The sequence below is a fragment of the Rattus norvegicus genome, chromosome 12, assembly GCF_036323735.1.
Source record: "Rattus norvegicus strain BN/NHsdMcwi chromosome 12, GRCr8, whole genome shotgun sequence".
Taxonomy (NCBI): domain Eukaryota; kingdom Metazoa; phylum Chordata; class Mammalia; order Rodentia; family Muridae; genus Rattus; species Rattus norvegicus.
Window position 1 is genome coordinate 1,014,113 of NC_086030.1, and position 288,358 is coordinate 1,302,470.

General features: G+C 40.3%; 1 protein-coding gene, 1 long non-coding RNA gene, 1 other non-coding gene and 2 pseudogenes across 4 annotated transcripts in view; 1 reads left to right on the top strand and 4 right to left on the bottom strand.

Moving 5' to 3' along the window:
* Nucleotides 1-68,297: 68,297 nt before the first annotated feature.
* On the bottom strand, nucleotides 68,298-73,162 carry LOC134481242 (uncharacterized). Its single transcript, XR_010056673.1, has 2 exons — nucleotides 72,104-73,162; nucleotides 68,298-71,464 (listed from the first exon to the last, which is right to left on the bottom strand). It is a non-coding gene; the product is annotated as an uncharacterized LOC134481242 (long non-coding RNA).
* LOC134481225 (partner of Y14 and mago-like) lies at nucleotides 73,151-158,069 on the top strand (annotated as a pseudogene).
* Nucleotides 80,111-174,964, bottom strand: LOC120099626 (uncharacterized; annotated as a pseudogene).
* Nucleotides 174,965-193,228: 18,264 nt separating this feature from the next.
* Nucleotides 193,229-193,381, bottom strand: LOC120099627 (5.8S ribosomal RNA). Its single transcript, XR_005498746.1, has one exon. It is a non-coding gene; the product is annotated as a 5.8S ribosomal RNA (ribosomal RNA).
* Nucleotides 193,382-280,479: 87,098 nt separating this feature from the next.
* The window catches only part of LOC134481222 (uncharacterized), an 8,170-nt gene continuing 291 nt past the window's right edge, over nucleotides 280,480-288,358 (bottom strand). Inside the window, exons 1-2 of one of the 2 annotated variants that reach the window (XR_010056637.1) lie at nucleotides 282,911-287,609; nucleotides 280,480-281,551 (exon numbers count right to left, since the gene is read on the bottom strand). Coding sequence is in view for 1 of the 2 variants with exons in the window: in XM_063271818.1 (XP_063127888.1) it covers nucleotides 281,535-281,551; nucleotides 282,911-283,022 (129 nt within the window). In the remaining variant the exon portion in view is untranslated. Of the gene's footprint in view, nucleotides 281,552-282,910; nucleotides 287,610-288,358 lie in introns of those variants that run through there. The other variant, XM_063271818.1, reaches the window with a different exon arrangement.

The following is a 288,358-nucleotide window of genomic DNA, read 5'->3' on the forward strand; positions in this document are numbered from 1 at the left end:
ACAAGCTCCAGAAATTCTTTCTCTGTCATCATAGCACTGGGGTTATAGCTGTATACAACCATGACTGTTTTAAAGTGCGGGCACAGAAATTTGAATTCTCTTCTTTCTGCAGCAAATTCTTTCCCACACTGGGTTATCTCTTATCATCACTTCTGAGTAATTCTGAAGACTGTTGTTTTCATTCTCTGTAAATTTGGTAAATTATATTTACAGTCAGGATTTGGAATTTCTATGGTCTGATAATAAAACCTGCCCCATGTCTTCTAAGAGGTTTTAGAATGTGGCATTGCTACTTACTTTTCATAATTTCAAATGTCTCCTCCTAAACGGAAATCAATGTGTTTTGATAATCATAATTTAGAATGTTTGCAACTGATTTAAAATGTTACTTCAAATTGTTAATTCACTCCTTTTTTTGTATCATGACATGATTTGGGCTTCTGGAAATATTAAGTTAAAGCAGAAATAAAAGTTTAGACATACTGTATCTACAAAGCTAAGGCTTAAGCAGCCAACAAGCATTTCTCTAACTGACATGTTTACAAAGGTGTCCTGTGAAAAAATAAACTAAAAAGTCAGAAATTTTGCTAGTTCAACACTCTGGGTACAAGTAGTTGAAATGACTGATCTTCTCTGCCAGACTGAGGATTTTGCTTTACTCCCGATGCACTGCAGTGTCAGCAATCAATGTTGTCTCTTTCTCTTGATCCATCTGACTAACTCCAGATACCTGATCTAACTGAAGCAGTGATTTGAAATATTGCTGCATTCACTGGCCATTTCAGTATATCAAGAACTGGAAATGATATCTAAAAGGGGAAGACTCAAACTGAGCAAAGCACACTCTAGCTAATGCTGCAAGGTAACATGGTGATCAACATGGTTACTGACAGACCTGTATTTCATCTGTGGATATCTGAAAGATATAACACTGTGAAAACCTACATATTCTTAGAGATGTAACATTCCTCCTCTGTTCACTGTGAGGATAAAATTAAATTGATCATGCAATAGTCTTAGTGGGAACTATGTCAAACTAATAACTATACATGATAGCAATTGTTATTTGGACTCTCTTCTTGATGCTGTTCTTTCAAAGCAAATCTGTTATCAATTAGTATTCAAAATATAACTGAAAAGAATGCCTCTACTGCAAACAGTTGCTTTTCTAAAACCTAATAGAATACATATTCTATGAAACTCCACATGACTTTTCCTCCTCCTCCTCTTCCTCCTCCTCCCCCTCATCTTCTTTTTCTTCTCCTCCTCCTCCTCCTTCTTCATTCTTCCTCTTCTTGCCTCCCTCCTCCCCTCCTCCTCTTCTTCCTCTCTCTCTCTCTCTCTCTCTCTCTCTCTCTCTCACACACACACACACACACACACACATACACACACACACACTTTCCCTTTCTTAGAAGATCTAGGGTAAGGCAAGCCTCAAACTCCTTATGAATTATATAATCTTATCCTGAGTCCTGGGATGAACAGCTCAAGTCATTATATCTGGTTAAGTTATAGAAGAATGTATATCAGTGCCTTGTACATGCTAGGGATGCATTGTTCTGAAGTTTATCTCCAGCTCCCATCCACTTCCTAAAGCACAACATTTTCTAGCTTTAAATTGTTGAGGCAGCATTTCACGAACATTATGTTGGTTTTAATTTTACTGTGTAATTGAAAATGACCTTGAATATCTGTTCTTTGCGCCCCTACTTCTCGAATTCTGGAAGTACAGCTGTGTGCTGCCACACTGTTTTTTCTTTCTTTCTTGTCAGAAAAATAGTAATGAACAATTCATCTGATGTACAAGACATGTGGAGGGGAGCTATGACTCAAGATATTTGAGACACACACACACACACACACACACACACACACACACACATTTATATCACAGCTCTGTCTATTTGTTCAATTTTCCCAGGTAAAGACACTGTGTGTCATGTACAAAATCCCCATGCAAATTAATTTTAGCTAACAAACCAGTCAAGCATTTTGCTCCTTCCCTTTCTAATTTGTTTGGCATGCTAATCACTGTAGCACACCTCCTTGACAACTGTTTTGTCTTGCAAATTTACAGATGCACAGTCAGTGTAATGGCAGTTGTCCAGGAGAGATTTTGCTAAAGTGCGTGTTGTTTTGTTATATCCAGGTTCCTTTAATTAAAATTTCAGACCTATGATCTTTCCTTATGGAAAATTGCACTTTGTTTACACTGAAAATACTATCTTTTAGGAATATTAAGTATTGATGCTGAAAAGATGGTTTAGTCAACAAAGGGCTTGCCACACTACATCAAGACCTGAGTTTGAGCACCAGAAACCATGTGCTGCAGCTTGCTTTCTATTACTAGGATAAAACATCATAACCAATTACAACTTAATACAGAAACACTTTGTCTTAAGATTAGATCATCATAAGGTAAAGTGAAGGCAGAAACTTGAAGATAGGAACTAAAGCTGCCAGGAAGTAACACTGCTGAATTATTTGTTATCCATGGCATTCTCAGCCTGCTATCTTCTACAACCCAAAACAAACTGCCAACGTGAGGTCCCACAATATTCCTAACTCCAATACTCATTCTTTACAAGGAAAAGGCCCCGGAACCAGTCTTTTGGGAACATTTTCGTCAGAAGCCATAGTAGGAGGTATGCTTCAGATTATAATCGGCAACAGTTTTGCTTTATAGGGAAAGCCCAAGAGAATTCATTTTAGGAAAGATTCCTGATATTAATATATGTTATTATTAAACATATATAGCAATTATTAGGTACTAGACCACCCCTTTTGAGCAGATAGTTGCAGATCTATGAAGATGCACTCTCTTGCAGTGATGCTATATAGACAAATAGATGACTTCTTAATTCTTAAGGATGATCCTAGAAGAATTACTGAAATATCAGTGATTATTAAGCTCTCTTAATAGTAGTACCGCTAGTACATCCCTTTCCGATAGTCAAAACTGCAATGAGAATTCTGTCAGTCTCCCATGTGTCACCAAGTAATTGACTCTTACATAGTAACCACACTTTCTATTACTCAGAACACATTCCAAGAGATTGTAAAAACAATTAACTAAGGTCACAGGAAGGGAACTAACAATTTATTATAGGTAAAAGAAGATAAAATGTTGTCTGCGTTAATCTATACAAAACTTCACTAATAGCTTAGTTATGGTTTTCAACTCTCTATGAACCTGTGAAGATGTGACAGGTGGTGGATGTTTAACTAGATAATTACTCCTAATGGCTATGCATGTAATCACTCTCAGTTGTAAACTTCTATGTCATTTATGATTTGCTTTTATGTGTGAATGTGTGATGAACTTTTTAACATGTGATCATGTATTCTGAAAGTTGTATAAGTACTGAGGACAAAAAGATGAGAAAGAGAATTTTTCCCTTTTCCCATTCACGATCTTTCTGCTTTTCCCCTTTAGATAGCTTTCATAAGAAATGTTTTACAACTTAGTAAAAAATATTATAATCACTTCTCAAAGTACCCCCCTTTTCCTGTAACTTCTGACTAGCTGGTGGAAAGTTCAATCTGTGCAGTTCCTTCTGAGATAGCACAAAGTCTACTTACTTAATCTTTGCTGTTTTAGGAAGAGGTGTTAAGTGCCAGAAACTTGCAGTTTCTAGGCAGTTCAGCTACAGTAGCAAGGTAATTTAGTCTCAGATAAGTAAATTTTTTTATTATTACACAGCAACCCTAAATATGTCATAAGACAAAGTCTTATCCCTGTATCTTGTAAGGAAAAGTCGTATCCTCTCCCGATGCTCTTTCCTTTCTCTGCCTTATGAAAAACTGACAAGAAAGAAGACCCTGCCAAAGCTGGCACTGGGCACATTTTTTTTTCAGTTGAAGATTCCTCTTCCCAGATGATCCTAGTTTGTTTCAAGTTGACAAAAGAAAGTAGTCAAGCAGTATGCAATGTAAAAAGGAGGACAACTAAAAAATTTCTAATTCTACCAGTGAGAAAATAAGGAAGTTAAGCAGAAATAGCTCTTGTGTGCTAGGAATAGTCAGTTTAACCAATTTTCAAGATATAGCTTCTGTTATGAAAACTTATCTCAAGAAGAAGATATTTAAAGGAGATAAAGAGGAACTTAATAAGAAGATTAGAGGGGGACAGGGATGAGGTGGTAGGCTATTATAGGGACTACTGTGACAGACAAGTAACTATAAACACCCCTTGAATATACATTTGGGACACTACCACTGTAGAACCTTCCTAAGCTAGACACACACACACACACACACACACACACACACACACACACACACACATTATATGAAAGGAATATAGATGGAGTCATCAAAGATGAAGTTCTAAATAGATATCATATGTCACCATGTAAAACATTCAGCCAGGAATGCCTTGCATATTGTTAAATCATTGATGAAAGACGATACCATAGATCACCCCTCCCATCACAGGCCATTCTTCTGGGTATTATTTACTCTCTATAACAGGATAATAAATGTATAGTGCTGAGGATAACATACAATGTCAAACATGGAGAAGTAGAGCCAGAGGCCAGATAGATGTTTCATTCCTATTGACCAGTGTTTATGGTGCTGGAAGGGAAAAATATTTAGATAAAAGCCCTATAATCTATAACCGTCAGTTGGTTAAAAAAATGTACTCATTTAATAGTGGTATAAATGTGTGAATAAACAACCTCTTTTCTTTTACATTGTATTTGAGCCCCACTCTGTGAGACAGAATTCATATCTGACACTGATAAAGTAGCCACAAACCTGAGAATATATATATATATATATGTATATGTATATATGTATATATATATATGTGTATATATATGTATATGTATATATGTATGTATATCTATATTTATATATGTGTGTGTTTGTGTGTGTGTAAGTGTGTGTGTATTTTCACATACATTTAGAGAAAAGCAATAATTTTATTGTTCTAAAGGAACATAGCAATAAAATAAATGGCTCCTGCTAATGTACTGTTGTTATAGGTGTAGATCAGTGCCATGTTCTGCCTTCGTAAGAGAAGCTTTCTTCCAGTTGAAGGGAACTAATATAGAGTTCAGATAGTGATGGAATTTTGAGCTCTCTATCATAAGTGAGATTTTTTTATCATACCCCTTACCTAAAATGTCAGGCATCTGTATGGAAGAGGAGGCAGAAAGAATGAAAGAGCCAGAGGTAGGTGATGACTTCAAAGAAGCCGTATTTTCATAACACAATCCTACAGATACACATATGAAGTCATAGGAACTCTGACAGCTTGAACAAGTTCTGCGCAAGCTCAAACTAGATTAAAAAGCTAGCACTGAGAAGGAAACATATATACAAAGTCTCATCCCCAGGCAAGAAGGTGTTGGTGATTGAAACTTGCTGACAAAGTGAAAACCGATTTTCTCCAAAGGAGTATCATGGTAAACCAATTTCACTCACTAGAAAGGAAAAAAAAAAAAAAAACGTGCCCTGGAGTGTTGGGAGGCACATTGTTGACTCTACAATTCTTTGTGTGTCAATGTGTATACCTTGTCTTATTTTGATTGTTTGGGTACTATTTTGTCTTATTACTTTTGTGTTTATTTTTAGTTGATTTTCGGGTAGGCTTTATATTCTTAAGAAAGGGAAAGATAGAGTTCTAGAAAAAGCATAAACACGGATTTGTAGATAGGTTTGGAGTATTTGTGTAGATTTCAATGAGAAGAAAAAATGTAACCAAAATGTATTTTCTCTAATTTTATTTTTTTAATTAAAGAAGTAAAACTTTAAATAGATAAATAACAAATAAGGTAGGAAAGAAATGAGGAAGACTTTGGATGGCAAACTCTAGTTTCTACAGTCACCTATACCAAAAGGAATGCACACTAAGTAAACACTAAGTTTCTACAAATAACAGTGGATAATAAAAACACTACACTCACAAAAATAGAAAAAAAATAGGGTTTATCAAGTAACATAGAGAAAATATCATTGTATTGCCATAAAAATTTACCTAAAAATATGATTGTTTAATCTTGTATGTTTTAGAAAAGTTGGAAGGCATAAAAGGTTTGACTTTTCAGGCCTTTTTTGGTTTTAGAAAAGAGTTTAATTTAAGAAACACGTCTATCTGCAGGATGGTTTTTTTTTTTTTTATTAACTTGAGTATTTCTTATATACATTTCGAGTGTTATTCCCTTTCCCGGTATCCGGGCAAACATCCCCCTCCCCCCCTTCCCCTTCCTTATGGGTGTTCCCCTCCCAACCCTCCCCCCATTGCCGCCCTCCCCCCACCAGTCTAGTTCACTGGGGGTTCAGTCTTAGCAGGACCCAGGGCTTCCCCTTCCACTGGTGCTCTTACTAGGATACTCATTGCTGCCTATGAGGTCAGAGTCCAGGGTCAGTCCATGTATAGTCTTTAGGTAGTGGCTTAGTCCCTGGACGCTCTGGTTGCTTGGCATTGTTGTTCATATGGGGTCTCGAGCCCCTTCAAGCTCTTCCAGTTCTTTCTCTGATTCCTTCAACGGGGGTCCTATTCTCAGTTCAGTGGTTTGCTGCTGGCATTCGCCTCTGTGTTTCCTGTATTCTGGCTGTGTCTCTCAGGAGCGATCTACATCCGGCTCCTGTTGGTCTGCACTTCTTTGCTTCATCCATCTTGTCTAATTGGGTGGCTGTATATGTATGGGCCACATGTGGGGCAGGCTCTGAATGGGTGTTCCTTCAGTCTCTGTTTTAATCTTTGCCTCTCTCTTCCCTGCCAAGGGTATTCTTGTTCCCCTTTTAAAGAAGGAGTGAAGCGTTCACATTTTGATCAGCTGTCTTGAGTTTCATTTGTTCTAGGCATCTAGGGTAATTCAAGCATTTGGGCTAATAGCCACTTATCAATGAGTGCATACCATGTATGTCTTTCTGTGATTGGGTTAGCTCACTCAGGATGATATTTTCCAGTTCCAACCATTTGCCTATGAATTTCATAAAGTCGTTGTTTTTGATAGCTGAGTAATATTCCATTGTGTAGATGTACCACATTTTCTGTATCCATTCCTCTGTTGAAGGGCATCTGGGTTCTTTCCAGCTTCTGGCTATTATAAATAAGGCTGCAATGAACATAGTGGAGCACGTGTCTTTTTTATATGTTGGGGCATCTTTTGGGTATATGCCCAAGAGAGGTATAGCTGGATCCTCAGGCAGTTCAATGTCCAAATTTCTGAGGAACCTCCAGACTGATTTCCAGAATGGTTGTACCAGTATGCAATCCCACCAACAATGGAGGAGTGTTCCTCTTTCTCCACATGCAGGATGGTTTTTATATTGGAAGCACAAATTCTTATTTTATTCTTTTCATGGCTTTTTATACACATCACGGTGATTAATTTTGTTGTCAACTTGACAGGACCTAAAATCACCTAGGAGACAAACTTAAGGAAATATCTGTAATGTGGATTCTGAATTTAATTGATTAATGGGGAAAGATTCCACCTATGTATAGGCAACATCAGCATTCACCTCTTTCTACTTGCTGATAATAGAGGGTGGGTTACTAGCTGTGTATTATTACTTCTCCTGTGCAGTGCATCATGACTCTAATCTCAAATAAGCCATTTATTTGTTAAGTAGTCTTTTTCATATATTTTGGCATAAGAACAGGCAAAGGAAAAAAGATATTTCATCTGTAATTTGTCATTATTATACAGGTAGGATGTTAGAAAGAAACATGGTCCTTTTTCCTCATGTCCAATGATAGTGGCAAGCTGGATCCTTAGATAATCCCAATTTGGTCCTAACAAATATTCCTTGGCCCTAAGGTAAAAACTATCTTTAATCTATTTCTAGATTATATTTGATATTAAAAACTATATTGGGCCCACAGATAAGTTTACATACATCTATTTCTCGCCCTTGGTTTTATCTTCTCTGTAAAGTATGACATGGGTATGTCTGAAAATATGTTTCCTCTTTATGTAGTAGAATCGTTAAATAGAAGAACCTAGCTTTATGATAATACATACTGCTCTTCTTTTTTTTTAATCTTTATTAACTTGAGTACTTCTTATTTACATTTCTGTTGTTATTCCCTTTACTGGTTTCTGGGTCCAAATCCCCCTAATCCCTCCCCTCCCCTTCTATATGGGCTTCGCCTCCCCAGCCTCCCCCCAGTACCTCCCTCCACCCAACAATCACGTTCACTAGGTGTTCAGTCTTGGCAGGACCAAAGCCTTCCCCTTCCACTGGTGCTCTTAATAGGCTATTCATTGCTACGTATGAGGTTGGAGCCCAGGGCTAATTCATGTATAGTCTTTGGGTAATGGCTTAGTCCCTGGAAACTCTGGTTGGTTGACATTGTTGTTCATATGGGGTCTCGAGCCCCTTCAAGCTCTTCCAGTCCTTTCTCTGATTCCTTCAACGGGGGTCTTGTTCTCAGTTCAGTGGTTTGGTGCTGGCATTCACCTATGTATTTGCTGTATTCTGAGTGTGTCTCTCAGGAGAGATGTACATCTGGTTCCTGTTGGCCTGCACTTCTTTGCTTCATCCATCTTATCTAGTTTGGTGGCTGTATATGTATGGGCCACATGTGGGGCAGGCACTGAATGGGTGTTCCTTCTGCCTCTGTTCTAAACTTTGCCTCCTATTCCCTGCCAAGGGTATTCTTGTTCCCCCTTTAAAGAAGGAGTAAACACATACTGCTCTTATTTTGTGTGTGTGTGTGTGTGTGTGTGTGTGTGTGTGTGTGTGATATACATGATAATGTATGAGTATGTTTGCTGACAGAGGACAGAGGAAGACATAATGCATCTTTCTCTACCACTCTTCCTTTTTCCCATGATATAGGGATACTCTCTCCCAACATTTACAGACATATTAATAAATCTTTTTCCATAGCTACTCAATTTGAACACATTACTTGTATGGGAATTTCCCTTAATTAATTGATAGGCTAATAAAGATGAAAAGAAGCCAATCATTGAATGAGAAGGAGGAGGTGAGTCTTCCGGGTCATAGAGAGGAAAAGGGGACTAAGGAAGAAGAAACAGGCTTTATACTGGGAGGCAAGAGGGAGAGGAGGCAGGATATAGACTGGGAACTGTTAGCTCTTGTCGCAGCCTCCCCCACAAGAAGATTTCTAACATAGAATAATTGGTGAGTTTAGGAGGATAGATTCCACACTTAGTGGTTGTGTCATCTGTTTATTTTAAACAAAGAGTACTGGTGTTTTCCATTCTAAGTGACATAGATGAGCATGAGGGAAAGACATAGCCAGGTGGCATTCAGCTAGGGTATTGAATGGAAAGACTGTACAAAAGTCCAAGCTCCAGAGGAGAGGAAACCACTGGAGAGCCCAGGCTGGCAAGAATGTGCCTGGAACTGACTATGGGGTGGTGAACTGGCAAGAGAGTGATCTTGGAGATCAGGAGAGGTAGAACTGGCATTTGTGAGAGACGCGTTGGTTAGGAAAAACACACAGTCATGGATCTCAGACTCTGTACCAGGATACGAACAGACACCGCCAATGCCAATACATAGCTGACTTTAGCATGGGTTCATTTTTAAAGCTACATAGCTACAATTACTCATAACCTCCAAATCATGTGAATAGTCCAATGGACATAGTAAGGTTTTTCAAAATCTGGCTTAAAATGTGTACCTTGTTCCATCAGCTATACTATAAAGAGTGTGTAAAAAACAAATTGAGCTTTAATTCCAGTAAGGAAAATATATATTACTTATTTATTTTGAGGAGCATTCATTTTTTTCTATGCCTTTTATAAGTTTTGTTATGTCTTGACAGAAATTCATATTAAAAATGTTCGTACCACAACTTTTGGTCTCAATTTCTCTTCTAGTTTTCTTTATGTGCTATGAAAAACATTAGAACTAAAAGCAACTTGGAGAAAGAGTAAATCTAGCTTAGACATTTAAGTCAAACCCCATCATTTAGGGAAAGGTTGAAGTAGGCTCTTAAAACAGTAACAATGGAGGCAGGCTGCTTGGGGCTCACTCTGGTTTGCTCAGGCTCATACTTAACTAACTTTATAATACATCCTGAGTGAAACTTTAGAGGGATTGGTGCCACCAATAATAGACTGAGTCCTTCTAAATCAATTAGCAAAGCAGTCTCTTACAGACAGGATGTTGAAGACAGATTATTTCATTGAGATGTCTTTTTTGGATGAATCTAGGTCATGTCATATTGACAGGGCTAGGGAGGTCATATACTTCCTCTATGTCCACAAATGCACACTGATCTGTTTTATAAATGGTAGGTTTTTTTCAGGAATACATGTTTAATAAATTTAGAAGAAAACTATTAATAACTTTTAGAACTATTACTCTCCTTAGAAAATCTCATCATTAGCAATTTTCTGAAGAACCAACACAAGACTAGGGAATTATGGCATTTGAACACACACACACACACACACACACACACACACACACGACTTGATAATAAAGAGACAAAGTTCTGATTTTTCTCTAAGAAGACACCATTGGATTATATAGAGCTGAATATTATATTTTATAAGCACAGACAAATAAATTGGTTTTCCTGAAACTTGAAAAGTTACAGTCTGAACTTATCAAATAGTTGACATACATGCTAGTTGTGTATGAATTGGCTACTGAAAAATGTCTAGGTTTCTTTTAGAGATACTATCTCACATCAGTGTTGTTAGTGAGCTAATGATCATTAAGCCAATTTCAGCAACTAACCTAAATACTATAATATTTTCGTTTTCAGAGTACTCAGGATAGGTACCAGAGACAAAAATAAGATTAATTTACTTAATATTTGTATGAAAAAAGTTTTAAAAAGTTTTATTTTTTTTTACATTTATGGGTACATATATATGGATGTGGACAGATGAGAGCAGTTGCTCAAAAAATTCAAAAGTGGGCATTGGATTTTCACAGTTGAAGTTACAAACTGTTGCTATCCACTCAGTGTGTTTGCTACAAACTGAGCTAGAGTCCAGTGAAAAGCTGCAAGCACTGTCAACTACCAAGTGATCTCTCCACTTCTTATATAGTATACTTTCAATTATGACCTGAGGCATTAATAAATCTTTCACTGAAAATAGCGTGAGGGGTTGGGGATTTATCTCAGTGGTAGAGTGCTTGCCTAGGAAGCGAAAGGCCCTGGGTTCGGTCCCCAGCTCCGAAAAAAAAGAACCAAAAAAAAAAAAAAAAAGCAAAGAAAAGAAAATAGCGTGAGAATTCTTCTTACCAGAGGAATCTTTGCTTAAATTTGTTTTTGACAAAATGTGTTAAGAAAAGCTATTCATGTTTCCACAGTCACCAATATAGCTGAAAAGAAATAACACAAGAAAGAGCTTAAACACAATGCATGTGTGCACGCATGTACACAAGCACACACACACACACACTCACACACACACACACACACACTCACATACACACCCTGTTTCTCTCCCTTATACATTCAACCAATATTGTGTTGAGACCATTGAGTGCAACCATTGATTGTAAAAGTTTAAATCCACAGAGGAAGGAAGGAAGATGGAGGAAGACAAAGATGATCCAGATTCTGTGTGGCTTTAAATAGCCCACAGGTAGCTATGAATATCTTATAAGGGATTGATAGTTACAGGACAATTTGTCTTTCTTATCTAGTTCCAGAGGGAGAAGACTTCATCATGGCTAGGAAGGATCGAAGCAGGACGAAAAGCTGCAAGATCACATCTTGTAACAGAAATCCAGAACAGACAGAGAGAACCAGAAGTAAGATGGCTCAGGCTCCTGTCACCATAGCCAAAGCTGCTCTGACTGCCCTGCCTTCCCCTCCTCCATGAGGCCGGTGTCCTCACTGGCCACTACAAACAAACCATGGATAAGTTGCTTTAGTCGAATACGTTGTCATAGCAATGAGAAGAATAACGAATACCATCTTCTCCCTGAAGCGAGAAGTGCTAGCCACCTCAACAGATTCCTGACTTTTCACAAAGCATTCATTCACAAGAAAGAAGTGAGTCTCTGGTATCATCAAAAGACCAAAGCTGTTAAAAGTCACTATTTGTACAGTTTCCAGGGATGACATGTTCAGGTTGAAAGGAGAGCATCAAAGTTAGTCATTAAAAAGCTCCTAATGTTGCACAAAGGCATTTTCATTACAAAGCCTTAATTAAAAGTTGCCCCTTAATTATTTATGTGCCACCCAGTGTATTCCCATGATTTCCCTAGAAGTGGCAGCTAACCTTCTGCAGAGTAGAGAGCATTGCATACAGTGACTCCATGACATTCATTCAGACTACTCCCTGGTTCTTCCAGTCTGCCTTCAGCTGCAGAGAAAGCTGAGAACTCATGAGGACTCTGATGAGATTAAGAACGAGGAAAGTGCTGGTATTTGGGGATACTCATTTAAGGCCCAGAGAAATGTAAAACTCTAAGCTTTTTGTTTGTGTGTATTGTTTTGTTTTTGTTTTTTGATTTTTAAAAAATCAGCTCACAAGAGAGCAATCAGGCTGAGACTGGAGCAGATTTTAAAGAACTAATAACAACCCTGAGGAAAGAAAAGTGATCAAGTTATCTAATGCAGCCTCCTGGTGAGCAGACTGACTCTAAGGTTGCAGGAGCAACTGTCTGGCAAACTCCAGCCCCAGGTAGCTGAGCTAAGAACACTTGAGAGAGAAGGATCCCAATCCGGAGCATCTCCCTAGTCCCAAAGCAAAGAGCAGGGATTCATGGGATTCTTATATTCCTAGCTCTTGGAGGGTGGAAGCAGGAGGAACAAAGTGCTCAAGGTCATCTTTGGCTGCAGCAGTGTGTTTGAGGCCAGGCCAAGCTTTGTAACACCTTATCTCAGAAAGCAAACACACAAAGGAAAATCTTAGAAAACAAACAAATGAGCCACATAGGCACTCACAACACCTCCAGCATCCTGACAGGACTGGAGAAATGTCTTTCCACTTGGATATCTATGGCAGGAAAGCTACAGACCATGAACTTTCACATTTTGATGAGCAGGAGAAAAATTGAGGATGTATCCTGCTGTCCACGAAGCAGGTCAGCCAACATATGTAGATGTTGGTGGGAGGTGGTGGGAGAAGGCATTTTGGGAAGCTCTGTGACCAGTGAGACTCAGGATAGGAAAACATCCAGTCTGTAAAACTGAATTTTGGATTCACAAATACGGAGTCAAAAAAGAAAAAAAAAAAAGAAAGAAAGAAAGAAAGAAAGAAAGAAAGAATGAAAAGGAAATAAGAAAAAAAGAGGTCAGGTTCAGGGCTTTTGGTCTTTCAGTGATTTGAGTGTGGTTCTTGATCCCTTTAGAGTTGACTTGTGTTCAGGGTGAGAGATATGGATCTACTGTCATTTCTCTGTGTGCTGCTATTCACACCATCTGTCTGTCATGATGCTGACTTTTTCCCCAGTGTGTAATTTTGTTTTCTATGTCAAAAACAAGGTGTTATTACGTGTACGGAACTACATCTAAATCTGAGTCTTCAATTCTATACATTGATCAATGTGTCCATTATGTCAATAATATGCTTTTTTTTATTACTGTAAGCTTTGTAATACAACTTGAAATCTGGGGAAAAAAAGTTTAAATCTGCTGTTCAGGTACTATGTGTCTCTCTCCTCACATCTTCTGAGGTGAATCTCCTGCCACGTTTTATCTCAGAATTATGATTTCTCCCAGATTTCCCACTTCTTATTTACCACCTAAATAATAAGCCATCAGATTTATTATTAACAAGCGCCATAGTCATATAGACATTAGATATTCTCTCAATAATCCCCCTTTAAAGTACAATAAATATCTTGTTTTCAAATATAAATTGAATAAAATTATAAAAATTATAATATTTATAAGGTGTGATATATATTTACAATGTCAAGTCCATAGTATGTGGTAATTAAGAAAAATATCCTATTATCTATCCTGTCCTGGTGAGTTCAGAGTTCTGGATCTAAATCAAATTTTATCCTAACTTGCATTAACAACCTAAAACCATCTTTTTAGGTGTAATATAACAATTTAAGCCTTTATTGAGACTATGATTATCTTGTATTCAACCCCAAAAGACAACTAAGAAGAAATATTTCCTGATTAAGTAGGAGGTGCAGGCAAACGCTTTCAAAGTTTTAAAAATGGCAGACAGTTGGCTGTCGATTCCACTTCCAAGTATTCTAAGACATTCAGCCCTCTTGTTCAAAGTATCTGACAAACCTTATGTGAAGCAGGAATTACCAAGGATTTGCTTACCCTGTATTGGCAAAGCTTGGCAATCAAGTTCCATGCATTTGTTTTCGTTTTGTTTTGTTTTCTTTTCTGGATGGCATTCTGTCTGCCGATTAAGTTAGGGCACTTTCTTTGCCCAGAGGCTAGCTTGCCACAAATGAAGAAAGCTCTAAAAGGAGTTTTTTTGGAGCTCATCATCTTCTTCTTCTAAGTTTAATGAGGTACAGCTGAGATCTGATATGTTTTGAAAGACCCTCAGACCGAGGAGACTCTCGCTCCAATCCTGAGGACACCCACCACCCCACAAACATGCAGGACTCAGTCTTGATGGAAAAACAAGAGGTTTCCTTTGGGATACCAATGCACTGGGCCTTGACACGTTCTTCACGCAGGAGGGATGTGAAGAGCCTAGACCAGCAGAAACGTACAGCTTATATAATCATTTAAGGTTACACAGTTTCATTAGCTCAGCTATTTTGGTGACAAAGATATCTGACTAGGCAGATGTTTCTCGTTCTGGAGTTTCTGAGAAAAGGATGCAACCATATCAATGCAGCCATTTCAGTACCAAGAATGTCTGACTTGACATACGTTTTTCCATCCTGGGGTTCCCAGGAAAAGGACCAAGGATATCTGACGTGGCAGATGTTTCTCTCCTGCTGTTCCCAGGACAAGGCTATAGCTATGTCAGCACAGCTATGTCAGTACCAAGGACATCTAACTTGATATATGTTTTTCATCCTGCAGCACAATCTATAGTGGTCAGTCAGCTTCCCAGAGATGTTTCTTGCCTTGTACTTGCCCTGCAGTAAATACAATCTATACCATCTGCTTTATGGTTGGGTGCCTTCCAAGAGAATGGGTAGGAATGTGCTTTCTGTACTTTCTGGTCTATCGTCTAACATAAAGGGGCTAAGCAAGGTACAGCTTGAAAGATTCTCATTCTTAAGAAATGGCTGCACTTGATCCATTCTTATCACCCTGTGCAAAGATTAAGTCCAAGTGGATCAAGGACCTCCACATCAAACCAGATACACTCAAATTAATAGAAGAAAAAGTGGGGAAGAATATCGAACACATGGGCACTGGAGAAAATTTCCTGAACAAAACAACGATGGCTTATGCTCTAAGATCAACAATCGACAAATGGGATCTCATAAAACTGCAAAGCTTCTGTAAGGCAAAGGACACTGTGGTTAGGACAAAACGGCAAACAACAGATTGGGAAAAGATCTTTACCAATCCTACAACAGATAGAGGCCTTATATCCAAAATATACAAAGAACTCAAGAAGGTAGACCGCAGGGAGACAAATAACCCTATTAAAAATGGGGTTCAGAGCTAAACAAAGAATTCACAGCTGAGGAATGCCAAATGACTGAGAAACACCTAAAGAAATGTTCAACATCTTTAGTCATAAGGGAAATGCAAATCAAAACAACCCTGAGATTCCATCTCACACCAGTCAGAATGGCGAAGATCAAAATGTCAGGTGACAGAGGATGCTGGCGAGGATGTGGAGGAAGAGGAACACTCCTCCATTGTTGATGGGATTGCAGACTTGTACAACCATTATGGAAATCAGTCTGGAGGTTCCTCAGAAAATTGGAAACTACCTGAGGACCCAGCTATACCTCTCTTGGGCATATACCCAAAAGATGCCCCAACATATAACAAAGACACGTGTTCCACTATGTTCATAGCAGCCTTTTTAATAATAGCCAGAAGCTGGAAAGAACCCAGATGCCCTTCAACAGTGGAATGGATACAGAAAATGTGGGATATCTACACAATCGAATACTAGTTAGCTATCAAAAACAACGACTTTATGAAATTCATAGGCAAATGGTTGGAACTGGGAAATATCATCTTCAGTGAGTTAACCCAGTCATAGAAAAACACACATGGTATGCACTCATTGATAAGTGAATATTAACCCAAATGCTCGAATTACCCTAGATACACAGATACATGAAACTCAAGGAGGATGGCCAAAATGCGAATACTTCACTCCTTAAAAGGGGAACAAGGAATACCCTTGGCAGGCAAAGTTTAGAATAGAGACTGAAGGAACACCCATTCAGAGCCTGCCCCACATGTGGCCCATACATATACAGCCACCCAATTAGACAAAATGGATGAAGGAAAGAAGTGCAGGCTGACAGGAACCGGATGTATACCTCCCCTGGTAGACACAGCTATAGAATGGCAAATAAATAGGCAAATGTCAGCAGCAAACCACTGAATTCAGAACAGGACTCCCATTGAAGGAATCAGAGAAAGAACTGAAAGAGCTTGAAGGGTCTCGAGACCCCATATGAACAACAATGCCAACCAACCAAAGCTTTCAGTGACTAAGCCACTACCCAAAGACTATACATGGCCTGACCCTGGCCTCCAACCACATAGGTAGCAATGAATAGCCTTGTAAGAGCATTTTAAGGGAAGCCCTTGGTCTTGCCAAGACTGAACCCCAAGTTAAAGTGACTGTTGTGGGCGTGGTAGTTTCTGGGAGATGGGGAGGGGAAGACCCACAGAGAAGGAGAGGGGCAGGGGTTAGGGGGATGTTGGCCTGGAAACTGGGAAGGGGAATAGCAATTGAAATGTAAATAAGAAATACTCAAGTTAATAAAGATGAAAAAAATAAACAGAATGTTTTCCAATTTAATATTGACAACAAATTCTTAGAGAGTTTATCTTAATTTTAAATCTCATTTTTAGCTCTGTGCATGTGTATGTATGTGTGTTTTTTAAACTATAATTTTGTTTGCTAAGATTTATTATGAAAAATGCTTATCAGTTAGGTAAAGGCAATCTTTGCCCAAGTGCTAGTGGATATTTATAATTTAACCCCTTGGATGCTAGAGTAAACAAGATTAGAAGTTCAAGTTCATTCTTAACTACATAGAAAATTTGAGGTTAATTTGGGCCACATGGGGCCTTTTCTCAAAAACAAACAAATAAACAACAACAATAACAACAACAAAATAACAAAGGAAGAATACTTGACATTGGGTTTTATTACTCTGTAGTCTAGAGTGCATTTTTAGCAGCTCTGGTACAACTCCTGGCAAATGATCCAGATCAACATTATATCAGTGGGAACAAACTCTTCTAATAGGTGCCCTTGTTCATGCCAGGGAGTGGTACTCCTCTTGGCCAGTTTCTTTACACTCATCTTACCTGAAAACATATCAACAAATTCCATGAGAAACATTAACATTTAAACATTGAGTCTCTTTCTTGAATAGTAGTTTTGCACACAAATTAAAATACTATAATTTACTCATAAAATTTCAAGAGCTAGAAAGATGATTCACTTGGAAAAAACTCCTTTCTTGCAAGCAAAATGACTCAAGTCTACATTTTAACCTACATTAAAATCTGTTCTGTATGAATAGAGATTATGATTCCAGAGCTGAGATGGGGACAAAAGTGTTTCACTGGCTTGATGAATAGCAGTCTAATGTACTTTGTAAAATCCAGGGATATGAGAATTTCTGACTCAAAAAGCAAATTGATGGACACCTGAGATGTGACAGTTTAATCTATACTCTGGTCTACACCTACAATCTTGACATCCCCAGGTTTAGAAAGATGAGAATGGCTTGGCATAAAAGAGTTAATGTACTACATTATTCTTCCTATTGGAATTGTAGTGAACTCAGTGTAGTCTCCATTGAGGGTTTTTTTCTAGGCAATAGCAACTCACTGATACATGGATAAATTGGTTAAGTGTCTCTGCAGTTTCCACAGAGATACATATGCATGTAATTGACACTTTGGAAAGCACAAGTACAGGTTAAAGCCCATGGAAGACAGAAAGCCTGATGTTCATGGATGACTGATGTTCTTCTGAAAGAGTAGTTAATAGAGGTTGAACCAATCAAAATATATTACATACATGGGTGACATTCCCAAAGAATAAATAAAAATATTTTAAAATATTAATCTAATGGTATCTATCATAGCCAAAACAAAGTTTCCCATCACAATGAAATACGACTCCTTAAGCATTTACATTTTCTTTTAAATATATTTTTACTCTAACATACATGGAATTCATAAGGAATATGCTCTCCTTTTAATCACAAGTTTGAGGATACAGAGCTGGGTATGTTGTTAGAAATTATTTTAGTTTGTTGGTTGTAATTTGTTAAATAGTCATTTTGTAAGGGAAGAAACAACAATAATAATATTTAGATATACTGAGAGTAAAGATCAAATGAACTTCAGGGAACTTGACATTCTATTTTTTTTCTTTTCTTGAATGTTTTATTTACATTTCAAATGAAATCCCCATTCCCAGTTTCCTGTCCATAAAAGCCCTATTCCATCCCCCCATCCCCATCCCTCTGCTTCTATGAGGTTATTGCTCCACACACCAATCTACCCCTTCCAGCCACCTCCCCCATCTCCCGACATTCCCCTACACTGTGGCATCAAGCCTTGGCAGGACCAAGGCCTTCTCCTCACGTTGATGCCCAACAATGCAGCTGTAGCCACGAGTCTGTCCATGTGTATTCTTTGAATTATAGCTTTGTCCCTGGGAGCTCTGGAGGTTGGTATTGTTGTTCTTGTGGGGTTGCAAACCCCTTCAGCTGCTTAAATTCTTTCTCTAACTCATCGATTGGGGACCCTGTTCTCAGTACACTGGTTGGCCACAAGCTTTACTTCTGCATTTGTCATGTTCTGGCAGGACATGTGCCCTCTCAGGAGATAGCTATAACAGACTCCAGACAGCATGTACTTCTTGGCATCAGCAATATTGTCTCAGTTTTGTGGCTATATGTATATGGGCTGGATTCCCAGGTGGGATAGTCTACAGATGGCCTTTCCTTCAGTTCCTGCTCCACACTTTGTCAATGTATTTCCTCCTATGAATATTTTTGTTCCATTTCTTAAGAAGGACTGAAATATCCACACTTTGGTCATCCTTCTTCTTGAGCTTCATGTGGTCTGTGGATTGTATCCTGGGTAATATGATATTTTGGGGTAATATCTATTCATCAGTGAGTGCATACCATGTGTGTTTTTCTTTCTGATTGAATTATATCACTTAGGATGAAATTTTCTAGTTCCATACATATACCTATGAATTTCACGAAGTCAATGTTTTTAATAGCCAGTAGTGTGCCGTTGTGTAAATGTACCATATTTTCTGTATCCATTCCTCTGTTTAAGGGCATCTGACTTTTTTCTTCCTTCTGGCTATTATAAAAAAGGCTGCTATGAACAATGTGGAGCATGTGTCCTTATGTTTGAGCAACTTTTGCTTATATGCCCAGGAGTGATATAGCTGGGTCTTCAGGGAGTACTATGTCCAATTTTCTGAGGAACCTCCAGACTGATTTCCAGAGTAGTTGTACCAGCTTGGAACCTCATTAACAATGGAGGAGTGTTCCTCTTTCCACAAATCCTTGCCAGCATCTCTTGTCATGTGAGTTTTTGATCTTAGCTATTGTGACTGGTGTGAGGTGTAATTTCAGTGTTATTTTGATTTGCATTTCCCTGATAACTGAGGATGCTGAACATTTCTTTAGGTGCATCCCTACCATTCGATATTCGTCATTGAGGATTCTTTGTTTAACTCTGTATCCCATTTTTTATAAGATTATTTCATTCTCTGGAATCTACCTTCTTGAATTCTTTCTATATATTGTATATTAGCCATCTAATTGATGTAGGATTGGTAAAGATCTTTTCCCAATCAGTTGCTTGCCATTCTGTCCTAAAGACAGTGTCTTTTGCTTAACAAAAGTTTTGAAATTTTTTGAAGTCCCATTTGTTCATTCTTGATTTAGAGTATAAGCAATTGTTTTGTTCAGGAAAATTTCCCCAGTGCCCATGTGTTCAAGGCAAGCCACAGTTTCCTCTATTAGTTTGAGTGTAACTGATTTTATGTGGAGGTCCTTGATACACTGCGACTTGAGCTTTATACACGGCAGTAATAATGGATCAATATGCATTCTTCTACATGCTGATCTCCAGTTGAACCAGCATCATTTCCTGAAAATGATATCCTATTTCCAAGTTATGGCTTTTGCTCCTTTGTCAAATATCAAGTGACCATATGTGAGTGAGTTCATTTCTGGGTCTTCAATTCTATTCCACTGATCTACCTGCCTGTCCCTGTACCAATGCCATAAAGTTTTTATAAGTATTGCTCTGTAATAAATCTTGAGGTCAGGGATAGTGACTACCTCAGTATTTCTTTAATTGTTGATGATCATTTTCGCTATCCTGGGATTTTTGTTATTTCAAAGGAATTTGCAAATTGCTCTTTCTAACTCTTTGAAGAATTGAGTTGGAATTTTGATGGGGAATGCACTGAATTTGTTAGATAGCTTTTGGCAGGATGGACATTTTTACAATATTAAACCTTCCAGTCCATGAGCATCAGAGATTTTTTCCATTTTGTAAGAACTTCTTCAATTTTTTTTCAGAGACTTGAAGTTCTTATCATATAGATCTTTCACTTGCTTGATTAGAATCACACACAGGTATTTTATATTATTTGTGACTGTTGTGAAAGATGTCATTTTCCTCATTTCTTTCTTAACCTTTTTTCTTTTGAGTAGGGGAAGGCTATTGGTCTGTTTGAATTAATTTTATACCCAGGCACTTTGTTGAACTTGTTTATCAGATTTAAGAGTTCTCTAGTGGAATTTTTGGAGTCACTTAAGTATGCTATCATATCATCTGTGTATAGAGATATTTTGACTTCTTCCTTTCCAATTTGTATCCCTTTGACCTACTTTCTTTGTCTGATTTCTCTGGCTAGGATTTCGAGTACTATGTTAAATAAATAGGGAGTGAGTGGGCAGCCTTGTCCAGTCCCTGATTTTAGTGATTGCATCAAGTTTCTCTCCATCAAGTTTGATGTTGGCTACTGGTTTTCTGTATATTGCCCAAGAAAGAAGCTATAGTAGACATTCTAATAACCCCCACCCCCAAAACAATCAACTTTTAACCAACTTTATCAAAAAAGATAAGGAAAGATACTTTATATTCATCAAAGGAAAAATCTACCAAGATGAACTCTCAATTTGGATCCTTTGCTCCAAATACAAGGGCACCTACATTCATAAAAGAAACCTTACTAAGGATAAAAGCACACATAGCCCCTCACACAATAATAGTGGGTGACTTCAACACCCCACTCTCATCAATGGACAGATAGCAGAAACATAAACTAAACAGAGACAAAGACAAACTAATAGAAGCTATGAACCAATTGGATTTAACAAATATCTATAGAATATTTTATCCTAAAACAAAAGGATATACCTTCTTCTTAGTACCTTATGGTACCTTCTCCAAAATTGGCCATATATTCGGTCACAAAACAGGCCTCAACAGATACAAGATGATTGAAATAATTGCATGCATTCTACCTGATCACCATGGACTAAGACTTATCTTCACTAACAATAAAAAGGACAGAAAGCCCACATACATGTAGAAGCTGGACAATGTTATACTCAATGATAACTTGTTCAAGGAACAAATAAAGACTGAGATGGGAAATAGTCATAGCATTAGAAACACTGCATTCAACATGGCAGTGCTACTTGCAGGCTGTCTACTCTCAAACCTTACCTTGCTGATCTTGTTCAATGGTGTATTAAATATTGAATATCCAGAAAATTACTTTATAGTGGAATACAGAAGAACTATTCTGAAGAAAGTGTCCTTTAGCTGAAATGAAAATGAAAACACGAACATTCCTACAGCTCCCTGAACCCAAGTCCTGTGGGGGAGGGAGCTGAACTCCCAGAAGTGTGGACAATCCTGAGACCTCAGGACAGATGGCCACTTCTGCAAACTTCTGCCCACATTCTAGGCCTAAGAGAAAACTGCACAGTGCCTCTGGAAACAGGAATATAGGAGCAGTCAACAGCAGGAACCAACTGGTTTCTGGCTGCACCTGGAACTGAACTGAACCATTACCACAGTTCCCTGCATCCAAATCCCATGGAGGAGAGAGCTGAACCCTCAGAAGTGTAGACATTTCTGAGAAACCAGAGGAGACAAATACTTTCTGCCCACATTCCTGGCCAAAGAGAAAATCACTTAGTTCCACCTGTGAGCCCTGGACACAGGGGGAACTAGGAACAGTCAGGGGCAGGACCCTTCTGGTTTCAGTCTGCACCTAGAGAGCTGAAAGCTTCGTACAAACTTGAGAGCACAGCTCTCTGTTCCCAGATCAGGCTGAAAGAAAACAAGTCCACAGGACTGCTGAAACACAGACCAACGGAGGGTCAAGCCACTTTCAGAGTCAGCAATACAAGTTAACACCAAAGACAATCTGATGGCAAGAAGCAACAAAAGGGACCTAAGCAACAGAAACCAAGACTATTTGGAATCATCAGAGCCCAGTTCTCCCACCTAAGCAAATACTAGATATAGAAGCACACCGGAAAAACAAGATTTGGATTTAAAATCATATTTTATGATGATAATCGAGGGCTTTTAGAAGGACGTAAATAACTCCCTTAAAGAAATATAGGACAACACAAATAAGCATATAGAATTCCTTAAAGAGGAAACACAAAAATTCCTTAAAGTTTCCCTTAAAGAATTACAGGAAAACACAACCAAACAGGTGAAGGAAATGGACAAAACAAATCAAGATTTAAATTTGGAAATAGAAACAATAAGGAAAGCACAAAGGGAGACAGCCCTGGAGATAAAAAACCTAGGGAAGAGATCAGGAGACATGGAGGTAAGAATTGCAAACGGAATACAAGAAATAGAAGTGAGAATCTTAGGGGCAGAAGATACCATAGATCACATTGATGCACCCATCAAAGATAATGTACAATGCAAAAAACTCCTAGCACAAAACATCTAAGAAATCCAGGACACAATGAGAACATCAATCCTATGGATAATAGGTAAAGAAGAAAGTGAAATGTGCAATTTAAAGGGCCAGTAAATATTTCAACAAAATGATAGAAGAAAACTTACCTAATCTAAAGAAAGAGATGCCCATAAACATAAAAGAAACCTGTAGATCACCAATATATTGGAGCAGAAAAGAAATTTCTTATATCACATAATAGTCAAAACACAAATTGCACAAAACAAAGAAAGAGTTTAAAAAGGAGTAAGGGAAAAATGTCAAGTAACATGTAACGGCAGACCTATCAGAATTACACCAGACTACCTACCAGAGACTAGGAGAGCCAAAAGATCATGGACACATGTCATACAGACTCCAAGAGAACTCTAATGCCAACCCAGGCTACTATATACAGCAAAACTTTCAATTAACATAGATTGAGAAACCAAGATAACATGACGTCCATGACAAAATCAAATATACTCAATATCTTTCTACAAATCCAGCCCAACAAAGGAGAATAGGTGAAAAACTTCAACACAAGGAAGGAAAATACGCCTTAGAAAAAGCAAAAAAGTAATCCCATTGCAATGACACCAAAAGAAGAGACATAGAAAATAGAATTCCAACTCTAACAACAAAAATAACAAGAATTAAAAATCATTTTACTTAATATTACTTTATCTTTTTTCTCCATCTTTATTAACTTGGGTATTCCTTATTTACATTTCAATTGTTATTCACTTTCCTGGATTCCAGGCCAACATCCCCCCAACCCCTCCCCCTCCCCTTTTATATGGGTGTTCCCCTCCCCATCCTACCTCTATTACCAGCCTCCCCCCAAAATCACCTTCACTGGGGGTTCAGTCTTGGCAGAACCAAGGGCTTCCGCTTTCACTGGTGCTCTTACTAGGCTATTCATTGCTACCTATGAGGTCAGAGTCCAGGGTCAGTCCATGTATAGTCTTTGGGTAGTGGCTTAGTCCCTGGAAGCTCTGTTTGGTTGGCATTGTTGTTCATATGGGATCTCAAGCCTCTTCAAACTCTTTCAGTCCTTTCTCTGATTTCTTCAACAGGGTCCCGTTCTCAGTTCAGTGGTTTGCTGCTGGCATTCACCAATTTATTTGTTTTATTCTGACTGGGTCTCTCAGGAGAGATCTACATCCAGTTCCTGTCAGCCTGCATTTCTTTGCTTCATCCATCTTACCTATTTGGTGGCTGTATATGTATGGGCCACATGTGGCACAGACTCTGAATGGGTGTTCCTTCTGTGTCTGTTTTAATCTTTGCCTCTCTATTCCCTGCCAAGGGTATTCTTGTTCCCTTTTTAAAGAAGGAGTGAAGCATTCGCATTTTGGTCATCCTTCTTGAGGTTCATGTGCTCTGTGTATCTAGGGTAATTCAAGCACTTGGGCTACTAGACACCTATCAATGAGTGCATATCATGTGTGTTTTTCTGTGATCGAGTTACCTCACTCAGGATGATATTATCCAGTTCCATCCATTTGCCTATGAATTTCATAAAGTCATTGTTTTTGATAGCTGAGTAGTATTCCTTTATGTAGATGTACCACATTTTCTGTATCCATTCCTCTGTTGAAGGACATCTGGGTTCTCTCCAGCTTCTGGCTGTTATAAATAAGGCTGCTATGAACATAGTGGAGTATGTGACTTTGTTATAAGTTGGGGCATCTTTTGGGTATATGCCCAAGAGAGGTATAGCTGGGTCCTCAGATAGTGCAATGTCCAATTTTCTGAGGAACCTCCAGATTGATTTCTAGAATGTTTGTACCAGTTTACAATCCCACCAACATCCTCTTTCTCCACATCCTCGCCAGCATCTGCTGTCACTTAAGTTTTTGATCTTAGCCATTCTCACTGCTGTGAGGTGAAATCTCAGGGTTGTTTTGATTTGCATTTCCCTTATGACTAAAGATGTTGAACATTTCTTTAGGTGTTTCTCAGCCATTAGGTATTCCTCAGCTCTGAATTTTTTGTTTAGTCTGAACCCCAGCCTAACTTCGTGACTTCTTTATACATTTTGCATATAATCCCTCTATCAGTTGTAGGATTGTTAAAGATCTTTTCCCAATCTGTTGGATACTATTTTGTCCTAACAACAATGTCCTTTTCCTTTCAGAAGCTTTGCAGTTTTATGAGATCCCATTGTCAATTCTTGACCTTAGAGCATAAGCCATTGGTGTTTTGTTGAGGAAATTTTCTCAAGTGCCCACGTGTTCGAGATTCTTCCCCACTTTTTCTTCTATTAGTTTCAGTGTATCTGGTTTGATGTGGAGGTGCTTGATCCACATGAACTTAAGCTTTTTATAGGGTATAAGAATGGATTGATCTGCATTCTTCTACATGCTGAACTCCAGTTGAACCAGTACCATTTGCTGAAAAGGATATCTTTTTTCCATTGGATGGTTTTCGCTCCTTTGTCAAAAATCACGTGACCAAAAGTGTGTGGGTCCATTTCTGGGTCTTCAATTCTATTCCACTGGTCTATCTGTCTGTCTCTGTTCCAATACCATACAGTTCTTATCACTTTTGCTCTGTTTTACTGCTTGAGTTGAGAGAAAGTGATTCCCCTGGAAGTCTTTTCATTGCTGAAGATAGTTTTAGCTATCCTGGCTTTTTGTTAATCAAGATAAATTTGCAAATTGTTCTCTCTAACTCTATGAAGAATTCGGATGGAATTTCATGGGGATTGCATTGAATCTGTAGATCGTTTTTGGTAAAATGGCCATTTTTTACTATATTAACCCTGCCAATCCATGAGTATGGGATATCTTTCCATCTTCTGAGATCTTCTTGATTTACCTTCTGCAGAGGCTTAAAGTTCTTATCATACAGATCTTTTACTTGTTTGGTTAAAGTCACACCAAGGTATTTTATCTAATTGGGACTATTGTGAAGGGTGTCATTTCCCTAATTTCTTTCTCGGCTTGTTTCTCTTTTGTGTAGAGGAAGGCTACTGAGTTATTTGAGTTAATTTTATACCCAGCCACTTTGCTGAAGGTGTTTATCAGGTTTAGTAGTTCTCTGGTGGAACTTTTGGGATTACATAAGTATACAATCATATTATCAGCCAATAGTGATATTTTGACTACTTCCTTTCCAATCTGTGTCCCTTTGATCTCCTTTTGTTGTCTGATTGGTCTGGTTCAGACTTTGAGAACTATATTGAATAAGTAGGGAGAGAGTGGGAGGCCTTGTCCAGTCCCTGATTTTAGTGGGATTGTTTCAAGTTTATTTCCATTTATTTTAATATTAGCTACTGTTTTGCTGTATATGGCTTTTACTATGCTTAGGTATGGGCCTTGAATTCCTTTCCTTTCCGGGACTTTTATCATGAAGGGGTGTTGAATTTTGTCAAATGTTTCTCAGCATCTAATGAAATGTTAATGTGGTTTTTATCATTCATTGGAATGAAACCTACTTATCACCATCACATGGTACTTTCTCCAAAATTGACCATATAATTGGTCATAAAACAGGCCTCAACAGATACAGAAAGATAGAAATAATCCCATGCATCCTATCAGACCACCATAGGCTAAACTTGATCTTCAATAATAATAAGAAAAGAATGTCCACATATACATGGAAGTTGAATAATGCTCTACTCAATGATAAACTTGTCAAGGGAGAAATAAAGAAAGAAATTAAAGATGGCTTAGAATTTAATGAAAATGAAGGTACAACATACCCAAACTTATGGGACACAATGAAAGCTGTGCTAAGAGGAAAATTCATAGCTCTGAGTGCCTGCAGAAAGAAACAGCAGAGAGCATATATCAGCAGCTTGACAGCACACCTAAAAGCTCTGGAACAAAAAGAAGCAAACACACACAGGAGGAGTAGAAGGCAGGAATTAATCAAACTCAGAGCTGAAAACAGCAAAGTAGAAACAAAAAGAATCAACAGAACCAAAAGCTGGTTCTTTAAGAAAATCAAGAAAGTAGATAAACCCTTAGCCAGACTAACCAGAGGACACAGAAAGTGTGTCCAAATCAACAAATTCAGAAATGAAAAGGGCAACATAACAACAGAGACAGAGGAAATTAAAAAAATCATCAGATCCTGCTACAAAAGACTATAGTCAACAAAACTTGAAAATCTGGAGGAAATGGACAATTTCCTAGACAGATACCAGATACAGAAGTTAAATCAGGAACAAATAAACCATTTAAAAAACCCCATTAATCCTAAATAAATAGAAGCACTAATTAAAGGTCTGCCAACCTAAAAGAGCCCAGGTCCAAATGGGTTCAGTGCAGAATTCTATCAGACATTCATAGAAGACCTCATACCAATACTATCCAAACTATTCCTTGAAATTGAAACCGATGGAGTGCTACCAAATTCCTTCTATGAAGATACAATTACTCTTATACCTAAACCACACAAAGACCCAACAAAAAAGAAACTTCAAACCAATTTCCGTTAAGTATATCTCTGCAAAGATACTCAATGAAATTCTTGCAAACCGAATATAAGAGCATACCAAAACAATCTTCCTTAATATTTCTTAACACTATGGACTCAATTCCCCAGTGTAAAGACATAGACTAAAAGATTGTAAACATAAAGAGGACCCAACACTTTGCTGCATCAGAAAACACACCTCAGATGCAAACACAGACAGTGCATCAGAGTAAAAGACTGGAAAACAACTTTCCAAGCAAATGGTCTGAAGAAACAAGCTGAAGTAGCCATTCTAATATAGAATAAAATTGATTTTCCACCAAAAATCATAAAAAAGATAAGGAAGGACACAGTATATAAACAAACTGAAAAAATATGATAATTCCATAACATGCTGAGAAAATTTGACAAAATTCAACAACCTTCATGAAAAAAGTCCTCGAAAGATCAGGAATTCAAGGCCCATACCTAAACACAGTAAAGTCAATATTCAGCAAAAGAGTAGCCAACATCAAACTAACTCGAGAGAAACTAGATACAATCCCACTAAAATCAGGGACTAAACAAGGTTGGCCACTCTCTCCCTACTTATTCAATATAGTAGTTGAAGTCATAACTAGAGGAATCAGACAACAAAAGGAGGTCATATATACAAACTGGAAAGGAAGAGGCAAAAATACACTATTTGTAGAAGATAGGGTAGTATGCTTAAATGTCCCCAAAAATTCCATCAGAAAAGTACTAAGCCTGATAAAACACTTGAGCAAAGGGACTGGGTATAAAATTAACTCAAACAAGTCAGTTGCATTCTTCTACTCAAAGGATAAGTGAGAAAGAAATTAGGAACGTGACACCCATCTCAGTAGTCCCATATAATATAAAATACCTTAGTGTTACTCTAATGAAGCAACTGAAAGATCTGTATGGCAAGCACTTCCAGTCTCTGGAGAAAGAAATTGAAGATCTCAGAAGATGGAAAGACCTCCTATGTTCATGGATTGTGTCAGGCTTAATATAATACCTATGACCATTTTGCCAAAAGCAATTTACACATTCAATGCCATCTCCATCAAAATTCCAACACATTTTTTTCTCCATTAGAAAGAGCAATTTGCAAATTCATTTGGAATAACAAAACAAAAACAAAAACAGCATAGCGAAAACTATACTCAACAACAAAACAACAAAATAATTCCTTGGGGAAACACCATCCCTGACCTCAAGCACTATTACAGAGCAATAGTGATAAAAACTGTATGGTATTGGTACAGAGACGAGCAATAGATCAATATAATCGAATTGAAGACCAAGAAATGAACCCACACATTTATGCTCACTTAATCTTTGATAAAGGAGCTAAAGACATCCAATGGAAAAAATATAACATTTTCAACAAATGGTGTTGGTTCAACTGGAGGTCAGCAAGTAGAAGAATGCAAATAAACCCATTCTAATTTCCCTTAAGTCCAAGTGGATCAAGCACCTCTATAGCAACCCAAATACACTCAAATTAATAGAAGAAAAAGTGGGGAAGATACATGAACTCTTGGACACTAGGCAAATTTTCCTGAACAAAACATGAATCGCTTATGCTCTAAACTCAAGAATTGACAAATGGGACCTCATAAAACTGCAAAGTTTCTGTAAGGCAAATGACATTGCTGTTAGGACAAAATAGCAACCAACATATTGTATAAATTAACTCTACCAATCCTACATCTTATAGAGATATCCAATATATACAAAGTACTCGAGAAGTTAAACTCCAGAGAGTCAAATAACCCTATAAAAATTTGGGTATAGAGGTAAACAAACAATTGTCAGCTGAGGAATATCGAATGGCTGATAAGTACCTAAAGAAATGCTCAACGTCCTTAGTCATCAGAAAAATACAAACCAAAACAACCCTGAGATTCTACCTCCAACCAATCAAAATGGCTTAGATCAAACTCTCAGGTGAGGAAAGATGCTGGTGAGGGTGTGAAGAAAGAGGAACACTGCTCCACTCTTGTTGGGAGTGCAAACTGGTACAATCACTCTGGAAATCAGTCTGGAGGTTCCTCAGAAAATTGAACATTGAACTACTGAGGACCCAGCTATACCACTCTTGGGCATATACACAAAAGATGCTCCAACATAAAACAATGGTATATGCTCCTCTATGTTCCTAGCATCCTTATTTATTATATCCAGAAGCTGGAATGAACCCAGATGCCCTTCAACAGAGGAATGGATACAGAAAATATGGTACATATATAAATTGGAGTACTACTCAGCCAACGAAAACAATGATTTCAAGACATTCATAGGCAAATGGACTGAACTAGACAATATCATCCTGAATGAGGTAACCCAATCATAGGAAAACACTCATGATATGTACTCGGTGACAAGTGGATATTAGCACAACAGCTCGAATAACCCAAGGTACAATACACTGACTCGATGAAGATCAAGAAGAAGGATGACCAAAATGTGGTTGCTTCGCTCCTTCTTAACAGGGGGAATAAAATTATTCATAGGAGGGAATATGAAGACAATGTTTGGACCAGATACTGAAGGAATGGCCATTCAGAGCCTTCCCCACATTTCTCTCTCTCTCTCTCTCTCTCTCTCTCTCTCTCTCTCTCTCTCTCTCTCAATACACACACACACACACACACACACACACACACACACACACACACACACAGAGCCATCAAAACTAAATAAGGTTGATGAAGCTAAGAAGTACATGCTGACAGAAACCTGATATAGCTGTCTCCTAAGAGACACAGCCTGAGCATGCCAAATACAGAGGCAAATTCTAGCAGCAAACCACTGAACTGAGAACCCAGTTGGAGGAATTAAAGAAAGGATTGAAAGAGCTGAAGGGGCTTGTAACCCCATAAGAATAACAATTTCAAGCAACTAGAGCTCACACAGACTAAGCCCCTACACAAAGGTTATACCTGGACTGACCCATGGCTACAACTGCATATATAGCAGAAGATGGCCTTGTTGGACACCAAAGGAAGCAGAAGACCTTGTTCCTGCCAAGGTTGGACCCCCTGTGTAAGGGAATGTCGGGGTTGGTGATTGGGAAGGGGAGGTGGATGGGGGTACAAAAATGAAAGAAAAATGGACCCCATTATTTGAGAAAAAGGAAAAAAGTAAAAAAGAGGAAGAAAGAAAGAAAATAAAAATGAAAACACAATAGGTAGCCTGTGTACAGACTAGACGTGTCAAACTGGGAAAATATTTATGTGGGGAAGTGGAAGGCATTTCTTCAACAAAGGAAGCCAACTAAAGATTTTAAAATATAAGGTATTGTGATATAAGCCTAGAAAGAGTCCATGGAAGTTGCATTAAATATATTCCTCAGGAAGTAATAACCACTTTTGACATTGAGAGACTAGTGGGGAGTTTTTTTTTTAACTCATTTTTCTTAATTCCAATGCTTATCCAAATATACCTCATACACAATACTTAACATTATTTATGGCCCAGTAACTGCTAGGGCTTTTAATGTTGTTTTATAAAAATGTTCTAACAACCCTGACAGGAGATAACATGGTGTATTCAAGGTCACAGAACAAGCCCAACCATTAGACATTCATACTGTGTAAGATTACATTGCAGTTTAGACCCTCCATTGTCCTATAAGAATAAGAAATCCTCCATGTTTTAATGGTTCTCACATAATTGTCTCCTGTGCACAATAAATTTCTAATTACATTTAGATTAATATCTATGATCTTGTAAAAGGGTTTAATTTGCCTTGTGCTATCCTTGGTTACTGGCAGACTCCAAACTTGGAATGATGGAGTATATTTATATATAATATCTTAGTGAGAAGGGGTGCATGGAGGGAGGGAGGGAGGGTGGGAAAGAGGGAGAGAGAGAGAGAGAGAGAGAGAGAGAGAGAGAGAGAGAGAGAGAGAGAGAGAGAGAGATCCCTGTAGAGTTGGAAGTCAGTATTCCTGAGCATGTTATCTTATAGACTTCTAGAATGTTTTTAACAATTAGGTGATGTCTTTGGATCTTTGTTTTAGTTTTGTTTGTTTGTTTGATTGTTTGTTGTGTTTTTGTTTGTTTGTTTGATTTCCCACAGATTCTGGAACCAGGGTTTGTCCATGAGAAAAGACTGGGCTACATTTGACCATTTTGGCAGTCCAAATTTCAGTGCATTTCTATTTTTGTACACTATCTTACGAACTATGACAATTCTACAAAGCCTATTTTGGAAAAGAGATGAAGATGTTAGTCAAACCCTCACTCACAGGCCTTCCTATATCTATTGTGATTATGTGCTAATTTCATAGACATTGATCACCTTTTAATGATCAATTGATTCATTTAGTTTGATGAAGAATATCTAGGTGTCATTAGTAGTATTTAACAAACAAGAGTTATGTGAGACCAAGGGGAGGGAGGACCCATCCTTTAACTTCCTATTTACTGGGACAAGGTTACCTGTTGAGAAGACCTTGAAGGTCTTGCAGACCTAAATCAGGCCTCGAAATGTATATAAGAAATACTCAAGTTAATAAAAAAAATAAAATTATATTATTAAAAAGAAGTTAAGATTAAAAAAAAAAAGAAAGGCCATAGCACAGCTACTGCTGTGACAATTTTATTGAAAACGATCATTCATTTTGTAATTTTATCAAAAACAGATTATAATGGCAAGTGCCAGGACCAATACAGTTATCCTTCACAGGAAACAATGACATTTGCAAGAACTACATGGATCACAAGACGAATATGTCAGAACAATTGCCCTGTTATGTTTTCATACTTACTTTACTACTAAGGGAACATATAGAGAAATACAAACAGTCATAATGCTTCAGCGCTTGAGGGATGCATGCCTTTCAGTATAGCTAGTTCAAGTACACTCTATATTTCTCCCTATCCTCTTCTCTTCTGATAATAGCTGAAATTTATCTGCTATACAAACCCAGTGAATTAACTGTGTAAAATTCATACAATGGCATAATTCCATAAATAAATAGATTTAATTGGATTTTAAAAGAAATATTCATTTAAAAAGTTTTCAATGCTATTTTTTTTTATTAACTTGAGTATTTCTTATATACATTTCAAGTGTTATTCCCTTTCCCGGTTTCCGGACAAACATCACCCTCCCCCCTCCCCTTCCTTATGGGTGTTCCCCTCCCAAACCTCCCCCCATTGCCACCCTCCCCGCATAGTCTAGTTCACTGGGGGTTCAGTCTTAGCAGGACCCAGGGCTTCCCCTTCCACTGGTGCTCTTACTAGGATATTCATTGCTACCTATGGGGACGGAGTCCAGGGTCAGTCCATGTATAGTCTTTAGGTAGTGGCTTAGTCCCTGGAAGCTCTGGTTGCTTGACATTGTTGTACTTTTGGGGTCTCGAGCACCTTCAAGCTCTTCCAGTTCTTTCTCTGATTCCTTCAACGGGGGACCTATTCTCAGTTCAGTGGTTTGCTGCTGCCATTCGCCTCTGTATTTGCTGTATTCTGGCTGTGTCTCTCAGGAGCGATCTACATCCGGCTCCTGTCGGTCTGCACTTCTTTGCTTCATCCATCTTGTCTAATTGGGTGGCTGTATATGTATGGGCCACCTGTGGGGCAGGCTCTGAATGGGTGTTCCTTCAGTCTCTGTTTTAATCTTTGCCTCTCCCTTCCCTGCCAAGGGTATTTTTTTCCTCATTTAAAGAAGGAGTGAAGCATTCACATTTTGATCATCCGTCTTGAGTTTCCTTTGTTCTAGGGATCTAGGGTAATTCAAGCATTTGGGCTAATAGCCACTTATCAATGAGTGCATACCATGTATGTCTTTCTGTGAGTGGGTTAGCTCACTCAGGATGATATTTTCCAGTTCCAACCATTTGCCTACGAATTTCATAAACTCGTTGTTTTTGATAGCTGAGTAATATTCCATTGTGTAGATGTACCACATTTTCTGTATCCATTCCTCTGTTGAAGGGCATCTGGGTTCTTTCCAGCTTCTGGCTATTATAAATAAGGCTGCGATGAACATAGTGGAGCACGTGTCTCTTTTATATGTTGAGGCATCTTTTGGGTATATGCCCAAGAGAGGTATGGCTGGATCCTCAGGCAGTTCAATGTCCAATTTTCTGAGGAACCTCCAGACTGATTTCCAGAATGGTTTTACCAGTCTGCAATCCCACCAACAATGGAGGAGTGTTCCTCTTTCTCCACATCCTCGCCAGCATCTGCTGTCACCTGCGTTTTTGATCTTAGCCATTCTCACTGGTGTGAGGTGAAATCTCAGGGTTGTTTTGATTTGCATTTCCCTTATGACTAAAGATGTTGAACATTTCTTTAGGTGTTTCTCAGCCATTCGGCATTCCTCAGCTGTGAATTCTTTGTTTAGCTCTGAACCCCATTTTTTAATAGGGTTATTTGTTTCCCTGCGGTCTAACTTCTTGAGTTCTTTGTATATTTTGGATATAAGGCCTCTATCTGTTATAGGATTGGTAAAGATCTTTTCCCAATCTGTTGGTTGCCGTTTTGTCCTAACCACAGTGTCCTTTGCCTTACAGAAGCTTTGCAGTTTTATGAGATCCCATTTGTCGATTCTTGATCTTAGAGCATAAGCCATTGGTGTTTTGTTCAGGAAATTTTTCCAGTGCCCATGTGTTCCAGATGCTTCCCTAGTTTTTCTTCTATTAGTTTGAGTGTGTCTGGTTTGATGTGGAGGTCCTTGATCCACTTGGACTTAAGCTTTGTACAGGGTGATAAGCATGGATCGATCTGGATTCTTCTACATGTTGCCCTCCAGTTGAACCAGCACCATTTGCTGAAAATGCTATCTTTTTTCCATTGGATGGTTTTGGCTCCTTTGTCAAAAATCAAGTGACCATAGGTGTGTGGGTTCATTTCTGGGTCTTCAATTCTATTCCATTGGTCTATCTGTCTGTCTCTGTACCAATACCATGCAGTTTTTATCACTATTGCTCTGTAATACTGCTTGAGTTCAGGGATAGTGATTCCCCCTGAAGTCCTCTTATTGTTGAGGATAGCTTTAGCTATCCTGGGTTTTTTGTTATTCCAGATGAATTTGCAAATTGTTCTGTCTAACTCTTTGAAGAATTCTATTGGTATTTTGATGGGGATTGCATTGAATCTGTAGATTGCTTTTGGTAAAATGGCCATTTTTACTATATTAATCCTGCCAATCCATGAGCATGGGAGATCTTTCCATCTTCTGAGGTCTTCTTCAATTTCTTTCCTCAGTGTCTTGAAGTTCTTATTGTACAAATCTTTTACTTGCTTGGTTAAAGTCACACCGAGGTACTTTATATTATTTGGGTCTATTATGAAGGGTGTCGTTTCCCTAATTTCTTTCTCGGCTTGTTTCTCTTTTGTATAGAGGAAGGCAACTGATTTATTTGAGTTAATTTTATATCCAGCCACTTTGCTGAAGTTGTTTATCAGCTTTAGTAGTTCTCTGGTGGAACTTTTGGGATCACTTAAATATACTATCATGTCGTCTGCAAATAGTGATATTTTGACCTCTTCTTTTCCGATCTGTATCCCCTTGATCTCCTTTTGTTGTCTGATTGCTCTGGCTAGAACTTCAAGAACTATATTGAATAAGTAGGGAGAGAGTGGGCAGCCTTGTCTAGTCCCTGATTTTAGTGGGATTGCTTCAAGGTTCTCTCCATTTAGTTTAATGTTAGCAACTGGTTTGCTGTATATGGCTTTTACTATGTTTAGGTATGGGCCTTGAATACCTATTCTTTCCAGGACTTTTATCATGAAGGGGTGTTGAATTTTGTCAAATGCTTTCTCAGCATCTAATGAAATGATCATGTGGTTCTGTTCTTTCAGTTTGTTTATATGATGGATCACGTTGTTGGTTTTCCTTATATTAAACCATCCCTGCATGCCTGGGATGAAGCCTACTTGATCATGGTGGATGATTGTTTTGATGTGCTCTTGAATTCGGTTTGCCATAATTTTATTGAGTATTTTTGCGTCGATATTCATAAGGGAAATTGGTCTGAAGTTCTCTTTCTTTGTTGGGTCTTTGTGTGGTTTAGGTATAAGAGTAATTGTGGCTTCATAGAAGGAATTCGGTAGGGCTCCATCTGTTTCAATTTTGTGGAATAGTTTGGATAATATTGGTATAAGGTCTTCTATGAAGGTTTGATAGAATTCTGCACTAAACCCGTCTGGACCTGGGCTCTTTTTGGTTGGGAGACCTTTAATGACTGCTTCTATTTCCTTAGGAGTTATGGGGTTGTTTAACTGGTTTATCTGTTCCTGATTTAACTTCGATACCTGGTATCTGTCTAGGAAATTGTCCATTTCCTGAAGATTTTCAAGTTTTGTTGAATATAAGTTTTTATAGTAAGATCTGATGATTTTTTGAATTTCCTCTGAATCTGTAGTTATGTCTCCCTTTTCATTTCTGATTTTGTTAATTTGGACGCACTCTCGGTGTCCTCTCGTTAGTCTGGCTAAGGGTTTATCTATCTTGTTGATTTTCTCAAAGAACCAACTTTTGGTTCTGTTGATTCTTTCTATGGTCCTTTTTGTTTCTACTTGGTTGATTTCAGCTCTGAGTTTGATTATTTCCTGCCTTCTACTCCTCCTGGGTGTATTTGCTTCTTTTTGTTCTAGAGCTTTTAGGTGTGCTGTCAAGCTGCTGACATATGCTCTTTCCTGTTTCTTTCTGCAGGCACTCAGCGCTATGAGTTTTCCTCTTAGCACAGCTTTCATTGTGTCCCATAAGTTTGGGTATGTTGTACCTTCATTTTCATTAAATTCTAAAAAGTTTTTAATTTCTTTCTTTATTTCTTCCTTGACCAGGTTATCATTGAGTAGAGCATTGTTCAATTTCCACGTATATGTGGGCATTCTTCCCTTATTGTTATTAAAGACCAGTTTTAGGCCGTGGTGGTCCGATAGCACGCATGGGATTATTTCTATCTTTCTGTACCTGTTGAGGCCCGTTTTTTGACCAATTATATGGTCAATTTTGGAGAAAGTACCATGAGGAGCTGAGAAGAAGGTATATCCTTTTGCTTTAGGATAGAATGTTCTATAAATATCCGTTAAGTCCATTTGGCTCATGACTTCTCTTAGTCTGTCTACATCTCTGTTTAATTTCTGTTTCCATGATCTGTCCATTGATGAGAGTGGGGTGTTGAAATCTCCCACTATTATTGTGTGAGGTGCAATGTGTGTTTTGAGCTTTAGTAAGGTTTCTTTTACATATGTAGGTGCCCTTGTATTTGGGGCATAGATATTTAGGATTGAGACTTCATCTTGGTGGATTTTTCCTTTGATGAATATGAAGTGTCCTTCCTTATCTTTTTTGATGACTTTTAGTTGAAAATTGATTTTATTTGATATTAGAATGGCTACTCCAGCTTTCTTCTTCTGACCATTTGCTTGGAAAATTGTTTTCCAGCCTTTCACTCTGAGGTAATGTCTGTCTTTGTCTCTGAGGTGTGTTTCCTGTAGGCAGCAGAATGCAGGGTCCTCTTTGCGTATCCAGTTTGTTAATCTATGTCTTTTTATTGGGGAGTTGAGGCCATTGATATTGAGAGATATTAAGGAATAGTGATTACTGCTTCCCGTTATATTCATATTTGGAAGTGAGGTTATGCTTGTGTGCTTTCATTCTCTTTGTTTTGTTGCCAAGATGATTAGTTTCTTGCTTCTAGGGTATAGCTTGCCTCCTTATGTTGGGCTTTACCCTTTATTATCCTTTGTAGTGCTGGATTTGTAGAAAGATATTGTGTAAATTTGGTTTTGTCATGGAATATCTTGGTTTCTCCATCTATGTTAATTGAGAGTTTTGCAGGATACAGTAACCTGGGCTGGCATTTGTGTTCTCTTAGGGTCTGTATGACATCTGTCCAGGATCTTCTGGCCTTCATAGTTTCTGGCGAAAAGTCTGGTGTGATTCTGATAGGTCTCCCTTTATATGTTATTTGACCTTTTTCCCTTACTGCTTTTAATATTCTTTCTTTATTTTGTGCGTTTGGTGTTTTGACAATTATGTGACGGGAGGTGTTTCTTTTCTGGTCCAATCTATTTGGAGTTCTGTAGGCTTCTTGTATGCCTATGGGTATCTCTTTTTTTAGGTTAGGGAAGTTTTCTTCTATGATTTTGTTGAAGATATTTACTGGTCCTCTGAGCTGGTAATCTTCACTCTCTTCTATACCTATTATCCTTAGGTTTGATCTTCTCATTGAGTCCTGGATTTCCTGTATGTTTTGGACCAGTAGCTTTTTCCGCTTTACATTATATTTGACAGTTGTGTCAATGATTTCTATGGAATCTTCTGCTCCCGAGATTCTCTCTTCCATCTCTTGAATTCTGTTGTTGAAGCTTGTATCTACAGCTCCTTGTCTTTTCTTTTGATTTTCTATGTCCAGGGTTGTTTCCATGTGTTCTTTCTTGACTGCTTCTATTTCCATTTTTAATTCCTTCAACTGTTTGATTGTGTTTTCCTGGAATTCTTTCAGGGATTTTTGCGATTCCTCTCTGTAGGCTTCTACTTGTTCTCTAAGGGAGTTCTTTATGTCTTTCTTGAAGTCCTCCAGCATCATGATCAAATATGATTTTGAAACTAGGTCTTGCTTTTCTGGTGTGTTTGGATATTCCGTGTTTGCTTTGGTGGGAGAATTGGGCTCCGATGATGCCATGTAGTCTTGGTTTCTGTTGCTTGGGTTCCTGTGCTTGCCTCTCGCCATCAGATTATCTCTAGTGTTACTTTGTTCTGCTATTTCTGACTGTGGCTAGACTGTCCTATAGCCTGTGTGTCAGGAGTGCTGTAGACCTGTTTTCCTGTTTTCTTTCAGCCAGTTATGGGGACAGAGTGTTCTGCTTTCGGGCGTGTAGTTTTTCCTCTCTACAGGTCTTCAGCTGTTCCTGTGGGCCTGTGTCTTGAGTTCACCAGGCAGGTTTCTTGCAGGGGAAAAATTGGTCCTACCTGTGGTTCCAAGGCTCAAGTTTGCTCGTGGGGTACTGCCTAAGTCCTCTCTGCTGTGGCAGCAACCGGGAAAATCTGTGCCGCTCCTTCCGGGAGCCTCCGTGCACCAGGGTTTCAGATGACGTTTGGTGTTTTCCTCTGGCGCCTGGATGTGCACAGAGTGCAGTCTCTTCTGGTTTCCCAGGCGTGTCCGCCTCTCTGAAGGTTCAGCTCTCCCTCCCACGGGATTTGAGTGCAGAGAACTGTTTATCCGGTCTGTTTCCTTCAGGTTCCGGCAGTGTCTCAGGCGCAGGGGTCCTGCCGCTCCCGGGCCCTCCCCTACGGGAACCCAGAGGCCTTATACAGTTGCCTCTTGGGCCAGGGATGTGGGCAGGGGTGGGCAGTGTTGGTGGTCTCCTCCGCTCTGCAGCCTCAGGAGTGCCCACCTGATCAGGCGGTGGGGTCTCTCTCCCACGGGTTTTGGGAGCAGAGAGCTGCTGCGGTCCGGGATCCGCCGGTGTGGGACTTCCGATAAACACAGGAAGTGCCCGGCCTTAGAGGAATTTTGCCTCTGTGTGTCCTGAGTTCACCAGGCAGGTTTCTTGCAAGGGAAAAGTTGGTCCTACCTGCAGTTCCAAGGCTCAAGTTTGCTCGTGGGGTACTGCCTAAGTCCTCTCCGCTGTGGCAGCAACCGGGAAGATCTGCGCCGCTCTTTCCGGGAGCCTCCGTGCACCAGGGTTCCAGATGGCGTTTGGTGTTTTCCTCTGGCGCCTGGATGTGCACAGAGTGCAGTCTCTTCTGTTTTCCCAGGCGTGTCCGCCTCTCTGAAGGTTCAGCTCTCCCTCCCACGGGATTTGGGTGCAGAGAACTGTTTATCCGGTCTGTTTCCTTCAGGTTCCGGCAGTGTCTCAGGCGCAGGGGTCCTGCCGCTCCCGGGCCCTCCCCTACGGGAACCCAGAGGCCTTATACAGTTGCCTCTTGGGCCAGGGATGTGGGCAGGGGTGGGCAGTGTTGGTGGTCTCCTCCGCTCTGCAGCCTCAGGAGTGCCCACCTGATCAGGCGGTGAGGTCTCTCTCCCACGGGGTTTGGGAGCAGAGAGCTGCTGCGGTCCTTTCAATGCTATTATAACAATGACTCATGCAATTTTCTTCTGAACTGCACATACTCATGTAGTACAAGTATTCATATACATACACATAAAATAAATAAATAAATACATGAATGAATGAATAAATAAATAACAAATGCATTCATTTTATTAAATTATTTTTAATGTGATATTAATAACCTAAAAGGAAGCAAAAAATTTGAAAATATTGACATAGGCGGTCATAAGTCCTGAGTTTTATAATTTGGAAATTAAAGGTACCTCTAAAGACATTACTAATTAAAGTGTGGAATAAGGAAAAATTACAAAATGTCTTAAATGTTTTTCTACCAAAGATGGTAAAGATGTACTACATATGAAAATAACAATAATGTATAAAATTAAGGAAGAAAACACCCAAGGCATCTAAGAAACAAGCATTCAAATAAGAAGTTCTGTGAGTGTTGCTGAATTTGTTAGATTTCTATTGCTCAGGAATCCTATGAACAGGAAGCTGATGCAGGCAGATCAGAGCCAAAAGTTATGCTCAGTCATGCAGCAAATATCATTTGTTTCATTTTCTATTATGTTTATTATGTATGTGTACCTGGAGGGCAGGATACAACTTGAAGAAATCAGTTTGTTCCTGTAACCATATCTATGTGGGTCCTAGGTACCAAATTCTGGAAATCAGATTAAGCAAAAGGTACCCTTTCCTGCTGAACCATCTCCAGTTTAAGGACAGCCTGTGTTTCCATGAGACTCTTGTCTCAAAATTGTAAATGACAAAACAAAAGCAAATGACATGAGGAAATATCTCTTATAGTTTCAAATAAAAATTGGGAAACTCTCCAAACTAATGCAGAATATATCAAAATAAGGATAGGTCCCCACTGTATTGCATATATGAAATTCAATATACATCAAAAGATAGAAAAATATACAATAGAAATTTCATGAATTCAGAAGCCGTTACTTCATTTTTGGATTTTGTTGTGCTATATACATAATCATGCGATTTTGGAGAAGTTTGTGGGGTAATGTTAGTCTACAAGAGTGTTTACAGAATATAAGCTATTCTGAGAGTTCTGAATATAATGTTCAAATGTTAGAATAATATTTTGAAGTTTCAAAAAGAAATATTAGTCTGTTATAGTCATGTGTTTACTAGATTGAATTAAGATTCTGTGGTTCTAGTCAGTTAGAGCTAAGAAATCAGCTGTGATTCTGAAGAGACCAGCACCACTAGGTGAAATCTGGGAAGTATTTCCTCAGATCTCCCAGGGCCTAAACCACCATCATAAAAGTACACATACAGGGAATTGTGGCTCTAGCTACATATGTTGCAAAGGATTTCCTTATTTGGCATTGAGGTGAAAGGGAAAATTGGATGGGGGTTTGGTGGAGTGGAAACAGGGAAGGAAGACAATATTTAAATGTAAATAAACTAACCAATAAAATAAGTAAGTACAGGGAAATATAAGCAAACATGTAAAAGAAGTGAAGAGAATTGTTCAGGACCTGAACATCAGGTAGAACAGTTAAAGAAAAAAGAAAATAAGACAAAAGAATAGAATTTTGAAGTGCAAGCATCACCAAATTTATAAGAGATAGAAGAGAGACTCTCAGGTATAGAAGGCAAGATTGAAGGAAATAATGTGGAAGTCGAAACACATTAAATGTAAAAAGCTCCTGGAGTTTCCTGCATCCAAATCTAGTGGGGAAGAGAGCTGACCAACCAAGAGTGCAGACATCCTGAGACAACAGGACAGACCACCCCCTCTGCACACCTCAGCTCACATCCCTGGTCCAAGGGGAAAATGTGCAGTGCCTCAGGACAAAGGCATATAGGAACAGACAGTGGCTGGTACCTGTGGTTCTGGTCTGTGCCCAGGACCGCACTGAACTGGCCAAACAGCTCCCTGCACCCAAATCCTGTGGGGGAGAGAACCGAACCCTCAGAAGTGTGGATACTCCTGAGAGTCAGAGGAGCATATCCTCTGCCCACTGTCCAGACCCAAAAGAGAATCACATAGAGCCAACTGTGCCCGCTGGGTGCAAGGACCTACACAAGTACTCAGAGGCCAAACCCTTTGATTCTTGCCCATGCCTAGAGCTGGAAGACAGTCTCCAGAATCATTACCACAGCTGAGAGCAGAAGTAAGACTCACTTTTCTGCTACCAAGTGAACTGACTGGCATATTCAGAATACACAGAGGCAGAAGTCTTCTGGGTCAGGGCACTTCCTGTTTCTGGCTCTGCCTGGAAGTGAATTGATACCATCCCACAGTTCCCTGTCCCCAAATCCTGTGGGGGAAAAGAGCAGAACACCCAGGAATGCAGACATCCTGAGACCGCAGGACAGACTGCACCCTCTGCACACCTCTGCCCACATCCTTGGTCCAAGGGGAAACTGCACAGTGCCTCTGGACACAGGGATATAGGAACAGACAGCCATTGTTATCCGTCGTTCTGGTCTGTGCCCAGGACTGAACAGAACTGTCCAAAAAGCCCCTTGCAACCAAATCCTGTGGGGGAAAGAGCTGGACCCTCAGAAATGTGGATACTCCTGAGAAATCAGAGGAGACTATACTCTACCCACAGTCCAGACCGAAGAGGGAACCAAATAATGCCAACTATGCCTGCTGGGTGCAAGTACCTAAGAGCAATCAGGGACAGGACCCTTTGATTCCTGCCGGTGCCTAGAGCTGGAAGAGAGTCTCCAGGAGCTCTGACACCACTGAAATCAGAACACCTGTTCTCAAGAAAAGCTGAGAGAAAATAGGAAAACAGTTCTACAGGAGTGCTGCCACAGAGGCCTACAACAGGGTCATGTCACACTCAGAAAGAGCAAGACAAGCAAACACCAGAGACAACCAAATGGCTAGAGGCAAGCACAGGAACCTAAGCAAGAGAAAACATGACTATTTGGCATCATCAGAGCCCAGTTCTCCTACCAAAGAAAATACAGGATATCAAAAAACACACCAGAAAAGCAAGATTTATATTTAAAATGACATTATTGATAATGATGGAAGACTTTAAGAAAGACATAAAGAACCCCTTAACGAAATTCAGGAAAACATAAGTAAACAAGTAGAACCCCTTAGGGAGGAAACACAAAAATCCATGAAAGAATTACAGGAAAACACAACCAAACAGGTGAATGAATTGAAAATGGAAATAGAAACAATAAAGAAAGCACAAGGGGGGGACAACCCTGCATATAGAAAACCTAAGGAAAAGACAAGGAGCCTTAGATACAAACATCATCAACAGAATATAAGAGATAGAAGAGAGAATCTCAGGGGCAGAAGGTACCATAGAAAATATCACCACAACTGTTAAAGATAATGCAAAATGTAAAAATCTCCTAGCCAAAACATACAGGAAATCCAGCACACAATGAGAAGATCAAATGTAAGGAAATTAGGGATAGAAGTAAGTGAATATTTCCAACTTAAAGGGGCAGTAAAAATATTCAACAAAATTATAGAAGAAATCTTCTGTAACCTAAAGAAAAAGTTTCCCATAATCATACAAGAAACCTACAGAACTCCAAATAGATTGGACCAGAAGAGAAATTACTCCTGTCACATAATAGTTAAAATACGAAATTCACAAAACAAAGAAAGAATATTAAAACAGTAAGGGAAAAAGTTCAAGTGACATAGAAAGGCAGACCTATAAGAATTACACCAGACTTCTCACCAGATACTATGAAAGCCAGAAAATCCTGGACAGATGTTATACAGACCCTAAGAGAATACAAATGCCAGCCCAGGTTACTATATCCAGCAAAACTCTTAATTAACATAGATGGATAAAACAAGATATTACATAAAAAACAAATTTACACACTATCTTTTTTTTTTCTTTGCAAAGATGTTAAAGCATTTTTTTTACTAACTTGAGTATTTCTTATTTACATTTCGAGTGTTATTCCCTTTCCCGGTTTCCGGGCAAACATCCCCCTAATCCCTTCTCCTCCCCTTCTTTATGGGTGTTCCCCTCCCCATCCTCCCCCCATTGCCGCCCTCCCCACCACAATCACATTCACTGGGGGTTCAGTCTTAGCAGGACCAAGGGCTTCCCCTTCCATTGGTGATCTTACTAGATTATTCATTGCTACCTATGAGGTCAGAGTCCAGGGTCAGTCCATGTATAGTCTTTAGGTAGTGGCTTATTCCCCGGAAGCTCTGGTTGCTGGGCATTGTTGTTCATAAGGGGTTTCGACCTCCTTCAAGCTCTTCAAGTTCTTTCTCTGATTCCTTCAACAGGGGTCCCGTTCTCAGTTCAGTGGTTTGCTGCTGGCATTCGCCTCTGTATTTGCTGTATTCTGGCTGTGTCTCTCAGGAGAGATCTACATCCGGCTCCTGTCGGCCTGCACTTCTTTGCTTCATCCATCTTTTCTAATTGGATGGCTGTATATGTATGGGCCACACGGGGGGCAGGCTCTGAATGGGTGTTCCTTCAGTCTCTGTTTTAATCTTTGCCTCTCTCTTCCCTGCCAAGAGTATTCTTGTTCCCCTTTTAAAGAAGGAGTGAAGCATTCACATTTTCATCATCCGTCTTGAGTTTCATTTGTTCTAGGCATCTAGGGTAATTCAAGCATTTGGGCTAATAGCTACTTATCAACGAGTGCATACCATGTGTGTTTTTCTGTGATTGGGTTACCTCACTCAGGATGATATTTTCCAGTTCCAACCATTTGCCTACGAATTTCATAAAGTCATTGTTTTTGATAGCTGAGTAATATTCCATTGTGTAGATGTACCACATTTTCTGTATCCATTCCTCTGTTGAAGGGCATCTGGGTTCACCACATTTTCTGTATCCATTCCTCTGTTGAAGGGCATCTGGGTTCTTTCCAGCTTCTGGCTATTATAAATAAGGCTGCTATGAACATAGTGGAGCACGTGTCTTTTTTATATGTTGGGACATCTTATAGGTATATGTCCAAGAGAGGTATAGCTGGATCCTCAGGCAGTTCAATGTCCAATTTTCTGAGGAACCTCCAGACTGATTTCCAGAATGGTTTTACCAGTCTGCAATCCCACCAACAATGGAGGAGTGTTCCTCTTTCTCCGCATCCTCGCCAGCATTTGTTGTCACCTGAGTTTTTGATCTTAGCCATTCTCACTGGTGTGAGGTGAATTCTCAGGGTTGTTTTGATTTGCATTTCAAGAGGGCTACTTTTTAAAAATTAATTTTAATGCAACAACTGTGCTTAAGGAGTTTATTAGATGTAGAAGTTCTCTCATAGAACATTTGTGTTCATGTATGTATACTGTCGTATCATCTGTGAATAGTGATAGTTTGAATTCTTTCTCTATGATTAGTATCCTCTTGATCTCCTTTTATATATCTTATTGCTATAACTAGAAGTTTGCATACTATATTATTTAGATTCAGAGAGAACAGGAAGCTTTGTCTTACCTCTGGTTTTACTAGAACTGTTTTAAGCATCATTTCATTTAATTTGATATTGACTGTTGTTTTCTATATATTGTCTGTATTGGGGTTAATTTGCGTCTTCTGTACCTGATTTCTTTAAGACTTTTAACATGAAGTGGTATTAAATTTTGTCAAAGGCTTTTTTCAGCATCTAAAGAGATGATAGTGTAATTTTTTAATTCCAATTTATATATGATGAATCACTCTGATTGATTTTCACATACTAAACCATCCTTACATCACTGGCAACAAGGATACTTGATCATGGTGGCTGCTAATTTTGACACATTCTTGCATTCAATTTTCAAGTATTTTACTGAATATTTTTGTATCAGTGTTCATGAGAGAAATTGTTCAGATATTTCCTCACACCAGTGAGAATGGCTAAGATCAAAAACTCAGGTGACAGCAAATGCTGGCGAGGATGCGGAGAAAGAGGAACACTCCTCAATTGTTGGTGGGATTCCAGACTGCTACAACCATCTGGAAATAAGTCTGGAGATTCCTCAGAAAATTGGACATTGAACTGCCTGAGGATCCAGCTATACCTCTCTTGGGCATATACCCATAAGATGCCCCAACTTATAAAAAAGACACGTGCTCCACTATGTTCATAGCAGCCTTATTTATAATAGCCAGAAGCTGGAAAGAACCCACATGCCCTTCAACAGAGGAATGGATACAGAAAATGTGGTACATCTACACAATGGAATATTATTCAGCTATCAAAAACAGTGACTTTATGAAATTCGTAGGCAAATGGTTGGAACTGGAAAATATCATCCTGAGTGAGGTAACCCAATCACAGAAAAACACACATGGTATGCACTCGTTGATAAGTAGCTATTAGCCCAAATGCTTGAATTACCCTAGATGCCTAGAACAAATGAAACTCAAGACGGATGATCGAAATGTGAATGCTTCACTCCTTCTTTAAAAGGGGAACAAGAATACCCTTGGCAGGGAAGAGAGAGGCAAAGATTAAAACAGAGACTGAAGGAACACCCATTCAGAGCCTGCCCCCCATGTGGCCCATACATATACAGCCATCCAATTAGAAAAGATGGATGAAGCAAAGAAGTGCAGGCCGACAGGAGCCGGATGTAGATCTCTCCTGAGAGACACAGCCAGAATACAGCAAATACAGAGGCGAACGCCAGCAGCAAACCACTGAACTGAGAACGGGATCCCTGTTGAAGGAATCAGAGAAAGAACTTGAAGAGCTTGAAGGAGGTCGAAACCCCTTATGAACAACAATGCCCAGCAACCAGAGCTTCCGGGGAATAAGCCACTACCTAAAGACTATACATGGACTGACCCTGGACTCTGACCTCATAGGTAGCAATGAATAATCTAGTAAGATCACCAGTGGAAGGGGAAGGTCCTGCTAAGACTGAACCCCCAGTGAATGTGATTGTTGTGGGGAGGGCGGCAATGGGGGGAGGATGGGGAGGGGAACAGCCATAAAGAAGGGGAGGGGGAGGGATTGGGGGATGTTTGCCTGGAAACCGGGAAAGGGAATAACACTCGAAATGTAAATAAGAAACACTCAAGTTAATAATAATAATAAAAAGTAGCCCTCTTTTATATAAACATTAAATAGGCTGTGAAAGAATTTTTATAACAACACATATTACAGCAGTCATATATAATTTAAAATATCTTACTGTAATTCAAGGAAAACAAGTTAAGTACTTGTATGACAAGAACCTCAAGTCTCTCACAAAGGAAATTGAAGAAGATATTACAAGACGGAAAGATATCCATTAACATAGTAAAACTGGTCTTTATACCACAATCAATATACAGATTCAATGCAATTGCCATTAAAATCCCAACACAAGTCTCTACCAATTTTGAAGAGCAATTCTCAACTTCATGTGGAAAAATGAAGAAAAAAAATAAACAACTGAGGAGTGCTAAAAGAATCTGGTACAATAAAGAACTTTTGGAGATATCATCATCTCTAATTTCAAGCTACTGATTACAGAAAAATAGTAATAAAAACTGTATGTTTTGTTAATAACAATTTAACTGTAAATAAGAAATAACCAATTTAATAAAGATGGAGAAAAATAAATAAATAAAATATCAAAAAACTGTATGTTTTGGCATTATAAATGAAGAAGGTGTTCAAAGTAATATTATTGAAGTTTCTGAAAAAACTCCTACGTAGTAATGGATACTTGATTTTTGACAAAGAGCTAAATACAATGGAAGAAAGAAATTATCTCTAACAAATGATACTGGTTTAACTGGGTGTCTATATGTAGAAAAATGCAAACATCTGTATTTATTATACAAAATACCCAAGTCAAAGAAGATCAAAGATCTCAAAATAAAACTGGATATACTAAGTCTAACAGAATACAAAATGAAGAACTGTTTTGGACACATTGACATAGGAAACAATTTCTGTAATAGAAAACCAATATGTCAGGCATTAAGACCAACAATTAATAAAATGGATCTCATAAAACTGAAAAGCTTCTGAAAGGCAAAGGACACCATCAATAAGACAAAATTACATTCTTCAGAAAGGATAAAAAATGATTGCCACCAATCCTAGATCCAACAGAGGAGTAATTCCCAAAATATATAAATAACTTAAGAAACTAAACACCAGCCAATCAAATGATCCAATTGTAAAATAACGTACAAAGTTAAAAAAAAAAAGAAACAGACAAAACAACTATCAACACAGATATCTCTAATGACTCAATACCATTTAAAGAATTGTTCAAATTCCTTAGTCACTGGGGAAAGGCAAATTATAATTTCCCTAAAATATTATTTCACACCATTCAAAATGGCAAAACACTCAAGCAACTATATATGTTGCCTAGGATATCGAATAAGGGTACAGTCCATCATTGTCATTGGGAGTGCAACATGAATAAAACTTTTGTAAATTAATTTGTCACGTCCCCAGAAATTTTGGGATTGTTCTGCCTTAAGACACAGCTACACCACTCCAGGCAATGTACATAAAAGTTTGTCTACCATTCCAGAGGATGCCTACTCAACCATGTTCATAGCACTTTTATTCATAAAAACCAGTATCTGAAAACAGCCTAGATGTTCCTCATCTAGGGACAAAGAAAATGTGGTACATTTACATGTGTAATACTATCCATCAGTTAAAAACACAGACATCATGAAAAATGCAGACAAATAGATAGAACTAAAAATTATCATTATGAGTGAGGAAACCCAGACTCTGAAACACTCAGTATATATTCATAAGAGGATATTAGCCATAAAATTCTGCATAAGTACACTACAATCCACAGACCCAAAGACGTCAAGTAAAAAGGAAGTATCAAAGGAGGATGTTTGAATCTCACTGAGAAGGGGAAATAAAATAGACATCAAATATGTAAGGAGTGAGGGGACTGGATTAGAAGTAGGTTACAAAGGAGACCAGAGAGTGGAAATGAGGTTTGAAAGAGCTGTGGGGGTGCAAAAGGCACCATAGGACTTGACAATAGAACAGAAAAGAGTGGGAGGAGGATCTCTATGATGAGCCAGACACCTGGAATGGGGGAGGCTTCCAGAAGTCTTGGGATTTGACACTATCTGAAATTCCTAGTAGCTAGGTGTACAGAGACTAACATGGCTTTATCCTGTAGCCAGGCAGGGCTACCATTGGATAGAAGAGGATATCAACCATCCACAAAACTTTCCACCAAAAATTTGTTCTGCCTTTATAATATGCAGGGATAAACACAGAACAAAGCTGAAGGAATGGCCGACTAATAATTGACTCAACTTGAATCCCATCCTATGGGAGAGAGACAACCCCAACACTATTGATGATACTATGCCATTGTTGGAAGCAGGAGTCTGGCATAACTGTTTTCTGAGAGTCTTCATCCAATAGCTTAAAGAATTATATGCAGAGACTGATAGCCAAACATTTGAGGGAGACCAGGGAGTCTTGTGCAAGAGTAGGGGAAGGGAAAAGGGAGACAGTGTAATCAAGGACACCAGAAGAAGACAGAAAGAGTCAAGATTCAACTACTGGTGACAGGCTGCCCTGAGCTGAACCTGTCCACAGCTTGCTGCACCCAAATCCCATGAAGGAGAGAGCTGGACTCTCAGAAATGTGGACAATCCTGAGAGCTCAGAGGAAACAATTACTTCTAGACACATTTATGACCCAAGAGGAACCTGCCTGGTCCCCTCTGTGCCCTCTGGGAATAGGGACCTAGGAGCAGTGAGGGTCAGAACACTTTGGGTTTTTGCCTGTGTCCAGAGCTAAAAGCCAATCACCATGAGCACCTACACACATGAGAGCAGAGGTAAGACCAACTTTTTTATGCTAAGCAACCCACCTGGAGGCTTCAGGTCACACAAATGAAGAAGCAGCGCTCTGTTCCCAGATCTGGCTGAAATAAAACAGGTCTACAGTAGTGCTGACACACAGGCCTACAGGAGGGTCAATCCACTGTCAGAGACAGAAAAACAAGCTAACACCAGAAACAATCTGATATAGAGAGGCAAACACAGGAATCTAAGTAAGAGAAACCAAGGCTACTTGGCATCGTCGGAGCCCAGTATTCCCAAAAAATAAAATACTGGATATTCCAATACACCAGAAAAGTCAGATTTGGATTTGATGATGATAGAGGAATTCAGGAATGACATAAATAACTCCCTTAACGAAATGCAGGACAACACAGGTAAACAAGTAGAAGTCCTTAAAGAAGAAACATAAGAATCCCTTTAAGAATTGCAGGAAAACAAAACCAAACATGTGAAGGATTGTACAAAACAATCAAGAATGTAAAAATAGAGATAGAAACAATAAACAAATCACAAAGAGATAAAACCCTGAAGATAGAAAACCTAGGAAAGAGATCAGGAGTCATCAATAGAAGCATCACCAAGAGAATACAAGCAATAGAAGAGAGAACCTCAGAGGCAGAAGATACAACTAAAGACATCAAGACAATTATCAAAGATAATTTAAGATGAAAAGTGCTCCTAACACAAAACATCCATAAACATGCAAGAAGCCTACAGAATTCCAAAGACATTGGAACAGAAAAGAAAGTACTCCAGTCACATAGTAGTGAAAACACCAAATATACAAAACAAAGAAATAATATTTAAAGTATTAAGGAAAAAGGTTAAGAAACATATAAAGGCAGACCTATCAGAATTACACCAGACTTCTCACCACAGACTCTGAGAGCTGATAGATCTTGGGCAGACATTGTACATACCCTAAGAGAGAACAAATGCCAGTTCAGGCTACTAAATCCATGAAAACTCTCAAATAACATAGATGGATTAAACCAAGATATTCCTTGACAAAACTGAATTTATATAATATCTTTATAGAAATTTAGCCCTACAAAGGATAATAGATGGAAAACTGCAAAACAAGGAGAGAAACTATACCCTAGAAAAAGCAAGAAAGTAATCTCCTTGCAATGAAACCAAAAGAAGAGAGACACACAAACATAATTACAGCTGTAAAAACCAAAATAAGAGGAAACAGCAATCACTGTTCCTTAATATTTCTTGACATCAGTAGACTCAATTACCCAATGAAAAGACTTAGACTAACAGACTGGATACAAAAAGAGGAGCCAGCATTTTCTCGCATACAGGAAACACAATTCAGAGGCAAAGACAGGCACTACTTCAGAGTAAAAGGCTAGAAAACAACTTCATGAGCAAATGGTCTGAAGAAAGAAGCTGAATTGACCATTCTCTTATCAAATAAAATGGACTTGCAACCAAAAGTTAACCAAAAAGATAAGGAAGCATACTTCATATTCCTCAAAGGAAAAATCCACCAAGATGAACCCTCAATCCCAAATATCTATGCTCCAAATTCAAGAGCACCTACTTTTGTAAAAAACAAAACAAAACAAAAAATCCTTAAAAAATTCAAAGTACACATTATACCTCACACACTAATAGGAAATTTCAATAACTCACTCTCACAAATGGGCAGATAATGGAAACAGAAATTAAATAGAGAATTAGAGAAACTAACAGAAGTTTTAAGCCAAATGGATTTAACAGATAATTATAGAACATTTCATCCTAAAACAAAAGAATATACCTTCTTTTGTGAAATGACACCCTTCACAACATTCCCAAATAATATAAAATACCTCAGTGTGACTTTAACCAAGCAAGTGAAAGATATGTGTGACAAGAACTTCAAGTCTCTGGAGAAGAAATTGAAGAAGATCTAAGAAAATGGAAAGACCTCCCATGCTCATGGATTTTCAGGATTAATACAGTAAAAATGACCATTTTGGCAAAAGCAATCTACAAGTTCAATGCAATCTCCATCAAAATTCCAACTTGATTCTTCATAGAATTTGAAAGAATAATTTGCAAATTCATTTAAAATAACAAAGAACCCAGGATAGTGAAAAACATACTCAACAACAAAAGAAATTCTTAGGGAACCACCATCCCTGATCTCAAGCACTATTGCAGAGCAATAGTGATAAAAAGTGTATGGTATTGGTACAGAGACAGGTAACTAGATCAGTGGAATGGAATTAAAGACTCAAAAATAAACCCCCAAACTTATGGTCACTTGATATTTGATAAAGGTGTTAAAACCATCCAAGGAAAAAAAATAGCATTTTCAACAGATGGTGCAGGTTCAACTGCCGGTAACCATGCAGAAGAATTCAAATTGATCCATTTTTGTTGCCTTATAAAAAAGGTAAGTTCAAGTGTATCAAAGACCTCCACATCAAACCAGATATACTCAAACTAAAAGAAGAAAAACTGGGTAAGAGCCTTGTACAAAAGGGCCCTGGGGAAATTTTCCTGAACAAAATAACAATATGCTCTAAGATCAAGAATCCACAAGTGGGACCTCATAAAACTGCAAAGCTTCTGTAAGGCAAAGGACAATGTCAATATGACAAAATGGCAACCAACCCATTGGGAAAAGATCTTTACCAATCCTCCATCTGATAGAGGGCTAATATCCAAAATATACAAAGAACTCAAGAAGTTAGACTCAAGAGAGCTAAATAACATTATTAAAAATGGGGTACAGAGCTAAAAAATAATTCTCAGCTGAGGAATATTGAATGGCTGAGAACTACTTAAAGAAATGTTCAACATCCTTAGTCATCAGGGAAATGCATATCTAAACAATCCTGAAATTCCACCTTATACCAGTCAAGAATAACTAAGATCAAAAATTTTGGTGACAGCAGATGCTCTCGTGGATGTAGAGAGAGAATACTTCTCCATTTTTGGTTGAATTGCAAACTTATACAACCATTCTGGAAATCAGTCTGGAGGTTCCTCTGAAAATTGGACATTGCATTACCTGAGGACCCAGCTGTACTACTCCTGTTCATATATCCAAAAGTTGCTCCAACATACAATGAAGACACATATTCCACTATGCTCATAGTAGCCTTATTTATATTAGCCAGAATCTGAAAAGAACCCTGATTCCCTTCAACAGAGTAATGGATACAGAAAATGTGGTACATCTATACAATGGAATACTACTCTGCTATCAAATACAATGACTTCGGAAAATTCATAGGCAAATGTATGGATTTAGAAAATATCCTCCTGAGTGAGTTTATTCAATCACAGAAAAATTCACAAGGTATGTACTCACTGATAAGTGGATATTAGCCTAAAAGCTTGAATTTTCCAAGATACAATCCACAGACCACATGAAACTCAAGAAGGAAGACCAAAGTGGGGATGCTTCAGTTCTTCTTATAAGGGGGAACAAAAATATTCATAGCAGAGGATATGGAGACAAAGTTAATGGTTTTTACTTCTGAAATATATTATGGCCAGAGTTATTTGGAATCTTATTTTACTAGTATTTTCTATTTCCTAGATGGATAAGAATGTTGGATATGTCTATGTTTTTTGTATATGCCATTTTATTTATCTGCTTACTTCTGCATTAATTGACTTGAAATTTTAAGAGTTATTTTTTAATTGTTCTTATATCCTATACAGAACACCTCTGTATATCATATATTTGGTAAAAGTCTTTCCAGTTATTAATTTTCTCTATACTCTGCTGAAAGGTTTCTTTGAGTATAGAAAGTTCTTCCAAAAAAAAAAAAAGTCCTACCAACCTCATTTGTCTATTCTTGCTATTTTTTTTAACTTCTGTAATTATTTTTAAAAATCCCACCTCTGATTAGTATATTTTTAGTTTTCTTCTAGCACTTTCAAGGAAGTTGGTCTTACAGCAATTTCTTTGACCCATTTTGTTTAGATTTTGTATATGGTAAAAACAATGAATCTAATTCAATCTTCTTTGCTTTCTTCTCTTTTTATTGGATATTTTTGATTTACATTTTAAAAGTTATTCCTTTTCCTGATTTCCCATCCATAAGCCACCTATCCCATTCACCTCCCCCTTCTTCTATAAGGCTGTTGCCCCTCTCCAACAACCCCCTGTTCCTGCCTCCCTGCCCTGACATTCCCTTCATTCATTCTTTTATATTTGAATAGCCAATTTTCTCACACTGTTGAAAAGGTTGTATTTTCCTTAAATAATGTGTTTGGTACCTTCATTGAAAGTTAAACAAAAATTGCTATATGGGCCCTGTATTCTGCCTTACATCTGATTGTGTGCTAGTTTTGCTTTGCTCTGGTTTTACTAGAATTTCAAGTCATCAGCATCTGTAGTATCCCTAACATCACACTTACTGATTACAAGACTTTGGCTGTTTGGATCTTCTGGCTTGTTTGGGTCTGGGGGACTACAATCAAACCCTTCTCACTTTCTACGGAGAGGTAACTTAAAGTGCATCCTTTATCTGCCTTAAGACTTCACCTCCTTACAGGGAAATATCTCATGAGATATCCCATTTTGTTTAGGAAAAGTAAATGTATAATTTTTCCTTACGTATAAAATTAATTTCTATGATAGATAACATCTCCACATATGTTCAAAATTTCTATATTTAATGGAGATCAAAATGGAACACCTTTTTTTAATCACCCTAAAGTCTTTACTACTGGCCATTTTTGGTAGTTTCCTGAGTGATTCTCATAAAATGGAGAGAGAGGATTAAAAAAAATGTGAGGTCCATAGGAAAATGGTTCTGTTTTAAACAGGATGAGGAAAGATGCTAGTAAGTAAAGGCTGAGATTCGTGGTTGATGTGATTCTGGGGAAAAACGTGTCATACATTGTTTTCTTTAAGTGATTCACCACACACGATGACATTTTTTTTCCAAGACACTTAATTGTAATTTCGTATTGAACATGTGGAACCTGATGGATTAAAATGTTGCACGTGGTTGTACCATAGAAACACCTTCTCTCACTTTTTTTGCTTTTGACAAATGTAGTCATTAAAGAAAATCAAAACCGGAGCATTGCTGTGTTTATCCTGTTTTCCATAGAAATGGTTAAATGGAGAGAATTTGGTGGTCAATGAAGAAGCTTAGAACAGTAAATAATGTCAATTCCCAGTGCTTTGGAGGTGGAAAAGTAGCAAGATGTACATTTGTTTCCCTCAAAGATTCTGAAGCAGTTCACGTCTGGGGCTCAATAGGACACTTACAAAGATGTCTAACATTAAATTGGGATTGATTGAGGCAATGTAGAAATAAAAGTATTCAGACAGGCATGACCAGAAGCACAACATTTTTTTAATTGGATATTTATTTATTCACATTTCAAATGTTATCCACTGTGCCTGTTTCCCCTCTGGAAACACCATATCCCATCCTCCCTCCCCCTGGTGCTCGCACACACATAAAGCACTCCCACCTCCTTGCCATGGAATTCCTCGACACTGGAATATCGATCCTTCATAGAAACAAAGATCTCTCCGTCCATTGATGTCCAACAAAGCCATCCTCTGCTACATATGTGGCTGGATCCATGGGTCTCTCCATGTGTAATCTCTGGTTGGTGGCTTAGTCCTTGGGAAGTCTGGTTGTTTGATATTGTTGTTATTCCTGTGGGATTGCAAACCCCTTCAGCTCCTTCGGTTTTTTAACTCTTCCATTGGTAACCCAGTGTTCAATCCAATGGTTGTCTCTGAGCATCTACCTCCGTATTTGACAGGTTCTGGAAGAGCCTCTCAAGAGACAGCTTTATCAGGCTCCTGAGTAGTGGCTGGGTTTGAAGATTGTATATGGGATGGATCCACAGGTAGGGCAGTCTTTGGATATCAGTCTTTGCTCAACACTTTGTCTCCATATTTCCTCCCTTGAGTATTTTTTTCCACCTTCTAAGAAGGACTGTAGCAACCACACTTTGATCTTCCTTCTTCTTGAGCTTCATGTGGTCTGTGAATTGCATCTTGGGTATTCTGAACTTTTGTGCTAAGGTCCACTGATATGAGATTCTATACATATGGTGTGGGTCTTTGGGTCATCATGAAGATGAAAGGGTCCAGCTGCTGTTCAGTTCCACAGTACTTTGGAAGTGAGAATGCCCACAGATTTGTATGTGGGTGATTTATAAGTAGCTTCAAGAAGTGTCAGTCAGGTAACTTTCCTGTCCAGAGCTTCCAGTTCTCCCGAGGTTATTGGATCATTAACTTTTCAGCTACTGGGTAAAGACATTTATTTACAGCTTCATTAGTGCCAAAGACAGAGAGCAGCATAGCAAAGTATCTGAGGAAAGATATGGCTTATGTGACAGAGCGAAGAACCAGGTTCACTATTTCTTTTAGAGAAAGGGGCGGCTGGGTAGTTCATACTCCATGCTCCTATTGGGCTGTCCCTGACTGCTGGCTACTTTGAAAAAAAAGTGCCTGTGATCTGCAGGCAGAATCATTTGAAAAGGGAGAAAAACCATTAGCAAGAAAACAAGTTAAGAAAAAAAGATTTATAAAAACCTGTGGCTCCTGATAACAATTTAGAGTTTGAAAATCTGTGCAAGGTACTTGCATCTCATCTGTGGTGGTAAGCAGAGGTTTAGTCCTAGGGTCTCCTTTTCTTTCGTAGAATGCTTGTGATGAAGGAAATTAGAAAGAATGGAGGTAGAAGCAGTCAACTGGAATGGTGATAGAAATCTCCTGGTGAGTGTGACCTATGTGGAAGCAAAATGCTATAAAGGGAAGTCCATTGATAAGAGATAAGAAAATGAAATTGGTATCCATTAGAAGCCTTCACAGCATGGGCCAGTGATCCAGGAGTTTCAAATATATAGACATAGATTGCTATAACTTGGCATTTCACAGCTATAGCTGTGCACATTACATTGCACATTGTAATCTGACATTTGGACAAGAACTGCCTTAATTTGCATGATACAAATTAATTTGCATAACTTTGATTTGCATGATAGTAATTGTACAATTTAATATTTAACAAAGTGTCTCATGCTAATTTATCAGAACTATACTATTTGTACTGTATACCTCACAATGTAAATAACATGAAAGGAAATGTACAAAAATTAAGTCAGGCAAAAAGATTGAGACAACCAGTCTCCTTGCAACCTATGGCTCTATGATGATGAAATAATATAGTCTCATCACTGCTGAGATACCTCTCCTTAAAGTTCATACAAGTATAGCTGAGTAGTAAACCTTTGTGTAAGTTTACCACATTTTCTTTATCTATCCCTTTGTTGAGGGACATCTGGGATCTTACTAGCTTCTTGCTATTATAAATAAGGCTGCTATGAACATAGTGGAGCATTTATCCTTGTTATATGTTGTAGTATCCTTTGGGTTTATACCCAGGAGTGGTATACATGGATCCTGAGGTACTACTATATCAAATTTCTGAGGAACCACCTGACTGATTTCCAGAGTGGTTGTAACAACTTACAATCCCATCAACAATAGAGGAGTGTTCCTCATTTTTGACATCTTTGCCACTATCTCTTTTTCACCTGAGTTTTTTAATCTTAGTCATTCTGACTGCTGTGAGTTGGTATCTCAGGGTTGTTTTCATTTGTATTTCCCTGATGACTAAGGATGTTGAACTTATCTTTATGTGCTTCTTAGCTATTCAATATTCCTGAGATGAAATTCTTTGTTTAACTCTCTACCCCATTTTAATAGGGTTATTTGATTCTCTGGAGTCTAACTTCTTGAGTCCTTTGTATATATTGGATGCAAGTCCGCTGTCAGATGTGGGATTGGTTAAGATCTTTTCCCAGTCTGTTGGTTGCCACTTTTTCTTATTGATAGTTCCCCTTTGGAGGAGAAGCCCTTGGTCCTGCCAAGGGTCAATGTCCTAGTGTTGGGGAATGTCAGGGCAGGCAGGCAAGTAGGAGTGGGTGAGTAGGTGGGTAGGTGGGTAGGGGAACACCCTCACAGAAGCAGGGGTATAGGCGATAGAACAGGGGGGTTATAGACAGGAAACTGGAAAAGGGGATAACATTTGAAATATAAGTAAAATATATCCAATAAAAAAGAAATGTAAATAAAAAATATCCTATAAAAAGGACAAAGAAATAAAAAAAAGTCCATACAACAAACCAACAAACTCTTTTTTCTTATTCTGATCTAAAAGGAACCCCACACAGAGTTCTGTAAAACTACACATAGGAAAGAAAAATTTAGTTGTATCTTGGAAAGATTCTGTAATGATTGGAAAATGTAAGTGTAAGGTCACAAACCACCTTAATATTAAATATTAATATTGGAAAATCAGGTATTTTTGGATCCATGAGTCAAACAGGAACATCTCCTTTCTCTTTAGACAGAATGTGGCATCTGCAAATATCAGGTATATTATGAATATTTGTTTCATAATGTAGTTAACAGGCCACTATTTATATATGTCACTATGCAACATTTAAAAGTCAATTAAATTTCTTTTTTAGCTTGAATACCTAGGGTCATAAGAAATAAAAACACAGTCTAGTATTTCTAAAAAAAAGTACTTTCTGCCAATTGAATGCTATAAAATATTACTCATATTCCCTTTGGGGGCAGAGGCTGTGTGTTTATAATCAAGAAGAAATAATGGACATTATTCATCCAGTGAGCTAGTGGTGAACTCTCCATGTGCATGGGTCCAGCTCAGACATGCCAGAATCAGCAACAGAATACAAGAGTTTGAAAAGAAAAATCTCAGGGGCAGAAGATATCAGAAAACACTGACACAGTAGTCAAAGAAAATGCAAAAAGCAAAAAGCTCCTAGCAAAAAAAAATCCAAGCAATCCAGGACAAAATGAGAAGACCAAACTAAAGAACTATAAATATAAAAAAGAAGATTCCCATCTTAATGGGCCAGTAAATAATGAAACAAAATTATAGAAGAAAACTTCCCTAACATAAAGAGAGAGATGTCCATGAACATAAAAGAAACTTACAGACCTCCAAACAAACTGGACCAAAAAATAAATCTTTCCTCTCACAAAATAGTCAAAACAGGAAACACACAACACAAAGAATATTAAAATGAAAAGGGAAAAAGTTCAAGTATCTTATAAAAGTAGCCCTATGAGAATTACACCAGACTTTATAACAGAGAAAATGAAAGCTAGACGATCCTCGACAGATTTTAAACAAATTCTGGGAGAACACAAATGACAGTCCATGCTACTCTAGCCAGCAAAACTCTCAATTAACGTACATGGAGTAACCAAGATATTCCTTGACAAAACCAAATTTATACAATATCTTTCCACACATCCAGCCCTACAAAGGATAATAATTGGAAACTCCCCAACACATAAAGGGAAACTACAACCTAGAAAAAGCAAGACAGCAAACTTCTGGCAATAAACCCAAAAGAAGATAGCCACACAATTTTAATTCCGCCTCTACCAACAAAAATAGCAGGAAACAACAATTGCTATTCTTGAATGTGTCTTAACATTAATGGCCTCAATTCTTCAATTAAAAGCACATAGACTAATGGACTGGATATGTAATCAGGGCACATCATTTTGCTGAATACAGCAAATGTTCCTCAGTGACTAAAGTCAAACAATATCTAAGAGTAAAAGACTGGGAAATTTTTTTCCAAGCAAATGGTTCCAAGAAATAAGCTGGAGTAGCCATTTTAATATTGAAAAAAATCAACTTTTAACCAAAAGTTATCAAAGAGATAAGGAAGAAAACTTCATACCCATCCAAGAAAATATATGCCAAGATGAACTCTCAATTCTGAACATCTATGCTCCAAATGCAAGGGCACACACAATCAAAAAAAATTACTAAAGCTCAATGCATATATAAGCATACACTGTACCTTACACAGTAATAGTCTGAGACTTTCGACACAGCACTTTCATCAGTGGACAGATTATAGAGACAGAAACTAAACAGAGACAGAGTGAAATTAACAGAAGTTATAAAACAAATGGATTTAACAGACATCTACAGAACATTTAATCCAAAAACAAAAGCACATAATGGTAACTTCTTAAAAATTGGACATATAATTGGTCACAAAAAAGGACTCAATAGATACAAGGAGATTGATATAATCCCACGCATTCTATTATATCACCATGGACTAAGGCTGATCTTCAATATGAACACGAACAACAGAAAGCTAACATATTCATGGAAGCCGAACAACACTCTACTCAATGACAACTTGGTCAAGGAAGAAATAAAGAAAAACATAAAAAACTTATTTAGAATTTAATGAAAATGAAGGCACAACATACCAAACTTATGTCATACTGTGAAAGCAGTGCTAAGAGGAAAACTCTTAGCACTGAGTGCCACCAAAACAAACCCAAGATAGCACACACTAGCAGTTTGACAGCACCTTTGAAAGCACTAGAACAAAAATAAGTAAATTTACCCAAGAGGAGGAGACAGCAGGAAAAAAATCAGAGAGCAGAAATCAACCAATTAGAAACAAAAAGAACTATTCAGAGAATCAACAAAAGCAGGAGCTTGTTATTTGTAAAAATCAACAAGTCATATAAATCATTAGGAAGCATAACCACAGGGCAGAGAGAAAGTATCCAAAATAACAAATAAAAATGAAAAGGGAGACATAACAACAGAAACTGAGAAAATAAAAAAATGCTATCAAATCCTACTGCAAAAGCCTATACATAACAAACTAGAAAATCTGGAGGAAATGGCTCATTTTCTATATAGATACCAGGTTCCAAAGTTAAATCAAAATCAGATAAACCATCTAAACAGTACCACAGAATCAATCATTAAAAGTCACCAAAAAAATAAAAAAGGCCAGGACAAAATGGGTTTAATGCAGATTTCTATTATATCATCAAGGAAAACCTAATACAAATACTCCTCTTGATTCCACAAAATAGTAACAGAAGTAAACTATCAGAATGTTTCTTTGAAACAACTATTGCTCTTATATCTAAACCACACAAAGACCCTACAAAGAAGAATTTCAGACTAATTTCCTTATGAATATGGACCCAAAAATAGTCGATAAAATTCTTGCAAACTGAATCCTAGAACATATCAAAGGATCAGTCACAATGATCAAGTAGGCTTCATCCAGGGATTCGATGTAAGTTCAATATAAGATAATACATCAATATCAATGAAAACCACACATGAACAGACTCAAGGGAGACACACAAATAAGGCTGCTATGAATACAGTGGAACATGTTCCCCTACGGCCTGGGTATTTTCCCAAGAGTGGTATTTCTGGGTTTTCTGGTAGGTGTATTACTAATTTTCTGAGGAAGCTTTAAATTGATTTCCAGACTGGTTCCGACAGTTGGAAAAGCCACCAGCAAGGGAAGGAAGTGTTCCTCCTTCTCTGCATCTTCACCAATACTTGTTATCCCCAGAGGCTGTGGTCTTAGCCACTCTGCCTGGTGTAAAATGGAATGTCAGGATCATTTAGATTTGTATTTCGCTATCACTAAGGACTTTGAACATTTCTTTAGAAGCTTTTCACACATTCAGGATTCCTCTGCTGTGAATTCTCAGTTTAGCTATATACCCCATTTTTTGATTGGGTTCTTTGGTTTATTAGTGGTTAGCATCTTATGTTATTTATACATTTTGAGTATTAGACCTTTTTCCGTTGTTTGATTAGTGAAAAAAAAATTCCCAATCTCTAGATTGCCCAGTTGTTTTATTGACTAAGTTCTTTGCCTTCAAACCTTTCCAGTTACAGGATGTCCCATTTATAAATTCTTTATCTGAGAGTATGAGCCATTGGAGTTCTGTTTAGGAATTTTCTCCCTGTGCCAATGAGTTTAAGGCTCTCTTCCACTTTCTTTTCTGTTAGATTCAATGTATCTGGTTATATGTTGAGGTTCCTTGATCCACCTGGACTTGAGCATTGGGCAAGGTGAAGAATATGCGTCTATTTTCATTTTTCTACATACACACAGCCAGTTAGACCAGCACCATTTTTTGAAGACACTTTCTTTTTTCCAATGTATGTTTTTGGATTCTTTTTTAAAGAAGTAAAGTGTAAGTGTGTGTGTGTGTGTGTGTGTGTGTGTGTGTGTGTGTGTGTGTGTGTGTCTGTGTCTGTGTCTGTGTGTCTGTGTGTGTGTTTCCCCTGAGTCTTCAATTCTACTCTATTTATCAACATGTCTGTCTCTACATCAATACCTTGCAGTATTTATCAATATTGCTCTGTAGTAGAGCTTGAGGTCAGGGATGCTGATTGCCCTAGCCCTTTTTTCTTTTTTTTTTTTCCTTTTTACTGTTAAAAATTGTTTTTTGTTTTTTTGTTTTTTTGTTTGTTTGATTGTTTGTTTTTCTATTCTGGTTTTTTTTTTACTTTCTAGATAAATTTAAGAATTGTTATCCATGTATTTAAAGATGTTGGTTGGGATTTTAATGGGAATTGCATTGAATCTAGAGATTGCCTTTGATAGTTTGGTCATTTTTACTGTGTTAATCTGCCAATCCATAAACATGAGAGATCTCTCCATTTTCTGAGATCTTCTATTTCTTCCTTGAGAGATTTGAATTTTTGTTTGTTGTTTGTTTATTTGTTTTGTGTTCTCTCCATTCATCCCCTTTACCCCCCTTATTCCCCTGAACTGAGGGTCTAACCTTGGCAGGACCAAGGGATTCCCCTTCCACTGGTGCCCCAACAAGGCTATTCTCTGCTACATATGCAGTTCGAGGCCTGGGTCAATCCATGTATAGTCCTTTGATAGTGCTTTAGTCCCTGGAAGGTCTGCTTGGTTAGCATTGTTGTTCTTATGGTGTTGCAAGGTTCTTCAGCTCTTTCATCCTTCCTTTAATTCCCCCAAAGAGGGTCCTGTTCTCAGTTCAGTGGTTTGCTGCTAGCATTGACCTCCGTATTTGACACGCTCTGGATATGTCTCTCAGAAGAGGTTGTCATACAGATCTTTCAATTGTTTGGTAAGAGTTATCCCAAGATATTTTACATTATTTGTGGCTATTTTGAAGTGTGTCATTTCTGTAATTTTTTCTCATCCTGTTTATCATTTTATAAGGAAAGGCTACTATTTTATTTAAGCTCATTTTATATCCAGCCACACTGCTGAAGTTGTTTATCAGATAGAGAAGTTCTCTGATAGAAATCTTATGGTTGCTCATAAATACTATCATATCATTTGCAAAACATTATTTCTTCTTTGCCAATTTGCATACCCTTGATTTCTTTTCGTTGTCTTAAAGTCCTTTGAGTATATATTGAATAGATACAGGGAGAGTAGGTATCATTTTCTTGTCCCTGAGATTATTGGGATTGCTTCAAGTATCTCTCTATTTAATTTTATATTGATTGTTAGTTTGCAGTAAAAATCTTATATTACGTTTAGGTATGGGCCTTGAATTCCTGATCTCTCCAATACTTTTAACATGAAGAGGGGTTGTATTGTGTCAAATGACTTTTCTACATCAAAAATGATGATCACGTGATTTTTTTCTGAGGTTATTTATCTTGTGGATTATGTTAATGGATTTTCATACATTAAACCAAGCTTGCATCCTTTGGATAATGCCTACTCGATCACGAAGAATGATGGCTTGATACCTTCTTGAATTCAATTTGCAAGAATTTTATTGAGTAATATTTTATCAGTATGCATAAGCAAGATTGGTTTGAAATCATCTTTTTTGGTTGAGTCCTTATGTGGTATAGGTATTAGAGAAACTGTGGCTTCATAGAATGAATTAGGCACTGGTCCTTGTATTTCAAGTTTATGGAACACTTTGAGGAATATTGGTATCAGGTCTTCTTTGAATGTCTGGTAGAATTCGGTACTAAATCCATATGGAACTGGGCTTTTTTGGATGTTAGGTTTTAAATGTCTTCTTCTATTTCCTTCTGGGATACAGTCCTGTTTATATTGTTTACCGGCTCTTAATTTAACTTTGTTATGTGGTATATGTCTAGAAAACCATCCATTTCACCTAGACTCCTCTTTTGTTGAGTATAGGATTTTGTAGTAAAATTTGATGTTTTTTTTAATTTCCTCCTTTCTGTTCTTATGTCTCCCTTTTGTTTCTAATTTCATTAATTTGTATACTGGCTCTGGGCACTTTAGTTAATTTGGATAGGAGTTTATTTCTTTTGTTGAATCTCTGAAAGAATCAGCTTTTGGTTTTGTTGATTCTTTACATTGTTCTCTTTGTTTCTATTTGGTTTATTTTATCCCTCAGTATGACTCTTCCCTGCCATCTACTCCTCTTGGATGAGTATGCTTCTTTTTATTTTAGAGCTCTGAGGTGTACTGTTAAGTTGCTTTCATTAAGATTCCTCCTGTTTCTTTACCAGGGCACTTAGTGCTATGAATTTTCCTCTTAGCACTGCTTTCATTGTGGCCCATGAGTTTGGGTATGATGTGTGAACATTTTCATTAAATTTCAGGAAGTTTCTAATTAATTTTCTTACTTCTTCTCTGACCAAGTTATCATTGAGTAGAGCATTGTTCAGTGTCCACTTGTATGTGAGCTTTTTTTATTTTTTTTGGTAATTGAAAGCCATTGAAAGCATGTGGTGGTCTAATAGGATACATGGGATTATTTCAATTTTCTTGCATCTTTTGAGGATTGTTTTTTGAACAATTACATGTTTAACTTTTTTTTTTTTTTTTGTTTCGGAGCTGGGGACCAAACCCAGAGCCTTGCGCTTGCTAAGCAATTTCTCTACCAATGAGCTAAATCCCCAACCCCACATGTTTAACTTTTAAGAATGGACCATGGGGTGCTGAGAAAGAGGTGAATACATTTGTTTAGGGTGAAATATTCTGTAGACAATTGTTAAATACATTTTATTCATAATCTCTACTAGTTTAACTGTGTCTCTGTTTAGTTTATGTTTCAATGACCTGAGGATTGGTGAGATTGAGGTATTGAAGTCTCGCACCATTACTGTGCAGAGTTCAATGTATTTTTGGGGTTTTAGTAAAGTTTCTTTTATGTATGTGGGTGCCCTTTCATTTGGGGCATAGATGCTAAGAATTTAGACTTCTCTTGGGGACTTTTCCCTATGATTAATATGAAGTGTCCTTTTTCATTATGCTTGATAAATTTTGGTTGAAATTCTTTTTTATTGAATATTAGAATGGCGACTCCAGCTTGTTTCTTGGGACCATTTACTTGGAAGACCTTTCTCTATCCTTTTACTCTGAGATATTGTCGTTTTATGCAGCCTGTTTACTTATTTCTTTTTATAGAAGAGTTGAGTCCATTAATATTGAGAGGTATTAAAGACAGATGACTGTTGGCTCCTGTTATATTTGTTTTTGTAAGTGGCTTTATGTAATTGTGGTTCTTCCATTTGTTGTGAGATTCTTAATAGCTTTTCTTTAGGGAGGGATCTTTCTTTTGTTGGACTTTTCCTTCTAGGATTCTCTGTAGGCCTGTATTTGTAGATAGATATTGTTTGAATTTGGTTTTGTCTTGGAATATTTTGGTTTCTCCATCTATGTTGATTGATAGTTTTGCTGAGTATAGTAGCTTGACATTTGTGTTCTCTTAGAGTCTGTATGACCTCTGATCTGACTCTTCTGGCTTTCATAGTCTCTGTTGAGAAATCTGTTGTAGTTCTGATAGGTCTACCTTTGTATGTTACTTGGCCTTTTCCCTTGCAGCTTTTACTATTCTTTCTTTATTCTGTGCATTTAGTGTTTTGATTATTATATGGCAAGAGGAATTTCCTTTCTGGTACCATTTGTATGGTATATCTATGGGCTTTTTGTCTCTTTTTGGTACTCCATTTCTTTTTAGGTTGGCAAAGTTCTCTTGTATGATTTTGTTGAAGATATTTTCAGGTTCTTTGAGTTAAAAATCTTCAATCTCCTCTATTCCAATTATTCTTAGATTTGTTATTTTTTCATTGTGTCCTGAATTTCCTGGATGTTTTGAGATAGAAGATTTTTATATTTTAAATTTTCTTTGATAAGTTTGTCAATCTCTTCTACACTCTCTTCTATACTTGAGACTCTATCTGCTGCCTTCTTTTGGGGATACTTATATCTGTAATTCTGGATCTCTTTCATAGGTTTTCATTTCCAGGTTTGTTTCCATTTGTGTTTCTTTTTTGTTTCAACTGCTACATTTAGGTGTTGGACCTCTTTATGCAATCCCTTCCCCTGTTTGCTTTTGTTTTCCTGTATTTTATTGTTTCTTCTTTAATGGCTTCTACCTGTTTATCTGTGTTTTCATGTATTTCTTTCAGTGAGTTATTTATATCCTCCTTCAAGGACTCTATTATCTTCATGAGATAATTTTAGGTCAGCTTTCTGATTTTCAGTTGTGTTGGTGTATTCAGGGTTTGCTGTGGTTGGAGAACTGGATTATGAAGATATCCACCTATGTTGGCTTCTGTTGCTTAAGATCTTGTGCTTGCCTCTTATCCCTAGTGTTTGCAAGTCTGAGTGACACTGGCAGGAGTCTGTGTATTTTGTCTGTGGGTTTTCAAGTCTGCTTCTAGGCCTATGGCTTTTCCTGTAGCAGACCTACAGTGATACCTTCCAACTGGAGGGAAATTCAGAGCAGAAGTGAAGCTGCTGATCTGTTTCCTTGGCTGTAATAAATTGAGCATAGTACTACCTGAGAACCCAGCTACACCACCCCTGGGCATTTACCCAAATGATGCTCCAATATATATATATATATGAAAGAAAAATGTTCCACTATGTTCAAACAAGTCTTATTTCTAATAGCCAGAATCTGGAAAGAACCCATGTGTCCTTGAACAGAGGAGTGGATACAGAAGATGTGGTATAATTACACAATCGAGTACTACTCAGCTATTAAAAACAATGAAATTATGAAATTCTTAGGAAAATAGACAGAACTAAAAATTACCCTGTGTGAGGAAACCCAATTACAAAAGAGCACACATGCTATATACTCACTGAAAAGTGGGTATCAGCCCAAAGGCTAATACCTGAGATACACTTTATAGACCACATGAAGCTCAAGAAGAACAAAGACAAAATTTGGGTGCTTTAGTACTTTTTAGAAGGGGGAACAAAATGCTCACAGGAGGAATTATGGAGACAAAATGCAGAGAAGAGACTGAAGGAAAGGGCATCCAGAGACTAACCCACCTGGTGGATCCGTCAAACACTAAACCCAGACACTGTTGCAGATGACAAGAAGTGTATGCTGACAGAAGTCTTATATGCTGTTTCCTAACAGATTCTGACAGAACTTAGCAAATACAGAGGCCGATGCTCACAGCCAACTGTTGGAGTGAAAACAGGATCCCCAATTGAAGAGTTAGAAAAATAACTAATAGCTTAGGGTGTTTGCAACCCCATAGGAAGAACAACAAAATCAGTCAACCAGGTACGCCAGAGCTCCCAGGGACTAATCCACCAACAAAAGAATCCATGTGGAGGGACCTGTAACTTCAGTTTATATTTAGCAGAGGATGGCTTTGTTGAGCATCAATGGGAATAGAAGCCCTTTTTGCTGTGAAGCCTTGATGGTCTAGTGAAGGCAGGAGGAGGGCGGATTCAATAGAGGGATTCCAGAGAGCAAATATGGAAGGGGAATAACATCTGAAATATAGATAAAGAAAATACATAATAAAATGGGAAAAAAGAAAAGACATTGGTTATGAGTTGCAAACATTTACTATTTTAAACCTTATTCATGCAATAGCTGAGAAGCACCTAAAGATATAGTCAACATCCTTAGTCATCAGTGAAATGCAAATCAATACAACCCTGATATTTTACCTCATAGGAGGGGATATGAAGACAAAGTTTTGAGCAGAGACTAAAGGAATGGCCATTCACAGACTGGTCAACCTGAGAATCCAGGAATGAATATATATATATATATATATATATATATATATATATATATATATATCCATAAAACCATCACACCAATTTCTCTAATGGGGTACCAAGAAATGCAAGCTGACAGGTGTCGGATATTGATGTCTTCTGAGAGGCTCTGCCAGATCATGACAAATACAGAGTCAGACGTTTATAGCTAATCATTGAACTAAGAATTAGGTCCCCATTGGAGGAGTTAAACTAAGGACTGAAGGATCTGAAGGGGTTTGAATCCTAGTAAGGACAATACCCACCAACCAGAGCTCCTAGGGAATAAACTACCTTCCAAATTACACAAGAATAGACCAATGCGTCAGGGGCCTATGGAGCAGAGGATGGCCTTTTTGGGCACCAATTAGAGGTGAAGCCCATGATCCTGCCAACACTGGATTCTGCAGTCTAGTGCAATTTTAGGGCAGGGAGGTGGAAAGGGGTGGGTGATTTGGTGGGGGAACACCCTCATAGAAGGGGGAGGGGATACGTGATAGGGGGGTTATGGGTAGTAAACCGGAAAAGGGAAAAACATTTGAAATGTAAATAAATAAAAACATATCTAAGAAAATAAAATTTATTAAAAAATCATTTGAATCGCAGAGGAACTAACTGGCAATTTACTGACCTCTGTCACTTCATTTGTAGGAGCAATCCAGTACCTCTGCTGGCATCTATGCCCCCCAAAACAAGAAGCAATCAAATATATTGAGAAGGCCTAGGAACAAAGTTATCATCATGAAAAATAACAAGAGCTAAACCACTACCAATAATAATAAAAATATTAGTCTCTCCAAGTGTGTTGGAATTCATTATCTTTGTTCTCTTGTTGTAGCTAATGTTATATTTGATGAAAACCAGAGCTATACAACTCTGTGTTTCCTGATTTCATTTATGCTCCTTAACTGACTGTTTTTATTTCCTGATATGTATTAGAGAATTACTACTGAGTTTCTCCTTTCTTTGTCCAACATGAGTATCCACACAGTAATATATTATAAGGATAACTAATTTTATGAGCACAAGGATACAGCAAGAATCCTTTTTCATCATGAAGTTGGGATCCACAGAGTATGACATACTATGCTCATTGAGAGCAGTTTCCTGTGCAGCTCTGACTGGCTACAAACTGATTATGATGCCTAAGCTGCAGGAGATTTGCAGAAAACCTTTGTTGCCTGATACTTGTGCTGTTACAGGATGGAGAACCACACATGAATATACAGGAGGTACTTATGAGTGAAGGGTTCAAGGTCACATTTTTATTCATAAACACACATTATTTTATTCAACAACATCTTAAAGTGGGAGTGAAAGATTTCAGTGTATATATTCTAAAGAATATAGCAAATTAATTACAAAAATTAACAAACGACAAAATTTTAAATGAAAATAATCAAAACCAAATAAAGCAATCAAACTTCAAACCAAGACCCAAGCAAAACAGGTAAGTTAAGCAGCATCCAATTGTTGAATAATTTGCAACATGCACTTGCAGCCTGTTCCTGGCCTTGCAAACATAGCAGAAAGGCAGGCAAGATGGTAACAATCTCTTCAAGATGAATATAAACAGGTGACATTGCGGGTAAGTCCAAGATTGCCATGGTTATTAAGACTGAGATGGGGGAGTTGTTGACATTCTTTGCACACTCAGGGCTCCTGGTTTACAGTTTTGTCACTGAGAGCTGTAGTCCTGAACTGTGCCCTGTTCAATCTTCTGCTGGAGTATTTCAGAGGTAGGAGAGGAAGATATAAAGATCTGGTGAGGACCTGCCACGTCAGTTATCCAACCTACAGCAGCACTATTCAGCAGGACAATCCAGTATGATCTTTCAGCTTAGGCCATTATCTCATACCCAATCGAGAAGGGTAAGAAATCACTCGGGTCTGTTTATTATTTCAACTTTTAAAAACTGCTGGAAACTGAAGTGTGAAAAATCACATTTCTCCAAATGTTCATACATACTACAATTTAAATCAAGTTGCACTGTCTAATTATCAGCTCAGGAGATAAAAACAAATGAAGGCCTTCTTGAAAGAATGGCCACCACTGAAGTGAAGGCTGTTGTTATGTCACGAGTGCAGGAGTCTGCATAGGTTACACTTGACAACCTCTATATTTGAGAAGAACCGCAGAAACCATATCTCAAGAAATATATGAACATTCAAGTGATATTATAATCACCAAACATATGCTGCATGGAAATCTTCCCAGTGGGAGACATTGAACTTGAAAGGTGATGCTCGTGCAGAAAAGGAAAATATCCCTCCTTTGCTTATGGCCACTGTAAACCTGTTTCTGGGGAGACTTACAAGCAATGGGCTCAGACAATACTAGAGAGCTCAGACTGGAGGGATCAGTGCACAATAGCCATAATCTCTAGGGATCACATATATTTCAAGGACAGAAATTCTTTTAAACTGGAACAGAACAATATTCTGAGCTGCTGGTAGCAAACAGATGCTAACTATGTAGCAAATCAGACACCCAAAGAGACAGTTTACAGGTACAGGTAATCTACTTGAGTCATCCCATCCTTTGCTCTAACCTCATGTCAGTGACACTGAAATAATGCTGCATCTTCTCAGTGAAGGCATTTTGTTCAGTGACCAGTTCTTTCTGCTTCAGAGAAAATTTTGTCTCCAGTCACACAAACCCTCACCTGAGAAAAGCCTTTCTCACATCCCTCCTCATCCAGTCAGCTCCAGGATATAAGCTATAGGAAAGAACTCTAGAACACTTACATAAAACAGGACTGACAGGCTGCTTCTCAAGCTCTATCACTATGAACCAGGATCTTCGTACACAGAAAGGACCATCTTGCAATGTAGGGGGAAAAGACATGAGAGGACAGAAGCCCTATCAAATGGAAAATGATAACCATTCTTTAGGCAATTTCACTAGGCTTTAATCAATTCTGTGCACTACAAATTATGCTAGCACATAGCATGCCTCTAGCATAATGGCATGTAAGTGCGCAATGTGTGATCATTGTATCTCTCCTAAGTAAATGTAGTATACAGTTGATGAGGAGGATTTGGCTGTCAATCCTCCAGTTTCTTCCATGAGGCTAACACCAGAGAAAGTTTTGGAAATGATCAAAGATATGAACAACTTGATGTGACATAAGAGTGTCTGGATAAGTTGGAGAATGGTTGAATTGGTTTGACTTGGTTTTTTGTTAGATTACAGGAAAACCTACCCCAGATGCTTCATTCATCATACCTGATCCTTCCTGGAACAAACATCATAGATTTTCATATTGACTTCCACACAGAACCAGGTTGTTTCCTTACTGGATGCTTCCAGTGCAATCTGATCCCACAGAAGCTCTCTGTTCTCATCCCATGCTCTCTTTATACTGTGCTTCATCGGAATAGCCTCACTTAGGAGCAGGCAGTGCCTGAGGCTGAGCCAAAAACAAAAAATTGTGAATCCCAGCAAGGATACATTTTTCTCCCACTCTCAAAGTACATTACTCAGTCTAAGGCCCTGACCCAAACACAGTCCCAGACTGTAGTCCAAGTCCATGTTAGCCATGGAGCAAATTCCTGAAGACACAGGGTACTTCTCAAAAGCCTAATACCAAGGATTCAAATTTGTCCCAAAAGAGGACATAATGCATATATATATAGTTAGTCAGGTCCCCAGAGCATCAAAATTGATTGATAACTCCATCATGGGGCACACATTTTCTATCTATAGGATCCCAAGTTGGGAAGGACAATGATTGGAGAAATTCAGAGCCCCTCTACATTTGGTCAAACTAACTAAAACAGGTAAAATTCCTAGACCATGCCTTAGAGCCAGGCTTCCTGGTACACGTCAAACAGTATAGAACCTGATCTCCACTTTAGTTCAAAGACACGAATGGGCTGTCACATTCGGTGACTAGTACTGGTGTCAAAATCCTGTAAGTTATTCACCAGTAACACTGATTTTCTCATATGAGTTGATTAGATTTGTACCACCTTTTATTGATCTGTCAGCACATTTTCTGTAGGTCAATCATCACTTGCTGGTGTTGCATCATGAATATTTTGGACCCAAAATTCATTCTGTTGTAGGGCATTGTCCAAGGATCAAATAACTTTCTGAACTAAGGATTCAAGGATTATATGAATTATGACTGGATCCTGAACAACCCCAGCCTAGGACATGCCACATCCTTGCTCCTTGGTACTGGATCCATTTGGTACTGATTAAGCTTATTATTATGGACACAGGGACAGCAGAGCCAGCAAACAAAAGGAGGGATCTGATCGACTTGAGCTCCCTGTGTGATCTTGAAGGAATAGACTAGCTTGCCGAGAAGATTTCAGGAACCTCTGCCACAGTCCAGGCTCCAACTTAAACCTGTGAAGATTATTCTCCTTTTCTTAGGTAAGAATTCTCAATTGTAGAATCTATTGTTACACAAAACACCAAAGAAACTTAATCAGTATTTACAGGGAAAATAATTTATAACACACACCAAGAGATTCCAATGTGCTTCCAAGGTGAGCAGAGGTCAAATGCTGTTCTGCTCAAAGTGAGGCCCTCAGACTGATGACTATCATGCCATGGACATTGAGTCAGGCTAATTCTCAGGCCAAGTCAAGGTCATAGAATCTCAGATCTTAAGGGATACACACAAACACATTCACACACACACACACACACACACACAAACACACACACACGCACACGCACACACGCACAACACACTTAGAATGCCAAAACTACAATGATGTGGCATTATTTCAAATACAATGAACAAAATCAGACAAAACCAATGATAACCTGTTGCCAATCCAGTCACACACTGAGAGGCAGAGAGTGGGATTAGGCTCCTCCAGCTATTCACAGCACCAATTGAACCCAAAGCACCTCAATGTCAATTACAACAATGATTGGTCATAAACACAGCACCCAAAAATTTCCACAAGTCAACAACCATCCAGGCTTCTTAAAGTACATAATCAGATCTCACACACTTATATTCTTATTCCCAGATTGTGATTCAGGCCAAAGGATATGATTTACTCTTGGAGGAATCAAAATACCTTGGCCCCCGTCTCAATCCTATGTGAATTTAACATTCTGTGTTTAAGATGGAATCAGGAAAATGATTTTGACGATTAGGATACCCTGGACTAGTAGTTTCCTGTGATGTGAGGAAATATTGGCTGAACAGACATCTCAGGACTGTCAACAAAAAATGTGAGTCGTCAGAGCTGTTACTTAGATCTTTGCGTGGCTAATGGGAAGGGATTTCCTAGAGTTCCTCTCTCATTTTAAATCTTGTGGAGAACAATTTTTAACTTCTCCAAACACTTCATTCTCTTTTCCTCATCAGTGGTAGTGGAAGGTTGTGATGATGTCTTCAGAACAAACTCTGTAGGTAGATAAACACAAGTAAACTGGCATATATGAGGGCACAGGACCAGGAAATACCATGCTTAATCTTAAATAGAAGTCTGAAGATGAAGAGATCTAGAGACACAGTGAATCCCTGATAGAGCAGGAATGCTATCTTTAAGCTTAATTTTCACCTGTGTGCCTATTCCCAACCATCATAACCATATGATCACATATGCCATCATAAACATATAGCACAATCCCAACTGCCCTTCCACTGCCCTGAAATGCAAAAGATGGCCCAAACAAGAAGAATTGCAGTACATTCTCGGCTAATGTCTGATGTGATACAGGTAAGGCCTGGTGTCCAAATTGGTTAACATCCCTATTACCTAATCATGTGTGTTCAAGTTCAAATTAACTGACATCTTGATACATGGCCAAGGAAAGTATTCCTCTTGGCCTCAAATACTCATGTATGCTAAAGGACACTGCTGAGAATGATGTGCTTCAAGAGGGGGGACTGAGAGGGTCACTGTTATTCTCACAGAAACTCCTCCTGATAGTCTTTGACACTCCCATGACATTAAATATCTCCAAGGACAGCCACTTGACACATATCAATTCCTGGCTCTCTGCCAAACTATTCATCAGAAGCTGTGGAGTCTGGGGGGGGGGAGATATTTAGGAAGACCGAGGCTCCAAAACTTAAGTCCTGCTCTTGGAAGAACCGTCTCAAGCATACATCCTCCTGGAAGCTCCCTTACACACCTGCCTAGGACAAACTGGACATACCCCAGGGCTATTTCTTCCTTCTCTTTGTACATCCCGAGAGAAGGCTTGGACTGGTCTTTGCATGTGTTTGATTCTCCGTCAGAAATACACTGAACAGCCTGGACAACATTCTGCTTGTGAACCCAATAGGTTCTGAGGTTATTGTCCACAGGCAGTTAGTGACATCACAGCACTGGGTACATCACAGAACATTCTATGGTTCTCCTGGATACAAGAAAATGTCCAGTAAGTGGCTACTGAGGTGTCACTGGGAAATGCCATAACCTACTTGCTAACTAACTCTACCCAGACTGTCCAGTCTCTGGAGTGCCTTTTCCAGAGACCCACTTTTGATCCAGGGGATATCTATTGATACACTCTACTTCCAAAGCTAAAGAGTTAAATATACTTCATCATAATTCAATTTTTTAGCATAAGGAGAGTTGGTTAAGGCTTTGATATGGGTATCAGATCTGTGTTAAGTCCCAAAGATCTAAAGTTTTTGAATTATGGAGATTCTTCACCCTGAAATGTCTATCCCAAGGGTCCATTCAAGTGACATTCAGTACAATTCCCACAGTTTTTGCTGTTTCCCAGAGGCTGATATTTTTCCCTACACCTTTAAATTTACTCTAGATCAAGTATATTTTTTTCACTGAGCATTTCTTGAGAGGGGGTATGCTTTCAATATATTCACCATGGGTTTTCATGAAATCTCTGTCTTATGATCCCATTTTGTACAATGAAAACTCCCTTATCCTGGCAATATAGGTGATCAGGTATAGGGCAAATATCAAATTGTTATCATTCTGTCAATTCTTAAAAGGTAAAGGCCCACATCCTAACAATCTCACATACAACCACAGGATTAATGGAGACATCAGTGAAGAGAGTTGAACAGGCACTGACAATTGCTGCTCTGTGGCCTCATCAGCTATGCATTCACCATTATCTACCTTCCTGAATTCCCAGGCCCAGGCCCGAGGTAGTTGGGGCTTAGACCATGATCCTGTATTCATAATGTAGCTAACAAGGATAGATAGAGGATGAAAAGGCCTCAGATCTAGTAAAACCTCGATTTTCATGGGTTCTTAGGTGCCTGAAGGAGTCCCTTAGACACTGTCATCTCGGCCTTCTGCCTTCTTGCCAAGGGTCTGCAGAAGCCATGGTAAAATCCTGCCTAATCACACAGGAGTGATAGAATCATGTAAACCGTTTCAACATTGTTTTCATTACCTTTGATTACTCCCTTGAACAGCATCACAATGACAAAGCACAAAATGGGGACTGGGGGTATATTGAGGATGTCAAAAGCCCAGTAGATCTCTGAGATAGTTCAGTGAATAGGGTTAGGGTGTTTTGTACTGTTTAAGTAATGTCCTTTTGTTTATTTGCACGTGTCCAAAGTTTTAAAGTCTGCATGCACATTGACGGTTTTCTTCCATACATTGTTCATTCACCTTTAATTGGCTAGTTTTGATTATGAATATTCAGCTATTGCAAGAAACAATCTTGAGGGAGTCATTAAAAGTTTGAAACAGTATCTGGAGGAAATTTTAGCTATTTTTTGGGAATTTTCAGTGTTTTGGAAAAGGCAGCTTCCCACACAAAAGGCTTTACTAAAAAAAAAAAAATCATGTAATCTTAGCTTCCTCTCTCCAGCAGGTATCAGTGAATTTAGTTTCCCAGACTTGACCATACTTTTTTCCCCTCATAAATGCCTACTTCTGAAAGAAGTATCACTGATTTTGATTTACATTACTACAAACATGAGAGATTGCTTTGAAATACAGGGCCAGCCTATCAAGTCTAGCTACAACATATCTTAGTGTGAGCAACTCAGTATTGTGATCTCCAGTCAGGGAGCCTGGTAAAGGTTAGTTACCACAGTCCTGACACTAATTTCTGACAGAGCTATTCTTTTCTATAATGTCCACCACCAACCTATGGGCGCAAGTTCGCCTTTAATTTTTTTTACATCTTCAATTTTCTCATGGTTATACCATGGACTCTCATGCAACATGGGGACACAGTATGTCAGCAGAATGTCAGTACATCCCACTATTCTTTGGGCCACTTTGGGGCAGACAGTTCAGTGCCCTTTTAACCTCTGGCCCCAAGGTAGACATTACGTTGATACTCTCAGCTTTGAAACCAAGGAACACATGGAGGAAGATAAATATTTACTAGGAAAGCCAAAAGTTATTCTTTACTTTTAATGACCTTCTGGAAGCTGTGAGGAGACCTCTCTCCCTATAGATTATAGCAAGTCCAAACACTATCAAAAGCATAATGACTTTCCTGTTATGTGATGACACGTCTTCATTTTCACCATGTACTCAGTCTCTAAATCTTGTATCCAAATCATTTCATTTGCAATAACTGCCAAAAACTCTTTTTACCTGGTTCCATGTTAAATGAAGGTGTTACTATCCATGTGGAACATTGCATCAGAACCTTTCATAGAATGTGGGAGTTTCCATTTTGTCTAGATAGATTACTTACACTTTGTTGGGTTCCTCATACAATCATTTATGAGCATGTTTGTGTCAACATCAGGTAAGACATTATCAGGATTGTTGGCAGTGGGGTTTTCCAACCATACTCCAGGTTGGTTCAGGAGTAGAACCTGCTACTGTTTCACACATGTAATAAAAATGCAAGGTTCTGGTGCTCCGTTGAGGAGAGCCTCAATGTCATGGGATTATGTGAGTTTAAGATTCAGACTCAGCGTTAAATCTCTGCTTCTTTCACAATAATGGTAGTAACCATAGTTTTAGGCAAATGTGCCAGCCTGTGGCTGAAGAGTTCCTTAATTTGGGCAGGTATACTAAACAATGTTTACATTTCATTAAAGTGAGTGGAACATACTCTTTGCGGTAACTTTTCTTTCACAGACATGTGAATGAAAATGTTTCTAGATATCTGGAAGTGATAGGATTGAATCTAAATTGCCTGTCTTTCACGTCTCAAACGCATCTTGTACAGTCTCCTTCCAGATTAGGGAATTAGTGTCCTCATATGTGCTGGGTTTTTTTGGTTGGGAGCGTTTTAGTGACCACTCCTATTTCCTTAGATGTTTTGGGACTGGTTAGATAGTTTATGAAATTTATCAAAGTTAACTTGATTTAACTTTGGTATATGTCATCTGTCTATAAAATCATATATTTTCTAGATTTTCCAGTTCTGTGAAGTATAGGTATTCCAATAAAACATGATTTTTTTTTAATTTCCTCATTTTTTGTTATTATTTCCTCCCTTTTCATTGCTGACTTTGTTACTTTGGATGCCATATCTTGTCAATAGTTTACTTCACTATGGTTTTATCTATTTGTTGATTTTTGAAAAAAAACGGGTTTTTTTATGCTTTGCATTTTTTCTCTGTATTCCTATTTGAACGATTTCAGCACTGAGTTTCAGTAATTCCTCCCTTCTTTTCTTTCGTGTGTTTGTGTCTGCTTTTTTTCCAGGAGCTTTTAGATATGCAGTTCAGTTGCTAGAATAGGATAACTGCAATTATTTATGAAGTATGCAGTGAGGATTACTCTTTCCCTGTATATTATAGCATACCTATGTGCTGTAATAATAGCATAGTGATTTTCCAGCTATGTGATTATAGACTTTCCCTTTGATATTTTGACTATCTAATTCAGAGTGATAATTTCTGCACTCTAGGCAGAGATTCCTGGTTTTAAGGCTTGGGTCCAAATAATTTCATTAAAATAACTGCTGGAGACCATATGTATGTGGTTCTATGTTTAATGATGCTGCTTCCAACCCTAAAGAATTTTTCATGGGGTGAGTGTCCATTAGGCATAGACAGATATGTTGGACCAAGGTTATAAACTCATATAATCACTGTTGAGAAGTATCCTTAGGTCCTAAATGCTAGAAGTTAGAAGGATTGATGTCAGTATGTTTTTCAAACCAGACTCCAGGAGATTTCCTGAGAAGGAATTGCTATGTTCACAAACGCATTAAACAACCAGGGTTACCCATGTCCCTTTGAAGACAGACACAACTCTATGGGGTGATATGAGTTTAAGATTCTGACCAGACTCAACCATTCTGCTTCTTTCACTAACAGTAGCAGTCACTATAGCTCTTAGACAAATGGGCCACGCTGGACTTATAGGTTCCAGTAGTTTGTGCATGCACAATCTTGGGCAATTCCGTGGCACTAAAAGTATTTGTTTAAACATAATTTGCAGTTCTGTTTGTTTTATAGACAAACAGGTAAAGGGGTTTAGAAGCGTCTGGAAATGGTAGGTTTTGATCAAAAATCACCTCTGTTAAAAGTCCTAAGCACATTTTGTACAGTTAATTCCTGATTAAGGGATCAGTCCCCTCATTTGTGCTGGTGTGTAGAGGCTTTGCAATATCTGTAAGCCCTATTATTCAGGGTCTGCAATACCTAACCACATGGAATTAGTCAAACCTGTCTCTTAGTATGGCGTCTGTAGGATATCTGGAATCCTTTGCTGAGCTCCCTTGCTTCCTCTCAGTTGGTATGTAATACAGTTATCCCTTGATGGACAATGAACTTTCTAAGCTGACTCTGTAGACCATTGCCTATACCTCTTGCAGCAGTTCCTCCAAGGCTCATTTATAAAATTGTTCAGGATCAAAAATAGGAGGAGACCATGTACATACTACAAGAGTTGGGTCATGAAACTCATGATAATAGGGCAGGAAGTCAGTAATTAGTGTCTCATCAAAGAGAGCTGAAGAAAATGTAAATCCTTGGGAATATCTGTTCTAAGTAAATTGCACACTTTAACCAACCTCTGATTCTGTCACTCAAAATGTAATTTAATCAATTTTGCCTAAGGGTCGCTTAAAGTAGAACTGTCTGGAGTGCGCAGCTTCATGCTTTTTCCTTAGCATAAATTATATGGTGTTTTTCTGAGGTCAGGCCCTGGAGAGAACATGATATGTTTGGAAGAAGTATAAATAGGACTCATGGACAGTAATGGGGTGCTTGAATAGGTAGAGTGGAAAAGCTTCCTTGGTCCTTGTCTTCCCTTATATTTACATTTATGAGGCAAGACAGAGCACTTCTCCTCCTGTCTCAGCTGATTCTATTGCTCACAATGACTGGCGCATTCTGTTTCTGCTGTTTTATTTTTGGTGTCCTGATTCTACTGAACTGGTATCCTGACAAAGGAGATTTGTATTGACCGCAAAGAAATATTTATAAACAGATCCATATCCCCTTGCCTGTTTACCTGTGTTTTATTTTCTTTCCTACCCTTTGATTTGGGGCTAAAAGGTGTCTCTAAGTCATTGAAAACACTTAAAATATTAGGTTTTGAAAAATTTAACCTACACTGACTGAAAATTTCATGATTTAGGTCCCAGACAGACTACACCTATTTCTCTTAAGGACTGAGACCATGAGAACACATGGATTTGGATGTGTGGGGCAGATGGTTGCAATATTCTTATGTATTTCTCTTAGCTCATGGGCAGTCCTGTAATCAGAGGTTCTATGCTCATTCACAATGAAAAGTGATTCATTCCAGAGAGTTCCTCAGGGTAAAACTAAATACTCTCTTTTTATTGTACATTCATTGGCTATTTCATTATCCTGAAAAATGATAGCAGCACTCATTTGTTGCACAATTATAACATAGTGGTTTATGTCCAGTCTTGGATTGTTACTTTCTACCCAGACCTTGGGGAATCATTACAAAAAATCTCAGAAAAAAACTCCATCTTCTGATTGGGGCAGACTTTCAGCTAGACAGCCTACACAGAACCATTTCTTTTTTAGATTTTCTCACAAATTTAATTCAGAATATATGTGAATAGGTGGAAATGGGTCATAATACTCTCTCCTCCTTTCTTTCTGTATCGTCTGTAATCTCTCAATCTATCTATCTCTCTCTCTATCTTTCTCTCTCTCCCTCCCTTCCTCACTCCCCCCTCCTTTTTTTTCTTTCTCAATTGTTGGGTAATACATGATTCAAAAAAAGAATTTTATTGTATGAAATCCTTCTCTTCTCTTTTATGTAATAGTCCAAGAAACATTAAATGCACATTAAATGTCTGATCCACGGGTAAAACAAAATACATGCTCTCCTGTAATCTCTTAGATGGGAGAGTTTAAATGCCTGACTTTATGTAATTGGGTAGTATGGTACTATTTAAATTACGCAACGAGTTTTGATTTAATATTGGTTTACCATATACATCCAGTAAATCATCAATACTTTAAAAGAATATGCTAATGTTGTGGAATGTAAATTTTAAAAGGCTTGTGTTTTTTCTTTAGTTTTATTAACTCCCGGCTTTGCTTTCCTTTGCCAGCTTTTTAGTTTTATTAACTCCCGGCTTTTCTTACCTAGACCAGAAGTTATGACAATCTTGTTGATATTTTCAAAGAACCAACTCTTCCTTTCATTGATTCTTAATATTTTTGTTTGTGTTCTATTGATTTCAGCCAGAACAAGTTGGACATATATATTATATCGCTTCCACAATGCTTAAGGCCATCATCAAATGTGGGGCAGAGAGAAGGTAGGTGCCTGAAGTCACAGAGGATTCAAGGAAATCAGTGACTTCTGGATATGAGGAGTGCTGCCCTCATGACATATAGCAGCTGTGGTTACATGAACAGTTTCAAGACAGTCAACAGTCAAGAATGCAGTGGAAAGTCACAAGAGCTCCTAATCATAACTAAAATATTATGAAGAGTTAGTGTCTTCTGGTGGATGGTTGAGCAATTTTCTGTTAGGGTTTATTATGAGATAATTAAACAATAATTTAATCAGAAAAAAACAATTGTAGGATGCAAAAATATAGAGAATCATGAATCTGGAAGAAATGGGAGGATTACCATCAAAATATATTGGTGAAAATTCTCAAACAATAAAAATTTAAAGTATGTTTGTTAATATTATGAACCTAGAAAATGTTTTATTTTATAGGAATGTTTTATAAAGTGACTTTAATGAATTCTGTTAACTACAACATGTCTGACAATTCTCTGAGTTCAGTGAGAGAGCATCATCTAATTTGTCATTAATAAATTTTTAAAGTGACTCTTTAAAAAAATGTAAACATTATTTCCAGGTATACATCCAAAAGTGGGCTAATACGTAAATATATTTGAAAAAATTACAACACTATACCTCAAGAAAAATAAGTAAAATGTGCTACATAACTAAGGGTAACATTCATAATAGAAGAAATTCAAATAACTGTGAAATACATAAGAAATATTTATCATCTTTGTACATCACAGAAGTGCAAATCAAAATTACTGTGAGATTTCTTTTCACACCTGTCAATATGACTAAGGTTAATGACACATGTGAAAACTCACGTTGACTGGGTTATGGAGCAATGGGAACATTTTTATTCTCCTGGTGGAACTGCAACCTACTATAGCAACTTTGGAAATCAGTATGATGGTTCTTCAGGAAGAAGATATACCTTAAGGTACAACTCCTGGTCTTATATCCACATATTGATACATCCTAGTATAGAGACCATCGCTCAATCCATGTTCACTGAAACTCCACTATAATAGTCAGAATTTGGAAATATTCAAGTCGTCCCCTAATGGATGACTGCATAAAGAAAATATGGTGCATTTAGTGAGGTACTGCTTAACAGCTACAAAAGGCAAAAAGGAAGCGTGAAATTTTCAGAACAATGAATGAATCTTGTAAAGTTCATTCTGCATGAGGTACTCCAGACATAAAAAGTCAAATGGGGAACACATTCACTTAAATGTGGATGTTAGCCATTAATTCTTCCATCTGTGTAAAATATGTTTAGTGTCTTGTAGAGATCAGAGAAGTAGGACAGACTGTTATAATTTGGGGAAAAAGAAATTTATTTATGAATTGCAGACATTCCATGCTAGAAACAGGAATTTCAAATGTGAAAAGACAGAGAAGAGGGTGACAAAGGAGGGAATAGAGAGAGTTACAGCTAAAATTAAGGGTCATTTGAGGCACTGTATGGACGCCTAATGGACTAGAAATCCTAATTTCCTTTAAATTGTTTTAGAAAGGTAAGTAATTTCTTATTATAGGTGCCAGAACAGAAAGATAAAATATTTGACTGGGTTTATCAATATGAAATTTCAACTTAAAAGTAAGTCACAACAGTTATGTATTTCAACGTTCAATGAACCTATGTTATAGGTAATGAATATCTAGTCCTTATGGAGACATCTGTTAACATCTCTGTATATATTAGTCTTTTTATTTGTTTACATTTTAAATGACATCCCCATAATTCGTCTCTCCACCGTGAACTCCCATGCCATCCTCATCCTCTTGTTTGTAAGAGAGTGCTTCTCCATCTACCTACCTATTTCCACTTCACTGCTCTAGCATCGCCCTTCTGTGGGACGTCAAGTTTCTACAGGACCAATTTCCATCCTTCCCAGAGATGGCAGATGAGTCAGTTATTTCTACACATGCTCTACTCTTTATTTAGCACGAGCTATGATCAGGAACATATATACTCTTTAGTTGGTAGTTTAATCCCTAGGAGCTCTGAGGGCTCTTGTTAATTGATACTGTTGATTTTCATATTGGATTCCAATCCACTTCACCTGCTTCAGACTTTTCCATAACTCTTTCAGTGAGATCCCCAGGCTTTGTCCAATGGTTGGCTGTGAATATCTGCATCTACGTCATGAAAAGGGGATCACGGGAGGCTTGAAGGAAGCCTTGGACTTAGAAGGTAGTAGGATGTAGTTCTTTATTTGTCCAGTAGATGGGAACATAGGACTGCATCCACACAACATTCTTTCCTCACTAACCTCTGTCCTGGCCCATAGTTCTGTGATCAGATAAGTACTGAGATGTGCCTTTGTGCCTCTCTGAACTAGAACCCCTGATTGGATTCCTATGGATTGGTGGGTCTGGGTTGGTGGATTCAATGACTCTGGGAAAATTCCTTCTCAGAGTGAAGGTATCCCCATAGGACTCTGGAATTGTATTTTGTCATGGACAGACCAGGGTTTTTAAGATACTTTTGGCCAATCATATTTGGTGTGCATACATTACTCCTTTGTGGAACATTCTTATCAGGTTCACACACAGAGAGCAATACCTTATACAAGGCATTTCTTAAATGTTACATTTTATATTTCATTGTATTCCTTACATTAGGGCTTATCCTTAGCTATTGTGGTCATACACACACACACACACACACACACACACACACACTCACACACACACACACACACAAACACACACACACACACTTATACCTGTCCCTTATACAGGGCGCTTACTAAACGTTAAATATTATTTTTCAATGTATTACATACAATCCATACTCTGGAGCTTTGGTAAAACCAGAGCAATAATAGGTCTGGTTATTCCCAAAGGTTCCACAGGCCTATAAGGTGGGGATATGATAAAAGCAATGATGAAACAAAGTAAATAATCTGACTTCTAAATCAAATCTCAAAAAAAAACCAAACAAATAGAATATGGCCTTATACAAAACACACAGTCACTTGACTCATACAACTTAATTGTTGTTAATCTATCAAATCAAATTTCAAATAATAAAGCATTTGTAAAGAGTATATTTCTAATGAAATTATTGGTTTTGGCTACAGTTCCAAGATCATATTTCTGTCTGGAGCCTTTTCCTCTTGATTTTCTTCTATGTTCAATAATTGCTTTTAAAACAAACTAAAATATCTTTAGTAGTATAAAGAAAAAAATCATAAATACAAAGAACCAAAATGTTCTTTTTTTTAACCCAATATTCCCATGAGTACACTGGGGTACAAACAAAGTCTAGATGTGCTAATCTGCAGATGGTGTCCCACAGGTTACACTAGGTTTTGTTTGTTTCCATTTTTATTGATTATACTATTTCCTTCCAATAAGCCAGCTAGATTGTATACTATGCTCTGGTCCTTGCCCAGAACAATGAGCTCCTTCCTAATTTTGACTTCTAGAGATTTCAGGTTTTTTTCTCATTTTAAGTTTTAATCTCTAGGATTTAGTTCATCTTTTACATGAAATTGTTCCATTTTTAATTCAAAAGCAACTGGTCTGTCTGAAAGAAAATAATGTGTTTTCTATAAATCAAATAAATAGGGTCATAATACTGGTGTTATCCTTTGTAACTTGTGAGTCATACTTCATTAGGTAGCATCCCCCTGTTATGTTGAATTATGCCTAAGAAGTGTTCAAATCGGATTCATTTAGCCATCTGCATCTAGTTATCTTTGGTGTTGGTGCATAACATGAAATTATAGTTCCCCATGTCTTGTTGATTACCTGAACATGGCAAAAGATGTGTGTTGCATTTTGATGTCTTGTAAGTATGGGTAGACATATGTGTTTTCTCCTAGTTTTATGGTATCCTCAAGTGTTATGTAAATTAAGCCATTTGTAGTGCTGACAGCTGACCATAAAAAGTGGTTGACAGATATTATGAATTTATTGCATAGTTTTTGAGGTATAGCTTTGTTATGGTAATCTGGGTATACACTACCCAGCATTACATGTATTAAATGTACATCACATATGCATTCTGAGCAAAATGTTCCTTTTTCCTGGACTTACAGTGTTTGAAGTCTGTGGTTCTTCTCACAAGTCATGTGCTTTATAGGATGTCCAACTCTATTTCTTCAATCACAAGATTACTATGTACATTTGACACATTATCAGATTACGGTTTTATGTTATAAGATTTCGAGCTCAGTTATATTCTTGTTTAAATTGATTTCTGAAAACTTGCATTTCTGTATTCATGGTGTTTACTATAGTGTGGAGTGGGTCCAGGCTTCTTGAAAGTGTGTGGAGTGCCTGAACTGATGTATTATTATTTTTCTTTATATTAATCATTCTTGCTTTGATAGGGGCTGTGACTGTTTCTGCTACAGGTCCACCCATTAAACCTTGTATAATGGTGCCTTCCATAAATTCTCCTACTGCAAGTGCTTGTAAGGACTTTCTACTAAATTTATTTAGGCTGCTTTACTGATAATTAATATTATCTATTGCTCCACAATATAATTTTGGTGATTTAAATGCTTGTAATCATATAGAACTCCAGATTTTCTGAATTCTATTTCATAGTGTAATTTCTACTGGTAAAGTTGTATCTGGCACTACAAAAGGGGCTTCTTTTATTGTGGCTGATCCAAGTACTAGATTTAACCTTCCCAGTGGGTAATATGCTGTCATGATTATACTATTTTTATAGATTCCAGCATAATTTGTGGTAATATTAAATCCTTTATGTCAACTAAGCAAGGAGTGTTATGTGAGTGTTCTGATTTGTGGCAATCTTGTAATGGCATGTGTAGATATATGATCCTATTCCAGTCATCTGGTCATAACATCGGACTTGTTTTGTGTTTCTGTACTGTCCAGTCCTGTTATTGACATTTGCCAATCCTGGTATTGAAGATATGGCACTATGTAACTAACGTAATATGTTAGGCCTGAATGATGTATTGTCCTTGCACTATTTCCTGTAATTGCCCATGTGTTCCTCCATCACACCATAATTTCCAGTGCTTTGATGCAGTGTTTGGGTGACAGCCTGTCCAAAATATATGGGCAGAGTACTGCCATTGTTTGAGTTGCTGTCAGGTTGTGTTTTTCATATCTAATATTATTTAGCCCTGTGTAATTAAGCTAGGTATATTTATCCAATCACTCATGCAAGGGATACATGGTGGCATGGAGCTGAATCTTGCAGATATGTTCCTTGCTGGAAAGCTGACAGTGGTTTAATTTCCTGTTATCCAAGGGTACAGGGAATTCCATTCATGTGCCATTTACTGCTGTATCTCAAATGTATCTAATAGTTTAAATTCTACATTACATATCTTCTTGTAATGATGCTCATTATATTAAGTTATATTTTGCAATTTTAATGTAAAATATATTCCTATTGGTTCTAAGGTTATACTTTCTCTCTTAGATCCAAAGTTATTTGGTGACTGTTTTGCTAACATGGATATGTTTCTTCTAAATATTGTAATATTTAGAATTATGCATGCACTTATTAAACATAGCTCTAACACTTGAAATGTTGGGCCATACTTAATAACAGTGGCATTTCCTTGGGTTCTTTCATACATATTTGTATTATATCCATTCTTTTCATCTTACCTGTATGTCTCACTGGGGTGATAACATGCTAGTTGTTGTCTCCCATGTCTGTATCCTTTGTACCAATAGTAATTGAAGGAATGAGCATACTTCGTCCATAAGTTCTTAATTCTCAATTGAAATGTTGCCCATATTCTATCATCCATCCACCATCAAGGTATCCTATACAGTGGGTCTAAAATATTAGGTCTATTGGGAGGCCATGATAATTGTGGTCTAGGGATAATGGTGGTGGATTTTGAACCATGTGTAGCGGGGTTAATGATATTCCCAGTGCTGATGGCTATCACTAGTGACCCTGGGTGTACCAGCAGGAGTGTGATTGGAAACATGAGCATGAGTGTTGGCACTCCTGGTTGTACTGCTATTCTTTTCCCCATTACTGGAATTTTGAAACAGGTAATTCCGGATAAGTAAATACATAATATGTACTTATTTCATAAATTCAGCAATATAATATAACCAACAATTCACAATTTAACAAGCAAAAAGATAGTAGAAATTACTAATAAATGTAGAAGCAGAAGAGTAATGATAAACTCTTGATCTGTACCTCTGTATGTAACCAGCAAATTATATAATTGGCAATAAGCCTCGTAGCATCATTAATGTTATATAATTTTGCAAAAATTTTAATTCCAGATTGATTACTGGAACAATTCCTAGGAAAATGATGGCATTCAGGGTTTTTCTATAAAAAAGTGCTCTCTCTCTCTCTCTTTCAACCCCCCCACACTCATACACACACACACACACACACATACATACATACATGTACAGACACACACACACAAACACACATGCATGCCACCAACACTCTTTGCCTACTAGCATGTATTAAGTCCTCCAGTTTGGTTAGCTGTAATCTTCCCTTGGTGTCTGTGGTCCACACAGTGTTTCCAGTTCTGGGGGCTATGATTTCTGTGTGATTCAATTTGTTCTTTTGCCTGCAGATGCAAGTATAAGTTTGACTTATATTCCTGTGTTCTTCTGTTTAGGTAATCTATATCTGTTTGCATGCTGAGGACTTCTTCTTTTGGGCTTTTATTATCTATTCTAGGTATGTTGTTGAGTTCAAAGATAGCCTTTGTTAATGCTTCTGTCAATGGTCTGTCTTTATGCATCATTATTTTACCTTTAGTAATCCATTGAATCTCAATGCTGCCCGCTGCTGTGGGTTTGTATGTTAGGTTTTTAGCTAGTCTCTGTACAATCTTAAATGTAAAACGGGTTCGCTGATCACTTTGGATTAGTTAAGGTATTCTACAGACTGAGATCCATGACCACAAAATTAAAATAATTCATTTTTGTTCTGGCTTGGATCCCGATTTGGCCGTACCTAATCCTGTGCAGATATCTACTATGGTGCAAACATATTGCTGTTTGAATTAATTAAATGGTCCTATGAAATCACTTTTCAGTGTGTGATGGACATGTAATCTGTGTGTTTCTATCCTTTTGTAGTTGTATGTAAAACTGGTTTTAGTACCAGGGCTTCCTTCACTTTCCTATATGGCATTTTTGATCTTATTCCAAATTACTGCAATGTTGATTTGAATGAACCACTGGTATGGTGCAGAGGTGCCTGTGTGTCCAAACAATTACTGTATCTGCCCTATTTCTTCTTTTGTAATGTTCTTTTGTGTATGAGAATGTTGTTTAACCAACTGTCTTTTGACCTTAAGTTCTGTGGGTCCTATATTTTCTCTTTGATATTGGGATTTGAGTTTCAGTACCAAGTTTGCTAAACTATCTACCTCATTTTTTATTTGGTTTGCAGGTCATCTCCATTTTGATCAGCATCTGCCTAATATAGTGTTATTTTAATGTCTTTGACTATATGTGGTAATTCTTTTCTGGCATCTTTAGACCAAAGGTCTTTACCATGATTTTTCCAATTAGACAGTCTCCATTTCCCTGACCAAATTGTTATACCACTAGATAGACACTAAGGATCTGTGGAAAGGTGTATATCCTTTCCATGATCAAGGGGCTGTCCAGCTGTCAGAAAGGCTATTAATCCCATATGCTGGGCTGATATGCTTTTTCCTTCCTCTATTTTCACCATTTGTCTTCTAGCCTGAAAGATGCTACTTTTCAGCACACCAGGTTCTTTTTATTAGTGGCTGAGCCATCAACAAACAAGGCAATAACCAGGGAGGGGATGTATTGACCTGACACCTATTATCCTATGAATATCTGTTGCTGGGGAGAGGGGTTGTTGAGTGTGATGGGTATTCGGCTCTCATTGAGTGATGCCAGTATGTGCTCTGACACCATTGCTACCATCCCTTCTGCAGTCAGGTTTGCTCCTCGAAGGATCTCTGAAAGGTACCATTTCCACTGAAGGGTACCCTTCCATGGGTAGACATGTCCATCCTTTTTCTAGTGCCTTTCCCCATTCTAGAACGTGTACAGTGGATCAGAGAAATACTGGGTTTCCTCTTAGGATACTGCAGGAGCTTTGGAGTGCTTGATACACAGTGTTTACAAACAGTGAATACTTGGTATCTGACCAAGGGAAGGATTTGCAATAAAATCCAACTGGTTTGATTTGAGGCTGCTTTACAAAAACATTCCAATTTCCATGCCTTTCATAAACTGGATATGTATTACTACTGTATCACCTGTATTAATAGTTTAAATTACTATACTGCTCTATGTATTCTAATATGGTCTTTACTGTGGTGGTCCCCAAGTGAAGCCAGATGTATTTTTCACTATGTTATATAGTGGCTGGAGCAACAATTATAAATAGTTTGTGTATTGTCTCCAATATCCAAATAGGACTATGAGATGTTGTGTTTCTGTTTTATTTAGTGGTCTTTGTAAATGTTTTATTTTATTAATTACTTCAGGTGGTTGGATTGTCCCTTAGTGGATCCTGAGGTATTTTACTTCCTCTGCTGTTTCCTTCACCTTATCCTTATTAATGGTCCATCCTTCATTTGTTAAGTCTGCTATTAAGTCAGCCATTGTTTTCTATAGTATCTGTATCTCATTTGATATTAGTAAGAGGTTATCTACATACGAAAAGATGCTGACTTACTGTGGTGTTCGAAATGACTCTAATGCCATCAAATTGCATTCATTATGTGCTATCATTGGATGGTTCTTATATCCTTATAGAACCCTTGTAAATTGGTATTATTTTCCTGCCCATGAAAATGTAGTTATTTCCCTAGAATTAGGGTGTAAAGGAATTCCAAAGTATTTGTCTGTTAAATCTACAGTGGCTAGTCATTTATGTTGCCTCTTATCTTATTCTTAGAAATATGTCTCCTACATCTGTTAATTGTCCTTGCATTTGTTGTGTAGGATTATTTATGTTTCTGTAGTCTATTCTTAATCTCCATTTGCCGTTTGGTTTTTTAACTGCCCAAATAGGGCTAGTATACTTGAAGCTATGTGTGGTTCTGTGAGATTTTCGTTCAGTAAAGATACTATGGTCTCTTCTACTCCCTCCATCTCCCCTTTTATGGGGTATTGTGATGTGAAGGAGGGTGGTGTTTTGGGAAATTCTATCTTTGAGATTTTAACTGTGGCTATCCTTGGTATTCTCTTGTAATCTAAAAAATTTGGTAACAATTTCTGTATTCCTAAAATACACAAATAATAATATGGTGTCAGCTCCCTTCTCTCACAGTTTTGCTATATAAGACACATCCTTCCTTACATTTTGTGCATAATATTTCCTTAGCTCATTTAATTCCTGTGAGTTGTATGCTCTAATTTTCATGTATTGCATCTTTAGGTTTGGTCTGCCCTGCTCCCCATATTGGTGTTTAGAATAGGGAAGTTGTTACTGGTAATGAGGTGACTATTCCTAAAATAGTAGTCCTAAAATATTCTTGGGGGAACTAGATAAAGTGAAGTCCAATTCATAATTTTTATCTTAAACTTGTAATGTTAATTTGGTTATGAAGGTTGTAACTCTTCCTCCAATTGTTTCTACTTCTATATGGCCTAACACTTTTCCTGTGCTTAAAATTTGTGCTTCACCTTAGGTATAAACATGTATTTCACTAACAGTGTCCAGTAGCCCATTTACCATCTTAGTGGCGCCATTGGTAAGCAGAATTGGTAGTGCTATTTTGGGTTTTGGATGTGGCAACCCTGAGACCTGAAGGGTTTGAATGTGGGATGGCATCTCAGCCTGTTCCTGAATGGGAGCTTGTTCCAAGGTCTTGGTCCTGTGTTCAGCTCTCGGTTTTTGTTTGTTTGTTTGTTTGTTTGTTTTTTGTTTTTTGTTTTTTTTAATCTTATGTTTGTAGGTACTCAGCCATTTGGCCCTGTCAGCCCTAAAAAAAGACTTCTAGGAGTTTGTTCAAAGAGGCATCTTGTGGTATTAAATGATCTGTTTGATCCTGGTCTAATCTGGAGGTAGGTATTTGTTTTTCCAAACAGTCTAATATTTTTAACTCTCCTTATTCTATCCACCGTTCTACCCTTAATAGTTAGAGATACTACTTTCTCTGAGTCTAAGTCTCTGTTTGCTTTTAAGAGGCATATGATGTTTGCCATGGTCTGCCATCCTTGCAATGATCCAGACAGTGTCATTCTGAGATGTTTTGGAACTCCTTTTAACAGGATGTTCATAAACTGGGGCAACATTGGTGCTGCTTGAGTGGAAGACACCTGGTTATAGATATAATGAAGTACTCCTAGTTTTCTTGCTAATTTTATTGCTTCCTGCAGGATATGCCACTTAACTGACACCTCAAATTGAGGTAAATCTAAAGAAGGAAATACATCTCCAAGTTGCAGTTATCCAATCGTTCAGTGAGTGCATATCTCCTAGGGAGCTTTCCAATATGTGCTCCAGTCCTTTGAACATGATGGGATTTTCCACCATATTACTAATTTTACACATTTCCTTATCTGAAAATAATATGGTGTCTCCTCCCTCTCTCACAGTTTTGCTATATAAGACACATCCTTCCTGACATTTTGTGCATAATATTTCCTTAGCTCATTTAATTCCTGTGAGTTGTATGCTCTAATTTTCAAGTATTGCATCTGTAGGTTTGGTCTGCCCTGCTCCCCATATTGGTGTTTAGAATAGGGAAGTTGTTACTGGTAATGAGGTGACTATTCCTCTATCATGAGATTCCAGGGTATCTTTAAAGTGGTTAGAGTACTTCAATTTCTTGGTAATATTTATGGCTAGCTTTTTCCCCTAGGTCTGTCTTTGTCTTAATTGACTATACTTTACATAAGTATACTGAGGACTTCATTTTGTGCTGCTCTTTCATTATAGGTTCCACCTGCTGTGGTGTTGTTAGGAGTATGTCCATTTTAACCTTCTTGCACTTAGTTTTCTTTTTAATTATATGGTTAGTATACTGCCAAGCCCTTTCCACTAAGTCAGAGGTTTCCTCATCCTCTATTTTTATCTTTTTAAAAACTATTGATGAGACTTTTAATTCAATTCATTAGGTCAGTATTTTGGCAGTGTGGTACAGACTTCCTCCTTTTTCAGATATCCAATAAAATTAATTTTGGATGTGCTTTTTTATATGTTTTTGAATAATTTATCTGCCTGTCTCACTCTCCTTTCTGTAGCCACTCTTTCATCAGGCAAGGGGTTTCTACCCTTATCCTTCTGAGCTATGTTGGCACCAATGACCTCTTCTTCCCAGGACCTAGGTCTATTGGTATCATGGTGTCATTCAGCCATGGGCTGTTGGATCTAGCTCTCCACTTCTCTTCATCTCAACTTTAGAGGCTCAAGAAATTTGGCCTACTGCTGCTCTATTGACCTACTCTCTTCCCGTGACTTAGGTTCAGGTTGGCTTCGTAGCATCCCTTAGACTCAAGTAATTCAAAATTCAAGATACACAAGAAAGTGCATGATGAATGAGAGTTCTAAGTCACAAGTAAGAGAATATCCAAATTATATTGCCACTAATATGATAGACCACGTTTAGCAGTATATGTTTAGCCAGGCTCCAGTTTAATTTTCTACTTTCTGTCTTAGGAACTATGAAGACCGATCCAGCAGGCTTCCCCAACTGTCATGAGGTAGGGCACATGAGATGCCTCCTACCCAAAGTAAGGTAAAAGGATGTAGTTCTTTATTTGCCCAGTTGATGAGGACATATAATCACATTCACACAATACTCATTCCTTAGGAACCTCTGGTCTGGTCCATAGTCATTTTGGCATATTTGTTAAGTTCTGTGACCAAACTGTGCTTCTGCTTGCTGAAATTCAATCTGGTCTATGGATTCCTCTTGTTCACCAATGGGCAGCTGGGTTGGTAGACTCAGTGTCACTGTAAATGAGATGGATTCCAGGAGTTAATGTTTTGCAGTGACGAGAGGTGATTCTTTAAGGTTCTTTTGGCCAATCCTATTTAGGTCACATACATTATTTCCTAAGGGCATATTACTATCGGGCTCACACATATACTTACAGCAGTCCTTTACACAAGGTGTTTCTTAACAGTTGAACTTCATTTTTCATTGTATTCCTTAGATTAAGGCCTATACTTACCTATCAGTCACACACAAACACACACACACACACACACACACACACACACACACACCCTGGTCCCTTATGCAGGGCGTTTCTTAAATGTTCCATTAATTTTTTTGATTCTTATTGTTTTGTCCATCTTTATTAAATTGTATATTTCTTATTTACATTTCAAATGTTATTCCCTTTCCCAGTTTCCAGGCCAATATCCCAATAACCTCTCACCCTCCCCTTCCATGTGTGTGGTCCCCTCCCAATCGTGCCCCTATTACCGCCATCCACCCAACAATCACATTCACTGGGGGGTCCAGCATTCGCATGTCCAAGGGCTTCCCCTTCCACTGGTGCCTCTACTAGGATATTCATTGCTACCTATGAATTTGGAGGCCAGGGTCAGTCCATGGGTAGTGGATTAGTCCCTGGAAACTCTGGTTGGTTGACATTGTTGTTCATATGGGGTCTCAAGCCCCTTCATCTCTTTCAGTCCTTTCCATGATTCCTTCAACAGGGGTCCCATTCACAGTTCAGTGGTTTGTGGCTGGCATTTGCCTATGTGACAAGTTATGACTGGGTATCTCAGGAGAGATAAACATCTTGTCCCTGTCAGGCTGCACCTCTTTGATACATGCATCTTATCAGGTTTGGTGGCTGTATATGTATGGGCCACATGTAGGGCAGGCTCTGAATGGGTGTTCCTTCAGTCTCTGTTCTAAACTTTGCCTCTTTATCCCCTCCTAAGGGTATTCTTGTTACCCTTTTAAAGAAGAAATTTTGTCCTCCTTCTTGAGGTTCATGTGTTCTGTGCATCTTGGGTAATTCAAGCATTTGGGCTTATATCTACTTTTCAATGAGTGCATACGATGTGTGGTTTACTATAATTGGGTTACGTCACTAAGGATGATATATCCAGAAGAAGATGAAGAAGAAGAAGAAGAAGAAGAAGAAGAAGAAGAAGAAGAAGAAGAAGAAGAAGAAGAAGAGGAGGAGGAGGAGGAGGAGGAGGAGGAGGAGGAGGAGGAGGAGGAGGAGGAGGAGGAGGAGGAGGAGGAGGAACAGGAACAGGAACAGGAAGAAGAAGAAAAAGAACAAGAAGAAAAACAAGAAGAAAAAGAAAAAGAAGGGGATAGGGGAAGGGCGAGGAAGGAGAAAAGGAAGGGGAACGGAGTAAAGATTGAGATGGAGAGTGGGAGTAATAGGAGGAAGAGGAAGAGAAGATGGAAAAGGAGGAAGGAGGAGAAGGAGAAGAAGACGAAGAAGAAAAAGAAAAGAAAAGGAAGAAGAGAAGAAGAAGAAGAAGAAGAAGAAGAAGAAGAAGAAGAAGAAGAAGAAGAAGAAGAAGAAGAAAAAGAACAACAACAACAGAACAAAAAGAACAAGAAAAAGAACAAAAGGATAAGAGAAAGACAAAGAAAAAGAGGAGGAGGAGGAGAAGAAGAAGTAGGAGAAGAAGGACAAGAAGGAGGAAGGGAGGAGGAGAACAAGAAGAAGAAGGAGGAAGGAGAAGGAGGAAGAGGAAGAGGAAGAAGTAGAACAAGAAGAAGAAGAAGAACAAGAACAAGAAGAACAAGAAGAAGAAGAATTAAAGGAAACACAAGAAAAGAACAAGACCTAGCACAAGACCAAAACCAAGAAGAACCATAAAAAGAAGAAGAAGAAGAAGAAGAAGAAGAAGAAGAAGAAGAAGAAGAAGAAGAAGAAGAAGAAGAAGAAGAAGAAGAAAAGTAGAAGAAAGGGAAGAAAAGGAAGAAAAAATAGAAGAGGAAGAAATCAGGAAGGTTGAGAAAAGAAGAAAAAGAAGAACAAGAAAAGGAGGAGGAAGAAAAACAAGAAGAAGGAGGAGGAGGAAAAGAAGAAGTAGAAAAGAAGAAGCAGAAGCAGATGAAGAAGAAGAAGAACAACAACAACAACAACAACAACAACAACATCAACAATGAGAACAAGAACAAGAAGAAGAGCAAGAACAAGAACAAGAACAATTAAAAGACACTCCACTTCTGGGGTGACTGCTTGACCCTGGGGACAAGGAGATGGGATCAAAAAGCCAAAATCTTCTGCCTGCTCCACCCCTAGCAAGGCCAACCATCATTAGGTCTGCTGTGGCCACTCTGGACTCTTCCAGGAAACACTGGTCAACACAATCCTAAATATATAAAGCCAACAGCAACCACCCTCCCCCACTTCCCAACCCATTCCTATGCACTGAATTTCCTGCTGCTTTCTAGGACAGAACGAGCATGCTTTCATCAGGACTGCCAGAGCACAGCTATTTTTCTATTACAACCCTCAGTAGTCTAAAACACTTGAATAACAACAACTACAACAATATAAAAATTAAATCTAATCTTATGAAACTAATAAAGGTTTCTAAGTGGAGAGAAATAATTTTTTAATTAAATTCAGGAAACTATAACCGAACATGGGTAGACTTTTAAAGTGAAATGAATAGATATAAGAAAGTATAATAAAAACAATCAAAGATGTAAAATAAATGAACAAAGTTATTCAAGACCTGAAAATGTAGTGAGAAGTAATAGAGAAAACAAAAACTGAGCCAATTCTGGATATAAAATGGAAAACCTATAATAAAGAAGAGCAAATACATACACAAGCAATACAAACATAGTGCAAGGGAGAAAAAGAGAGAATCTTGGGCATATGAGACATAATAGAAGAAATTGAAAAATTTGACATAGAAAATGCTGAATCTGAAATGTTTCTACCACAACTCATCCAGGAAATTGAACACTATAAGAAGACCAAACCTGCCTTTCATCCTGCATCTCTGCTGGGCTTAGATCTCATGCTCCAGCTCCCACTGTCCAAGATTGTTGGCCTTGCTAGGGGCTGAGAAGGCAGTGGATTTGGCTTCTTTATCTCATTTGGCTCTCCCTGATAACAACAGGCCTCCCGGGAGTCATCCCTGAGAGACAGGATGACTCCCAGGAGGACCATCATGATGAAGCTAACAGGTGAGATCACCCTGCCCAACACAATATCTAACCTTATTGGTACCCTCACAGAGCCCTGTAAATGCAGGACTTATTGCCCTCGCAGAAACAGATCATCCTTCCAGTCTACAACTGTGCCTGGACTCAAATTCGGTACTGTAACCACTATTCTCCCCAATAATACCCAGCAAGAGGATGACACTCTGGAGGTCATAAACAGAGGCAGACTGCCTCTGGGAGGTCCATTATACGGAGGATCACTGAATGGACAGTCAGAGCCAACATGCTAGTTATATCCAGTTGGAACCTGATGGCAAGGGGCAAGCAAAAGAACATAAACATCAGATACCAATTTCACCAGTTCCCCTATCCAGTATCCCTGGATGAGCAAAAGCATGTGGAAAGTAAGATTCTTACCTGAAATATCATTTCCTAAAGATGATAGAGGACATTAAGGAGATCATAAATGATTCCACTAAAGAAATATAGGAAAAAATAGGTGTACATGTAGAAGTCCTTATACAGGAAATGTATAAATCACTTTTAAAATGTAGGGAAATATGATCCAACAGGGTAAGAAACTGAACAAAATATCCAGGATCTAAAAATGAAAATAGAAACCATGAAGAAATAAAAAAGGGTGACAACCCACAAGATGAAAAGCATAGAAAAGAAATTAGCAGTTATAGATGCAAGCAATATTGACAGAATACAAGAGATACAAGAAAGAATCTAAGGAATAGAAGATTCCATAGAAAATATTGACACAATAGTCCAAGAAAATAGAAAGTGCAAAAAGCTCCTAATTCAAATATCCAGGATATGCAGGACACAATGAACAAAACAGTATCTAAGAATAGTAGTAATAGAAGAGAGTGAGGATTCTAAATTTAAAGAGACAGAAAACATCTGAAATAAAATCATAGAAGAAAACTTTCCTAACCTGAGAAAGCAGTGGCCATAAACTTAAAAGAAGCATAAAAAATACCAGATACATTGGACCAGAAAAGAAATTACTCCTATGTTATAATAATCAAAACACTAAATGCGCAGAACAAAGAAAGAATATTAAATGACTTAAGGGAACAAGGCCAAATAACGTATAAAGTCAACCTATAAAATGATACCAGGATTCTCAAAAAGCCAGAACTTTCACAGGTATCAGGAAGTCTATAAACAAACACAAGTGCCAGGCTATGATGCTTAGCAAATCTCTCAATTGCTATAGATGGAGAAAGCAATATATGACATTTCATAACCAATTATAAACAATTTATATCCATTAAGCCAACCCTGCAGATGATAATAGAAGAAAAACTCTAACCCAAGGCAGAAAATGTCACACAAGAAAAACCAAGAAATTAATATTCTCACAACAAACCCAAAAGAAGAGAACCACACAAACATTATTCCACCTCTCACCACAAAAATGAAAACAAAACAAAACAAAACAAAAACAATCATTGATCTTTAATATCTCTCAAAATCAGTGAACACAATTCCTCAATGAAAGGACATAGACTACCAGAGTGAATATGTAAATAGAACCCAACAGATTTCCGCATATAAGAAACACACCTCAGTGACAAAAACTCATATTACTTCACAGCTAATGTCTGAAAAATACTTCCAAGGAAGTGGTCCCAAGGAAAAAACTGGAGTAGCCACTCTAATATCAAATAAAATTGAATTTCAACCAAAAGTTTTAAAAAATGATGAAGAAATTCACTTCATACTACTCAAAGAAAAATTTTACCATGAACTCTCAATTCTGAATATCTATGACCCAAATGCAAGGGCACCCCATTCTCAGCATTTCAAAGTATTTTATCAAAAATGAACCATATAATCAGATGCAAAATAAGCCTCAATACATAAAAATATATCGAAACTATCCAATGCATTGTATTGGATCTTCACTGACTAAAGCTGGTCTTATATAATAACCAAAAGAACAAGAACAACAACAACAATAACAACATCCACAACAACAGAATTAAATTTCACATATGCACAGAAGGTAAGCCTCAACTCGACGAAGAAATAAATTATTTTTTTTACAATTTATAACACAATTAAAACAAAATGTAAGCAGAGCCAAGAGGAAAACCCATCTCTGTCTGCTTCCATAAAGAAATTTGAGAAATCATACACTAGTAGCTTAAAAGCATATCTGAAAGTTCTAGAAACAAAAGAAACAAATATACTCAAGAAGAGTAGATTGCAGGAAATATTCAAACTCAGGAATGGAATCAAACAAGTAGAAACAAAGAGATTTTTTATAATCAACAAAACTAGTAGCTGGTTCTTTGAGAAAATAAAGAAGATAAAGAAACCCTTTGCTAAGCTAAATAGAGAGCACAAAGACACTATCCAAATAACATATTTAGAAAAGAAAAGAGGAAATTCAAATAAGACCTTACAACAGAAGTCTAAACTCAACAAAACTAAAAATTTAGGATGAATGCACAATTTCTAGATAAATAAAAGGTATCAAAGTTAAATCAGGATCAGATAAGCCATCTAAACTTTCCCATAACCCCTAGACAAAAAGAAGCTGTCATAAAAGTCTCTCAACCAAAAAAAAAAAAAATCCTAGGGCCAGAAGGTTTTAGTGCAGGATTCTCAAAGACTTTCAAAGAACATCTTATATCAATACTTCTGAAATCATTCCACAAAATAGAAAGGAAGGAACACTGCCCAGAAGCTAATGCCTAAACCACACCAAGATCCAAGAAAGACAACTTCACACTAATTTCCCTTATGAGTATTGATGTGAAAATAATTATTTTTTTTCAATCAAATCTAAAAACACATCAAAACAATCATTCACCCTGTAAACTTCATCCCAGGGATCAATAGTTGTTTCAATATGTGGAAATATGGCAAATTAATTTGCTTTATAAAGAAATACAAAGAAAAATATATGAACAACTCATTAGATTCTGAAAAAGCCTTTGACAAAAATGCCTTTTCATATTAAAATTCTTCAAAAGATAAGAAATTAAAGGTTTATACCTAAGTAAAACCAATATGCAGCCAACAAAGAGTCAACATTAAATTAAATGGATAAAATTTGTAACAATCCCACTGCAATCAGAAACAAGAAAGGATGCTCATTCTTTTCCTATTTATTCAATATTGTACTCAAAAGTCTAGCCTTACCAAGTATATAACAAAAGGCAGTCACAGCAATACAAGTTGGAAAGCTCGAAGACACAATATTACTATTTGTGGTTGATATAATAATATGTGACTACAAAAATTCCACCTGAAAACTCCAACTGCTGATAAACAGCTTCAGCAAACTGTCTGGATATAAAATTAACTCAAACAAGTCAGCAGCCTTCTTCTCTTCAAAAGAAAAATGTGCAGAGAAAGAAGTTAGGGAAATAACACACAGACCAAAATAGTCATACATAATATAAACTGTTTTGGTGTAACTCTAGCCAAGAAAGTGAAAGATCTGTATGACAAGAACTTCAAGTCTCTAAAAGAGAAATCAAAGAAGTTTTGAGAAGAAAGATCGATCACCCATGTCCATGAATTGGCATAATTAACATATTAAAAGTGGACAATTTAACAAAAACAATCAACAGATTAAATATAATCCCCATCAAAATGCCAACTCAATTCTTCACAGAGATAGAAAGCCAATTATTGAAATTAATTGGTAATCCAAAAAACCCAGCACAGCTAAAACCATTCTCAACAATAAAAAAAAAAAAAAAAAGAAAAAGGCTGGAGAGATGGCTCAGCGGCTAAGAGCACCCAACTACTCTTCCAGAGGTCCTGAGTTCAATTCCCAGCAACCACATGGTGGCTCACAACCATCTGTAAAGAGATCCGATGCCCTCTTCTGGTGTATCTGAAGACAGCTACAGTGTACTTATATATAATAAATGAATAAATCTTAAAAAAAAATCTGTGGGAATTGCTATCTCTGACTTCAAGCTCTACTACAGAACTATAGTGAGGGAAACCAAATGGCACTGGTACAGAAAAAAGCAGTTAAATTACATGGAATAGAATTGAAGACACAGAAATGAACCCACACACCTATGGTCACTTGATTTTGATAAAGAAGCTAAAACCGTCCAGTGGAAAAAAGAAATAATTTTCAACAAATAGTGCTGTTTCAACTGGTGGTCATCATCTAGAAGAATGCAAACTGATCTACATATCACCTTGTACAAAGCACAAATACAACTGAATCAAGGACCTCCACATAAAACCAGATACAGCCAGACTACTAGAAGAGAAAGTGGAGAACAGCCTAGAACACATGGGCACTGGGGAATTTTTCCCAAAGAGAAGAGCAATGGCTTATACTCTAAGATCAAGAATGTACAAAGGGAACCTCATAAAAATGAAAACTAAAACTAAAGACACATTCAAGAGCTCAAAACAGCAGCCAACAAATTGGGAAATGATCTTCACCAATCCTACATCCAATATAATGCTAATTTCTAATATATACAAAGAACTCAAGAATTTTTTCTCTGGAGAAACAATTAACCCAATTAAAATTGGATTTCAGAGCTATACAGAGAATGCTCAAATGATGTATATTTGAGAAGGGCCTAAAGAAATGTTCAACATCGTTATTCATCAGGGAAATGCAAATCAAAACAACCTTGTGATTCCACTTCACACCTGTCTGAATGGCTAAGACCAAAAACTCAGGTAACAGTAGCTGCTCTACAGGATGTGCAGAAAAAGAAACACTCCTCCATGTTTTTGTGGAATTGCAAGCTGCTACAGCTCATTTAAAAATCAGTCTGGATTTTCCTCAGAAAATTGTACCTAGTTCTACCTGAGGACCCAACTGTACTAGTTCTGGGCATATACCCAAAAGATGTTCTATTGTATAACAAGGACACATGCACCACTATGTTCATAGCAGCCTTATTTATAATAGTCAGAAGCTGGAAAGAACTGAGATGTCCTGAGCAAAGGAATGGATATAGAAAATGTTGTATATTTACACAAATGAGTACTACTCAGCTAATAAAAGCAATGACTACATAAAAATTTTAGATCAATCAACGAAACTAGAAAATATCATGCTAAGTGAGGTAACAAAGTCACAAAAGAGCACACATGGGGATGCATTCACTTATAAGGGGATATTAACCCAAAAGCTCAAATTATCCAAGATACAATCCACAGACCACATGAAGCTAAAGAAAAAATACCACAATGTGGATGCTTCAGTTCTTCTTAGAAGGGTGACCAAATTACTCATGGGAAAATTTACATTGACACAGACTGTAGCAGGGGCTGAAATAAAGTTCCTTCGGAGATTGCCCCACTTGGGGATCCATGCCATACGCAGTCACTATATTCAGTCACTATTGCTGATGCCTAGAAGTGTTTGCTGAAAGGAGCCTGATATGGCTATCTCCTGAGAGGCTCTGCCAGAGCCTTACTGATACATATGAGTGTAAACGATGGGTATTGGGTGTACCTGGAAGAGAATGAGGGACAAAAGACGCGAAGAAGGATGCCAAGGCAAGAGTCTGATCAAGGCGACAACTTTATTTTTCCCCAAGGCTGAATTTATACCATAACATGGGTAACAGAGGGAAGGTGGAAGTAAGAACATTTATGCAGGCCAAGGACACAGTATTCGTGTGGTCAGGGAATTGGCTGATGTTGACAGGATGTCAGAAAGGTCACAGGTTTATCATATTATTAGTCAGCAGGACAACTTTATCATATGATTATTTTTCTTGACCACCAGATTTGTATTAGTCTTCTGGAGCTGGCTGGGGATTTTCCATGAACCTAGTCATACTTAATTCTAACATCAACAATGGAGGGCTTCAAGGGCATCGCAATCAACAGACGAGGATGCTCAGAGCTAAACTTTGTACTGGACATGGCGACTACAATGGAAGAGTTAGAGAAAGAACTGATTAGCTGAAAGGGTTTGCAACTCCTTATGAATAATAAAACTATCAACCAACAGACCCTCTTCAGATGTCCCATGGTGAAAATTACCAACAAATGAGTACAAAATGATAAACCAAGGACTCCTTCTGCATATGTAGTAGAGCATGGCCTTGTCTTCAATGAATAGAAGGAAAAACCCTTGGTTCTGCGAAGGCTTCATTTCCTCATGTATTGGAATGCTAGAGCATTGAGTTGGGAGTGGGTGGTGGATAGTGGGAACATCTTGATAAAAGCAGGCCAAAAGGGGTGAGGAGGTTTGGGGGAGGCTGAAAACAGAATTATACTTGGAAGGTAAATACATAAAATATTCAATAAAAAAGAAATATTCAAATCCCGTGGGAGGGAGAGGTAAACCTTTAGAGAGGCAGACACGCCCGGGAAACCAGAAGAGACTGCACTCTGCACACACATCTCGGACGCCAGAGGAAAACACCAAACGCCATCTGGAACCCTGGTGCACTGAAGCTCCTGGAAACGGCAGCGCAGATCTTTCTGCTTGCTGCCTCCGCAGACAGCTCATGGGCAGCACCCCGAGAGCGAACTTGAGCCTCGGGACCACAGGTAAGACCAACTTTTCTGCTGCCAGTGACCTGCCTGGTGAACTCAAAACACAGGCCCACAGGAAGAGCTGAAGACCTGTAGAGAGGAAAAACTACACGCCCGAAAGCAGAACACTCTGTCCCCATAACAGGCTGAAAGAAAACAGGAAAACAGGTCTACAGCACTCCTGCCACACAGGCTTATAGGGCAGTCTAGCCACTGTCAGAAATAGCAGAACAAAGTAACACTAGAGATAATCTGATGGCGAGAGGCAAGCGCAGGCATCCAAGCAACAGAAACCAAGACTACATGGCACCATTGGAGCCCAAATCTCCCAACAAAACAAACATGGAATATCCAAACACACCAGAAAAGCAAGATCTAGTTTCAGAATCATATTTGATCATGATGCTGGAGGACTTCAAGAAAGACGTGAAGAACTCCCTTAGAGAACAAGTAGAAGCCTACAGAGAGGAATCGCAAAAATGCCTGAAAGAATTCCAGGAAAACATAAATAAACAAGTAGAAGCCCATAGAAAGGAGACACAAAAATCCCTGAAAGAATTCCAGGAAAACATAAATAAACAAGTAGAAGCCCATAGAGAGGGGACACAAAAATCCCTGAAAGAATTCCAGCAAAACACAATCAAACAGTTGAAGGAATTAAAAATGAAAATAGAAGCAATCAAGAAAGAACACATGGAAACAACCCTGGATATAGAAAACCAAAAGAAGAGACAAGGAGCTGTAGATACGAGCTTCACCAACAGAATACAAGAGATGGAAGAGAGAATCTCAGGAGCAGAAGATTCCATAGAAATCATTGACTCAACTGTCAAAGATAATGTAAAGCAGAAAAAGCTACTGGTCCAAAACATACAGGAAATCCAGGACTCAATGAGAAGATCAAACCTAAGGATAATAGGTATAGAAGAGAGTGAAGACTCCCAGCTCAAAGGACCAGTAAATATCTTCAACAAAATCATAGAAGAAAACTTCCCTAACCTAAAAAAAGAGATACCCATAGGCATACAAGAAGCCTACAGAACTCCAAATAGATTGGACCAGAAAAGAAACACCTCCCGTCACATAATAGTCAAAACACCAAACGCACAAAATAAAGAAAGAATATTAAAAGCAGTAAGGGAAAAAGGTCAAGTACCATATAAAGGCAGACCTTTCAGAATCACACCAGACTTCTCGCCAGAAACTATGAAGGACAGAAGATCCTGGACTGATGTCATACAGACCCTAAGACAACACAAATGCCAGCCCAGGTTACTATTTCCTGCAAAACTCTCAATTAACATAGATGGAGAAACCAAGATATTCCATGACAAAACCAAATTTACACAATATCTTTCTACAAATCCAGCACTACAAAAGATAATAAATGGTAAAGCCAAACATAAGGAGGCAAGCTATACCCTAGAAGCAGCAAGAAACTAATCATCTTGGCAACAAAACAAAGAGAAGAAAAGCACAGAAACATAACCTCACATCCAAATATGAATATAACAGGAAGCAATAATCACTATTCCTTAATATCTCTCAACATCAATGGCCTCAACTCCCCAATACAAAGACATAGATTAACAAACTGGATACGCAACGAGGACCATGTATTCTGCTGCCTACAGGAAACACACCTCAGAGAAAAAGACAGACACTACCTCAGAGTGAAAGGCTGGAAAACAATTTTCCAAGCAAATGGTCAGAAGAAGCAAGCTGGAGTAGCCATTCTAATATCAAATAAAATCAATTTTGAACTAAAAGTCATCAAAAAAGATAAGGAAGGACACTTCTTATTCATCAAAGGAAAAATCCACCAAGATGAACTCTCAATCCTAAATATCTATGCCCCAAATGGAAGGGCACCTACATATGTAAAAGAAACCTTACTAAAGCTCAAAACACACATTGCACCTCACACAATAATAGTAGGAGATTTCAACACCCCATTCTCATCAATGGACAGATCATCGAAACAGAAATTAAACAGAGACGTAGACAGACTAAGAGAAGTCATGAGCCAAATGGACTTAACGGATATTTATAGATCATTTATCCTAAAGCAAAAGGATATACCTTCTTCTCAGCTCCTCATGGTACTTTCTCCAAAATTGACCATATAATTGGTCCAAAAACGGGCCTCAACAGGAGCAGAAAAATAGAAATAATCCCACGCGTGCTATCAGACCACCACGGCCTAAAACTGGTCTTCAATAACAATAAGGGAAGAATGCCCACATACACATGGAAATTGAACAATACCCTACTCAATGATAACCTGGTCAAGGAAGAAATAAAGAAAGAAATTAAAAACTGCTTAGAATTTAATGAAAATGAAGGTACAACATACCCAAACTTATGGGACACAATGAAAGCTGTGCTAAGAGGAAAACCCATAGCGCTGAGTGCTTGCAGAAAGAAACAGGAAAGAGCATATGTCAGCAGCTTGCCAGCACACCTAAAAGCTCTAGAACAAAAAGAAGCAAATAAACCCAGGAGGAGCAGAAGGCAGGAAATAATCAAACTCAGAGTTGAAATCAACCAAGTAGAAACAAAAAGGACCATAGAAAGAATCAACAGAACCAAAAGTTGGTTCTTTGAGAAAATCAACAAGATAGATAAACCCTTAGCCAGACTAACGAGAGGACACAGAGAGTGTGTCCAAATAAACAAAATCAGAAATGAAAAGGGAGACATAACTACAGAATCAGAGGAAATTCAAAAAATCATCAGATCTTACTATAAAAGCCTATATTCAACAAAACTTGAAAATCTGGAGGAAATGGACAATTTCCTAGACAGATACCAGGTACCGAAGTTAAATCAGGAACAGATAAACGAGTTAAACAACCCCATAACTCCTAAGGAAATAGAAGCAGTCATTAAATGTCTCCCAACCAAAAAGGGCCAGGTCCAGACGGGTTCAGTGCAGAATTCTATCAGTCCTTCATAGAAGACCTCATACCAATACTATCCAAACTATTCCACAAAATTGAAACAGATGGAGCACTACCAAATTCCTTCTATGAAGCCACAATTACTCTTATACCTAAACCACAAAAAGACACAACAAAGAAAGAGAACTTCAGACCAATTTCCCTTATGAATATCGATGCAAATATACTCAATAAAATTCTGTCAAACTGAATCCAAGAGAACATCAAAACAATCATCCACCATGATCAAGTAGGCTTCATCCAAGGCATGCAGGGATGGTTTAATATATGGAAAACCATCAACGTAATCCATTATATAAACAAACTGAAAGAACAAAACCACATGATCATTTCATTAGATGCTGAGAAAGCATTTGAAAACATTCAACACCCCTTCATGACAAAAGTCCTAGAAAGAATAGGAATTCAAGGGCCATACCTAAACATAGTAAAAGCCATATATAGCAAACCAGTCGCTAACATTAAACTAAATGGAGAGAAACTTGAAGCAATACCACTAAAATCAGGGACTAGACAAGGCTGCCTACTCTCTCCCTACTTAATCAATATAGTTTTAAGTTCTAGGCAGAACAATCAAACAACACAAGGAGATCAAGGGGATACAGATTGGAAAAGAAGAAGTCAAAATATCAGTATTTGCAGATGATATGATAGTATATTTAAGTGAACCCAAAAGTTCCACCAGACAACTACTAAAACTGATAAACAACTTCAGCAGAGTGGCTGGGTATAAAATTAACTCAAATAAATCTGTAGCCTTCCTCTACACAAAAGAGAAACAAGCCGAGAAAGAAATTAGGGAAATGATACCCTACATAATAGTCCCAAATAATATAAAGAACCTCGGTCTGACTTTAACCCAGCAAGTAAAAGATATGTACAATAAGAACTTCAAGACTCTGAAGAAAGAAATTGAAGAAGACATCAGAAAATGGACAGATCTCCCATGCTCATAGATTGGCAGGATTAGTATAGTAAAATGGCCATTTTACCAAAAGCGATCAATAGATTCAATGCAATCCCCATCAAAATACCAATTCAATTCTTCAAAGAGTTAGACAGAACAATTTGCAAATTCATCTGGAATAACAAAAAACCCAGGATAGCTAAAACTATCCTCAACAATAAAAGGGCTTCAGGGGGAGTCACTATCCCTGAACTCAAGCAGTATTACAGAGTAATAGTGATAAAAACTGCATGGTATTGTTACAGAGACAGGAAGATAGACCAATGGAATAGAATTGAAGATGCAGAAATGAACCCACACACCTATGGACACTTGATTTTTGACAAAGGAGCCAAAACCATCCAATGGAAAAAAGATAGCATTTTCAGCAAATGGTGCTGGTTTACTGGAGGTCAACATGTAGAAGAATGCAGATCGATCCATGCTTATCACCCTGTACAAAGCTTAAGTCCAAGTGGATCAAGGACCTCCACATCAAGCCAGATACACTCAAACTAATAGAAAAAAATTTTCCTGAACAAAACACCAATGGATTATGCTCTAAGATCAAGAATCGAGAAATGGGATCTCATAAAACTGCAAAGTTTATGTAAGGCAAAGGACACTGTGGTTAGGACAAAATGGCAACCAACACATTGGGAAAAGATCTTTACCAATCCTACAACAGATAGAGGGCTTATATCCAAAATATACAAAGAACTCAAGAAGTTAGACCGCAGAGAGACAAATAACCCTATTAAAAAATGGGGTCAGAGCTACACAAAGAATTCACAGCTGAGGAATGCCAAATGGCTGAGAAACACCTAAAGAAATGTTCAACATCTTTAGTCATAAGGGAAATCCAAATCAAAACAAGCCTGAGATTTCACCTCATACCAGTGAGAATGGCTAAGATCAAAAACTCAGGTGACGGGGTTGGGGATTCAGCTCAGCGGTAGAGCACTTGCCTAGCAAGTGCAAGGCCCTGGGTTCGGTCCCCAACTCCGAAAAAAAGAAAAAAAAAAAAACTCAGGCGACAGCAAATGCTGGTGAGGATGTGGAGAAAGAGGAACACTCCTCCCTTGTTGGTGGGATGGCAGACTGGTACAACCATTCTGGAAATCAGTCTGGAGGTTCCTCAGAAAATTGGACATTGAACTGCCTGAGGATACAACTATACCACTCTTGGGCATATACCCAAAAGATGCCCCAACATATAAAATAGACTCATGTTCCACTATGTTCATAGCAGTCTTATTTATAATAGCCAGAAGCTGGGAAGAACCCAGATGCCCTTCAACAGAGGAATGGATACAGAAAATATGGTATATCTGCACAATGGAATATTACTCAGCTATCAAAAACAATGACTTTATGAAATTCATAGGCAAATGGAGGGAACTGGAAAATGTCACCCTGAGTGAGGTAACCCAATCACAGAAAGACATACATGGTATGCACTCATTGATAAGTGGCTATTAGCCCAAATGCTCGAATTACCCTAGATGCACAGAACACATGAAACTCAAGACAGATGATCAAAATGTGAATGCTTCACTCCTTCTTTATAAGGTGAAGAAGAATACCCTTGGCAGGGAATAGGGAGGCAAAGATTAAAACAGAGACAGAAGGAACACCCATTCAGAGCCTGCCCCACATGTTGCCCATACATATACAGCCACCCAATTAGACAAGATGGATGAAGCAAAGAAGCGCAGGCTGTCAGGAACCGGATGTAGATCTCTCCTGAGAGACACAGCCAGAATACAGCAAATACAAAGGCGAATGCCAGCAAACCACTGAACTGAGAACAGGACCCCCATAGAAGGAATCAGAGAAAGGACTGGAACAGCTTGAAGGGGCTGGAGACCCCATATGAACAACAATGCCAACTTCCAGGGACTAAGCCACTACCCAAAGACTATACATGGACTGACCCTGGACTCTCACCTCATAGGTAGCAATAAATAGCCTAGTAAGAGCATCAGTGGAAGGGGAAGCCCTTAGTCTTGCCAAGACTGAACCCCCAGTGAACTAGACTGTTGGGGGGAGGGCGGTAATTGGGGGGAGGATGGGGAGCGGGAGGGGTTAGGGTGATGTTGGCCCAGAAACTGGGAAAGGGAATAACATTCGAAATGTAAATAAGAAATACTCAAGTTAATAAAGAAAAAAACGGAAAAAAATGTTCCACCATATAACATGAGCATACAGTACATTATGTTCATAGCAGCCTTATTTTTAATAGCCAGAATGTAAAAAGAGCCCAGATGCCCTTCAACAGAGAAATGGATACAGAAAGTGTTGTCCTTTTATACCACACAGTTCTTTTCAGCTATTATAAACAGACTTCTTGAAATTCTTGTGCAAATGGATGGAACTAGAAAATATCATAAGCAAGGAAACCAGTCACCAAAGAACATACATGGTATGTACTACGGATAAGTGGTTATTGGCCTAAAAGCTCTGTAATACCCATTATATAATCCACAGACCACATGAGGCTCAAGAGGAGGAAGACCACAGTGTGGATGTTTCTGTTCTTCTTTGCAAATGGAGCAACATCTTTACAGAAGATAGAGGGTAGAAAGGATTTGGGAGAAAGAAAGGAGGGAATGGGGAAAAATGGGGCCAGAATCAGGTATGTGAATAGATGAGAATAATATACAGAGGGTTAGGAATTTAAACAAATGTGTGTAGCAATGGGTGAAGAGTAATGGGCAGTGGCCACCAACAAGTCCCAGATTTCACGAAAGCAATTGGCTCTGAGGACCCGAAGCAGATCAAATTTGTTAAAATGCTCAACAAATATAAGGAAAAACTTCTAGAAACCATAAAAAGAGGTTAGGCAAGGCCCCAAGTTGGGGGATTGGGACACCTCTCATCTCCAAATTTTTAGCTTAGAATGGCTCCTATTGAAAAGAAGTATGGCTACAAAGAGTGGAGCACATACTGAAGAACACATCATCCAAAGTCTGCCCCCCCCCTTGGGTCCTTCTTCCATTTAAAGAAACCAAATGCAAACACTATTGCTGATGCCAAGAAATGCTTGCAGATAGGAGCCTAGTATAACTGTCTCCTGAAAGGCTCTGTCAGAGGCTAACAAATACAGATGTGGGTGCTCCTCGCCAAACATTAGACTGAGCTTGGGTACCCAGCGCAGCTATTCAGGAAAGGACTGAAGGAGCTAAAGGGGTTTTCAACTACACTGGAATAACTACAATATCAACCAACCAGGCCTACTGTGGTTGTACACAAAGAAAGTGGAGGGACGCTGGGCAGGAAGCTTTTACTGGAGTTTTGGTGACTAGTGTGGCCTTTTGACTATGGGGACTTTCTCCCTGAGCTACAAACTAGGACAAAGCATCAAAAGAGGAGTTGTTGAGGAGAGAGTGTGAAAAAAATCTGAGAGTGGAGGAAATCTTTTGGCAGGAGCAGACTTGGAATTCTGTTTGGTAGCATGTATTTCGGTGACAGCAGGGTTTATCTGTAATCTGAGTTGGAAACTTGGACATGAGTGAAGAAGAGGGAGGGAAGAATGTCTTTAGGGCTGAGGAACTAGAGAAAAAATAGATTACCTTAAGCAAAGAAGACTCCATGTCTTCTGGTAGACATAGTCAAGCTTGTGCCATAGGTTTCCGCTTGAGATGTATGGAGAATTTAGCAGCAAGGTGGGAAGGCAAGCTAACTATTGTATTAGTTAGAGAGTGAGGAAAGTACACAAGCATGCAGTCTACCTTGCTTTCTGGCAGGCATATTCTGCATTTTGGCTGCTGTTGTCTGCTAGAAGGAACCTAGAAACAGGAAAGGAGACATTTTTCTCACCTTTCTTCGCTACAATACTCTAAAAAAAGGTTTAGTTTTTCTGTGCAATATATCAATACCTGTTATGAATTTCTTTACATTTCTTAGAAGAACGATTGCTCCTAGTTTTTGATAAATTTCTCTAGATTTTATATTGATCATAGGGATTTACATTTGTACCAAACATGTTTATGTGCAAAAGTTCTTCGAATCACATCAAAATTATGTGTGTATACCTATAGCAACCATAACTGCAAACATCAACTAGCAATCAACATACAAAATGTTTTTGATCAAGTAAGACCATGTTATTGGTGTATTGCGGTTCTAGACCTTGTCCCATAACCGCACGCATATGATCCAAAGTGCTGAGAAAAAAATAACTTTCCTTGTTGTATGTTATACACTTTAATTTAGAATTTCAATCAACTAATCAAACAAACTTTGTGGTACCTTGTAAATTTCTAGGCCTCAACCACATACTCAAGATAAAAGTCATTAATACTTTGCATTATTTCTATCTCTGGTGGATAGTGTTACCCCCAGACTTCACATACTACTTTGTGTTTGTTTGATTTTTTGTTTTTGTTTTCATTGCCTTTCAAGGAATTCTTCAGTTAGGGGGATTTTGAGATACTTTTTCTAAACACTACTGACTATCCTAAAACTAACTGTTGAATCTAAAGGCCTCTAACCCTCTGGGGATTGGTCCAGGTATAATATTCTGTAGATAAAGAAAGAAAATCAGCCTAAGTTTGAAGACTCTACTGCTAGGTTTTGTAATTCCTCTTACTTATAGTGAACATTAACTTCAGTGAAAGAGCAAGACAGGGTGCATCCCATCAATAACAGGATTCCTTAACATACTGATTAGGGAAGCCATCCTTCATTATAGGAATGGTGAAACATCCATTGCATAAATAAAAAGAAACTAGAATCACATAATAATAATCCTCAGAATGTAAGATATATAAGAAAATATTTAGATCCCATGACAAATTTATATTTAAAAATAAAGAGTAGACCTACAAAAATACTTAAGGACAATATTCTAAAGTATTACACAAAATAGAAGCAAAAGGAACACTACCAAATCATTAAATGAAGCCACAATTACACTTGTACTCAAACCACAGAAACATGCAACCAAGTTAGAGAACTTCAGAACAGTTTCCCTTATGAATATTGATGTAAAAGTACTCTATATAATTTTTCAAGACTGAATTCAAGAACACATTAAAGCAATCATTCACGATGATCAAGTAGGCTTCATCTCAGGGATGCAGGGATGGTTCAGTATATGGAAATCCATCAACATAATCCCTTATTGAAACAAACTCAAAGAAAAACCACATGGTCATTTCATTAGATGCTGAGAAAGCATTTGACAAAATTCAACACCCCTTCATGATAAAAGTCCTGGAAAGAATAGGAATTCAAGGCCCATAGCTCAACATAGTAAAAGTAATGCCCAGCAAACCAGTAGCCAACATCAAACTAAATGGAGAAAACTTGAAGCAATCCCACTAAACTCAGGGACTAGACAAGGCTTCCACTCTTTCCCTACTCATTCAATATAGTCCTCGAAGTCCTAGCCAGAGCAATCAGAAAGGGAAAGGAGTTCAAACGGACACAAATTGGAATTGAAGTAGTCAAAATATCACAATTTGCAGAAGATATGATAGTATACCTAAGTGACCAAAAATATTTCACTAAAGAACAACTATATCTGACAAATAAGTTCAGCAAAGTTGTTGGATATAAAATTAATTCAAACAAACCTGCAGCCTTCCTATACTCAATGAATAACAAGACGGAGGAAGCAATTAGGGAAACAACATCCTTCACAATAGTCACAAATAATGTAAAATACTTTAGTGGGACACTAACCAAGTAAGTGAAAGTCTGTATGACAAGAATTTCAAGTCTCTGAAGAAATAAATTGAAGATCTCAGAGCTGGAAAGATCTCCCATGCTCGTGTATTTGCAGGATTAATATAGTGAAAGTGGCCATCTTTCCAAAATCAATGCACAGATTCAGTGGAATTCCCATCAAATTTCCAACTCAATTCTTTATAGAGCTAGAAAGAGCAATTTGCAAATTCATTTGGAATAACCAAAACCCAGGATACTGAAAAATATTCTCGATAATAAAAGAATTCTGCAGGAATCACCATCCCTGTCCTAGCATTGTAGAGCAATCCTGGTAAAAACTGCATGGCGTTGGTATAGAAAGGAGATGGTAGATCAATGGAATATACATGAAGACCCAGAAATGAACCCACAAACCTATGGTCACTTAAACTTTGACAAATAAGCTAAAACCATCCAGTGGAAAAAAGACATAGTTTCAAAAAGTGGTGCTGATTTAACAGTAGGTCAGCCTGTAGAAGAATACAATTTGACACATTCTTATCTCTTTATACAAAGCCCGACATAAGTGGATCAAAGACCTCCATCTAAAACCAGATAAACTGATACTAACAGAAGAGAAAGTGGCAAGACTCTTGAACACATATGTAAAGGGGAAATTTTTCTGAACAAACACAAATGGCTCACGCCCTTAGATTAAGAATCAAAAGTGGGACCTCATAAAACTGCCAAGTTCTGTAAGGCAAAGGACACTGTAATAGAACCAAACAGGAACCAGCAGATTAGGAAAAGATCTTTACCATCCCTGCATTTAATAGACGGTAATATCCAGTATACATAAATTTGTCAAGAAGGTACACTCCATAGAATCATATAACCCTATTACAAAATGGTGTACAGAGCTAAACAAAGACTGAGAGTCAAATGAAAATTGATCAACATCCATAGTCATCTGCGAAATGCAATTCCAAAGAACTGTGAGATTCCACCAGTCAGAATGGCTAAGATCAAAATCTCAGGTGACAGCAGATGCTGAGAAGGATGTCAAGAAAGAGAAACTCTCCTCCATTGTTGGTGGGATTGCAAGCTGGTACAACCTCTTTGGAAGTCATTCTGGCAGTTCCTTGGAAAATTAGACTTAGTATTACCTGAGGACCCAGCTAAACCACTACTGTGCATATACCCAAAAGATGCTCCAACATATAACAAGGACATATGCTCCACTGAGTTCATAGCAGCCTTATTTATAATAGCCCAAAGCTGGAAAGAGCACAGATGCCCTTCAACAGAAGAATGTATACAGAAAATGTGGTGGATATACACAATGGAATACTACTCAGCTATCAAAAACAATGACTTCATGAAATTCACAGGAAATGGATGGAACTAGAAAATATCATCCTGAGTGTCGTAACCCAATCAGAGAAAAGCACACATGGTATGCACTAAATGACAGGTGGGTATTATCCCAAAAGCTCGAAATACCCAAGATCCAATCTACAGACCACATGAAGCTCAAGAAAAAGGATGACCAATACTCACATACGTCCACCACTTCTTTAAACTGGCAGCAAGAATACGCATAGGAGGTGATAGGGCAGCAAAGTTTAGAGCAGAGACTGAAGGGATGGCCACTCAGAGACTGCCCCTCCTGGGGCCCGTATATAGACAGCCAGCAAATCTAGGTAAGATGGATAAAGCTAGGAAGTGCATGCTCACAGGAACCAGATATAGATTTCTCCTGAGAGACACAAACAGAGCATGTCAGAAACAGAGGAGAATGCTAGCAGCAAACCACTGAACTGAGAATGGGGTTCTTGGTGGAGGAATTAGAAAAAAGAATTGAGAGAGCTGAAGGGTCTTGCAGCTTCATAAGAACAGAAATACCAACCAAACAGCTGCCAAGGAGTAAACCACTAACAAAAGACTACAGATGGGCTGACCATGGGCTCCAACTGCATATGTAGCAGAGAATAGCCTTGTTGGGGCACCAATGGAAGAAGCCCTTTGTCCTGCCAAGGTTGGGACAACCAGTATTGGGCAATGTTCGGTAGGGCAGGAAGGGGGAGGTGTACGGGGAAGGGAACACCCTTACAGAAGAAGAGGAGGGGAATGGCATAGGGGGCTTATGTCTGGGAAACCAAGAAAAAGAATGATATTTGAAATGTAAATTTCAAACATTACATTAAAAAACTAAAAAAAGAAAACAAAAAGCAAAAAAACAAAAACCAAAAAAGGATACTTTTAAAAATGAAGAAATTTTAATTTAAAATCTATGAAGTTCAAACTGAAGTATGAACTTCAAAAGTTATGTATTTGAATGTTTGCGTTAATTCAGAAATGCTTTACTAAAAACGGTTTTACAGAATTGTTCTATTGTTAGTAAGTTTAAAAACTGTTCTGGATATCTAATTACTCTTCTGGATGTTTAATTTGACACAAAATTCTTACTAGATCCTATAAATATCAAATATAAGACTGTAAATTGATGATGTCCACACTTCGGTCTTCAATCTTCTTTTTCATATTGTCTGTGAGTTGTATTTTGGGCATTCTGAGCTTTTTGCCTAACACAACTTATCAATGAGTACATACCATTTGTGTTCTTTTGTGAATTGGTCACCTCATTCAGGTATGATATTTTCTCATTCCATTTATCTGTCTGCAACATTTACACAGTCATTGCTTTTAATATCTAGGTAGTATTCCATTGTGTACCACCTTTTTTGTATCCATTCCTTCAGTGCAGAACTCATGAGTTGTTTCCAATTTCTGGCTGTAGTAAATAATGTTATGAACATAGTGAAATATTTGTCCTGGTTTTATGTTGGAGCATCTTTTGGTATATGCCCAGAAGTGGTATAGCTGGGTCTTCAGAAAGTCCTATGTCCAGTATTCTGAGGAACCAGCAGACTGTTTTTGATCGTGGTTGTACCAGATTGAAAATTTTTACCTACAATGGAGAAATGTTCCTTTCTCCACATCCTCTCCAGCATCTACTTTCACCTGAATTTTTCATTCTATCTCATATGTTGTGCTTCCATTTTCATTAAACTCTAGAAGTCTTTCCAATTCTCTCCCTTTCTTTCTTTCTTTCTTTCTTTCTTTCTTTCTTTCTTTCTTTCTTTCTTTCTTTCTTTCTCTCTCTCTCTCTTTCTTTCTTTCTTCCTTCCTTTCTTTCTTTCCTTCTTTCTTTTTTCTTTCTTTCTTTCTTTCTTTCTTTCTTTCTTTCTTTCTTTCTTCTCTGACCAAGCAAACATTAAATAGATAGTTGTTCAGCTTCCTTGTACATGTGGGCTTTTTGGTATTTTTGTTATTCCGAAAAACATCCTTAGCCTATGCTGGTCCAATAGAATCCATGGGATTAATTCAATGTTTTGTATCTGTTGAGGTTTGTTTTATGTCTGATTACAAGGTCAGTTTTTGTATAGTAGTAGGAGGTGATGAGAACATGGTGTAAGCTTTTGTTTTAGGGCAAAATGTTTTGTAAGACATCTGATAAATCAATGTTTATCAGAGTACAGCAAATACAGAGGCGAATGCCAGCAGCAAACCACTGAACTGAGAACAGTACTCCCGTTGAAGGAATCAAAAAAAGAACTGGAAGAGCTTGTAGGGTCTCGATACCCCATATGAACAAAAATGCCAAGCAACCAGAGCTTCCAGGGACTAAGTCACTACCTAAAGACTACACATGGACTGACCCTGGACTCTGACCTCATAGGTAGCAATGAATACCCTAGTAAGAGCACCAGTGGAAGGGGAAGCCCTTGGTCCTGCTAAGATTAAACCCACAGTGAACGTGATTGTTGGGGGGAGGGCGGCAATGGGGAGGGGAACACCCATAAAGAAGGGAAGGGGGGGCTTAGGGGGAGATTGGCTCGGAAACCGGGAAAGGGAATAACACTCGAAATGTAAATAAGAAATACTCAAGTTAATTAAAAAAAAATACTCAAGTTAGTAAAGATAAAAAAAAAATCAGTGACCCATGTTAATCTGGATTGCACAAGAGCTGTCACTTCCTCTGACCATATAAATGACTATAATTGATCAAAAAAATACATTCTACATTTAAAACATGTTTTATTTGCCTTTATAATAATTCAGTTGTGGTATTTACACAATGGATATAATTTCATTATCTGTTACGTAACTTTTTAAAACTTATTTTACATAGTATGGGTAAACGCCTCCAAGGTGATTGGCGTACAAACTACTGTACTCCAATCAACTTGGCCATTTTTCACAAAATTGGAAACAATTCTACCTCAATACCTACATACCAAGCTATATCTCTTCTGGATATATGAATATTAATATATACATATATGTGGATATATGTTTATATTATGTTTGTATATATACATACATATATATACATATATATATATACAAATATATATATATATATATGTTTATTTATGATGGCCAGGAGCTGGAAACACCCCAGATGTCTCTCAGCTGATAAATGGATAAAGAAAATTTGGTCTATATATAAAATGCAATAGTATAAAGTGTTTAGAAACAAAGATGTTATGAAATTCAAAAGCAAATTGATGGACTAGGAAATATGCTTCTTAGTGCATGGTGTGTTCTTGCTTATAAGGGAATATTAGCCATAAAGGGCAGGATAACCACACTGCAATTACAGACTCAAAGAAGCCAAAATAAAAAGTCAGAGGAGCATGCTTGAATATTTAACAGAAGGGGAAATAAACTGAAATTGGGGGTGGAGGAGTAGGGGCAACTCAGTGGGAGAGGGTGTGGGAAGGGTAACAGAATAGGTACATCAAACGAAGGGAAAGAAGGGGAGAGAGAATAAAAATTGGCAATGGGCAAGGGTGGAGGGCAGTGTCTATGAAGTGACACTAGCAGATTTCCTATCAGTGAGCGGTATGTATCTTGACATGGCCACATCCTATAGGCAGACAGGACTTCCACTTTAGGGATAAGGACACTTACCCACCTAGAAAAAAGTTACATCCTGAAAGTGTCTTACCTACATTGTATACAGAAACAGTGGTGGAGCAGAGACTGATGTAATGGCCAACCATTGACTAACCCAAATCAGACGTACCCCATGGGCAAGAATCAATTCCTGACATTATGATACTCTCTTATGCTTGCAGAGAGGATCATAGCTTAACTGTCTTCTGACAGGATCCACCTAGCAGCTGATGGAAATAGTTAAAGCAACTCACTCCCAACCATTAGATACTCACAGAGTCTTGTAGAAAAGTTTGAGGAGAGATTGAGATACCTGAGTGGGTAGAAACTCCACAGGAAGTTCAGCAGCATCAACATACCTCTACCTATGGAGACTCAAAAACGTAAACTCCAACTAAAGATCATACATGGACAGAACCTGGGCCACTGCCATAAATGTAGTAGACATGCATTTTGGTCTTTATTTGGGTCCCAAGTGAAGTGGAAAGTCTCCCTGATTCTGTAGACTGCCTGTAGATCCTATACCTTTAAATAGGCTTCCTTGTCTGGTATCAGTGGTAGAGGATGTGTGCAATCCTCTGCTGATTTGACATGTCAGGGTGGGGAGATAATAAGGTGGCTCTTTCTTCTCAGAGGTCGAATGGAGCGAATGGGTAGAAGAGAGCGGGTATTGAGTAAAAAACAGTGTGAGATGGGGACTAGGAAGAAGGGGTTGATGTTGAATTTTTAATAGAATGGTGGAATTTATATATGAATGACTACATAAACAAATAAATAACTAATGTAAAAAAATAAATTTCCCCACAATGCATGTCATTTCCTTTCATTAGTGATGTTGTTTACAGTACCTCATGATGGTAGATTTCTAGGTCTAATGTTTGCTCTTCATTAACTAAATCATCCAAATTACTGAACATGTCTATAGTGGGAAATAGTGAAAAAATGCATGCAATATCCCAGTTTGCTTTTCTCTGGCCCCATGTAGCACCTTGTAGAAACCACAATCCTAGGGCTCTCTTGTCTCAGACGCTGTTCATATTTCTAGCCAGGCTTGGCATATTCTCTTGCCCAGAGCTCTTGAAATATCTTCCCTGAACTTGCTAAGTTCCCTTGGTAGGTCACTATCACAGCAGCCCCACACATCTAAATTCTGCATGGCCCTTACCACCCTCTTCAAAACAGTTGGATTCCATACCAATGTAGAAAAACACTATACAAAATTAGTTTAGAAAGAACAGGCAACTCAACCTTTGGCTGCAATTACAAACATCCTAAAAATTAAATCCTATGGTGGCTCATCTAAGGCCTCCAGTTAGTGACATCTTTAACCCTAAACTCTCTCTCCATCCCAAAAGCATCAAATCCCATTTGTCCCACTCTCTTCTTCCCCATTTGACTTGAAAGTCCCCTCTGCTTACTCAGTGATTGGTACTCTTAAATCATTATTCATTAAGGAAAGGTACTTGCCACACCTGTCTAACACAAATATTTCACAGTGCACATTTGTCTCCGTTACAACAGCTTGAATCTTCTCTCTATGTACAGAGGCCAGGCTGGTCAGATCATTGGCTTGGAATTCCTAAGAGTAGCCAAGACTTGGAAGTGAGAGTGTTCCTGTAGCTAGAAAATATATTTGACATTCAACAGAAAAAGTTCAACAGGGTGGGAAGTAGCAAGCTAAGTTCAATAAATAACATTGTGACAGTGATCTTGAGATATAGCATCATGGGTAAGGTAACCCAATCACAAAGACAAGAAAAGAAAAAAAATCACACATGATATATACTGAGTGATATGTTATTAGCCCAATATCTCAGACTCCCCAGGCTAGAATCCACAGACCACATTAAGATCAAGGAGAAGGAAGACCAAAGTGGAGATGCTGTAGTCCTCTTTAAGAGAGGAAATAAAGATATTCATAGGAAGGTAAGTGGACATAGCATTTTGAGAAGAGACTGAAGCAATGGCCATTCAGAGTCTGCCACATCTGGTGATCTGCCATACTTATATTTTACCAAGAAACTTGTTTTAATAGAATTATGCAATGTGAACCCATGAAATTTTACACAAAAGTCCCTCACAAACTTACATCTCAGTCTTACAGATCTCTCATTTCTCAAGTGAGTACCATTTTGCTTTCATTGTATCTATCCATGTGAATTGTTTATTTCACCACTATGAAAATAGTATTGCCCTGGAATACCCTGGTCAAATTCAACATCGTTCACAAGGCCTATTCAGATATATATCCCTAAACAATGATTTCCATTACACATCTCTTCTTTAATATTAATGTGCCATTTACAGTGACAATTTCTCAGATTCTTGTCTTACTCATTTAACTTAAATCACTAAAGGAAATAATTGATTCATAAATGTATCTTCAGACATTTTACAATATTATACTATATTATGTAATGTCCATAATTCATACATACTATGTGATTTCCCAAAATATGTCCAACTGAAATGAATGTAAATGAAAGTCATAATTAACTACTTGCCAGAATAAAATTTGTATTCTTTATACCTCCAATATTCTTGAGTATCAACTTCTGTTTATTTCTGTAGCCTCTTATCTGTAATTAAAGAGATATGAAATGGTAACTTCAATAAGTGTGAATGAAATTACCTGATTTAGGAAAGTCATTAAAAAAAAAACATTGTATAAAGATTGGTGCTATGGATATACCTATCTACAGTCCAGTGACTTACACAAACATCCACCACCGCAAAAACAGGACAAATATTCATTTTGATCCTATAGGTTTATTCCTATGTTTCCTGGCAGGCTGTTCTTTAATCTCTAGAGCAAGATTGTTCAGAATTAACATATATTCTCATTAATTTCATTAAAATTATACCAAAGGTTGTTTTTGCTATAATCAAGAGTGATTTTGATTAATACTTAGGAAATCAAACCCCTCGCCAGCAGTGGGAATGAGAACAACCTTTTCAGTCAGTCGTCCTTTCTCTTCCTTCTCTCCCCTTCTTGCAAAAGGCCAAAGATACAAATGCACCAGAGGGATTTTTAAGAGTCTGTTTGCTTTTGCAGGTAGTTCTAAAGAAATCACTCCAAAATGGGAGTCCATTTTCCTCTCTCTTGAGTGTGAAGAAAAAACACACAAGTGCACACCAGCCTGACTTGGCTGGCAACAAACAGTGCCTGGAGCACACACCCTCTCTTACAGACTGACTGTTAAGTCAGCAGAGAATGCTGGGAAAATCTAGAAGATGAAGAAGGTAACATACCCATGTACACATGTAGAGAGGACATGAAAATTGCAGACAGGTATTAGATAAAAACTAAAGGATCAGTTGAAGGTGATCTATCTTTGCTTTTAGAAACCATAGCTATTGAGGCATCCCACATTATAACTTGCTCTGACTCCAAAGCATAGTTTGACACGTGTGTTTTTGTGCTTATGATCTGTTCATGAGCATTCATTAGTACACTGTGTACAGTGTGAGGTGGAACAGTTCATTGAGGGAGAAGAAGTTACTGGAAAGATAGTCATTTGACACGCTATAGTTTCTAATGTTTCAACCATACCCTCCTTCATTTTCCCACCCTTCTTTCCATTCTTTTGAGTACTGAGGCTGGTAACCATGACCTTGTGTGTGCTAGACAAACACTCTATCAATGATTCTCTGTTGCCTCCTTATTGATCTGTGTAATAATTTTTGATCACAGGGTAGGTGTAAAATAGTGTATCTTCACTATCTCCTCCTTCAAGGAGTGCTCAGTACTCTAATGTCTTTTTCCTTGCCAACCTCTATGGTTCCTGCTTTTAGGAAAAAGTGGGGCCAGCTTACAGGTTCAGAGGTTCAGTCCGTTATCTTCAGGGCGGGGGCAGGGCAGCATCTACACAGATGTGGGGCTGGAGAAACTGAGAGTTCACCATCTTCCGAGGGCAGATAGGAGAAGACTGGCTTCCAGTCAGCTTTTAGGAAGTCTTGTCAGACTATTTCTTATGTTTGGACACTGTAGGTATCTGTGTTGCACTGCTTTCTTAGGGCTGCTGGGACACAGTGGAGTTAAAGTACTACATTAACAACTGGCCACACAGCAACATTTGATCCATTAAAGATTGAATACATGACAGTATGTATTATTTACGTCTTTATTGCTTTGAAAGACACCTTGGCCAAAGCACATTAAAAATAAAATTAGGATGATGTTTCCAGAAGTTTAGAGTCCATGATGGCAGAGAGAAGCCATGGTGTCAGGACCAGCTGAGAGCTTACATTTGGGTAATTTAGTGTGAGCATGAGTGAGTGTGTGTGTGTGTGTGTGTGTGTGTGTGTGTGTGTACATGTGCAAGAGTGTGTACATTTACGTGTATGTGTATGTATATGTGTAAGAAGAGAGAGAGAGACAGAGAGACAGAAAGACACACACACACACACACACACACACACACACACACACACACACAAAGAGAGATTGATATGTACCCTGGTGCCTGTGGAAGTCCAAGAAAAGATATGGAGTTGATATTCTCTCACCTCTATATCGGTTCAAGGAATCGAGTACAGGTTATAAGGGTTTCTGCTTTTTATGCAGAAGATAACTGTACAAGAAACAGGATAACTTAAAATTTGAAAAGAAATCATAATTTTTTTCCAATTCCCCAGAATAGAATTCCCCAGAGTTCAAAATATCAGCAGAGCCATGCTCCTGAGTGTTCCTGGATTTGAATGAAATCCTTCCTTCCTCCCCATGCCCCATTCTTAACTACTTTGTATCTCAGTAAAATATAAGAACAGCTAAACAGTTTCCTGTGGATAGATGTGGTGTCTTGGAAGCCTTTCTTCTGGATTTAGATTAGTGTGAGCAAAGGATGTGTCCCTAAGGTGAGTGGAATGCCATTCTTTGTCACCTCAGCTTTCACAAGTCCTTTGTAATCACAAGAATTGCAAGAAGCTGTGCAGATGACAGGGCCATGGTACAATGTTCACAAATGCCAATGTGTAGGAAAGGCCTAATAATACACTAGGTGTGAATGATGATCCTCAATTAAGGCCTTTGCCAGTCATATTGCCCAGTTAAAATATACATAATTGTAAGTAGGACTCTTTTTTTTTACAAAAAGAATATTTGCTTGTAAAAAGTGTGACATTCAATAGTTAGCTTAATAGGATGTGGAGAGATTTCCCAATGAATACTGCAGACCTCAGAAGAACAAAGGCGAGCACCTGGTTTATTTTAAACAGATGTCACCTGCTGTGGAAACTTCTTTCAGGCAAAGAATACAATGTTCTTACTGTTCTCCAGGCCTGTGATGTTATATATATATATATATATATATATATATATATATATATATATATATATATATATATATATATATATAACCTGATTGTTATATAGATAGGAGAAAGGGGGGATAGTCTCTCTATTTCTGCTTTGAACCTAGATGCCTAAGCAACACAAATCCATCCATTTACATTTTGGTTATTAGGTGGCTGAAAGATTCCCACTAGAATAAAGTTCAGCTTTAGAAGCGTTGTCCTCCTCTGAAGGCTCTAGTTTCTTTGCCTTTCCTGAGTTTGATCTTATTGTTTGTTTTACAGTCCCCTTCCACTGGTTATCTTACTAGGATATTCATTGCTACCTATGAGGTGAGAGTCCAGGGTCAGTCCATGTATAGTCTTTAGATAGTGGCTTAGTCCCTGGAAGCTCTGGTTGCTTGGCATTGCTTTTCATATGGGGTCTTAAGCCCCTTCAAGCTCTTTCAGTTCTTTCTCTGATTCCTTAAACAGGGGTCCTATTCTCAGTTCAGTGGTTTGCTGCTGGCATTTGCCTCTGATTTGCTGTATTCTGGCTGTGTCTCTCAGGAGAGATCTACATCCGGCTCCTGTTGCCCTGCATTTCTTTGCTTTTTTTTGTCTAATTGGGTGGCTATATATGTATGGGCCACATGTGAGGAAGGCTCTGAATTGTTGTTCCTTCTGTCTCTGTTTTAATCTTTGATTCTCTATTCCCTACCAAGGGTATTCTTATTACCCTTTTAAAGAAGGAGTGAAGCATTTGCATTTTGATCATCTGTCTTGAGTGTCATGTGTTCTAGGCATCCAGGGTAATTCAAGCATTTGGGCTAATAGCCACATATCAATGAGTGCATACGATGTGTGTTTTTCTGTGATTGGGTTACCTCACTCAGGATGATATTTTCCAGTTCTAACCATTTGCCTATGAATTTCATAAAGTCATTGTTTTTGATAGCTGAGTAATATTCCATTGTGTAGATGTACCACATTTTCTGTATCCATTCCTCTGTTGAAGGGCATCTGGGTTATTTCCACCTTCTGGCTATTATAAATAAGGATGCTATGAACATAGTGGAGCATGTGTCTTTTTTGTATGTTGGGGCATCTTTTGGGTATATGCCCAAGAGAGGTATAGTTGGATCCTCAGGTAGTTCAAGGTCCAATTTTCTGAGGAACCTCCAGACTGATTTCCAGATTGGTTGTACCAGTCTGCAATCCCACAAACAATGGAGGAGGGTTCCTCTTTCTCCACATCCTCGCCAGCATTTGCTATCACCTGAGTATTTGATCTTAGCCATTCTCACTGGAGTGAGGTGAAATTGCAGGATTGTTTTGATTTGCATTTCCCTTATGACTAAAGATGTTGAACATTTCTTTAGGTGTTTCTCAGCCATTCGGCATTCCTCAGCTGTGAATTCTTTGTTTAGCTCTGAACCCCATTTTTTAATAGGGTTATTTATTCCCTGTGGTCTAACTTCTTGAGTTCTTTGTATATTTTGGATATAAGCCCTCTATCTGTTGTAGAATTGGTAAAGATCTTTTCCCAATCTGTTGGTTCCCATTTTGTCCTAACCACAGTGTCCTTTGCCTTACAGAAGCTTTGCAGTTTTATGAGATCCCATTTGTCGATTCTTGATCTTAGAGCATAAGCCATTGGTGTTTTGTTCAGGAAATTATTTCCAGTGCCCATGTGGTCGAGATGTTGCCCTAGTTTTTCTTCTATTAGTTTGAGTGTATCTGGTTTGATGTGGAGGTCCTTGATCCACTTGGACTTAAGCTTTGAACAGGGTGATAAGCATGGATCGATCTGCATTCTTCTACATGTTGACCTCCAGTTTAACCAACACCATTTGCTGAAAATGCTATCTTTATTCCATTGGATGGTTTAGGCTCCTTTGTGAAAAATCAAGTGCCCATAGGTGTGGGAGTTCATTTCTGGGTTTTCAATTTTGTTCCATTGGTTTATGTGTCTGTTTCTGTACCAATACCTTGCAGTTTTTATCACGATTGCTCTGTAATACTGCTTGAGTTCAGGGGTAGTGATTCCCCCTGAAGCCCTTTTATTGTTGAGGATAGTTTTAGCTATCCTGGGTTTTTGTTATTCTAGATGAATGTGCAGATTGTTTTGTCTAACTCTTTGAAGAATTGGATTGGTATTTTGATGGGGATTGCATTGAATCTATAGATCGCTTTTGGTAAAATGGACATTTTTACTATATTAATTCTGCCAATCTATGAGCATGGGAGATCTTTCCATCTTCTGAGGTCTTCTTCAATTTCTTTCTTCAGAGTCTTGAAGTTCTAATTGTACAGATCTTTTACTTGCTTGGTTAAAGTCACACCAAGATAGGTTATATTATTTGGGTCTATTATGAAGGGTGTCATTTCCCTAATTTCTTTCTCAGCCTGTTTCTCTTTTGTGTAGAGGAAGGCTACTGATTTATTTGAGTTAATTTTATACCCAGCCACTTTGCTGAAGTTGATTATCAGCTTTAGTAGTTCTCTGTGGGAACTTTTGGGATCACTTATATATACTATCATATCATCTGCAAATCATGATATTTTGTCTTCTTCATTTCCTATCTGTATCCCCTTCACGTCCTTTTGTTGTCTGATTGCTCTGGCTAGAACTTCAAGAACTATATTGAATAAGTAGGCTGAGAGCAGGCAACCTTTTCTAGTCCCTGATTTTAGTGGGATTGCTTCAAGTTTCTCTCCATTTAGTTTAATGTTAGCAACTGGTTTGCTGTATATGGCTTTTACTATGTTTAGATATGGGCCTTGATTTCCTATTCTTTCCAGGACTTTTATCTTGAAGGGGTGTTGAATTTTGTCAAATGCTTTCTCAGAATCTGATGAAATGATCATGTGGTTTTGCTCTTTCAGTTTGTTTATATAATGGATGATGTGGATGGTTTTCCATATATTAAACCGTCCCTGCATGCCTGGGATGAAGCCTACTTGATCATCGTGGATGATGGTTTTGATGTGCTCTTGAATTCGGTTTGACAGAATTTTATTGAGTATTTTTGAGTCGATATTCATAAGGGAAATTGGTCTGAAGTTCTCTTTCTTTGTTGAGTCTTTTTGTGGTTTAGGTATAAGAGTAATTGTGGCTTCATAGAAGGAATTCGGTTGTGCTCCATCGGTTTCAATTTTATGGAATAGTTTGGATAGTATTGGTATGAGGTCTTCTATGAAGGTCTTATAGAATTCTGCACTAAACCCGTCTGGACCTAGGCTCTTTTTGGTTGGGAGAACTTTAATGACTACTTCTATTTCCTTAGGATTTATGGGGTTGTTTAACTGGTTTATCTGTTCCTGATTTAACTTCGGTACCTGGTATCTGTCTAGGACATTGTCCATTTCCTGCAGATTTTCAAGTTTTGTTGAATATAGGCTTTTATACTAAAATCTGATGATTTTTTAATTTCCTCTGATTCTTTAGTTATGTCTCCCTTTTCATTTTTGATTTTGTTAATTTGGACACACTCTCTGTGTCCTCTCGTTAGTCTGCCTAAGTGTTTGTCTTGTTGATTTTCTCAAAGCACCAACTTCTGGTTCTGTTGATTCTTTCTATGGTACTTTTTGTTTCTACTTGGTTGATTTCAGCTCTGAGTTTGATTGTGTCCTGCCATCTACTCCTCCTGGGTGTATTTGCTTCTTTTTGTTCTAGAGCTTTTAGGTGTGCTGTGAAGCTGGTGACATATGCTATCTCTTGTTCCTTTCTGCAGGCACTCAGAGTTATGAGTTTTCGTCTTAGCACAGCTTTCATTGTGTCCCATAAGTTTCGGTATGTTGTACCTTAATTTTCATTAAATTCTAAGAAGTCTTTAATTTCTTTCTTTATTTCTTCCTTGACAAGGTTATTGTTGATTAGAGCATTTTTCAACTTCCACGTATATGTGGGCGTTCTTCCCTTATTGTTATTGAAGACCAGCGTTACTCTGTGGTGGTATGATAGCACGCATGGGATTATTTCAATCTTTCTTTACCTGTTGAGCCCCGTTTTTTGACCAATTATATGGTCAATTTTGGAGAAAGCACCATGAGGAGCTGAGAAGAATGTATATCCTTTTGCTTTAGGATAGAATGTTCTATAAATATCTGTTAAGTCCATTTGGCTCATGACTTCTCTTAGTCTGTCTACATCTCTGTTCAAGTTCTGTTTCCATGATCTGTCCATTGAAGAGAGTGAGGTGCTGAAATCTCCTACTATTATTGTGTGAGGTGCAATGTGTGTTTTGAGCTTTAGTAAGGTTTCCTTTACGTATGTAGGTGTCCTTGTATTTGGGGCATAAACATTTAGGATTGAGAGTTCATCTTGGTGGGTTTTTCCTTTGATGAATATGAAGTGTCCCATAGACTGGGGGTCTCATCAGAGTAAGGGGAGCAAGGACAGCATGCCTAATCCCCTTTTTATTCTGTTCCTGTGTGCTGACATGGGCTGAGCTGTTGAAAAAAATGCCTGCAGCTAGATCCTTCCCAGTATCTCCAATAGGAGTCGGTTGCATGGCCAGCTATGTGACAAAGGTGTTTAATCCAGCAGCTGAATACTTTCATTATGACATCAGAAGCAGGAATAGCCATCGAGTCAACTGCCACAGGCTCCAACTTAGCCTGGAGTTCTTGTCTGTGCTTCAGTTTATATGAAGTCTCTGCCTAACTATTAACTTTTAGATCTGGTAATTCTTCATAGAGAGGACTGTCCTGTGCCTTGTGGGCTGTGTTTATCAATCTGGCCTAAGCACTCACCATGCATTAGAGCCTTCTAGAGACCCTCTGTCCAGAAGACATGAAGGAGCTCAGTGGAGTAGAGCAAGCCTGTGGATTGGGTGGGAGGTTATGGGGCTGGGGGAAGATAATGGGGCTTGGATTTTTTGGAACATTTATTTTATTTCTAGTTATGTCTGCATGTTTATGTGCGGATCCATGTATGTTAGTGCAGGTTCATAGAAGGTAGAGGCATCAAATCACCTGGAGTCAGAGTTATAGACAGTTGAGAGCCACCTGACATTAGTGCTAAGAATCAAATATGGGTCACCTGGAAGAGTCACAGATGCTCTTAACTGCTGTGCCATCTCTCCATCACCCTAGACTCCAGCTTTTATACTAAGGCAAATGACATTACAAGGAACACTCTCTGACTGACATTTTACAGGAGCTACTTTGACTGTTGTAATCGACTACTATGGAGCAACGCAAGGAGCAGGGAGATACTCAGGAAGCCATCACAGCTGAGGTCAGCTAATGAGGACCTTGTGGGGCTGAGCAAGAGCAGAGAGGGTGAAAAGTGGACGGAGGCACAGCACACTTGGATCACTGTGGACCGTGGTGCATTGCCTGGGACATGAGAGAAAGAAGGAGGGGGGGTCAGGTAAGACTTTGACCTAGTAAACAGGAGGCTGGACTTGTCATAGACTCAGAAGTAGAAGACACAGTCGTTCAAGTTTCAGGAATGTCCCTGGCTAGTTGGGGACAAGCTAAGTTTTGAGAGATCTACCAGACACTGGAATTCCCAGGGGATATGAGCAACTGGCTATGAGTCTGGGGACACTGCCTTTGGATTACACAGGGCAGCATGCCAGCATGTAGCTAAAGCCATGAAAATGCATGGGAAAGGGAGAAGAGAAGAGATGAAGAACAAGAGTCTGTGTGGCTCTTCAATCCAGGGAGAACAGTGGGGAAACTGAGGATTCCTCAGCAAAGCAGGGTTCCTGAAGACCAAATGGAGAGCAGATACAAGACAATGAAGCGGCCATTATCAAAACAGAAAACAGGACTAAGAGCCACTGGATTTCTGGATGTAGCAGTCACTGCTAATTTGAACAAAAGCAGTTTGTTACACAGTGAGTCAACTGAGAATTGCAAAAGGGGATAGGACACAGAAAGGGATCTTCCAGGGAGTTCTGCTCTAGAAGATAGGAGAAGAAGGGTTATTAGCTGTGGCAGTGGGGTTGACAGAGGTGTTTGTTTGTATAAGAAGGTAAGTAGCACATAGTGTTTAAAATGGGAATTGTGACGACTGCTCTTGCTTATGGAATTGATGGTATTAAGCACCTAGGAGATTAGTAAAGCATGCCTCTGAGTGGCTGGGATGCGGTCTTAGAAAGGAACAGCTCACCATGGAAGTGGGTGGCTCTCCAGAGGCTGTGGGTTCCAATTCAGATAAAGGATTTTGGGAGATAGGTCAAGATTACACTCTGGTTCCTGGCCCCCATGTCAATTGGCTGTTCCTCGATTGGAGCTTTCCTCCCACCCTAGCTTCCTCCCAGGATATTCTGCCTCTCCACAGGAACCAGCTGACCTGGACTGAAACCACAAGCAAGGAAACAAAAGCAAAAGATTTCCCTCCTTTACATGATTTCTAACAGACTGTTATTCCCACCAGTAAGTCTGACAAACACAAGACTAACCCTGGCACTCATGGGCTGGGAGTTTAACAGAAGAGAAAGAAATGGCTTCAGATAAAGGCAGCACTGTTCACAGATGGGGACACGAGGTCCATGGGACACTTTCCCGAAGGAGTTTGGAAAGCTTCTTTTCTGACCATTTCTGTTTTCTCTGAGAAATAGGCCAATGGCTGAAGGCACAGATTGGGAAGGAGACTGAGGAAGATGGAGAGCAGCCACTGTCATGTAGGAAAGTGTAGGATAGAGTCAGAATGTCTAGACTAGGGAACAACATATATACACTCGAAAGACAACTTAAAGGTCGTATGTATTGGTAAGTTTCCTCTGGCCATTTCTCCAGTAGCATGTATGCAGGTTTAGAGAGCACTCAGGGAGTCAGCTTTTGAAAAAGTATATCTTATGCATGTGTTAGTTCAGGGAGTAACCAGGTCAAGGACATGGCCCTGAGGCTTGGATAAAGTAGTCATCTACATTGTTGGAAGAACATATCTTTCAGAGCTGTGGTAACAGAGCACTGTTTACATTTCCTCACGTGATCCCCATTCCGCATGCTCTTCAAGTTATTGTGGAAATGAAATGCAAGATAGAAACAAGGACGGAATCTGCTCTTCATTATTGTGGAATTATGAAGTGCTGGGCTCCCCTACTGGTAGAGGAGAGCCTGATGGGGCGGGCTGGATTCCTTGATGCTATGAACTACAGTGATGACTTAGTATGTTCATAGTTTTAGCAAGAGCTGAGTGAAATGAAGGCTGTGAATATCATCTGTGCCCCCTTCCCAGAACCATAATGAGAGATTGGCATGTGGGTGGAAGTGTTTGTGCTGTAAAATTAGAGTCCCAATCCCCATCTCACTCTTACATTTTTAATACGCTCAATAATTTAATGAATGACGTGGAATTCAGTTTTGCTTTGTGATTTGAATCCACCTAGTCTTTTGTGTGTGTACAGCATTGATGTGTACAAGAAGCAGTGTTGGCAAGAGATGCTCTTAAATGATCTTTCATCTATTTTAAGAATATCTGGGATCTTCGTGTGGGGAAGGAAGTGATATGGCACATGCGGCCTGTCCTTGGGACCACATAAACTTTTAGCATCTTGGGTCTACTGTTGCCAAGTAGTGCTCTTGGAACCTCACTTTCTGCATCTGGGAAATGGGGTGATGACAGCCTTAGGGGTTGTGCCCATGAGACTGATGATGACCATGCTTGCAGAGGAGCATGGGTATTATTTATTGTCATTGCTGTGGTTGGCAGCGAAGAGAGGAAAAGGGATGGGGATCTGCCCTGCCTTGCTTCAGAGTACTGACCATCTTGGTTTAATTAAAAGCTTTATGTCTGCTGATAATTTTATTCTCAACCAGTTATTTCTTCTGCAAAACCTTCACATATTCGAGATAGGAGGTGATTTTAACCGGTATCCTTGCACTTAAATAAGAAGGAGATTGTCGGCCAGTTTGTTAACAAAACAGCTTATATACAGTATTTAAGGATTGAGTTGCTCTCTCTCATGTATAAGCCATTAGCCATGCAGCCATTGAAATGCAAACCCATCACAGTGAAATAATATAAAAAAATTCTCCTTCTCACTTGCACGAGCTACATGGTGTATTCGAGTATTTGGTCACCACACATTGCCTGGTGGCTGCAGAACTCAACAATGAGGACAAAGAACACATCTGTCACTTTACTGTTGCCCTCAGGCTAATGCCCTAAATAATATTCCTTAAACATACAGGAGAAAACCATAGACATCAGGGCACCTTGTCAAAAAAGACAAATTTTCCCACAAGATTGAATAAAATTGGCCATAAGTTTTTTTATGGAAGGTGTGGGGAAAAAATAAATATTTTTAAACTATTTTAGAAGTTTTAACAGTATACTTCATTTTTCATAGCAGAAATTCATGCAGTCAATAAATATTCATCAGGTTTATACCATGTACTATCCTCTAAGTGAGGGAATGTGTGTGGATAGATGAGAGAGGAGTGTTCAGGGACATGTGGGGGAAAGTAGACTGGATAACACTGGGAATAAAGAGAAGGAAGTAGACTTAGGAGAGCAGAATTAAGCAGGTCCCCTTAGATAGGAGTTTCGAGAAAACTATGATGAGTGGACATGGTGGGGCTCTCTGAAGAAGAGTGTCTTCACAGGGTATTATGTCCCTGAAACTGGAGTTAATGTGTTTGGAAGTCACCATGTGAGTCCTGGGTACCAAACCTGTGTTATTATAAAAAATAAAAATGGTTTCTTTTATTCCCCACTAGTATCAACACACGTGGCATCTGTGGGTTATTTTCATCTCAGTCAGCAAATATGTCACCTGCTAAGCTCCCTCCCATCTCACACTGCTGATGGCTACTCTCTGAGACCGGCAGCAATCTATCTACCCATTAAGTCCCCAAGGCAGGTTGTTTCCACACCAAGCATACACATCCAATTTCGTGGCAGGCTTGATGCTTCCTGCCATCACACCTTCTCCTGAACTCAATTAAGTCACCACATGAAAGAATACATTACATAATAACCTGTAATCCAATTGATAAGATAATTTGCCCATCTAGACAACACAAAGTCCTGTACATACCCATCCCTTGGAAATATTCACTATAACCTGTATCTATACACAGAAAAGAATCTTAACATCTGCTGCCATGTTCTCCCAGGTCCTTTCCCTCCCTCTGACTCCTTCTCCCCTGCTTCTCCTTCACTTCTAAAAAGAGTTCCCACTTCCCTTCCTTTTTGTCCAATGACAGGCCTTGTTTTTTTCTGGCCTACCTTCACCTGCATAATACCATCAACCTACAGACCTGTATCCTCTGTGATTGTACCAAGCATTCTTAACTACTTAGCCAACTCTCCTGTCCTGACTTGTGCAGTTTCGTGCTCAGTCTTTAGGAAGAGTGGTCTGTCATAGAGAAATAGCATTGGAGGCCAACTTTTAGAGTTGAGAGCTAAATTACCTAAACTGTTGTTCATAAATTACATAATCTATGGCTTTTTAGTACAAGGAAGAGATTAAGATTAAAAGAGTAGAGTGCTCTTTCCTGAGTACAGGAAAGTCGCCTCTTAAAATGAGGGTCATATTATCCGGTATGGAGAAGGAAAATGGGAAATCTAGGAAATTTTTCCTAGATGTTATACTTTGTGAAAGGAAGAAGGGAAGGTGAGAATTACTTTTCTTATGCTGCTGTTTTTACTAATGCTAAGGGGTCCTGTGTTGGATAGTGTGTTCTGAACCAACCCAAGAAGGCTGATGTGAAACAAAAACAGACATTTAAAGTTACAAGAGCTTTTCAAGGTAAAACTATCAAGATTGGGAGTGATGGCATCCACCTACAATCCCAGCACATGAGAGGCTTAGATAGGGAGTACAAGGTCAGCCTGGGCTATGGAAGGAAGGAAGGAAAAGCAGAGAAAGTCTTTCTTTGATATATATGTATATATATATATATATATATATGGATATAGATATAGATATAGATATATATGGATATATATATGGATATATATATATGGATATATATTAGTATTGGCTTTATTATATGGGTTGCACCTTTGCCTGGAGTTGTATACATGGTTGGATGCAAATGTATAGAGATCACTTCAAAAATAAGACATTTAAAATAGAATAGCATAAAAACAAGCAGACTAGCCAGGCCTGGTGGCACATGCATGCCCTGTAATACTAAAAGCACATTACAATACTTGCAAGCATGTAGAAGTTGGGCAGAAGCAGAAGTAGAAAGATCAGGAGTTCAAATCCAGCCATGGATTCCCCATGTCTTCTCTTAGAAAAATTAAAAGAAAACCAAATAATATGAAAGACTAGTAAGTAGTATTTATATAAACCCTACAGACAGATAAATCACCCACTAAATTCTAAACACTGCTTTCAAAAATAGGAATAATTCAGATCAGGCTGCAAATTATCACCACCATCGTAGCTTCAGATGTTCTAAGGAGAGACATCATTTTGCCTTTTGCCCCTGGGACTAGAGGTTCCAAGGAATTGCATTTTTCCAAGGAGTCTCCTTGGGGAACAAAGAAGAAGGAGGAAAGAAAGGAACTTGTTCCCTAGAAAGAAATTTCACAAGGAGAGAATGCCACTGAGACAGTGCCAGGATCAACAATGGGTGGGATGGACCACATCCTGACCACTTTGTATTCAAGCCTAATCCTGTGCAGGAGTCTGAAGATGGACTTGGCTAGATGAGTCAGTGTGTCTCATTATTTGGTTTGTTCCTAATGTGGCTAGTTGTATATGTACACACACACACACACACACACACACACACACACACACACACACACACACGCACACGCACACGCACACGCACACGCATAGGCACAGGCACACCCACATTTGGTGGTCATTTATCCAAACTTGTTAGAGTGCCCAGGGCCCAGACATTGACTGTAGGACTTGGGTTAAGGGACGACTCTGTACTCAAGGTGTTTGCTATTTACTTGAGCAAAAGCTGAAGTAATGTGGAACTACATGTCATGCTCCTAGAAATCCTGGATCTTGTTCTTAAGAGCTGAGTAAAGCAATGTGTTGGAACTCAGAAAACACAAATACTTCAAAGTGAAGCCTGGTGTTTTTGTTTGTTTGTCTGTTTTTTGCTTGTTTTTTAAATTAACAAACCAGCTTCAGAAGTTCTGGCTTGCAGGCAGTCCTCCTTTGCACCTGAAATAAAAACTAGGTATCATTTCTGAAGCTCCTTTATCTGTGTAAAGCTCCTAAGGATAATCTTCCTGAAGGATAACAAGCAGGAGACAAGAAGAGAACTCGCACCCATAGATCCCAGGCAGACTGTGTTCCCAGATGCTGTCACTTCTATGTGCCTGGCCCATGTCCCCTATAAATCACTGACTTCTCCTCTGAAATTGGTGTGGCCTCACTTCTGTCCTCCTCATAAAGAATCCTTAAGCCACAATCGTCAGGGCTCGTCTCTGAGTTTCATGCTCAGCGTGACAGCTGTCTACTTGCACATTAGTAATTCTGTTCCTTTATTTCTGCCAATCGTTGATTTGTTTCTGCAAACTCAATTACCAAAGTCCCAAAGAGTGGAAGGAAGGAAGGAAGGTCAGTTTCTGGAGATGCACACCTGCAAGTACCTTAATCGGCATCTGTTTCTGCTCTGTCTCAGCACAACAGGAGCCACTGTAGAGCATAAGCCACATCTGAGTTAAAGATCACAGTCTGATTAGAACGTGGAAATTGTAAAGCAATGAAATGTTCTAGATCTTGTCCTATATTTACTTCCTTCATAGCAACTTATTACCAATGCATATATGTTCCCTGATATCACTGTTGAGTAAGGTAGGCTGATTCCACAACAGGCTTCAACTTAGCAGTTAAGGAGACTAGGCCTAAATATCTGTTTCCATGAACTGGGCAATTCCAGGCAATTCCAGGCCTCAGAAGTTAGCCGGAGGCAAGGACTAAGGGTCACCAGCAGTTTTCAGACCTGCCTGACAAGTTTCCAGCCCTGACACTCCCATAAAGCTGAGATGGACCTGACATTAACATAGAGGTCACTCTCTTAGTCAGATTCCTATTCCTGCACAAACATCAAGACCAAGAAGCAAGTTGGGGAGGAAAGGGTTTATTCGGCTTAAACTTCCACATTGCTGTTCATCACCAATGGAAGCCAGGACTGAAACTCAAGCAGGTTAGGAAACAGGAGCTGGTGCAGAGGTCATGGAGGGATGTTACTTACTGCCTTGCCTCCCCTGGCTTGCTCAGCTTGCTCTCTTACCCAAGAACTCCTGCTGAGGGACAGCACCACCCACAATGGGCTGGAACCTCCCCTCTTGATCACTAGTTGAGATCACTGCCCTGCATATTGGTCTCATGGAGACATTTCCTCAACTGATTCTCCTTTCTCTGTGATAACTTCAGCTTGTGTCAAGTTGACACACAAACCAGCCAGTACAGTCACCTACCCCAGAATTCCCTAATGTACTTTAAATCATGCCTGCAAACTCATTGGTAGTCTCTCTGACTTGCTAATGGGGGACTCCAGCATGCTGGATTTCTGCAGAATAAAACACTCAATGAGTCCGGGTATCATTCTTTGGCAAGCCATGGGCCCTCATTCTTGTGACTATTATGTAAAATGTTTGAGATGTTGTAACTTAGATCACAACAACCCTAAAGGTGCAAAGGTCATCTGACAGCATCTGAAACCTGTACCAGAGATTTCCCTTCTGGGGTATTAGCCGACTTATCCTATATTTCCCTATTAATTCACTTAGTAAATTGATTCTAGACTATCTTTTTTTTATTATTATAAAAGATCATGTTACTATCCCCCTGGTGTCAGGTCCATAGGAAACTTCAGTTCCCTGAATCCCGAGGGGAAGTCCAATGAGCTCAGCTTGTGGCAATTAGGTAAGAGTCAGCATTCCTCTGGAACTTGTGAAACTAGCTTCTGTTCCTCTTACCCAGGAGAAGGGACACATGGGTACCTGTTGTTCTCATTACCCTGTGAGAGATCCAGGCTTCTTCAATATTACAGGTATCCAGGTATTAGTGCACATTTCAGAGTCCATGCCAGCAACCCAGCTTCCTGCGTTCACAGGCTCCCTGCCCCCAGCCAGTCAAATTCCTTACAACCTTGCTATTCTCCCTCTTTTCTCTGTTCTCTATGCTCCTGCAGAGAGTCTGGCCCTGTCCAGTCTGTTGGCAATGTTCAGTTTATAGCTTTCTTTTTCTGCTCTGGACTCTTCTAGATTCCTCTGTCTTCTCTCTCTCTCTCTCTCTCTCTCTCTCTCTCTCTCTCTCTCTCTCTCATCTTATATCAAGCAAGTTGAGTCCACCTTTATGGTCACATTTATTTGATTCTTAGCCCCTTGGATGCAAGAGCTTTGTTTTGTGCCAACATGTGTAAAATGCATATCTGAATACAGAGCTTAATACGAAATACACCAGTGTTAATAAAGTCATTGGTAATGTCTATACTGATCATATGTTAAATGATAAAGCATTGACTAGAACCATGACGTATTCCTCAAATTTTGCTCATTTCTTTTTACCTATTATGTTTAAAATATAGGACTATTAGAAAATTTGAAATCACAAATGTGATTTGTATTTTATTTCCATTATGTGTTGCTGGTCTAATTTTTTCTTTTTCTTAACTTTTAAAAAAATGCCATTTCACAGAAGAAAGTTATGTTCTCCCCAGTGTCTTTCCGTTGTGGAGGAAAGTGATCCATGAAGCCCTGGTGACATGGTTCCTTCCTCCAGTAGGCTTCTCTGCTTTAACAAGTGGCTCACAAGCTTGTCCTGTTGCAGAGCCCTAGTCATAAGGTTTTTGACTGGAGACTTACCCTAAGGCCACCAGCTAGCTAGCACACTGAATTAGTGTCTCCATCTCCTGGCTCAGTGTTGCTGATGCATGCCATTTCTGCTGACTCTGGAGAGCAGAACCTCCTGCTGGGCTCCCTGAAGGGACAATGAAGGTAGAGACAGAGGCTTCCCATCCCTCCCTCAACTCCAACTGGAGAATGAAAAGAAAGAAATGTTCTAAGGAGCCCCTGGGAAGTGTGGGGGACACCTGCTACTCTGTAAAAGGCAATTTAAGGAAAATACTTCACATAGAACCGATTATTACCTCTTAAGAACTTTCACTTAACCTATATTGCATTGTTCTGTTCTTTCTTTCTTTATTCTTAGAGAGGAAAAAAGCAGTGTCTGATAAATTGTAAATTCTTCTTGTGGTGCCCTTGGAAGCAGCCCAGTGAGTTCATGCACTCTCAGAGAGAATGATTACCACTGAAATCCTTCCAGGGCAGAGTGGTATGGGTTCAGGAAAATGGAAAGGAATGTGAAGGAAGGGCAGCTGAACCTACACACAAGAATCCTGTCAGCTTACAAAGCTCCTGAAAGAGCTTCCTAGGTCCTCTCTGATTCCTCCTTGCTTCAGGCTTCTTTCTGTTGCCCAGGGGAATCAAGACCCAGCTTTCCTGTGGACAGTCCAGGTCTGCTAATTCCTGCTTTTTGCCATTTTGTGCTGTCTGCCTCTTTCCATATTCCTTATCTTTGAGTTGAAAGTTTTATACACAGTGGTTAATTTTATCCCAGAATTCTATGTGGTTAAGAACATGGATTCTATAACCACAAGTCTGAGGTAACAATAAAGGCTGTACTGACCTAAACTGTTTTAGTCAGGGTCACCACTGCCTTACAGAAACCACAAGGAGAGCAATCTGGGGAGGAAAGGGATTTCACCTCATAGTATCACTGAAGGAAGCCAGGACAGGGTCTCAACAGGGGAGGAACCTGGAGGAAGAAGCTGCTGCAGAGGCCACAGAGGGTTGGTGCTTACTGACTTGCTCCTCATGGCTTGCTAAGCCTGCTTCCTTTTAGTTCCCAAGAACCACCAGCCCTGGGATGGTCCCAGCCACAATGGGCTGGGCCCTACCATATCTGTCATTGAGAAAATACCTTACAGTCAGATGTTATGGAGGCATTTTCTCAATTGAGTTTCCCTCCTTTCAGATAACTCTAGCTTCTATTAAGTTGACACCCAACTAGCTACCCAAGTCTCCCTTCCTCTGTAAGCGAGAGGACTGACCACATTCCCTATGAGGAGGCTGTCATTGTGAATGGGACACTCGTGCGATTTGAGGTGACAATTTGAGCCATAGTGAATACTCAGAAATGTTAGCTCTTAGTACTCTCATAAGTTAGGTATATTACTGTCGCACGCCCAACGTCCCGCCAGCAGGAAACGCATGCGCGGACACACGAATCCTTCTGCAGCAAAACGTTTTTATTGTATCTTAAAGAGAGGGCCCGGGGCGCCAGCATGGCGCGGCTTATATACACCCTAGCGCGGCGCATCCACACCTGATTGGTCGCTTCCCCATGATCTCATAGGCACGCCCCGGAGTGGGCAAACGCCTGGCACAAAGACACTCTTGCACATGCGCACACAGTTAACTTCCTGAAAGAAAGTCGGCTGGTGCGGCGGAGGCCAGTGCCATCTTGTAATGGCAAAAAGCTATCCCGGCTTTCCTCGTGGGGCGCAGTGGAAGCCAACACCATCTTCTGGTGGCGAATGTTATTGCTGCTCTCCACATCTCCCCCTTATTGTTTTACTAGTAAGAGGCTGGTCTACGTCCCTGCAGTTACATCCATCTGCTGTGGCTCCTGTCTTAGGTCGTTTCTGTATGTCACAGCCTTATCCATCATAGGGTAACCCTATTGCCACCGGGCCCCATGTCTTAGATTGGTCTGTGCATGAGGAAAGTTGCCCGTCTCTGGATACCGCAGTGCGTTGTGACAGTAACTGCTGAACGACCTAGGGCGAACTCTACAAAAGAGGCCAGCCAGAAAATGAGTTAGTGGGGAGATCATGATCACCCTATTGCGTGTAATGAGGAAACCTCAGCGATGTAGAAGGGCTGATCAAAGAATCATTGAGTCTCTCTCATCCCAGTGTAATGTATCCACAGATTCATGGGGTATAAGAGCAGAGAACTCAGATACCGACTAATTCCTGAGCATAGATAACCAAATTCCAGGGGAGGCCCCTTGTTCAATGGCCACACGTGTTTGAGTGATAATGCCCTTGTCACGTTTCTGGTGAGACCTGAGTTTGCAAACCAACCATAGCATGAACACTAATCCACAGCATAGGGCTGCACCAAACAGAGCCACCCCCACCCATTCTTTGAAGTACTAGGAATCCAAATCCAAATAGGCAGTGTGAGGGCTAGAGGTAGTTTCCGAGGGATCCATCCGGGAGTCATTTCTAGGCGTCAGAATTCTCCGTGTCAGTCGTTCCGGTAGTCAGAATGGGTTTTCTTCTTCCTGCGGGAAAACACAAACAGATCCCCTGGATCTTATTAAAATAGGATCCGGGCCTTTCCATCGACCAGTCAAAACATCTTTCCATTTTACCATCTCTTTTGGTCTATCAGGCTCTGAATAGTGGCGTTGGGCCGCACTATGGCCTTGGGCATCTAGATTTAAAAAATTAAGGGTGAAGAGTGCCATGGAAACAGCTACTCTTGGTACTGAGGGTAGAGCCTCCTCGACTCCCCCTTTTTGTTTAATTAAATAGGATTTGAGAGTGCGATGGGCACGTTCTACAATGTCCTTTCCCTTAGGATTATACGGGAGATCAGTCAGATGAGTCACATCCATCTGATGGCAGAATTGTTGAAATTTTTGAGAAGTATAAGCTGGTCCATTGTCTGTCTTAAGGAGTTTGGGTTTACCCCAAGCACTCCACGCCTCAAGGCAATGTTGAATTGCATGCGAGGCCTTTTCTCCTGTTAGAGGTGTAGCAAACATGATGCCAGAGCATGTATCAATAGAAACATGCAGATACTGAAGTCTTCCAAAAGAAGGGATATGAGTAACATCCATTTGCCAGACCTGTAGCGGTCGGATTCCTTGTGGATTAACTCCCACATCGGGTACAGGCAGAAATTGACAACAATTTTGACATTGGGTAACTATTTCCCTAGCTTCTTTTCTAGTCAAAGCAAATCGGTGGCGTAAATTTTCAGCCATCACATGAAATTGTCTGTGAAATTCTTTTGCTACATCTAATTGGGGGGACAAGGCAACTGCAATCACTCTTGTAGCTTGGTCTGCTGGGTCATTTCCACGGGACATTGGACCAGGAAGGCCCGAGTGAGCTCTAATATGTGTTATAAATACAGGAGATCTCCTGCCGAGAAGGGTAGATTGAATTTGCTGAAAAAGTTGAGCGAGTTTGCTGGAAGGCCTGATTAATCCAGCCACCTCAAGGACCTTAACTGCATTAACCACATAGGAGGAATCTGACACAATGTTAAGTGGGCCTGGGAAGGTCTCGAGGACCTCTAGCACCACTAAACAGTCCACAACTTGAGGTGAGGTTTCATTATACTGCTTAGATACTACCTTATTATTGACCACATAAGTACCTACACCAGTTTTTGACCCATCTGTATACACTACAACCCCATCAACAAGTGGTTTCTGAGACATTATGTGTGGGAACACAATGGCTTGGCTTAAAGCAAATTGTAGGATCGGGTGTTTTGGATAATGATTATCAATCTGTCCAGTAAAGTAAGTAACTAACACTGCCCAAGCATTTGAGGTAGCAGCTAATGTTTGAACCTGAATGGCTGTATATGGTACTATCAAAATTTTGGGTTCATTCCCAAAATGAGTAATAGCTGCCTTCAACACGCGGAGTGCAAGCTGAGCAACCGCATCGGGATACCAGTCAATAATCTTAGCAGGAGATGCATTGGGATGGATCCATAATAAAGGCCCATCCTGCCACAAGACAGCTGTTGGTAATTGCATAGTTTTGAAATCACACAAATCAAAAGGCTTGGTTTCATCAATGTGCTGTAATTGAGCATCCTGTAAGGCACTTTCTACAACTTGTAAGGCCTGGTTTGGGGCTGGCATCAATGCTCTCGGAGAGGAGATATGAGAGTCCCCTTCCAAAATATCAAATAACGGTTTCAACTCAGCATAGGAAATCTTTAAAAATGGTCTCAGCCAATTTATATCTCCCAATAATTTTTGGAAATCATTTAAGGTATGTAAATGATCTCTGCGAATCACTAATTTCTGAAGAAATATTTTTTCAGAATAAATGACCGATCCCAGAAATAAGCCAATTTCTGCAATTTGAACTTTTTCTGTAGTGACTTGTAGTCCCCATTGTCCCAATGTTTTGGTTAAGATGGGATATGAGGTCTGTAAGGTTGTTAAATCTCTATCACACTTTAGAATATCATCCATGTAATGAACCAGAAGCAAAGATGGAAATCGCTTCCTTATAGGTTCAAGGGCTAGTTGCACATATAGTTGACACATAGTGGGGCTATTGGCCATGCCTTAAGGCAGGACCTTCCACTGAAATCTCTTATCAGGTTCAAGATGATTAACAGCTGGTATAGTAAATGCAAACCTCTGTCTATCTTGTGGACACAAGGGGATGGAAAAGAAACAATCCTTAATATCTATAATTATTATCTTCCATTGCTTAGGTAAGGTGGAGAGTAAGGGTAAGCCTCGTTGGATAGAGCCAAATAGACACATCTGTGCATTAATGGCTTTCAAATCACGGAGAAGTCTCCATTTTCCTGATTTTTTCTTTATCACAAAAATAGGAGTATTCCATGGTGAAATGGACGGTTCTAAATGACCAAGCTGTAATTGTTCATTAACCAATTTAGTGGCAGCTTCCAATTTTTCAGAGGATAGAGGCCATTGAGGAACCCATTTAGCCTCCTTTGTGAGCCAGGGTATGGGCATAGAACCCTCAATGGCACCTAGGAAAAACCCAGGCCCTGCCTTCCTATATTACCTTCTTGTGGGATTGGTTCTACTTTTCCTTGTTCCTTTTTTCCTAATCCCTTCCCTTCCTCGTAAACCATTCTCTTCATAATCTCGACAGCTTGTCGAGAGTACTCGTTGGTCAATGTCAGTCCTAGACCCTGTAAGACATCCCTCCCCCAAAGGTTAACAGGAAGAGGAAGGACATAAGGAATGAACCTTCCTGATTGGCCTTCTGGAGCATGCCAGATCAAGAAGCGTGAGCCGATAGTGGGGCTGGCCTCATACCCTAGTCTTTGTAAGGAATGGGATGATTGAATGACAGGCCATGCCTTAGGCCACCAACTAGAGGAGATAATGCTCTTATCAGCCCCTGTATCTAGAATTCCTGTAAAAGTTTTCCCTTCTATATTCAACTCTAAAGAGGGTCTGGAATTAAGGTCCATCATTAAATAAGCAGAATCAGTCCCGGAAGAGCCAAACTTCGCGGTGCCTCTAGGGACCCTGGAAGAAGGAAAATGATCATGTAAGCTTGGAAGGATAATCAACTGAGCAATCCTGTCACCTGAGGAGATGGAAAAAATGCCTTGAGGGCAAGAGCAGAGAACTTGAAGTTCTCCCGTGTAATCTTGATCTATTATTCCAGGGTGAAAAATAAGTCCCTTTAAGGTTAAGGAGGATCGACCCAAAATAAGGCCGACACTTCCCATGGGTAAGGGGCCTTTGTAGTCAGTGGGGACAGGTTGCACACACATCAGTGGCATTAATATGAACTGGGTGGTGGAACGGAGGTCCACTCCTGCTGAGCCTTTTGTAGCTCTGTGAACCGTTGTGTCCGTTTGTTGTGAGCTGGAATCCCATATGTTTTGGGGCCCTGAGACTTGGGGCCCAGATACCCATTTTTTGGAGTGTTTTCACCCCCTTCTGCCTGCGGAGACCCAGGCTGAATAAGCCTGCCTCTGATATCTTTAACTGAGCGACAGTCACTAGCCCAATGATAGCCTTTCCCACACTTAGTACATAGTCCTGGTTCTTTCTTCTTTGTGAGGGCCTGACACTCCTTTTTCAGATGTCCTGGTTTGCCATGGTTATAGCAGACCCTGCGATCACCTGTACCTGAGCACTTTTGGCCCTGTAGGATAGCAGCCGCGAGGCCGGCATTCGTAAGCGGGCCTCCAAGTTCTCGGCAAATTCTCAGCCAGTCCTGTAATCCATTGCTCTTCCAGGGGGTAATAGCTGCTCTGCATTCCTGTGTGGCTTGCTCATAGACCAACTGTTCCACTAAAGGCATTGCCTGTTCAGGGTCTCCAAAGATCCTGCCTGCTGCCTCTGTCATCCTAGCCACAAAGTTTGAGAATGGCTCCTGGGTGCCTTGTATAATTCTTGTTAAGTGTCCCCCAGACTCTCCCTTCTTGGAAAGTGCCTTCCACGCCTTAACGGTGGCAGTGGAGATTTGAGCGTATGCTCCCCAGTTATAGTTTGTTTGATTATTGGCATACTGCCCTTGTCCTGTTAGCAGATCAAGTGTCCAATCTCTCTGATCGCCTTCAGCAATGGCACTGATTTTGGCCTGTGCCTGAGAGGTGTCATACCACAAGGCTTTCCATTCCATATATTGTCCCATATTAGGGAGTGCAGCCTTCACTGTTGTCTGCCAGTCTCCTGGAGTCATGGCCAGAGTGGCAAGCCTCTCGACTTGAGCAATAGTAAAATTGACACTAACTCTGTAGTTACGGACCGACTCGGCAAGTTCCTTAATTTGAACATATTCTACTGGTGCGTGAACACGGTCTCCATCGGCAGCCTCAAACACCGGAAATGCCTGCTGAATCTTTTTCTGTTCCTCTTTAGTGAGGAAGGAATCTGAGTGAAATCTCTCCATATAAGATGGAGGGGTGCTGGTGCTTATAGGCTGGGAAACCGCACGGTTTCCACCTCCCACTTTCTTCTGTTTACCCTAGCTGTTAGCTTATTGTTCATCTGGGTAGTATCCTTCTTCTTCATAGCGAGCTGCCTCATCTTCTAAATCCTCTTCCTCAGAGGAGCTAAGCTTGTCTGTCTCTGAGCTATCAAGCTCTAAATCCTCTAACTCCTTTACCGGATAAAGGCTTCTCCTTTTCAAAACTTTCTTCTCCTTTCTCTGTTTCTCTCCCGGGGCGTCTTTCCCCAACCTCTCGCTCCCTCAGATCTGAGGTCTTTGGGAGGGTCTTTTTTCTTATGTTTACCTTTTCTCTTTGAGCTCTTTAAACTTTTATCCCGCACTGTTTCTGACATGCTGTCTTGTAACTCCCCTAGCACTCTCTGTCCTGCTATTACAGTTGGGCGGCTCCCATCTTCTAGGCACGACCTGTGACGATGCCTAGCAGCAGCCACAAAATCAAACACCAAAAGAGAAAGCATGAAGGCTGCTAAAACGATAACAAAAACTTCCGCCGCATCTTCTAGTGGGGGAGAGAAGTGAAAAAGATCAAGACCAAACATATCTTTCAGAGCTTACCCGCGTCCTGCAGCTTTGGATTCTCTCCGAGGACGGAGGGCCCCTCCTCGGCGATGGTGATGGTGTGGCATTTTATCCCGGGTTTCGGCACCAGATGTCACGCGCCCAATGTCCCGCCAGCAGGAAACGCATGCGCGGACACACAAATCCTTCTACAGCAAAACGTTTTTATTGTATCTTAAATAGAGGGCCCGGGGCGCAAGCATGCCGCGGCTTATATACACCCTAGCGTGACGCATCCACACCTGATTGGTCGCTTCCCCATGATCTCATAGGCACGCCCGGAGTGGGCAAAGACCTGGCACGAAGACACTCTTGCACATGCGCACACAGTTAACTTCCTGAAAGGAAGTCGGCTGGTGTGGCAGAGGCCAGTGCCATCTTGTAATGGCAAAAAGCTTTCCTCGTGGGGCGCAGTGGAAGCCAGCGCCATCTTGTGGTGGCGCATGTTATTGCAGCTCTCCACATATTACTACATAAATTAAACATATCTGTAATGAAAATTAGAATTTCACATTAATCTGTGTCTCATTTTGGCCTAAAGCACCAAACAATCTAAACGGTGTTTTGGCTTTGGTGGGTTATGGGGCAGAATAGAAAGGCACAGAAACTGGGGGTCATGAATGTTGTTGGAACCTTTCAGCTTCCTCTAGCAGCACAGCAAGAATTCCAGACAATCACTAAGGGCCTTCCTCCCTTTCTAGCCACTTTCTGCAGTTCTGTGGGATCTCACCAGAAACCACACTTTACAGAAAGACTCTTCAGCTAGGCTCCTTGTTCACCCCAGCAGTGCCTGCTCTTCCCTTACCAGACTGTCATTCCATCCTATCCTTCTGGAACCACAACTTACCTCTCTTACCAAGAAGAAAGATATGGGGTTTGTGGAGTAGATTCTTAGCAACGTTTTGAGATGAAACCTTTGTCTATGCAACTAAACCAAACAACAAGGAGACAAAAACACAGCACAGCCCTCAGCTCTAAGGGAATAGGACAGGGTGGTTTGTTGTTGCTGTTTTCCATCTTGATTGGCTTATGGCCTGGAAGCACAGGTTAACAAGCAGTTTCATGAACTTTAATAGGTTTACAAAACAAAGAAAGTCATAAATCAGAGCAAGTTTAGATTACATCAGTAGGTACACCAGAAACGTAGTTGCAGCCAGACAGAAAAGCTTTTCTATACGCCTAAGAGTCTATCTGATGACATCTTTAACTTCTCGGTTGGCAGAAGCAAGGGTCTCCTAAGTTAATGGTGCCAAATGTTTTTACTTTTTTTAGTCAACAAATTATCATTTCAGTAATAGAAGTGGGCAAGGAATGGATCGGATTTCAAGACGCTAAAGCTACCTTCCGGTAAGGGAATTAGCTTCTGGGTCAGCAGCATCCCAAAGTCTCCACACGGCTACAGTTTTACTCAGTCAAATTTCTCTGCAGGAACAGCTTCTTTTCTGCAGAAGCAGACACCCAAGAGCCACCAAAATTGACCATATGACTAATGCTCATACAATGATTGCTCCATCTCCCTTGGGCAGCCTGTTCCCACACCTCAGTACATTTTGCTCTCTTTTACAAACCCATATTTGTAATCTCCTGTGTATCTTACTTTCTTCTGAGCATGTCTCTTTCTCTTAAGCCTCATGATTATGTCCATAATAAAAATTATCTTTAATAAAAGGCTCCAACTTTTCTGATAAACTGTTTAATCCCAAAATTCTTTTCAATATTGAAGCTGGGAATCCTGGATTGTTCTTAGTCAAAGTTCCTAAAATTCCCAGGGAACTCGTCAAGTTGCCAAGGTCAGCAGAATGGAGTTGTGTCTCTGTCCCCTCACTGCTGAGCTGTGCTGGCATTTGAGAAGCGGCAGTCGTTGAGAAGTTAGTTCCCTTAGTATACCTGGGGAAAAGGACCAACCTCATCCTGTCAGACACAGGGACACAGAGGAGAAAACTACTTACTAAATTTGATACAATCCTTCCTAAATTCCCCATTGGATCCCACTTATTCCTTTATCATCTGATCTAAGCTGACCTCATGCCTGTCCACTCTTTATCAAAACGGTGTCTACAAAACAATACAAGCCAAACAACAACAACAACAAGAAAACAACAACAACAGCAAGAACAACACATTTGCTGGGGCCTCCTGCATTAGCCCTTATTCAAGAAAACGCCGGCCCAGGAGCGGCAGGACCCCTGCCTGAGACACCGCCGGAACCTGAGGGAAACAGACCGGATAAACAGTTCTCTGCACCCAAATCCCGTGGGAGGGAGAGCTGAACCTTCAGAGAGGCAGACAAGCCTGGGAAACCAGAAGAGACTGCTCTCTGTACATACATCTCGGACGCCAGAGGAAAACACCAAAGGCCATCTGGAACCCTGGTGCACTAAAGCTCCCGGAAGGGGCGGCACAGGTCTTCCTGGTTGCTGCCGCCGCAGAGAGCCCTTGGGCAGCACCCCGCGAGCAAACTTGAGCCTCGGGACCACAGGTAAGACCAACTTTTCTGCTGCAAGAAAGCTGCCTGGTGAACTCAAGACACAGGCCCACAGGAACAGATGAAGACCTGTAGAGAGGAAAAACTACACGCCCGAAAGCAGAACACTCTGTCCCCATAACTGACTGAAAGAGAGGAAAACAGGTCTACAGCACTCCTGACACACAGGCTTATAGAACACTCTAGCCACTGTCAGAAATAGCAGAACAAAGTAACACTAGAGATAATCTGATGGCGAGAGGCAAGCGCAGGAACCCAAGCAACAGAAACCAAGACTACATGCCATCATCGGAGCCCAATTCTCCCACCAAAACTAACATGGAATATCCAAACACACCAGAAAAGCAAGATCTAGTTTCAAAATCATATCTGATCATGATGCTGGAGGACTTCAAGAAAGACATGAACACACTTAGGGAAACACAGGAAAACATTAATAAACAATTGGAAGCCTACAGAGAGGAATCGCAAAAATCCCTGAAAGAATTCCAGGAAAACACAATCAAACAGTTGAAGGAATTAAAAATGGAAATAGAAGCAATCAAGAAAGAACACATGGAAACAACCCTGGATATAGAAAACCAAAAGAAGAGACAAGGAGCTGTAGATACAAGCCTCACCAACAGAATTCAAGAGATGGAAGAGAGAATCTCAGGAGCAGAAGATTCCATAGAAATCATTGACTCAACTGTCAAAGATAATGTAAAGCGGAAAAAGCTACTGATCCAAAACATACAGGAAATCCAGGACTCAATGAGAAGATCAAACCTAAGGATAATAGGTATAGAAGAGAGTGAAGACTCCCAGCTCAAAGGACCAGTAAATATCTTCAACAAAATCATAGAAGAAAACTTCCCTAACCTAAAAAAAGAGATACCCATAGGCATACAAGATGCCTACAGAACTCCAAATAGATTGGACCAGAAAAGAAACACCTCCCGTCACATAATGGTCAAAACACCAAATGCACAAAATAAAGAAAGAATATTAAAAGCAGTAAGGGAAAAAGGTCAAGTAACATATAAAGGCAGACCTATCAGAATCACACCAGACTTCTCGCCAGAAACTATGAAGGCCAGAAGATCCTGGACTGATGTCATACAGACCCTAAGAGAACACAAATGCTAGCCCAGGTTACTGTATCCTGCAAAACAATCAATTAACATAGATGGAGAAACCAAGATATTCCATGACAAAACCAAATTTACACAATATCTTTCTACAAATCCAGCACTACAAAGGATAATAAATGGTAAAGCCCAACATAAGGAGGCAAACTATACCCTAGAAGAAGCAAGAAACTAATCATCTTGGCAACAAAACAAAGAGAATGAAAGGACACAAACATAACCTCACATCCAAATATGAATATAACGGGAAGCAATAACCACTATTCCTTAATATCTCTCAACATCAATGGCCTCAACTCCCCAATAAAAAGAAATAGATTAACAAACTGGATACGCAACGAGGACCCTGCATTCTGCTGCCTACAGGAAACACACCTCAGAGACAAAGACAGACACTACCTCAGAGTGAAAGGCTGGAAAACAATTTTCCAAGCAAATGGTCAGAAGAAGCAAGCTGGAGTAGCCATTCTAATATCAAATAAAATCAATTTTCAACTAAAAGTCATCAAAAAAGATAAGGAAGGACACTACATATTCATCAAAGGAAAAATCCACCAAGATGAACTCTCAATCCTAAATATCTATGCCCGAAATACAAGGGCACCTACATATGTAAAAGAAACCTTACTAAAGCTCAAAACACACATTGGACCTCACACAATAATAGTGGGAGATTTCAACACCACACTCTCATCAATGGACAGATCATGGAAACAGAAATTAAACAGAGATGTAGACAGACTAAGAGAAGTCATGAGCCAAATGGACCTAATGGATATTTATAGAACATTCTATCCTAAAGCAAAAGGATATACCTTCTTCTCAGCTCCTCATGGTATTTTCTCCAAAATTGACCATATAATTGGTCAAAAAACGGGCCTCAACAGGTACAGAAAGATAGAAATAATCCCATGCGTGCTATCGGACCACCACGGCCTAAAACTGGTCTTCAATAACAATCAAGGAAGAATGTCCACATATACTTGGAAATTGAACAATGCTCTACTCAATGATAACCTGGTCAAGGAAGAAATAAAGAAAGAAATTAAAAACATTTTAAAATTTAATGAAAATGAAGGTACAACTTACCCAAACTTATGGGACACAATGAAAGCTGTGCTAAGAAGAAAACTCATAGCGCTGAGTGCCTGCAGAAAGAAACAGGAAAGAGCATATGTCAGCAGCTTGACAGCACACCTAAAAGCTCTAGAACAAAAAGAAGCAAATACACCCAGGAGGAGTAGAAGGCAGGAAACAATCAAACTCAGAGCTGAAATCAACCAAGTAGAAACAAAAAGGACCATAGAAAGAATCAACAGAACCAAAAGTTGGTTCTTTGAGAAAATCAACAAGATAGATAAACCCTTAGCCAGACTAATGAGAGGACACAGAGAGTGCGTCCAAATTAACAAAATCAGAAATGAAAAGGGAGACATAACAACAGATTCAGAGGAAATTCAAAAAAATCATCAGATCTTACTACAAAAACCTATATTCAACAAAACTTGAAAATCTTCAGGAAATGGACAATTTCCTAGACAGATACCAGGTACAGAAGTTAAATCAGGAACAGATAAACCAGTTAAACAACCCCATAACTCCTAAGGAAATAGAAGCAGTCATTAAAGGTCTCCCAACCAAAAAGAGCCCAGGTCCAGACGGGTTTAGTGCAGAATTCTATCAAACCTTCATAGAAGACCTCATACCAATATTATCCAAACTATTCCACAAAATTGAAACAGATGGATCACTACCGAATACCTTCTACAAAGCCACCATTACTCTTATACCTAAACCACACAAAGACACAACAAAGAAAGAGAACTTCAGACCAATTTCCCTTATGAATATCGACGCAAAAATACTCAACAAAATTCTGGCAAACCGAATCCAAGAGCACATCAAAACAATCATCCACCATGAACAAGTAGGCTTCATCCCAGGCATGCAGGGATGGTTTAATATACGGAAAACCATCAACGTGATCCATTATATAAACAAACTGAAAGAACAAAACCACATGATCATTTAATTAGATGCAGAGAAAGCATTTGAAAACATTCAACACCCCTTCATGATAAAAGTCCTGGAAAGAATAGGAATTCAAGGCCCATACCTGAACATGGTAAAAGCCATATACAGCAAACCAGTTGCTAACATTAAACTAAATGGAGAGAAACTTGAAGCAATCCCACTAAAATCAGGGACTAGACAAGGCTGCCCACTCTCTCCCTACTTGCTCAATATAGTTCTTGAAGTTCTAGCCAGAGCAATCAGACAACAAAAGGATGTCAAGGGGATACAGATCGGAAAAGAAGAAGTCAAAATATCACTATTTGCAGATGATATGATAGTATATTTAAGTGATCCCAAAAGTTCCACCAGAGAACTACTAAAGCTCATAAACAACTTCAGCAAAGTGGCTGGGTATAAAATTAACTCAAATAAATTAGTTGCCTTCCTCTATACAAAAGAGAAACAAGCCGAGAAAGAAATTAGGGAAACGACACCCTTCATAATAGACGCAAATAATATAAAGTACCTCGGAGTAACTTTAACAAAGCAAGTAAAAGATCTGTACAATAAGAATTTCAAGACACTGAAGAAGGAAATTGAAGAAGACCTCAGAAGATGGAAAGATCTCCCATGCTCATGGATTGGCAGGATTAATATAGTAAAAATGGCCATTTTACCAAAAGCAATCTACAGATTCAATGCAATCCCCATCAAAATACCAATCCAATTCTTCAAAGAGTTAGACAGAACAATTTGCAAAATCATCTGGAATAACAAAAAACCCAGGATATCTAAAGCTATCCTCAACAATGAAAGGACTTTAGGGGGAATCACTATCCCTGAACTCAAGCAGTATTACAGAGCAATAGTGATGAAAACTGCATGGTATTGGTACAGAGACAGACAGATAGACCAATGGAATAGAATTGAAGACCCAGAAATGAACCCACACACAAATGGTCACTTGATTTTTGACAAAGGAGCCAAAACCATCCAATGGAAAAAAGATAGCATTTTCAGCAAATGGTGCTGGTTCAACTGGAGGTCAACATGTAGAAGAATGCAGATCGATCCTAACTTATCACCCTGTACAAAGCTTAAGTCCAAGTGGGTCAAGGACCTCCACATCAAAGCAGACACACTCAAACTAATAGAAGAAAAACTAGGGAAGCATCTGGAACACATGGGCACTGGAAAAAATTTCCTGAACAAAACACCAATGGCTTACGCTCTAAGATCAAGAATTGACAAATGGGATCTCATAAACCTGCAAAGCTTCTGTAAGGCAAAGGACACTGTGGTTAGGACAAAACGGCAACCAACAGATTGGGAAAAGATCTTTACCAATCCTACAACAGATAGAGGCCTTATATCCAAAATAAAAAGAACTCAAGAAGTTAGACCACAGGGAAACAAATAACCCTATTAAAAAATGGGGATCAGAGCTAAACAAAGAATTCACAGCTGAGGAATGCCGAATGGCGGAGAAACACCTAAAGAAATGTTCAACATCTTTAGTCATAAGGGAAATGCAAATCAAAACAACCCTGAGATTTCACCTCACACCAGTGAGAATGGCTAAGATCAAAAACTCAGGGGACAACAGATGCTGGCGAGGATGTGGAGAAAGAGGAACACTCCTCCATTGTAGGTGGGATTGCAAACTGGTACAACCATTCTGGAAATCAGTCTGGAGGATCCTCAGAAAATTGGACATTGAACTGCCTGAGGATCCAGCTATACCTCTCTTGGGCATATACCCAAAAGATGCCCCAACATATAAAAAAGACACGTGCTCCACTATGTTCATTGCAGCCTAATTTATAATAGCTAGAACCTGGAAAGAACCCAGATGCCCTTCAACAGAGGAATGGATACAGAAAATATGGTACATCTACACAATGGAATATTACGCAGCTATCAAAAACGACTTTATGAAATTCTTAGGCAAATGGCTGGAACTGGAAAATATCATCCTGAGTGAGCTAACCCAAACACAGAAAGACATACATGGTATGCACTCACTGATAAGTGGCTATTAGCCCAAATGCTTGAATTACCCTAAATGCCTAGAACAAATGAAACTCAAGACAGATGATCAAAATGTGAATGGTTCACTCCTTCTTTAAAAGGGGAACAAGAATACCCTTGGCAGGGAAGAGAGAGGCAAAGATTAAAACAGAGACTGAAGGAACACCCATTCAGAGTCTGCCCCACATGTGGCTCATGCATATACAGCCATCCAATTAGACAAGATGGATGAATCAAAGAAGTCCAGACCGACAGGAGCCGGATGTAGATCGCTCCTGAGAGACACAGCCAGAATACAGCAAATACAGAGGCGAATACCAGCAGCAAACCACTGAACTGAGAATAGGACCCCCGTTGAAGGAATCAGAGAAAGAACTGGAAGAGCTTGAAGGGGCTCGAGACCCCATATGAACAACAATGCCAAGCAACCAGAGCTTCCAGGGACTAAGCCACTACCTAAAGACTATACATGGACTGACCCTGGATTCTGACCTCATAGGTAGCAATGAATATCCTAGTAAGAGCACCAGTGGAAGGGGAAGCCCTGGGTCCTGCTAAGACTGAACCCCCAGTGAACTAGACTGTTGGGGGGAGGGGGACAAGTGGGGGAGGGTGGGGAGGGGAACACCGTTAAGAAAGGGGAGGGGGGAGGGGGATGTTTGCCCGGAAACTGGGAAAGGGAATAACACTCGAAATGTATATAAGAAATACTCAAGTTAATAATAAAAAAAAAAGTATTGCTCATGACATAAAAAAAAAAAAAAAAAGAAAAGAAAAGAAAATTCCTCCACAGACTTCTGTATAGCCACGTTGAAGGGGAGAATTTTTCAACAGAAGTTCCTTCTTACCTGTTGATCCTGGTTTTTGCCAAGGTGACCAAAAAGAAAAAATAAATCTAATTGGGACAATCTGTAAGCAGCTGCCTCAAGGGAGGGGCTCCTGGAATGTATAAGTACATCAATTCATCGAAGGGATAGTTATCTCTTGAATCCATTTAAGGTCTTTAGAAGACTTATGTTTCAAGGTTTTTGAAGTTTGCTTTCTGTCCATGGGATTGACAAATCCATCTGAATTAATTTGATGGGAGGAGCCTATTCTAAGTATCTATATTATAGGCCTTGAATGATTCAGACTGTCATGTTTCCACTCAGAGAGAGAAATATAATTCATATCTTATTCTTTTGACCAAAAACCATGTAAGGGACTGGAGCGATAGCTTGGTGATTAAGAGGCCCAGTTGCTCATCCACAGCACCCAAGTTCAAGTCTCAGCACCCACTTCATGACTCATAACCATTTGCAGGGTATAAAAACACCTAAATGAAATGTAAAAAACAATGTTATTTATCTTGGTGACACACATACCTTAATCTCAGCATTTGGAAGGCAGAAGCCCAGAGATCTCTGTGAGTTTTAGGTCAGCCTAGTCTACAGAAAGAGTCCCTAGATAGCCAGGGCTGCACAGTAAAACCTTGTTCCAAATATATATATATATATCTTTAAAAAGCAATGATATTGAAGCTGTAGTAAAAAAAAAGGTGTCCAAATTCTCCAACAAGGATAAGATGGGACAGATGCACTGTTGAATTATACCAGATATTTTAAGACTTTATGCGCGTGCGCGCGCGCGCGCGCGTGTGTGTGTGTGTGTGTGTGTGTGTGTGTGTGTGTGTGTGTGGTGTGTGTGTGTGTGTGTGTGTGTGGTGTGTGTGTGTGTGTGTGTGTGTGTGTGTGTGTGTGATGTACTTGTTATGGAGAGAGTCCATTTATACCTTCGGGAGAGTGAGGTCAAGTGTGTGGGTGTTTGTAGAGTAACGTTTTGCAATTTGTGGATTGCAATCACATTGTAATGTTATAGTTAGGGGTCACCACAGCACAAGGACTCTATTAAAGGGCTACAGCTTTAGGAAGGGTAAGAAGCACTGATATACAGGCTAGAGATCAATATTGAAGGTTTTTTTATTGTTAAAAAAGATTATTTTGAATAGCCAGAGGAATCCTGATCAAAACCACAAATTCTCCCAGTATCACATTACCTAATTTCAAAATTAGACTGAGTCAGGATAATAAAAGGCAGAATTTTATTTAAAAGCATGCATTATGTGTCAATGGAATAGAAGAGAGGACTGAGAAAAAAGTCATGTAGTTACAGCCATCTGATCGTTACTTAATAAAGGTGTGTTGGAGAACAGGTATTCTTAAACAGGTGATGTCAGGCAAATTGAGTAGCTACACATTGAAGAGTAACACTAGATCCCCGTCTCTCCTGCTCTATGCAAATCAACTCAAAATGGATCAAACTCGGTAACTTAAGACCCCAAAGTATTCTGGAGAGGATATCTTTGCTCAATCATTCATATAACCCAGATTAATCTCCATCCTATAAAGAAGTAAAGTAGGGAAGGACAGTGTGGCACATTCTAATCCTAACTAGTGCCTGCATAAACAGGCAAACTCTGTGAAGTCTAGGCCATCCTCTTTACATAGCTTGTTTTAGACCATCTAGGGCTTTAGAGTAAGATCTTATCTAAAAACAAAACCAAAATAAAACAATGATAGCTAATAAACAGTAAAATTAGTAGATGGGCAAATGATCTGAATAAAAATTTCTGTCTGTCTGTCTATCAGTTTCTGTTTCTCTGTGTCCTTGTGACTCTGTCCCTCATGTGTGAGCATGTGTGTGTTTCTGTGTGTGTGTGTGTGTGTGTGTGTGCGTTTCTGTGTGTGTGTGTGTGTGTTTGTGTGTGTGTGTGTGTGTGAGGGTGTGTGTATGACTCGGGCCTGCAGCCAGAACTGGATGTTGGGTAAATATTCTACCACTAAGCCAGAATTCCAGCCTTCAACTCCTAAACAGATGTACAGAAAAACAATAAATATGATTTTAGCCACCAAGTGAATACAAACAGAAACTCCACTGAAATTCCATGTCGCCTCATGCAAAAGGATGATTCTCTATGTAAAGAAACTTAGATCCTGGCCTGTTGACCCAAGTTCAATTCTTAAAACCAATGTAAAGGTGGGAGAAGGAACCGATTCCATACAGACTCTCTCCAACCCTCAGCTCTGCCCTGTGGTACACATATCCCCTGACTTATATATCAGTCACACATCCAAATAGTATTTGTTGTTTTAGTTTTTAATACAGAAATAAATGACTATAGGTTTACATTGCTGGTAGGAATGTGAATTATCATAATGGCTATAGAGACTAATATGGAGGCTACTGAAGGAACTAAAAACAAAACCACTATCATAATCCATATATACCACTCCTGGTGGATACTCAAGGGAAAATATGGAGTCAGCCTCAGAGTTTATCAGCACATGAACCGATGAAAAATTATTATTTTTTTTTTGCAGAAATGCCTGATGTCTACAGTGTGCCTGTGACTGAGCCTCCAGCTTATGTGGGACTTAGTCCTGGATCCAGACTTCCAATTCCTACAGGACCAGAGAGTACCTTACAACGACATTTCCAGAACAGGTCACTACAGGGCCTGAGGTTGGATTCCAGTTTGCTCAGGTTTCCCTCGAAATACTGCAATTTTGCTTTCAGTGGTATCTGACATCAATATGGGTATGAAATCCTGAAGTCTGAGGTGCCAAAGGTTACTGCCTGGCCTCAAGTCTTCCTTTCTATGGTTCTAGAGGTTACTTTTGGCCTGTAGCTCTGTGTTTAGTCACCTGATTGTAGACAGGCTATCTGGTCTGAAATTGGGTATCCAGTCTCCAACAGGTTTGCAGAATCTGGGGGTGACCAAACTTTTGACTCCATCTGTTCACCTTGGTGCTTAAGGTGTTGCCCCATGTTTGATCCTGTTGGCACATAGCGAGGACTAGATTGCCTCAGTCACTCATCTGAAATCAAAGTCAAATTCCCCCAGTCATCATAGCTGGACTGCATGCAGATCTAAGTTACAGAAACCAAAGTATCCAATACAGAAATAATTGAAATGTCCAAGAAAGAATTCACAGACTTACTATTCAAAAGAATTGATAATCATAAGGAGTCAAATTCATTCATGAATTAAGGAAATATATCTAAAACCTTGTCCAGATAGCCTCAAAAGTAAACGTAATAGTTAAGAGAACAGTAGTAGAATTTCAAAATATGGAGGAAAATCTTTGGAAGGAGATTGAAACTTTGAAAACTAAACTAATAAAAATGTTTGAAGAGGCTGGTCAAACTGGTAGAAACCACAACAAAGACTGTCATTAGAGATAAGATTACTGGGTTCAGTACCCACCTCCAAAAAAAAAAAAGAAAAGAAAAGAGATAAGATCATGGACAAGAACAAATCTCAGGCATAGAGGACAAGAGGGAAAATAAGAAGCATAAACAATATTCCAAAGATCCTGGGACACATTAAAGATTCCAAACCTAAGAATTCATGGGGTATAGCAGGGAACAGCCAAAGTAACATCGAATGGATGAGACAGACTTATATTTCAGTGAAATTCTAGCAGAAATCATCACAAATTTATAGAAATAATTAAGCTTGCAAGTATAACAGCCATGTAGAAATCCAAACAGACAGAATCAGAGAAGAAATTATCTGTGACATACAATCAGGATGTCAAAAATACAAAATAAAGAAATAATTGTAGCCAGGCAGTGATGGTGCATGCATTATGTTTAATCCCACCATTTGTGGGACAGAGGCAGGCAGATTCCTATGAGTTCAAGGCCATACTGGTCAAAAGATCGAGTTCCAGGAAAACTAGAGCTCCACAGTAAAACCCTGTCTTAAAAAAGGAAGGAAGGAAGGAAGGAAGGAAGGAAGGAAGGAAGGGACAAAAGAGAAGGAAAGAAAACTAAAAGAAATAATCCTAAACATGCAAGAAAATAACAGCTAACAAAGAACTGAACCTTGAAGCTGTGTTATGCTCTGGGAGCTAGAGATCTGAGATTAATGTCCTAACTTCCATCTCATCTCCAGCCAGGAGTGGGTGGGAGCAAAGTCCTTCACTTCAAAGCTCAAGCTTGCTCCTCTGGTTAGGCGGCTGCCTTGTTCCTGAGATTCATGCTAGGGGCTTCTGTATTTAATATTCCTGTAACTCTCCCTCCTTGGTATTTCTGCAACTGGGTTTGAATACGCAAAGGCCGTCAAACCTTGTATTCCTCTTGAAGTATTCCTGGATTAGAAGTTAACTCAGAGCAAACCAAGCAATTAGTAGTAATCAGCTGAGCTATTGACAGGTATACATGTAAAGTCTTTCCGAAATTATGAAGTGCATGTGAGCTCTCAAATATTGAATAGAGAAGTTGCCATCTGTCTATCCACCCTGTCTTCCCCATTGGTTATCAGGATCATATGCAATCTGAGTGCCCTGGCTTATTGGATGTTTTCCTGACTCTAGAGTCTCCATTGTCTGGTGTTATTCCCATATGCTGGGAAGAACTCAACTATGTTCTGAAGGATACACAGGGTTTGTGGAAGGAGATGAATATGAATGAGCCTTCTAGACTTAGAACAAGGGGTCACCTGGGAAGAAGCAGATCTGGCTGAAGAAAAGTGTTCTTCAGGCATCCGTCATGTCAGTGACATAAGGTGGTGGAAATTAAGAAGGTAGCCTGAGCAAGGTTTCCCTGTAGAGACAGTGGGTCATCTAGAAGACAGCTAGAATTTTTAACCCAGAGGCCAGGGAGTTGTTCTAAGTATATCCTCTCCAAACTCACTCTGTGGTGCCTGCATTAGGTTTAAAATGGACCTAACTCATCCACTAGACAGCAACAATGATGCATATAAAAGGCCTAGTCTACTTGAGTTCTCAAACTCAAAACGAACATTCACAATTCCAGATCCAACCCAGGTCACCTAAAAAGCAATTTTAAAAAGGAATGAATGCTGCCATTTATCAAGAGCTTAAAAGCAGGACAATTCCACTTATTACCCCTAGAAATTCATGTTTTGGGTTCGATGGCGACTCTCTATGTAACTGTCGAGACCAGCGGCAACTACACTGCCTCAACACAGAGACCCGATCGGACAAGGCACAAGCAACGGAGGGTCAAAGAAGGATACGTGCTCCAAGAATCCCAGCCTATGAAAACGAGTATGTGAAGTTTTTCAAGAATAAACCAGAACTTCCCCCAGGGCAGTGCCCTGACGCCACCACACAAGTCACCCCATCCAGACCTGACAGTGGTGAAGCAGGCCTCTCCAAGACAGACAAATGCAACCTGAAGGAGAAGAGGAGCCAGCCACAGGAGAAAGATGCAGAGGCCTTGAGCAGGACCCTTGATAAGCTGTTTGTGGGACACTCAGCCCAGACACCCAGTGCTCACCATGGCCCCCAAGCCACATCTCTAGCTGCTTTCCATACACCCGATTCTGCTGCTACCACAAAGAAAGCCAAGAAGATCAAGCACCTAAGGAAGAATCTGATAGGTGGAGGAGCTGCAGTAACACTTCCAGGCCGGGAAGTTCAGCAGAGAACAGCTGGAGAAGCTGACATGGCACAGGGTTCTGGAGGAGGAGCTGGAGGACTTGGAGTTGGGCCTGTGAGGCTTCAGGAATAGTGGAGTGGACTGAAGAACAAACCATGGGGTGCTCTGGGGTCCAGGGAGCATGGGCCACAACAGTCAGGAGGGGCACTCCCATACTGGCTCACTTTCCCCTCCTGTGGCCCGACTCTGTCCTCTAGAGCCTAGGATATCTTTTCTTCATCCCTTCTCCTTCTCAGCTCCCATTTTTGACCTTTTCCCTTCTATCCCATTGTTCACAATCTGAGTGATGACCCCAGGTACCTGTGCTGCTGATCTGGGTGTCTTGTTGAAAAGGAACCCCGAGAGGGTGGGAGTCTGTCAGGGATCTGAGGCTGAGGGTACAAGGAGTATCCAAGATTGGGAGTCTTAGTTCCTGTTCAGTGTTTATGAATAAGTTCTGTGGCCACCAAAACCACCACCACCTCCACCAACTCCTCCTCCTCCTATTCCTCTTCTTTCTCCTCCTCCTCCTCCTTTTCATCTTTTATTTAAGAATGTAAGAATAAATTCAAGTAGACAACAAAAAAAAGTTCACTTATTGTGTGTAGCAAACCTATGTCCTGTTGAGATATAGTGGTTTCCATAGATTTATTTATTCGCTTGTATTTGTTTGTTTCTTTGTTATTATGTCCACAGGTGTTTTGCTTGCATGTATATCTGTGCACTAGTGTGTGTGCCTGGTGTGTAGAAAGATGAGAAGAGGGCATGAGATCCCTGGGACTAGAGTTATGGAGTGCTGAGAGCTGCCATGTGGGTACTAGGGATCCAAACCAAGTCCTCTGAAAGAGCAGCCACTGTGCTTAACTGCTGCTTCATTTCTCCAGCTCATTTCCATATTTCAAATACAGAAATGTGGAATTCTTGTGATTAACCATCCAGGTAGACAAGGTCAAACAACGACCACACCCAGCTTCCTTTTTCCAGTGTATAGGCTCTGAACTTTTGTTTTGTTTTGTTTTGTTTTGTTTTGTTCTGTCTCCCATGATCTGTGAAGGGACAGCCTGTATCTCTTAAGCTGAGAAGGGCCTGAAAACATAGCCCTATTTTTATTGAATCAGGGAATGTTGGGCACTCCTACCCTAGAAATCTATCAATTTGAGCTTCTTCAAGATCTGATCAACTTGTGAGGAATTAACCCAGCACCATTGGTCACAAATTCATTTTTTCAGTATTTTTTCATTTATTGAATATTTTTACTTACATTTCAAGTGTTATTTCCTGTCCTGGTTCCTGGACATAAGCTCTCTATCCCATCCCACTTCTTCTATAATGGTGTTCTCCACCCAATTTCCCCCTGCCCCCCATATACACCTACACTGGGGATCCAGCCTTGGCAGGACCAAGGGCCTCTCCTTCCATTGGTGCCCAACAAGGCCATCCTTTGGTACATATGCAGCTGGAGCCATGGATCCATCCATGTATAGTCCTTGGGTAATGGTTTAGTCCCTGGGAGCTCTTGTTGGTTGGCATTGTTATTCTTATGGGGTTGCAAACCCCTTCAGCTCTTCCAATACTTTCACTATTTCCTCCAATGGGAAGCCCAGTCTCAGTTCAATGTTTGCTGCTAGCATTCACCTCTCAAGAGGCAGGACCACCGAAATGCGGATGCTTTATTCCTTGTTAAAAGGGAGAACAAATATATTCATAGGTGGGGATATGGAAGCAAAAGGTTGGAACAGACACTGAACAAATGATCATTCAGAGACTGCCCCATATGGGTATATAGGATGGATATATATATATATATATATATATATATATATATATATATGTGTGTGTGTGTGTGTGTGTGTGTGTGTGTGTGTGTGTGTGTGTGTGTATACACACATATACATATATACACATATATATTGCAACCAAAAGTAGATAAGATTGATGAAGCTAAGCAGTGCATGAAGACAGGAGCCTGCTCTAGCGATCTACTGGGAGGCACAGATGAACCATGTCAATTATAGAGGTGAATGCTAGACACACAGACACACACACACAAACACACACACACACACAAACTCACACACTCACATAGAAACACATACAAACGAACACACACTCATACAAACACATAAACATACACACATACATATATACACATAAACACACACACACATACTCACACACATACCCACACACACTCTCAGACACGAACACAAACACACATGCACCCTCACACAGACAGAGACACACATATACACTGACACACACACACAAATACACACACATACACAAACACTCACTCACACACTCATACACTCATTCACACACAGACACACACACACATACACACACATGCACATGCACAGACACTCTCACACACATACAAACACACACACACATACACACACAGACATAGACACACAAACACACACACTCGCATACATCCACAAATACACACACACACACACAAACTCACACACTCACTCACACACACACATAGACACACACACAAATGATCACGGACACATACACACACATAAACACACACACATACACACATACATATACACATGTAAACACACACACATACTCACACACATACACACACTCACACACACCCAAACACACATGTACCCTTACACACACAGATCCACACAAACACACATATACTGACACACACGCACACAAATACACACACACACACCCGCACCCACACACACACACCCGCACCCACACACACACACCCACACACACAAAGGAAAACTAAGTTTTTATCCAGCAGGTTTCCTGTTCAGTGAGGAATTAGTGGGAGCTATGATGTATACAAGTCTCTTAGACTCCAGCAGGCTGTGCTGCCCTGGCCTGTACTTATTTCCACTTCAGAAAATCTTTCTATGCAGATACTTGCTGGTCCTACCTGAGTTACAAACTTTGCACAGATAACCTAAACAACACAACACCAAATTCCCCAGAGAGAGGATTTGAAGAAAAGCCTTCAGTAAGCTTCATGTTGACTCATCATAGGCCCCTCACTAAAACTACCCTGCTTCCTTCATAGAAGAGCTTGGAAGCATCAGAGGAAGACAGTGACTCATAGTCAGTTTTCCGGAACTTTTCATAACATTATAGTTCACATGATATTAAAACAACCTCAATATCAGTCAGAAGGAGAATAATGAAATAAACTGCAGTGACTTTTCTGAACTACAACTTTCTGTACAAGACTGAGAGGGAATCTAGCCTGAAAGAATGCCAGGCCAACGATATAGTCAGGAAAACAATGTCAGCAGAGGGATGCACTATAAGATTCCATGTAAGATCATGGTGAAGCCAATAAGACAAACCAGAATCTTCAAGGGGGATACCTCTACTCAGGTAAGGTGAAGAAATCTAATCCTTATTTTTAAAATAGCCGAATGGCTAAAGAATGTGTTGACAAATAAGAGAGGGGGCTCTACCTGGAACTGGACAAGTGATGCAAAGACTGCTGGCCAGCACAAAACAGGAAGCTGAAGGTTTGCTGAGAGACCTAGGCTAAAAGGACTAAGTTAGGTCTAAGTTAGAGAATGACTGGACAAAATCAGATGTCATTATCTGGCGTCCCCGAATACCCACAAATTATAGGTCACCACAGCAATGTACACACACACAAACACACTCACACTCACACACACACACACACAAACACACACACACACACACACGAAAAATCAGACGTCGGCAGAAAACAATGAAGTTTCCATCATGCTGGAGGAACAACATAAAACAATGAAGTTTCCATCATGCTGGAGGAACAACATAATATAGACTATTCAAAGCAGATATTTTACGAATTTCTACTCAGCTATTTTTCCCTAGAGGAATAAAAGGGCCTAGATAGCATTCTTCTTGATGAGAATGGGGGTATATATGGATAACTTTGTTCTTGAAGTCTCAAATCTCTCATGCCAATTCTCTGCGTTTGAGAACCCCTTTCCACATCCCTGCTCTTCCAACCAGCTTCAGAGTATAAGGACAAGATATGAACTCTCTAGCAACACCCAAACAAAACAGGACTGACATGCTGATACTCAGGCTCTGTCTGGTTCCCAAGATTTAGGAAGCATGAAGAGATGGTCTTGATATACAGGGAAAACAGGGGAGAAAGAACAAATCCACCAAAAGAGGACAATGAGGACCATTTCTTTAGCATTTCCACCAGGCTCTCCTCCTCGCAAACTACTACCTTCCTGGAATCTCACAGGATAACTGTAAAGAAAATGAGCTCCAGGCTTTTGCTTCATCCATCAAAGCCCTGTGCAAGTCTAAAGAGGGGCTCCCACATAGCACCCTCCACACATAATGGCATGTAGTGCTGTGATGTGTGATCAACCTATCTCCCTGAATAAACTGCAGATTCTCAAAGAGCAGGAGCATTTGCTTTCCAAACATGCAGTTTCTTGAAAAAGGGCTATCTCAGGTTGGGGATTTAGCTCAGAGGTAGAGTGCTTGCCTAGCAGATGAAAGGCCCTGGGTTCGGTCCCCAGCTCCGGAAAAAAAAAAAAAGAAAGAAAAAGGGCTATCTCCACAGAAAGCCTTGTAAATGATCACATAAATGAACACTTGGAAGGGACATAGACATAGGTCAGTACATGTAACAGTAATGGACAGTTACATTGGTTTGTCTATGTTTATGATAAGACATGAGGACAACCTGTACCTGAGGCCTAACCCTACCTGCTGTTGCTTGGCTCTGGGGACACAGATGTAATTGCTGGCCTCCTCACAGAACCTCTTTGCTTTCTCATAGGATGCTGGCAGTTTAGTGTGCTCCACCAGCAGTTGTCTGTTCTCATTCAGCAAAATCCTTACATTGTTCTTCAATTGAATCCATTCACACAGGAGGGGGCAGTGCGTGTTGCTGAACCACAAACAATAAATGTCAAATCCCAGGCAGGTTCTATTTGCCTATCACTCCTGCAAGTACAATCATCCCTTCAAGGGCCCTCATCTCCAGACATCAACATGCTAGAGCCACAGTATACAAGTTAGCACCAATTAGAGGAGGAGAAATCCAGAGGCCACATTCCCTGTGATTCAAAGTACTTCTGAATATCCTGACACTAAGATGTTTTATATACATCTTGGACCATATGGGTGCTCATATGTCCATAGTATGCTAAAACAATCTGCAAGTAGAGGGCAAATCCCCTCTGAGGGATGATAGAAGACCCAATAGCTATACAATCTTTGCATGTGTATCTCATGGATCACAGAGAACCTGTCAGTGTCCTAGTAGTTCAGAGTTGATTGATATTCCCATCATGGTGCAAATCTTTTCTATATAGAGGAGCGATCGTTAATGGGGAAAATAACAATTGGATGGTCTTCTAAACTCTTCACATGTAGGACCACGGAGTCCTAAAGTTACAAATCCAAGACCCTGTGCCAGGAGGCAGACTTTCCTGTTAAAAGTCAGACACTACAGAAACAGAGCCCTGACTTTTGTTCAAAATCATACAGGACAGAAGCACTCCCTGCCTAGTGCTGGGTTCTCATCTCTGTCAGTGACACACTGGTAGGAACTATTCACTTGTACGAGCTCCTTGTACCTCTCCATGGCATAACTTATTGAGTTGGTCACCATTTGCATAGCCATCATTCTCATCTCATGTTTGGATTGAAGTATTAGCAATTCGAGATCCGGCCTGTCTTAGGGCATTGCCCAAGGAACAAATAACTGTCTGAATTCATGATTTCAGAATTAGGTGAAATGTAAATAAGAAATATCCATTAAAAATTCAAATTTAAGAGTGGGGAGGGAAGAATGTGGCAAACACAAAGACCAGAGCAAAACCACAACAGTGAGACAACATCAATTCTTTCAAGGAAATATTTCTACGCAAATCAGCAAACATTTATTTTGAAAAAAGGACTCTTTAAAAGGCTGTGGAGATATGGTTCTGCAAAGACCCCTCTGTACTAGAGTGGGTAGAGCCTGTGAAATGCCTGTTTAGGAATAACAAACGTCCAGAATTTATTACCACAATCACCATTTCTAGGTCACAATAAACGGTCCCTGATAGCTAAAAAAAAAAAAAAAGTAAAGTCAAAAAATAAATGAAGTTCAAATCAGTCAAAAAAAGATTACCTGAAATCAGACTATTGACTTGATTACTTAAAGCCAATTTATGGCACATACTTGCTCCTTTGAACTGTATCCTATTTGTGCTGATTAAACTTATTATCCTGAGCACAGGACAACAGAGCCAGGTTACCAGGTCCAAGGAGCTGACTGTCAAGAGTTGGCCAGGTAAGCATGAAGGCATTGACTAATTCTGTAAGAAGTTTCCTCCAGTCTGTGCCACAGCCTTGGGTCCAACAGATAGTTATGATGACATTTCTTTTGTTTTGAAAGCAGGGATTCTCAAACCTTGTTTCCTATTGTTACATGAATTCCCAGAGGGCATAACTACTTTGACAGGGAAGAGGATTTGTAACCCCTCCTTCCCTCAGGAGAGTCCTATCTACCACCAAAGTAAATAGAAGGTGCAAAGAGTTCTGTTGGTCCATGTGGGCTTCCACACTATCATGACCCGCAAACTGTCCAACAGACAGATCCTTAGATCCCATCAAAGGTCCCATTCTCCAGATCCTGAGCAAAACACCCAGAAATACGTTCATATAAATACATACCAACACATATACAAACACAATTAGAATGCCAACTACTTCCATGGAGATGCCATAGAATCAGTGTATAGTGAACAAAATCAGAGTAAATGAGTGATGGCATGCTGGCATTTCATTCCCTCACTTAGTTGCATCAAGTGTAACCAGGTCCTTCCAGCTATTGACAGAACTTATGCTAATCCAAGGAGCTCAGGGTCAAGTAAAAAGGAGGTTGACCCTAAACACACAGCACCTAGCTTATCTCACAAGCCAATGCCTGCCAAGGCTCCTCAAAATCCAGGATGAGAGGTGAAACTCTCTCGTGATATGAGGAAATCTTGGGTTAGCAGAGAGAGAGCACAAGACAGCGAACAGGTTACTGGGCATAATGACTACCTGTAGTCCCAATCATCATAGATATAAAGGTCCAGGATTTGATAAGTTCATGCCTCTCGAATTTACACTTCTGGATTTCAAATTTGAGTTCCTACAGTTCCTTTAGACGCTTCTCTTGCTTACTGATGACATTTGGGGATGATGCCCTCCTACCAAAACCTGTAGATAGATAAACCCAAGTGAATTTGCATATTTGATGGCCCATGGGAGGAAAAGAGCATTCTGAGTCCCAAAAGGAGGTTGAGGAAGAGGAAATGGTAGAGACTGGGTGAATGCCTGAAACAGCAGAAAAGCTTTCTTCGAGCTGGATTCTTTTTTTTTTTTAAGATTTATTTATTTATTTTGTATATGAATACACTGTTGCTGTCTTCAGACACACCAGAAGAAGGCATCGGATCCCTTTACAGATGGTTGTGAGCCACCATGTGGTTGCTGGGAATTGAATTCAGGACCTCTGGAAGAGCAGTTGGTGCTCTTAACCACTGAGCCATCTCTCCAGCCCTCGAGCTGGATTCTTAAGCTATGACCCTCTTTCCAACCTCTAATGCCATACATGTGACAAGCTCACTATTATAGAACCCCTCGCCCTGAAACGTATAACCTGACTCAGACATAAACATGTGGGACATTGTTATGTCATATCAGATGTGGTGCAGGTAAATCCTGGAGTTCATAATGTTTAGCACCATCAAGCTCTAATCATATGTGTTCCAGCCCAAAGTATCTAAGACCTACACTCATGACTAGGGGTGCATCTTTCCTTGTTCTTGTCATCAGAGACTTATGTACCCTACAGTAATCTAGAAGACGAAGTGCTTTAACTCCCAACCGTGGATGGTCACATTGTTAATCTCACAGTGCCTTCCTCTGCCATTCATTGACACAAACAATTAAAAAGCTTCTAGAAAAGAAACTGAAGGCTTACCAATTTCTGACTTTCTCTCAAATTAATGATCAGGAACTCCTGACTCTTGGTTTGCCTTTGAGAAATCCTAAGGCTCATGCTTGTAAGGCCTAGTCTTAGAAGGCACATCTCAAACCTACCTCATCAAGGAAGTTCCCCAACTCTGCCCAGGACTCACCAAGCCTTCCCCAGAATGATTTCATCCTTCCTGTTTTACTAGACAGGAGGTCAGCTTCCTTCTGCCTTGGTGTGGTCTCTCCTTGATCTCCACTCTCCCTCCAAATAACCTGAGCAGCTGGCAAAACATGCCTGTTTGTGAGCCCAAAGGGAACTGAAGGAATTTCCCAAAGGCAGTTGGTGTCACCACAACACAATCACAGAAGATTCAAGGGATCTCTTAGATACAACAGATTGTCCAATGAAGGGCTTACTGATGATGTCACTGGGAAGTTCTATGGCCTACCTGCTAACTAGCTCTCCCCAAATTGATCAATTTCTGTGGGGGCCCTTTCCTGCAGTCTCTAATGTGTCACCAGAAATACCGTTTGGCAACCTCTATTCCAAAGCTAGATATTTCTCTCTGCTTCACTAGAAGTCATCAATGCTTTTGCTGGGGAGAAAGGCTTACAACCCTGAATTGGATAAGAAATTTTTCTTAGCACCCAAATCTCTAGGGACCATGGATGAGGGAGATTTTTCTTAAAAATAAATCTACCACCTTAGACAATGGATGTGATATACATTTCTATTCCCAAGGTTTTCCCTTTTTCTGGAGGCCAATATCTTTCTTCTATACTTTGACTGTGTAAAACCTGGAAATATTTGCTTACTGTGCAGTCCTTCACACCTTGACATTGTTTCATTTACACATCCATGTATTCCACAAAATCAATGGTCTATAATACTATTTTTTTTGTAATAAAACTCCCTTTTCTTGGGAATATAGGGATCAACTACAGGGTATATATAAAATTATAAATTTCTGTGCCTTTTATATTCTAAGTTGGACATCCTCACTTTTTGAAACACAACAAGACAATTAAATTGGACATCAGTGAGCAAACGTCAACCTGGACCTTGTGTTACTACATTGTAATGACATAGCCATCACTTCTCCAATACCATTCTTCCTGAATTTCCAAGTCCTATCATAAGGATATTGTGGGCTGCACTGTGATCTTTTACTCATATCACACATAAAAATCAGGAGGATGGGCACGGACTGGAAAGGCCTAAGGTCAGGTTAAACCTCAATTTTAATGGGTCCGTAAGTTCAGGAGGGAGGCCATTTGGCATTGTCATATATGGATTCTGTGTTCTTATCCTAGGTGTAATGCCACCTGAATGTGTGCTTTAATGCCACCTAACCTCACTAATGTCAGAGTGAAGCTCATGTATGACTTTTGTGGGACGAGCAATGCCTTTTACTACCATCTCCATTTGTACAACATCACTATGCAAAGCTAAAAACAGAGGGGTGGAGATTGTGGATTCCTTGGAAGTTGAGGGTCTTTTCTTTTGATTAAGGCACATATTTTTCCTATGTAATTTTTTCCCTTGCTTTTTCATTAATGATGGGTGACATCTTTCCTGGCCTGACATATACTGGGAACCAATTTTTGGATTACCAGAGCTTCTATTTTAGATATGACAGGCCCACCAAGGGTCCTACTGCATACAGAAGGTATGAAAAAGTCCCAGTTGCTGGAGTAAGTTCAAAAAGTCTGTGACAACAAAGACCTGATTGAGAAAATAAGAGACAAGCTGTTCATCAAGATCATAGTTGTATGATAGTAAGAAAATGTGAATAAGGCATCAGGTGAAAAGATCAATTAGGAGGTCATAGGCCTAGAAGGGGTAGCCTTTGCTCTCAGCGGAGCTGCCATTCTTTCACCCATTCCTTGACCTCTGCCACAAGACCAGAGATTTCCCCAAACAACTGTCTGGCCTTACTCAAAGACCTGGCAGGGCTTCTCCCTGTAGAATAGGAACTGCAGAGTCCTTGAGGATCCACTAAGAGATCCTCACTAAGAGGTCTCCTCCACACAGGTTCCTTGTTGTCAAAGGAAAATATTCCTGCAGAATCCTGCCATGGCAGTAGGAATTTCAAGTAGGCTGCTCTTAGGTCCAGCTCACTGGATGCAGGCCTGAGGCCCAGCAGTATCTGGGGAAAGAAGCAGCACACACTACCTCACAGCTCTCTCTTTGTTGGATGCAACTGCTAGAACTGTAATAGGATTTTTGTTTCTTCGTTTGTTTATTAGAAATACCTACAAAGCTGGTTAAAGTTGCAACATGCCTTTAATACCAGCGTGCAGAATTTTTTTAAATCACTGTTTTATGTTTGGATATTGTTTTTACTCCCCTCAGCAAATATCTCTGTGCTTAGAATGTTAAGCACATGCTCTGGAGGGACCTATTATTCAAGTTAGGCAAAGCTTTTGTTCTTACCAATCAGTCCACAGATGATGCCATTACTTACTTTCAAATAAGAAAACAGTCATAGAGAGGTGAGTTAATCTGTAAGCTATCACAGAAGAAACACATCATGACTGTGGAATGGCACCCCAATCTTTTGCATTTCCTAAGTTCTTTTATTTCTTCTTTTTATTTTTGACATTTTTATTGGATTTTGGGGGTATATTTCATTTTTTTTCAATCCTCACAGGTATCCTTTATTCCTCTCCTCCCATTTACAAGTAGGAATTTCACCTGTAATTGTTAGTCCAGATAGTTTGGTCTATGGCTTAGATGTCCCCTTGGCCTGTTGCCTTAGCATAAGCTGTGTTAGAGGCAGGCACAATGGTTCAGGACTTAACAAATAATAAATTCCACTACATCTGGATTCCTAGCCTCACAGTCAGAAAGGGACTATATTTCTATTCACTATGGAAAAAAAAGACCCAGTTCATTAACAAGTAAAAAAAAATTCTCAAATTTATTAAAGGGTTTACCATGGTCATACAGTTTTTCAAATACCTGGCATTCATCGTTTTTCAAATCCAAAAATTTCTTTCTTGTTCACATTTTCTTTTTTTGATTATTTCTTAGTTTTTTAAATTTTTTTAGATTTAATTTTTAATAGATATATTCCCTTATTTACATTTCAAATGTTATTCCCTTTCCAGGTTTCCAGTCCATTTTCCCCCTCCAGCGCCCCCCCCCCACCCCATCTGGGTCTTTCACTTGTTTCGTTAAAATACCCGAAAGATAATTTATATTATTTGGGCCTATTGTGAAGGGTATCATTTCCCTAATTTCTTTCTCAGCCTGTTTACCGTTTGAATAGAGGAAGGCTACTTAATTCTTTGAGTTAATTTTATACTCCAACAGTTTGCTGAATTTGTTGATCAGATTAAGTAATGCTCTGGTGGAAGTTTCGTGTCACGTAAGTATACTATCATATCATCTTCAAATATTAGTATTTTGACTTCTTCCCTTCTAATTTGTATCCCTTTGACCTACTTTCATTGTCTGATCGCTATAGCTAGGACTTCAAGTGCCATATTGAAAAAGTAGGGAGAGAGTGGGCTGCCTTGTCTAGTCCCTGATTTTAGAAAACCTGATTTTCCTTCAAGTTTTCTCAATTTAGTTTGAGGTTACTTACTGGATTGCTGTATTTTGCTTTTACTATGTCTAGATATAGGCCTTGAATTCCTCATCTATCCAGGACTTTATTCATGAAAGAGTATTTAATTTTTTCAAATGATTTCTCAGCATCTAATGAAATGATCATGGGGTTTTTTCCATTAAATTTGTTTACATGGATATTTCGTTGATGGATTTCCGTATATTAAAACATCGCTGCATTCCTGTGATGAGGCCTACTTGATCAAGATGGATGATCGTTTTGATGTGTCCTTGGATTCAGTTTGCAAGAATTTTATTGAGCATTTTTGCATCAATATTCATAAAGGAAATTGGTCTGAAGTTCTCTATCTTTGTTGTATCTTTGTGTGGTTTAGGTGTAAGAGTAGTTGTGGCTTCATAGAAGGGACTTGGTAGTACTCTGTCTGTTTCTGTTTTGTGGAATAGTTTGCACAGTATTGGTATGAAGTCTTCCATGAAGGTCTAATAGAATTCTGCACTAAACCCATCAGGTCCTGGGCTCTTTTTGGATGGGAGACTTTTAATAACTGCTTCTATTTCTTTAGGAGTTATGGGGTTTTTCCATGGTTTATTTGTTCCTGATTTAACTTTGGTATCTGGTATCGGTCTAGAAAATTGTCCATCTCTTACACAATTTCGAGTTGTGTTGAATATAGGTTTTTGTAGTACAATCTGATGAGTTTATTTAATTTCCTCAGATTCTGTTATTGTGACTCCCTCTTCAGACCTCATTTTGCTAATTGGCATACACTCTCTGTGACCTCAGGTTAGTCTGCCTAAGGGTTTATCTATCTTATTGATTTTCTCAAAGAACCAGCTCCTGGTTTTGTTGACTCTTTGTAGAGACCTTTTTGTTTCTTCTTGGTTGATTTCATCCCTGAGTTTGATTATTTCCTGCCTTCTACTGCTCTTGGGTTTATTTAATGCTTGTTCTAGAGCTTTTAGGTGTGCTGTCAAGCTGCTGACATATGCTTTCTCCTGTTTCTTTTTGCAGGCATTCAGAGCTATGAGTGTTCCTCTCAGTGCTGCTTTCATTGTGTCCCATAAGTTTGGGTATGTTGTATCTTCATTTTCACTAAATTCTAAGAAGTCTTTAATTTCTTTCTTATTTCTTCCATGACTAAGTTGACATTGAGTTCATCTTCCATGTATATATGGGCTTTCTGTCATTTTTGTTGTTATTGATGACCAGCCTTAGTCCATTGTTATCCAATAGGATGAATGAGATTACTTTTATCTTCCTGTATCAGTTGAGGCCTGTTTTGTGACTGATTATATGGTCAATTTTGGAGAAGGTACCATGAGGTGATGAGAAGAAGGTATATCCTTTGGTTTTAGGGTGGAATATTCTATAAATATCTGTTCAATCCATTCGTTTCATAACTTCTGTTAGTTTCTCTATGTCTCTGGTTAATTTCTGTTTCCCCGAACTGTCCATTGGTGAAAGTGGGGTGTAGAACTATTATTGTTTGAGGAGCAATGTGTGATTTGAGATTTAGTAAGGTTTCTCATGGTTTAGGGACACAACTGCTATACAACTGACAACTATAGCAATCACCCAGAACATCTGCACAAAGCCCGTGACGGTTGCCACATGAGGATGAGTGGCTTTCAAAGTTCATCATGATTTTTGGTAAGATCTTCCTTGTAATTGATGGCTTGACTTCCCACAAACATGTTCCAGTTTTGTAGAATCTCCTCCTTGGTTAGCATCTCATCCTTTCAGTGGCGAATCTCATCCTTGTCCAGCTTCCCATCCTTGTTCAGATCTGGGAAATCATTGATCTGCTCCCATTTGGACAAAACCCAGTCTGGCTCAGGGCCATTGTCCTCATGGGAAAAACATGTCCACAATATACTCATCCTGGTCCACAAGTCCTTCCCTGTTCTTGTCGATATCCTCCAGGGTTTCCAGAACTACAATCTCCTTCATATGTTTCAACTGCTCTGGGTTCAGAAAGGCAATGAATCCCTCCCGAGTACCTGTCAGGTTGCTGTCAATGTCTGAAGCCTTAAACCTCCTCTCATCTCATGGAGGCATTTTTTTAAAGGTGTGATGATCAGAGCTATCTTGGAATTCAGCAAGGTTTCCCAGGTAGTAGCCATAAGTGGACTGCTTGTATTCTTCCCAAGAGATCTTTTCGTCTATGTCCCTATCATAATCCTTCCAGAGTTTAGCCACATTATGGTAGATGTATCTTTTTGGTACCTGTTTGATCCAAATTTTCAGCTGCTCAGTAGTAACAAGGCCGCCTCCATCACTGTCTATTGGATCAACAATTTTCCCTAGCCTCTCCTTGCTCTCATCCAGGCTTAGCTATCAAAGGTCTTGGAGTCCTCCTTGCCCAGGAAGACCTCATGATCATACAGGAAGCTATGCTTGTCCTCTGGTGGCCACAGGCCCAGATCTGAATCGGGACAAACTATGTGCTCCTTGCTCATCATGCTCTTGGCCCTGAATGCCAGCACCAGTGCCAGCAGCAGCCCATGGAGAGTCCCAGGATGACACCTGGCACCAGAGTCACGAACAAAGGGAGGCAGCAGGGAAGTAGGGGGCTAGCAGCACCTTATCCGCTGTCCCCTACCCAGAGAGGGCTTTTGTTACATTTCAAATGTTATCCCTTTTGCTGGTTTCCCATACATAAAACCCCTTATAACACCCCTTTCCCCTTTCTACTCGGTGGGTGTTACCACACCCACCCAACCACCCAGGCCTACCTGCCTCCCTGTTCTGATTTTCCCCTACACTGGGGCATCAAGTCTTGATAAGACCAAGGGCTTCTCCTCCCATTGGTGCCCAACAAGGCCATCCTTTTCTACATATGCAGCTATAGTCATGGGTCTGTCCATGTGTACTCTTTGGGTGATGGTGTCAGCCCTGGGAGCTCTGGGTGTTCCTTATTGTTGTTCTTATGGGGCTGTAAACCCCTTCAGCTCCCTCAATCCTTTCTCTTACTCCTCCATTGAGGACCCTGTTCTCAGCTAAGTGGTCGGCTGTAAGCATCTGCCTCTGTATTTGTCATGCTCTTTAGTCAACTTTTTTGAACAGATCACCACAGAAGAACAAAGATGTATTGTCTTGGAGTGATGTTGTATCGACAAATAGATGATTTCTTACTTCTGAATGATGATTGTAAAAGAATTCCTAAAATTAGATTAGTAATTCAAAGCCCGTTTATAATAGGACTGCTATTATGTTCTCTCTGATAATCAAAATTGCATTGAAAACTCTTCCATTCTTAAAGTGTCATGAGTAAATTGCTTCTGCAATACCAAGCAGGCATCTCCAAATTAGAGCCCATTCTAAGAGCGTATAAACCAATTAACCAAAGTTCATAAAAAGAGAATTAATGACTTACTATAGGTGCAAGGACCGAACATAAAAAATTGACTGGATTTGCCTATAGGTAATTTCATTTACTCTTTTCTCACAAAAATTACAGTTTTTACTCTCCACGAACCTGTAGAGCCAGTGACTGATGATGACAGTTTATCCTAATAATTACTCTTAATGGATATGCATGTAAATATTCTCTGTTGTAAACTTATTATTCAACTTATGATTTGAATTCGTGTGCAAACTTGTGGTGAACTTTTTACCATGTGATGATGTATTCCGAAAGATATACAAATGCTGAGGACAAAGAGAGAGAAAGCTTTTTACACAGAACTGAACCGAACAGGACAGAACTCAAGAATAACTTAGAAGTAAAGGTATAGTGTTGAGAATAAGGCCTTGAGAGTAAGGAAATTATTGTGACATAAGAGCAAGAGGAAAGGAGATAAGAAGAGTGCAAAGAGAACTTTTTAAGCGAACTTTTTGGAGGCAAACTTTTGTACAAACTTTTAGGAAAACTGAAGAACTTATATATAAATGTTAAAATCACTGCTCATCAGCCTTCAGCGAGGCTCACTGGCTAGCCTCTGCTCTTCAGTCAGGCTCAATGGCTAGCCTCTGCTCTTCAGCCTTCAGCGAGGCTCACTGTCTAGCCTCTGCTCTTCAGTCATGCTCACTGGCTAGCCTTTGCTCTTCAGTCAGGCTCACTGGCTAGCCTTTGCTCTTCAGCTAGGCTCACTGGCTAGCCTTGCTCTTCAGCTGGGCTCACTGCCTAGCCTCTCTTCTTCAGCTGGGCTCACTGGTCTATGGGGTCCTAGCACATTGCTTAACCATCTGCTCATGACTGCCTGACCACACTGACCACCTGACCGCACTTATTTCTTAAAGCCATTCTCTAGAAAGAGCACAAGAAACCAAAGAGAAACACCACCGGGACATTTTCCCATGGGCTCCGCTTAACCTTAAGTACTTTTGTTACTGCTTTAAAAAAGTGAAATACAATTTCTGCTATTCATATGGCCAAGAGAGCTGTGCAGTAGTCGTTGCTTTATGGAATTTGGTGCTAAATCAAAAGATTCCTTTATTCTATTACAATGTTATCTGTATGTTGTATGATGTATCTTTAGAAAACACAACACTAAATTCCTAAAATTTACATGTTTTAAGACATCAGCTCATGGAGAAACATAACTGCTTACCTATCTAGACTGACCTTTTTCGCTATATTGCAGGTATAATCAAGTTTCTACACTACTTCCATGATTTTCAAGAAGGCTTAAGACAAAAATAACTTGAACATAATGGCCAGAAAGGGGATTCTGTCAAGTTGTCTTATGTGGGACAAGATACCAAGATATGACTGGTAAACCTAAAACCATCTGTTCCCAAAACTAACAGAACGTATAGAAAATACATACTTTCTTACCATTCCTCTGCCCTGATGGTTAAGTGATTTATTGAGCACCTACTATGATCTTAGCACTGTGCATCTAAGGGTGAAATGGTGAATAAAAAACTTAATAAAAAGCTTCATTAAGGAATAAAGAAAAATGAAACATAACTTTGAAACTCAGATTCCATATAAGAAACACTACGATTTCTTAACTGGTGATTTCTGAAAATTTCATCATTTTTTACATGGGCTTCAACAGTAATGATACTCAGTCTCGATTTTGTTAGTCGCAAATATGCAAGTCACACTTCTTTCTTGGCTCCCACAACTGTCAACGGGAACAACACTGTCACTGTCCATTGTGCTTCCCTATCAATCCTGCTATGGATGGTATAAATTCGAGTCTTTTAAATGTGAATACAGGCCACCAAAAATCCTTGAGGGGAAATTACACAAACCGGTATATTCTCTAAAACATTCACATAGGATTTTACTGATATCACAATGCAAATTCACCAAAAATATTTAACCAATAAAAGCAGAAATATTGAATAGGTCTACAAATAGGATGGATAATCATATATACTTGAAAACAACTATCATGGGAACAAAGGATGTACTAGGAGATAAGATACATCACTAAAAGCTACACAAGCAGCAAAAAGGACGCTACATTTCTTGGTTTAAAAGTTAGGTGATGGGGGTTGGGGATTTAGCTCAGTGGTAGAGCGCTTGCCTAGCAAGCGCAAGGCCCTGGGTTCGGTCCCCAGCTCCAAAAAAAAAAAAAAAAAAGAAAAAGAAAAAAAAAGTTAGGTGATACACTTGATCTTTAAAGACAGGCAATGAACTTGATCTTGAAGCTCTCCAACTGTGCCCTGTCCACATAGAAACTGAAGCAGTAGATGACAAGGCTAGATGCAGTTTTACAATGGCCTCTTTTTTTTTTTTTTTGTAAAATATACTTATTTATAAGTTAGACAATGCAGCTGTCTTCAAACACACCAGAAGAGGGCATCAGATCTCATTACAGATGGTTGTGAGCCACCATGTGGTTGCTGGGATTTGCGCTCAGGACCTCTGGAAGAACACTTGGTGCTCCTAACCACTGAGCCATCTCTCCAGCCCTCACAACGGCCTCTTACACAGCATCAAAGTGCTCTACTTCACTAGATGGATCCAGGGTGATAACAGAGAAACGTTCACAGTTCCTGAGCACTTCTGAGTTCAAATACCTCCAGTGCCAACTCTGTGCTGTTGGCACATTCTGACCTGTATCCTAATTGTTGTCAGCCACAAAAAGGACGGGTTAGCACCACACAGTATTCACTGCCCTATTCTAAAAACCCTTTCGATTCTGAAAAAGCAACATTCCATGCTTGCTCCATATTTGAGGAAGCCAAATGGTTGGTCTGGCTCAAGGCTTTACTTTTCTTAGCTTATCAACTTTCTTTTTCCACTTCTTGTCACAGGAAATATTTTTTTATGCTGCAACTACACGGCAATATTTGAACGAAACCACCATAAACTCTGGGTGTCACCTCCTGAAATTTAAAATTCACCTAGCAATTCCTGGCCTTCTAAACAACACCATGGAAAATAAACGAAAACAAGCAAAACCATTCCAAAGGCACTTGCTGATCTGGAGGCCTGCTCAGAGCAGGTAGGAAAGAATTAAATTATGCGGAGCTGTAATCTTTCAGAGCTTTGCAGGCTAAAAAAGAGGGAATCTCTGTTTCTGTTCCCTTTCTCCAAGTAATTGAAGGAGGGGTATTTTACATCCTCCCAATACAATCCCTTGCAAGGCCCAACCAATTACAAATAGATTAGAAGAAATCTATTAAATAATATATATATTCATTGCCTGAGGTTTTAAGAAAATATATTCCCATGATCCCCGATTCCCGTTCTTTAACATACAATAGAAACTTTACAGGGAGCGCGCCACCAGGCTAAGCTGCCTCTGAAAAGCCTGTCCTGCCCTGGGAGGTACAAGGCCATTTAATTCAAGTCAATCTAGAGAGAGGTGAGAGCCCCAAGTTGCTCTGGGGATGTCAGAGCACAGCTCTCATGCACACTCCAAATCACCTGTCCATTCTTTCTCAATGCCATGGGCTTTGCAATCCCTGCTTCAGCTCTCCAAACATCCCTGAATCCTCGCTTCCCCTACCCAATGGGCTCACTTTGCAACGCCTCCTTCTGGCACTGCTTCCCCAGGGCTGTGAGAGTGAGTTCAAGAATGCCCGCGGGTCTCCTACCTACATTGATGCTGCTGCTCTGGCAGCTTGCTGTCCCTGGGGATCAGACCTGCGGCAAGGCTAGGGGTCTGTGCGAATGCCATGCCTCGAGGTACCCTGGCAGGACTGGCCCGGGCTACGTCCCTGGACACTCCGAGGCTGAGGTCACCATTGGAAACCCCGCCACAGTCAAAGCGCGCCGGACCGTGGCCCAGGTGACCCCCAGCGCCGCTACCGCCCCCTTACCTGGCTGTTTCTTCCACTTTTTCTTTTATTTTTTTCTTTCTCTTTTTGATCGCGATGTGGCGCCTGGAAAGAGCTCGCCTCCAGCAAGGAGGACATCATGCAGGCAGAATCACCTCTTTGGCCTGCGGCGATCGGAGAGGGAGAGGGAGTTTAGTCACTCTCAGCGGCGACCCCACTGCTGGCACAAGTGAAAGAAAAACACGCCCAAGCACACGCGCCACTGCAGTCGCCAAAAATATCGCGCGCGCCGCTTCCCGTCAGGCTCTGCGCTCACCTACGAATTCCCAGTGCCTTAAGGTCCCACGCTCATCGAAGAGCTCTGTGTGCCCTCAGTCCAGGCTCATGCTCGATGGAGCCGGGGTGGGGAGGATACATGCAGCCATTCCGCAACACGGGCAACGCGGGGAGGCGCGTAACGCGGAGGTCCGGGCTCCACCAAGACCCCTCAGTCCCCTCTCGTGGCTCTTCGGAGGCCTAGGCACACCATGATCTGCCCGCCCATCGCCTGCTGAGCTGCACGCTGCCCCCTACAGGCTGCGGGGACCTGTTCAGGCTCCACTACGAGCATTGGGATTGTGTTTGACAATCTCCTAAACCGGCTCAGCAGGGCACAAGCCACCCCCACCTGTCCTCACCTGAAGGCATCCTGAGGGGGCAGCTAGCTCACATCCCACAGGCAGGCCGCAGGGCACCGGGCCATGGTCTTCGTTCTGCACCTTGTTGCCAGCCCCCCACTCACAACCCGGTCCCTTGCCATCCTGCTCCCACTGAACTTCCTCAGTGGAGCAAACCCATTTCACATACAGAAATCAATTCCTTATATGTCCCTGGACTGCTAAACCCAACAGGACAGAATGAAGGGGTCTTCCTGTAGGAGTTCTCTAAAAGTGATGTTTTCACTAATCACCTAAAGGATCCTGCCACTCCTGTAGTGGACTCTAATCTTCTGCATTTACATGTCAATTAAAAAAATTGATGTAGCAACAAAGATTCTTCAACCCTTTCACTGAGAGCTCTGAACTGAGTAGGGGCATCCTGAGAGTCATACACCCAGAATGGGTTGTTGTTTTAGTTGTTTGTTTGTTTGGTTGTTGTTTATGGACTTACTGTCTAATTCACAATTGCCCTCCAAAATGAACACTTGTCTAGTTCACTCTAAATTCCCAACAGATCGTATCAGGGAGATTTCGTTGAAATAAACTTGGGATTTAAATTAAAACCTTCCCCAAAGCATCTTGGCATATCTGTAACTAATGATGCCAGAGACCCAAGACCTGTACCAGGTTCTGATTGATCCCTGACCTAAGTACTTGTCTCCCACAAACTCCTGCTCACACGTGGTTTGGAAAGATACTGGCTCCACAAGCAGCCAACGGTTTGGTACCTTGATATGGTAACAGGAAGAGACATGTTCTTGGAACATGCAATTCTTGGCTCGCAACCGGATTTTTAAGCTCAGTTAAGAGGTTTTTTTCCTTACAAACAATAGAGTAAGCAAGTATTTCTCCTCCTTCATGCCTATGCCTCTTCAGTTACTACGGGATTTCCATCACGCCTGTTCTGTGAGGAATGGTGTTCAAGAGATTGTAAATAGTATGCCAAAATTTTTGCTGAAGTGTTTTCATGGCATTGTAAATTTCATAGAAGTTAGAGTTCTTTGCACATCCACTTATGAATCCATATTGACCTATAAAACATTTTAGTCTTCTACTACAGAGTCAACTAACTGGGACTCAGAGGGGCTCACAGAGATTGAACCAGCAAATAAAGAGCATGCAGGGAGCTAGACCTAGGCCTCCTACATATAGTAGCAGATGTGCTAATTGGTCTTCATGTGGGTCTCCTAACAATTGGAGTAGAGATTGTTGCCAACTATGTTGCCTGCTATTGGTTCTTCTTCCCCTAACTGGACGGCCATTTTGTGCCTCGGTGGGAGAGGATGCACTTAGTCTTGTTATGAATGGAGGTTCCAGGGTGTGGCAGTACCCAAGTGGGACTTCCCCTTCTCTAAGAAGAAGGGAGGAGGAGGAGGTAGTGGGGGAAGGATTTGTAAGTGTTGAACTGGGAGGAGAAGAGGGATGAGGGGCTTATTGGGATGTAAGGTGGAAAAAAGAAAAGAAACAAGGAAAAAAAAAACAAGAATCCCTAAAAAATAAAAACTGCTTTAGTCTTCTAAATCTAAGCTGCTGATTCCAAAGAGGGAGAACTAGAACCCTGAGAGAAACAGATGATCTCTTTGAAAAAGAGAGGTGCCTGCTTAGCAAACAGAGACTGTCTTAGAGAAGTGCACTCATCAATTCTGAAAGGCAGGTTGGTGTAACAAGGATCACAGGTTGGGATTATTCCCAGGATCAAAATGAAAGAACATATGAGAACTAGGGCCTACCTTGTGCAGCCAGCTCAGTCATCGAATGCAGGCAAGAACAGAACAGCAGAGAGGACTGAAAGGTGTATTAGTGGTCCTCCTGGCATGTGCGGCTGATTCCAAGCCTCAGGTAAGAGGCTTGAATTCTAAGAATTCAAGAATTCTAAGAACATCTAAGATTTCTGGGGTGAGTAGGGCATCAGAGAGTAGTTCACATCCAGCTTGTCCGCAAAGCATGCTTATGTCCCTCTGAGCTGACACCACGCCCTTGTGACAGAAGGAAAAACAGCATAGCAAGAGCAGGCACACATTTGTTCCCATTTCACAGACAAGATGCTAAAGCATAATTGAAATTATGCAGCTCTTCTTGAGCCAACCCCGTTTATGTCACCACTGATCAATTTCAAGGACGCCATCCACTAAAGTACAGGTCAATAGAATGGGTAGTTGTAGACAGGACCATCATTTCCAGAACAGTCCACGACAGTCACCTGGATAGTTAATACCTTAACCAGAGCACTGAGGTTTGGAGAATGCCCATCTTCTTGTTCTTTCCCCATTTTCCTCCCTGGAACAACAGGACAACAAGATACTTCCGAATATCCAGGAACCATCACCATCTTGGTAAGCTCGAGGCTCGTCCATGTAGCTCAGCAAAGAAGCAGTGAGTTTGTATCAGGCACCTGGTTTCGTTTAAAGGTTTCTCAGAGTCACCTCTCTTAACTCACACAAATACACATGGGCTGTTACTGCTCTTACCCCATTTTATGGAGAGAAATAAGGAGTCAGGATGATGAGTGTCCTGACAAAGAAGTGAGATCTCTCTTACACTCCGGAGTAGCTTAAACCCCACCCTACTCTACCAAAGACATCTCCAATCTCTGAACTGCACAGAGAAGACTCAGCTGCCTCCTCCACTCCTCCTGTATTTAAAGGAGTGTGAGTCTTGAACCTCCAGGATGATGGTGGGATGTAACTAAGGCAGAAGGATTCTGGAAGAAAAAGATTAAAACCCGAGCTTCCTTTTACTCCAGCTGCTCCAAACTAAAGAACTGGTGGGGCTTGAGCTCGGTCCATCTGGTGGACATCTGACCTCAAGCTCCTCTGGAAGCAACAAGGGAACATTTGAGATTAAATGAAGGAGACACAGAGAGAACTGCTTGTACTAATTTCACCCTGGTCGGGGAGGAGGCTAACGAGAGAACTTTCCCGAAGCTGCCTGCCAGAGTCCTATTTCATTTAGATGATGCAATGGCTTATCTAGGAAGTCCAACAAAGTGTCTCCAATCAGCCTGTGACAAAATGTACCTCAGCAAGGCCATTGACTGCACAGGGTTGGCTACATGACTCAGGCAGGAGGGCTCTCTGCAAAGGGCAAGTGCTGAGATGACTAAGAATCCCAGGACACTGAGAGCAGATGATCAGCAAGAATTAAACTGAATGCTGAGAATAGGAACCTATGGGTGGGTCATAACATCCTGGAAGCTCCCTCTGTAAGCACATATGGGAACAGCAGGGGACCCTGAGAAATATGACTGCAGGTGAAGGCACTATAATATATGACAGAATCTTCAGACAAATTGAAAAGAAAGTCCACGGCTGACAGGGGAACAGGAGAAGTAAAGCAGACTACGCAACATATGGAGAGTATACAGAGAACAAAGGGTTAAAACATGCTCTTTAGTTACACAAACTAATTGTATATAGAAATAGACAAATGCCCTTCTGCTGAAAGAAGAAACAAGAGCATCAATTCTATGACAGCACATTCTCCCATTACATTTACATTTAAATAAAAAGAATAGTGTTCGACAGAGACAAGGTCACAAAAATAAAAGCCAATGTTCGACACTAGTCCTCTCAGAAGGAAACTGGAGTAAAAATGAACACAGATTAACTCTGTACCCAAAATGCCTAGCACGGAAGTAATGAGCCAAAACACAGTAAGAAAGTAAAAACACAATCATATAAAATAATCCAACACAAAAGTAGTATGCTTTCTGACAAATCAGGACAAACTGGCAGACTATTAACCACTAAAAAAACAGCAAAAAGGTACTGTGATCAGCGGAACATTAAATTGATTTTTATTACATTTTAAGAAACACTGTTCAGTGTTAGTTATTTAGCTTAGTGGTAAAGGGTTTGGCCTGGGTTTCATCCCTAGCCTGCAAACAAAGGAACCAACAAAAAGCCATTATTCTGAGCTGCAAGTGAATGACTAATTGATTTAATAGTCATACTTTCCTGATCTTGCACAGGCATGTAATAAAAACACAGAGTCAGAAACAGAAAACAGTTGGGTGAGCTAGGTGATATTTTCCCAGTACATTAGTTATGAGTTCTTCCAAAGCTTTTAAAAAATAAGTCATTCCTATACTACTTAAATTGCTCTAAGATAAAGTTTTAAGGTACAGCATGCTTTCTTCAAAACAGTATGAATTTTTTGAGCCCCAACTTCATCATAAAAGTACAAAACCTCAGTAACATTTTACAAGTAAAGAAAAAGAGGAGGGAACCCATCCAACAGAGAAACAGTCAAGATTCTCCCTGGAGTAGACTGTTTGTATCTGTGTACTTGATTATAAAATATTAGCAACACAAGTATGGCTTCGTCTACACCAACTGCCACTAAGTACCATTTGGACATTCCATCACAATGTTCTCAAGAAGAAAGATTGCAAACAAACACAAAAAAGAATGAAATTTAATATCTTTTTTTTCAGGCTGGAGAGCCAGCCGGCTTGGTGGTTAAGAGTGCTAATTCTCCAATGCTCCCAAGTTCAATTCCCAGCAACCACATGGTGACTGACAACTATCTTTAGTGGGATCCAATGCCCTCTTCTGTCTGATGCTCTCTTCTGACATGCAGGCACACTTGCAAACAGAGTGCTCATGTACATAAATAAATAAATAAATCTTTAAAAACTAAAACCTTCTAATCAAGTAAATGTATCTACATCTAGAAGCTAGAAAAGGGTCACAGCAATATTAAAAATAATTCAGAAATGGTAAAGGGATATAAGGGAGTCATAAAATCACTGGGCAAGATGGTGTATGCCTGGAATCCCAACACTCACAAGGCTGAGGGTGGTGGATTGCCTTGTGTTCAAGGCTAGCCTAGACTACAGTCTGAGACCTTATATTAGAAAGCAAAACAATTGGGGAGGAGATAGAGAGAGAGACAGAGAGACAGAGAGACATAGAGACATAGGAGTGGGAGACAAAGACAGAGACAGAGAGAGACAGGGACAGAGAGAGACAGAGACACAGAGAGAGACCTCGATGTCATTTCTTGCACTGATGACAAGCTACTGAAGAATGTGAATGTCTCCTACCAAATACTGTGATAATGCTAATGACAGAATGGGTTTCTTATTATGATACCATAAAATGTAGGTGGAAAAGTAAAAGAATGTATAATAAACAAAAGAGAAATCACACATTGGAAAGCCTAAATTTAGAAGTCTATGTATGTTTCAGTCATAGGGGAAGGGATGAGATGATGTGGGGGAGAGAATAATTGGAATAAATTGTATATGTGTATGAAAATGTTAACTAAGAGCAACCAATGAACAGAGAAAAGCAGGTTTAATTTACAATGAAATTGAGTTCCTATATGACACTATGTAACATTTTGTAAATATTAATTATACTAATTATCTGCAATAAAACTCAATTGTTATTAAAGATGTGGTTGTGTTCATACGAATTTCAAATATTTTAGAATCTTTTTATTTATTTGCTTATTTATTGATTGATTTTTTAAGATAGGGTTTTGCTATGTAGACCAGGTTGACCTCAAAAAAGAGATCCACCTGCCTATGCCACCCAAGAGCTAGAATCAAAAGTGTATACTCACCCATGAAATTTACATTCTGAAAGTGATAATAAAATTACACCTATCAACTTGGTACAGTTACTGAACAGTGATCAACTTAATAGAAATATCAGAAACACATTTAAGGCATTAGGTTACAGTTGTCAAAGGAATCTTGAGCGGCATATATAATTCAAATCATCTAGGAGACACATTTTGAAGAAAAAAACCAAAAAGTAGGTAAAGATAATTGAAATATTTTTCATCTATTAAACATTTTAAAGTGCATTCTATATGAAGGCTGTAAGTGATATACTTCACATTTTTGCTTATATACCATCCTCAATTTTATGTGCATTCTGCAAATATTGTCCATGTTTATTCAGGCTCTTAACATTTCCCCATGACTGATGACATTCACAGAAATCAGATTGAGCAAACTGTATATGTTGATGTATAATAGAATTGGATTCTAACAGTATAGCATAAAAATATGTATATATAACTTCCCATATATGTGTATATACATATGTAAATGGCTAAAGAAAATGAGTATCACTATATCATTGTGGTAATGTTTTCGACAAAATTCTGAGAATGTTGAACTGGCATCAAATAGTGACTAGATTGGCAAAAAAAAAATTCCACAAAGTAAAACTCTCATAAAGAATCTAACAATACTAGCAAAAGATACAAAAATATTAAAGTCTCAATGAAATACTGTATAATATTTTTTCAACTCTAGAATACTGTATTTTTGTACAACTATCAATAAAAGGCATGAATTATGAAGAATTCAAAAGTAGTGCAGTATAATTATGCAGTGGTCATTACTGTTGCATACTATTTTATGTAACTGCATACACTCTCTTTTTTTTGTTCTGTGGTCTAGCGATGAACTTGGGTAGATTTATGGGGAACCATTGCATTGTAGACTTAAACTGGATTAATTTAGGGGATAGTAAGTCATATTTTGGTAAAGTTGTTTTAAAAATAAATCTTTGGATATTGGTACAGCAAGTGATTCTCCCTGAAGGAAAAACCAGACAGCAGGAACCTAGACCACTGCTGTCCATGAGTTATTTTTAGATGATAGAAATATTCAATATCTGCTGTGCTTCTGGCTATGGATTCTTGCTGGCTGTTTGCCTCCTGCTTTGCCTGCTGTGACTAAAGAGGAAGATTTTAGTTCTAAGTTTAGTTTGTCTCAAATAGCCATGTGTGACCAGTGGGTGCCATTTGGACAGTGTAGCCACAGAAAACTGAAGCAGTGTAACCAAAGACTTGCCTAGGAGTCAGTTGACCTCCTAGAAGTGACTTGGGAAAACGTTGGCAATGATAGCCTCTTGGGGAGCTTACCTTTACCAAAAGCAAACTGTGAATCCTTTACTCTTCTGCAATAGTCAGAATGTAACTGGTCTCACACCCAAGCCAACCCTCACCAAAGACACTTGATAGGGAGCTTAATCACTGTGTCCTTTAGATTTCAGTTTAGTAAGCACTTCCTTCAAAGTGGAGCAGACTGAGATTGCCAAGTCCTTTGCGTGGCTCCAGGGACTTGGGCCTGACCGGGAGAGAGGAGGAAATGAAGAATGACATTGGACACACATACATGGGGAAGGCTGGGTCCATAGGCTGGAGAAAATGCAGCATCCCAGAAGCTCAGCATGTGTATTATATAGTTGGCCAGAAAGCAGTGATGTTGCACACAGCAGGAAGGAGGTAGGCATTACTTGCAGATAAACAAGGAGGGGAGGACTATGTATATGTAAATGACAAGGGGCAGATTTAACTAATCTCGGTAGGAGCAGTCTCTGCACGGAGCAGTCTTCAGGCTGTAAATATCCAGATGGGGCCAGGGAGAAAGGTAGAGTAGACTTTTTCTGCACACACTATCAACACCATCCTGAGAAGGATTTGGCACGTGTCTGAGCCTCAAGGGGCATGGGGGCCTTTGCCTTTTCCCCATGGATAAATGGCTTTGTGTCCTTGGCATTTACATGCTCATGCTTACTGCACACATCCACTCAGGGCTTCACTTCCTCCGGGCTTCCTCTGCTCACACAGTGAGATCTCAAAAGAAAAACAGAAACCAAAAAAACAAAAAATGTGCAGTGAAGTGGTTAATTCTCTAAGGTGTACAGATCCAGTTACCTAAATCTAGGACTTCCTCACAGGCTACAGAAAATCCTGTGGACCTAAAATAAGAAAAAAAAATTAAATAAATAAAAAAAAATACAACGACAACAACCAAAACAAAACAAACAAACAAACCAAAAAAAAAAAAAAAAAAAACCAAAACACCACTACCAACAACAACAAAAACAAAAAACAAACAACCAAAAATAAAAAAAAAAAAGACCCATGCTGCCCACAAAAAATGAAAGGGAGAAAAAAATTCTTAAAGTTTTTCATAGAAAATTGTTTAAGCAAAACACACGGGAATTGTACATAAAGGCGTTAGTGTGCTGAGATGTGAGGCCTACTCACAGCATGCAGCAATTGGAAGTCTCAGACAACTTAACAGAAGAAGACTACTAATTATTCTTTGTGACCACTCTCCACATACTACTTACAACTTAATATTAACCTTCATAATTGAGTTGGGGACAGTATTCACCATAGCAGCTAATTGAAGCATTAGTGCACAAAGACACACAAACACACACACACACACACACACACAAACACACACTCACACACATGCACACACATTCAAACACACACACTCACATACACACTCACAAACACACCCACACAAACACACACTCACACACATGCACACACATTCAAACACACACACTCACATACACACTCACAAACACACACTCACACACACACACACACACGCACACTCAGAGGCACACAGGAGAAATGTATATTCTATGAAGTTTCTTGGCATATTGATTTGTAAGCCTCAATGCTGGAGTATTCTTGGTTTTCCTTAAAGGGGGGGCGGGGTCAGGCCTCATTTTCCCCTTTTTGAAATGACAGATATCTGTGTGTTTAACTTACTCTGATGGCTGTTCAGGCTGCCTCGGCCTATTTTACAGCATCCAGGTCACCTTGGTAAGGACAGTGGTTGTTCTTCTTATTGGCAACTGGTTTGCATCAGAAGAGTTTTTCGCATCCTTACCAATATTAGAAGTTTGGTGACACAAGCACCTTGACAAACTAAAATTATTGTGGTTTTGCCTTTCTGGAGGACATTAAAATTTACATGTTTTGGATATCACTTTTTTTTCTTAGGATTTAGTCCTGTATTAGTGCTGTTCAAATGTGGCCATTCAGCCAGCATCCCTTTGCTCCAGGCACTCAGCACTCAATTCCAGTCACTGATCTGGTGCATACTTGGTCCCAGAGATGGACAGCAGAGGGACTTGACACACAGCATCCACACTGCTCCATTGCCTTGATTTTGTAAATTCTTTTCAATGGCTATTTCTTGATTTATAATTACTACAATAATGACTTGTCTTGATATTTCGAGATAGGATCTTATTACGTGACCCAGGCTTGCCTTGATTTCCCAATTCTCTGGTCTTAGTCTTCCACCATTCCCTGATTCTCAGTTTATTATTAGAGGTAGTTGTATGGCTCTATTTTCTAATCAAATGTTCTTCTGGCTTTATTACTTTGCCCTTTCCACAGACTTTTATTAATTATGCAAAGTAGATGGTATTTAATATTTAAATACTGGTACATTAACTCATCAGTCCCCAAGACACGTCTGAATTAAACACTCATTTTCATCCTCACTGTGCAATAAGGGAATTGAGTCACACACAGGTAAAATAACTTCTCCACAGTTGAACATCTAACCGGTGTGAGAGCCAAGGTTTGAGTCCAGCTACAAAGTAGATTGGCATATCATGGGTTGGTCTAGTCCTGCTGTATATTCAAATGCTAAATTCTGTACCCTAAGGTCTGGTTGCTCCAGGACAAGGAGATCCTCATGTATACCAGATGTTTGTTTGTTTGTTTGTTTCTTTGTTTGTTTGTTTTGTCTCCCGAGTTATCCCTTACTGGTTAATAAAAATCCCTACAACATGGGCTGGGCAGAAGAGAGGGGACAGAGCAAAGTTTTCCGAGGCTTGGGGGCTCAGGCAGGGTCCAAGAGGAGAAGGAAAGGACATGGGAAGAGAAGGAAGGAGACACCACCCCATAGGGTAGGTGGATTGTGAGTATATTTCCATGAGGGCCAGAATGTTAGAACAGGTGTGTCCCAGGCAGGGCATGGCAAGCCATACCTCAGGGTTATTGACAGGGAAGCAGGAAAAATAGCACAGAGGGTTGATATCTGCCCAGTTCTAGTACTTACAGGCTTATTATAAATCTAAAAGTTTTGTGTCTTTTATTTGGGAACTAAATGATCTATGGTGGGGTAGAAACCCCCTAATAATTTACTGTGGCAATGGCCACTCAATTATTGTGGTTTTAAATATAACACACATTGAATTTCACAGTTCAGATGAGAGGCTTTTTATATTTCCAATGTGACTGTACACCTGAGGTCTTGTCTAGATAGAAAGAAGTAACATGGCAGAAATAGCTAGAACATGTTAAGGTCACCACACCGACCAAATGAAATCTACAAGCTATACAGACTCTGACGATGAGGAGAAGGCTTAGTACTCTCTAGGAGTCCCCTTCCCTAGACTTGGGATAATACTACCAGTAAGCCAAAACTATATTCCTCTTTCATTTCTCATGGAGCCAGTGGTAGACCCACATATATGATTTCTTTGCCTGCAGTGTTTTTTTTTTTTTTCCAAGCGCTGCCCTGTTTGAGGACTTGGAAATGGTAAGCACCATCAGAGGAAGGTCAGCATATGAATTCTGTGTAACTCTGCTCTGACAGCATATAGCACAATCCTATCAAGTAGTGGAAGCCTTTCGAGAAAGATTAATAAACCTCTAGGATCAAAAGGAAGCAACCCGAGGGCCACATGGCTATAAATCAAGTCTGAAACCATAGCCCAGTATGGAAGTTCAGCCTTGGATCTTATGTCAAACAGCATTAGCATCCAAAAGAAAAACAAAACTGAAATGGCATGGTGGCGGGGATATATAAGTCATGTAGAAAAATCCCAGGGCAAAGATATCTAGGAAAGACACATATCCACAAAGCTTTCACCAAGAATCCCTATTCTGTGTTCTACAACATTATATATTGTTGTGATTTGCCTTGGAGTTCTCTCTGACTTTGTAAAATAAAGGCAAGAACTCGAGATTTGGGCAGAGGGAGGAGTCGGGAGTGAGAGGGGAGGAGTCAGGAGAGGGGAGAAGTCAGGAGGGGAGGAGTCAGGAGGGGGAGGAGTCAGGGGAGGAGAAAGGAAAGAAGCGAGGAGAGAGTTGTCATGGGAGAAAGAGAAGCTGGAGACCTGGCAAATAAAAGGTGCAAGGGATGAGGGATTTGGGAGCTAGGAATAGGACATTGTAGGGTGGATCTGCCCAATCTAGACGCTAGATTGTTTTATATTAATTGAGTTGCGTTTTCATTGTACTGGCCGATTCGCGTTGGAGAGGAAACTGCCACAAACTGCAACAAAATGGCGCCCAACGTATCCATTAGAACTCACCTAACCTGAGATAAAAGTTTACTTCCCTCTCACCCCCAGAATAGGGCTCTGATAGAGATCTAGGCAGGAATACTGGTGGATTGGGAGGTGACTGGGTCTGAGGGGTCTACGGAGAACTGCAGAGAGGCTCCCTTCCCTAAACCCCAGACAGAGAGCTAAAGCCGAGGGCATCATCTAGAATCGAGGAAAGGGATAGGAGAACCTAGAGCACAACTACCTGTGAGGGAGTTTTCTGGCCGGCATATTGAACAGGATTCCTGAGATCACCACACGACCAAGCAAAGCCGGAGACAACCCAAAGAGGCCCCTCTCTGGGAACAAAGAATCGAGAGGACTGCACATGTTCTGAGGTGGAGGGAGAAAAAGGTATAAAGGGCTTCAGATCAGGTACTACTATGATGTAAGAGAGATATATAACCTTTTGATACTTAAAGATGAGAAACACAATGAATATTTTTGGGCCTTATGGGATGATAATTTGAATGGTCTGATGGTTGTGAATTTTGAGGAAATAGACACTTTATCATTTACCAGTATTGCAATATTCATTCTTCTGTTTTACTATGTCTTCTCAAAAGACAGGGACCTAAATAGCAAATTTCTAGCCTTAGAAAAGAAATTACAAGTAATGCTAGAACAGAAATTTCTGAAATTTATACATGACTCTGAACAACAGAGAGATAAGCTTAAGTCTTGGCAACAGGAGCTAGAAGAGGCACTAGAAAAAAGATTTTTACAACTCGTAGATCAAATTGAACATCAGGGAGATAGAGATAGAATCTGGAAGCAAAGTCTAGAGGATAACTTACTAAAACTAGCAAATCAAAATAAGGCAGAGGCTGCAATATCAGAATTACAGCATAAAGAGAAGCTAAGATTATGGAAGCAGGGCTTAGAACAGAAGATACAAGTAATTATGGAACAACATGAACAACAGAAAGAGAAAATTAAGTCTTGGCAATGTAGCCTAGAAGGAACAATTGAATTGAAGACACAGGAAATTATAGATCAGAATAAGAGACAGAAAGATGAAAATGAAGGTGGTAGACAGGAACTAGAAAGCATGTTAGAACAGAACATACAACAGCTCACAGGTCATACTGAACAGCAGAGAGAAAGTAATGAGGTTTGGAAGCAAGACTTGGAGAATAACTTTTTTAAATTAATCAATCAAAAGATAATGGATAGCAGATTATTAGAAGTACAATATAAAGAAAAATTCAAAGTGTGGAAGCAAAGCCTTGAACAGAGAATTCAGGAACTCAAGGAACAGGGGGAAAGACAGAAGGAGAGATATGAAGCATGGGTACAGACTTTAAGAGAGGAATTTAAAATTACAACTAAAGAAAAAACTCAGGTAGAGAAAGAAGATAAAATTAGGGAAAGCCATCCTAAGGTTATTAGGAAACAAACTTTAGTCTATCCAGTTAGTGTACAACAAAGGCCTCCAGACGATGATCATCCACAGGGTTATGAAGAATTTGAATGGCAACCCATGGATGTGTTAGAATTGAGGAAATTTAAGGAAAGCGTAACTAATTTTGGAATGCATTCACCATTTGTAAAACAAAGATATGATAAGAACAATTCTAGAACCTGCTGAAAATTTACAATGGATTTCGTGGTGGAGAGAAGAAGTGAGGGAGATAGCACGACAAAATAGAGCTAGGGGCAGAGAGATTTCCACAGATCAACTGCTTGGTGAAGGCTGCTTTGCTGAAGTAGAGGTGCAGGCTGTATATGATGAAGAAACTCTGGCATGGTGTCGATTGTCAGCCTTAAAGGCCTGGGACAAAGTCGCAGAATCAGGGAAAAGACTTGAAACATTCACTCAAGTCATACAAGGTCCTAAAGAAACCTTCCCTGACTTTTTACAAAGGCTTACCTCAGCTGTGGAAAGGAGTGTATCAGATTCAGCGGCAAGAAAGGCGATAATTGAGTCTTTAGCCTTTGAAAATGCAAATACCAAATGCAGGGAAGTAATCAGACCACTGAAGGCGAGGTTTGCACCAATAGATGAGTGGATGAGATATACAGCTATTGTTGGATCTTGTTCTCCTGATACGACTGTGATAGGAGAAGCTGCCACTGGGCAGCTAGAGATGACCCAAGATTTCAAATGTTTTAATTGTGGTGAGCAGGGTCATCTCAGATATTACTGCAAGAAAAACCAAAGGAATACCAAAAGGGGGACTATGCCTCCTGGAATGTGTCAAAGATGTGGCAGAGATAGACATTTGACTAAGGAATGTAGAGCAATAACAGACAGATGGGGCCACATACTCCCAAAAAACTCCCAGGGGGGGCTCCCGCAGGGCCCAATGCCCGGCAGGGAGAGTTCCCTTCCTCAGAACAATTAAACGGCACGACTTCAAAAATAGATGTTCTGGGACCAGAGGAGGCTGAGGGAAGTCCTATGGACAATTCCAAAAGCCTCAAAGGGAGCAAAAACGAATATTTTGGCAAACGTCTATAGAGGACCAAAGGCCAAAATAAAAATACTGGTAAACAATATTGAAATTGAAGGAATGGTTGACACTGGAGCAGATGTTACCATCATCTCTCCAAAATCTTGGCCCACTAGTTGGCCACTTCAAGGAATGGATATGCAGTTTCAAGGTGTTGGCACTTTATCCCACATGAAACAAAGCACCAGGTGTCTTAAATGTATAGGACCAGAAGGTCAGGTAGGAAAATTAAGGCCATACGTGGCTGATATAGCCATTAACTTATGGGGAAGAGATCTACTACAGCAGTGGAAAACTCAAATTAATATCCCCTCAGTTTCAGGGTCTGACCCCGAAATTCATCAGGCTCCTAATAAAAACTTTAAATCAGTCAGGGAATGTTATCAGGGACAGTTAGAGACTGTCCAAGCTGTCCATAAGCAAGATACAGCAGAGGCTGACAATTTAGTGGTACCCCAAGGAGCCACTGCTGTTAAGACAACAACAGCCTTGCCACTAAGGTGGCTGACTGACCAACCCATCTGGATTGATCAGTGGTCTATGACAAAAGAAAAACTACAGGCATTAGAACAGCTAGTCCAGGAGCAGCTGGAGGCTCAGCATATAGAGGAGTCCACCAGCCCTTGGAATTCTCCAGTATTTATCATTAAAAAAAGGTCTGGCAAATGGAGGGTGTTGACAGATCTCAGAGCAATTAATAAGATTATTCAGCCGATGGGTTCCCAGCAGCCTGGGATCCCACTGCCTTCTTTGTTGCCTAAGGAGTGGCCTGTTATAGTGATTGACTTAAAAGATTGTTTTTTCACTATTCCTCTACATGAAGGCGATAAGGAAAGGTTTGCCTTTTCAGTGCCTACCCTCAATAGAGGTCGCTCCATAAAAAGATATCAATGGAAAGTCCTGCCACAAGGAATGTTGAATAGCCCTACCTTGTGTCAATATTTTGTACAGCAGCCATTGGAGATGATTCGCAAACAATTTCCCCAATCTATTATTTATCATTAAATGGAGGACATTTTATTGTCTGATTCAGATATAAATATCCTGGAAAGAATGTTTGATGAAGTGAAAAAAACCTTACCTTGCTGGGGATTATGAGTCGCCCCGGAGAAAATACAAAGAGGGGATTCTATTAATTATCTAGGGTATAAAATAAGTCTACAAAAGATTAGGCCACAAAGGGTGCAAATCAAAAGAAATCAATTAAGGACACTTAATGATTTTCAGAAACTACTGGGAGATATTAACTGGTTGAGGCCTGTGATTGGCTTGACCACTCAAGAGTTGAACAATTTATTTCAAAAGTTACAAGGCGATAAAGATTTAAATAGCCCAAGGAAATTATCAGCTAATGCTGAGAAAGAGCTAGCTTTGGTAGAAAGGAAATTGCAGGACACACATCTAGATCGTATTGATCCAAAGATGGCCTGCATATTAGTCATCTTACCCTCTACTCATCCCCCTACAGGAATTCTCATGCAGAGGGAAGATTATATCTTAGAATGGATATTTTAGCACATAAACGGAGTAAAAAACTGAAAACCTACATTGAGAAGGTCTCTAAATTGATACTTAAAGGAAAATTGAGACTTCGACAATTAGTTGGAATGGATCCGACTGAAATTGTGATACCTTTTACTAATGCAGAAATTGCCTCTTTGTAGGTACAAAATGAACATTGGCAAAGAGCATGCAGTAACTTCTTAGGAGAGATTAACAACAGATGCCCTAAAAGCAAGCGACTTCAGTTCATAAAACGAACTAACTGGATCCTCCCTCGTATAATAAAGGGAACTCCAATATCAGGAGCCCCTACATTTTACACTGATGCCAGTAAGTCAGGAGAGGCAGGATATAAATCAGAAAATGTTCATTTATTTACTTTATTTCATCGAGCATACGGTGGAAGCCGGAAAATGAACAGGGAAACTAGGCCAACTGAGAGCTCCTTTCATTTTGTTTCAAAAAGGAAGAGCCAAAGAAGCAACACTCCCTGGTTTTCATGAAAGGAACAGAATGGGAAAAGTTGAAACATCGGCTGGCCACTTAATACTTTGACTTTTAATAAAAGGCCCAACAAATCTACCTCCTATTTGGTAAAAAAGAGAATAAAAAACCACAAAAACGTTCTGTCAGCCAACTTCCCTTTAAACCTCTGTTAAACAGAAAGACGGTTTTTTTTAAAACATCACTTTAAATATTTAAATATGTATTTGTGTGTGTGTGTGTGTGTGTGTCTGTCTGTCTGTCTGTCAGTGTCTTCTGTATGGAGAGGATGTGCTATAACACTCGAGATGGGGTGTTCCGGGGCCCACGGGTGATGCCGCACCGCCGCCCCAGTCAACCTCCCCGCAGGGCCTTCCCAGCGGTCCCGTAGCTGGTTTCTGCGCACCGCCACGGTGGAAGTGCGCCCGGCGGAGGCAAGTAGCTGACCCGGGGGCGGGGGTGGATGGTGGGGGTGGGGATGGAGGGTTGGGGCGGTCACCCACCAACCCCAATCCCGGCCCAACCCACGCGCCCCCACCACACCCCGCGCCCTCTGCCTGAACGCGCGCTGACCCCCTTGTTAGGAGGAGCGGGGACGGAGACAGCGGGACGCGTGGAGGGGGGAGAAAAAACACGCAGGTGGAGGGGTCGGTAGGAACGGGGAGCTGGAAAGATCCGCTGGGATCACCAGCATGGCCGAACACGTGCCGCCGGGTTGAATCCTCCCAGCGGACTGCACTGACGTCACCCGTTTACCTCTTAATGGTTTCACACCCTCTTTAACTCTCCCTTCAAAGTTCTTTTCAACTTTCCCTTACGGTACTTGTTGGCTATCGGTCTCGTGCCGGTATTTAGCCTTAGATGGAGTTTACCACCGGCTTTGGGCTGCATTCCCAAGCAACCTGACTCCGGGAAGACTCGGGCCCAGCGCTACGGGGGGCTGCTACCGGCCTCATACCGTCCACGGGCTGGGCCTGGATCAGAAGGACATGGGCCCCCCACGAGCGGCGCCGGGGTGTGGGTCTTCTGTACGCCACATTTCCGGAGCCACGGCATGCAGAGGGCATTCGGCGCGGGGCTCTTTCACTAGCCGTTACTGAGGGAATCCTGGTTAGTTTCTTTTCCTCCGCTGACTAATATGCTTAAATTCAGCGGGTCGCCACGTCTGATCTGAGGTCTCCGTAGAGAGGGGAAGGAGGAAAAGAAGGCGTGGGTGGCCGCGGGCGGACGGGTGGAGAGGAGAGCAAGAGGGCGCCAAGGTCCCAGGCCGGGGCCTGCCACCTCTCTACCCTGGCCAGCTCCCACATCCCGGGGACAAGTCGCATAAGCGCACGGACGCTGCGGCATCCCTCCGACTGGCACCAGAGCGGTCTGCCCCCGGCGGGGGGCGGGGGGGGAGGAGAGGTACCTGAGACCGGCCCCAGCGGATGTGGTATGCCCCTCCACCCCCATCCGACCCTCCCAGGTCGCTCTCTCTGTGAGCACTGGTGGGTGCATGGCGGCGATGGATGCACTGAGCCAGTGGGCGGGGCCCGCCTCCCACCAGACCAGAGGCTCGGTGACCGATCGCGGCGACAGGGCCCGTCTCGCGCCCAGGCACCCGACCAGCCCACGCCAACACGTCCCCACTGTGGGGGAGAGCGGGCGAGAATGGGAGCGGGAGCGGCTGAGCGAGCAGGAAGGAGCCACGAGGAGGGTGGCCGGCAAGCGGCACTGGTGGACGGGGAGGACAAGGCCCTCGCAGACCCACCGGGCGTGGAGGACCGCCAGACGCCGCCCAGATCTGAACTTCGGGAGACGGATGGCCGAGGGGAGAGGCCCTGCGAGCAGAGTCCCAGCGGCGCAACGCGCCCCCCCCCGCAGCAAAACCGCAGGGGGGGGGGCGGCAATTGATCCTCAAGCAACTCCCAGAAAGGTGTAGCCCCAGGAGGAACTCAGGGCCGCAAGTGCGTTCAAAGTGTCCATGATCAATGTGTCCTGCAATTCACATTAATTCTCGCAGCTAGCTGCGTTCTTCATCAACACACGAGCCAAGTGATCTACCACTAAGAGTCGTATCGGTATCTGGGGTGTGAGCGAACTTGTATGGGTGCTAACAACGGCACCAGCTCACCCGTCCGCCCCTGCTGCATGGGAAGAGAGGGGCCAAGGCGAGGCAGCTCCACCTCAGGCCAGCCAGCGGGAAACTAAAGGATACATGTGAAATGAAAAAAAAAGACAGGGTCGGCAACGGAAAGGCAGGACACATGGGACATGGGACGCCGCCAACCCAGCACCCGGCAGCGGCCGGCCAATGGGCGGGCAAGTCGGGCGCTTGGGCTGGGACCCCACGGGCGCCCAGAGGGGGCTCCAGACACGGACCCCCGACCGCCACCTCTGGAAGCGCAGGCAGCCGGAGGGGGCCCGCTGAGTCTGAGGGAGCACCAGGTGGGGGGAAGAACCGGGAAGCCCTCCCACGGATGACCTACGGACTGTAGGGCGACCCCCCCCCCCCGGGTTTTAAACCTCCACGCTGGAACAGGTCAGGTAGGTACCGGACAAGAGCGGGGCGGCCACGAAGGCCCAGACGGCGGGGTGGGTGCGTGAGCCCACCCGTGGCACAGGCACCCCCCGCACGCGACAGAGCCACCCCAGCACCGTCAGAGCGGGAGAGCTGTGGCGGAGGGGCAGCAGGTGCCATGAGGAGAGCGAGCGCGTCCCGGCCACCGCCCGGGAAGAGATCATGTACCGCCCCCGGTGCACACGAGATGAGATTACGGAGCCGGTCCAGAGAGAGGCAGAATGACCTCAGTACTCCGAGGGCCTTGGCTGGCTGGCGGGCAAGGGAGGTGCAGGCGGTGGCGGTGGAGGCAGCAGTGGCAGAGGCGGAGGCGGAGGCAGGCGCACGGAGGCGAGGACGGAAGCAGAGGAGGGAGGGAGAGAGAGAGAACAGAGGAGGTCCCTGGACAGACCAGACCCGACCCCCCACCGCACTGCTCTATAACGTCCCCCGCCTTTCCCGAAACGCTCACTTGGCCGACCGGCCGCAGCGCGCGCCAAGAAGGCGACTGGGACCCGGGGACGCGCCTCCTGGTGAGAGGAGGGACTCACATGGGCCTGAGAAAGGACCGGACACCCCCTCGGCCTTCTCCGTTAATGATCCTTCCGCCGGTTCACGGAAACCTCGTTACGACTTTTACTTCCTCTAGATAGTCAAGTTCGACCGTCTTCTCAGCGCTCCGCCATGACTGTGGGCCTACCCTGGCGGGGCCGATCCGAGGGCCTCACTAAACCATCCAATCGGCAGTAGGGAAGGGCGGTGTGTACAAAGGGCAGGGACTTAACCGACGCAAGCTTATGACCCGCACTTACTGGGAATTCCTCCTTCATTGGGAATAATTGCAATCCCTGATCTCCATCACAAATGAGGTACAATGGGTTACCCACGCCTGCCGGCGTAGGGTAGGCACACACTGAGCCAGTCAGTGTGGCACGCGTGCAGCCCCAGACATCTAAGGGCATCACAGACCTGTTATTGCTCCATCTTGGGTGGCTGAATGCCACTTGTCCCTCTAAGGAGTTGGGGGACACAGAGTGCTCGGGGGTAGTGTAACTAGTTAGCATGCCAGCGTCTCGTTCGTTATCGGAATTAACCAAATATATCGCTCCACCAACTAAGAACGGCCATGCACCACCACCCAGGGAATCGAGAAAGAGCTATCAGTCAATCCTGTCTGTGTCCGGGCTGGGTGAGGTTTCCCATCTTGAGTCAAATTAAGCTGCGGGCTCCACTCCTGGTGGTGCCCTTCCATCAATTCCGTTAAGTTTCAGCTTTGCAACCATACTCCCCTGGAACCCTAAGACTTTGGTTTCCCGGAAGCTGCTTGACTATCATGGGAATAACGCCTCCACATCGCCAGCCTGCTTTTGTTTAGTTATGTACACCCATTTGTTTTTCTTTTTCTTTCTCTATTTCTCTTTCTTTTTCTCTCATTGGGGGAGGGGATTTTTTAAATTCACATTTTAAATATTATCCCCTTTCCTGATTTGCCCTCTAGAAACCAGCTATTATTTCCCCTCATGCCTCCTGTTCTATGAGGGCAGTTCCCCACTCACCCACTCACTCCTTCCAACCTGCCCATTCTGACAGTTCCCTACACTGGGGCATCAAGCCATGACAGGACCAAGGGTATTTGCTCCCATTGGTGCCTGAAAAGGAAATCCTCTGCTTCATATGCAGATGGAGCCATAGGCTCATCCTTGTGTATTCTTGGGATGGTTGTTTAGTCCATGGAAGATCGAGGGCAGGGGTTTGGTTGGTTGATATTGTTCTTCTTATGGGGTGACAAACCCCTTCAACTACTTCAGTTCTTTCTCTAACTTCTCTTTTTGGAACCTTGTTCTCAGTTCAATGCTTGACTGCAAGCATTCTCTCTCCCTTCTTCCCTCCCTCTCTTCTTCCCTCCCTCCCCACACTGCTCTATGTTTCTATGTTTGTGTGTTTGTGTGTCTCTGTGTATTTGTGTGTCTGTCTGTCTGTCTGTGTGCCTGTCTGTATGTCTTTCTAAGTGAATGTCACTTTTCTTTTCTTAGATAAAGTGCTGAGATAAGAGTCTTACCCAAGCTATGCAAATACGTCCTTTAGGTTGAGGCCAGAGTATTTTTTCCCTCTGTTCTACTATTTATAGACCTAATACTAGGAGCTTCTAGCCTACATGTAATCCAACCTTCCAAGCTGCCTGATTCAATATGGTTTCTCTTGGCATCTTCATGAGTTGTTCTACATGGACTCACATTAATTTGGACAATGTGTAACAATCTTCTGGATCCTTCTAATTCTCCAGCTTTTTCTGTTTTCCCCCAGTGAATAGTTTGTTCTCTCAGAACCTGAATCTGTAAAATTATGTCCAGAAAGCTTCTGTAAACACATGCCACACACGACAACTTCTCTTTCTTGCTCTACTTCTCTCTGTCTTTCTATTATCTATTTTTGTCTCTCTTTCTCTACTCTTGTGTGTTCTCTTATTCCGAAGCTGCTCTCATGTGACTTGGGCATATTTTATCTGTGATACATTCTGTCACTTTTTTCTTTGAATTACTACCTTACGTGGCCCTCAATTATATGACACTTTCAAACATGGCTACTTCCTTATATGAACTAACCTTACAATGTACAATCATTTTGCTAATATTTATCTACCTAGTTCTTACCTGGACCTATTGGTTGTAAAGAATTAACCTTACAGGATGCCTATATTTATGGCAGAAAATTTCTGACCTTTCATATAGATGTCCTGTGTCTCAAAGATGGGGGTATTAGAATAAAATTATTCTACACATTTTCTAGAACGTTGAAAGATTCAACTTAAGTCTTATTTTATGATCCCATTAGGAGCCATCAGTCCAAAACACAAAATCACTAAAACAAATCCTAGTTGCATCAGGTAGGGTGGGAAGATATCCCAGTGATTAAGCAGGCGGGAAATGTTAGAGAGACATGGGAAGAAGATTGTTTATTGGTCTATATTTATGGCTTGCTCAGCCTGTGTTTTTATAAAAGCTAGAACAATAAACCCAGCAGTGGGACAACCTACAGGGAGCTGGGCCCTCCAACGAAATTATTGAATAAGAAAGTGCCCACAGGCTTTTTCATAGGACAATCTTATGAAGAATTTTTTTCTTAGTTAAGATTTCTTCTTCCGGGCTTGGGGATTTAGCTCAGTGGTAGAGCGCTTGCCTAGCAAGCGCAAGTCCCTGGGTTCCGGAAAAAAAAAGAAAAAAGAAAAAGAAAAAAAAAAGATTTCTTCTTCCTCTTCCAAGTTATCTCTAGTTTTATATCACATTGATAAAAAACCTTCCTATATAGTTTGTAGGTGAGAGTTTGTGGGTGTATATCTCTAAGCTTGTGTATTGAAGTGATATTAAAAATTTTACAAAAGAATGCCTAATAATAACCTGTGTGTGTGTGTGTGTGTGTTTCTTTAATTCCGCAGGCTTTCGCCCGATTCTCAGTACTGTCTCGGTGCAGGCATGGGGCACCGACAGTGTGTGTCAGTGAAATTATGTATGTATATGTGTTTCTGCATGCCCACAGATATTATATGTATCATAATAGGGTATTAAAGAGGACAATGACTTAATCTAAAGAAATGCTTTAGATTATAGCACACACCAGCAAGAAAACATTCCTTTTTTGGCATGGGGTAGCAATTGGGCTTGCAACGATAAATTATGAAATATACTAGGAAGAGTGAAATAGCTCAGTAGGTAAAGATATTGGTTGCCAAGGCTGTTAACCTTGGTTTGGTCCTTGGGACATACAGAATGGAAGGAGGAAATGGATGCCATAAATTGTACTCCGTCATCCACATGTGTGCAATCACATGCAGAAACAAGCAAATACTCAACTAAAAGAATCAGAAAATTAGAATTCTATAAATATAGGACTTAAAATATATGCATAAATTAAAGTAAGGAAATAGATTGACATGAGATATGGTACGAATTCTGTAAAGGTGATACATACCCAGACTTAGAGAAAGTATCTTTATACATATGTGTGTTCCGTTTCTCCCATTTCTGGAGCAAGAAAAAAATTACATACATGGAATTTCTGCCTAGTATTACAGAGCAACAGAACATAATATTGAGAATTAAAAAAAGAATACATATATAGTTCATATGAAAGCAACTTGGTCTTGCAGAGATAAGCTAAACAACTCCTGGATACTATAAGCTCAGACTCATGAACATGTATTACTCATATTGGTGAATCAAAAAACTTAAATATGGGGCATGTAGATTCCAGAGACTTTTCCACAGTGGAATTGTGTAACCAGGTGACCAGACAATAGCACTTGCATTTGTATCACTTTGATTTATAGGGACCTTTCCTTGCATGGTGGAGGAATAGGCATCTACACTGAGATGTACTATATGTAACTAGAGAAATAAAACAAAATGTTCTCCTTTATACCCAAATCAGGAATACTACTAGGAGATTCCAGGTTTCTTAGTCACATCGTGAAATAGAATCAAGTGACCTTGTTCCAATATAATATTCTTCATTCTTTCTGAGATATGAGGTAGAGGATGAAAGAAAATACCCCAACAACCTGGGTTTAGGGTAATATATTAGTTTAAAATCTCAAGTGTACGGAGTTCAAGGGGATCTGACATCCATCAGGAGTCATGGAGCACTTCCACTGGACTCTCCACAGTGGTTGCCTGTGCAGGATTTAGTTGCTGAATCAGCACTCATTTTTCAAATTTATAAGACATCAAAATGTAGACAAGAGGGATCATCCTCATATTCATTTACAAAGCACCCCCACAAGTTTTCTATTGTCTTACTTGGAAAGGATAAATTTAAAAGAGTAAAACAATATTATTATACTCAAGGAAAAAGCTCGAGTCAAAGAAACAAAACAACAATTAAAGGCAAAAGTCTATGTTTTTCAATACAGTGACTATAAGGAAAAGAAGTACACTTTAAGCAGAAATTGTTGTTATCTTCTTCAAATTTATGGAGCATGGATGGTATAAAGTGAATGATAAGATAGAATAACAATGTAGGCTGAGAAGCTAATTGAGAGAGGAGCGGAAATTAAAATCAAAACAGCTCAGAGCATCAAAGAAGCCTGTGGTAAAACCAAATCTACAGCAACACAATTGTAAGCAATACCCATTATGGAAAAGTAAAAGACAATTCGAAAGGAACATTAATGTATATGATGGACATTTGTGTCAACTTGGATTTAGATTCCTCTAAATCTGGAGGGGTTTGTCTCCTATTGAGAAGGCAAAATGTTGTTCCCCTTCAGAAATTTGAAGAAGATTGAATAATTTTACCGTCTTCGTCCTAGTAAAAAAAAAAATAAGGCCAGAAAATAATTTAAATTGTAAACGTGTGTGGGGGGGTGTGTGTGTCTTTATTAAATTATGTGTGAGTATTTGCATGCATAGGGTTGCCTGTGGAGGCTAGAAAAGGAAGGGTATTGGGTCCCTGAAACTGAAATTACCAGTGATTATGAGTCATCTAGTTCTTTGAATCTAACATGGGTCTTCTTCAAAAGTAGTACATGTTCTTAACTTCTCCGTCATCTCTCCAGTCTTCTGTAAAAATAAGTAAAAAAAAATGATTTCTGTTGCCTAAAGACAAGGAGGCTGAATGAATATAATGACTCTGAGGTTATTTTTAAAGATGAAGTCCATTAAGATAGACAATGGGCATACTATATCTAAAACTAAGAAGAGATAAAGTGCAAACAATAAGGAACAATGTGCTGTATGAGAGATGTTGCAGGGTAAAAATTGACATGAAACTTTCTAAAGAGGCTTGAGTCTGTTTATAAGGTCGGAGAAATTTGTGTGTACATGTTTGTGTGGGAGTACATGTGTCTGCAGGTGCATGTCCACAGGTGGGAATAAGGAGGTCAAAGGTCAATACTGGGTATCATTCTCAGTCACTCTCTACTGTATTGATTTTGTGACATGGTCTCAAGCTGACCATGGAATTACCAATTTAGCTAGACTGGGGCTCTGTCAAGCCACAGGGTTTCTTTCTTCTCCATTTCACAGGCACCAGGATGATTAGCTTGGAGCACAGTCCCATGACTTTTTACATATTCTCTGGAGACTGCACTCAGATCCTCATGCATGTATCAGAAATAATTTAGCAGAGGTGCTACCTCTTTCTGGCAGTGGCCATGTAGCTGCTGCAAGGAATAGCATATGAGTGATTCAGTGACAGGATTCTAATGTGGCAAGTCCATTTAAACCACTTCTCAGTTGACAAGGGAAATTTGGTGGCCTTTATATTTAGTACCAAGTTTGCATGCCCTACAAGCTCTCCTTTCCTTCATTTTACTGCATATAGTCATTATCAAAATTGTATCACTTCATCAGTCATGGACAAGGCCATCTGGAGTCACACAGGCTAAGTCACTGTGGATGATTCTACATCTTTCTCAAAACTCTTTCAAGGGATAAAATGTTCTTCACCTCTTTTTGTATCTATCAATCCTCCAGATGCTACCAAAAATCCTGGTAATTTGAGACTAATAATCATATCTTTAGAGAAGTACCCAGTCACACTGAGCAAGTCTGTGTTAATTGTGGAGAGAGGTAGGTCCTGCTTACATAACTATATTTAAGAAGCTATATCTGATCAATGGAGACATGGGAAATGTAGAGATTATGTTGGATTGATAGAGACTTGAAAATGGCTCTTAGAATGATTACATCTTACAAAGATCTATATATTAGAAAGATGTCTAGAAGATCTGCTTTGTAAAATGAACTTGTCTGTCTGCAATTAAAAGGGAATTATGATAGGAGATAATAACTAGAGATAGTTTACCAACAAATGTTTAATTCGGCCTCTCACCATGCATAACTATGTAACCATGTTTGCTACCAGACGGGTTATGTCTTCCTGTTTACAGGACATGCCTGGCCAGACATCTCTTTTGTCTTGCTGAAATTGTGCTTTTTAATGCAAAATAAGTTTAGGTGGTGATTGATCCAAAAAATGGGAGAAGGAGGAGGGGGAACTATCGGGGGCTTTGTGTAAAGATAGAGCTTTTGAAATGTGGATATTATGTCTTTTTTAATAATGTAAGCAATGATATCACTGCTTGGGTAAACACATTTGTCATTGTATAAATATAGAAGGCTCAAGTTATTTGTGGCCACTTGCCTGAAAATCAAAAGGTGGTCAGTGTCTTCACTTTTATTAACTCCCTTTCTCCATTTCAGGACCTAAACATTATAGCTAGAACTGGCATTGGCATCTTCTTGGTTCCTAAATTTTAATTTTTTAAAAATTTTTATTAGATATATTTTTTACTTCCATTTCAAACATTATTCCCCTTCCCAATTTCCTGTATATTTCATCCCCTCCCCCTCTCCCACAATGGTATTCCCCCTAAATATCCACTTTATCCCCCCCTCATATTCCCCTGCACTGGTGGTCCAACCTTGGCACGACCAGGGGCATCCCCTTCCCCTGGTGCCCCAACAAGTCTGTTCTCTGCTATATATGCAGTTGGAGCCCTGGATTATTCCATGTATAGTCTTTCGGAACTGGTTTAGGCCCTGGAAGTTCTGTTTGGTTGGCATTGTTGTTTTGATGGGGTTGCATGCTCCTTCAACTCTTTCAATATTTCGTCTAATTCCCTCCAAGGCTCTTGTTCTCAGATCAGTGGTTTGCTGCTAGCATTGACTTCTGTATTGGACATGCTCTGGATTTGTCTCTCAGGAGAGATCTATATCCGGTTCCTTTCATGATGCATTTTATAACTTCATCAATCTTATCTAGTATACATATATATACATATACATATACATACACATACACATACATACATATACATACACACACACACACACACACACACACACACACATATATATATATATATATATATATATATATATATCCCCTTTTAAGAAGGAGTGGGAGCATCTGAACTTTGCTCATCCTTCTTCTTGAGCTTCCTGTGGTCTGTGGATTGCATCTTGGGTAATTCGAGCTTTTTGGCTAATATCCACTTATCAATGAGTGCATACCAAGTGTGCTTTCCTGTGATTGAGTAACCTCACTCAGGATGATATTTTCTAGTTCATTCCATTTGCCTATGAATTTCATGACCTCATTGTTTTTGATAGCTGAGTAGTACTCCAATGTGTAGATGTACCACTTTTTGGTCTCCATTCCCCTGTTGAAGGGCATATGGGTTCATTCCAGCTTCTGGCTATTATAAATAAGGCTGATATGAACAGACTGGAGCATGTGTCTTTGTTGTATGTTGGAGCATCTTTTGGGTATATGCCCAAGAGAGGTATACTGGGTTCTCAGGTAGTGCAATCTCCAATTTTCTGAGGAAACTCCAGACTGATTTCCAAAGTGGTTGCACCAGTTTGCAATCCCACCAACAATGGAAGAGTGTTCCTCTTTCTCCACATCTTCCTCAGCATCTGCTGTCAACTGAGTTTTTTATTTTAGCTTTTCTGAATGGTGTTAGGTAGAGTTTCAGGGTTGCTTTGATTTGCATTTCCCTGATGATTAAGGATGTTGAACATTTCTTTAGCTGTTTTTTGGCCATTCGATAATCTTCTGCTGAGAATGATTTGTTTAGCTCTGCACCCCATTTTTAATAGGGTTATTTCACTCTCTGGATTCTAACTTCTTGAGTTCTTTGTATGTTTTAGATATTAACCCTGTATCAGATGTAGGAATTATAAAGATCTTTTCCCAATCTGTTGGTTGCCATTTCATCCTATTGACAGTGTCTTTTGCTTTACAAAAGCTTTACAGCTTTATGAGGTCCCATTTGTCAATTCTTGATATTAGAGCATGAGCCATTGGCGTTTTGTTCAGGAAATTTTGTCCAGTGCCCATGTGTTCAAGACACTTCCCCATTTTTTCTTCTCTTAGTGTGAGTGTATCTGGTTTGATGTGGAGGGCCTTGATCCACTTGGACTTAAGCTTTGTACATGGTAATAAGAATGGATCAATTTGCATTCTTCTACATGCTGACCTCCAATTGTACTGAAAGATCTCACGCAGAGAGACCCTTACTCAAGTCTTGGGAAATCGCGGACCCCAGACACAGAGAGACCATTTTGGATGTAATAAGCAAAGGCGAGGTTTATTACGGAGACCTATTACAGAGATCTCCAGGCCGACACGTATCCTGCGCAGGAGACAGAGGTGTCGGCCCCGAGAGGCTGGGAAAAAGAGTATTTAAAGGCAGAGGCTGTGAGCACCAGGGGATGGGGGATGTCAAAGGGGAATGTACCACAAGTTACAAGATTGTTTTATGGCTCCAGGAGATAAGGGGACTCCAGAAGGTTTTATGGTCCCCTGGTTCCTGGAACAGAGCTACTAAATCAGGAGAAGGGTAGGGTCTTCAGGTCCTCATTATTTTTAAAAGTTTGTCAAAATTGATGGAGCATTTGTATTTGAAACACCTCTGGTTAGGCTTGGGCTGCCCGGTTTCTTGGAGTGCTCTCTGCAGGACACAATGGCTGAAAAGCACAAGTAGGGGCTTATCAGGGTCTGGAGGACATCTGGTTAAAGTATGACTCTGAGTAAGTTGGGGGGATGTCTTTGGATGGTTTATGGCTCAGTCCTCAGTAGCCTGAGCTGGATCTTGCATTCCTTTTCTTTATCTTTATGGCCTGCTATTCCTGGCGGCAGGGCTTAGCCCTGAGTTTGTGGCTTTTGGGGCTAACTCTTTTAATTTTATATTTCTAAACCTAGAATTTGTATAATTTTCTTTTCATTCCCGTCTTCTCCTACTAAATAATTCTAATCTTAGAATTTTGATATCAAGTCTTATTTGGTCTCACCAGTTGTCCTAACTGACTGGTACTGTTGTCTCAGGACCATCAACCGCACAGCACCCTCTCAATTTTTAACAAAAGCAATTAACCTGTTTGTCACGCAGGAGCCAAAAACTAAAACCAAGAAAATTATTAATAATGGCCCAGCTGTAGCAGAGAGTAGGGTAGTCATCCAGGGAGATCTACTAAACTAGCTCTCGAACTATCTCTGATGTGTTTTTCTGTCTGTCTGTCTTTTGTCTAACCTTTTTTTAAGTTTATTTATGGAGTCTTTAATTACTCCTGAATGGTCTGTATAGAAGCAACATTTTTTCAGTGTAGCACACAGGCTCCTTCTTTAAGGAATATCAGGTCTAATCTTTTTTTATTTTGAAGGACTACCTCTGAGAGGGAGGTTAGGTATTCTTGGAGGTCAGCTAAAAAGTCTTTTACTCTTTTTATATCTGAGTCAATGGCAGTTCTGAATTCTCTATAAGCCTTGTATTGTAGGGCAACAGCAGATGTCCTTGTGCTGCCCTTGTAGCACCTAGATAGCCCTAGCCCTAAGTAATTCTCAACTCCTTTTTTTTGTCTCTTACTAAGTCTTTAGCATCAGGATTCCAATCTGGACACTATCTGAACCTATACACCAAGGTCATGACTGTCTTTCAGAACTTCTAAACTTATATAGGTTGTGATCCCTGAGGCACAGTCCCAAGAAGTGTTAGGAGTACTAACATATGTAATGTTACATTATTTGTAATAGAAATCAAGCCTATCCCCACACCTATCTCGATGGAACCCAGGACAAACATGACTGAATTTCTCTCTAGGTCCCAGCTCTCAGCCCTAACAGCTAGTACACGGCTGGTGAGGGCTGAGAATTGACGGCTGTCAGGGTGGTCAGCAGCACCAGGTATGGTCCTTTCCAGCGAGGATCGAGTGTCTGGGCTCAGTGTAGCTGCTTCCGACCTGGAACTGATGGGATGTCTCAGGGGTCTCCGGGGCATAGGCTGCTGTCAGCTGTGAGCAGATTTCTTTCTGTATCACCTGTAGGTCTTTTAGCCTGGCACACAAATCATTATTACTATGACATGTTGGTTCAGTAACATCATCTAATATAGTCAGGGGAGCTGAGGCCCCATATAAGATCTCAAAGGGGGTAAGGCTGAATCTGGAAGGGGTATTTCTTGCTCTGAAGAGAGCAAGAGGGAAGGAGTGTCACCCAGTCTGTGCCAGTCTCCATGGTCAATTTGTTTAGGGTCTCTTTTAGAGTTCTGTTTATTTACTCTACCTGTCTTGAACTTTGAGGTCTGTAAATATAATGTAATTTCCAATCGACCTCTAAATATTTGGCCACACCCTGGCTTACCTTGGCAACGAAAGTAGGACCGTTGTCTGACCAGATTACCTTGGGCATTCCAGACCTGGGGAAGATTTCTTTCAGTATCTTCTTGATGATTGCAGAGGCCGTCTCTCGTTTGGTGAGGAAAGCTTCGGTCTATTTCTGAAAAAGTATCTACAAGCACTAGGAGATTATATTTTTCTGGTTTTATCTCAGTGAAGTTCACTTCGACTTTTCGTTAAACTCTCTAGGTCTCTTTGTCCTGTTTGTTAAGCATTTATTTATTGACGTATTTTATACTTTTTTATTGTCTCTCTTGGCTAAAATCTTAAAGTCTATTATATATATTTTAACTATTTGGACAAACTTCTTATCTCTTAAATGAGTCTATTTTTTTATTTGGCAAAGTGAGTCTTTTCTTTGTTCTCTGGGGAGTATAGCTTCCCCTCAAGTGTGCCATTGTCCTTTATCTTTTAAGCAATTTGGGCCTTTTCTAAGTGAGGCCATCCCTTAGTCTAATCCTAGTTCTCAGTGGCTGTCTCTTGCAGGCCTGTAACCAGGATAGGCTCCTGTATAGCCATTTCCCGAGCCACTTTATCTGTTTTGTCACTGCCCCATGTCACTGAATCACTTCCCTCCTGTTTTCCTGGGCAATGAATAGTACTCACAGTTGTTGGCTTCATCCGGGCATCCAAGAGATGGCAAAGACATCTGTGGCGCTGATGTGCTGGGGGGGTAGAGGTTCAGCCATTCTAGATGACATTGTGTTGTCCACCATGGCAGCACCCACTTGTCTCTGACCTTCATTCATGAAGAGAACTGTTCCCATCTGTGGACAAGGTCCTCGGCTTTCAGCAGGGGTAAATCAGCCAGTCGCAGAGGTCTTTCCTCCACCCATGTGCTTCTGTCAGTGTTTGACACTCGTGCTGTGGTGGCTCCAGGTCCGGATTGGGCAGCAAGGTGACCAGATTGTCCCCAACCGGTGGAGAATCTAGTCCATGGCAGCTGACCAGTGGTCCCATCTTTGGACACTCTATCAGCCACTCTATCACAGTTTAAGTCCTGGATTGGGTGATAATTGTTAGTGCCCGGCTGGCAGGAACGGTGTGTTTCAGGCAGAAAAGCACTAAGCCATTCAACTCTCAGCATCAGTTACTGGTGTACTGAGACAGGTCTTAAGCTCCACATACACAGTCTATAGATATGTATACACATGGCCTCATCCAGCCATTTCAGCCCACGCAAGCCAATTTGGAGAGCAATTTTCTCATGAGCAAGGGATGGGGGCAGTCAGGGATGACTATGAACTAGTGGGTTACCCGGCCCACACCAAGGTCCACTGTTCTTCGGGCAGTCCATAAGTATTGTTCGTTGTCAGTAGCTCCTTGCACTCAAGGTCTTTGGATATTGGCCCACAGGGGGGCATAGGAGCACAGAGCATTGGGTCCCTGTATCCACAAAACAACTGGGCAGGCTTCCCTTCTATCTCTGTGTATAGCCAGCACCAAGAGGCTCTCCAGTGTCCCCTCTTGTTCTTTCTGGGGCAGTCCCTGACCCAATGTCCTTTTTCTTCGTATTAGGCACACTGATATTTAGCCAGGAATTCTCTTTTGTTGTCAGGTACTATCTTCCTAGGTTCCCTAACTACTGTGGCCAGTATATGTTCTTCTCTTGTCTTTTATCTCTCTTTAGCTCTTTAACTTCCTCTTTCTTTTTAACCTTACTTTTTCTGTAACTTATACTAACTCTCAGTAACTTAACTTAACCCTTCAAATTTTTGTAACTTTTTTCTTTATATCTTTTCTTTATCTTAGCCAGATTGGTGGGGGCATTTTCTAGCCCCTCAGAGACCCACCCTTGGAGCCTGGCAGCAGACCTGGCACTCCCTACCTTTAGGCGTTTGAAGAGAGCAGGCAGAAGTGAGCGCCTTCCATCGTGTCTGGAACATTTTTTTTTTTTTTTTTTGGCCTCTAGTAGGATTCCGTCTTTTCTCCGTGGTAAAGAAGACCTGTAACAGTTACTAACAAGAATCTCAAATGGGATGGTGAGAAAACAAGGGAATCTTGAGGATAGAGGTCCACTGAAGAGGGCAAATAGCATTTAGTCACACAGCTAAGCCAGGAGGCTTTCTTGGGACAAAAAGACCTTGTGTCTGTGAAACAGAAAAGTGAGCAGAGGGGCAGTCTATCTGTTACCGGTTGTCTCTCTGGACTTAGATTTTCCCTTAAGGAGTACCTTCCTTTAGTGCCAGCTCAGTGGCTTTATCACTCAATAAACCCAGCCTCTGAAGGACACTAGGCTTCTAGTAAGAACTAATAACAAAAGGATGGAGAGACGGTAGAACCTGGGTGTTAGATACTAAGCAGCTGACAAAAGAATTGTAACCAGTTCACCTGGGGCTTCTTGTCTCTTATATCTAATAAAGAGATTGTTAATACTATAGTACCAACCTTTAATAAAAAAAAACTATAGCTCTCTCCATGTCTCTGAATATCAGGACTGTAGTAGTAGTCCTTTACCAAACTGTCTCAGTGGGCTAAGGGCCCATGGAAACGAAAACATTAATCCTGACCTCGGCCACAGCCAAAGCCTGAATTCTAAATTCAAACTGGCAAAACAAAACAAAGTTCTTTACAGTTTGTTGTAGATTCTTTGAAACTATTTTAGGGGCTTCTCTGCCCCCCAACCTGGGACATTTCTACCACAGGGGCAGGAACTGGCTGCTGTGGGGATAGGATCAAAGGCATTCTCCATGCTAATGATGACCAGTGAGAAAAGTAATTTAATGCTGGAGACTGGCTCCTCTCTTGGAATAGGGCCAGCAGATAAGGCAGGCTCCTTAAAGAACTTCTCTTAATGAGCACCCTCTTTCTGTGAGCAAGAGTTGAAGGTCTGGTCACTAAAAGCAGAAATTCCTTTCTTGTTCTTGTTTTTCTTAGAGTCCTCTCCCACCTCACTCTCAGCCTTTTTAGATTATTCTTTATGTAGCATTTTTAACACAGCCTGTCCCTTTTTTATAGCCTGTTGACAGCATTTCTGATCTTTTAGGCAGCTACGCACTAAGTGTCAAACCGGCTGAAACTCCGCCTTTAAGATTCCTTGCTCTCAAGCAAAATTTAAATCCTTTTCTAGCTTATCTCAGCTGTCCACTGTGAGATTCCCAGAGATGGCGAACCAAGGTGTAGTAATTCACTAAGAAATCTCTCTATAGTGTTTCTTTTTACCTTAAGCCTTTTACTTTTAAACAGCTCCTGAAGAGCCAGAAAAAGTGGGTGAGACTTGAGAAGTCCCCATGCTCGCTGCAGCAGCTCCGCAGCTAATTTCGCTCCCCCCTACTGTGTGTTGCGAGCACAAGCACAGATAAAACACTATGTTTTAAAAAATTAACGTTGGCTATCAACCAACACACCGCCACTAGAGCGGGGTCCATAAAATTAAGTTTCTTATTCACTATACTTGTTTCATACCGGAGGCCTAATCTGGGGAACTTTTTTATTTACGAGAGGTTTTGTCCTCAAGGTTTTTGTTAATGTCTGTTTACACAACTGTTAACAGCAGCTAGGCTGATCAAGGGGAGTAAAGGGAGGGGCCTCTCTCCTTGGGGAGGAGGCTCAAGAGAGAAAGACAAAACTCCCTGGCAGAAAACAATTTTTCTCAAGCAAATTATTTTTAACTCTTAACTTAAGCACCAAGAGGACCAAGTAAAACTCTATGACGAACAAAGCAAACAGTTTCATGATTTCAAACACAGTCATCAGTCCAAGATTTTAAACACAGTCGTCAGTCCAAATTCAAACACAGTCGTCAGTCCAAAATTCAAAAACGAAAAAAGACAAAAAGACACTCGACAATACCACAGAAAACAAGCCAGACAAACAATATCAAGACAAAGCATCTTATAACCAACTTTCACAGATGCCTGGTACCTTCAGTACGTGGCCCAAACTGCAGCTTAACCTTAGCTGCTTTTGGGATGAGATGGACCATCTGATTCCACCTCCCAACAGGATTCCAGAGTGTCCTCTTGTCCTAACGACTAAGCACACTTGTCCGTGCCTATATTTAAATAGGCAGCCGAACTCGACCTCTGACGGAGTGGGATTCCTCGTCCACTCCTGCCTAGGTAAAAGGAGCATTCCATCTCCTTTGTTCCAGAAAACCAGAGTCAGGTCCTCCTGACTGTCCATAGCCGGGCTCTCCCGACTGTTCTCCGCCCGTGGAACGTCTTCCAGGGGCTGCAGACTTGCGGGCCCGGGGCGTCCCCCCTTCCGCAGCCAGGGGGTCCTCACGGACCACAAAGGCAGCTGCACTGAGTGGGGATACACATCCATTCTCCTACAGGGCAGGAATACACATCCACCCTCCTAGCACAGGGCAGGAATACACATCCACCCTCTCAGCACAAGGCAGGAATACCCATCTGCCCTCTTACCACAGGGCAGGAATACCCATCTGCCCTCTTAACACTGACCAGTACTAAGACACACATATATCCACACACACGGCGGAACCAAAACAGAGACAGACACAGACTGACAAATGCGGCGCCGCTCACACAGAAACACTCAGACAAACATCCAACTCACCTCCAAGGGGTCTTCGGAGTCTGGGGTAGTCACGCAGATCCCGGACGAGCCCCCATTATTATGAAAGATCCCACGCAGAGAGACCCTTACTCAAGTCTTGGGAAATCGCGGACCCCAGACACAGAGAGACCATTTTGGATGTAATAAGCAAAGGCGAGGTTTATTACGGAGACCTATTACAGAGATCTCCAGGCCGACACGTATCCTGCGCAGGAGACAGAGGTGTCGGCCCCGAGAGGCTGGGAAAAAGAGTATTTAAAGGCAGAGGCTGTGAGCACCAGGGGATGGGGGATGTCAAAGGGGAATGTATCACAAGTTACAAGATTGTTTTATGGCTCCAGGAGATAAGGGGACTCCAGAAGGTTTTATGGTCCCCTGGTTCCTGGAACAGAGCTACTAAATCAGGAGAAGGGTAGGGTCTTCAGGTCCTCATTATTTTTAAAAGTTTGTCAAAATTGATGGAGCATTTGTATTTGAAACACCTCTGGTTAGGCTTGGGCTGCCCGGTTTCTTGGAGTGCTCTCTGCAGGACACAATGGCTGAAAAGCACAAGTAGGGGCTTATCAGGGTCTGGAGGACATCTGGTTAAAGTATGACTCTGAGTAAGTTGGGGAGATGTCTTTGGATGGTTTATGGCTCAGTCCTCGGTAGCCTGAGCTGGATCTTGCATTCCTTTTCTTTATCTTTATGGCCTGCTATTCCTGGCGGCAGGGCTTAGCCCTGAGTTTGTGGCTTTTGGGGCTAACTCTTTTAATTTTATATTTCTAAACCTAGAATTTGTATAATTTTCTTTTCAGTACCAGCACCATTTGTTGAAAATGTTATCTTTCTGCCATTGGATGTTTTTAGCTCCTTTGTCAAAGATCAAGTGACTATAGGTGTGTGGGTTTATTTCTGGGTCTTCAATTCTATTCCATTGATCTATCTGTCTGTCTCTGTACCAATCCCATACAGTTTTTATGACGATTCCTCGGTAATACTGCTTGAAGTCAGGGATGGTGATTCGCACAGAAGTTCTTTTAATATTGAGTATAGTTTTCGATATCCTGGGTTTTGCAAATTGCTCTTTTTATCTCTATAAAGAATTGAGTAGGGATATTGATGGAGATTGTATTGAATCTATAGATTGCTTTGGGCAAAATGGCCATCTTTACTATATTAATCCTGCCAATCCATGAGCATGGAAGATCTTTCCATCTTCTCAGTTCTTCCTCAAATTTTTCTTAAGAGACTTGAAGTTCTTGTCATACAGATCTTTCGTTTGCTTGGTTAAAGTCACACGAAGATATTTTACATTACTTGGGAATATTGTGAAGGGGGTCATTTCCTTAATTTTTTTCTCAGCCTGTTTATCCTTTGAGTAGAAGGCTACTGAATTGTTTGAGTTAATTTTATACCCCGGCACTTTGCTGAAGTTGTTTATCAGGTTAAGTAGTTCTCTGCTGGAACTTTTGGGGGTCACATAACTATACTATCATATCATCTGCAAATAGTGATAATTTGATTTCTTCCTTTCAAATTTATATCCCTTTGACCTCTTTTCACTCTCTAATTGCTCTGGCTATGACTTCGACTATTAGATTGAATAAGTAGGGAAAGAGTGGGCAGTCTTGTTTACTTCCTGATTTTAGTTGGGTTGCTTCAATTTTCTCTCCATTTAGTTTGATGTTAGCTACTGGTTTGCTGTATATTGCTTTTACTATGTACAGATATAGGCCTTGAATTCCTGATTTTTCCAGGACTTTTATCATGAAGGGGTGTTGAACTTTGTCAAATGCTTTTTCAGCATCTAATCAAATGACCATGTCATTCTTATCTTTGGGTTAGTTTATATAGTGGATTTCATTGATGGGTTTTCATATATTAAACAATCCCTGCATCCCTGGAATGAAGCCTACTTGATTATGATGGATGATCATTTCAATGTGTTCTTGGATTCCGTTTGTAAGACATTTGTGAGTATTTTTGCATCAATAATAATAAGGGAAATTGGTCTGAACTTCTTTTTCTTTGTTGGGTCTTTGTGTGGTTTCAGTATAAGATTAATTGTATAACCTTATTATACAATTATTAATTCATAGACGGAATTTAGATGTGTTCCATCTGTTTCAATTCTGTAGAATAGTTTGAACAGCATTAGTATGAGGTCTTCTGTGAAGGTCTGGTAGAATTCAGACCTGAATCCATCTGGACCTGGGCTCTTTTTGGTTGGGAGACTCTTAATAACAATAAATGCTTCTATTTCTTTAGGAGTTATGGGGGTATTTAGATGGTTTATTTGTTCCTGATGTAGCTTTGGTACCTGGTATCTGTCTAGAATATTGTCCATTTCCTCCCGATTTTCCAGTTTTGTTGAATATACACTTTTGTAGTAGGATCTAATTTTTTTTTTTAAATTTCTTCAGATGCTGCTGGTATGCCTCCCTATTCGTTTCTGATTTTGTTAATTTGGATACACTCTCTGTGACCTCTGGTTAGTTTAGGGTTTATCTATCATGTTGATTTTCTTAAAGAACCAGCTCCTGGTTTTGCTGATTCTTTGTACACTCATTTTTGTTTGTACTTGGTTGATTTCAGCTCTGATTTTGATTATTTCCTGCTTTCTACTCCTCTTGGGTTTATTTATTTCTTTTTGTTCTAGAGCTTTTAGGTGTGCTGTCAACAGTGGCCCTTAGAATTGGGGGTGTTTTGGAGGTGGGGTTCTGGGTTTCCTTGGGTATTCCATTGTCTTTATAGGTGATAGCTTCTGTCCTAATGTGGTCTTTATCTGGTTGGCTGTTTTAACAATTACCTCTAAGGAGAGATCTCCTTAGTTGGATGGGGGGAGGTGGAGTAAGGGGAGAGGCAAGTTGAAGCTCCTTTGTTTTTTTAATGGAGTCCTGCACTGGGGGGAGACGGAGGAGCAGACAGTCTGCTTAGTGTCTCCTTTGAAGCCTTGGGGGTTTTTTGAATCAGCTCTGCCACAGGGCACATCCCCTAGGCGATACAGGACTTAGAAGTTTGACCACACTTACCCCACACTGCCACAGGGTGGGTGTTGGGCTGTGGAAAGCTGCAACAACACTGCCGGCAGGGGAGGGGGGAGGGCGGGTGCAGGAACTGAGGAATTTTTTTTTTAATGTTGTGTTTTCGTGTGTGTCAGTGAACTGTCACAGAAAAGAGGAGAAACGGTTTGTCCAATGGGAACATTCCCTTGGCATATCGGCTTTGGGGGATTCCACAGAAGTCCAAAACGTTAAGCCTTTCTGCAGATTAAAGAACTAGGTGCCCTGTAGCTTTAAGTGTCTGCTGCATTAGCAGGTTAGATAGGGAGTTTGCCAAAACCGATTGCAGGCTGTTTTGCAGGCTGTCTGGATTTAGACAGGGGCTAGAGGGATCTTCAGCCAACCCCAGAGAGTAGCTCTGGCCAGGAGCCTTCAGGTGCCCCTTCAGCTTGACCTAAGCTCGAGATGGTGCTGACTGAAAACTCAGCAGGAAAAGATAGGTTGTTAGTCTCCAGAGTTGTGGGAGGTGACTCACCTTCCTGCACTGCAGTTTTGTTGATCATTGTTGGAGCACTACATTTTAGGGCTCTGGTGCCCTAGTGCTCTCCACAGTGATCTCTGACCAGGCTGGCTAGTTGTGTGGGTACAGGTAAAGGGAGAAAGATCTCAGGCAGGGAGGGGGACCATTTATTTGCCACCCCAACTGCTGGTCCTTCTCCTTACCCCGACTGCCTGCCACTTTGGTTACCTGGGCTGGGCTGAACCAGCAGGGGACTGACTAGCCAGTGAGGAGTGCAAGGGAGATTCTGGAAGTGATGATTTCCGGGGAGAGCAGATCTCATGTCCAAGTGGCAGAGTAACAGCTCTTATAACAGGCTCGTAGACGATAATTCCTGCACGCCTTTCATTGTTCTTAAATAGTTTTGTGAATGGGTCAGTGTCTGACAGAAGGTACTTCCTATTGGTTTGTCCTGAGAGCTTGGGAAGACCTCCTCATATACTTATTTGTAGGTGTGATCCTGCTTCTACCTCTGATCTGTCTTGAGCCTACATGACCTGTGGTCAAGGGGCTTGCAGCATTGCCCTACATGACTGGTCTGTCTCAAACCTCTGTAAAGGGGTCTTTGGGGGGAACTGATATCCTGGGAAATTGGGAAGGCACCGGCAGTCCCCTTTAAGTGTCCTGGGGTTTCAACCTATCTCCAGCAGGAATCAGGGTACCTTTCACTGCCTGCCCCTCTAGTGAATTACATTGATGGATTTCCATATATTGAACCATCTCTGCATCCTTGGGATGAAGTCTACTTCATCATGAAGGACTATCATTTTGATGGTTGCTTGGATTTGGTTTGTAAGAATTTTATTGAGTGTATTTGCTTTGATATTCATAAGGGAAATTGCTCTGAAGTTCTCTTTCTTTCTTGTTTTTTTGTGTGGTTTAGGTATAAGCATTGTTGGTATCAAGTGTTGCCTTTAGCGGTAACACCATACATTCCCTGAAGACGTTTTGGCTCAAGTCTCACCTCCACCTGGGCATCTTTACCTCACAGTACAAATAAAAGCAGACTCCCTCCACCCTCACTCTCTTTTCTGTTCTTTCTCTGGCCCCTTCCCCTTGTATTTAATAAGGGATTTATTAAATCCACCACATGGAACCGTGTTGGTATTGGTTTGGTGTGCTCTTTCTGGACGGGTGCAGCCAATATTGAATAGCAACAAGCATAATTATGGTTTCATAGAAGCAATTGGCTAGTGTTCCTTCTTTTTCTATTTTGTGGAATAGTTAGCACCATATTGGTATGACATCTTCTATGAAGGTCTGATAGAATTCTGCACTAAACACATCTGGTCCTGGGCTTTATTTGTTTGGGAGACTTTTAATAACTACTTCTATTTCTTTAGTAGTTATGGGACTGTTTAGATGCTTTGTGTGATCCTAACTTAACTTTGGTACCTGGTATCTGTCTTGAAAATTATCCATTCAATACATATTTTCCTGTATTGTTGAATATAAGCTTTTGTAGTATGATCTGATTATTTTCTGAATTTCCTCAGATTCTCTTGTTATGTCTTACTTTTCATTTCTGATTTGTTAATTTGTATACCTTGTGCCCTCTGGTTAGCCAGGCTAAGGGTTTATTATCTATCTTGTTCATTTTCTCAAAAAACCTGCTCCCACTTTTGTTGATTCTTTGTATACTCCTTTTTTGTTTCTACTTGGTTGATTTCAGCCCTGAGTTTAATAGAATTTCCTGCATTCTACTCTTCTTGGGTGCATTTGCTTCTTTTAGTTCTAGAGGTTTTAGGTGTTCTGTCAAGGTGCTAATGTATGTTCTCTCCAATTTCTTTTTGAGCTGTGAGTTTTCCTCTTAGCACTGCTTTCATTGTGTTCCATAGGTTTGGGTACGTTGTACCTTTAATTTCATTAAATCCTAAAAAGTCTTTAATTTATTTCTTCCATGACCAAGTTATCATTGAGTAGAGTGTTATTCAGCCTCCATGTATACGTGAGCTTTCTCTCACTATTGTTGTTATTGAAAACAAGCCTTAGTACATGGTAATCTGATAGGATGCATGCAATTATTTCAATATTATATCTGTTGAGGTCTGTTTTGTGATCAATTATATGGTCAGTGCTGGAGAAGGTACCATGAGGTTTTAAGAAGAAGGTATATTCTTTTGTTTTAGGATGAAATGTTCTAATAATATCTGTTAAGTCCATTTGGTTCATAACTGAGGTTAGTTTCTCTATGTCTCTGTTTAATTTCTGTTTCTATGAGCTGTCCATTGATGAGAGTGGAGTGTTGAAATCTCCCAGTGTTATTGTGTGACATGCAATATATGCTTTGAGCTTTAGTAAGGTTACTTTTATGAATATAAGTGCCCTTGCATTTGGAGCATAGATATTCAGGACTCAGAGTTTATCTTGTTGGACTTTTCCTTCGATGAATATGAAGTGTCCTTCCTTATCTTTTCTGAAAACTTTTAGTTGAAAGTTGATTTTATTCGATATGAGAATGGCTAGTCCAGATTTTTTCTTTGGACCATTTGCTTGGGAAATTATTTTCCAACAATTTACTCTGTGGTAATGTCTGTCATTGTCACTTATGTGGGTTTCCTGTTTGCAGCAAATACTGAGTCCTCTTTAAGTATCCACTCTGTTTGTCCATGTCTTTTTATTAGAGAAGTGAGTCCATTGATATTAAGAGATATTAAAGAATAGGATTGTTGTTTCCTGTTATTTTTTTGTTGTTAGAGATAGAATTATATTTGTGTATTTCTCTTCCTTTGGCTTTGTTGCAAGAAGACTACTTTTGTGCTTTTTCTAGGGTTAGATTTCCACCTTGTGTTTGAGTTTTCGATCTATTATTCTTTGTAGGACATAAATACCTATCTTAAAGGAATACAGCACAACACAGGTAAGGAATAGTAGCCTTTGAAAAGGAAACACAGAAATCTCCTGAAGAACTACAGGAAAGCACAAACTAACAGGTAAAGGAATTGAACAAAGTCATCCAGGAATTAAAAATGGAAACAGAGACAATAAAGAAAGCACAAATGGTGACAACCCTGGAGATGAAAAAAGAAGGAAGGAGATCAGGAGTCGGAAACACAAGTATTTTCAATCAGAAATCAAGAGATAGAGGAGAGAATCTCATCAGCAGAAGATAACAGAAAACACTGACACAACCATCAAAGATAATGTAAAACGCAAAAAGCTCTGAACCCAAAACATTGAGGAAATCCAAGACACAATGTAAAGATCAACCCTAAGGATAGTAGGTATAGAAGAGAGCTAAGATTTCCAAAATAAATGTCCAGTAAATATCTTCAACAAAATTATAGAAGGAAACTTCCTTAAGAAAATAAAGTCATGCCCATAAACATACAAGAAGTTTACAGAACTCCAAATAGATTGACCAGAAAGGAAATCTGTGCCATCACATAATAGTCAAAACACCAAATGCACAAAACAAAGAAAGAATATTAAAAGCAGTAAGGGAAAATATCAAGTAACACATAAAGGCAGACCTATCAGAATTACACCAGACTTCTCACCAGAGACTATTAAAGCCAGAAGATCCTTGGCAGATGTCATACAGACCCTAAGAGAACACAAATCCAGGTTACTCTATCCAGCAAAACTGTCAATTAACAAAGATGGAGAAACCAATATACTCCATGACAAAACCAAATATACAAAGAACCTATGACACACAGTGTATCTAACTGTGTGTCAGACAGATATCTATATACACATGTAAATAAATTACATATTTACTAAATTACTCAAAAACATTTTACAACGGCTGGAGAGATGGCTCAGTGGTTAAGAGCACCCGACTGCTCTTCCAAAGGTCATAGGTTCAATTCCCAGCAACCACGTGGTGCCTCACAAAAATCTGTAAAGTTATCCGATGCCATCTTCTGGTGTATCTGAGTACAGATACAGTGTACTTATATATAATAAATAAATAAATCTTTAAAAAAACATTTTACAATATTCAAGTAGACATATGTACACACATGGCTACATATATACACATATACAGGTGTGGCTGTTATATATCCATGGGTTAGGTGTCTTTTTTGCCCATCTGTCTTTATTAATGTATGTGGTCTGTGTGTGTGTGTGTGTGTGTGTGTGTGTGTGTGTGTGAGGCATGTGTGTGATGTGTATATATTTATGGGTAAATGCACACCCTTTTGTGTGGAAACACATGTGAAAGTCAGAGGAAAAGGTCATGTGTAGGTTCTCACCCCTTACCTTGTCCTGGGCAGGCTCTATTGCTACTACCACTGAGTAGTCAAGGCTATAGTGATCAGAAGCATACAAGACTTATCTTCTTTTCTCTTTCCACCTTACCATATGACCTGTGGTATCCACATCAACCATGCCCATGCTTATTTCATATGAATTAGTTTTTGATATGGTGGGTGTTTGCGGCAAGGTCTTTTCCTTAATGAATAAAGATTTCAGGGCACCAATCACTGGACATATACTTCCAGGTTAGACTTCCAGGTTGGAGGGAGAAAGAGAGGATGAGAAAAGGGGCTTGTGGATTGTTGGATTGTAGGAGAACTTGGGGTAGGTGATAGAATGAACTAGAGCCTCCCACTTAGATTTCCGATCAGTCAGGATCAGCCACTGAGGGATTTCATTTACTATGGCTTACTAGTAAGGATGTTAGTAGTTGTACCCAGTGATTGAATTACCTGTTGATTCTAAACTAAGTTTGTGTGGTGTTTGCCTTCACACAGCTTCTCAACTGATTTCCAGAGATAGGTACAGTCCCACTACCACCCCCACCCCCAGGCAGCCGATAAATTTGGATGCTCAAATCTGAGGTTTGTCATGGTAGTAACTTTCTAAAGAGACTTAGCAAATTGGGTGAAGAGGTTTCTAGTGCTACAGGCCAGAAAGTCTGTCAAGATGAGAACAGCCCACCAGGGCCAAATGACCCATTGGTGCCATGTGACCTGCTAGTATATGGGGTAATATGGGATGGTGCCCTCTTCGGTATTTCATGCTGCAGGAGTTCAAATTCAGTTTGAACCAAAATGAGTACTTTGGTATTAAAGCCTAAGTTTTAACCAATAACAATATTCCAGCACTGACATTATATTTCTTAGCATAAAGCATCCTATGGAATCTGTATGGTTCAGAATGAGTTCTCTGTATTTGATCTTTTCACAAGATTCCACCCAACTCCCAGCTCCTTTGGAGGTCACCAACAATACTATAGGCTGTTCTCCTAAGGCACCAAACCTGGGTATAAAATGTAAAATGTTATCAGGTTGATTGAATTCCCATGAACCATTTCCTTTCACTTTCCTCTTTGTTCAGCCACTGATGGCTTTTGGTTGTCTTTTTAAGTAGCCATACACATACCACCTTTTACATTGTCTTTTACAGAGAGGCTCTATGGCTCACGTCTGGACAAACCACACCAGGCCAACAGGGCTCCACGTGGAGAGGTTTATTGGAATGATAGAGACAAAGGCCAAGGGGTGAAGAGAGGTAGGAGAGAAAGAGAGGAGAAAAAGGGAAGAGAGGAGAGAGAAGAGGAAGAGGGCAGAAAGGATCTGCCTTTTATGTGAAATGTGGTGTAACTGTAACATGAAATGTATGCTGGAAATGGATGACCGTTGCCTTGACAACAGATGCTCAGGTGACCAGATGACATCATTGCTGGAGGCAAAAGCAGTTCCTGATACCAACATTTGGAAATTTAGGTCACCAACTGGGACTCTCCTTTGTACCTGTAGCATAACTGTCAAAAAAAAACTAGATGTAACCATGCAGGGATGGCACCTTGGATTTGTACCTTAGCAGCTGCTGAACTCCTTATTCAAGAATAAGAAAAACTAACATTTGGGTTGCCTATAATGGTCTTCTCCTCTTATAACACGTCACAGCTCCTACCTTTCAAAGGTTTACAGAATCTACCTCCCTCCAAGGTTCTGTCTCTTCAGGTAGCACTAATAGAAGACTCCACACTAACCTTTCAATCACACCTGCTTTTCCAATCTTCTTTCTCCACCAAATACTAACCACTCCTTATCTCACGCCTGCATTAAAACCTTAGAAGAATTATTACCTCACCCTTCACACATACAGGAGGGCAATTTGCCTAAGACCATCTATACCTGGTATAGAGATGGAAGCTCCTTTCTACATGAAGGAGCCATAAGAGCCAGCTGCCCCATAGTGTCAGACACTGAGGCACAGGCCCTTCCTACTCATACCACCAATCAACAGGCTGAAGTAGTAGTCTTTACTCATGCCTTTAACCTGGCACAGGGACAATCCCTCAACATCTACACAGATTCTAAACATGCTTTCCGTATCATCCTGACCCTGCCACTAACTGGAAGGAGCATGGGGTACTTATGACTAAAGGAGGGTCAGTAACTAATGCAAACCAAATTATGGCCATGCTAGAGCCTCCCATCTCCACACAGCTATAGGGTTTGTTTACTGCAGTTCCCACCTGACGAATGACTCTATTGTCTCCAAGGGAAAGACGGAGCTGAAGAGGCAGCCAGAGCTGAGGCCCTTAGGGGCCTACACATGTCTCACCCTCCCCAGGACATTCTTACACTGCAACCCACATCCCCACTCTCACTCCCTAACACTCATCAAACTCTGTCCTGTCTTCGACACACCTTTCATCCTAACAGCACGGCATTGTCTGATTTTGTTAAAAATCCACCTGAAGCCTACTCCTAAGGACTTAAGTTTCTTAAAATCCATCACTGCCTCTTCCAAAGTCTGTCAAGTGTCAGACTTCAACCTCTGGTATTGTAGCACCCCTTTTTCTACCCATTAGGCCAGAGGTTCCCTTCCTGGAGCTGACTGGCCACTTGTCTTTACCCACATGCCAAATATGCCAAGTACCTCCTAGTTTTGATTGACACATTCTCGGGGTGGGTGGTGGCATATCCCACAACTAACAAAAGGGTTCAGACAGTTTCTGAGCCCCTCTTCCAAGAGATCATCCCCAATTTAGTGTCTCAGCCTCCGTCCAGTGAGACAATGGTCCCTAATTTACTTCCCAAATTTCTCAAATTCTGTCCAAGGCCCTTGATGTCACCTGGCATTTTCATATTCCATACCACCCTCAATCTTCAGGTAAGGTAGAAAGAACTAACTGCTCCTTAAAATCCACTTTTGTCAAACTGTCACAGGAACTTTGATTGGGCAAAACTCCTACCTCTGGCTCATTTTAGGCTACAAGCTCTCCCCAAGTGACCTCTTTGTCTCACCTTTCAAACTCATGTACGGATGTCAGTACTAACTCCTGGTCTTTCAACTAAATGTGCTCCCCTCCTAGACCATTCACTTACCCCATTACTTTGTCACCCCCTTTCTCTCCTATGGAACTTTACTGACCACCACTGACTAAGGCCACACGCTGTCTCCTGTCCACTACCTATCAACATTGAGACCAAGTTCTTCTGTCCCCTCCAGATCAGCAGCTCTTAGCTGTCTCTCCTAAATGGTAGGGCCCTTCATGGACCCTGCTCTCTTAAGCTCCACAAGATGTTGAGACCACCCACCTTGTCCCCAATCCCAGAAGAATGAGACTCCACTCTAGCATCTGCGCTCCACTCCACTGGATTAGACCTGGGCTTCTCCTCTGATCGTTTCCATCCATGGTATCACTTACATCTAGAGATTCGTGGTTCAAGGAATCCCCACTGATAACAAACAGACTTTCCCAATAGGATCAGGAAACCGCTCCATACTGGAGCCAATCCGAATTGCTGTCATCCCTATATCTGTCATTCCTTCTACATACTACGTTCTCTTTGTCTGCTTCCTCTTTGACCAGACAAAAGATGATTGCAAAAAATGGCCAGACAAATATGGGGGCTGCCCATATTGGTCGTTCCAGATACATATGTTAGGATCAAGGACCAATCACTTCTGTCAGCAATGCCAGACCCTGTTCTTCTATATGCAAGACCCATGGAATGCCAGGTAGAAAACAGTTGTTGGTAAGCTCTAATGTAAAAACAAAGCAGGGCCTCCAGTGAGTACTATCGACATCCAGAGAAATTTTGTACAATTTCCCAAACTCTGGATATCGAAAAAATAGGAGAAATAATCAAACACTCCTCCAGGTCCTTACGTCCTTGACATCCTCCCTCACAAATGGTAATAACTTGTCATTTAGCCTTTTGATTCAGACCCTGACCTTGGTGTACCAACTCCTTATGGCACCCAACCTGGTCACCCCATCTCTGCCTCAGTGCCCTGCAGTCCAAAACACGTCAATTCTCTCTGGCACTGGTATATATCGTCACCTACCTGCCAGCTGGTCAAGAGGAGTTTGCACACTGGTGTTCCTTCCCTGAACTAGGAGTAATACATGGCAAAGAATCTTTACCAATTCCAGTTTTTGACATATACCTGTCCAGCATAAGAGGGCACTGCAGGTTGTGCTATTCCTGGTTGCTGCAGAAGTAGCTACAGGTGCTGGCACTTGAAGAGCAGGGCCGACGATTTCCGTAACCCTATACACGAAGTTCTTATCCCAGCTTGACAACGGATTCCAAGGAATGTATGAAACCATGCTCATAATCCAGAAAAAGATCGATTCTTTGGCACCAGTTGTGCTTAAGAACTGACAGGGACTAGATGTTCTGACAGCTAAAGAAGGTGGTCTTTGTCTGTTTCTCCAGGAAGAATGCTGTTTCTATGTCATTGAATCTGGGGCAGTAAGAAATAAATTCCATCAGCTGCAACCAGACATCTAGAAATGTAGGGAACAGCATGAGGCCTCCAATTCCTGGGTTTTTCAAAACCCTACATGGAAATAGGATACTGCCCTTCTTAATGCCTCTTCTCTCCATTTTCCTGGAGCTACTATTTCCTCCCTGCCTCATTAATCTTGTTTCCACATTCCTTCAAAGAAAAAGTCAAAATTTTCTAACTGAAAACTCAAACAGTTCCTTTTACACAATTATCAAGTGGACCCGGATGGTAAAAGTCAGCTACACCCCAAAACTGATAATGCTCCTAGACAGCAGGGAGCAGTTTAAGATGTCTAAAGCCCCTATTTCCCTTTTAGCATCGGCTTCCCCTATTTCCCTTTTTTCTTCTCTCTATGATAAGAAAAAGGGAGGTATGTTATCATCAGAAGTGGTTTACAGCTAGCCTCTGAATCCAGCAGTGACATCATCTTTAGGTAACAAAGACCTGCTTGCTTCTGTTGCCATGGCAACCACCACACTCTCAAGGCACATGCCTCACTCACGTTAAAAGTACACACACACACACACACACACACACAAATGAGTATTTACAAACTGATAAGTAAGATAGAGTACACTATTCTTTGTATTATTTTATACTATCATGTGTGTTTATAACTATGCTCACATAAAGAAAACTATTATAAGTAACTAAACATCATTTAAAAGATGGTAAGAAGAGGCAATAAGTATCTATATAAGCAATGGAAATGGAGAAAAGTACACAATTACAGTGAGAAATTATCTCTTTTTAAATTGTTTTTAATGAGTTTTTAAATAACCATACCACTAACTTTCAATTTAAGTCCCCAGGAATTAAATTTCTAAAGCATATTGTACTATAACTGACATGGATAAATCCTACCTCATAGTAACTAGTACTTTTTTAAATAGGCAAAGACATATCTGTATCCATGAAAATACATTGTTTCAGGTAGCATAATTTAAAATTTCAATCTCCTCCTTCCTCTCCAGCCTGTCAACAGCCTTATTTACAAATGTTTTCCTATTTCCCATCCTTTTCTTTTCACTTCCTCAGTCAGGTTCTTCCAATGAAATTTAGGTCTTATACACAGTATTCCTGCTTGGCATAAGCTTCTGTGAATATGTAAGAGATATACTCCTTTCCAAGGTCCTTCCTCTTATGTTCATTAATGGAGCTGGTGAAATTCAATAAAAACACACTAAGAAGTGAAATAAATGGTCTAGTGACTTGTTTTCATATAAATCAAGGATGTAATTACAAAATATTAATTTTAAATTATAGGCTAAATAACACTTTTGTGCTACAACAAATAAAAGCAGTTTTCCAAAACAAAACAAAACAAACAAACAGAAAGCAAAAACAGGGTATGTTGCAAAACAAAGCAGGTGAGCCCTAAACTATGACATTTAGGAAGCAGATTTTGTTCTGAAAATATTTCTGCCTATAGTAATGGAAACAAGATCATACATGGTTCAGAACCAAGAAGTATACCTTTTGAGTATGCACAGTATTGTAATCTGTATTGACAATAAGTCAATATTACTTCCTGAATCCTATTTGAGCCGATATATGTCGCGCCCACCTCGTCCGGCAAGGAAGACGCAACACGGTTGGATTCTTCTCAACAGCCTTTACTGCAGGAGACCTTCTTTGTTGATACAGGGAGGCGGCGGCAGCCAGCCCTAAGTGTTACAGCTCCAAGTGTTACAGCTTTAAGTGTTACAGCTTTAAGTGTTACAGCTTTAAGTGTTACCGCGCCGAGCGGCAAAGCCGCTCGGCTTATATACACAACAGTATGCTAATCTTCTTTCAGGGATTGGTGGGGCACGAGTCACCCCATTGCATCCCAGCTACTTGTCCTCCAGAGATTGGCGAGGCATGAACTCCCATTTAGCATAGTACCGCCCCAGCCAGACTGACGTCAGGTGCAAAACTCCACGCATGCTCAGTACTGTTGTTAGGAGGGCGCCAGATTCACCTCATTATCATACAGCTGTCGCACCGCTCCCTACATCTCCCCCTTTTTTGTTTAATAAAATGACTGGTCTAGATCTGGGTGTCACGTCAATCTTGTCATTGCTCCTGTCTTAGGTCGTTCCTGACGATGACTCGGCCTTACCCGTCATTGGGTCACCCTATCGCCACCAGGCCCCGTGTCTTAGGTTGGTCCGAGCTCGAGGAAAGTTGCCCGTCCCTGGATACAATGACCCCACATGACTGTGACAAAAATGATCTAGGGCGAACTCTTAATCTTTCAAAGAGGCCAGCCATACATTGGGAGAAGCACCATTGTCAATGGCAGTCATAGCCTGGTAAACAACCGCTTTGTGTCTGGCATGTTCTCTTTTTAAACGGCCAATAAGCCAGAGACATACTCCGCATCCCAGGAGGACAATAGCTCCCCAGGCAAACATGCCCGCCCACTCCTTAAAAAAGGAGAAAGCATTGGTAATCCATGAGGTAAAGTCTTCAATTGTGATGGGGTCCAGCCTAGTGCTGTTGAGGACAGCAATCTGCATCAGCAATTGTCTGGATATTTGCTCTGCTTTAATGGACCAGTTTCCTTTCAGATAATTTGAGATTTCTTTGCTCTGTTGAGAATGCTGAGAAAAGTTGGCTTGCAAAGGAGTAATGCATAAACCTCTTAGGGAGGAAACGCAAGACAGCTGTGTCATATGATACAGTGCTTCAATTTGTTCTTGAACTAAATCTATCCTTTGATTGGCTAATAGAAGGCCAGATGCCAAATGAGTATTAAATTCTTCTTGTATCTCTAGCGCCATTGCAGTTCTTTCTACAATCTGATTGACAGTCTCAGCCGTCTGTATTTGATTGGTCATAGCAATTGCAGCTGTGGTAGCTGCGGCAGCAGACAGCACGATGGCTGAAATTATGGCTGCCGTAATTCCAAAATCTCTTTTGGTTCTCAGCAAATTGAGAATAGGAAAACTATCTGGGTTTGCCAATACTGGGATTGGCACAAAGGAGGGAATCTTAACCATCACTGCGGTGTCATTGTTGCCATCCCAGCATTCAGCTAAATAGCAGACTACATCAGAGCTATTACAATTTAAAACACCATTGCTGACATTAGTGCTTATCAGAAAGAAAAAGGGTGATCTAACACATACTGAAGTACTAGTGGCAGTATTATGTTCCAAGAGGTTATTATATTGAATATTGGTCAACCTGGTATCATTTTTTCTGGTAGCCGAAACATTATACAGCGTGAAGTTCTCACCCATCAACCTAGCAAAAGGGGTCAGGGATGTATATGCCCCTTGCTCATTGGACAGCACCCATTGAAACCAAGGCCAGAGATTATGCTTGCCAGTCTTATTCTCCCCCAAGTCATACTGTACATGGCCAAGAGGAGGGGAAAATTCAAATCCCGGTAGGAATTGTTTTGTTCTATGGAATGGACTCTGACATGGGGTAAAATTAGGTGGAAACTCTTGATGCGGGGGGCAAGCGGGTAAGACTCTACGACGGGCAGAGCTATTCTGTGCATAGTTACCTTGCCCTGGGCGTGATGGAACACTACAATTATGCTTCACAATTAGTGTTGTAATGTTCAGATCAGCAGAACTATCGACTGGCATGTCCTCGCTCTGTGAAGAGACTCCCTGGGCAATTTGACTCAAAGCAGCCAGGATGATCCCGGTGTTCATTGTGCTGTCACTTATAGGATTCAACCAATTAGCTAACGTGGCTCTACATAACCAAATACAGGGCAGGGAAGAGTCTTTAATGGTAAAACATAAGGTATGCAACAGAGAAACGTTAGTGGCGGCATACCGTTGGGGCATTTCTCCAGTTGGCACTATACAAGGAACATCACGCAAACAGGAGGTAGAGAAAAAGGTTGGTAAAACAGTAGAATTGCTATGGACTGGCATGGGTACTGGCCAGGATCTGGCAATAGCCCACAGGGTGATCGAATTAACCTGTATTATCATTCCCAGTAGCAATAGTAGGGTTCGTAGTCTCATCTTCAGGAAGAGCAGAAGGCAATTTTCGAGTCAAGCGCTCAGGTACCCAAATTGGATTTTCTTGATTCTGCGGAAAAACACAAACAGCTCCCCTAGATCTCGAGATCACGGGATCTGGGCCACACCATTTATCAGTTAAGACATCCTTCCACTTTACTTCTGCATTAGTTATAGGTGTAGTAGCAGCATGGCGATCCGCAGCACAGCGGCCATGCGCATCCAAAACTAAGAAATTTAGAGTAAAAAGAGCTAAAGAAAGTTGTTCTTTTGGTGTTCGGCTGCTGGCAATTCCCTCTTTTTGTTTTTTTATCAGCTCTTTTAAGGTACGATGTACTCTTTCCACAATTCCTTGACCTTGGGGATTGTATGGCAATCCTGTAGTATGTTTGACCTGCATTGTCTGGCAAAATGCCTGAAAGGACTTTGCAGTGTAGGCAGGCCCGTTGTCCGTCTTGAGACTATCAGGCTTTCCCCAGGCTGCCCATGCCTCTAAGCAATGGCTAATGGCATTACGAGCCTTTTCACCAGTCATCAGAGTAGCATGTATAATACCAGAACATGTATCAACAGAAACATGAGCATATTTTAAATTTCCAAATTGAGATATGTGTGTGACATCCATCTGCCAAAGTTTTAGCGGGATCAGACCACGAGGGTTAATCCCTACATGAGGAGGGTGGTGAAATTGAACACAATTCTGGCAACTTAACACCACATCATGAGCTGCAGCTCTAGAGATTTTAAATTTTTGTTGAAGAGTAAAGGCAGGTACATGAAACTTTTGATGAAATTCTCTAGCGAGATCAACCGGAGCAGCATGAAAAATAAACTCTCTACGAGTACTAGCATCCACCAGGGCGTTATTACTGGTCATGGGACCAGGCAAATTAGTATGGGCTCGAATATGTTGTATGAAAAATTTATTTTTTCTGGCCCAAATCAAATTTTGTAATTCTAAAAGAATTTGACATACAGTACTAGTCGACCGAATTGGCCCTGCAATTTCAAGTGAGCGCACCGCATTAACCACATAAGCAGAGTCAGAAATTAAATTAAAAGAATCATGAAATCTTTTGAAAACTTCCAATACAATTTTACATTCTGTAATTTGGGGGGTACCTGGACTATATTGAATTAATACTGGTTCTTGAGAATCAACCATATAGGCACCTACACCTGTTTTGGAGCCATCTGTATAAATATCTAACGCTCCAGACAAAGGCTCTGAGGCAGTGATCTTAGGAAAGATCACTGGATGTTCAGTAAAAAATTGTAGCAAAGGATCCTTAGGATAATGATTGTCAAACTCTCCATCAAAACTACAGCGCAATATGGCCCAATCATCTATCAATGCACACAATGTTTCTACCTGAGTGGTTGTATATGGTATAATAATTTTCTTTGGTGAAATACCAAAATGCTGAATGCAAGATTTAACGCCTAATATAGCTAGCTGTGCAACAGCAGAAGGGTAATATTCAAGGGTTTTATTAGGAGAAATATGGGGATAAATCCAAAGAAGTGGACCTTGTTGCCATAATACTCCTGTAGGTTGACAAAAAGTTCTCAGTATACACAAAAGCAGATCTTCCTCTTCCTTGTACCTTTTTAGTATTGCCTTTTCTAGTCTTTCTTCTACTTTCCTCAAGGATAATCGTGCTTCCTTGGTTAAAACACGGGGTGAAGTAAGCTGAAAATCCCCTTTCAGGATCTCATAAAGTGGTTGTAAATCTACATTGGGCATTTTAATATAGGGTCGAATCCTAGTAATTTTTGAAAGTCATTTAATGTTTTTAAATGGTAATTCAATTTTTTGAGGAGAAATGCTATGAGAAGTGATTTTAGTTCCTAAATATTCTCCCATTTGGCCCATTTGAACCTTTTCAGGTGCTATGAACAATTGATTGTTTTCAAGCACCTTAACCACTTTTGTATAGGCCGCTTCTAGGGCGGCTAGTATAAACATTTAGCCAGCCCCCTGGGGAGCTTGCCCAGCCAACTTAGGCTTCTAGCTACAGATGTAGGCTCCAAAAGCCAATTGAAACTTTTTATTTATTTGTTCCTTTCTTGAAAGGAGTTAAAGCTACATCAATGGGTGAATCAACCAGCATTTAAAGTTTTAACCATTTTTTTTCTTTTAAACATGAAACACAAAACATTCAAGCAACGAGAAGCAAAACCCAGACATAAATTGACATACATCCACAGCTTGGTGCACCAAGGACAAACAATAGACACAGAGGAAAAGAACTAGATGGTGTTCCACCAAAGGGACCCAGACATCCTACCTAAAGAACCCAGAACCAGAAACAAGCACTTCTCCAATAGGAGCCAGCAAGGAGGCAAGACGTCTCCCACCTCCTTCTGTTCCCAGGAGAGCTTCAAAAAACTTAAGCTCACTTCCTTCTTTTGCCAAAGCATCTGTGGAGAGTTCGGGAGGACTGTTTTTCTCAACCCCATTCTCTCTTTTGTCTAGGGTGTAAACTGTCTCTAGTCAGGGTCCAAAGACTAAAAGCATCTATGAGAATCGACTTTGCTTCTCTAGATTTTAACATAACTCTAAAAGAACACATTACCATTATTACCTTGTCCCCTTTTGACCACTACCATTACCCCAAGTCTTTATCTTTGCACATGCTTTAAATTTCTGTGATACTTCTGAATTCTGCTTACTGGGGCCTTTAAAATCTGTATCCACCACCTGAGTTCCCATTCTAGGGGTCAATATGAGTCTGGTGGTGGAGTCTTGTGCTTCTTTTTGTTGCTCTGCGGGAGGCCCGGGACCTGATGGTTCTACCTTTAGTTTCACTTTCTCTAAACTGTCAGTGATGCTTTCTAGTCTGACATTTCTAAGGTCAAGGCTTTTAAAGAAGAATATATCTTATTTGTTTCCTGGTCCTGATTATCCTCTTTTTTTATCTCTGCCTTCTCTCTGTTCCTTTTATCTCCTTTTCTTTTCTTTTTTTCTTTCAAGACCTTTACTCCCTCTGACATACTTTCTTGTTGCTCTGCAAGGACCCTCTGACCTATCCTAACTGCTCTAACCGCTTCCCACACAAAGAAAAAAAAATAAACAAAATTACAAGCCTTACCCACAAAGGATCCATTGGAAACAACATTGCTGCAGACTGCAGACCTTTTAGCCTCTAAACCAAGGCTTCCATCGTCTCTGCTCACCTCCAGAGAACTTTATCGTCCCTTACCGGGAACTTTTCCGACGTCGCTCCTCCTGAAGCTGAAGAGTTCTGAGATCCACGAGGATGTCCTCGTCCCCGTCCCCGTACGGGCCACCACTTTGTCGCGCCCACCTCGTCCGGCAAGGAAGACGCAACACGGTTGGATTCTTCTCAACAGCCTTTACTGCAGGAGACCTTCTTTGTTGATACAGGGAGGCGGCGGCAGCCAGCCCTAAGTGTTACAGCTCCAAGTGTTACAGCTTTAAGTGTTACAGCTTTAAGTGTTACAGCTTTAAGTGTTACCGCGCCGAGCGGCAAAGCCGCTCGGCTTATATACACAACAGTATGCTAATCTTCTTTCAGGGATTGGTGGGGCACGAGTCACCCCATTGCATCCCAGCTACTTGTCCTCCAGAGATTGGCGAGGCATGAACTCCCATTTAGCATAGTACCGCCCCAGCCAGACTGACGTCAGGTGCAAAACTCCACGCATGCTCAGTACTGTTGTTAGGAGGGCGCCAGATTCACCTCATTATCATACAGCTGTCGCACCGCTCCCTACAGATATAAAGGTAGGGGAAGAAAAGTATGAAAATGGCAGCCACCACATTCTCAAAGCTGAAAAGGTAAGATAGTCCAAAAACAGTTAGAAAACATTTACTGGGAGTCTAATCCTATGCTGAAACCAAACAACCAAAAAAGAAAGTCATACACCAACATATCTGATAACCATATGTGCACAAGGCATTAATAAAATACGTGTAAACCAAATGCAGTAACACAAACAGATTTCCCATTAGGCTTAAGGCCACTTCATTCCAGAGATGGAGGAAAGTGTCAATACATGAGAATTAACATAATCTACCACATAAGTACAAGTACCACCCTATGGCAGACATAAAAGACCTTTGATAAAATACAGCCTCCATTTGTGATGAAAGTCTTGCAGAGAATAGGGATACGAGTGATTTATCTCAACTTGATAAAGGCAGTATACAGCAAAAGTCATCCAAAAGAGAGAAGAATTCAAAGTATTTGTGTTGGAATCAGGACCAAGACAAGGATGTTCACTCTACTCACTTCTCAACATACTTCTTACAGTGGTATGTCAAGCAATTAAACAAGTCAAGTTAATGAAGCAAATACAAATGAGAAGGGAAGAAATCAATATATGTTTATTTTCAGGTTTTAAGATTCTATACATAAAAACTAAATCATAAAAAAAAACTCCTAGAGCTGATAAATATTGATAAAAGTTGAAAAACACAAAGTTAAAGCACAGGAATCAGTATCCTTTTTATATACAAAAGACAAACACGAAAGCAAGGGGACAATACTATTCTCAATAAACTAAAACAAAACAAAACAACAACAAAATACTTGAAATTAATATGACAAAGGAATGTGTGCCATGAAAACTGTAAAACACTAAAGAAATTCACTGAACATATTCCTGCTTAAGAAACAGCTACCGGTGTTTCTTGCCCTCTTGCAAAGAGCAGAAGAATAAATAATACTCTGTTAGTACTCAGTGGCTTCTGGGATTTTCCTAACATTCACATCACCACAGAGAACTCCAAACAACTAAGAAACCTCTTAAGTTATTGAGACGCAAATCCCAAGCTTCATGCATTTATCATGTAAATAAAAAAACCATTTAAGTATCAAGTTTAAAATGGAGATAGGATCTAGTATGTACCCCCCCCCCCATTACCACAGTCGTTTGGGTGCGACTCAGTGTGTCAGCTCCAAGGACTATGTGTCCTGAGAGCTATGTGTCCTGAGGACTTGAGGCTGTTATGGAGTTCTGTTCTGTTCACTGCCAGCATGTTCCTCATTATCTAAGAATTATGGGTAAACTCTAAGGGGCCTCAAATCACTCACCGGCCAACATCTCTGGCACTAACAATTGATTTCTTATACACATTTTTGCCCTCAGCTTCCTGATGAGATTTATTAAGAATTGCTCTTGTGTAGATACTCATTCTGAGGATTGAAAGTAGATATGACTGATTTTTATATAAGTGGTTAGATCTGTGAGTCTTTTAAGAATACTTTTTAAGGATAAATGATGAAATAATTACTCCTGTCTTTGTCTAGAAGAAAACTAAAACAATTACATTGCAATTTAATGCTGCTTGAGAGATTTGGCTGGGATATATAAGTGATGGAACAAAGAATAAAGCACAAGGGTTAGGGCATCCATCAACTATGTGTATCTGTTTAGGCTTCTGTATGATGGGCTGGAACACTGTTCCTTCTACCATCAACTCTGTGTGTGTGTGTGTGTGTGTGTGTGTGTGTGTGTGTGTGTGTGTGTGTGTGAATTTTCTCTCTTCCCTGGTCTTTCTCACTGACCCCAAGGGGTTAAGGGTTCATAGGTTTTTCGCTGATCATAGAGAGTGCCAACCCCCCAGTAACTTAAGCTTTGCTCCCTCAGAAAACTGTCTGTTGAGTAACATCTCTAGTCGCTGGCTCCCTGGGGCAGCATCCCTATAGGTGTCTGGATCTACCCCCATCAATAGCTTTAAGCACTGACCCCCAACGGCTGCCTGCCTCATTATACCCACCACACAGATGCCAACATTGGTCATCAGAAATGGTAGAAAATAGTTTACTTTTAATTTAGAAGGAAATCGTGTTGCAGCTTAATTTTCTGTGTGTTTTTTTGAATATACATGACTGTGTCCGTGAAGGACGCACTGCCCAGAACTGCAGTTATGAACAGTTGTGAGGCGAGTTTTTCTTATTTGTAAAGACTGACAAATAAGGCCCCGCCAATGCCATTCAAATAAAAAAAGAAAAAGAAAAAGAAAAATGTAACTTTTAATTTTTTACCATTTTATACCTGAAGGAAGATAAACATGACAATGCCTATTATTATTATATTATTATTATTATTATTATTTTGGTTTTCACTGGAGGATCACTAGTGACTATTATGTTGTTTAAAATTCTTTACATGGTAGTATAGATGAAGGACTCAGACTAAAATATTTCCTTTGTAATATATATTTCATATGTGGAAACTGTAGAACTGACTTGCGAGGGTTAATCTTCTAAAAATATAAAAAAATCAACTATCCATTAAGAAATAGAACTCACTTAGCTTCTCCATACCTGCCTTCATAGCTACAAGAAGCAATTTCATCTCTTGAAAAAAACAGAATCAATTCAATTTCGTTGCGTAGAATCAGGATTCTTACTCACTGATGAATCTGATATTAGGTCTGCATTAAAATAAGATTTAATCATTATGTTAAAATATATTTTCCTTAAGGTTTATTAAGGAAATATGGTTTCTATTATTTTCAGGTGCAAATATTTAGGTTCCAAACACCTGCATGAATGGCCATTATTTCTATACTTAGTACAAAAACTAGTAAAATTGTTTTTTTTATTCTTCAGCAGTGTTCAGACAAAAACACGTCACAATAAACTCACGGTATCATGTTTCAATAAATGGTAAACCATTCTGTTACCTTGTCACACAGTCCCTGGGGTAGGCAAGGATGAAAGTGGTAAGGAGGATGAAGTCCACCTCCTTGCTTTGGAGAACTGTGCAGCTCACTATAACAGGAAAAACAGAAAAGAAGTTTCTTGGAATGGTTATTTTTTCTTTCCTAAAAGAAATTTCTATAGAACTTAAAACTAATATGTTAAAGAAATTTCAAGTTTCTGCCAGCCATTTGATTAAACAAAAACTTACTAATCATTTTTAGAAAGTTTGGTTTCCTGTTTCCCATATCCAGAAACTAAGTCAGTGTAACAAGATGATCTCATCTATACACTACATCCACACATACATGGGTGCGTGCCCGCACGCACACATACATACATACGTACACACACACACACACACACACACACACACACACACAAACACATACACAAATATACCCACATTATATAAATATTTTTATATAATATAATGACACTTTATCTTAAACATTAAAGTTTTTCTTTTACGTACAGGTAAAAACAGTCTAACAGCATTATTTTCTACTTGTCATGAAACAAGTACACCTTCAACTAAAAAACCTGAGTTCAATTTTAGTCAGTAGTAACTGCTTTACAGAACATAATTCCAGTTTCGATAGAAAAACAGCTTACCAGCATTTGTAATATCCAAACAAAATTTGCAATCTCACCCAGATGTATAAATGTGCCCAGCACCTGAACCATAAAGAAGTCCATTAATAATGGATAAGTATATTAAAGAAATTGGTCATTCTCTGGATAATACTAATTGGTTAATCATGATGTGTGCTTTTATAGAACTTTTTCTGCTACAAACAACACTGTTAGTAAAGCAAGACCCAAACCTATCACTTTAGCTAATTCCAAACAAAGCTATTCTGTGTACACTTCAGTAGCACATAGTTAAAAAAAAAAAAACTACTCACTGCCTCTTTTTCACACATATTGAAACACTTCAATGATCTATGAAAGACAGCAAAGTTATTGCACCACGAGAAACACAAAGTACAATAACTAATTTCATTTCAGTAGAGCATGAGACTTAATCTCAGGGTCAAAGGCACCAATTATAAAAGGAATTAAACACTCTAACTAGTCCAAATAAAAGACACACAATCCAGGTACTTTATTTACAAGTCATAAGCCTAATTGGGCAGGTTTACAGCTACACTAACCTATATCCATGCCATAATGTCCCTTGTTACTTGCTCTTTTTCCAGGCCATATGCTCAGGGTCCATCTCCTCACATGGCGGTTTCCTCTTCCCTTGGTCTCCTCTCTTGTTCCCCCTTCTCCTGTCTCTTGAGACCCTCCACTCCATCATCAATCCCACCTTTCTTCTTCTGTTGCCTAATCACAGACTCTATCCATTTTTGATGAGTTAAACTAAGAAGCAAAGTTTACAAAGCATCACTTGGGGTACTTGAGGATCTTTTCCTCAGGGCTTCCAGATCTTGGGAGCCAGTATGTAGGGAGCATTTAAATACAAGCAGCCCCACACCAACCCCACCAATAACTTTTCCTTATCTGACCAATAACCATCAACATCTTTACCTGGTACACAGCCCATACATATATTTTCAGATCCTAGCACCCATAGCTATGGCTTCTGGTAAAATGTAAGTACGTGTCACATTCTTACAAACTCAAGACAAAGTAAGCAGATTATCCAGTGTTTCCACAACTGTCCACTATTTATTCTGGAAGAATTTAAGGGTCATCAATAACAAACCAACAGAAAATGCCACTAAACAAAGACCACAGCAATGATATATCATATTCCAAAGTTACAACCATGAATTAAGCTTTAAAAGGAAGTTGCATAACCTTTATATTTTAAGGACTTTTAAAATAAGAGTCTCACTTGGAAATTATGCAAAGTTCATCTTTGACCACTGAGTGTGGGCCATGCACCCCCACTGCCCTGGCCTGAGAGGCAACACCATAGTGTTCTTCTTCACTGGGCTAGCTGACCTGTTCCACAGTGCAGCAGCGTGCATGGGTCTCTCCACAAGCAGAGTGAGCTACTCCATGTGAGATTCATGGAAATGCAAGGAAACATGGTCCTCACTGGAGGGCAAACTAGACAAGCACATGGAGAAAGGATGTGGAGGAAGAGTTGGAGAAATCAGAGACTAGGACACAAGATAGTGAAAGAGAAATCGCTGAGAGTCAGTCTGTGACTAATAGAATTTTTAAACTGTTGCTCCTGTAGAATGAAAAGTAAAGTTGCTAACAGGACAGAAAACATCTGCATCCTGGGAATCCAGGAAGCGTTTGTAAAAGGCCCCAAACATGTGCAGAGATTAAATAGCTCTACACGGAATCATCAAAGAGATGATTCATGAAACAGCACACAAAGGAAGTCCCGCCACCTTAATACATGAATTTCCATTTCTCCAGTTTTCTGGTAGAATGTTAAATCACTTCTAACAATGGCATAGCATTATTTCCTATTCTACATTCTAACCTTCTTCCTTTAAGATTATAATTTTATAAGATAAATCTGATTATACAATTTAGTTATGTGTAGTTTCACCTTTTTAGCTTTGATAAACTCCATTCTGCACAACTCTACAAACTTTATTTAATGAAACAATTACAATGGCTTCTACTACCCAATGTTCCTGATAAGTAATAAAACACAAGAGGTTTACAAGGAGTTAAATTAATTCTCATAACTCTATAGGGAAAAATTACTATCACCCCAACTTTTATATTAATAATATAAGTTCAACAGCTGGTGAGTGCCCAAATTGGAATTTATTTCCAGTCAGTTTGATTTCCAAGCTCTTAAATTATCATACTTGTTGTTATTAAAATCTCGTTTTAATAAAATACCTACCACACCCATCCAAATAGAGCACACAAAACTAACACAGTTAACACTTGGTGAGATTTAATGGGAGAACAAGACAAGGGAAAGGGGTGAGAGAAAGAAGAGAAAAGAATGAAGAGAAGAGAGAGCATGAGGGCAGAAGTCTGCCTTTCATTTGGAATATGACATAACTACTCCCACGTGGAGTTGGGATTTGGACCAAAGGAATACTGGGAATGTAGGGCTATTGCCATGTCAACAGTTACCAAATGGTGTTGCTGCTCAAGGCAATTCCTGATACCAACAATACTGCTGTTATAATTCAACATATTTCAAAAAGTAGTTCACAAAACAAACCAAAGTCTATATACATAGGGCATTTTTTTTCATCATTAGCTGTTACTAGTTCTGCCACATGACTATTATATTTTATGGAGATGAAAGTATATATTATCTCATAAGGAAAATTGCTGACTTAGAATAACCAGAGATTGTTAATAAGGATTATTATAACCCAACTATTAGGATAACACAACTTTATAATAATATTACTTCTAATAATCCCCCTGGTGTTCTGAAATATTATAGTACAGGTCCTAAAACTGCCACCCATTTCTACTTGTCTCAAGCTCTGGCCAAACCTTTCGTGCACTGTTACAGCCAATTCTGTGAACAACTGACTCATAAAAGGCCAGTGAAAGAAGAACACAGACTGGAAACAATTAAAAAAAAGTCTATACAGTCCCAAATCAAAGGACACCTGCCTGTTAAGATAAAGGACAGAGGAAGCAGTGAAGTTCTAGGTAAATATATTTAAAATGCAAGTTACACCAGCCCTCAACAAACACCGAGAAGTCAACAAAATGATCTAAGTATTAAAAAGAAAAAGCAAAACAAAAAAACAAAAAAAAAAACCCCAAAAACCCCAAAACACACTTTCTCTTCAACAAGGTGGCCAAGTGGCAGATGCCAACATGCAGATTTTTATGAAGACCCTAATGGGCAAGACCATTACTCTTGAGATCAAGCCCAGTGACACCATCAATAATGATCCAAGACAAGGAAGGCATCCCACCGAACAGCAGAGCTGATATTCACTGGCAAACATTGGGAGGATGGCCACACCCTGTCCAACTACAACATCCAGAAAGAGTCCACCTTGCACCTGCTGCTATGTCTGAACAGTGGCATCATTGAGTCATCACTTTGTCACCTTGTCCAGAATTACAATTGTGACAAGATGATCTGCCACAAGTGCTATTCATGCCTGCACAGAGTGTAGTCAACTGCTACAAGAAGTTTGGCAACACCAACAACCTGAGCCCCAGAGAAGAAGGTCAAATAAAGCTGGGGCCACACCTGGCCTGTGACCCTGTGACCAAATAAAATCCATTGATAGGGGCAAAAAGAGAGAGAGAGAGAGAGAGAGAGAGAGAGAGAGAGAGAGAGAGAGAGAGAGAATGAAAGAAAGAAAGAAAAATATCAAGCTGGGCACAGGACTTAAACCCTAGCATTCAGAGACAGAGGGCAGGCACATCTCTGTAAGTCTGAAGGCAGCCTGGTCTACAAAGTGAGTTCCAGGACAGCCAGGGCTATACAGAAAACCCTGACTCAAAAACAAAACAAAATTCTGACAATTAGCTTTCCTGTGTAAAACCATTATGAATCTGTAGCATATCCAACAAAAATTCATGTATTGGTGGCAAGAAAATACACTGTTAATTATGAATACTCTATGCTGGTAAAGCACACCAGACATACCCACATTTGGAAAACAGCTGTATAAGAAATATAGTAAGACACACATTTAAACAACTGAAATTATTGGATTTTGTACTAAAAACAGATCTTACGAGTAAACTGTAGTGGTTTGGCTTGATGCTGCTTGTATATTATTGTTCATATTGGTTCCTCAAGAGGGGTTGCCCCCAGCCCACAAGCAGAGCATCATGTACTTAGGTGATGCTATGTGAACCTTCTCTCCACTTTAATAAGTCAATAAAAGGTTAGAGCCTATGATTGGGTAGTGGATAGGAAAGGTGGGACTGGAGGCTCAGGAGGGGGTGGCAGATAGGAGAAAAAGAGAGAAGGAAGAGAAGAAAAGGAAGCCACTATGCACCAGAATCATGTGGCTGGGAGAAACCAGAAGCAATAAGGAGTCTTAGAATTGGGAAATAAGTTAGTATTGTATTACATATGCCCAATCTAGAAATATAACTTATAATTAAAATATTTGGATTGTGTGTCTTTTACATGGACTGTTAGGGTTGGAAATTTTAGTAACAAATTGACAAACCCATGTCTGGCTTAGAACCGAAGTAACCCGATATGGAAATCCACCCCCATCCACTCAATATTAACAACTAGGGCTTCACTCTAAAGCTGCTTCAGGATGGAAATTAAGCATGAGTCTAAAGGGTGTACAGAGAGCTAACTGAGAGGCTCCCTGCCCAAGCCCCAAGCAAACCTAGGCAACCAGAGGGAGCACACCAGCCCTGAGCTGGGACACAAGGTGACGCCAATGCCATAACATAGTTGGGGTTCCCTGAGTCTGAGAGAAAAAAAGAAGGACAGGAAGTCAAGGTTGCCTGAGATGAGGCCTTCACAACTGAAAATTAGCAAATGACAACACAGCAGGTATCTTTCCAAAGCTTTCTCACAGATAACAATGGGCTGATCTAGGCATCTCTCTCCCAAGTCAACCTTCCCGTGCACACTTTGATTTCCAACATCCCTCCACTTCTAAACAGGGCACAGGACACAGGCAGCAAGACCAGCTCTCTCAACTGCTTACACTGCAGGCTATGTAAGATCAATACAGAGGCTGAAGGCTATACAGGACAGTCAAAAGACCTAAAGGGCTCAAAACACAAAAGCCAGGGGTCTGGGTACAGTCAGCCCCTCCCTACTAGTGAAAGAATCTGAAAGGACCTTAATGTCCTAAATCAAACACCAGAAGAAAACAAAGATAAAAGAAACTTCAGACCAAATATAAGAATTAAAATAGTACTACTGCACTCTTTTCCTCCTTCGCTTTTTCCCACATAAGGTGCTATAGAGAATTGAGGAGTTTCTTAAGTAGTGAATATAAAAAGCAGTGATTTTGTTTTTAACATTCTTAGCTTCTCAGAGTATATATGACCAAAGTCTAAGAAATTAAATTTGCCAAGGTATGTTGAAGAAAATTTTTGCATTTTCTATAGGCTAACTCTAAAAGCTGTACCAGGATCCACTCTGAAGTAACACTTTACCAGCAAAACTTGTAATTATAAACAGTATGATCTGCTCTCGTTAAGCAAATATCTTGATTGATTAGTACTTAACTTTAACTCAACGAATAAATAAAATAGTTAGATTCAGTCATCACAGAGACAACAACAGTACAATTATACAGTAATGAAAATGTAACTCTACCTTGTGTCTATATAACAAGGAACTATAATAAGGTCTAAAGAGGGCTAATATTGCACATACCTTAAGAGGCATGGACCTGGGCTGGAGAGATAGCTCAGTGGATAAGAGGTCCTGAGTTCAATTCCCAACAACCACATGGTGGCTCACAACCATCTGTAATGGGATCTGATGATATATCCTGATGTGTCTGAATACAGCTACAGTGTACTCATGTTAATTAATTAATTAATTAATTAGCCATGGACCCAGAGAAACAAGGTGAAATCATCTATACCTGTATGAAGACAACCAGGAATCAAGCACAGTGATATATGAAGAGATCTCAAATGACAAATATGTATCAGTCAACTGCACAGGTTAAAAAAAAATGACACTGACATACATATTGACAGCAATTTGCTGTCAATTGGGGCAAACATACACAACTATGACCATCAAGAAGACTCAATTAAGAAAAAATTGGGTAGTAATACTCAATAAAGAAAGACAAGTGCTAAAATGATCAGAAAGATATAAACCTAGATTGGGTAAATGAAAACTCAGAAATTATTTGGTACAAAAAAAAAGGAAAATAAAATTAAATAAATAAATAAATAATTGGGGGCATGAAACAGATAGAACAATTTCACTGGGCAAAAAAAAAGGAGGTGAATAGGTGTCTTACAGTTTTATTGCTGTGAAGAGACACCGTTACTGAGTCAACTTTGATAAGGAAATCTGACTTTGGCCTGGCTTACACTCTCAGGAGTTTAGTCCATTATCGCCATGGTGGGAAGCATGGTAGCATTCAGGGAGGCATCGTGATGGAGAAGGAGCTGAGAGTTCTACATCTTCATCTGAAGGCAGGAGCAGGAGACTGTGTCGACACTGGTCATAGCTTGAATATAAAGATCTCACAGCCCACTTTCCCAGTGACCCACATCCTCCAACATGGCCACACATACTCCAACAAGGCCCCACCTCCTAATAGTGCTACTCCTTATAGGACAAGCATTCAAGCATATGAGCCTATGGTGATCATTCTTATTCAAATCATCACAGCAGATAAGTCTTCAGACAGGGAGTTCATAGCTAAAGCTATGCAAAAATTAAAATTTCCAGATATCTTCACCAACTCACAAGACAAACTACTCATTCATTCCAGAGACTAGACCCAGGAGGAGTAGATAGAACTGGTAGAAGAGGCAACTAATACAAAGGGGTAACTCGGTGATACCCTTTCTAGACTGACAATTATGGCCCTTTCCTGACCTTTCACAAATCCAAAAATGTTCTCTGCTACGTATGTACCCTTTCTCAAGCAAGAAAAAAACAGATCTTTCTCTAGGAAATCACAAGCATGCACCCCAAAGGACCTCAGGGCCAACCCTAATCCTGAGTTCCTGCATGAAGACCCTGAGAGATGAAGTGAAGCCTGGGATACTTGTACAGACTCCAAGGTGTTGGAGCGCCAAAGCTGTGATTTCTGCCAGGGAGAGTTGCTTACATGGGATAGAACCAGCCTGGAAGAGATATATTTTAAAGGCAGAAGATGGAGGGATGCTGCCATCTAAGCCTCTGATATCAGATATTAAGCTAGAGCCCTGGTTCTCAACCTTCCTAATGCTGTGACCCTTTAATGTAATACCTTGTGTTGTTGTGAACCCCAACCTTGAAATTATCTTTGTTGCTACTTCATAATTGTAACTTTGCTACTGTCATGAATCATAATGTAAACATAGGTTTACAGATGGTCTTAGGGAGCCCCTGTAAATGGGTCATGACCCACAGGTGGGAAGTCTGACCTAGGGGACTTGATGTTTACATGCTGCCTTATCAGTCTTGCTTGGTCCAGCATTTTCTGACTATGCCCCCATTTCTTCTTTTAGGAAATAGTAATATATATCTTTTCCATTGTATGTTGAAATTAATTCACTTTTCGAATTCACGGGGTTTTAACGAGACTGTGGGAGACCATGGGAGACCGTGGGGACTTCTGAAGTAGGATTAAATATACTTCGCATCATAACAATGGCCTTTGGAGCCTGGGAGGGAAATGTGGTTTGAATGAGAATATGTCCCATAGGCTCTAATGTCTGAACCCTGGTGGTGACTTTACAGGCTCTACCTTGCTAGGGACTAGCTCTGAGGCTAGTATATAGACTAGCCCCAATTCCTGTTCACTCTCTTTGCTTCATATTTGGGGTTTACCATGTGATCTCTCAGCACCCTGCCATGATGATCTCATGGAAGCTCACCTAAAATAAACTCTTCCATAAACTGACTTGGTCATGGTATTTCATCATAGCAACAGAAAAGCAAATAAGTCAGACTATAAGTAATTGAAGATTAAAACATTTTTTTCTTAATCTTAAAAAGTTCATGATAAAATTGGGCACAAAACAGTAAAAAGCACTCAACATCTCTAACCATTAATATAGATAGCAATTCCTCTAAATATTGCAGTTTCCCATCCTCCTGATAACAGAATAAATGGTTCCTCCAGCTTCTGGAACAAGGCAGCGAGGTGCTCATCCTACAACCAAGAAAAGACATTCCAATAAACAGCAGGTACAGCTCCCTGACACAAAAATAACTTTAAAATCCCAACACACTTACAAATACAATTTCATGTTTTTTTTTTACACTGTTTTGAATAGGTTGCTTTTTTTCTCCATCTTTATTAACTTGGGTATTTCTTATTTACATTTCAATTGTTAATCCCTTTCCCAGTTTCCAGGACAAAATCCCCCTAACCCCTCCCCCTCACCTTCTATATGGGTGTTCCGTTCCCCATCCTCCCCCCATTACCACCCTCCCCCAAACAATCAGATTCACTGGGCATTCAGACTTGGCAGGACCAAGGGCTTCCCCTTCCACTGGTGCTCTTACTAGACTATTCATTGCTACCTATGCAGTTGGAGCACAGGGTCAATCCATGTATACTCTTTGCGTACTGGCTTAGTCCCTGGAAGCTGTGGTTATTTGGCATTGTTGTTCATATGGGATCTCAAGCCCCTTCAAGCTTTTTAAGTCCTTTCTAAGATTCCTTCAATGGGGATACCATTCTCAGTTCAGTGGTTTGCTGGGGGCATTCGTCTATGTATTTGCTGTATTCTGGGTATGTCTCTCAGCAGAGATCTACATCCAGTTCCTGTCAGCCTGCACTTCTTTGCTTCATCCATCTTATCTAGTTTGGTGGCTGTATATGTATGGGCCACATGTGTTGCAGGCTCTGAAAGGGTGTTCCTTCTGCCTCTGTTCTAAATTTTGCCTCCCTATTCCCTCCCAAGGGTATTCTTATTCCCCTTTTAAGAAGGAGTGATGCATTCGTATTTTGGTCATCCTTCCTGGGTTTCATGTGTTCTGTGCATCTAGGGTAAATCGAACATTTCGGTTAATATCCACTTATCAATGAGTGCATAACAAGTGTGTTTTTCTGTGATTGGCTTACCTCACTCAGGATGATATTTTCCAGTTCCATCCATTTGCCTATGAATTTCATAAAGACATTGTTTTTGATAGCTGAGTAGTATTCTATGTTGTAGATGTACTACTTTTTTTGTATCCATTCCTCTGTTGAAAGGCATCTGGGTTCTTTCCAGCTTCTGGCTATTATAAATAAGGCTGCTTTAAACAGAGTGGAGCATGTGTCTTTGTTATATGTTAGGGAATATTTTGGGTATCTGCCAAAGAGAGGTATAGCTGGGTCCACAGGTATTTCAATGTCTAATTTTCTGAGGAACCTCCAGACTGATTTCCAGAATGGTTGTACCAGTCTGCAATCCCACCAACAATGGAGGAGTGTTCCTCTTTCTCCACATCCTCGCCAGCATCAGCTGTCACCTGAGTTTTTGATCTTAGGCAAGTCACTGGTGTGAGGTGGAATCTCAGGGTTGTTATGATTTGCATTTCCCTTATGACTAAAGATGTTGAACATTTCTGTAGGTATTTCTCAGTCATTCGGCATTCCACAGCTGTGAATTCTTTGTTTAGCTCTGAACCTTACTTTTATTTATTTTCTTTTTACTTTAAATATTTTTTTTATTAACTTGAGTATTTCTTATTTACATTTCGAATGTTACTTCCTTTCCTGGTTTACGGGCCAACATCCCCCTAACCCCTCCACCTCCCCTTCTTTATGGGTGTTCCCCTCACCATCCTCCCCCCATTGCCGCCCTTCCCCCAACAATCACATTCCCTGGGGGTTCAGTCTTAGCAGGACCTAGAGCTTCCCCTTACACTGGTGCTCTTACTAGGGTATTCAATGCTACCTATGAGGTCAGAGTCCAGGGTCAGTAAATGTATATTCTTCAGGTAGTGGCTTAGTCCCTGGAAGCTCTGGTTGCTTGGCATTGTTGTTCATATGGGGTCTCGAGCCCCCTCAAGCTCCTCCAGTTCTTTCTCTCATTCCTTCAACGGGGGTCCTGTTCTCAGTTCAGTGGTTTGCTGCTGGCATTCACCTCTGTATTTGCTGTATTCTGGGTGTGTCTCTCAGGAGCCATCTACATCTGGCTCCTGTCTACCTGCACTTCTTTGCTTCATCCATCTTGTCTAATTGGGTGGCTGTATATGTATGGCACACATGTGGGGCAGGCTCTGAATGGGTGTTCCTTCTGTGTCTGTTTTAATCTTTGCCTCTCTATTCCCTGCCAAGGGTATTCTTGTTCCCCTTTTAAAGAAGGAGTGAAGCACTCACATTTTGATCATCTGTCTTGAGTTTCAAATGTTCTAGGCATCTAGGGTAATTCAAGCATTTGTGCTAATAGCCACTTATCAATGAGTGCATACCATGTGTGTTTTTCTGTGATTAGGTTACCTCACTCAGGATGATATTTTCCAGTTGCCTTCATTTGCCTACGAATTTCATAAAGTCATTGTTTTTGATAGCTGAGCAATATCCCATTGTGTAGATGTCCCACATTTTCTGTATCCGTTCAACTGTAGAAGGGCATCTGGGTTCTTTCCAGCTTCTGACTATTATAAATAAGGCTGCTATGAACATAGTGGAGCACGTGTCTTTTTTATATGTTGGGGCATCTTATGGGTATATGCCCAAGAGAGGTATAGCTGGATCCTCAGGCAGTTCAATGTCCAATTTTCTGAGGAACCTCCAGACTGATTTCCAGAATGGTTGTACCAGTTTGCAATCCCACCAACAATGGAGGAGTGTTCCTCTTTCTCCGCATCCTCGCCAGCATTTGCTGTCACCTGAGTTTTTGATCTTAGCCATTCTCACTGGTGTGAGGTGAAATCTCAGGATTGTTTTGATTTGCATTTCCCTTATGACTAAAGATGTTGAACATTTCTTTAGGTGTTTCTCAGCCATTCGGCATTCCTCAGCTATGAATTCGTTGTTTAGCTCTGAACCCCATTTTTAATAGGGTTATTTGTCTTCCTGCAGTCTAACTTCTTGAGTTCTTTGTATATTTTGGATATAAGGCCTCTATCTCTTGTAGGATTGGTAAAGATCTTTTCCCAGTCTGTTGGTTGCCATTTTTTCCTAACCACAGGGTCCTTTGCCTTACAGAAGATTTGCAGTTTTATGAGATCCCATTTGTCGATTCTTGATCTTAGAGCGTAAGCCATTGGTGTTTTGTTCAGGAAATTTTTTCCAGTGCCCATGTGTTAGAGATGCTGCCCTAGTTTTTCTTCTATAAGTTTGAGTGTATCTGGTTTGATGTGGAGGTCCTTGATCCACTTGGACTTAAGTTTGTACAGGGTGATAGGCCTGGATCGATCTGCACTCTTCTACATGTTGACCTCCAGTTGAACCAGCACCATTTGCTGAAAATGCTATCTTTTTCCATTTGATGGTTTTGGCTCCTTTGTCAAAAATCAAGTGACCATAGGTGTGTGGGTTCATTTCCGGGGCTTCAATTCTGTTCCATTGGTCTATGTGTCTGTCTCTGTACCAATACCATGTAGTTTTTATCACTATTGCTCTGTAATACTGCTTGAGTTCCGGGATAGTGATTCCCCCTGAAGTCCTTTTATTGTTGAGGATAGCTTTAGCTATCCTGGGTTTTTTGTTATTCCAGATGAATTTGCAAATTGTTCTGTCTAACTCTTTGAAGAATTGGATTGGTATTTTGATGGGGATTGCATTGAATCTGTAGATTGCTTTTGGTAAAATGGCCATTTTTACTATATTAATCCTGCCAATCCATGAGCATGGGAGATCTTTTCATCTTCTGAGGTCTTCTTCAATTTCTTTCTTCAGAGCCTTGAATTTCTTATTTTACAGATCTTTTACTTGCTTGGTTAAAGTCACACCGAGGTACTTTATATTATTTGGGTCTATTATGAAGGGTATCTTTTCCCGAATTTCTTTCTCGGCTTGTTTCTCTTTTGTGTAGAGGCAGGTTACTGATTTATTTGAGTTAATTTTATACCCAGCCACTTTGCTGAAGTTGTTTATCAGCTTTAGTAGTTCTCTGGTGGATCTTTTGGGATCACTTAAATATACTATCATATCATCTGCAAATAGTGATATTTTGACTTCTTCTTTTCCGTTCTGTATCCCCTTGACCTCCTTTTGTTGTCTGACTGCTCTGGCTAGAACTTCAAGAACAATATTGAATTAAGTAGGGAGAGAGTGGGCAGCCTTGTCTAGTCCCTGATTTTAGTGGAATTGCTTCAAGTTTCTCTCCATTTAGTTTAATGTTAGCAACTGGTTTTCTGTTTATGGCTTTTACTATGTTTAGGTATGGGCCTTGAATTCCTATTCTTTCCAGGACTTTTATCATGAAGGGGTGTTGAATTTTCTCCAATGCTTTCTCAGCACCTAATGAAATGATCATGTGGTTTTGTTCTTTCAGTTTGTTTATATAATGGTTCACGTTGATGGTTTTCCGTATATTACACCATCCCTGCATGCCTAAGATGAAGCCTACTTGATCATGGTGGATGACTGATTTGATATGCTCTTGGATTCGGTTTGCCAGAACTTTATTGAGTATTTTTGCGTCGATATTCATGAGGGAAATTGGTCTGAAGTTCTCTTTCTTTGTTGGGTCTTTGTGTGGTTTAAGTATAAGAGTAATTTTGTCTTCATAGAAGGAATTCGGTAGTGCTCCATCTTTTTCAATTTTGTGGAATAGTTTGGATAGTATGGGTATGAGGTCTTCTATGAAGGTCTGATAGAATTCTGCACTAAACCCGTCTGGACCTGGGCTCTTTTTGGTTGGGAGACCTTTAATGACTGCTTCTATTTTCGTAGGAGTTATGGGGTTGTTTAACTGGTTTATCTTTTCCTGATTTAAATTCGGTACCTGGTATCTGTCTAGAAAATTGTCCATTTCCTCCAGATTTTCAATGTTTGTTGAATATAGGCTTTTATACTAAGATCTGATGATTTTTTGAATTTCCTCTGATTCTGTAGTTATGTCTCCCTTTTCATATCTGATTTTGTTAATTTGGACACACTCTCTGTGTCCTCCCGTTAGTCTGGCTAAGGGTTTATCTATCTTGTTGATTTTCTCAAAGAACCAACTTTTGGTTTTGTTGATTTTTTTTTTTTATTAACTTGAGTATTTCGTACATACATTTCGAGTGTTATTCCCTTTCCCGGTATCCGGGCAAACATCCCCCTCCCCCCTCCCCTTCTTTATGGGTGTTCCCCTCCCAATACTCCCTCCATTGCCGACCTCCCCCCACCAGTCTAGTTCACTGGGGGTTCAGTCTTAGCAGGACCCAGGGCTTCCCCTTCCACTGGTGCTCTTACTAGGATATTCATTGCTACCTATGAGGTCAGAGTCCAGGGTCAGTCCATGTATAGTCTGTAGGTAGTGGCTTAGTTCCTGGAAGCTCTGGTTGCTTGGCATTGTTGTACATATGGGGTCTCGAGCCCCTTCAAGATCTTCCGGTTCTTTCTCTGATTCCTTCAACGGGGGTCCTATTCTCAGTTCAGTGGTTTGCTGCTGGCATTTGCCTCTGTATTTGCTGTATACTGGCTGTGTCTCTCAGGAACGATCTACATCCGGCTCCTGTCAGTCTGCACTTCTTTGCTTCATCCATCTTGTCTAATTGGGTGGCTGTATATGTATGGGCCACATGTGGGGCAGACTCTGAATGGGTGTTCCTTCAGTCTCTGTTTTAATCTTTGCCTCTCTCTTCCCTGCCAAGTGTATTCTTGTTCCCCTTTTAAAGAAGGAGTGAAGCATTCACATTTTGATCATCCGTCTTGAGTTTCAAGTGTTCTAGGCATCTAGGGTAATTCAAGCATTTGGGCTAATAGCCACTTATCAATGAGTGCATACCATGTATGTCTTTCTGTGATTGGGTTAGCTCACTCAGGATGATGTTTTCCAGTTCCAACCATTTGCCTATGAATTTCAAAAAGTCGTTGTTTTTGATAGCTGAGTAATATTCCATTGTGTAGATGTACCACATTTTCTGTATCCATTCCTCTGTTGAAGGGCATCTGGGTTCTTTCCAGCTTCTGGCTCTTATAAATAAGGCTGCAATGAACATAGTGGAGCACGTATCTTTTTTATATGTTGGGGCATCATTTGGGTATATGCCCAAGAGAGGTATAGCTGGATCCTCAAGCAGTTCAATGTCCAATTTTCTGAGGATCCTCCAGACTGATTTCCAGAATGGTTGTACCAGTTTGCAATCCCACCAACAATGGAGGAGTGTTCCTCTTCCTCCACATCCTCGCCAGCATCTGTTGTCCCCTGAGTTTTTGATCTTAGCCATTCTCACTCGTGTGAGGTGAAATCTCAGGGTTGTTTTGATTTGCATTTCCCTTATGACTAAAGATGTTGAACATTTCTTTAGGTGTTTCTCAGCCATTCGGCATTCCTCAGCTGTGAATTCTTTGTTTAGCTCTGAACCCCATTTTTTAGTAGGGTTATTTGTTTCCCTGCGGTGTAACTTCTTCAGTTCTTTGTATATTTTGGATATAAGGCCTCTATCTGTTGTAGGATTGGTAAAGATCTCCCAATCTGTTGGTTGCCGTGTTGTCCTAACCACAGTGTCCTTTGCCTTACAGAAGCTTTGCAGTTTTATGAGATCCCATTTGTCGATTCTTTTTTTTTTTTTTTTTTTGGTTCTTTTTTTCGGAGCTGGGTACTGAACCCAGGGCCTTGCGCTTCCTAGGCAAGCGCTTTACCACTGAGCTAAATCCCCAACCCCCCATTTGTCGATTCTTGATCTTAGAGCGTAAGCCATTGGTGTTTTGTTTAGGAAATTTTTTCCAGTGCCCATGTGTTCCAGATGCTTCCCTAGTTTTTCTTCTATTAGTTTGAGTGTGTCTGGTTTGATGTGGAGATCCTTGATCCACTTGGACTTAAGCTTTGTACAGGGTGATAAGCAAGGATCAATCTGCATTCTTCTACATGTTGACCTCCAGTTGAACCAGCACCATTTGCTGAAAATGCTATCTTTTTTCCATTTGAGGGTTTTGTCTCCTTTGTCAAAAATCAAGTGCCCATAGGTGTGTGGGTTCATTTGTGGTTCTTCAATTCTATTCCATTGGTCTATCTGTCTGTGTCTGTACCAATACCATGCAGTTTTTATCACTATTGCTCTGTAATACTGCTTGAGTTCAGGGATAGTGATTCCCCCTGATAATAATAAAAGGTTGTTGAGGATAGCTTTAGCTATCCTGGGTTTTTTGTTATTCCAGATGAATTTGCAAATTGTTCTGTCTAACTCTTTGAAGAATTGGATTGGTATTTTGATGGGGATTGCATTGAATCTGTAGATTGCTTTTGGTAAAATGGCCATTTTTACTATATTAATCCTGCCAATCCATGAGCATGGGAGATCTTTTCATCTTCTGAGGTCTTCTTCAATTTCTTTCTTCAGAGCCTTGAATTTCTTATTTTACAGATCTTTTACTTGCTTGGTTAAAGTCACACCGAGGTACTTTATATTATTTGGGTCTATTATGAAGGGTATCTTTTCCCGAATTTCTTTCTCGGCTTGTTTCTCTTTTGTGTAGAGGCAGGTTACTGATTTATTTGAGTTAATTTTATACCCAGCCACTTTGCTGAAGTTGTTTATCAGCTTTAGTAGTTCTCTGGTGGATCTTTTGGGATCACTTAAATATACTATCATATCATCTGCAAATAGTGATATTTTGACTTCTTCTTTTCCGATCTGTATCCACTTAACCTCCTTTTGTTGTCTGACTGCTCTGGCTAGAACTTCAAGATCTATATTAAATAAGTAGGGAGAGAGTGGGCAGCCTTGTCTAGTCCCTGATTTTAGTGGGATTGCTTCAAGTTTCTCTCCATTTAGTTTAATGTTAGCAACTGGTTTGCTGTATATGGCTTTTAATATGTTCAGGTATGGGCCTTGAATTCCTATTCTTTCCAGGACTTTTATCATGAAGGGGTGTTGAATTTTGTCAAATACTTTCTCAGCGTCTAATGAAATGATCATGTGGTTTTGTTCTTTCAGTTTGTTTATATAATGGATCACGTTGATGGTTTTCCGTATATTAAACCATCCCTGCATGCCTGGGATGAAGCCTACTTGGTCATGGTGGATGATAATTTTGATGTGCTCTTGCATTCGGTTTGCCAGAATTTTGTTGAGTATTTTTGCGTCGATATTCATAAGGGAAATTGGTCTGAAGTTCTCTTTCTTTGTTGTGTCTTTGTGTGGTTTAGGTATAAGAGTAATTGTGGCTTCGTAGAAGGTATTCGGTGGTGATCCATCTGTTTCAATTTTGTGGAATAGTTTGGATAATATTGTTATGAGGTCTTCTATGAAAGTTTGATAGAATTCTGCACTAAACCCGTCTGGACCTGGGCTCTTTTTGGTTGGGAGACCTTTAATGACTGATTCTATTTCCTTAGGAGTTATGGGGTTGTTTAAGTGGTTTATCTGTTCCTGATTTAACTTCGGTACCTATTATCTGTCTAGGAAATTGTCCATTTCCTGAAGATTTTCAAGTTTTGTTGAATATAGGTTTTTATAGTAAGATCTGATGATCTTTTGAATTTCCTCTGAATCTGTTGTTATGTCTCCCTTTTCATTTCTGATTTTGTTAATTTGGACGCACTCTCTGTGTCCTCTCGTTATTCTGGCTAAGGGTTTATCTATCTTGTTGATTTTCTCAAAGAACCAACTTTTGGTTCTGTTGATTCTTTCTATGGTCCTTTTTGTTTCTACTTGGTTGATTTCAGCTCTGAATTTGATTATTTCCTGCCTTCTACTCCTCCTGGGTGTATCTGCTTCTTTTTGTTCTAGAGCTTTTAGGTGTGCTGTCAAGCTGCTGACATATGCTCTTTCCTGTTTCTTTCTGCAGGCACTCAGCGCTATGAGTTTTCCTCTTAGCACAGCTTTCATTGTGTCCCATAAGTTTGGGTATGTTGTACCTTCATTTTCATTAAATTCTACAAAGTTTTTAATTTCTTTCTTTATTTCTTCCTTGACCAGGTTATCATTGAGTAGAGCATTGTTCAATTTTCAAGTATATGTGGGCATTCTTCCTTGATTGTTATTGAAGACCAGTTTTAGGCCGTGGTGGTCAGATAGCACGCATGGGATTATTTCTATCTTTCTGTACCTGTTGAGGCCCGTTTTTTGACGAATTATATGGTCAATTTTGGAGAAAGTACCATGAGGAGCTGAGAAGAAGGTATATCCTTTCGCTTTAGGATAGAATGTTCTATAAATATCCGTTAAGTCAATTTGGCTCATGACTTCTCTTAGTCTGTCTACATCTCTGTTTAATTTCTGTTTCCATGATCTGTCCATTGATGAGAGTGGGGTGTTGAAATCTCCCACTATTATTGTGTGAGGTGCAATGTGTGTTTTGAGCTTTAGTAAGGTTTCTTTTACATATGTCGGTGCCTTTGTATTTGGGGCATAGATATTTAGGATTGAGAGTTCATCTTGGTGGATTTTTCCTTTGATGAATATGAATTGTCCTTCCTTATCTTTTTTGATGACTTTTAGTTGAAAATTGATTTTATTTGATATTAGAATGGCTACTCCAGCTTGCTTCTTCTGACCATTTGCTTGGAAAATTGTTTTCCAGCCTTTCACTCTGAGGTAATGTCTGTCTTTGTCTCTGAGGTGTGTTTCCTGTAGGCAGCAGAATGCAGGGTCCTCGTTGCGTATCCAGTTTGTTAATCTATGTCTTTGTATTGGGGAGTTGAGGCCATTGATGTTGAGAGATATTAAGGAATAGTGATTATTGCTTCCCGTTATATTCATATTTGGATGTGAGGTTATGTTTGTGTGCTTTCATTCTCTTTGTTTTGTTGCCAAGACGATTAGTTTCTTGCTTCTTCTAGGGTATAGCTTGCCTCCTTATGGTGGGCTTTACCATTTATTATCCTTTGTAGTGCTGGATTTGTAGAAAGATATTGTGTAAATTTGGTTTTGTCATGGAATATCTTGGTTTCTCCATCTATGTTAATTGAGAGTTTTGCAGGATACAGTAACCTGGGCTAGCATTTGTGTTCTCTTAGGGTCTGTATGACATCAGTCCAGGATCTTCTGGCCTTCATAGTTTCTGGCGAGAAGTCTGGTGTGATTCTGATAGGTCTGCCTTTATATGTTACTTGACCTTTTTCCCTTACTGCTTTTAATATTCTTTCTTTATTTTGTGCGTTTGGTGTTTTGACTATTATGTGATGGGAAGTGTTTCTTTTCTGGTCCAATCTATTTGGAGTTCTGTAGGCTTCTTGTATGCCTATGGGTATCTCTTTTTTTAGATTAGGGAAGTTTTCTTCTATGATTTTGTTGAAGATATTTACTGGTCCTTTGAGCTGGAAGTCTTCACTCTCTTCTATTCCTATTATCCTTAGGTTTGATCTTCTCATTGAGTCCTGGATTTCCTGTATGTTTTTGACCAGTAGCTTTTTCCGCTTTACATTATCTTTGACAGTTGAGTCAATGATTTCTATGAAATCTTCTGCTCCTGAGATCTCTCTTCCATCTCTTCTATTCTGTTGGTGAAGCTTGTATCTACAGCTCCTTGTCTCTTCTTTTGGTTTTCTATATCCAGGGTTGTTTCCATGTGTTCTTTCTTGATTGCTTCTATTTCCATTTTTAATTCCTTCAACTGTTTGATTGTGTTTTCCTGGAATTCTTTCAGGGATTTTTGCGATTCCTCTCTGTAGGCTTCTACTTGTTTATGAATGTTTTCCTGTGTTTCCCTAAGGGAGTTCTTCACGTCTTTCTTGAAGTCCTCCAGCATCATGATCAAATATGATTTTGAAACTAGATCTTGCTTTTCTGGTGTGTTTGGATATTCCATGTTTGTTTTGGTGGGAGAATTGGGCTCCGATGATGCCATGTAGCCTTGGTTTCTGTTACTTGGGTTCCTGCGCTTGCCTCTCGCCATCAGATTATCTCTAGTGTTACTTTGTTCTGCTATTTCTGACAGTGGCTAGACTGTCCTATAAGCTTGTGTGTCAGGAGTGCTGTAGACCTTTTTTCCTCCCTTTCAGTCAGTTATGGGGACAGAGTGTTCTGCTTTCGGGCGTGTAGTTTTTCCTCTCTACAGGTCTTCAGCTGTTCCTGTGGGTCTGTGTCTTGAGTTCACCAGGCAGCTTTCTTGCAGCAGACAAGTTGGTCTTACCTGTGGTCCCGAGGCTCAAGTTTGCTCGCGGGGTGCTGCCCACGGGCTCTCTGCGGCGGCAGCAACCAGGAAGACCTGTGCCGCCCCCTCCGGGAGCCTCAGTGCATCAGGGTTCCAGATGGCCTTTGGTGTTTTCCTCTGGCGTCCGAGATGTATGTACAGAGAGCAGTCTCTTCTGGTTTCCCAGGCTTGTCTGCCTCTCTGAAGGTTTAGCTCTCCCTCCCACAGGATTTGGGTGCAGAGAACTGTTTATCCGGTCTGTTTCCTTCAGATTCTGGCGGTGTCTCAGGCAGGGGTCCTGCCGATCCTGGGCCCTCCCCTACGGGAGCCCATAGGCCTTATACAGTTTCCTCTTGGGCCAGGGATGTGGGCAGGGGTGGGCACTGTTGGTGGTCTCTTCTGCTCTGCAGCCTCAGGAGTGCCCACCTGACCAGGCGGTGAGGTCTCTTTCCCACGGGTTCTGGGAGCAGAGAGCTGCTGCGGGCAGGGATCCGTGGGCGTGGGACCTCTGGCAAACACAGGACGTGCCCGGTCCTAGATGAACTCTGCCTCTGTGTGTCCCAATCTCACCAGGCAGCTCTCTTGCAGCAGACAAGTTGGTCTTACCTGTGGTCCCGAAGCTCAAGTTTGCTCGCGGGGTGCTGCCCAAGGGCTCTCTGTGGCGGCAGCAACCAGGAAGCCACATGATCATTTCAATAGAGGCTGAGACAGCATTTTACAAAATACAACACCCCTTCGTGATAAAGTTCCTGGAAAGAACAGAAATTCAAGGCCCATATCTAAAGATAGTAAAAGTCATATATAGCAAACCAGTTACTAACATTAAACTAAATGGAGAGAAACATGAAGCAATCCCACTAAAATCGGGGACTAGACAAGCCTGCCCACTCTCTCCCTACTTATTCAATATAGTTCTTGAAGTTCTAGCCAGAGCAATCAGACAACAAAAGGAGATCAAGGGGATACATATTGGAAAGGAAGAAGTCAAAATATCACGATTTGCAGACAATATGATTGTATACTTAAGTGATCCCAAAAGTTGCACCAGAGAACTACTAAAACCTGATAAACAACTTCAGCAAAGTGGCTGGGTATAAAATTAACTCAAATAAATCAGTTGCCTTCCTCTACACAAAAGAGAAACAAGCAGAGAAAGAAATTAGGGAAATGACACCCTTCATAATAGTCCCAAATAATATAAAATACCTTGGTGTGACTTTAAACAAGCAAGCGAAAGATCTGTATGATAAGAACTTCAAGCCTCTGAAGAAAGAAATTGAAGAAGACCTCAGAAGATGGAAAGATCTCCCAAGCTCATGGATTAGCAGGGTTAATATAGTAAAGATTATTTTCCGTGAAAGTGAAGCTATTGGTAGCAGCTAGTGGTATTCCTTGTCCAAAATGCAAACAACTTACTTTTACTTATTAATAAATTTTATATGTTCTTTGTATTTTTCAAAATTAGAAACATAAAAAGGAAATGTTTTGCTATATACAGATGATTAACTAATAACACTATGTACTAGATACTTGTATGTTTTTCCTAATTCTCAGTATTACTAGCAATGCTGAGCTAACCAAAAATATATTGAATTGTTCTGTGCAAGAATATCTACTTCCTCTGAACAAAATTTATGAGAGTAAAATTAACTTTAAAAGTTAGAATTTATGAGCAGTGAAATATATTCTACCTGAAGCCATATTGTAAACTAAAATGAACAGAAATTATCTGGATATGTAAATATCTTTATTCATTAAAACACAGCCTTTTTCCCAGCCATGATTTTCAGATTCTGTCCTCCAACAACACTGCCTCATTTTAGGCGGAGATTGTGTATGGAGAGAAAAAAAAGGTCAGTTTTATACCATAACATACTCTTCATTGATATTTTATCAAGGGAAATGAGAAACTTGAAAACTCAAATGTCCAATTAACGAAAGACAAAAGTATAATCCTAAGTAAACAGTATCAAAATGTGTTATTTTTAGGTTGCTTTATCAGTGCAGTCTGTCCAGAGAACATCCTCCCTACACTTTTAGTCTCATATTTAAACACTTTCCAACTTTCTACTTGTAAGAGGGGTCAATGGGGAATCTATGCCCTCCTGAATAACATTTAACATCCACTTTGTATAAAACATCAATAAATCCAACTGTCACTTACTTGTTACCATTAATTAGTTAAACAATCTACTAAAATATTCCCTTTGTCATCAGACCTAAAATGACTCATGACACATAGTATAACACATCTGCTAAACAAAATTCACCCCCAAGAAGTTCATTAAAAGATCTACATAAGGGATTTGTTAGTGTGATACCCAATTTAATACATGAGGTTGAAGCAAAATACATTAAGGGAGTATTACTTACTGCAGACGCATGCCAAGATGTGCTCTTGAGAAATGAGTACATGCAAGAGATCAGGGGTAAGAAGGTGTGTGTGGGGGTGAGGGCCTGGAGACTGGGTAGAAGCAGGCAGACAAGAGCAGAGCCATGAGGGCAGAGAAGGGAAGACAAGGTCAGAGGACAGAAAACACTGGCATTCTTAATGCAACATTTAACTGTACTATACAACACCAAGATTACCAGATCCTGGCATGTCTCAAGCTTCCAGCCTAGGGACTAACTAGTCAGCTAGTTAAGTCATTGTTGGATCAAAAGAGGCACAAAGTTAAATTTTTCTAGGTACAAGTTAGACCACCACTGTATTAACTTTCAGAAATTAATGCAACATTTACATTGCGTTCTGTAATTCTCTAAGATTATATCAAAGACTATTATATGAAGCCTTCACTATCAAAGTCAAACTAGCTTTGTTAAGATTTATAAGAATCTTTAACACTTAAAACATATTTTATCCACACACATGACTCCTACTTTTTGAAATGCCTTTTGATTTGGTTTCTCTTTCTGACATTTGTATTAACGACATATTATATACATGAAAAACGGCTAAAGACACACGGACGTTGTCAGCTAAGTACTAGGAGTGAGAAAGACAATTTAAATGTTTTAGGGGCATATGTAAAAGGCCCTGAGAATAAATTACTAATTCTGTGGACTTTCCTCTTAAATTTGCTCTTGGCAGGTACCAGGGTGTTCCATGGCGTGTTCCTTATGAAGCCCAGAATTGCCAGATGTATCTCATAAATTCTCCTTTAGAGGCTTATTTGCTAGTCTTCATTCCTTAAGAACCAAAGAAATTTCTATTGCATAATGATTGGTTTAAATAAACTCTGAATCTATACAAATACTTTTAACAGCAAATGACTTGAACATTCTGCTAATGTGTATGTGGCAGTCATTAAATGTAAAAACATGAAGTCATATGCATGAGAATGTCCTCACAGACTCCGATATTGAGACACTTAGCTGGTGGTGCTGTTTGGAAGGGATTAACAGGTATGGCCTTCCTGGAAGAAGCATGTTCCAGGAGGGAATCTTTGAGAGGTAAAGAATGTTGTATATCCCGTCTGCTCTTTCTGCTTCTGCTCACCACCATGCTTCCCATCAAGATGTCTATTAAACTATAAACAAAGTTATTTCCTCATGGGAAAAGCAACAGGAAGGTCTCTTCCTCAGGTTTGCAGCTTACTTGGCAGAGCACCAGGATTCTCTGCTTGAGAAAGTCTGCTTCCTTGGACTCAGTTTGCTTAGAATGACAAAGACCCTAGGTTGCCTGCAAGCTGGCAAGCTGGGAACAGTCTCCTCGTGGCATTTCTCTACAAATAATAAAATATATATTCAAACTTAAAGCCAGGTATGGTGTATTACACCTTTAATTTCAGTGTCTGGGAGGTGCAATGAGGAGAATCAGAAGTTCAAGGCTAGCCCCTATCTATATAATGAGCTCAGGACCAACCTCAACTACAGAACCCTAGTCTCAGTTCTTAAAAAAAAAGAATCAATAAAAGAAAAATAAGTGAGAAATAAAAATAATAACAATTCATTTGATTATTCATTTAAGAGCACGGTATGCTCACCAAAGTTTCTGCTGTGAAAAGCCGCTGAGAAAATCCTTATTGATGGTGTAACAAGGAGGGTATCAATCAAGTCTGACACTGAGAAAGATGCTAAGGCTATGGATACGCATCAGGGGTGCAGCACTCGCCTGTCATGGAAGAGGCTGTGGGTTTGGTGTCAATAATTAAGGAAAAATGCAAACCCAAGCAGGCCCCACAAGAAACTAAAACTATGTTTTCTATAAAAAATTGTCCCAAGGCAAAGTCAGTTCCCAAGTAGTGGACATTAGAGAAATAAATATCTGAAGAGAACAAAATTTACAAATACCTGCTACTTCTCCCCAATGGGATTCTTTCCTCTCTGAGAATAATCTGTCAACTCCAGAGGAGTGGCTGAAGAGCAGCCATAATTTTAACAAATACCACACGAAAGGAATGAGAACTGGAGTTGAAGAATCTTCCAAAAATACTGATCTCTATATCGCCAATAAGAACTGAGGCTGGAGAGATGTCTCAGAGGGTAAGAGCCCTGACTGCTCTTCCAGAGTTCCTGAGTTCAATTCCCAGCAACCACATAGTAGCTCAGATCAGCTCTGTAAGGAGATCTGATGACCTCTTCTGGTGTGTCTGAAGAGAGTGACAGTATACAAACATACATAAGATAAATAAATTAATTTATAAAAAAGAAATAAGAACAAACTAGAAGTAAACAAATCAAGTTTTCTGGAAATTAAACCCCCGACAACTTCTACTAAAAGGCCAAATACAAGGCAAGTGATACATTTCTCGACACTTGCATTGATAATCATTGCCCTAGTTAGGGTTATTATCACTGTGATGAAACACTGAAGCAAGTTGCAGAGGAAAGAGTGTATTTGCCTTACACTTCCACTTGGTAATCCATCACTGAAGCAACTTGGGACAGGAACCCAAACATGGTAGCAACCTAGAAGCAGGAACTGGTACAGTGGTCAACCAGTGGTGCTGCTTACAGGCTTCCTCAGCTTGCTTTCTTATACAGCCCAGGACCACCAGGCCAGGGGTGGCCACACCCACAACAGCCTCGGCCCTTCTGTATGAATCACTGAGATAACACCCTATAAGCTTGATTACAACCTGATCTTATGGGGAAGCATTTTCTTAATCCAGGTTCCCTCCTTTATGATGACTATAGCCTAGATTGAGCTTACATAAACACGGAGAGCATATTCATATGTACAAGTTCATATTTCACTGAAACCAACAAGAATCTTGATTCACATACTCATATATTATCATGAAAATATATTAAATTGCCATTAACTGTACATGTGGTTGGGTAGCAAAGAGTGTTTCAGGCCACCCAGGACTACATAATGTTGGGGTAGAAATCTCATTTCATTTCTAGACAAACCACAACGGGACAACAAGTTTCCATGTGGAAATGTTTAATGAGAGAAGAGTAGAAGAGGAGAGGAGTAAAGACCGGTCATGAGCATGTGGAGGGAAGGGGGGAGGAGAATGGGGAGAGAAGGGACAAAGGGGAAGAGGGGAAGCAGGGCAAGAACAAGAAGCAAGAAAGGAAGAGAGTAAGAGAATGAGGAGGGGACAAGCAGCCCCTTTTATAGTGCCAGGCATACCTGGCTGTTACCAAGTAACTGTGGGAGTGGAGCTTAGACAGAAAACTAACACATAGTGAGAACCTGTTACCAAGAAAAAAAAAAACAAAAACAAAAAACAAACAAGCAAAATGAACAAAAAAGTTTTTTCCAGGACTCAAGAGATGCTTCAGTAGAGAAGAGAACATAATACTCTTGCAGAGGATCAGAGTTTGGCCAAAGCAAACACATCTAGCAGCTCACAACCACCTGACTCAGCTCCAAGAGCTCAGATGCACTCTATGATGCCAGCACCTTCATTCCCATGTGTGCATACCCACCATCACCACCAAGCAGCTACTACACACACATGCATATTATTAAAATAAAATAAAACATTTTTATAGAAAAACTTCTGAAAATTCAGACTCAAACTCTGAACATATAGATCACAAATTCTCTCCTAAAAGTAGTATAGGGAAAAACTCCAGCATTTGGACCTCATTGATAGCAACAAGAACCATGTAGTATGTGGAAAATTACTACAAATCATTTAATAGGATTATAATCTATGAGGTGTCATATTATAAAAGCATAAATTTCTGCTAATCCATAACGATCACCAGAAAATTAATAGTTTATCGATGTGTCTGTGGTCTAACTATAGAGAGGTTCTCCACTCCCCAACACTTGTCTGTTTATTTAAATAAGACTTTGTCTAAAGTGAAGAGGGCAAGGGATTAGGATACAAATAACATGATGAGGAATAGTTCAAAAAGTGAGTTGTTTTCTTCCTGTTCCAAGCAACTTTTGCAATTACAATGTGTCCTCTTTACTATGCTAACTCATTAGGAAGCAATGGTTCTGTATTGACAAGTCATCAATTATAAAGCAAGACTTGTAGGTAAAAACCACCTTGTTTGAGGTGATTGGGTTTCCAAAGCTAATTGTATGGTGTTTGCTCATCTCAGGTGAGCATCAGTGAGAAACAGTGTCTAAAATACAATGCACAAAACAAATCAGCCCATAACTTCTCTGTATTCTGCAACATTAACAGAGAAACTATCAATGATGATGTCAAAAACTTAAGCTTAAAAGTAAATTAGTCATGAACTCAAATATCTACAACACATTATGCCCATCATTGGGGAATGTCCTAAAAACACTTTAGTGATTTATCAAAGGATTCTATTCTGCCAGTGCAGAACAAAAATCATACTGGAACAGACTTAGAATCCCTTTGAAAACTATACAAAACATAAAGTTACTTAAAGGTACCATCCAACCGCTGCAGAGAGACACAATGGAAAGGATTTACTAGTGAAATACCTCAGCTCAGATCTTAGTCAAAGGACTGCCACCTTAGCTATTATACAGGGTATATTCAAGAGCAGTGAGCCTCAGATCTCTTCACCTATTAACGAGAATTGTGACTCACTAGTGGTCAGAAAATCCCCATGTGGGGCCATATGTGGATATTAGGTAGAGATGTGACCAGAGTAAAGAGAACTGAACGTAAATATGTCAAGCAAAGAGGGTTCCATTGTTTAATCCTGTCTTTAGCAGTCCTTTTCTTATTTAAGTTCTAGATTTAAGTTCTGAATAGAGTCTCCTCAAGGTTTAAAAGTAAAACAGTTTTGAACAGATGAGACTGATTTAAACTAGTCAGCTAAACATAGCGTAAAATTCCTCAGTGTACGGTTGCATGGGTCCCATGTCCACTCTGCCACAGGGCAAGGCTGCAATAGGCGGGATGTGGGAGATGACTGCACTTATTCCATCGACCAGTGGTTGTATGGGAAGTCAAGGGACACTGCTCTGGGGGGGATGAAATGTAGTCTGAGGCACAGGACCACTGGAGCTGCCTGAGGGATTGGGGAGGTTCCTTGGGCCTGCAACAAAGCACGGGCTGTCTGGTTCTTATGCTCTTAGTCATCCAGGTGCCCCTGAATGCCACAGAAGAGTTGAGAATGGAGTTGGGGCCCATGGAACTGGATCTAGTCCAGGGCTGAAGGGGAAAGAAGGGGGCCTCTAGCTGGTCCTTTGAGGAGAGGCTTTGGATTGGTGATGGGGGGCTTGGTTTGGCTTGGCTGTGGTGGTTGCTGTGGCTGGGAGAGCATGGAGGCCTTCTGCAGGAGATTAGATACCGGCTCTGTAATCTAAGGCCTTCTCTGTGGCTCACCATGGCGAATCCCAATAAAAAGAGGCAGTCCATGGTTTTACGATATTTATCGGCATGGTGAAAAGTGAATGATTAAATCCGTACCCCACGTCTTAGGGTGAACTTGTGATTAAGTACCTTTTGAAGGGTTAAATATCTAGGAAGGAAAGGTTATTGGCTAAGCTTCCAGGCCTTTGGTACCTCATTAAAATGGAGATCTGTCTTGAGTCTGTGAGACCACAGGCCATTTCCTCTACCTGTGGAGGGACTTGAGGCATTACCCTATGTGACTGATGGCCATGAATCTATGGAGGGCTGTGAGCTTGTGATCTGCCTAGTTTCCCAGGAGTCAGGCGAAATGCCTACTGTCTCTTCAGTGTCACCGGGATTTCTAGCCTTAGTTCAACCAGAAACCAGGCTGTCTTTCATGGTACCACACAGTTCTTACTTCTTGTTTTCATATGACTCTATGAAAGTTGCCCAAAGTGCCGCAATCACTGAAAGGTTCTGTAAGCTAAAACTGTAAAGAAATATTAAGGCAAAAATAATAAAGGTCAGCCAATCAGTGGCTATAAAGTATATTTATGCCCTGTTCCATTCAACATACCACAACATTCAGCCAGCTGGCTTCCCTTCTGTGGAAGGGGAATGGTAGAGCAGCATGGATTTAGAATGTTTACAATAGGCTTCTTGACTTACAGGATTACTAAAGCATGTGTCCTCCTTGCTGGGCACAGCAGTAGCAGCTCATTCTTGACTTCAATGTACATGTTAAGAGGACTCTCACACCCCATCAAAAAACTTCCTTTTTTCTGCTTAAGTGGGCATTGGTAAGCTTTACTTAATTTTGCTTATTTTTTGTTTTTTCTGACATAGGGTCTCTATAGCCCAGGATGGCCTAGAACTCAAAGTTATCCTACTGACTCAGACTGTGTCTTGGCATACACTACCACATTTGATTCTTAATTTTAATATTTGTCGAAGGAACTATCTTCATTAGGAACAATCAGGTTTTGCAAAAGTGGCATTTCACATATTTACTAAGAAAATTACTTATACAATAAATAATAAAGAGCTCATTTATCACACCCTGACAAAATGCTCCCAAATACAGCTAATGGCATTTGTAACTCCTAAAGATATGAAGTATTAATGAAAGAAACTGAAGCTTGCCTGCCCCCTACGTCCCCGTAATTTCAACACTCAGAAGACTGAGGCCGAACAGTTATGGCTGGTTTGGGCTACCTAGGAGTGGTAATGGCGATGTTGTGGGGAGGAGACATAGGAAGAACAAGCCAGGTACAGTAAGTCACACCTGTAATCCCAGAACATAGGAAGAAGCTAAGGCAAGAGGATTCTGAGTCCAAGCCAACAGAGGCTAGATAGCTATGTAGTTAGATCCTATCTCAAGCAAACCAATAAGCAAAACAAGTAAGTGCAACTGCCTTTGAGTGACCTTATTCAGTCTCAATGCTGTGGTCATATACATATACAAAGTGCTACCCTACCCTCACTTAATAGTTACTAGAAATATTTGTTAACTAAAACAAATGTACAATGAGTTCAATGTTGTGCCCATTTTAGTCATATGACATAACACATAATGTGCCAGAAATGTAGAGAAAGCAACCTGGGGCCACTCTTAGACAAGGCGAGATAAGCTGGGTTTGGGCCCACACATATCTCTCTTCTCAGTACCTTTCCCCCTTACCTTAGCCATCAGTTTCCTACTTAGGCAGTTACTTACAACTGAGGACCTTAAGGTATAGTGCAATCCAGGGACATCTGTATTTAAAGGGGCTTCTCCATAAGAAATCAATGGGACAGTCTTTTAAATGAAGAGAGTGAAACTGGGATATCACATGCAAAAGAAGATGGACCATTAGCTTACACTATATATAAATATTAATTCACAATAGATTTTAAAATGGACTTAAACATAAGACCAAAACTACTGAACTCTAGAAAAAGAAAATAGGTAAATATTTTGACAGTGGATTTGTTAATGATTTCTTGGATATGATATAAACATATACTCACAACAAAGTAGATAAACTAGAAAATACTCAGACATAATACTGTGAAAGCAGAAGGGGGTCCATGACAAGAATAAATCCCATGATTTTGTGTGCCAACTAAAACTCTTAACTAAACTTTTGGGGAGAAAAAGTAAAAACTGGAGTTGAAGAGATGGTTCAGCACTTGAGAACACTTGCTTCTATTGCATAGGACTAAGGTTTAGTATTCAGCGCACACAAGGCAACTTGGAACCATCTGTAACTGCAGTTTCAGGATATGCAACATTTTCTTGCCTCTACATGCATGCTGTAAGCATACAAACATGTAGTCAAATATTCGTACGTTGAATTAGTAATTATCAGCACTCAAATGCTGCCGCCGGTAGCAACAGCACACAATCACAATCCTCACCACCCGCCAAAATGCTCTAGATTCACAAATGAAACACACACACACACACACACACAAAGACACACACACAGACAGACACACACACACCACATATACACACACACAGACACACAGACACAAACACACACACACCACACACACACACTGACACACACACCCAAACACATACACACACAGACACACACACACAAACACACACACACACACTGACACACACACCAAACACACACAGACACACACACAGAAACACACACACAAACACACAGACACACACACACACCTAGAGCCTTCTATTTAATATACTTTATACATCGAAATGTCTGGACCCATCCAAACATCCCAGCAACTAAAACATTCTCCCCTCCCATATGCTTTAATTATTTCTTACTAAAGCCTATATTCAATACTGGCAGCCACAGACCCAAGCCTGCAGCCATCATGCGCCATGATCTCCAACTCTTACATGTTTTCAGTGTCTCTGTGTCTTTGTCTCCCTGTCCTACATTTCTTAGGCCAGGACCTTCTCTTTCCCTGGCAATGGTGATTCCCAAGTCCCGCCTCTGTCTCCCTGCCTAGCCATTGGCCACCAGCAACTTTATTACCAATCAGAGCCAACTGGGAGGAAGGACTCTCAGAGTCTTACAGGCAGACATGTGGTTCCCATGTGCTTTTGGGAGCCAAATGAACACAAATAGCATTACAACCAATCCACAACACTCATACACAATAAGAAAATAAATATTTAAGGTAAACCTGCATCAAATCACACAGCAGTGAAAAGGCAACTTACAAAATGGAAGAAAGTATGTGAAATTATATTCAATAAGACATAAAGATAGGAGAAGCCGTGGCAGGACAAAATGGCAGGTGATGTTAAGATTCTGCTCTGTGTATTTTCAGGTTGTTATTAATGTTCTCAAGAGATGGATAGTACCATGGTTTGTATGTTTAAGTGAGCAATTGTATCTTACCAATTGGATCTAAGATTATTGTGTTGTGTGTTTTTTTATGTGACGGTTTGAGAGTAGGAAAGTGTGCGGCTGGGCTGTGTTTACACCAAGATATCTAGCAGATATCTTGGGGCACCGCAGTGAGGACCTAGCAGGGTAAAGACAATTACTCTTTTTATTTTTATATTTTTACAACAACAGATGGCACGCCAAGGTGATGGGCAAGAATCCATTAGTAATCCTGAGAGTTGAGAGAAAGTTTTTATTTTCTAAGTAAGAGGAGGCCGGCGCCATGTTAAGTCATGTGATATCTTAAGCATGGGAATTCAAACAAAGAAAGTTGAAGCCACCTGGGCTGGCAGGCTCTAGGTCACCTGCTGTGTGATAAGTAATGGCAGATCAGAGAGTCAGAGATTAAAAGCTGCTTTTTAAAGAAAGTTGTTTAGAAAGTCTTTCAGGATACTCACATTCTTTTTAATGTGGGCTCCACGTGAATTTTGGGTTGAAATCCTAGTTAGACAAGCTACTTCTTAATTACAGGTATTGTTAAAAGGTGATTGAGTTTGTTTTTAGAAAGAAGAGAGTAAAGAGATTACCTGAATCAGGTGGGGATTTTCATCCAGGATTCAGAACTTAAATAGGGAAAAATTAGTCACTAACTCGAAGTAGAGAGTTGTGATGAAATGTCTGTAACACCAAGGAGAGTGAATGCAGGCATATATTTTAGAAGTTATTAAGGTTAAAGAAAAATCTGTGGCTCCGGGTAGAGAGCTTAACAGGTGGATATATTTTGGGTTAAATTCCCGAGTTTTAAGTTGTTTATTGGTATTAGAATTGATAGAAGGTGTTTAAGTTTGTTTTAAGGGGAGTAAAGAGATTACCCGAATCACAAGGAGATTTTCATCTATGGTTCGGAACTTAGATAGGGAAAAATTAGTCTCTAACTCCAAGTAGAGAGATGTGATTAATATCTGTAACACCAAGGAGAGTGAATGCAGGCATATATTTTAGAAGTTATTAAGGTTAAAGAAAAATCTGTGGCTCCGGGTAGAGAGCTTAGCAGATTGAGATATTTTGGACTAAAGTCCTGGTTTGATGTGTTGCTTATTGATACTGGAATTGATAAAAGGTATTTGGTTTGTTTTATGGATTACACCGCTAAAGGCCTTATGGCTCGTTGATGCCGGCTAGCGAGGGTTTGTGGTTACTTTTCATATATACCACAACAGGACGCTCGAATTCTCTTAACGTGGGCTCCACGGGAACTTTGGGTAATTTCCCGATATCACAGAGGACAAAAGCCTATCAGGCTCATTGTTTAGCTTACTTCCTTTTTTAAAAAATTGTTTAATATTCATGATGGGTGTGACTTTGAGTTTTATGGTTATATTATTAATCTGGGAGAGAGTGCAAGATACAAGCTTTTCTGGTTTCAGACTAAGGAACACAGTATTTTGGGAGAAAGATTTTGTCTTTGTGTTTTTAAAACCTGTGATTAGGCTCTGGAAACCTCACAGAGTCATACTGATCAGATTTGATAGAGGTAGACCACCTGAAATATTTATTCAGGAGAATCAAACAAAAAGGTATCTCGATTGTAAACTTTTTCTTGAGAGTTGTATTTTACAGAGCGTGCCTACCAACTTGGAATCCTGGTCTCAAGGACTTTCAGCTGGGTCCAGTCAGGACACATCCACTACAGCATTTGCTTCATTCTTCCTACCTCCTACCCCCAAGGATATCTCAACGCCCATGTACAGCTTGAAGAAGTTATGGAGGAGTCGTCGCCCCAATTCCCTGTACGTTGGGGGGCTGAAAGTGATATTGTTTTTATGAGGAATTTAAAATTGGTTGTAATTTAACAGGGAGGAATTAGCTAGATTGAATTGTACTGTCACAATCTCATTTGGTAACTAAGCTGAAATCATATCTTTGCTTTGGTATTAAATTTATTTTTCAAAAGAGTTTAAAGAGCCAGTCCTTCTATTGTTGTCATTACAAACTTCTGAGTTGATTACACCAGTGAGTTAAGATTCAAATAGCAGAGTCATGGCTCTGAGTTTGTGAGAGAACTTTCAAGATACTATTAAGATATAAAGACAACAGTCCAGATTGTCTTATATAGATAGGTGGTTTTCAAAAACGTCAGAAATCCACAAAATTTGAGATTTAAAGTTATTTATCTTTTGTTGAGACATATCTGCTCCTAACAGTTACCCTTTGGTGAATTTAATGAAGAATGTGAACATCTCTACCTCCAGGTGAGGCAATACTTTGTGGCTAGGCAGCCACTACACAAAACTGCCTGTTTCATCTGCAGACTAATACTGTCCGGAAAAGGACAAATTATACAGAATAGTTGACTGATAAACTCTGCCAATCAGGGTTATCAGCCCTTCAAAATCTGCATTTCAAGAGTCTGTCAGTTGATCTTGGGCCAGAAGGCTGAAGACTTGTGCTCACATGTTGCTAGCAGGGGACTGTGCTAGTGGAGATTTGTCTCTAAAACCTCTCAGTTCTGGAAGCCATGTTAGGCTTCCTATGTGTACAGATATTTGTCATTCCCAGATTTCTGATGGGGTTGAAGACATTATAGTCTCATAGCCTATCAGGCTGTGTAACTCTAAATATACATATTTTATTGGATAGTTATCAGATAGTATACAAGCTAGCCAAGATATAATGCAGATTTTAAGCCTTTCTTAAGCTGGAATGGATAACTAAATTTTCTCTTTAACTGATATAGTGTTGGATTGGGTGTTAGATATATTTTATGCTCTTAATTACAAAAAGATATTAGTTGTGCTCAGCTTATACTTGAGAGATAAGTTTTTTTTGTTTATTAGACAAAAAGGGTGAAATGTAGGATGATGTCTCAGGTGAGGCAGGTACAGGATAGAAGGAGGCCTGTCATTGGAGGAGAAGGAAGGATGGGCTGGAGAGAAGTTTGAAGGAAGAGGAACAGACTAGGGGAGAGAAGAGGAGACAGGGTGGAGGAGAGCAGACTGAGAAGCCGTGGCAGGACAAGATGGCAGGTGATGTTAAGATTCTGCTCTGTGTATTTACAGGTTGTTATTAATGTTCTCAAGAGATGGATAGTACCGGGCTTTGTATGTTTAAGTGAGCAATTATATCTTACCAATTGGATCTAAAAAAAAAAGAGAGATGAAAATATAGGCTACTTAAAACTAATTTTATCATCACTGAAAAAGTAATCTAACAGGTTTGATGTATGGATCGCCAATAAGCACAGGAAAATATGCTCCCAGTCACCAATCATACAAAACCACTAGGAGAGGCCTCCTCACACCCAAATGGATGGATACTGGGGTTCAGGGTGTTGGGCATAATCTAAGTATTGAATCAAGTGTCATGTGTGCCCTAAGCAAGTGCTCTAACACTTAACTCTTTCCTCAGCCCTTTTTTCCCTTGAGTCAGACTCTATGTAACCCAAATAGCCAGAATTCCTGATCCTCTTACTTTCATCTCCCAAGAGAGGAAATAGGCGAGAGGATATAATGATGCTCCTACTGTGGGAAAAAACATGGCAGAAATCGAAAGCATTACTACAGCACTACATTATCTATGTCCACTTTTGAGTATAGACCGAAACTCAAAGTAGATGTGGCCCTTGGTGAAAATGGGTTGAGTTCCTTCCCGGGGTCTCTGGTCTGGCAGGAAATGGGCAGAGTGTTAACAGCTCTTACAAGGAAAGCGGGGAGGTTTGGGAGGACAATACAGGAGAGCTATCCAGGGTCCTGGGTCTCCTCTGCTACTGTGGCAGTGCCAGTGCCAGTGCCAGTGCCAGGGTGGCATTAGCAGCAGTAGGCTTTGCTGATGGCAGGAGGCTGCGCCAGGTCCAGATGAAAGCTTCTGATGACAGCTTCTGGAGAGAAAGCTCTTCCCCAAGAGTTACAGCTCAGTAAAACAGACACTCTCCGATTACTCTAGGTAACGTAGCTTCTGTACTTTATTAAATGTGAATAGGAAATATACTTTTGGAGGAGTAGAGTGGGATCCAAGGGAAGATGCTTCCCACTGGATCAGTTTGAGAAGCTAGTGATGCTCTACTTGCATGGGGAAGGATTCCAGGTGTTTTTCCTATGTGACTAATAGTCCTGGTCTTCTCAGTGTGGTGTCCTGGTTACATGTTCTAGAGCAGCCAATGGCCTCATTCCTACCGTTATCAATTCTGAGATTCATGGTGTTTGAGATCACTAAACCTTCTGAGCTCTTCTGTCTGATGTCATGGTCCACTTGCTCACAGTGAAACCTTTATCTGTACACATGTATTCCCAACAGCAGCATTCATAGTAGCTAAAAGGTGAAAGCAATCCCAAATATACATTGATATACGATCAAAAAACAAAACATGCCACATACACATATGAAATATTGTTTAAATTTAGGAAATTTAGGATGTGCAACAGCATAGTCAGGAGAACAAGATGCTAAGAAAAGCAGTCATTTGTAAAGGTAAACTCCTCTACCATCCCACTCAGACCAGATACTTCAAGTATTTAGGAGATACTGAAAATAGGAGAGTGTGTTTTGGGACTGGGGTGATAAAAGGAGCATTCTAGGTCAAGATGAAAGGGACTTACTGACGAATGGTGGTAATGTCTGTTGCACACTGTATTTTTTTTTAGGTTTTTAATTTAATTTAATTTTATATATACATATATTTTTTTTATTAACTTGTGTATTTCTTATATACATTTCGAGTGTTATTCCCTTTCCCGGTTTCCGGGCAATCATCCCCCTCCCCCCTCTCCTTTTTTATGGGTGTTCCCCTCCCCGTCCTCCCCCCTCCTTGCCGCCCTCCCCCCAACAATCTTTTTCACTGGTGGTTCAGTCTTAGCAGGACCCAGGGCTTCCCCTTCCACTGGTGCTCTTACGAGGATATTCATTGCTACCTATGAGGTCAGAGTCCAGGGTCAGTCCATGTATAGTCTTTAGGTAGTGGCTTAGTCCCTGGAAGCTCTGGTTGCTTGGCATTGTTATACATATGGGGGTCTCGAGCCCCCTCAAGCTCCTCCAGTTCTTTCTCTCATTCCTTCAACGGGGGTCCTATTCTAAGTTCAGTGGTTTGCTGCTGGCATATGCCTCTGTGTTTGCTGTATTCTGGCTGTGTCTCTCGGGAGAGATCTACATCCGGCTCCTTTCGGCCTGCACTTCTTTGCTTCATCCATCTTGTCTAATTGGATGGCTGTATATGCATGGGCCACATGTGGGGCAGGCTCTGAATGGGTGTTCCTTCTGTGTCTGTTTTAATCTTTGCCTCTCTCTTTCCTGCCAAGGGTATTCTTGTTCCCCTTTTAAAGAAGGAGTGAAGCATTCACATTTTGATCATCCGTCTTGAGTTTCATTTGTTCTAGGCATCTAGGGTAATTCAAGCATTTGGGCTAATAGCCACTTATCAATGAGTGCATACCAAGTGCTTTTTTCTGTGATTGGGTTACCTCACTCAGGATGATATTTTCCAGTTCCCTTCATTTGCCTACGAATTTCATAAAGTCATTGTTTTTGATAGCTAAGTAATATTCCCTTGTGTAGATGTACCACATTTTCTGTATCCATTCCTCTGTTGAAGGGCTTCTGGGTTCTTTCCATTTTCTGGCTATTATAAATAAGGCTGCGATGAACATAGTGGAGCACGTGTCTTTTTTATACATTGGGGCATCTTTTGGGTATATGCCCAAGAGAGTTATAGCTGGATCCTCAGGCAGTTCAATGTCCAATTTTCTGAGGAACCTCCAGACTGATTTCCAGAATGGTTGTACCAGTCTGCAATCCCACCAACAATGGGGGAGTGTTCCTCTTTCTCCGCATCCTCGCCAGCATTTGCTGTCACCTGAGTTTTTGATCTTAGCCATTCTCACTGGTGTGAGGTGAAATCTCAGGATTGTTTTGATTTGCATTTCCCTTATGACTAAAGATGTTGAACATTTCTTTAGGTGTTTCTCAGCCATTCGGCATTCCTCAGCTATGAATTCGTTGTTTAGCTCTGAACCCCATTTTTAATAGGGTTATTTGTCTCCCTGCGGTCTAATTTCTTGAGTTCTTTGTATATTTTGGATATAAGGCCTCTATCTCTTGTAGGATTGATAAAGATCTTTTCCCAATCTGTTGGTTGCCGTTTTGTCCTAACCACAGTGTCCTTTGCCTTACAGAAGCTTTGCAGTTTCATGAGATCCCATTTGTCGATTCTTGATCTTAGAGCATAAGCCATTGGTGTTTTGTTCAGGAAATTTTTTCCAGTGTTGCACACTGTATTAATGTTACTGAACAAGCCATGTAAAAATGGTTGGGACCAAAGAGATGGCTGAGCAGCCAAGGGCACTGGCTTCTCTCTCAGAGGACTATGGTGGGCTTACTGCCAGGACCCACATGGTGATTCACAGCTGTCTTTAACTCTAGTAGAGGAGTACCCAATGCTCTCCTCTAGCCTCGGTCATTACCAGGCAAGAATGTGGTGTAGAGACATACAAGGAAGCAAAAATACCTTTACACATAAAATGATAACTAAAAAAAGATCATCAAAATGTTACATTTTTATGTTTTCAGAAATTTAGCACTTCACCACAGTTTGAAATGCTGTATTTAATGGCTTAAAGATAAAAATGTGGATCAGAGACTGGCCACTAAGAGAATACAGACCACTCAGGAATGTTCTTGAATCTCTGATCCTTTTGACCTGACTGACTTGTGCTGAGATAGTGGATGTGCAGCATCACACCCTACCCATTTGATGGGGATTTGACCGAGAGTACAGGCTAACCAGGCACTCTACTAGCTGAGCCACTGTCTTTCTGGTGACCTTAGTAAGGGTCGAAGGGCAAACTATTTAGACAACTGTTAAATAGTCTGTTTATTCACACCATCAGACTTCTCTTTAAATTTTTAAAATTGTGTTTATGCACATGGGTCATATGCCTACACACCGGTGCATGTAGTGCCCGTGGAATACCCTGGACCGGATTACCTACAGTTGTGAGCTGTCATGTGAGTGCTGGGAAATGAACATGGGTCCTCTGGAAGAAGAGCCAATGATCTCAACCAGGGAGCCATCCGTCTGCCCCCATCTCCTTACCTTCTTGCAGGAGTGTTTTATACTGTCTTCTCGACACAGTCCCACAGGGTAAGTACAGTAATTACTGTTTATATCACAGAAGAGAAAATAATTTCCAAATCTGCCTTAAGTGAGGCAAAGTCACCTTAGAAGACATACTTTTCCCCTTTCTTACACTTTTCATGCAAGACCCATTTTCTGTACACGAATCATATAAGTAGTTACAGTAACAATCACTGTGCTTTTTCTGAAGACATCTAATAAATAAGGTTAGCGTTTTAGTGTTCATTGTGGCTTTGGTGCTAGGACAGTTCTTGGAGCCATATTCAAAGGAAGAGTGAACTGGAGTGAAGTTGCTGTGAGGGATGCTTCTGATGATAACCTCACTTTGAAAGTACTGTTCTGCTGCTCCCAAGGAAAGTCCAGCTGAATTAGCTAGCCTCTTGCAACAGAAAAAACAAACAAACAAAAAAATTAGAGCAAGAAGGATTTGCACTGAGGCTCCGGGGTCTTGAGGCTGCGGTGGGTCCCAAGTGTTTTAGTGTTTATTTGACATGAAGGTTACAGCCCCAGAGAGATGAGTTTACTACTTAGGATTCTCATTTCATTAGCAACATTTCATTAGAAATAGTCTTTGACAGTTTCCTTTTGGTGTCCGTGCATGCGGTACCTGTGTCTCTGTGTGTGTCTGTACATGTGCGCACGTGCAGGCACACACCGACCTTCATGCATGGCTCACATTTGTGTGGAGATGCATGTGTGTGCAGACCAGAGAAGAACTTTGAGTGTCATTCCTTAGGCACTATCCACCTTTTAAAAATTATTTATTTGTTCTGCATACGTGTGCATGCTTTGACACTGTGGTAGTCACAGCACAACTTCAGAGCCAGCTCTCTGCTAATCCCCCTTCATGGGGTCTGGGAATTGAGCTCTGGTCATCAGGCTTCCGAGGTAAGTGCCTTTAACCTGCTGAGCACTCTATCCAGCTCCGTTTGAAATCATTTTCAGGCACACCTCCCTCTGACCCAGTAATCAGCAGCTAAGCCAGGATTCATTGCTGGGTGACGAGGCTTCCGGAGCTGCCTTCCTTCCTATGGGACTACAGATCTGGGACCGACAGACACCATGACTGTTTTTGTTCAGTGTGTATTCTAGGGATTAAACTCAGGTGCTCATGCTTGAATAGCAACTCCTCACACGGAACCATTTTCCCAGCTCTTCCTTCAATTTTGCAGTTCTGGGACTTGAACACAAGTCCTCAAGAAGGTTAGCTAAGTAAGTCCTTCATGAATGAGCAACACCCATAGGCACAGTAATTCTTTCATTACACCTTCCAGGTACTTGTGAAGTCAGGAACAAGGCAGAAAACACTTGCAGCAGTGGTCTTGGAAGACACAAGCCCTCAGTCTTCATTTTCTAAGCTGTAGATTAACATGGTAGTGCTGACTTTTTAGGGTTGTCATGAGAATTAACCAAGGCGATGTGTTGTTCCTGCCATGTAACAATCTTGTGGTAGAACTCATTTATGTAGGGACTTGGTTGTTTTGTTTCATGTTATTCTCTCTCTGTGTGTGTATGTATGTGTATGTATATGTTTACGTGCTACATGTGAATATGTATGTCTATTTATGGTGTGTGTGTATGTAAATAATCTATGTTTTTGCTGTATATGAAATTGTGTGTCTGCATGTTCATGATGTGTATGTATGTCTGCATTTGTGCATTATGTGTGTGTTTGTATATGTGTGTCTGTGTATGGTTTATGGGTATGATGTGTGTATGTGCATGATGTGTGTGCTTGTGTGTGTTTGTATGGTGTGTTTATATGCATATGGTGTGTGCATGTTGTGTGTGAGTGTGTGGTGTTTGTATAGTATGTGCATACTGCATTGAGGCCACTTGTGTGTGTGCATGATATATATGTGGGGTGTGTGTATGGTATGTGTGTAGGACAAGTATGGTATGTGGTTTTGTATGATTTATGTGTGCACATAGCGGGGTGCACATGCAGAGATTGGGAGGAGATCCTCCCGGTACCAGTTCTCTCATTTTACATGGGTTCCTGGAACTGAACTTGGATTTCAAGGCAAGGGATTTATTTACCTTTCGAGCCTTCTCTTGCCCTCTCTATAAGTACTTTTTAAACGGAGGGTTTTCCAAATTACTGTCTTGGTTTTTTTCCCTTTGTTTTTCTTATCTTTTTGTAGGGGAATTTGGTGGGGAAAATTCTGTAGCTTTCTTGTTTTTTAACTTTTCCAAACATCCATATTGTTCTTCAGATATTGCCATAGGCTGAATGGGCTTCAGGATTTGTTCCGTTCGATGAGGTTTTGAGCACAAAATGTGTTTTCAATTACTCCTGTGGAAGGCTCTTCTGAATACTTTGAAGACCCTCGGATTGAACTCTTGCTTTGATAGATTTTGTTTTTTATTTTTGAGGTAGGTTTTAGCACACACCAATCTCCTTTGCCTGGAACATTCTGTGATCTCTACATAGTTTTCTTATATCTCATATAGTAATATTAATATTAGTCACTGGAAATGACAGCAGAGGAATAACATCTTTACAGTGTGAAATGTTTCTGCTCTATTCATTCCCTCCAGATGTTCACATTGGGTGTGACAGAGTGTTCTACCTGGCATGCAAGAATGGCATGGTGCAACTACATTACAAAAATGAACAAATAAAGTGTTTGTTCATTTAGTTAATCTGAGATTTCTTAAACTGTCACTTCATAGAGCAAAGAGGTTATGGCCGGAAGATCTGAGTAATGATGGGTACCGTTTTTTGTTGTTGTTGTTGTGGTTGTTGTTGTTGTTGTTGTTGTGGTTGTGGTTGTTGTTGTTGTTGTTGTTGTTGTTGTTGTGGTTCTTGTTGTTGTCGTTGTTGTTGTTGCTCTATGTGTTTTTGGTGTCAGGGGAAGGCTGTTGTGTTCTCACTGGGGAGGAGGGTGTTATCTAGAACTGAGTTAGATAGTATGTCGAAAGTTTTTGTTGATGAGGAATTTCATTTGGGTTGGAAGGACCACAGGAATGGGAACCGAGGGTGAGTGGTAGGAGAGCTTGCCCTAGTCTGGGCTGCATCCTGGGAGAGGGATAGGAGCGTGGAAGTTGCTTCAGAAAAGGACGGAAACATTGTATCTGTAGCCAGGAAGCAGAGAAAGATGGGTGTTGTTTCTAAGCTTTCTTTCTTCTTTGTATGCAGTGCAAGCCTGAGCCCAGGGAATGGTAGTGTCTATATTTAGGGTGGATCTTCCCTCCTTAATTAATCTAATCAAGATACTTTATCAGTGACATGCCTGGTGCCTGTTTCCTGGATGGTTGTATATAGCGTCAGATTGACAGCTAATAGTATGCATCACAGCTGGTCCCTGGATGCTTTAACATGGAATGGTGGGTGTTGAGTTGGTGCAGAGGTGACAGTTGTTGATCAAGAACTTTGGATTTAGCTGGAGCTTTTAATTTATGGAGCTAGAGTCCACAGAAACGGTACGTGTGTAATTTACCACATGTCAGTGAAGACAGAGAGAATAGAGAATAACTAGATATATGAAAATGGGTTGAAGAAAACTGCGTAGGTGTCCTTGAAGACTACATATGTAGGAGGATACACTATGCCATCGTGAAAGCATTAGGCATTCTCTTAACTCTGCAGTACCAGGGTGAATTTGGAACACCCCAAGCACATCAGTGTCCCCACGGGAATGGGGAAAAAGTAACATACAAAGTGGTGGTTGGTGTTCACACCAAACATCAGAGGCCAGAATCAGTGGCCTTACATCTCCAGAGAATGTGTCCTTAAGGAAGACTGAGCATTGAACTTTGTCCGCCAGGAAGGAATCACCTCATTCCTTATTTTGTTATCATTTTGGTAAGGCTGAATAGACAAATCCCTTGTTGTAAAGTTGACATTCTGCTGGTTGATGTTTTACCCTTGTTGGATGGTATGTTTGAGAACCCTTCTGGTTTTCTGCCTGAACAGGAAACTGGAGACCTTGCAGCTGGGCAACTCTGACCTGATCCTCTTTGTACTGCTCTGCACCCTGTGGAGAGCTCCTCTCCTAGCTGGCACTCTCTCTTTCTCTTTGGGGAGTTTGGGAGGCAATGACTCTTGTACAGGTTTTGGCAGTGCAACTGAGGGCTTACCTTCAGATCCTGTGTGGAGGACTCTTGGAAAACTTGTCTCTGGGAATGTGAGGACCTTTCCCTTTGGAAAAGAGTCAGACAGAGGGTGTCTCTAAGGAGGGGCTCTTCAGAGCCTATGAAGTGACCTTTTAGCGATTCTGTGTGGAAGTCTGTAGCCCTGACAAGGGGTTCATGTGTGGCAGATTTCAAGCAGCTCAACACTTCCGGAATGTACTTTGGGATCATAAACTATATTAAAAGGAAGTTTTTGTTGTTTTCTCCTCTGTTATTTGCCTCTTTTAGTGGGGATGAGGAAATTAAAAACTTGCCATCTGAAGTGAGTGCTTCGCCAAAAGGTGACACAGAAAAGACATAGAGCAAATAAGGCACTACATGTGCAGATCTCCAAGTTAAAAGACAGGCTCTCCCATCACAGCCTCCTCACTTCTTCCCAGACCTCCTCCCCACTGCCTTCTGATCTCCACATATAGACAGCCCTTATCATATGGAATTTCTGTAAATTTAGAACCTTGGTTCTCCCTTATCTTGTGATGTTGATTGTGGCCACCATACCAGGAGCCTCCACAGTTGGTTATTTAAAGATGGGATTATTAGTTCGGCTTTTTATCTCCTACTTGAACTTTGTTGTGACTGAAATAAAGCTTTGGCAGCCTCTGGCCCTACCCTGACTGATGATGGATGATGCATGTTCTGTGTGTACCTGAGTTGGAAACTTAGGGGTTTTGACCTTTCTGGGGAGGGTCAAGCCCCGCTGATGACATACTTGAGGACTACAGCCGCAACAAATGTAGAATGTGGGGACTGAATTCATGAACTTTTTTTTGAAAAACAAGGAAGGTAAGCAGACTCTTCCATTTAGAGAATACAGAGGAGCTACAGAGGTTTTTTTTTTTCTTGAAACCATATTAATATCTGCATTTCTTTGTCTTATTACCCAAACCTCAAAGCTGTACTTTAGCATTATGTGTCAGGAAGGTAAAAGTAACATTTGAGATGTTCTAGAACAAGACAGAAAAAAACACAAGGACACATTCATTCCTTGTATTCAGTTTTGAGGTTCTTGCTGTGTCAGTTTGTCTTGTGTAGCAAAATGAAGAGGTAATGATACCAGTAAGTGATTTCTCTTCCTTCTTGTCATCCACCTTCTTTATAAATCGATTATTTGTAAGAGAAATGTCTCCCCAGCACCCTATTAAATTGTAAAGCATAAATGATCTAGTGAGAGAAGCCAACTACAGAGTCTAAGACAATGGAGCATCCCTTAACTAATTCTTTGGTGGAAGAAGGTGGTAATGGCAGAAAAGGTCCCTTTGAAAGTGATTAAATGAAATATCAGGGAGTAATTTCACAGTCACCCTAGTGTTAATTCAGACTCCAACTCTCAACTAGGTCTGCTTTGGCTCCCACAGTGTTTATCTTCATTCTTTGGCTGCCACTGTGATGCTACCCTACCCACACTCTGATGTCCTGGACACCCCCCTTTTTCTGTGGCCTCTGCCACCAAGCCTGTCCCCAGTCACTCTCCTAAAATACCAGTCCTGGCTGTTTCTCTCTCCTATAATTCAGGCTCTTGGGGCATAGTTTTTTGGCTCTGTCCTGACTGCAGTATCAAACATAATGTTCATTTAGCGGGTACCTAACCCCGATGAATTAATATTCAGATGGGTTAGTGAGTGGAGGCCAAAGCCAAACCAGACAACCAACAGGAGCCAAATACATACTGGAAAACCAACATAGCGGGTGCTGAAGGATGGAAGGGTTTCCGCAGGGAATCACAGACCCCCAGGAGGAAGTGCTTGCTGGTTAGGATTTTCTTGGTGCAGGGAAATATGGACACAGCATCAAAGCACTTAGTAGGAGTGGGGACCCTGAAACACTGTGTGGAGGGCTTAGTGGAGCTGAGCCATGTAAGGGAGATTGGGTCAGAGCAGGTGTCCTGGAATGGCTTGTTTGGTAGAGTTCAGATGACTGTCTATTGCAGGGGATGAGCTGTTGGGTCTAGCTGGTTTCCACCATTAATCATTGCCCGACCTTAAGCAAGACCCTGGGTCTCTTTCTTCATCTGCCATGTGACAAGATATCTCATGTTGCAAAGAGATTGAAGAGGAAAGGGAGTTTGGCTGTGAGATCAGTAAGGATGTTCCTGACTGCTTCCTGACTGGGTGTTGCCAGCAGTAGGCAATGGGTGGATGCATAGATGGATGGATGCATGTCTTGCTGGATGCATGGACGTTGGATACATGGCTGGCTGGCTGGATGCATGGCTGGCTGGCTGGATGCATGCTGGATGGATGAATAGATTGATGGATGGATGGATGGATTGATGGATGGATGGATGGATGGATGGACGCATGGCTTGCTGGATGTATGGATGGATGGATGCATGGCTTGCTGGATGTATGGATGGATGGATGCATGGCTGGCTGGCTGGATGCATGCTGGCTGGATGCATAGATGGATGGATGCATGGCTTGCTGGATGCATGGATGGATGGATGCATGGTTGGCTGGCAGGATGCATGCTGGATAGATGCATAGATGGATGGATGCATGGATGCATAGATGGATGGATGCATGGCTTGCTGGATGCATGCTGAATGGATGCATAGATGGATGGATGGATAGATGGATGAATAGATGGATGGATGCATGGATGGTTGAATGGATGCATGGATGGATGGATGCATCGATGGATGATGCATGGGTGGGTGCATGCATGAATGCTAATATGATATATGGTTGTGAAAGACGTTCAGACACAAAATAAAAACTGAGGGTACAGGAATGAGCAAGTCAATTTTGTTCCTTGTCCAGAACTCTCAAAAGAGTTTGGACTGGAGAAGCGTACAACCTTAACACTTTTAAATAAACTGTTTTAATGTTAATTGTTGAGAATTTCATACATTGATACAGTATATTTTAGTATATCCACTTCACCCCCTGTATTTGCTCTAATAATCCCTTGAATACAGCGAAGCCTACTCATGGGTGAGGGGCCACCACTGCAGCATGGTCCACTCACTAGGGACCATACCCCTAAAGAAAACCCTCCCCTAGCAGTTCTCAACTGTCAGAATCTTCTCAGCTGCAGGCAGGGGCTTCAGTGCCCTACCACATCCGTGCTGGAATGTTGAGTGGTTTGCTCTTCTGCTGGACACCAACTGCACTGAGTTTGGGAGTTCAACGGCCATATCATGAGCACATGTCATCCAATTCCTTCCGACTTTTTTCTCTTAAACTCTTTCCACCTCTTTTCTTTCCAATATTCCCTGAGCCTTGAGGGAACTTGGTACGGTGGGAGCATCTGTGGCTGAGCTCTCCACAGAGAGTTCATTCTCAATAGTCGGACTAGTTATGAGTGTGTATTAACTACCATCCACTGTATGAAGATGCTCCCCCAATGACCACCGAGAGCTGTGTTAATCTATGAGCTTGTAACTGGTATAGTTTGATATTATATATCCATTTAAGAAAATAGTAGTTATGGTTCATTCCCAGGGCTTATGAGCCTCTCCGCCATGGTTTCTTGACCAGATTTACAATGCCAGGCAAAAGTTTCCTCTTGTAGTGCAGACCTTAAATACACCCAGAAAACGATTGGTGATCCTCATAATATTCCTGCCATTTGTGGCGCACCCATGAGTACATCTTGCCAGGGCTTTTGTTATGTAGCCCTGAGTAGTCACAGTGGAGTGAGAATAGTATGCATAGCATCTTCTAGCATCATAAAGGGTAGCTAGCAGGGGTGGAAGCTTCCTGCTAAGTACTGTGCAGGAAGGTCTGTGTGATTTCTTCAAGTTCTTTGACCTACTTGTGTGGTGTCATCAGCTATAGGATCTTACCATCACATTCTGATGGGTAGCCCTGAGCAACGAGAATTGACAACTCTGGTATCATCTCTGTGACATCCTCGACCAACAACTTGAGAGTGAGATGTCCTACATCTGGCTCTGGACTTTTTGAGAACTTGTAGCCAATGGAAGGAGAATTACCCACCTTGTAAGTCAATTCCCTTTAAACGTTCGTTGTAAGTTGGCAAGTAGCTTTTCATATAGCTTTTGTATTTTAATGTCCGTGGACATTTCACCTACTTGTATGTCTGTGTGAGGCTGTCAGAAGTACTGGAACTGAAGTTACAAGCAGGGGTGAGTTACCATGGGCGAGTAGGTGGTGGGATTGAACCCAGGACCTGTGGAAGAGCAGCCTGTAACTGTCTGTCTCTCTGGCCCTTCATATGGCTTTTTCAAATATCCTTAGTGTTAGTTAGTTCTTCTTCATCCTCTTCCCTGCAATCCTAAAGATTTTAAACTAGTGTTTCATTTATGTATTATTTAACTATTGATCTAAATTGGTAGAAAAGATTAAAAAAAACACATGGTTTACAAAATTATATTTGTAATTTGACAAGGGGATTCAAGATTATGTTCAAAACCAACATGGGGAAATCCTAAAAAGGATCTGGCCTCCGCCCCCTTGTTGGAACACCTTACGTGTGTTCTGATTTTCTTCTTTTGTTTATTTCTTTGTTTAAGGGTGTCTGCAATTCCTTTTTGTCCACAGCTGAACACTTTCCAGGCCGTTCTGGCATCCGATGAATGTCATTCCTATGCCCTCTTTCTCTATCCTGCCAATGGTCTTCAGTTTTTGAAACTCACCCCAAAGAATCCTACAGTGTCCAGCTGCAGCTTCCTCCTAAGGTGGGCTTCTGCCAGGGGGAAGCAGATGACGTGAAGAGAAAAGCCCTGTATTTCAGCCTGACTAACAGTGAGCAGTCGGTGAAGAATCTCTACCAGTGAGTAATGTGGAGTGTGTGACTGTGCTATGCACTGGAAGGACATTTAGGAGGGACACTATCTCTAGTGGCAAGAAACCATTTGATAATAACCTTTGGTGGCTTCTAAGAAAGGCGCTGGTTCAAAACCAAGAGCTAAGCTGGACCTCTGGAGCTTCAGGCTGAACAAGATTAAAAGATTCTTTCTTTTTCCTTCACTATCTGTCAGGCATAGAAACCAGCACCAGCAGTGATCATATGTTTTTGCAGAACTACTGGGGATTGCTGTGAAAAACATTGTTCTTGGGGCTACATAAAAATATCCAGTCATAACTAACTGCCTCAGTGGAAGCTTTTCAGGTTAATGATTTCTGGAGAGGAGGCATCATGATTCAGTCTTTCAAACAGGTATTGTTAAGGATTAAATTATGAGTACTATAATGGGGGGGGAGGTAGATGAGGCTTTTAGTCGCCTCAGGTTTCTCCTGGCACCATCACCAGAAATCATGCTGACTGGTTTACCCACAGTGTTGCCAGAGACAAATCCATTTCTTAGTCTCCCCAGTGGGTTATTCTGCTAGTGGTGCAATAGGCTATTCTTCAGGTGTCTGTCCAGTTGGTGCTCCTATGAGACTATTGACTTCATGTGGGCTCTTTTGTCTTTGTATTTTGCAATACCAGCTTAGCCCACAGTAGTTACTTTGTGGCTTCCCATAGTTGCTTCTCAGTCAAACTAGATCGTGGGCAGATAGAGTGACAGAGCAAAAATTTGCTGATCACTTTATCTGCAGAGCATTGTGATAAAACACTTGCAGATATTATCTTAATTAAAACTCTCTCAACTTATAGGCGGTAAGTATAATTATCTTCCCAGTTTTACCAATAGTCTTACCGAAATTATGAAAGGTGCTTATGTCAGAGTTAAATGGCCGAGCCATAGTCAATACTGCTCTGAAGTATGGATACAGGGGTGATCTCTTATGCAGAGTAGATAGGGTGTTTCTTACTTGGATTTCAAGTTACCTGGTTGTTTGTATTTGGTTCATTTTATCAGTCACTCCGGTTACAGCTCACTCTGCCCCTCTCCTGCAATTTTGATATTTCTAGAAAGCATCAAAGGAGACAGTGAACAACTGGAGTGAATGGATGACTGTCGCGCCCACCTCGACCGGCAAGGAAGACGCAACAACGTTGGATCCTTCTCAATCAGCCTTTATTGCAGGAACACCTAATTGATAGTACGGGGACCCCGGGGAACAAAGGCACTTGCCTTAAGTACAAAACAGACAGCATGGCTAAGGACTTGTCCTCGGGGGATTGGTGGAGTAAAGACATCTTATTAACATGCTTATCAACTATGACCTAGTAAAGATGTCAGAAGAAAGCTAAAGGTGGTAGTAATACAAGCGACCACTAGATGTCAGTGCTATAGATAAATGCTCTCAACATCTCCCTCTTTTTTGTTTTATTAAAAGATGAGTCCATTAGGTGGAGGTAGTGGTCTGAGAGAGATCAGACATGCCTCACAGAGTGCCCAGCTCGGCCATGACGAGCCACTCCTGCAGTTAGGACTGCACCCCAATGGCTAGAGATGACTGAAATGTACAACACACCGTTCTGGGCTATTGGTGTGCTAATAATAGGGGAGAGACAGAGCAGAGGGGCATGGGACCAGCCCGAATGTACAAACAGGGCGGGGCCACCTCTGTTCATGACTGGTCTAGATCTGGGTGTCACGTCAATACACGTCATTGCTCCTGTCTTAGGTCGTTCCTCTCAAAACTCGGCCTTACCCGTCACTGGAAATTAACCCTATCGCCACCGGGCTCCTGGCTTAGGTTGGTCCGAGCCTGAGGAAAGTTGCCCGTCTCTGGATACAATGACCTCACATGACAGTGACAAAATATGATCTAGGGCGAACTCTCAATCTTTTAGAGAGGCCAGCCACACACTGGGAGAAGCACCGCTCTCAATGGCCGCCATAGCCTGGTAAACAATCGCTTTGTGTCTAGCATGTTCTCGTTTTAAACGGCAAAAAAGCCATAGGCATACTCCACATCCCAAGAGGACAATGGCCCCCCAGGCAAACATGCCAGCCCATTCTTTGAAAAATGAGAAAGCATTGGTGATCCACGAGGTGAAATCCCCAATCGAGATGGGTTCCATTCTGGTGTTGTTAAGGACAGCAATCTGCATCAGCAATTGTCTTGATAATTGTTCCGCTTCCATGGACCAGTTTCCTTTCAAATAGTTAGAGATTTCTTTGCTCTGTTGAGAATACTGAGAAAAGTTAGCTTGCAATGGAGTAACACATAAGCCTCTAAAGGAGGAAACGCAGGACAGCTGCGTCATATGATATAATGCCTCAATTTGTTCTTGAAGCAGATCTATTCGTTGGTTAGCTAATAGAAAGCCAGATGCCAAGTGGGTATTGAATTCTTCTTGTATCTCCAATGCTACTGTGGTTCTTTCTACAATCTTATTGATAGTCTCAGCCGTCTGTATTTGATTAGTCATAGCAATCGTGGCTGTTGTAGCTGCAGCGGCTGATAATACAATGGCTGAAATTATAGCTGCCGTAATACCAAAATCCCTTTTAGTTCTTAATAAATGAAGTATGGGAAAATTATCTGGATTTGCTACTACAGGGATAGGCACAAAAGAGGGAATCTTTACAATCACTGCGGTATCATTGGTGCCATCCCAGCATTCAGCTAAATAACAAACTACGTCAGAGCTATTGCAATTTAAAGCATAATCACTTGCATTAGCGCTTATCAGAAAAAAGAAAGGTGGTCTAACACATACTGGAGCGCCAACAGCGGCATCATTAGCTATTAGGCTATTAATCTTGACACCTACTAAACTTGTATTGTTATTGGTTCTAATGGCTGAAATGTTATATAATGTAAATTCTTCACCTAATAATCGAGCAAAAGGAGTTAGAGATGTGTATGCTCCCTGCTCATTAGATAATACCCATTGATACCAGGGCCAAAAATTACGTTTGCCAGTCTTATTTCTCTTCCTATCATGTTGGGCATTGCTAAGAGGAGGGGAAAATTCAAATCCCGGTAGGAATTGTTTAGGTCTATGGAACGGACTCTGACATGGGGTAAATTTAGGTAGAAAGGCTTTATACGGGGGGCAAGTAGGTAGGACTCTACGACAGGTAGAGTTAACCAGTGTGCGAATGCCTTGCCCCGGGAGTGATGGAAAGCTACCATTATGCATCATAATCAAAGTTGTAATGTACGAATTAGCAGAATTATCAATTGATGTATCTCCATTGCCTGAAGAGGCCCCTTGTGTAATTTTACTCAGAGCAGCCTGGATGGCTCCAGTGCCCATAGCACGGTTGCTCACAGGATCTAACCAGTTTGCCAAAGTGGTCCTTCGCAGCCATATACAAGGCTGGGAGGAATTTCTAAGAGTGAAACATAAAGTATGTAACAGTGAAAGATTAGTGGCAGTATATCGTTGAGGCAATTCTCCACTAGGCACTATACAAGGAACATCACGCAAACAGGATGTGGAGAAAAAGGTTGGCAAAACAGTAGAATTGCTATGAACTGGCATAAGTACTGGCCAGGATCTGGCGATAGCCCACAGCGTAAGTGAATCAACCTGGATCATCATTTCCAGTAGTAGTAGTAGTATTCGTAGTCTCATCTTCACGAATAGCAGGAGTCAGTTTGCGAGTCAAACGTTCAGGCACCCAGATTGGAGTGTCTTGATTCTGTGGAAAAACACAAACAGCTCCCCTAGATCTCGAAATTACGGGATCTGGGCCACACCATTCACCAGTTAAGACATCTTTCCACTTTACATCTGCATAAGTCATGGGTTTCGTGGCTGCATGGCGATCTGCAGCAGAGCGGCCATGCGCATCCAAAATTAAAAAATTTAGAGTAAAGAGAGCTAAAGACAACTGTTCTTTTGGTGTCCTGGCATAGGCAATTCCCCCTTTTTGTTTTTGTAAGAGCTCTTTTAAAGTACGGTGTGCTCTTTCCACAATTCCTTGACCTTGGGGATTGTATGGCAATCCGGTAGTATATTTGACCTGCATTGTTTGGCAAAATGTCTGAAAAGACTTTGCGTTGTAGGCAGGTCCGCTGTCTGTCTTGAGGCTGTCAGGCTTTCCCCAGGCTGCCCACGCCTCTAAGCAATGACTAATGGCGTTACGAGCCTTCTCACCAGTCATTAGAGTGGCATGTATAATGCCAGAGCAGGTATCAACAGAAACATGTGCATATTTTAAATTTCCAAACTGAGATATATGTGTAACATCCATCTGCCAGAGCTTTAATGGAATCAGACCACGAGGGTTAATTCCCACCTGAGGAGGGTGGTGAAATTGAACACAATTCTGGCAACGTAATACTACATCACGAGCTACAGCTCTAGAGATTTTAAATTTTTGTTGAAGAGTGAAAGCAGGAACATGAAACTTTTGATGAAATTCTCTAGCGAGATCAACTGGAGCTGTATGAAAAATGAATTCTCTGCGAGTCCTAGCATCCACCAAAGCATTATTACTGGCCATGGGACCAGGCAAATTAGTATGAGCTCGAATATGTTGTATGAAAAACTTATTTTTTCTGGCCCAAATTAATTTTTGCAATTCTAAAAGAATTTGACATACTGTACTAGTCGACCTAATTGGCCCTGCAATTTCAAGAGAGCGCACAGCGTTAACTACATAAGCAAATCAGAAATTAAATTAAAAGGATCATGAAATCTTTTGAAAACCTCCAATACAATTTTGCATTCTGTAATTTGGGGGGTGCCTGGATTGAATTGAATTAAGACTGGTTCTTGAGAATTAACCATATAGGCACCTACACCTGTTTTGGAGCCATCTGTATAAATATCTAATGCTCCAGACAAAGGCTCTGAGGCAGTGACCTTAGGAAAAATTACTGGATGCTCAGTAAAAAATTGCAACAAAGGATCCTTAGGATAATGATTGTCAAACTCTCCATCAAAACTACAGCGTAATATAGCCCAATCATCTATCAAGGCACACAATGTTTCTACCTGAGTTGCAGTATATGGTACAATAATCCTCTTTGGTAAGATGCCAAAATGTTGAATGCAAGATTTAACACCTAACATAGCAAGCTGCACAACAGCAGAAGGATAGTATTCAAGGGTCTTATTAGGAGAAATATGAGGATAAATCCACAGAAGTGGTCCCTGTTGCCATAGCACCCCTGTAGGCTGACGAAAAGTTCTCAGTATACACAAAAAAAAGATCCTCATTTTCCTTGTATCTTCTCAGCATTGCTTTTTCTAGTCTTTTCTCCACTTTCCTTAGAGACATTCGTGCTTCCTCAGTTAAAGCACGGGGTGAAGTAAGCTGAGAATCCCCTTTAAGGATCTCATAGAGTGGTTGTAAATCTGCATTAGGCATGTTTATATAGGGTCGAATCCAATTAATACTTCCCAGCAACTTTTGAAAATCATTTAATGTTTTTAAATGATCTTTTTGTAATTCAATTTTCTGAGGGGAAACATTATGAGGAGTAATCTTTGCTCCTAAATATTCTCCCTTTTTGCCCATTTGAACCTTCTCTGGTGCTATAAACAATTGATTACTTTCAAGCGTCCTTATCACTTCAGCATAGGCCGTTTCTAGGGTACTACAGTCTTTAGCAGAAAGCAATATATCATCCATAAAATGTATTATTCTCAATTTTGGGAATTGATCACGTATAAGCTGTAAGGCTTTTCCCACATACAGCTGACACATAGTAGGGCTATTAGCCATACCTTGAGGTAAGACTACCCACTGATAGCGCTTATCGGGTTCTTCATTGTTCATAGAGGGTAAGGTAAATGCAAATCGCACGCTATCTTATGGGGCAAGAGGGATGGAAAAAAAGCAATCCTTTATGTCAATAATAATAATAGGCCAATTATCGGGAATACTGGAGAGCAATGGTAAACCCCTCTGTATGGGGCCCATTATTTGCATCTGAGAATTGATAGCTCTTAAATCATGCAACAATCGCCACTTGTCTGATTTTTTCTTAATGACAAATATAGGTGTATTCCAGGGCGACGTGGATGGCTGTATATGTCCCAATTCTAGCTGTTCAGACACTAATTCAGTAGCAGCAGTTAATTTCTCAGAGGATAAAGGCCATTGAGGAATCCACACATGTTCCTCTGAAATCCATGTAATGGGTATGCTTCCCTCAATGGCCCCTAGGAAAAACCCAGACCTGTTCTGTCTTTTTTAGATTCCAGTAGCACTGGGTCAACTCGTCCTTGTAAATTTTTTCCCAAACCTTTTTTGGGCATGTAGCCCATTTTAATCATCATGTCCTTGGCCTGTGGAGAGTACTCATTAGTCAGCCTTAAGTCCAGATTTATTAAGACATCTCTGCCCCACAGTGTCACAGGAATGTCTATGATATAGGGAGTAAACCTTCCTGACCTTCCTTCTGAATCCTCCCATGTCAATTCCTTTAAGCTAATTAGAGGAGCCATTTCGTACCCAAGGCCGCGGAGGGCCTGAGAAGATTTTTGTGTAGGCCACCTGGATGGCCAGTCATGTACAGAGATAATGCTACTATCTGCTCCAGTGTCTAATAAGCCGAGAAAAGAGCGTCCTTCCACAGTCAAGGTTAACATTGGACGATTGCCAAGCTCTAATGAGATGAAAGCAAATCGGGAGCCTGTAGATCCCAAGCCCCTATCTCCTCAAATTCTATTATCAGCAGGAAAATGTTTATGCAGGCTGGGCAGAAGCAGCAGCTGGGCAATTCTGTCTCCAGGGGAAATAGCAGAAATTCCCTGGGGAGAGGCTACCAGGATTTTTACTGTGCCCAAATAATCAGGATCAATTATTCCAGGTACAATGTGTAAGCCTTTCAGGGCAGAAGAGGAGCGCCCCAACAACAGCCCAACTGTATCTTTAGGGAGAGGTCCCTTAAAATCTGTGTCTATAGGCTGTACTCCCATTTGGGGGGTCAATACGAGTCTGGTGGTGGAGTGGAGGTCCAGTCCTGCGGAGCCCTTAGTGGCTCTCCTAGGTCCTTCGGGTGGTGAAGAGAAGGCCAGGACCTCCGTCTGCTCTGTCCCTGCCTGTCGTTCTGTAGAGCCCCATATATTTGAGGGCCCTGGGGACGTGGGCCCCGTCGTCCGTTTTTTGGCCATGCACTATCATCTCCTGTCACCAGAGGTCGGCCTTTCAAGTCCTTTACAGATCGACATTCACTTGCCAATGGTTCCCTTTTTTACAGCGAGGGCACAAGTTAGGTCTTTGATGTTTTTTAATACTCTGTTCCTTATTATTTTCAGGGCATTGCCTTCTGTAATGCCCTTTGTGGCCACATTTGTAGCAGGTATCTGCAGAACCCTTTCCTTTTAATTGCATCATTGCCGCTGCTAGTCCAACATTAGTTAATGGCCCGCCTATCTCCCTGCAGACCTTCATCCAGACTTCCAAACCTTTATGTTTGTACGGCGTTATAGCAGACCTACACTCCTTAGTACACTGTTCATACACTAGTTGTTTAATAAGAGGCATAGCTGTATCAGGGTCTCCGAAAATCTTAGTAGCGGACTCCACCATGCAGGCTACAAGGTCTGAAAATGGCTCAGTGGGTCCTTGCAGAACCTTGGTAAGGTTCCCAGAGACTGCGCCTCTATTAGGCAATGCTTTCCAGGCTTTAATTGCTATATCATTAATTTGAGTATAGACCTGATCTGGATAACCGGTCTGGTCCAAAGCAAATCTGCCTATTCCCAATAGCATGTCAGCGTCCCAATGTCTCTGAGGGTCGGCTCCTGAAGCCAAGTTGATTGCAGCCTGAGCGTTAGCATTTTCATAAAGAAAAGATTTCCAGTCCAGATATTGACCCGGAGAGAGACAAGCTCTGGCTAAAGTCCCCCAGTCTCCAGGGGTGAGACAGTATCTGCCAAGAGTCTCAATTTGAGCCATAACAAAGGCTGCGCTGACTCCATAGGTTTTGACTGACTCTGCTAATTGTTTTATTGTCTTAAAGTCAACAGGTTCATGATGTCGCTGCCCCTTTGCATCCAGAAAAACTGGAAAACTCAGTCCTAACTCTTTCCACACTTCTGGGCAAAAAGAAGTACCTCTTGCAGACTTCACCATTGTTTTCCTTTGAAAGTTATACGATGGTGCAGGAGGTGCTGTTGGCATAATTGCCTTCTTATCTAAGTCCTTGGCTTGTTTCTGCACAGCATAAGTGTTTGGCCAGTCAGAATGATAAATCTCTTTCTCATAATGAGCTACCTCCTCCTCAAGGTCAGCTAGGTCACTATCACTAAACTCTGAATCACTAGACATCTCCAAGTTCAATGCTTTTAATGAGGGTTAAATTTTCTTTATTCCTTGATCTTGATTACTTTTCCCGCCTTTGTCTGTCCTCTCCTTGATCTTTTCTGTATTTTCTCTTACCTCTTTTCCTCCTTTTCCTTTCTTTCCTTCCTTCAAAACTTTCTCTCCTTCTGACATACTCTCCTGTTGTTCTGTAAGGATTCTCTGACCTGTCCTAACAGCTTCTTCACATCTTTTATCTTCCAAGCAGGCACGGATGATACGCCAAAGCGGCTTTGTCCCTGGTTTAAGCTTGCCCACTGTAGTCTCCTTATCCAGATCTTTTCCCAGCCTCTCCCATGCTCTCAAAGTGAGCGACCCTGACACTATAAACCACGGGGCACAATGGTTACACTCATCAAGAAAACTCAGCAGGATTTTCTTTTCAATTTTAAGCTTACGCTGACCAAGAAGCTCCTGAAGAGCTGACAGGAGCGGGGTGGAGTGTGAGCTTCCCATGCTTTTACGACCTTATTTACGATCGATTTACGAGCAAGGCGAGCTGGCGTGTTTATTTACACATGATCTTGTGGCTCATCAGTGGACTCTTCCCAACAAATGCATTCGTGCCCTGGGCGGTGGCAATTCATACAGAAGCAACACCACAACACAAAAAGAGTATAAGGCAAAAGTGCTTGTCCAACTCACAAAGGATCAAATGGAAAAGACAACATTACCGTGCTCCACAAACCCCTTTTGCCTCTAAATCAAGGCTATCA